Source organism: Lycorma delicatula, chromosome 10, assembly GCF_047948215.1.
Source record: "Lycorma delicatula isolate Av1 chromosome 10, ASM4794821v1, whole genome shotgun sequence".
In the NCBI taxonomy this organism is placed as follows: Eukaryota; Metazoa; Arthropoda; class Insecta; order Hemiptera; family Fulgoridae; genus Lycorma; species Lycorma delicatula.
Window position 1 is genome coordinate 7,330,106 of NC_134464.1, and position 212,395 is coordinate 7,542,500.

The following is a 212,395-nucleotide window of genomic DNA, read 5'->3' on the forward strand; positions in this document are numbered from 1 at the left end:
AAAGGTACAATGCAGCGACTAAATATTTCAATTTTTTCACTTCTGTTCAGTAGAATTTTCTTTTTTTAAAAACCAGCAGTAGTCACCAATCATAGATGGTCCCAGGGTTTCTGTTTCTATTATCCTGATGTCCTGGTGAAGTCTCTCTCATCGGTCGTACTTTACTACTCCTAATTTTTTCGGAAAAAATCCAAATGACAGTGCAAAAATGTATTTTTAAGGACATGCGTCATCCTATTAATTCATTAGCTTTTAAGAGTTCATCTATAAAGGTTTTATAGTTTTCATGTTTCTTATTACCCAGAAATCCCATCACAACACTTACAAAACAGTTACAAGCTATCGATTCTTTGTCGTTTAATTTTTCTTTAAAAAGCGGATTATTAAAAGTCACCTTATTTGAAGTCTAATAATTATGTGAGGCCTTCTTTTTAGTTTTGCTTAACTGGGAAAATAGTTTTTTTAAAGTACTTAAAGCACCTTCTTTGTCTATAGGTTTAAAAAATCGTTTCATTAATCCAAGCTTAATATGGAGAGGCAGGAGAAGCATATCTTTATCGGATGAACAAGGGAAGCGTACGTTATATTTGAAGTACTTGGTTCTAAAGAAGTTCTACGAGGCCGATCTTTATTAATGAAATGTTTTTGTATCAGACTCTCCCACAGTCACAAAACACAACAATATATGTAAAACCCTCTTGAAGCCCTAGCAATGTACCTATCATTTTCAAATTTCCATAAATATCCCACTGACACTGTTCATATTTAACTTCATTGAGTATGGTAGGCAAGTTATCATAGTTCTCTTTCATTGTCATGTCATGTAAAAGGAAAATGATCTAACGAAATTTTAGGTGTCTGAGTTATGACTAATTTCAAGACTCACTTAGCAAAAAAAAAAAAAAAAAAAAAAATTATTAAAAAAATCGGAAGATGTATGTTTCCAACGCACACCTATCACATCCAAATGTACCTCTGTTAGCCAGTATTTTGATAAATGTCTCTGGACTGGATGGATATAAATTATTAAAAAATCCATCGTAAAATTTTTATAATTATCGAAGAATGAAAAAAAATAAATTTCGGTCATAATTACGAGTAATAAAAGAATAAAGTTATCTATTACGAGTAATAAATAACTTGAATAAAATTAATATAAAAAAATATATATATAATTAACGATTAATTTGTGTACACGACTATTGTTATGACTACGCAAATAATAATTTTTTAAATTAGTAAAAAGACGGTAATTGAATATTAACATGCCGCCTAGTATGTTTTAAAAGCATTATTGTATACAGATGAGTCATCGTGTACAGAAACGCTGTTGATGTGCTCTAACTGTGTCTGGTGAGTAGCTGCTAGCTAGCAGTTGTGTATGTAACCAACTAGTCATGTTACGCGCATGCGCTTCATGATACTGTTGTAGGCAGCGTTAGTTTTGTCAGCAGCCGATTACTCACTACGACAGTTGTTGTTCAAATATAATGTTAATTATAATTTATTAGATTAATTTTTATATTAGTGTATTTATTTTAGTAGATAAATTATTTACGGCGACAATGTTATATGTAAAAACAACGCTTTAGTAGATCGCTACGCTACCTACAAGTGCAATGGCCGTTATTTGTCAAACAAGTATTTTGAAATGTAAGTCTTGTTTTAAGTAGTTCGTAATAACTTATGTTAATAATTTATTTTTATTTTCAGAATTTTCGAAATTTATCACCTTCTAGGTAGATTTATAGTGTAATTTTTTTAAAGTGTGATGCAATATTATTTGTTAGAATTTTCATTTAACCTTACAAGGAACATGTTAATTTCGAGTCCCGTAATTCTTTTGTTTTAACTTCATATTACTCGTCTACATTTAAATTGAAGTAAAGGCTGAACTTTTGACACACTACCCTTTTACTTTATTAACCTATTACTATTCCATATCATTTTTTTTAAATTAGTGTAATATTTTGCTTTATTTGATTTTTAATAATAAACTACAACAGGTTCTTGATTCAACTTATGTTTTTTAATACGAGTGTCCAAGTCTACATCCAATAAATTAGTTTTGAGGACTTGTTTTTATTTTGTAAAGAGAATTTATGGGAAGTTTCAAAACTGGTGATCCGTTATGTTTTTAACAAAAAAGGTGTACATTTTTTAACGAAACGTTATACATTATTTGAAGGGTTTCTTTTGTGCTTATCATTGGTAATAATATATTACATAGAAAAATAATATCTTTGAGTTATATAATTCTAAGTATTTTCATTCAGTTCACGACATTTTATTAAAAAACAGATTAAAAAATGAATGCACGTTTACAAATTTTTGAGATCCTTGTCTCACACTAGTTAGACATTCTATTCAACATAGTAATAATTCAGCGTTTCCAGTTAAAAAAAAATTAAACGTTTAGTTAAACATCAGGTACATCACAAATAAACTTTTTTATACAGATTCAAACATTCTACCGTTAAAAGCATTTCAAAATTTAGAAATAAATACGAAAAGCAATCTTGAAATCCACTAAAATCATTTGACAATAAATCTATTAGACATCAAAAAACTGTACTAAGACTGAAACAAAAGCATCTGATAGACTTTTTGGGCTTACCTTTCAAAGGGTAATTTTACTGATGAAGATAATAATACTGTATTCAATTAAATTTAATCGCATTAAATTGCTCAATTTAAGGTAACTCTACTTAGCGTTATTTTTTAATGTCACTTCCTAAATAAAAATATGCTAAATGTTTTATTGTATAAATTGGTTTTTAATATAACAGTTAAAAAAACTCTTAAAAAAATTAATTTTATGAAAATATCCAATATTAGATGCTAGAGTCCTTAAAGATGTTTTTAATAACGTTTATGTATATCATACCTAGGAGAGTATGATGTAATCAATGATTACACCGATGATGAAATGTACAGTAATTTTAATAATGACTATTTTACAACGTAAAAAAATCAACGTAGAATTATTATTATTTTTAACGACTATTTTTTGTCAGGTATTCTCCTAGCTATAAATGTACGGTATATTATAAAATTTAAATAAATTTTGCCATCACTTTGACAAACAATGATGACTAAGTCTGTAAGAAAGCTAAACCTACCTGGTTAGTCTAGTGGTGAACTCGTCATCGCAAATAAGCTGATTTCGAATTCGAGATTTCCAGCATTAAAGTCCTAGCAAAGGCAGTTAGTTACTTTTACATGGATTTGAATACTAGATCGTGTATACCGGTGTTCTTCGGTGGTTGGGTTTCAATTAACCACACATCTCACAAGACTACAAGACTACACTTCATTTACATTCATACATATCATCCTCATTCATCCTCTGAAGTAATACCTGTACTGTAATTCCCGGAGGCTAAACAGCAAAAAGAAATTGTATATTACAAAGGGGAAAATAGACTAATCGGGTTAATTTTACAAGTGGGAAGTTGACTTTTTCATGACTCCCTTTAATCAAAATCACAATTTCAAAAATTTACAGAATTATTATGTTTTAATATATATATATATATATATATATTTGTTTTGGTTTTTACAAACAGACTGGTTGGACCGATTCGAATGAAATTTTTTCACGATGATTTCTGTACATAGAGCACTGTTGTCATTTAACCATTTTACAATTAGTAAAGGAATCGAGATGCAAACATTATGCATCAAAATTTTAGTCAAAAAAAAAAAAAAGTTCAAAATTTTACATGAAGATTATTAGGTAAATTTATTATTTATAACTTAATCCTCATTAGCTGAGATTCTTTTTGGTTGTATTTGGTTTCATTCAAATTCCCAGAATTTGGTGGGGGGCAGAAAACATTTTTATCTCTTTTTTGTCGTTAATGGATCAAAATCACATTGTTTTACTGATGAGATGATTTCTTTCTATTACCGTATATACCTTTCATTACAGATTCGGGGATGGGGGATATTAAGCTTATTTTTTTTCCTTTTTTCGTTAATTATCGTTTTGCTTGATATCTTCAGGCTGGATGAATTAATTTTTATGAAATTTTGTACGAAGTCTTAAGAATACGGGTAACTGATACCATTTAGTTTTGTTTATAAATGGTTGAAGGGGCGATATACAGTACTATGAGTCCGTATCTCAAAATGTTACTCAAACATTAGAATGATTTTTTACGTTACTCTTTGCATGATGTTATAAAGTTTCACTGTGGTGCTCTGTAAAGAGTAAAGATTTTCGCGTCGACGATCTGCCGTCTTTTATTTTTGTTTATGTAATTTTCAAAAATTCGTGATTCAAAAAGAACGTAATAAACTTTCGGAACGTTCTGCTGGTGAAAATGAAAAAGAAAGTTCATATAAACATAGGTTTAAACATAAGATAGGTTCATATAAACATAGGTTTCAAAAAGCTTCATTAGCGAGTGTCGGCTGGCGAATGATTTCGCCAGCCGACACTTAACAAGATTATTTTATGTTTGACATAAAATAATCTTGTTAAACTAGTAATAAATACGTAAAAGTTTTAAACAAAACTTGTAAAGAATTTGATCTTAACTAAAGCTGATACGGATTACTGTATAATATGGATTAATGCCTGATATGATTTATTGTGGATGGCGCGCGCGCACATACACACACACACACACACACACATACTCACAAACTATTACCGGTGGCTCCGCTTGAAATCATTAGTATATGAACAAAAGTATAACACGTGTGTAAGAGAAGAATCGGTTATTAGAATTCTGAGTGCAATACAACTAACACAAAACAATCCTGTTGACAAACGGAAAGCCATAAAATAAATTGTTAATCGGGTATAACGCTGTTTATTATCACATTGACAGAGGACATTTAAACAATTTAATTGGTTGTAAGTCGGTTTTATTTTTGTGTTTGTTATTTATCTAAAATTTTTAATTATTTTTTTCTGTAAAATTAAAAAATTTGTTACTTTAATATTTAGTTAAATTCTGCCACATTTTGTTATGTTTTTTTTTTAAATAAAATCAAAATTTCTTACATTTGTATTTATTTATTGTGGACTTTATTCATATAATTTTACTCAGGATCGAATTCTATTAGTTTGGTCAAAACCTTTGCGTTTTATTACTCGGTAAAAAAATCATTATTTTATGTCTAATATAAAATTGTGAGTTTTTTGACTCTAGATTAAAGGCGAACATTTTTTTTAACACCAGATTTATCGAAAACTACTAACGATATAGTTCTGGGATTTTTTTTCAGTTTTTCCGATCTGATTTTTTTTTTTAACCTCCGGGTCCACCGTTACGTATTGCTTCAGAGGATGAGATGAATGATTTGTAGCGTTTGTGAATATGCCATGCCTGACCGGAATTCGAACCCGGGGGACCTCCGGATGAAAGGCCGATTTCAGATGAAAGGTTAGATTTCATTTAAAAACCACTAAATATACTCCTTAATGTTAATCCCAATTAGTACTGATTTCCGGGTTACAAATGAAAGAGAAATCTTTTACTACCCGACAATTGCTAACGAGCGTTTCTCAACCTACGTTTATATGAATTTTCTTTTTTATTTCCACCGGTAGAATATGGAAAATTTATTACATTCTTCGAGAATCACTCTTTCTAATATGTCATCGAATTATGGCAATTTTTTCATTTAATTTTAATAATGCGCGTTGTTCTTAAGCTGGTAAAATTGATTTCATGAGTTTGTTAGTAAATAAAAGGTTTAAAATCGATACTTTAGACTAAAGGAAGTTTTTTCTTTTAATTCATTGAACTTTCTTAATCTTTCTTAAATTGTTTTACTTGAAATTTTTCAGATTACGGTGAAATTAGGTTTAAACTTTAATGAATTAATGATAAAACCCGAATTACTTATTAAATACCTCGAAAATATGTTCTTTTTTTTTTTAAAATAATTGACATAACTCATGGTATTTTCTTTTTAAATAAATATCTCTGTTTTTTTTTTATAAAGAAAAATCATTCCAGTTTTAAATATGATAATAAAATTATAAATAAATACAAATCCTTGAAATATAATTGACTAAAATACAATAAATTGTAATTGGATTTAATTTTAGAAGTTTAACTACATTTAAAAAGGGCCTAGGATTCTTTTCCTTATTTTTAAATAGAAAGAAGTTTATACAAGATCGTATGTTATATATTCATGTCACGAACTTTTACTTTCGTATTCCTTTACCCAAAGCTTTTTATAAGCCACGCATCTTGAGTCAGGAATTTCTTGCCTTATTTATTATTTAGGCCACAAAACTATAGATTACATTTTTCTTTCAAGATGAGTGTTAATATCGGTAAACGAAAACTAAAATTTGTTCCTTCGATGAAGTCGTTAATTTGTCTTTATTTTTTAAATTAGGTTTTAACTGACCGAATTAAATAAAATTACGATTATAAAATATTTTATTTATGTTAAACGTGGTTCGTTGAATGCAAACTACATATTTATATATAATAACTTTTCAACAGTTAACAGTAGAAAAATTTAATTTAGTAAATCCTCCTACCTTAAAACTGTCTGTATTTGTACTGAGATCGTAAAAAAATTGAGCCTCCAGGAAGACATATAAAAAATTTTACACATAGGTTAGGGTTGTGAAATGTCTTTTAAAAAAATTGTTGAATACAAAATATTTAACAAAAAAAATTCGGGTTTCGAAAACACTAACCAAAAATAGAGCGATTTAATATTTTTCATAGCTAGAATCAAAATTGGCTAACAGTATCTTTCAATTTACCTGTTCGACTGTGAAACATTAAAAAAAATACGATTTAAAATAGTTTTCCACCTCGAAACAAGTACGTAAAGAACAAGGTAAGTCTTTCTGGTTTTGTCCCACCGGTTGGTTACCGCAGGGCATGAAAACTTTAAAACGTTTAATAAAATAATTTATCACAATCACACAAATAGTGCACGAAACGCATGAAAATTGACGCGGTGTAGAAGTGGCATTTATTCATCGTTAACGTCGTTCATTGTTCGCTTATTACAACCGTTAGAAAGGCTTTAGAAGAAAAATCCAAATGCCAATGAATGCGTTGAAACGGTTTACATACCGAGCGGCATGAACGTTTTGAACTCTCGAAAAGAATTTTTAACAGAGAACAGAGACAGATGTCAATTTTACGGCTATAAAAAAAATATTGTAAATCGATTGCAATGTACACGGCTTTCTGCGGCAAATTTCCAACCGGAATTACAGAGTATGATTATTAAATTATATTAATTTTCCTAGTTTAGCTTGATCGGATTTAAAGAACGGGGATATTCAATATAATTTTTAAATAGTTTTTACCTCAAAATTTGTTGAGAAAAAATTTTAATTTGGTTATGTACAGAATGTATCACGAGACTGTCATAATCTATTCTACTCGTGAAAATAATGAAAAATGTTCATATAAATTTATGTCCTAAAATAGTCGTTTGCGAGTTGCGGTTAGTGAATGATTTCCCTTGGATTTCAACTATCCTTGAGGTCGTACTGAAATATTCAGGTCGTTAATTAAGGAGCAGAATTAGTGATTTCTTATGGTTTTTGACCTGCAAAATTGAGTAAAATAAGTCCAATAACTTTATCTGCTCTTATTGAGAAATTTGGGGTGAAAACCAAGAAATCGGGATAAAACCTTTGTTTATTGTGTATGACGTACAATAAATTGGTAATTAATATATAATACTTTTAAACTAAACGCGCAGAAAATTTAATTCTTAACAAAATAGTCTGAGTAATTGGTGTTCATTATTTGTAACTCCCATCGGTTTATATATTTTTCAAAACTTTTTGGAAAGTTTGTACTTCATATTATTGAACTCCCGAGAAATGTCTACAAATTTTTTTCATAGACCTCGGATCTAAAATGTATAGAAATTTTTTGCAATGAAAAAGATGCGCAAGATATTTTATATTCTTGTATAACTTTGCCGGTTTAGACACACAAAATAACACGCGTACGTGCAACACACACAAACGCACCAGATATGGTCTGAATTTTGACCCTAAAGGACAGCGAGCGAGCTATCACAGTAACCTTTTTACTTCCTTGTACGAAGTAAAGGAAGTATTGTAATCGCGAAAAATTTCGGTTTTTAAATTTCAACGGAAACATCCAGTTTGGCTATCCCTGAATCCATTTTGACTAGTTTCGGCGTGACCTCTGTACGTATGTATCTCGCATAACTCAAAAACGATTAACCGTAGAATGTTGAAATTTTGATTTAAGACTGTGGTAACATCTAGTTATGCACCTGCTCTTTTGATTGCAATCTCACTGAGAGCTTTTCAACGATATATAAGCGGTACTTGTTTTCATTGTTTCCAGAGTTACAACCAAATAAAATCTTAATTGATGAAATATTTGGATCTTACAATGGTTATTTCTCCAACCTGGTTATTTGTTAATATCAATAAATCCTGCTATTTTGAGTTATTTCCAGGTAAAAAACTTCTAAACTTTTGGGGGGGAGAAACAAAAAGTACCACGAATTTTATGGACTGAGAGTAAAAGTTTTTTGAAATGCTGTTGTTCGCACTATATCTGACTATATAGTGCATAAATACTGCATGCATGTCATTTCATGATTGCAATATTTATGATTTTTGGAATAGTTAAAATTGAAATATTTGGCACGAATTATTTTTTAATAGATTATTCCCATACCTCTTGGGGAAAAAGATTTTAGTAAATAAAATTTTTTTTCCGAGGTTCAATAACAAAATGATGCAGTTAATTATGGAATATTTGCTATTGCATTTGATACATCATTATATTTCATAAGAAATAGATCTAAGATTGTATACAATTGTGTAGAGTTACATAAGCATTTATGTGTAATGTCTGAAAGTGATAAATTAACACTTTTCGCTGAAATTGGGCCCGATAGATAAGTTTCATAATAATACACCGCCTAATTATGACAGTAATTTCTTTTAGTCTAATTGAGACTAAAAATATAAAATAAGGTTTTTTAATTTTTAAAATACTTTTTTTTACTAATTAAAAAATCACAAAAATATACCGAAATTTCACGATTTGGAAATTATTGAATAAAAGTATAAATTGTTTGGAAAAATTCTCCAATATAAAATATATTTAAAGATGCATTAAAAAAAAGAAAAATAATTTCAATTTCATATTAATCAAGATAAATGTTTATAATAAATAAACTCTTTGCTTAAATTCAGATAGGGGACCTTCATTGTATCGCATAGCAAATTATCAATGAAATTATTATAAAATATAATGTAATACAATGAAGGGCACCTCACGCTTTTATTATTTGCGATATAAAATGTAATGGAATTTTGTTAATAAATTCATTCAATATGCATTATTATAATTAAATGTAGCTGAGAGATGTAATAAATAAATGTTCACACAAAAAGTATATTTACTACCGTGAATAGAAAACAGATTTATAGATTATCATTATCAATATAAAATGGTATATGAATTTAATCAAAGAGTTTATTAAAAACGTTTATTCTTGATTTAGTATAAAAATGAAATTATTTTTTAATTTTTTAGTACATCTTTAAATGAAAACGTACTTATTATTTTTATTCCATTTTTTTTTTTTTTAGAAATTCTAATACCTTAATCTTTATTTGATAATATAAGTAAATTTATTTTATTCATTATGTTATCTTCTGTTTTTGTCCATATTTTTATGTTTTAAATAATAAAATTCTGCAACTGTAGGGTTGTTATGTTCTTAAATTATCCCTAGAATTGTGTCCTACGTTGCCTAGACATGTTGATAAAATTGTTGTTAAAAGGTAGTGACAAGGACCCCACTTTGAGCTCCTCTTATAGGTCTTTAACGCTCCTGCCAGTTATTGGCAAGGTCTTTGAGAAGGTTTTGTATATTCGTATGGCTGCTAGATTAAATTCTAGAAAATTTTGACATACGATCAGTATACCCTTCATCCAGGCAGGAAAACATAAAATGAAATTCTAAGGATATGAATATCGATCGGTTCTTCTATCGAGTCTGAATATGTTTTAGGTATCTTTTTAGACATATCAGGCACTTTTAATAATCGGTGGAGGCCCTCTACCCTATTTCAACTGCACAAGAGTAATTGTATGCAGAATGTTTTATATAGTTTTTCAGCGATTGAGACGTCGTTCTTTGAAATGGTGTCACTGAAGTAGGAGACTATTTAAAGGTTGTCCGCAGAGTAATGTTTTAGGACCACTGCTCTGGTTCTTTGAATTCAAATTTTTGATGCGATTGAGGTTACCAAGTGGATACTGCGTCATCGCGTATGCAAATGATAGGCTTTGAGATATTCAAGGAATGAGGATTACTTTCAATATGCTCCCAAAAAGGCTTGTAATGCTTACTTCGGTGTTCAGAGAGCAGTTCACCCTGATTAGGGTCATAATTTCAAAACCGTGCGTGTTCTATGTAAGGGTGTATTCAGAGAAATAATCCTGTATGCCAAAACCTGTCTGGGCTCGTAGAATAAAATACAGTCGTTATAGGAATATTTTGTTGAGTGCCCAGTGTCCCCTATTTCTGTCTATGATTGTTGCCTATAAAGATTGGTTTCTCGAGAGGCGGTCTTTTTTCTTTCTGGTATTAAGCACATTGATATCCTTATGGACCGAGCGCCAATTAATTTATGATATCGAGAAGGTAAGTCTATTTACTTCTTGGTGCTTGAAGGAAATAACTAGGATTTCCATTTATGCGCAGTTCAGGTAGACTGAATGATCCGATGGTCATTTCTCATGAAAGATGTATGCAGGTGGTTAGATGGATCTCTCCCGATCGGCATAGTACGCAGTTTCTTCTGGTCATTGTGATTTTCAAGATAGGTTGTCCAGATTTGGTTAGATTAATTGAGGCTTGCGTCTAGAGGGTAAGATCATTGATGATGTGCACCTGTCTTATATGTCTGCCCAGATACGAAGTTGAATGTACCAAAGCAGTTAGATTGCTTGCGAGGATGAATTGTGGTTTTAATCTGCAAGTTAACTGGAAAACAGAAAGGGAATGGAACATAGTTGCTGGCTTCCTGAGATGGCTGAGGGGATCTGATATTATTATGGATGTTTAGATAGAATAGTAATAGTGGCCCCTAGCCGTGTGGCTAGGGGCCAGCCTGGGTGCTTACTTTGCCAAGAAAGGCGTTTTGGCATCGAACCCCAATTTGCTGGGATATTCGCTGTTAGGATGTTAATGGAACTATGGAGAACTGTGTGATGGAGCTGAGTTGAGGGAGAATGTAGGCATTTTCCCCGCTCCTGAAAGTGGATCAGAGCATGTGTGAGATAATGTGTTTTCATTAGAAGCCGATTAAATTTGTGAATTTGTTTCTTGAATGAATTTAATTAGAGGACAAAATTGTTGTTGTACGATCAACACTTGTTTTGTTGGTATGATAATAGTAGTTTTGGTGTTTAAAGAGTCAATCGAGTAATAATCTGAGTGCATAGTCTAATTGTAGTTAGTTATGGAAACAGTTTTTGTGTGAAACTGTTACAGGAAGGTGCAGGTTCGCGCTTCTGCGAATAGGTCATTTTTATAGTTGAGGGTTGTATGTTACGGTAGTTGGTCGGTGTTGGAGGAAGCCATATGAAGGCAATAGTAAGTTGTGTAAATACGCTAATGGAAATGTCTGCCGAGGCATTTGCATCGGTTCACAGAGCCAAACTGATGGCTGTCATGAGTTGTTAGATTTTGAGGGTCTAAAAACGGCCTCTGCTAAAGTCCATCAGGGTGCTATAAATGGAGGAGGTGGTTCAGCGACCCGGAACATCACAAGGCCACAAGCATCTGCTACGGGGATCAGAATGATGTAATAAATTCAATTTTTTTTTTTTTTTTTTTAATTTATTAAATAGTGCACTTCATTATGTTTTAGTTTAAGTAATCATTAGATTAAAAGAGGAAGATTTTAATGTTATTATTGACTAAAATATTTTAGTTTTGGAACACTAAAAATGTAAGAGAAAAAATTATCATCACCTTATTGTTAAATCCTTAAGAGAGCGCAAAAAGTTTTTGTTAATAATTATTAAAAAAAGTTATCTTAAAAAGAAAGAAAAGTTATAAAAATAATTTTTTTTTTAATTTTTATAAAAAAAATTTTTTAATAATTTTACTTAACAACAAAAACCTTTTTGTAACACAAAATTGAAACTTTTCATTTAACAAAAAATTATTACAAACAAGTACATTTTTTAATATAAAGATTTATGCAACGTACAAGCATACACACGAGCGCGCACGCACGCACACACACACATTCTTGTACAGTTTATTATTTCTTATAGCAAATAATAATATAGAAGAGAGTATAGAAGAAACTGGCCAAGGATTGCAAAACTTTTCCACCGCCTTTAGTTATTGTTTAACAAAATTTTTAAATTCAAATAATACAATAAAATTAGTCGTTAAGTAAAATTTATTTGTAAATATTATTATTATTTGGCTATTACGAATCATAAATCGAACAGTAAGTAGTGCCATAAAGTTGAAGAAATAGTTTACGTATTTTGCTGACTGAGGAACACGTGAGAAACATTTTACATTCATTCTCCTTCTTTTGGACGTTTTCATTCCTGGTATAATAATAATACCCTCCTCTATGAATCATGAGACCTTGCCGTTGGTGAGGGGGCTTGAGTGCTCAGGGATACAGAGTAGCTGGACCGAAGGTGCAACCATATCGGAGAGGTATCTGTTGAGAGCCAGACTAAGGAATGATTCCTGAAAGAGGGCAGCAGCTCTTTCAGTAGTTGTTAGGGGCGTGAGTCACAATGACTTAAACGGCCGTATCAACATCACTCAGTCCTCTGAGTACTGCGCAGCTGAAAGCAATGGAAAACTACAGCTGCTTTTTTTCCAAGAAAATGTGGCTCTCTGCATTTTCACATAGCAATAATGGAGGCGCCTTCCTTGGTAAAATATTCCGGAGGTAAAATAGTCCCCCGTTCAGATCTCCGGGTGGGGACTACTAAGGAAGGGGTCACCAGAAAATTAAAAAATAACATTCTACGAGTCGGAGCGTGGAATGTTAGAAGCTTAAAAAAGGTTGGTAGGCTAGAAAATTTAAAAAGGGAAATGGATAGGGTGAATGTGGATATAGTAGGAATTAGTGAGGTTAGGTGGGAAGAGGAAGGCGACTTTTGGTCAGGTGATTTTAGAGTAATTAACTCAGCGTCAAATAATGGGCAGGCAGGAGTAGGTTTCGTGATGAACAAGAAGATAGGGAGGAGAGTGGAGTATTTCAAAACGCATAGCGATAGAATCATTGTAATAAGGATAAAATCAAAACCTAAACCGACAACGATTGTTAACGTTTATATGCCTACAAGCGCCCATGATGATGATGAGGTAGAGTGTGTATACGAAGAGATTGATGAAGCAATTAAACACGTAAAAGGAGATGAAAATTTAATAATAGTTGGAGACTGGAATGCAAGCATTGGAAAAGGCAAGGAAGGAAATATAGTGGGTGAATACGGGCTGGGCAGAAGGAATGAAAGAGGGGACCGACTTATAGAGTTTTGCACGAAGTATAATTTAGTAATTGCCAACACCCAATTTAAAAATCATAATAGAAGAATATACACTTGGAAAAAGCCAGGCGATACTGCAAGGTATCAGATAGATTATATCATGGTTAAGCAAAGATTTAGAAATCAACTCGTTGACTGCAAAACTTACCCTGGGGCAAACATTGATAGCGACCATAATTTGGTGATAATGAAATGTAGATTGGGGTTTAAAAACCTGAAGAAAAGGTGTCAGATGAATCGGTGGAATTTAGAGAAGCTTGAGGAAGAGGAGGTAAAGAAGATTTTTGAGGAGGACATCGCAAGAGGTCTGAGTAAAAAAGATAAGGTAGAAAATGTAGAAGAAGAATGGGAGAATGTTAAAAAGGAAATTCTTAAATCAGCAGAAGCAAACTTAGGCGGAATAAAGAGTACTGGTAGAAAACCTTGGGTTTCAGACGATATATTGCAGCTGATGGATGAACGTAGAAAATATAAGAATGCTAATGATGAAGAAAGTAAAAGGAACTATCGGCATTTAAGAAATGCTATAAATAGGAAGTGCAAACTGGCGAAAGAAGAGTGGATTAAAGAAAAGTGTTCAGAAGTGGAAAGAGAAATGAACATTGGTAAAATAGACGGAGCATACAGGAAAGTTAAGGAAAACTTTGGGGTACATAAATTAAAATCTAATAATGTGTTAAACAAAGATGGTACACCAATATATAATACGAAAGGTAAAGTCGACAGATGGGTGGAATATATTGAAGAGTTATACGGAGGAAATGAATTAGAAAATGGTTTTATAGAGGAAGAAGAGGAAGTTGAGGAGGATGAAATGGGAGAAACAATACTGAGATCTGAATTTAAGAGAGCATTAAAAGATTTAAATGGCAGAAAGGCTCCTGGAATAGACGGAATACCTATAGAATTACTGCGCAGTGCAGGTGAGGAAGCGATTGATAGATTATACAAACTGGTGTGTAATATTTATGAAAAAGGGGAATTTCCGTCAGACTTCAAAAAAAGTGTTATAGTTATGATACCAAAGAAAGCAGGGGCAGATAAATGTGAAGAATATAGAACAATTAGTTTAACTAGTCATGCATCAAAAATCTTAACTAGAATTTTATACAGAAGAATTGAGAGGAGAGTGGAAGAAGTGTTAGGAGAAGACCGATTTGGTTTCAGGAAAAGTATAGGGACAAGGGAAGCAATTTTAGGCCTCAGATTAATAGTAGAAGGAAGATTAAAGAAAAACAAACCAACATACTTGGCGTTTATAGACCTAGAAAAGGCTTTCGATAACGTAGATTGGAATAAAATGTTCAGCATTTTAAAAAAATTAGGGTTCAAATACAGAGATAGAAGAACAATTGCTAACATGTACAGGAACCAAACAGCAACAATAACAATTGAAGAACATAAGAAAGAAGCCCTAATAAGAAAGGGAGTCCGACAAGGATGTTCCCTATCTCCGTTACTTTTTAATCTTTACATGGAACTAGCAGTTAATGATGTCAAAGAACAATTTAGATTCGGAGTAACAGTACAAGGTGAAAAGATAAAGATGCTACGATTTGCTGATGATATAGTAATTCTAGCCGAGAGTAAAAAGGATTTAGAAGAAACAATGAACGGCATAGATGAAGTCCTACGCAAGAACTATCGCATGAAAATAAACAAGAACAAAACAAAAGTAATGAAATGTAGTAGAAATAACAAAGATGGACCACTGAATGTGAAAATAGGAGGAGAAAAGATTATGGAGGTAGAAGAATTTTGTTATTTGGGAAGTAAAATTACTAAAGATGGACGAAGCAGGAGCGATATAAAATGCCGAATAGCACAAGCGAAACGAGCCTTCAGTAAGAAATATAATTTGTTTACATCAAAAATTAATTTAAATCTCAGGAAAAGATTTTTGAAAGTGTATGTTTGGAGTGTCGCTTTATATGGAAGTGAAACTTGGACAATCGGAGTATCTGAGAAGAAAAGATTAGAAGCTTTTGAAATGCGGTGCTATAGGAGAATGTTAAAAATCAGATGGGTGGATAAAGTGACAAATGAAGAGGTATTGCGGCAAATAGATGAAGAAAGAAGCATTTGGAAAAATATAGTTAAAAGAAGAGACAGACTTATAGGCCACATACTAAGGCATCCTGGAATAGTCGCTTTAATATTGGAAGGACAGGTAGAAGGGAAAAATTGTGTAGGCAGGCCACGTTTGGAGTATGTAAAACAAATTGTTGGGGATGTAGGATGTAGAGGGTATACTGAAATGAAAGGACTAGCACTAGATAGGGAATCTTGGAGAGCTGCATCAAACCAGTCAAATGACTGAAGACAAAAAAAAAAAAAAATAATAATAGTTCTTCATTCTTTCGCTTTGTTTTTTCCTCCTCTCTCTGACCAGACGTAGTTAGTTTTTATTTCCCTTTCTCTTGAAAACTCTTCTAATCTTGTAGTACCAATCTTGTGAACGTTCTTCTATCTTGTATTATTTCTTCAGATATCTTCATTCCTTTTAAATGTTTTTGACTATTGAGATCTATTGACTTATCTTCTTTTTGTTGTAAATGGGGGTCAATGATTTGTTTTGTGAGGTTGTTATCATTTATTCTAATAAGATGACCGAAGAATTTGGCACTTCTTTTTCTGATGGTATCTGATGTTTTCTTACTTTCATTCTATTTGTAAAGATTTTTATTACCTTTGAATTTGTATTTATTTCACCTGTTTTTTTTTGGTCCTAGAATTTTTTCATTATCTTTTTTCTTTTTTTTTTATTACTTATATTTTTTTGTGATTTCAGTTAGTAATTTTATGAAGTTAATTAAATTAAAATAGAAATTGTAAGTATTATTAAATATAAGTTATTAATGATTATTCTTACTATCATCATTATTATACATAATAGTGAAAATAGTGTTTTTTATTGGTTTAGTCGGGTATAATTGTGTTAATACACAATTGTGAAAAAAAAAGTCAAACTGTCGGGTAAAAAATTTGGGTCTGATTTGATGCCCTTCAAACGTTCGTATTTTCACGTAATGGGAGCTTGGATTGATGTTGGTCATATTAGAAATAAATTGTTTCAGTGTAGGGACGTATACTATTTTTTCGTAATAATTTTGCCATGAATTTTACATATTTCCGGAGTTAATTAAATAGATATGAAACTATTTTTCTGTTTATTTTATTTTATTATTCAAAAAAATGTAATTACTAATTACATATTACCACTATAAATTTATAAACAGAGGCGCACTGTATTTGTACATTATTAAATTAATATGTAAGTAAACATTATTTCTTTGATAAATTCCTTTGATTATTCAATTAATAAGGATGAGTGTATAACAGTTTGTGATGTTACAAAGGGTAACTTTGCATTTATTAAATACATTCAGTTATTCAGTTTGATATTAATTTATTTAATTAATTCTAATTTAAAATTAATTGTGAGATTAACTAATTAATTTACTTCTATTGATAAAATAGAAAATGCAGCCTCACTGATATGCAGTTACAAATTTACGTAACTTAGATATTTTATTACCTAAGCTAACTACTGTAGCGTTACTGAGAATTAAATCTTAGGTTTCTTTTAACAACCTTCATCAAAGGCGATTCATCAAAGGAATATTCTGTCACCTACCTTGCTACCGGTTCTGTTAGTCATTATTGAACAAATTATCTACAAAAACATTATCCATTACTTTTTCACTATTATAATTTATCTAATAGCAGTGATCATAGCGCAATTAATATATTAAAATTATTATTTGAAGGAATAACTTTTACAGTGATTATAGCGGTAAATATACCATCTACTTGTACTTTGTCATGGAAAATAATGTCAGTTATTAATCTGTAAAAAACACATCGTTTACCATAATATTACATGTAAAACGAGAACTTTTATGAATAACCAAAATATGACAAATGTAAATACGCTTAATGTAAATAGCCAAAAACACTGCATCTTTTTATTTTTAATATTATTAATGGTTTTTTCTTTTCCTCTACTTATATGCAAAAATAAAAACAACTTTTGGTAACATTTGTTTCTAAGTGCTTACAGTATATTTTTCTAAAAGTACAAAGAAGGCATGATACTATATGTTAGGAAAGAATCAGGCATTTTTTACGATTTTAAATATAATATTAGGTACTTGTCTGTTATCGGGGAAGGGGAGAGATAAGTATATTTGTCCATTTACATATTAATCAGCGATATTGTATTAGTTTAACATTTAATTATTTTTTTTGTTACGCATTAGTCACTAGCGCTTTGTTACTGGAGTCCAGTAGTTTGCAATCGCCTTCTATGTGTGTAATTGAGTATGACTTTATTTTCTAATTGCCATTCCACGAACTCAAATAAATACTACCCTATGTAACAAATGCTGTTTCACAATTTTTTCTTTTTCTTTTTTGCACAATCTCACAAAAGTTCAATTTTTTGGGTGTGTGCCCTGGATTGGCGATTCATAAAACTGCATTTACGGTTTACCATAAAATGCATGTAACTCTCATCTTCTAACGCTGTCGTACAGTAAGACTTGCAGGAAAAAATAAGATTAAACTCTTATTTTGACTGTTACATAATACTAATACATTATATATAGATCACGTCTATATAATGTAAAAATTATCCGTATTAAAACTAAATTATTTTTGTAAAAACAAATTATAAGATAAAACAATAAATCTGAAAGCCCATATTAATTATTTAAAAATCATAAAGATATGAAGCGGTCATAATTACATTAAATATAAAAAATACAACGAATTAGGGTTTTTATTATTATTATTATTTTAATTATTATCTAAAACTTCATTGAAAGAGTAATATTATTTTTGTAAAAGAAAGTTTTTTAATTGTATTTTAAATAAATCGGTATGAAAATTATTTAAATTGTTCAGCGGAAGTATAAGGCCGATTCTCTTACGTCAAATAATTGAGTTGAGTTATATAAAAATAGTTGTGTGGTCTGGTTTGATAGAGGTTTATGTGACTTTTAACAAAGGTTGTAAATTCATAAATATAAACAGAAGAATACTTGTTAATGTTTTTAATTATCAAAATATCAGTCTACATGAGTCATATCTGTAGGCCCAATATTATCGGATAGCCCATTTTGTTCTTGGGGAGCCCCCAAAAGATGTTATCCCTTGTGGTACGGGGCGTTTATTCCATGTGTAAGCATCTTGGATATGAACATTTTCATCTTTAGACGATAATATATGTATCCCAGTATCTCAACTTTACGTTCGGTTTATTGTATTCCAGATTTTTACCCAAGATTTAGTACATTTTTGCATCAAATTACTAATAAAATTTATTTATTGAACAACTTAATTATATCTACAATAAAAATTCCTTTTCCTCCAAAATTTAAAAAGCTACTTGGGAAAACATTAAGGAACCTGACTTAAAAATTAAGGTTTCTATTTAAATTAAAGCAACTCTTAGGTTATTTAAAAAATATAGATTATATTCTATCGTAAATTTTGCCATAACTAGTAATACAACAATAATTATTTTGAAATATGAAAACACTTCAAGAATAAAATACAGCAACTAATTCTGTAATTTAAATATTTAGTTAAAAGTCATAGCGATTAATTTATGTTTCGGTTCTCTAACTTTGTAAGATCAGAGTGTACCAGCAGGAAGTTTAAATTTGCTGTATGTTATAATTACAAACTGTGTCTGTGAGTGTAGTCGCTGCAGTCCTAATGCTGTTTAATACCTTATAAATTGTCCCTGAGCGTATTTAACATGATGCTTATCTCGTTGACTCATTTGCATTACATTCATAAGCTCAGAGAAGCGCCCTCATTCCTCCTACCCTTCTCCCGTTCCGACTCGGATAAGATTTAAAAGTTACTTTGAATGTAAAGTTTTATTACTATTATTATTTTTATTAATAGATATTTATTTTTTGTATTTATGTTATTTAAATAATTCAAGTTTTAGTTCAGAAGCGGAATTGAAATTGTTAAATTATCTAAATTAATATTAGTAAATTTTCCATAAATAGCCTATTTTAAGCTCTACGCTTGTATAGACATTATGAAAATACGGCAAAAATGATTTTAACCAAGCTTTTTAACTGATGTTTGTAATGCCGATCAAAATATTAACTGTGTCTAAGCTATTGTAAACATCTACCGAGAAAAAATTTGGCTAAATAAAAGCAATTAAATATAGGTAAATCGAGTGAAATAACGGTTAAGATGACTACAATTAGGTAAAATTCTCTCAGAAATATGGCATAGTCATTCCCAAGAATATAAAGCATCCCGATCCAGGCTTACCACAAATGATATAAAGAAGAGCTACTCTGTCGGGTTTTTTATTGATCCAGACATACTATTTTATCAGGATTGTTCAGTATTTTAAAGACAAATGGCAATATTACAAAAACTATGTAAATAAATAAACTATAACTGTCTGATATTCTAGATGCCTTTGACATTAAAAATATCAGTTATTTGAAAAAAACTTACTTATCCTCTCTTTTGTTTTATTCAAAATGTTAGCTCCGCTTTTAATGTGTACCTTGGAAGAATAATGAGGAGTGATAAGATTTTTATTTTCTGTAAGCGTGATGTTAATAGAAATTCATTCGGATATGTTAGAACAGTATGGCAAAAAGTATCCGTGAAATGTTGTAAAAGTGGATAGAATTCTTTAAATCGGGATAAACAAGCGACTTCATCGTCGCAAAGACCGGTGGAAGTTTGTACTTGTGAAATAGCTGAAATTTGTAGTATGAAAATCAGTACTATCCATTCCATTACTCGTGAGAACCTAGCTGAATTAATGCAAAATGTGTTTAAGGTGGGTTCCGAGACAGTCAACTCAAAATCGCAGATACAAAACTTTAATTTTTACTAAACTTGAACAACGGTTTTTAACGGAAGGTAAATACTAATTTAGATAGCATTATAACTAGCGATGAAATTTAGATTCTTCATTTGACTCTGAATCTGAACATCAGAATACGGAATACAAACATTCTAGTTCTCCAATCAGGAAAAAATTAAAAACTTACATGTCAGCCGGTTCAGTGGTGTTAAAGGAATTTTGAGAATATAAAGGCCCTAATTTATTGTTGTTTGGAAGAAAAGCGCACAGTAAATAATGATTATTATTGTGATATGAGAGAAAATGATGTGAAACCCTATAATAAGGAGGAAACTTCTTGGTTCTCTCTCAAAAGGAATAATTCTTTTGCACGATAATGTTTGCATTAAATATTTCTCAAAAGACTTGGGAATCTACTCCTTTACTCCTATCAATTATTATTACCCCCGCATCCCTACCGATCCTATTCCCCTACTCACAGTCAAATTGGAAGGTATTAATATTCTCTTTACCATCCCGATCTTGCACGATCAGATATTTTGCCTATTCGGTCCTTTTAAATAGTTTTCATAGCATTAAGTTCGATAACAATGAGAAGGTCATGAATGTCACACTAATGAACAATTCTTTATTAATGGAATAGGAAATCTCTCAGAAAGCTAGAACAAAATTACCAGTGATGTTGCAGTCAAAAACATTAAACGGTTTGAGAAATGTTTTGAAACTGGAGTCGAGAGACTTCCACACCGATGCAACAATTTCATTTTGGTGAGAGGAGCCTTATACTTTGTTGAAAAATAATTTACAACAAATTTTTTATACGCGTGTTTATTTATTTTAATCGTATGAAATGCACATACTAAAGAATTGAATGTACAAACATCAACAATTTTTCTTCCAAGCAAATCAAAAATAAATTTAAAAAAAAATCAAGCGTTAAATGCTCCACAATACTCAAAATAAAAATTATACAACTGATTTTTGTTAACGTTTTCCAAAAGAATTTAATTATTTTTGCGCTCTAATTAAATTAATATACTTATTTGTCAAACTAACATAAATTGAACATTTAACTAAAAAGTTTTCGTGTTTTCGGTCGTTGTATTTTACAAAGATTAAAATTCTTTTTTTTTAAAGTACCTGACTCTATGTGAATAAAATCTTAGTAAATCTTCATATATCAGCCTCATGCGGTAGATTAAGACTGCTTTATCGATCGATGAACAAATAATATTAAATATTTTTTAGTAATATTACGCTCGAGTTACAATTTTTGTTTAACTTATGACATACAGTACTTTCATAATTATTACTTCAGGAGATTTTGGTATAAACATTTCCACTAATGAAATATTTAGTATGAACCGTTATCGATCACAAGATTCGATGGAAGAATGTAACTTTCTTCTGGCATCAGAAACAAGAAATGAACAGTTAAACATCATTATAGAAAAGCATCAAGTTAAAATTACTTTTAACTTTGATACCGACATAACTGCAATGTAGTTTTCTACATTGCAGAACATCTTTAGCAAACAAAAATTAATAGTTACTTTAACAATAATAATCGTGGATGATTAATGATTAATAGCTGATGCTGATTTTCATAAGACCTCATTTTATATACTTTCCACTGAATTTAATGCTTAATTTCTGATTATTACTTTTGCAGTTTTATAATCGGATAGTATATAGCTATACAATAAAGGTATGTAAGTGAATGTAGACTAATCAGGTCAAATATTTCATTTAAGATTTTTTTCAGATCATTTGCTGATCCACTCTAACATTGAAAAATTCTGGAAAGATATTTGAAAGCGATTTATGTAACCGCTTAATATATATAAGACAATGATGTCATTTAATTTTGGTCATAATTTCATAATTGATCAATGGGCACAGAAATTCAGACTTTATGGGTTTTGTATACCAAAATTTTATTAAAATATTCATAAATTTTTTCATGTAATGTAATGCCTTTTATATAACTAATATTCTTCTTTATAATATTTGGTCTAATTCAAAATCCCTTTTAAGGGGTGACAAAATTTTGTTTTTGTTTCTGAACTCGAGTCACATTCTTATTCTAATTAGATGATTATTTACTTTAGTATATCCTTTATGTTAAGTATTATTTGGGCAATTTAATTTACCGATGGGGGATAAAAACGCTATTTTTTCTTTGCTTTTCTTCATTAGTTATAATTTTTCTTGATATCTTCAGACTTTTACCAATCTTTAAGTAATTTTGCTCGATAACCTCTAAATTTAGTTCATTGATGCCATTTTATTTTGGTTGGAATCGGTCAAAGAAGTGAAGAGGAGTATGATATGGCCGTCATGGGTTTGGATCTTAAAATTTTAGTCAGAAATTTTTTTTTTATATATAATTCTTTATTTATATACTTATTTACTCATTTTTCTCCTAGGTAGTAATATGTCAAGGGCAAAGTTTGTCCGTTTTCATCTAATTTTACTGTGAAATAATGTTGCAGTGTAGATTTTAATTAATTGTTAATTTCCTGATAATAAATGTTTAAGTTACTACTTTAATCGTTTTAATGTAATTTATTTTAGCAAAAATAAAATCGTTTAGCCAGATTATTAGATCGTTAAAATTGCATTATCAAATTTTTGTACTTTATTTTTTAGCTGAAACAGTTACCGTCAAATCACAATTCTTTTTTTTTTTAGTTTGCTTTTTACAATATTTAACTTTTAATATAAATTTAATTGACTGTGCGCTGTCTTTTAATGGATTATCTGTATTTTCTTATAAATTCTTCCTTTTGATTTTCATTGCTAAAAGTAAGCGTGTGTTATCTGAAATAAATGTACCTCAAATACATTGGTTTCTCCAGACATCATCCGAGAAAAAATTAATTTTGTTCATTTTCCTCGATCGTTCTGTCATTGATTCTAATCATTGAAACTGATAAAAATGCTTAATTCCAAACAGTAAGGTAAATGAATATGAGCCCCTGCAGTGAAAACGATTTCATGTTCGATACCATTCTGGTTACAATTCAGTCGCACATATCATATATACTGTGTTTCTCCATTTGGCTGGAAACTTGTGAAATGTCCTGAATATTGCATTCAGACATTTAAAAACAAGAGCCCTCATTTCACCCAATCTTTTCTCTCTTAAATTATCTTATCGTGTTATTGCCTAAGCCTGTAATATAAGTAAAATAGCTTTCCATAATTCCATCCTTCAGTTGTACAATTCACCAAATGTAATGTTAAAATTACTATCCGTAACCGGTTTTCACATAAATCAGACTTGTCTAAATTATTAAACACATCTTGAGGAAAATTTATACAAAAATTTCCATTCTGACCAGGTTTCTGCTGTGTATTTCAAAAAATAAATTCCCTAAATTCAACCGTATTTTAATTATCAAACACAAATTTAAACAATATAGAAATTAAAATGAAAAACACACACAAATGGTTAAATTTTGTGTACGCTTTTGTTGCTAGCAATACTTCTGAATATCTTACCTGATATTCAATTCTAAAACAGCAGTAAAACGTTTTATAACAAAAAAAGGTAGTAAACTTGGAATTTTTGTTGCTTTTTTTCCTAGTCTTTCCAGTTCTGACAGAATCTGTATCTGAAAGTTATATTCATCATTCTGTCACCGCTTGTGATAGAAATGGTCAGAAATATTGGCAAGCCTCCAACAATTCCCTTCTCGTTTTACATTTTACCACCCAGTCATTCTATTAACATAAATAATTTTGTTTTATTATTGAAATTCTTCTTTAAATTTATAAAAAAAATCCAAATGACTGTGGAATAGCCAAGCTTTTCTCTCATTTTCTTCGCTTAATTTGAGAATCTATTCACCCATGGTTTTCCAATTATAGGACTCTATATATTTTTCTTTTCTCAGTAATATTAATTTCATTCAGGAGTGGTTGTTTAAAATTTAAAATGATTTTTTCTTAAACGGTCGATAAATGTAAAGTAATTTAAATTTGTCCAAGTTTGGAAAATACAATTAAAAATATTTGTTATTAGATGATAAAATAAATTTCGAATTATAACTTTTCGGTCACGGGGGAGGGAAGGATTTTTTCTTTAGATCATTTGAAGAAAATTTCAGTAATGAAATTAAATTACATTATATAAAAGAAAAATAACCGGGGGGTAAAATAAGATCATCTTCGATTTTTATCATTATTATGAAGCGAGTTAAAAGCTTAAACTAATGGAAAAATATATCGAGCAAAGTATAAAAAAAATATAATTATTTCCATATTTCTTGATCATTTTAAAATAGCGTTCCTCTCTCTTTCTATTACACTCTGTTGGTAAAATTCACGAAGCGTGAATTACGTAATGTAGGGATTCGGCTTTTACAGTGATGCTTAAGTGTTCAACAGAGAATTATTATTTTGTTTTCATACGATAAAAATTCGTCTAAAGCTTTTGTTCCTCACAAAATTTACATTACATTTAATTTACAGCAAAATTAATAAGTTTTTAATGTTTTAAGTAGATATTCGTCGAGTTGTTGATACCAAAATAACGGATATTCAGTGTAACCTCCCACATCCAACCGTCCGTAGGATTTTCTTTTAACTGGAAAGACAAGAAATCACAAAAATGTATAAAAATTCAACATTTTACTTGCCCTATTTTTTGTGCGAAGATTTACTGTTGTTTTTGAATCGAAGACCAAGCGGGATAATCATAAGTAATGCTAGCAATAAATGTATACACAAAATCTCTATCACGAATTATAAAATGAATATTTTCTCCACGAATTATCATTTGCATATTATGTATAATCGATTATAAATTGCATATTAATGCGATAAAATTTTCCTGTGTTGAAATATTTTTAACTGCGAATAATTCAGATTCGCCAACTGTAAAAAAAGTATATAGTTTTTGAGGATGACAAGTGGATGGTGAATGAACGAATAATCCTGATACTTGTTTAATATAATATATGAATTGCGTCGTGAAGTGACGCGGTGTGGCTTGGAGCAAGTGAGACAGTCAGAAAGGGTTTTATTAAAAAAGAATATATATATATATATGTATTAGGTACAAGAAAGAATAAATATATTTATTTATTACAGATATTACTAATTATAATTAATAAAATGTACACTCCTGAAATTAAATACGTGTATTAATTAATTTTTGTAAACTTTATTTTTGGTTTCATATTAAAGAATATCGTCTCTAGTACTTTATTAAATATTCATTATATATATATATATACACGAGTATAAACATGCATTATATTGTATATAAATATATAAAACATTTTTCAACAGTAAAACGTATAAAAATCAAATTTATTAAATGCTTCCACGAATCGTTTTATTTTTATGTGGTGTTACACCATGAGCATTCGGTGGAGTACACGGAAATTTTAAATGGATTGGGACATTCCATTTTAAAGGACATTGAAAAACATTTTGAAGTAAAAAAAAATCTGGCTAAGACAATTCTAGTCAAAATTGTGGCCATGTAATATTTTTTTTACGGCTGGTTTCAAGATTAGGCTACAGTACACCCTCAAGTAGTAATCTTACACAGTCAAATAGGTCATGTTGAGCTTCAAATTTGCCGATTGTTTTTTTTTAGTATCGTAACTAAAAAAACAAAGTAACTATGTGTAAAAGTAACTATAACGTAAAGTACTAAGTACTTAAGTATAAAGTAACTATCTATAACACTAAATTGCCGCCATTTTGGTTAGGGTTATCATTTTTCGATGTGTTTTATTTCAAAAATTTTGTTTTCTAATTTCCCTAAAATTATTTGTTAAAAATCCTACCCTTTTCTTTTAAAATTACCGAGTTGTCTTTTAAGCAAAATTAGAGCAGAGTTGTCTAATCTGGGTGCTTGGTATAGTAGTGCTCTCATACCCGAAACTATATCGCTTCAAGGTAAAAGCACTTCTTAAATTACAGTTTTTTAAGTTTAACCGTTGAAATAATATATATGTAATAGTTTTTTTGTACAATTAACAAGTTGTTATATTTTTTGAATTGTCATTTATTATTTGTGAATATATTAAAACATAAACGCTGTAGTTGAGTTTACAACCGGCGCTTTGTATCTTCTACTTATTGTTTCAAATGTAGCTACTATAACGCTGTAAGAGAAAAGTACTCCAATAATCTGAAAAAAAAAATAAATTGAAAAAAAATAATTTTACTAATGCATTAATAAGGGAAATTTACGAAAAGGCCAGGGATAATTTAATAAGTGATTAGAAAAAGTTAAAAATTATCAATTATGTCCGTGTTATTATAAATATGGGTACCAGATATTTAATTTCATTTTTCAACTTTAACAAAAATTCTATATTTAACTTAAATAAGTAATCGATAAGGAAGAGAACGTTCAAGAACTGTTTCTTTAAAAGTAAATATCTAGAATCCGTTGTGTGAATTGATTTTCGAAATCATTTTAAATTATCATGAGTTTATAAAACATAAAGTAACCACGAAAATCTCTCTATCTATGGAAATAAAATAGTCCAGCCTCGCTCGCTTTTATTTGATTAGATATATAAAATATTTGTCTAATCAAGAGTTTAGCTCGTTTTATTTACCCTAAGATTTGGCCGACACTAAAACTGAACAGGTGACAATGTATTATTTTTCTAATTTCTTTCAATTTTTAGTTTATTTTATGTATTCTTATTTTTATTCATCTATTCCTATTCGATATCGATCTCGATACGTTAAACAAACAAAATACTTATCCGGCTAAAATTTTTTTCTTTCTTACCGTTAAACTTCTAGAGGTATGTTACAAGAAGGAAATTATGGCAATCGGTCAAAAAATTGGTTATATAAATTGGTTTTTGCATTTCTCGATATCTCATGCATGACCCAGGGAACATAAAAATAAAAATAAAATTGGGGATTAATTGTTCCTAAGGACGTATATACGTGTATCGGAGTGTTTGAAGCTTTATAACGTTCGACTGGATGAACAGATTTTGATGAAATTTTGTACAGAGACTCGTGTGTATGGGGAAATTTGTGGGAAAATTTTGGGGTCCACATTTCAAATGGGGGTAGATATTATTTTGGGGTCAATTCTCTCAAAATTTTGTTAACGTAGTCCCACTTTATATTAAGCCGAGTACGTACGTACGTTCTTATCTTATTATTTCTAAAAACCTTTTTCTCTAAAATTTCCCACTCCCCAATAATCGAAAAAAGCTATCCTTTTATCGATTACACATCTTTTAACCGATTTTTTTTGGTCTTCCTAGAATAGTAGTAATGCAAACGATATAAAAAAGTACTTTGGGGGCTATATCGGAGGGATGATATGATCAAAGTTTAAAAATATACATTTTTTGAAACTTTTAAAACTTCTTTTGGTTTATTTTCATGTATTATTATTTTTCCTTTATATATATATATATATATATATATATATAAGTCCATATTTATATATGGACTTATAAATGTTGTCCACTTATGTATGGACAACATGTACGTTACATCAATCAAATAAATATTCCCGGCAACCAAAAACGTATATTTATAAACACGCAAATACATATATTCTGTAATGTTTTGGATTGATTTTTTTTGTGCAATCTGTTATGTTTTAGTTTTCTTATCGGGTCGTTTATTTAATTTTCCATTTCAAATTCATAGTAATTACAAAATTACTTTGCGTATTGTAATTTTTAACCAAATCAGAATCGATGGTAACATCGATCTTGTAACATACATTTGATTATACCTGCTGTTATCTTTGTATATATAAATCGGAATATTTACGTATACGTAAATAAATAAATATTTTATTACGATCGATATATAATAATACATTACATAGATTACGTAATAACGGTTGTATGATACTTACCGATAAAAAAAGGAACTGTTCCAGCATTTGCCTGGAAGGATTAATGGGGTACGGGTAAAAATTTGGTCAGAGCAGTATTAAAGAACATATACTTATCGTATAATAAAAAAGAGATGTGCTTGTGTAAATTACCAAGTAATTCACAGTTCAGGATACGTTAATAAAAAAAAATTGTGTGAACACTTGTATACACAATTCACGGAATTTAGAAATTCAAGCATTGTTTTTATAAAGAATAGTGTTTTTGGAAATTCATCTACAATAAAATATTATTTCTCCGAAAGAAAATGTTTTACTTATATTTTAAATAAATCGGTTTGTATTTATTTTCAAATAATTTGGTCATTTTTTAGGATCGGAAACAGATGCTTAAAAAGGCCCTTTCTTTTAAGCCAAAATATTACGTTGAAATACATGTAAATTGTTTTGTTATTTGGTTAGGTAGAGGTAGATATAATTACATTTTAAAAATAAATGAGTTTTTTTTAGAAAAGACCCCACATTCGTAAAAAAAAAACAAAAAAAACACCCAAGGTTATGCTAATATTTTTAATTTTTTTAATATTAGAAAATTAAAATAATTACATTATTTAAAATTAGATATAACTTTGTATATATTATAGAATGGACTTTATGATTTTGATGGCCAAGAAAGAGAAGTAATCAGTATAGAAGGAGGAAAAATAAAATGCATAATGTTTGCTGATGATATGGTAATTCTACCTGATAGCACATATGCTTCAGAGATTCTAACAGCCATGGAGGAAGAAATGAAAGGGTATGGAATGAAAATAAGTATAAGAGAAAACAAATTAATGGAAGTAAAGAACAAAGAGAATTTAGAGGTAAGGTAAAGTGAAGGAACAATAGAAAAGTAATAAACTACAGATATTTGGGTAATACAATGACAAAGGACTGTAAGAATGCAACGGAAATAAAAAGAAAGGTAGCCATAGTAACGGAAGCCTTCCGTAAGAAGAGGACATTTTTATGTAGTAAAAGTCTGGATTTAGTGTTAAAGAAGAACTTAGCCAAATGCTATATATGTTGTCTTGTTGTATAGTAGTGAAACGTGGACGATAATGAAGAGGAACATATACTGGATTGAGGCTATTGAAATGTGGACATGGAGAAATTTGAGAAAATAGAATGGACCGATAATGTGAGGAATGAAGGAATGAAAAGCACTAATGCATAATGTACTCGAAAGGAAAGGAAACCGGTACGGACAAGCGGTTAGAGAAAGTGGAATCTTAACATTACATCGGAAGATCAGTCGAAGAAGAAAGGAAGCGAGGAAGAAAAAGGACGAAGTTGACAGATGAAGTGAAGACCGGAAACTACAAGGGGACTAAAAAGGCTTGGGACATCCTGACCCCATAGGTGAAGACACCCTCCATCTGACGGTTTCGGTCGCCACGCCACCCCCTCCATTCACAGCCCTTATGGGCTTTACCGGAGGTCATCTTCAGTACCTCGTCGATGACATCTTTCAGTTAAGCCTCAGCCAGGATGCCGCAAAACGATGGGAATGTCACAAGCGACATTCCCATCGGTGTATTACTAACGTAAACTCCAAAGAAAACACATCTAGCCAAGTCTCAAAAGATTTTGAACAACTTTCTAAGAACAAAGAAACTGAACTCTACCTATCGAAAAGGATAGGTGAGAGATGAATTTGACGCACAAAAAATCATAAAACGCAACACACACACACACACTAACAGAAACAACACAAATCTTAAAAATAACATCAGATAATGTAAAATAACATAACCGGCGAAAAACCAAAATAAAATCTACAAACAGCAACAAAATAACAATAAAACTAAACGTAAACACAAAGAAGGAAAGTTCAAGAGAACTTCACATCCCTTCAGCGATCCTTTCTTTCGCCAAATATGCGATAAAACTTTTTACAATAACCATTCGGCCCGGCTTTTCCAATTAACACGGAGATCAAGTGTCGACCCGATAATATCAAGCCGACAAATGGTCTCTGTGCGCATTAAATCGTACCTAGCACATTCATATATCATACGATAAGCATCGTCCAACAATCCGCATTGAGGACACATACCGGAGTCCGCCAGCCGAATTTGTGTAGTCTCTCCCAAAACGCGTCATGCCCTGAAAGAAATTGCGTCACACTTTTTCGGGTGTATCCAAGAGGGTCCCACAAATAAAAAAAAATTGGGAAATATCATGCGTATAACGCACACATTCTGACTCGTCTCATCTGGCCTACCGCAGGGCGATACCGTGCTGTTGTTTCTCTTTACTCCTTTATTTTCTCCGAAGTTAATTCACCTTTTTTTTTTGTCATCCTTCCGTAGTCTCCCGTGACTAGCCCCGCAGTACTGCACTACATGGTCTTGAAAGGGCGCCTTTCTACCTCTAACCGGCCAAACGATCCGCATCAGGATCAGCTATACTGTTCCAGGCCACCGCCCGACTGGCCGGGTCTAGGTCCTTTTTTCTTATCTTTACAACGGGTATTAATTAGTCGATGATAATGCGAGTAAAAAATCATGGACGCCAAAAATATATTTGATTGTCTGCAGATATTGTTCGAACCAGTGTATTCTTATAGTCAAGAACCACTGGACCGGTCGTATTTGGGTTAAATCGTTTTTATTTTTCTCAATTTTTCTTTGTTTACCCGATTCAACCAACAAAATTACTGTTTTTTTTACTAAGAGTTGTGTCGTTAAAGTCTTGACTGTTAATGAGTTGTTACTGGAACTGACGATAATAAACACTCCTATAAAAGTATAATTAATGTTTCATTATAAATTGAGGAAAATAATCTTGCGGAGTATTTTATATTTGTACTCATTTTTTTAAAACTTTTTTACGATCTAACAAGCCAGTTTTATTTTACTATTACTTTTATTTTTTAATAAAATAATATAGCTTTCGTAGATGATTTATCCTTTCTAGAAGAAGTTGAATCGATGTAAAACAAATAGAAATCTTAAACAAAATCACTTATCAGAACACGATTACAAATTTTCAACGAAAAACAAAATACATACCTTAACTTAAGAATCACATCGAAACTTTTAAAACAGAAATTTGAAAAATGGAAAAGTCAGTCGCTAAATAATTTGATGAAATAATAATAGAAAAGAAAGCTCTAGATGAAAAAATAATAAAATTAACTAAATCGTAAGCGTTAATTAAAAACTTTTATAACAAGACTCCTTATCAACAAATGCAAAATTAAGGCTCTATAATATCTTCTTTAAACCCAAAGTTTTATATATGCATCTGAATGCTTTTCTATCCATAATAAAGGTTTAGTAGGAAAAAATAGATAATTACGAAAGAAGAATTTTGCGGAAAAATCTTCCTACCCGTAAGACCGAAGAAGGCTAGACAATACAACCCAAAGAAAAACTATATGATCGACTGAAAAATTTTGAAATACAATTAAAAGGAATGTATTTTAACTTTACGGCCATCTTTATAAAATGAATAATATGAGATTTAAAAGAAGAATAAATAAACTTAAAAAAAAAATTAAAAAAATAGAGAAGAATTTTCAAAAATCATCAAAAATATGAAAGAATTCCTGATCAAATCCCTTCTTAAAAAAGGAGGAGAAAATAGACACAAAAAATACACAAGAATAGACAATACATAAAAATTAGACAAGAGAGATACAGTCAGAAAAAAATTGAGAAACCGTTAAAAAAATAAATGAAGATTGGTAAACGTTTTTTCAGCCGGTCAAAATCTGAAAAAGAATAAATATAATAAAATCACGAAAGATAATTCGATTTAATTACTGATGGACGGATTAAAATTATACTCTACACAAATACTAGGAATGTTTAACATTATTCTCAGCTTATTCAGTTTTTTATTTTTTTATTTTTTTTCACTTTTTTTCAATTTAAAAGTATTGATTTATTAATAATTATTACATCTGATTGTAATATAATTTTTACAGTATCTAATAAATCAAAAATAACAATAAAAAAAAAAAAATGAAAAAATATCGGAAGTTATTAATGAAATAAAATTTTACGTACTTTTCATTTAAAAAAAAATGTGTATATGTAATTTAATAGGCGTACAAGAAAGTCGTATGGTGTCCAGATCAGATTTTTATTTAATAAAATATAAATAATACAATTTTAAACAGACTTGATTAAAAGAAAACAAATTTTAACAAAACTTTTACCTCCACTCTTTGAACGGTTATTCATTAAGAATTATCCCTTTTTTGAGTTGTATTTTTCAAAAATCAAACATAATTGTGATTATTTTCACTTACAACTGTTAAGTGAAATCAGTAAGAAGTGAAAATTGAGCTATGTACTCTCCAACAACGCGATGAAATTGCAAAACTTCGGTACAAATACGGTGAACTTTTCACAGAGATAGTTCGTAAAGTTCGAGTGTTTTCGATCGAAATGAAACATCGTCTTAGTCGTACGTTAATTGAAAAAATAATCTCTACGTTTGAGAAATCTGGATGAAATTGTTGATGCGAAGATACAACTCTGTTAACGTATCGATAAGAAGCTGAAAACATTATCGCTCTAGCTGAAAACCCAAGTTTGTATATTCCAAGACGTTAACGACAATTAGCTATTTCAAAGACTAGTTTATAACGCGTTTCGCATAACAATCTTGGATTACATGTTTACAAAGTGAAAGTAAAGCGACGATTGCAACCAGGGGACTATGTTTAACGCCGCCAGGTCGGGTATTGAAAACGAAGGCGGGTAATCCCGATTTTTATAAAGATAATTATCCTTAGTGATAAAATCCATTTCCAGATGAGCGGGTTCGTGACTAAACACAACTGTCGCATGCGGGTTTAGAAAATCCTAAATTAATTGTAGGGCGTTGTCTTTATTTATAACGAATATGATGCTTTTGGGCCGGCGATGTGATCCGGGCCGTATTTTGTTTCAAGAACGATAAAGGAGCTGCGCTTCATGTCGATGCGTCTGTAATTGCACGATACTGACTGATTTCATGCGATCGACATCGGAAGAGTGGAATTTGTTTATTTCCAGTTATTTGGTCAAGGAGGTCAAATGGACTCGATATTTTTTACGAAGAGCTTTGATTTTTTTCTAATTATACTTTTAATACTGCACGATTAATACTGACAATCGTACTACAAACATTAAGTCATTAATATTTAAAACCCGTATGGAGTATTTGAAATAAAGATTTGTCAGCAGAAAAGACGGGAAATTTATGCAACTCTTTTCCCGGCTTTGTTTCTACTTTACTTAATAAAACATGTATAATTACGATATGGAAACATTTTTTAGAATATAAGTAAATTTTAGCTAATTAAAAAATTAGTTTCGTAATTATAATTATATTACTTTTCACCGATCATCGTGGTGGAGTGGTTTCTTTATTTTATCTGAAGCAACCGGGTTCGAGTCCCGGATTTTGAATAGCTCGATTAGGAGGACTCCAGTTTTCACTTTCTAAAAATTTTCGTCTTCATCTATCATCGTACTACTGGCGTCAGCCTATTATTACTACGTGAATAGTAATTATAGGCTGTGTATTCTATTTTATTTATAAATAAATAATTATAAAAGATGAAGATTTATTTAATATACAATAAAAACGCGTTTTCTCATTATTTCCCTTGCAAACGTTCGTATAAATCCCTGTATATGAAAACCTGAGACATATATTTTAGTTAAAGTAATCCTGAAAAGAAGAAATATAATTATATGACAATGAGAATGTTATTAGATAAAGGGATTAACTCGTTAGTTTCATGAGAAAGGGTATTTCAACAATATTCGTAAATTCCCCTTGTTTATACACGAAGCATATGAGATTATATACCGTTTAATTATTTATTTTTTTTAATTTCTCTTATATTTGTATTGTAATAAAAATAAAAGTCGTTATTAAAACAATTCTTAAATAAAAATACTCCTAACTAATCAACGTTCAATCGGTAATCATCTATTATCAATAGACATTGGACAAATTAGTTATATATATATTAATCGATTGATTAATCATTAATTAAAAGCGGTACAAACAAAATAATTAGCACAAAAAAAAAATTAATTAACAATATATATATATATATAAACATCTTAACAAAAAAAGTCTACTGAAAAAAAACTATATAATTTTATATAGTTGTACCAGAAAAGAAATCTGTGTCAAATCAACAAATAGGCAGTCTTATATGGTCGTAAACAATAAAATCACCTTGTTTTAAAGCCCATGCAATTGACAATACAATTCTGTCATAAAACGCCAAGAATGTAAAAAGACCGCATTGAAGAATACATGTTGTAAAAGTGAAATTGTTTCTATTGCGACATTCTTTACGTTGTAAATCTTATTTTCACCAATTAAGAGCTCCTTATTGCAAAATATATATTTTACTAGTGGCTTAGTAAATAAATCTAAGATAGATAAATATAAAGCTATATGTAAAAGGATTTACGTTTTAAATAAAATTATAAATGTATAAGAGTGCGTAAACATACATGAGTTCTAATGGTTCTGCCTTTCATTTACAGGTTATCTGAGTTCTAATATCCGTCAGACTTATTATTTAATAACACGTTAGAAAATTATTTTTCATTTACAAGTAAATATTTTTTAAAACTTAAAAAGAGACGAATAAGATAACTGTAATTTGGCGTAGATCTGTTGTTAGGAGAGTGTAAAAAAATTGAATGTAATAAATTAAAAATAAAAGCCGGCAAACATTTGCAAAACTTTCTTGGGGCTATCTACTATGTTAAAAAAGAAATTTAATGACAATAATACAATAAAATTATTTTAATTTTAATAAAAAAATAAATATTATTATAAATAGTTAAAATAGTATATTTATTGACAAGAATGACCGGGAACAGGAAGTCATGTTCGGTACAATTTGAGTCCGATTTGCAGAATTAAACTAATGAAGGTATAATTTAGAAGAAAATCAAAACTTTTAGTAAAACGTTTTGTGTAGCGTTTATCTCCTTGAAATTTTTATCATTAAAATTAGCGAATAATCGCTAAAAAAACTTTTCTTAGAAAAGTTTTGCGGCCCGTTTAATATCGACAGCTACCTCATATAAAATTTTTACTAACAGCCACAACTTGAAAAATAGACAAGATTAGAAATTACAAAAAATTCAAAAAACTTGTAAATTTTTAAGCGGATCACTACGGGATCATCTTTTTACTTCCTTGTACAAAGTAAAGGAAGTATTGTGATCGCGAAAAATTTCGGCTTTCAGGTTTCAACGGAAACATCCATTTTGCATCCCGGAATCAATCCATTTTGACTAGTTTCAGGGTGACGTCTGTGCGTACGTACATAAGTCGAATGTATTTCGCCTAACTCAAAAACGATTTAAATTAAAAAAATTTGGATTTTGGACTTTTTCTTAACCGCAGTAATAAGCTCTCATTAAGAGCTTTTCAACAATAAATGATAAGCGGTACTTATTTCCATCGGTTCCAGAGCTGTAGCCAAATAAAAATTTAATTAATTAAATATTTGCATCTTAAAAGGGGAAGGCACATCAGTTCGAATCTGACTTCATCTCGTTTTTTTATTTTTTTTAAAAATTAAATATATCGATTTATTAATAATTATTAACCTCTGATCGTATAAAAATTTTACGATAAATAATAATTCAATAACGATTAAAAAAAAATAACGAAAAGATACGAGAAGTTATTAATGAAATAAAATTTTATGTATTTTTCATTTTAAAAGAACGGGTATCATAATTTAATAGGTGTACAAGGAAGTCAAGTCGGGGCCTTGCGTCCTTCTGGGGTAGTTTGTGGCGAAGGCACTCCCCTGAGCTGAGTTTATGCTTAATTGCGCGTCCGGATCTAACGGGCGGAGAAATTACAGATGTATAAAATAAAAGAAGTTATTTGATATCCGCATCGCATGTTTTTAAATATTTTAATGTCGTTTATATTAATAGTAGATTAAGTTGTATTTTCAATCTTTAAAATTATACTAGAAAAATTATATTTTTCTTCTGGATTTATTCGGCCGACTTGTTTTTTGAAGCTTAAAAGATTATTTATCGAAGTAATTATTTACTTTAATAAGTTTTCACAATTTATTACAATATAATTGAACACGGCTAAAAAATTATAGTTTGTTAAAAAAGGTGGATGTCGTCATGTTACCTTCCTCGATGAGAACAAAAATCAGGCCAAAGAGGATACACGCGACACAATATTTGTGCCAAATTTGAATTTTTTTAGTCTACACTTTTTTGAGATATAAGGTGAAAAATGTTTTAAAAATAGTGTTTTTATAGTAATGTATTACGCTTTTTTTTTTCAGGCATAGCATTTTTCATACCCTGCAAAATTTCATTTCGATACCTCGCGCCATAAGCTTCATGCTTATGTGGCTGGCGATAACAAAGTCGAGAGTGATTTTTATTAAAATTAAGCAAAATTTTACATCAAATTTATAAATAAAAAAAATATTAGTAAATTCTCACCCGTTCTTTTGCTGAAGTACAACAATAAGATAAGTACCGTATCCTTGTAGCGCATATAATAGCGGTAATTATTAAATAAACGTTAATAACATTTTCTAAAAATAATCGATTCCCATTTTCTATGTAATTCAGTAGCAAAGGATAAAGTAAGCGTAATATAGTTAACGTTTCCGTAATTATTGATATTAGTATTTGCAATCCGAATATTTTATTTAATTTACGGATGATTTTAATCAGATTTAAATGATGTTTCCTCATATCACGTATAGTGTTTATATTTAAAATTTTCGATACATCGTACCTTTTAATATCATATTCAATTTGTTTATAACTGTTTTCAATTATGCATACAGAATGCGATACTAAAAATAACGTTGTTATATTTATATTTCTAACCCGTTCTAATGATATTATGTCTATTAAATCAAAATGCGTTGAAATAAATCGCATAATTAATTGACACGATGCATCCAAAATATTCATTCTGTAAACAAATTCAACATTCTTTTCGTTATTAAAATTTTTATTAATATTTAATTTGATTTTCTTTAATTCTTCATAGAATTGTATTATACCATTACTTTTGATGATATATATCGTCGAATAAATCAACGATACTCCATTAATTATATTATTCGTTACCGTTAGTATACTGCTTTTAAACGAATCCTTCGTAGAAATAGAATTAACGAAATATATACGATAAAATATTAATATATAATTTATAACAATAACGATATATCTCGGTATAATTGTTTTATATTTTATTCCTAATAATTCAGCCGGTAAAAAGCCTTCTACAAAAGCAACTCCATGTATAAATGATACCGTTTCTTTTTTTTTTACTTTTTTTTAAAAACCGAACTCCTTTCTAATATGAATGAAAGCGTTATAATCCGATTATTATAATGCGAGTATAATTCAAAGCGACGTTAAAAATATTAATAATGTTAAAACGGTATAAATATGACGACTTTATTAAAATATAAATATTAAAAAACGATTCGTTCATTAAATTGTCAAAACGTAAAATAGATAAAAATGTTAAACATAGGTATAAAGTTGTAATTTTCGCACGATTACAACTTATCTATCGCTAATATATATACGTATATCTCGCCAAGAAAAACCTCACTTCTGACGAACGATTATTGTGTTTTAATGATTATTATGCCGTCAATTTAGAGACAGATTAATAGATCGATTCGGTCCGCTTGTTTTTATTATCCGTACTAAATTATATATGTCATTAAATCGATCGAGTACAAATATAATAAGGTACCCGATTTTAGTTTATCTTTTCTTTTTACTGTTTAGCGGCCGGTAATTACCGTTCAGATAATACTTCAGAGGATAAATGAAGATGATATGTACGAGTATAAATGAAGTGTAGTTTTGTAGAGTCTCAGTTCGATCGTTCTCGAGATGTGCGGTTAATTGAAACCCGACCGCCAAAGAACATAGGTATCCACGATCCGGTATTAAAATCCGAGTAAAAATAACCGACATTACTAGAACTTGAACGATTTTATATACTGTGACCTAGTACCGGTACTGTGACTTCGTTTATATACTGTGGATTCACCTTACCGTACGTTTTACGAATGCGACAGACGGATCGGATGTAAAGAGAGAGCGGCATCGGACGAATAACGCCCGAAAATACTGTAAGCGGTATGATACAACGGGTGGTACGACGGAATGCTACAGATGTTTTTGCCGCGGAAATTTTTCAGCGGAAAGCGATAGAATTTCGTGAAAAAGGAAAGGAAAGACTGAGACCCGGCTACTAGGGGGATCTGGGAACGGCATAGTCGGACTCGGTTTCCCTTCCTGGCGGCTTAAGGCAGGCAAGAGGCAAAACCGAGTCCCGGTTACTGTGGAGGAGCCCGCGAACGGTACAGCCGGGCTCGGTTATCCCGCCTTAGTGATTTTAGGTAGGTGAATGAGGTGAATAAAAGATCCACCCCCCTGAGTCGAGTATTTCTTGAATGCCAATCCGACCTAGGGGAGCAGGAAAAAAATACATAATTAGGTAATTTACACATAGGTACTTCTATAGTACGCGTATGCATATATCGACCGTTACGATCAACATAATATAGAAAAAGGAAATTTATTAAACGCTTCGAAACGACATATATTTTAGCGTCAAATGTTTTAGCGATAAAAATCGTTACGGATCTAACTTACATCTGCAAGTCGTTGCTAAAACGAAATGAAATCGAACCGTTTTTGAAAGGACTTATTACGGGAGAAGAAAATTCGATTATGTACGACAATAATGTACGGAAAAGATTGCGGTAGAAGCAAGGTGAACCTCTGCAAACGATGATAAAGGCACGATTGACGCCAAGCGATGTTTGTATCGCGGGATCGAAAAGGAATGATTCACTAAGAGTTGCTGCCGCCCGGTCAAACGATCGATTTTAACCTCTACTGTCAACAACCGGTAAGATTATAAAGCAACTATAATCGGTCATTAGAAAGATGTGACGTTTTTTTATCATCAACACATTAGATTCTCCACACGGTTAGTAACCCGTCGAAAATACTGAGAACCTGACTGGGATCACAAGATTACATAATCCACCAGACTAGATATATAGTCTTGGTCTAGTACCTCAGAATACAATTTATTTCAGTCTCTACAGAATTCACTTCAAAAGAGGCATGTGAAAATCACTTATCGGTTTTTCTTCGAGAAAATATTGAACTTGTGTAGCGACAAGATAATGATTTTACCTTCTTAACAGCAAAAGAGGGTCGATCAAAACTGCTCATATTTGATTTAATAAACATCATTTGCGATATAAAAAACTTTGTTTTAATATTTTATTGCAAAACTGTTGCATTAAAATACTAACTTTTCCCCGACTTATTAAATTTTTACTCTTCCTAAGAAATTTCAAAACGTCCAAAAACAAAAACGTATTGGAGGAATGAATTTTCGAACGAGTAGTAAATAGAAATAATAGTGGGATCAAAAATAAATATATTAATAATAATGTTATATTAATTAATACTTTCTCTTTGTTATACTAGTATACTACAACGATTTAGGATATAATAATAGCAGCTAGCATTATTGCCGTGGGTTTAATATTTATTTATTTAATATAAATATTATATTATTAATGTAAAATTTATTTATTTTTATATTTTTGGAAAGAATATTAGACTGAAACTCTAGAGTAAAGAATAACAAACACATATAAGCATACAAACAGGCGAAAATATTACCCTCGCTTACTTTCTCGTAGTCGGAAAAGAATGAATATTAAAAGAAAACAAAGTATCTTGGATAAATATTATACGTTTGTTTGAAGAAATTTCGTTAAAATAAATTTTAGTATTTTGTAACTTGCTATAACTTGTGCTCGCATGTTTCCAATTTTATTCGTTTAGTATAATTATTATTAAATAGAAATGTTTGCTTTAACAAAAACGTTTAATTTTTGTATATATCTGGTTAGTATTTTTGTTTTTTGTTTCCTTATGATGATATTATTTCTATGTACTGTATTTATATCCTTGTCTTTTTTGAATAAAAAATCGGGTGAAAATCGTGTGTTTTTGTATCGTAAAAATTAATATTGGATAAGATTTAACTGCATCGTTAAAATCAATAATTTTTTCACCTTACAACGTGTAAATGTCACCTGTATTTATTTTTTTGTTTTCTTTGTATCGATTTGAAAGTATAAAACACACGGATTTCAGGAAATTCAAAATTAAGATAGCCACAAAAAACATAACAGACAAACTTAAAATTTTGATATTGCAACATATTTATCTAACTTCTGCTTATTACTCTACAAGTACCGGTTTAATTAAGCGATTTTTAAACCCTGGGATCTGATGATAAATATTGTGCGGTTGGAATCGTCAGTACAACAGCAATTCGACTATAACAATTTATTATTGAAATAAAAGAGGGGAAACTATTGTTGTACCTAGATTTGAAAGTTGGAGTTTTTTCTGTTTACTCCCGCATGTTTTTTTTTTTTTTGTTTCGTATTACGTATTAGTAATTATATGGTATTTGGAGCTTTTGCAAAGAAATTATAAATATAATCTAACCAAACTTAGCCTTCGCTTGCTATTCACGGTTAGCGAGCGAAGCGAGGGTAGGTTTAATTTGATTAGATTATATTTATAACTATAACATGAGCAATTACTGATACGTAATATAAAAAGAACTATTGCGGGGGAAAACAGAAAAGTCCACAAAGTTTTCCATTAATTAAAAATATGCATGTGGAACGGAAGTTTTTTGATTCAAGTACAGTCCGATTATGTAGACGCAATTGCATCAAATCATAATTGCATTATGTAGATGCAGTTTATTATTCTTAACTCGTTTACAAATTTTTCACGACAAATTCGTTGTTTTAATTGAAACGGAGTGAAAAAATTGTAAACCTAGCTACATTAGAGTAAATATTTTTAAAAAAATCAAAAAACAAAAGATTCTTAGAAACGAGACTAATAAACATTCCATGAATTTCCAAAATTAACGGTACAACTTTTTTTTTTTAATAGTAAATAATATGCTAAATTTTTTTCTTTTTTATAAATACAAGTAACGTTGTGAACTCGCTTTTTCTATCAGATAGAATTTTTCATTTAATTATCCTAACGGCCAGTTCAACAACAAAATTTTCTAAAACATGCCTTTCATTAAAAGCGCTGTAAACATTTAATTATAAACAATTTTTTTAGAACTAATAATAAAAATGTTATTTTTATTGTGCGTGGAAAAAATGAATTAATGAATGAACTATACAAAACGAGATTGAAATAAATTAGAAATACTGATTATACTACAAAAATTGTTCACAGAAAAAATCATTTAAATTTAAAACTTGATGGCAATTTCGATTTTTAAACAGTCGTCATCACCACAATGAGCAATGGCATATAAAATAAATAAATGAATAAATGATGAAAAAAAAAAATATTCAATTACCGATAAGCAAACTATATTTATAAAACAACATAAGCCGAGAGTATTTATAACAGAGTTTATACTCCGTGTGTGCATATGAGTAAATAATAATTATCAATTATCATACATATCTGTTACCACAGTTAAATAAATCGGAGGCCTTGTTGTCCGATGAGGTCGAAAATCAGTCCAAGTTTGATGTTCTCATCAGATATTTTTGCCATATTGTAACACTTTTGATCGATAGTTTTCAATGTATGAATCCAGTACCGTTTAGAAGTAATTTTGAATATCCACGTCCCTAAATCCGATCGACTTAAAATTAAAAAAAAAAATTAATTAGTACATTCATCAAAAAAGCTGAATTATCTACGATCATTATATAAAAGTTAGCCACCGGGCTTGTCTAGCGGTTAACTCATCGTCGCAAATCTGTTTGTCACTTGTTTAAAAGCTGATTTTCGAAGTCGAAGGTTTCGAGGTTCAGATCCTAGTAATATATTAGTTACCTTATACGGATTTGAATTCTAGACAGTGAATATCGGTGTACTTTAGCGGTTGGGGTTCAATTAACCACACATCTCGGTAATGGTCGACCTGAGTCTGTACAAAATTAATTCTCATTTACATGTCATATATATCCTCGACTCATTGGACCGTGAGTTGGTCGCTTTTTTTCAATAATTGATCAAAGTGCAACGGTAGAAATTAGGAAAATAATATAAATAAATATTACACAAAGAGTAAAAAAATTTAAATGTCGAAACTTACTCCTCCTGCTTTATTTATAATTTTGTTCGGAATTTATTGCCATTGATAATTTTTATATAAAAATTAGTCGAGTATTTTGGAAAACTGTATTTAGCCAGTCGGGAGATATTAACTAAAATACATACCAACATATATACGTACGTACATCTTCCAGAAATTTAAATGATTATTTTTTGGGTTTTTTTGTACTAAGGAGTTCTTGAAACATCGATATATGTAAACACCCCAATATCCAACCTTTAGATCGCTATGCTTTTTCTTACAGGTATCCTGTTGCAGGAGCACCATCAGAGCTATTTTTTTTTTGTTTTCAGTCATTTGACTGGTTTGATGCAGCTCTACAAGATTCCCTATCTGGTGCCAGTCGTTTAATTTCTGTTTACTCCCTACATCCTACATCCATAACAATTTGTTTTAAATGTTCCAGACGTCGCCTGAACGCACAATTTTTCCCATCTACCTGTCCCTCCAATATCAAAGCGATTATTCCAGGATACCTTAAGATGCGGCTTATAAGTATGTCTCTTTTTTTAGCTATATCTTTCCAAATGCTTCTTTCTTCATCGATTTGCCGCAACACCCCTTCGTTTGTCACTTTATCCACCCGTTAGATTTTTAACATTCTCCTACATCACCGCATTTCAAAAGCTTTTAATCTTTTCTTCTAAGTACTCCGATCGCCCAAGTTTCACTACCATATAAAGCTACGTTTCAAACACTTTCAAAAATGCTTTCCTTATATTTAAATTAATTTTTGATGTAAACAAATTATATTTCTGACTGAAAGCTCGTTTGCCTGTGCTATTCGGCATTTTATGTCGCTTCTTCTTCGTCCATCTTTAGCAATTTTAATTTCTAAATAACAGAATTCCTCTACCCGTAGTCTTTTCTCGTCCTATTTTTACATTCAGAGGTCCATCTACTTCATTGTTATTACATTTCATTACTTTCATTTTGTTCTTGTTTTATTTTCACGAGGTAGTTCTTGCGTAGGACTTCATCCATATCATTCATTGCTTCTTCTAAATCTCTTTTCCTCTCAGCTAGAATTTCATCAACAAATCATAGCATTTTTATTTTTTCATCTTGCACTTCGGATCTAACTGTTACAGACTAGACCTATAAACTCTCTTTTTTCTATTTACCCTCCGGAACTTTCGTAAGAGATTACTCTAGAGGAAAAGTGAGGATGATATGTATGAATGTAAATGAAATGCAGTTTTGTACAGTCTCAGGTCGACCGTTCTTGAGATGTGTGGTTAATTGAAACCCAACCACCTAAGAACACCTGTATTCACGATGTAGTATTCAAATCCGTATAAAAGTGTCTGCTTTTGCAAGGATTTGATCCTTAGAACTCTCGACTTCGAAATGAGCTGATTTGCGACTACACGCAACCAGACTGGACTATCAGTAGACCAGCCGGATGGGCTAATACAGCTATAACCAGAGAGTAAAAATGATTGATTGTCAAACAAGAGTTGTGTTCTGTTTTAGTTGTCTTTTATTTTATTATAAATTAAATGCTTGAAGTTTTTGAAGTTTAAAATTAATTAAATTACGCAATAAATAATACGATTATTTTTATTCCTTCCTTTTATCTGAAATGGTCACATTCCAAACAACGGTACTATTTGATTACTAGATACAAAGAGTAATCTCTAATTACTATTCCAGATATTACGAGTTTCTGGATCAATTTTTAAACATACCGTGATATGGTAAGGGTGTATTTAATGATTAATGTACGTGGTATATATTTTTTTAAAAATAAAATCAAAACTTGTATTCTAATTTCATTGATTTTAAACAGATTTTAACTTTAACTAAATTTTGAAATCATTTTATGATGTAGTTTGAAATTGGACGTTGATTTTTTATAAAAAAAAAAGAAGTTTTTTTACTTTATAATTTTATTTATTTTTATTACTGATTTAATTTCCTGTACATTTCTACGTATCATCCCAACCCCGCTTTATCAGAGCGCCTAGGTCTGTTTCCTGTTGTTATATGACAATCCCCGGCGGAGGAGTAGATTGCCGGTGATCCGCTTGATTGAGTGATAAGTATTTAAGTCTTTTCTCTTGACAAAAACGGAAGTATGCTTGGACTTTTGTAATATATATATATATATTTTTTAATACAGAGGGAGCAGTAAATAAAGGTCTTTCTTGAGACTATTACATTGCACCCCTGCTACTTTCTTGGTCGGATGTCCTTTCTGTCCTTGGGGTCTTAGGGTGGTAAAAGACGTTTACAAAGAAACTATTAATATTATTATTATTACCAAATATAAGAACTGAGCAGTTTTACATTTCGTTTTTCATAACGACTTGTAAATGACTTTTGGTTTTCATCTTTATATATTACACGAAGGAGGACCTATATTCAACACAATATTTTTAATCTGAAAGTTGATCCATCGGTTGGTAATTTGACGCTAATTGTAAAATCAGGTTATGAACGGTTGAAAATTTGCGTAGTAAATATCTTTCTACTTTTCTTATTTTATGAAACTTCAAATCTTTTTTGTTTTTCCCTTTCTCCTTTAATCATTTTTGCGTTTTCCTTCTCTTTTTTATTTTTTTTTATTTAATTAAATTCAATTTTTTTTAATTTAATTATACAGTAACTCGTAATAAGCAGCATTCTGTAAACATTTTTTTAATAAATAAATTATGTATAACTATGGTTTTAATTAAATAATTATTTATTTAAATTTTTCGCTATAAGAATTATAAAAATAGAATTATTGTTTTGTAAATAACACAGCATCACCTAAGATAAGTTTCTGTTAAACGGATCGATTTATAATTAACAACGATATGAACAAATAACGATTATTAGTAATTCTTAACTACAAATTTTTAGGTAGATTTCATAAGAAAGATACCTATTGTAGCGGGTACCATGATTCGACTTCCGGAAAATTTTGACATATTTTCGCGTTTCACATCCCCCAGACCCCGAACCCACCAACAGTTTAAAAGTTTATATATATATATTTCACTTTCTTGTGGACACGGTAACTACCGTAATTTTGCGCCAATCACTTTCAAATTGATACGTAAAATATAACGACCCACATACTCGGTCGAGTTCGTTAATGGGAAAAATCGGACTATGAGGGTGGAAATGGGGGAGGGCTTTTACGAAAAAAACAAAATATTTCTATAACTTTCTTATAAAGAAAAATAGAGATTTCGTTTCTACTATTCTTTGGATAAGGGTCTAAAACTTATCTAACCAAAGGTTTTCGATATCGCAAACCATTGGTTCAGGTGGTGGAAAAAATGGGGTGTCGAAGACAAAAAAATCATAACTTCCTTAATAGGCACAGTATCGAATCTGTTTAATGTGGTAGTTATTTCTTTAAAGATTACCTAAAATTTGTCGGAAACAATTACGTTATGGCCAACCCTTACGGCAAGGGATGACCAAAATATTGCTAGAATTATAAGAAAATGGGCCTTTTTGTATGCTAAACATGGAAAACTTTTTCACATGCAACCACTGTCGTATTGAGTAAAGTTGAAGCTTTTCTTAACTTTAAGGTGGAAATATTTTTTAAGCCTTCTTAGTACCGGTGAAATCTATTTTCGTCTTCTGGCGTATCGTAAGGGATTTTTTTTTTTGAAAATATATAATCTTATCGTTATTCCAGTTATTGTTTATTAAATTATGTAGGCCTAATTTTATGTAACATGGTACTGTACCATATAAATAGACTTCAACCGGTATTGGACATTTTACTGCTGTAATATTATAGATTGACTATCAGAAGGAAATTATTACTAATAGTAAACAATAACTCCTCTAGATACTTTTATTTATCGATTATTGAAGTTTGATAAATAGAACAGTAATAAAACCCGACGTTACAAAATACTGTACATATGCATTTTTATAAGAGTATGTGCTTGTGTTAGCGTCTATTTCACCGTATAATTGAAAAGTAGTTTAATACATCCTCATAAAAATATGTTGGAGTTATAGGCTCTGTAATAGGGTTATCAATTCTACATTTTTTTGAATATCAACCATTGTATTTTGTATTTTTTTATTTTTTAGATTATAAGGAAATATTACTGGAAATTATAATGAGTACTGTAACATTAAAAATACATTTTGAATAGAAGTTTCATTACCTTTTTTTTTTTTAAATTGGTTTAGTTTTTTAAAAGTTCCACTTCTGTTGAATTTTTTTTATGCGGAAATCCTTGTAGCCATATTGTTTTAAAATGTTTCTTAAACTCCCCTTAACTTTTTAAATTTTGATTATGAAAGTTTAGAATCTTCCCACCAGCTAGATTTTATTAATAATGGGAAGAATAATATCTTCTCATTATTAACAAAATCACTCCGATTTTTGGGATTTGTCGGGAGGGAGTAGAGCTGAAGGATTTTAAATATAAAGATTAACTTTGTAAATTGAAAGGAATAATTAATGAAATCATTTTTTAATTAATAAGTAGGATATCTTTCAAGCCTTGAATAACAGTGCCACATTACCAAATTTATACTTTTGATATATATATATATATATATATATATCCTTACACATTAAGAGCAAGCGCTCTAACGATTTACATAAACATGGGTCTCACAGCCCAGCTGCACATTTAACATAAGACCCAGAATCGGTTCTCGTGCCAGTTAACCTGTTAATAAAACATCTAATTATACCGACGACATCTGATGCTTACATTTTTTATTCTATAATCTTTTCTAATTAACGTTGTTTGCGGTACGTTGGATTTTTTTTTAATGTATTTTGGCTGCTTTCCGTTTTATTCAATATTATTTCTGAGGTTGGTTTTTGTCTTTCTTCTGAAACTTTCCCCATCTTTGGGATTTTGGTTTTCATCTTTTAATATTTTTCTGAAGTAGGATGTATTTTAAATTATTTTATCCGTAATATTTAATTCATTTAAGGCTTCTTGGATTTGTTTGAACCATTTGCTTTTAGATTTTTATGTCTTTGATGAATTAAAATATTTATTTTTATTTATTCTGTTACTGTTTATTCTCTAAAGTATTATAATGGGTTGCATTTGATTCATTCACATATACATTTAAAATATTCTCCTTCGATTTTCTGATTATTAATTTACAATCTATTTTTTTTTTTTTTTGTTAATTAAAATTATTTCATTAGTTTTAAATTCAATTATTTTAAATAATTAATTATTTATTTGTGATCTTTTTATGTTAGAACTGATTACAGTTCTACTAACATTTATTGATTGATTGACTCATTTGGACGTTTTTTTATTACCAGTTGATTATCAAAACATTCTAAAATTTTCTGGAAACTTTAGGTAACTTACCTATAATTTACTATTTTTACTTTTTTTATAAATAAATGGTGTTATTCTATTTTTTATCGGCCATCAGTTTTTAACGTCAGTTTTCTTCCTACTATCAACTTGAAGTAGGCTTTGAATCTCTATCAAAAATTACAATTTTTTCATAAAAGTCGGAAAGGTAAAAACATAGTTATTACGATCTATTAATCTCTAAATAAAATTTAAATTTGATATCTTTAATTATTATAAAGATAAATTTTAAAAACACCATATGAATCTCCGACATATATTTCTTTTTTTGTTGTGAAACAAACACGTTTCATTTTGATTAACAAACAAAGAATAGATTAGACGTGGAAAAATGTTACTTTGTAACAGATATTTTTACTAAATTATCTATAAAAATATATTAGATAAAAGGGAAAAGTAAATAAACGAATGAAGTAAGTTATCTGTTGATGGTTTACAATTTCAGCCGCGTGTCTACCCGTAACTTTTAACGTCGATAACTCTATGAGTCTCCATATGGTGTTACCTACATAGACTATGTCATTCTTGACACTTTTAGTGATATATTATATCCCTACAAAATTTATGAATGCTGTTCATTCGTTTAGCCTGTATTTAAGTACCGAACTGATCACACGCATTAACCGGGGTTACCCTGTTTTTTTGGAATTATGTAAGGCAACAACAATAATAATAATAACGATTACAAAATTTCAAATATAAATAATATTCTCAATATTAGATGTTTCAGAAAAAACTATCTTAAACACGAATGAATAAGCAAATTTTATTATTTTGTACAGCGTTATTATTCTAAACAGTACAGTATCGACCCACCGGGTTAGTCTACTCGTTAAACCGACCCGGGTTGGTCGGGTTAGTGGTGAATTCGTCATTGCAAATCAGCTGATTTCGAAGTCGAGAGTTCTAAGGTTTAGTTCCTAGTAAAGGCAGTTACTTTTATACGGATTTAAATACCAGATTGTGGATACCGGTGTTCTTTGGTGGTCGGGTTTCAATTAACCACACATCTCAGGAACGGTCGATCTAAGACTGTACAAGACTACACTTCATTTATATTCATACATATCATCCTCATTCATTCTCTGAAGTATTATATACCGTACGGTCGTTTCGGAGGGTAAACAGAAAAAGAAAAACTATATAATATTATGTAAATTTTGTTACATAATAATAACGTGTTGCATTACATAATATTATTTTCAATAGTCTACTTAAATATATTACTACGACCATATGGAGATTTATAAATTCCGTGTTACTTTCATCGTGAAAATTTCATAGATGATGTGAACGTTAAATCCTTTATTTTTATTGTATTTCAACACTTTGTCGTTGGTGTTTCATTCTCTTTGATCTGTTGTTAAGCGACTAATAACACTACATTCTCTTCGTTTACGAGGCGTATCGATTCACGTAATTAATCACGCTTTTAACCTGGAATACAAATTCCTATGATTTTTGGATTTCCATTTATTTAAAGAAGAAGAAGAAACAGCATCAAAACGAATGAACACTTACCATCAATACACAAGTATTACATTACACACTAATACCAAATCGGCTACTCGTTTCACAGTAAAGAAAGCGAAGTAAATAAAGAACTTTAGAATAAGTAAATAAATAAATATTTTATTTTGATCGGTACATAATAACATAATTACAGATCGCGTCTTTATAAGATAAATTATAATCAGGAGTGTGTAACAACAAAAAAAGATTCTGATTCATTTGCGATTAATGTATTCCATTTGAATTGAAAGTCCATCAAATTTTTTAATTTTAATATAAAATAATTTATTAACGATCATCTTATAATAAACTTTTGAAAAATATACATATATTTACATACTAGCCAGTCTAGCGAGGGGGCTTCCTCCGTAGACTCACGGGGTCCAGGTCGGCCAAGACGACCCACGGAACCAAGCCCTCTCCACGACCTTGCGAAATAACGGTGCCGACCCCAGGGCCGCAGAGCTCACTTCGGTCGCTATTCCCATACGGTCAGAGGGCTCAGCCTCCTAGACCCTGTTATGTTTATAATCCTCACGGTAGTGAGAATAATACTGATAAATAAGATTATCATATTCAGGGTTTATCATATTCATTATCGTATTCAGGGTCATTATAGTATTCAGGGTTCATAGAAAATCCTGAATACTATAATTAATTTCTGAAACAGAAATTAAATTATAAAATACAAAATAGCAGTCGCTTTTCTTTCTTTTCCTGTTTAGCTTCCGGGAATTACCGTTCAGGTATTACTTCAGAGGATGTATGAGGGTAAATAAAGTGTAGTCTTGTACAGTCTCAGTTTGACCGTTCCTGAGACGTGTAGTTAATTGAAACCCGATCACCAAAGAACACCGGTATCCACGATCTAGTATTCAAATCCGTATAAAAGTAACTGCCTTTACTAGAGAATAGTAGTAATTGTGATAACTTAAGTACACGACTTTTGACGTGGAAAACTTCACAACTTATTTTTGTTGCCGTGGTGACAGAAATATAATAATGAAGTAAAAGGACTAATCTTCACCCATCTTCATCCCATAGGTAGTTAAGGTATAACACAAATGTATTTTGAAAATTTGAAAGTCATCGGTCGGTTAGTTCGTGTAATACTGTTGCAAACAGTCAAACAACAAACAAAAACTTTCAAAATCTTATATATAATAGATACGTAATGATTTTCAGATTGGGTTCACGTGTTTATTTTTTTTATAGATTATGAAAACGTGCAGATTTGTTCAGCGATATTCAATAGTCGTTGCGACATTTTTCGTCGTCCAATCATCGCTAAACTTAATTTTCAGTTACGTTTAAAATTTGAATATTTGTTTCAACAGAGCTTTCTAACGTCTTATTATCTGAAAGAGCCACGTAAGTTAGACTAACTTGAAACCGGTCGGTTATCTTTAATATTCCAATTTGTAACCCAAAGAATTCGTCTTAGAATAAGACGTGCTTCTTTACCCAAGGGTAACTGCGCAAACAAACAATGAGCATCTTAGTGTGCTAAAAAAAAAAAAAAAAACCGGTTTCTTAGGGTATACTTCCCGTGTAGGAAGAATGTGTATACAAATTTTCATCGATTTACCTTCAGTAGTTTTTGCTGGGCGTTGATTACGTACGACTCATTATTATGAATGCACGTTATTTATTTATTTTTTTTTACGGCCCGGAAGGACCAGTTAGTCATTTACGTTTAGTCTTTCTTATCTTCCAATACTATTTCATTTTCCTGGAAAAATCCCTTTTCCGTTCCTGTGTCCAAATCTTCCCCGATTTCTTTTTAGGGTTTTCTGCGAATTAACACCGGGCAAGTCGTTATAATTTCCAGATCCTGTTCTTAGATCTTGCAGTGCAATGTCTGCTTCTTTGATGTCTTGATGAACACACGGCACCGGTTGCGTTTTTAGCTTTACCGATCTTTCCAAGAGTCGTTGACTTTTCGTTGATTCCTCCAAACGCAAGAGGTGGCCGAAGAATTTTATTCTCTTCTTTCTTATTTCTTCTGTAATTGGTGTAACGACCTCATAGATTTTACGGTTTGGGAGTAATCACCACTTTCCTTCCACCGAGTTTACCCCGCCGATGCAGGTCCTTACGATCCTTCTTTCTATTTCGGCTAATTTTTCAGTTCTCGATGCTATCTTGATTTGACCCGGTGTTTCACTTCCGTACATTACTACCGGTTTGATCACCGTATTATAGCGCCTTATCTTGGCTTGTTTGGAGATGCATTTCTTGTTATAGGTGTTTCGTGTGACCACTTGTGCCGTTGCTAGTCTGTGTGCTCTTTCTTGCCAGGCTATTTTCTCGTTTAGATTCCATATGATGGATTCACCGTGTTATTTTATATTTATAGATTTGAATTTTTTAGATTCCTAATGTGAATGTTGCAATGTGTTCAATTCTTGGACGATTAAAAATTCCCTCATTACCCGGTGAGAGCGCTATGACATGTATGACGTGTTAATGAGATGTAGTCTTGTACAGAATCAGGCCGACCGTTCCTGAGTTGTGTTGAATTTCAATCGCACAACTCGATATGGAATTTGATTAAAAAAACGGTAATTACCTTAAAATACCGATTTCAGTTGAAAAAAAAATTATTTGAAAAATTATCAATTTATTTAAAAATTAATCGAATTAAGTAGTTACTTAAAGTTAATCTAATATAACTCTGTAACCGATATACCTAAAAATACTAGAATTAATTTTTCACTATTTTTATAGTATAGAACATGCGTGCAACATTTCAAAACAATCGGTTAAATAGTTTCAGAGGAGTTTGCGGACAAATTTGGCCCAAGAAGTTTACAATTGATTTTATCAGGCTCCGACCAAATATAAAAACAGAATCGATTAAAGTACATATTAATTATTTAAATGAAAACACATGAAATATTGTTAAAGTAAATACATTGAATACAAAAAAATTACCGCAAAATGTATAATTTAAAAGTCCCAACAATAAGAATAAAAGTAATACTGCGACGTAATTTTAGTGCTAATTAAACGATCTTTTTAATGTAGCCTTGTTTTTAAATTCAAATCTTGTATTCCGTCAGTATAATTGTAATGCTCGCTTATAGTTTTCATTCGTAATTTAAATTATGATACGTTCGTATTTTCTACATGATATAAAAGCGATAATCCAGCAGGATATTAATTTTGCATGAAATGAACTACTCCGAATGGAAATGTCACTTATAAAATGGCCAAAATTTTATACTAATTTTAGCACAAAATTAGTCAAATTTCTCCTTCAAAAGCATCGAAAATTATTTGAGTATATATTACGTTTACTTTGTACAGGATGCAAATAAAGCATGTTTTTTTATTGCTAATTAAAAATTAATTAACGTAGTAATATTGTTTCCGTGAAAAAAAATTGTTTAATTGTATGCTAAAGAGATTGATGGAAAGATTTTTTCGGTTCTGCAATTTATTAAAACCGGCAACTAAACTGAAATAAGTCATTATTTCGTAAGCCGAAATATTTTATTAAGTTTTACGAATGCAGTTCCATCGTTTGACTCGGTAAAGGTGGATATCGTTAGTTTTTAAGAATAATTGTCTGTTCTTTTAATCAAAGATTGCCATATTCGTACGTAAATAATATAAACGCAAGCGTAAGTTAACATATTTAATTTTCTAAATATCTGTCTGCACGTTTCGTACTTACAGGATTTGAGAGCCCATTTTTGTACGTTAAAAATTCGTTCTGACTATTTAAGGAAGCTGTAAGAGATAATGTTATTACACCTTATAAAAGAATATAAATTTAGGCGTAATAAATATTTAATAATGATGACGAGTTTAGCGTTTCATTATTTTGGTAAAACTGAAATAAATTTGATCGTTCTACGGAAAGTTAACACCCGATAAAACACCCAGAAATTTTGTTTTGTAAGCGATAGAAATACTATCGTTATCGTTATTTGGAATTCACGAGATCTACAAGCTTGCTTCTATCTGAAAAGCACAGTGCAGTGGTGCACCAGATATAAATCTCCAAATATAAATTTAGATAAAAATTCTTTGAGCTGCAATCTTACGAATTTTTTAGTTTTTTCCTGATTTAATCACCCCTACGGCAACCATTTCGGCAATCATGCATCACTGGATGACCTCAGGGTGTCGTGGCAGCGCCTGCCTTCCCTGTCTAGCCGCCTCTAGAGTCATTACTAGCGTTATCAGGACACACCGACTTCTTCTCCTGGACAGCCAGCCCGTGCCTCAGCTTGAAAGCTGCCCTTCCCGTCCCTAACATTTTCTTTTTCCTGTGTAGCCTCCGGTAATTACCTTTCAGATAATACTTCAGAGGATGATATGTATCATCCTCATGATCAGAGGATGATATCATATCATCATCAGAGAATGATATGAGTATGGATGATATGTATTTGAGGATGATAGTCTCAGTTTGACCGTTCCTGAGACGTGTGGTTAATTGAAACCCAACCGCCAAAGAACACCGGCATCCACGATCTAGTATTCAAATCCGTGTAAAAAACTGACTTTAACTAGGACTTGAACGCTGGAACTCTCGACTTCCAAATCAGCTGATTTTGGGAAGACGCGTTTACCACTAGACCGACCCGTTGGATTACCGTCCCTAACCTACTCGTGCATGTGGGTAGACCAGAACACCCGCGGCATGGGGGGTACCTCCCTAGCCCTAGATTACTTTTAAGTAGTTAACTTTATATTCTAGTTAAAAATTCTGTTGTGTACGAAAAGAGTTACACGAATGGCTCAGTCATTTCAATTTTGAATTAACTTTTAAATGAATTATTTGAATTTTAATAATAATATGATTTCAATTTAAAATTAATATAAAATTTTAAAAAATGTTCAATTTAAAATTGTAAAACAAAGCGATTACAAAGGAATTCATCAGTCTTTTTCTGGAACAGTTGCATTTTTCTTGTAGTATCTAACCCTCTACAACTGATATTAAATAATCGGCGAACTTTCATTTTTAAATGATATAAAACATTATTTTAGCTTAGACTTTCCAGATTGCTACGACGAAAAGCAGATACTGATCGTATTATATTTTGTAATACAGTCGATAAAATTTCACACATAAAATCTCGTATTTCTAATCTGAAATCAAGTATTCCATCGATATGATTATAATGTTCCTGCGATTTAAAATATAATACTTTCGTATTTTCTACATCATATAATCCAACAGGATATTCATTTTACCCATAATTAGCTTCTCCGCATCGAAATATCACTTTTAATCTGGCCAAGCTGTTGTACGATTATATTTTTCCACAGTTTTAGGGCTTTCACGAAATTTTCAATTTCTTCTGCAGTTTTTTAAGTCGTAATCTTTTTTGCACACTTTTTAGTCACGCTTGTTTTTTTTATTTTTACGAACCGTAAACTTGAATTCCTGTCTGATTTATATCCGCATACAAATTCCATTTCGATAGTCATAATAAACCCGTACTGCTGTGTCATAATTTTAGTACCGATTAAACGATCTTTAACAGTACGGGTAGCAAATATAGGTATGTTAAATTATTTTTGACAGATAACGGTGATAGGTTAAGGATATACAATATTAAACATTACTATTGTGTTTTTATACTTGGTAATAAATTCTTATATTAGTTAAACGGCTTTAGGTGTATTTGTATTACTATCGTGTAATATTAGTAATAAGTGTAAACTATTTATTCTATCGTTAGAATAATATTAACTTTGCGCTGTGATATTTATATTATTAGATGTAATTTAGTCAAATTTATTATTTTTTTTAATCAAAAAAATGTTCGATAAACTAAGCGGTGTTAGTATAAAATGTTATATTCTAATAAGTTTATGATTTTTGAACTGAAACAATTGAAAACCACAGAATTTTATATTTCATAAGAGAAAAAAGTGTAATTTTTAGTTACTTTTAGTATTTTTAAAGTAAATTTTAAATCACACCCTAGAAAATGAGCAAACCGTGCAAATTTTACATGTACAATGTAAAATAAAACATTTCATGATAAATCAACGATATATGAAATTTATAAACGAACAAAATTTAAAAAGAACAGCAAATTAAATGAATAAATACGAAAATGTTAAAAAAAAAATTATATCATTATATTCTTAAGAAGGCTTTTAAAAATTTTCTTAACTGTTTTAACTGACCGCTGTGTGTGGTAATGATACCAGACATTTAGCCAGAAAAGGATGCTGATACATAAAGGTACTTATTAGAAACACGTGTTATTAATTTACTTAATTGATATACTGTATAATCCAATGTATAAGATAATATACTATATATAACGTAATATTCTGTAATAATCTCAAGATTATATCTTGATATAACGTAAAACATTGTCGAATGACTTCAAGATGCAAAAATGGATTACCAGATCTGGCGAATAAAAATTTTATTCTTATAGAAATAATTTATTCCGTTTAAAATTGTAATATTAGATAGTACGAGGGTCGTTTAATAATTAAACAGACAAATGACTAGAAAATTATTAAAAATTATGACTGTAGGGGATTATTTTGCAAATAATCCCTTTCTACGTTTAGGTACTTATCTAATCTTTCGGTGACCTTATTTATTCCATTAGGAAAGAACCGCTTACCTCGCTGTCTGACTCTTCTGTATCGTAATCTGGCCATGCTCATTGTTGCCACGTAAAAAAAAGGGTGGTGCGTGATCGGGATTGTAGGGTGGATACGGCATGACCTCCCAATCCAACTTTTAAATAGCTTCCCTAAGTAATTTGAGTGTTGTGGAGGTGGGCGTTATCATGCAGAAGATTTATGCTTTTTGAGAGAGAACCAGGAAATTTCCTCCTTAATGTTTTACTTTAATTTCTCATACGGTACTTAAGTACTCCCCAGTTCATTGTACGTTGTTCTTCCAAACAGTTGCAATAATTTGAGTCTTTATACCTCCAAAACACCGTTAGCATCATTTTAACAGGTGAGGCGTAAGTTTTCTCCTGGTAGGCGAACACAGATATTTTCATTCCTACTTTAAAGTTTGGACTCCAGCTCAAAAAAATAAAGTTTCATCACACATTATTATGCAATCTAAGAAAGCATTACCTTCTGCTAAAATCTTTGTTTATGTTCCCTTTTTTTTTTTTTGTCTTCAGTCATCTGACTGGTTTGATGCAGCTCTCCAAGATTCCCTATCTAGTGCTAGTCGTTTCATTTCAGTATACCCTCTACATCCTACATCCCCAACAATTTGTTTTACATACTCCAAACGTGGCCTGCCTACACAATTTTTCCCTTCTACCTGTCCTTCCAATATTAAAGCGACTATTCCAGGATGCCTTAGTATGTGGCCTATAAGTTTGTCTCTTCTTTTAACTATATTTTTTCCAAATGCTTCTTTCTTCATCTATTTGCCGCAATACCTCTTCATTTGTCACTTTATCCACCCATCTGATTTTTAACATTCTCCTATAGCACCGCATTTCAAAAGCTTCTAATCTTTTCTTCTCAGATACTCCGATCGTCCAAGTTTCACTTCCATATAAAGCGACACTCCAAACATACACTTTCAAAAATCTTTTCCTGACATTTAAATTAATTTTTGATGTAAACAAATTATATTTCTTACTGAAGGCTCGTTTCGCTTGTGCTATTCGGCATTTTATATCGCTCCTGCTTCGTCCATCTTTAGTAATTTTACTTCCCAAATAACAAAATTCTTCTACCTCCATAATCTTTTCTTTTCCTATTTTCACATTCAGCGGTCCATCTTTGTTATTTCTACTACATTTCATTACTTTTGTTTTGTTCTTGTTTATTTTCATGCGATAGTTCTTGCGTAGGACTTCATCTATGCCGTTCATTGTTTCTTCTAAATCTTTTTACTCTCGGCTAGAATTACTATATCATCAGCAAATCGTAGCATCTTTATCTTTTCACCTTGTACTGTTACTCCGAATCTAAATTGTACTTTAACATCATTAACTGCTAGTTCCATGTAAAGATTAAAAAGTAACGGAGATAGGGAACATCCTTGTCGGACTCCCTTTCTTATTAGGGCTTCTTTATGTTCCCTACAAATGTAAATTCGGTTGTGTTTGTGATTTTGATAAAATCCATCTTGAACATGTAACGCTACTATTCAGCTTATCATATTAAATTCAATAGACAGTGCTGGTATTAGCACCACAAATTTCAACAATTTAAAAATCTTTTATGATCTTTCTTTCGAAGAAGATTGTTAATTCTAAAACATAAGTTGAAACTTCCACCGGTCTTCCGTGATGATGAATCAGTGATACTTGTTTTCCGTAATATAAAAATGGAAACTTTTCCGGTTTTGAGATTCCATCGGAAATTTTATCTGTTATAAATAAATTAAATTATATTACATCTGATATATCGATTCGGGTAATGTACCAGAGGACCCCAATATCGACTGCAACGGTGATTCAGGGTCCGTAGCCCGTTGCATTTCCCTTGTTTGTTAATCGTATGAACTTGTAATTTTCCTTAATCTGTGGATTAGCAGAATATTTTTGAGTTCTATTTTACATCATATGAAATGTGAGATAGAATCCAAAAATAGAATAGTTGCTAAAAGACGAGATCGGGGAATTTTATAGTTCCTTGTGGGAACTTTAAAACTATCAACTACCAGTATTAGAAGGTAAAATGATGTCCTAAATTAAACTGGCGACGAAATTCTCTACATGCAGCCTCTACATTGTCATTATTTTTCTACAAAAAGCTTTGATGGAAGGAGCACAATACTAACGAATCCAAGAACCTAAGAAAATTAAACGACAAGATAACGAAACGCAAGAGTAGCAGGAGATTTATGTATATTTTAACCGATCGCTGAGACCGGTCAAAAGCCCTTGCTGTTGTAGCATTCTTATTATCGGGAAGGTAATTGTTTAATCTGTTTATTTATATACGGAATTGCGTATCGCCTTCCGATCCTTTAGACCAGATTGAAAAAATTTACCAGGGCTGACTTTAGCAGACTATCCTCATATGTTCTCCGTTCCGCGGCGTGATTTCTCTTCAGTCCGTCCGCTGAAGTCCTTTCGGCGCTAACGGCTTCCGGCTTAGCAGGAATGCGTCTCATCGGAGTAAGAAAGAACGGAACGAAACGCAAGGATAGCGGGAGTTTATTATCTTCCTACTAATCGCAGAGCTTGGACGAATGTCTGTTGCTACTGTGTCTTTCGTTTATCGGGCGAGCCATTATTTATTTAACGGTGGTTATAGATTTTTTGTGTTTTATTTACGGTCAAAGTCGTTATTTGCGTTCCGGTTCTACGGGCCGGTCAGAAATAATCGACCAGGACTGACCGTGGGAGACTAGGCGCATATGAGCTTCGTTCTCCCGGCGTGATTCCCCTTCAGTCCTTTCGGTGTTGGCGCCTTTCGCTCTAATAGGAGCACGCCTGCCGGGGCCCTAGTGTTTGGAGGACGCAATGCGCTCCCCTCTCCGGAGGGAGTCGCACGTGCTGGCTGCGGTGGGGCAAGAAGACGTGAGCCGGCTTAAGTTATTCAGTGCCGACAGTCGCTCAGGGCTACCAACAAATATTTCAAAATTTCTCGTTTCCGTGAATTACTATATACATACAATACAATTAATAACGAGCGATGTTAATACAATTTAAATTTATTTGACTGCGAATACGATACGATTTTATTTTTAATTACATTTTTCCTAATTTGTTGATAAGAGTAAATTAATTTTAACCAAAGTACGGTTTGATCTTGCGTTTTCATTTTATTATATTTGATTCATTTTATTTTACCCTCGGAACATTGAACAGGCAGAACAGGTGCTACTATAATGAATAACATGTATAATATACTATACACATATAATACATAATGAATAATTTACACATAAAAATACTCGCAATTAATCTAATACGTATTTCTGTAACAAATTAACTAGAAAAACAATTATAGGATTAGCAATTAAGTTGGCATTATTAGTATATTAAAGTGAGTGTCTGTGTAAAGTCATTCATAATTTATAGTGAGCCACGTTTACACTCGAAATTCTTAGTGAAGGAGTTACGAGATTATTCTGTTTTCTAAATTAAATGTATAATTTTCGTATTTCTTTGATTAACTGTAGTACAAAGAGCACACGGTTGTTCTGAGACAAATTAACTTCGGTAATAAGATTTTTATTTTTAGCAGAGTATATAAATTACCTAATTTAAATTTAATCATTTTAGTTACATAAAATGGTTTAAATGAAGTAGAAAATTATAATATTATTGTTATTTTATTTAATTTACTTTAAATATAAAATTCAGCTCCATCTTTTGGAACTTGCTTTATTTTGCATCCGGGAGTATTCCTAACGTTAATCACGATTATGATCGTGAATCGGTAATTATGAAATAATTTTTTATCTAATATTCGTCTCGATATAGATAAATAATTATTTACTGTTGTATATTGAATCTACAAGCCGATAGTTAATTAAAAAATAACTTTCACTACAAATTCTCAGTTTATTTAATAACAAGATCTAAACATTATGTTCTGAAGGTAGATTATGTTCATATTCGTTTGTTTTCTTTGCTATTTTGCTTAATTTAAACATCTCCTGTCATCTTCTTTCTTCTTATTTGTTAATGAAACAGCTCATCTTAATATCAATTAAAAACAATTTTTTTTCCGGTGAAAAACCCGAAAAAACACGTTTTTTTACAACTTCAGCGCCACCTAGCAGTTCAATTTAAAATAATATGGCATAACTTCAAAGACATTAATTGTAGAGGAAAATGCGCTCTACATTTTTTGTTGAAAAACTTTTCTCTAAAATGCATCGATTCAGAGAAAAACGTATTTCAAAAACTTTTTGAGTTTTTCAAAAATCTACGGGAGGGGGATATTACAAATCTGGAATTAAGCTTCCCTCATCACCCCTAACGTGCAAAAAAACATCGATCGGTAGGTAAGGATTTTTAAATAAAAATACAAATTGACTGTACTAAAGCGGATATAGACTTTTATTATACTTAATTCATCGTTTCTTTATTCAAGCGCAAATTTAATTTTTATGTTGAATCATTTTGTATGTTGTAAACTTGAGATAATAAAAATACATAATTAATCGAATTTGTTTTAGTATAAACAATCAGGATCAGGATCAGGATATTGACATGTTGTTGACAATATATAATGTGTATATAATTATAGTTACCGGTATAAATGTTCAAATTATAAACAGATAAATTAATAATAAAACAATTATGATAAATACAATATCGATAATATAATAATAAGTAACATAAATAAAACAATTAATTAACACAAATATTAATACAAATTTCAACCACGATAAGTCAGGATAATAGTAGTAAACGATTATTACATGACGTGAACCAAAACAGTAAGCGTGACACAAAAACGGACAAAATACATGACGTAATCGACAAAGATAATAATCAAAATTATTACACGTCAAATAGTAATACGTCGACAGTAATATCAATAGTAAGTAATAAATTCAAAATAAAAATAAAATAATAAGTTCAAAATAAATAATCATCTGGAATTTATTCCAGGTATATAAACAAAAAACTAGTATTCAGACCCGTTAACAAAAGAAACGTAAGTTTTAACCCTTTATCCTTTATTTTAATCTTATCAAACAATCTTATAAAATTCACTTGCAAATCCCTTTTATTGTCTATTCTAACAGTTTACGAATGAAGTCTATCGCATTATTTCTTTCAGATATACACTTATAGTTTTACTGTAACTCAGCTATAGTACTTTCTACTTTACTGAATTACTCGTGTCGTCACCTTAAGCGTATCGAACTGGATATTCTTCACGCTGGACCTTCGTCGTACGTCTTGTTAGACCGGTTCAGAACTATACACAACTCGCAGCCTCTCCTCGCAGAACTGCACCTGCGGGACCGACGCCGTAACGCCTCGCGGAACTCCGCCGAACTGAACTGACTTTTAGCTGGCCTTACTGGGCTATTTATACTGTTAGCCTCTTTACCTGTAGAATCGGACCCAAGTCGAATTGTGAGAAGATTCTACCGAGGTTTTGTTCCCAGAATTCCAAACCTGGTCTCTTCTCACCGAACAACAGGTGTGCATTGTGTGTTAGCGGGCAATATAAGAAAAGTCAATTGTAAAACGGACCTATTCTTTACAAAAAGGGTTCTCCTTTTTGTCCCTTTCTGAATTTTCCCGATTATTTTATTATTATTACTTCCATAATAATCGACAGGAATCCGTTACTCAGGTCCGCTATACCGGTCTTGTTACAATATCTTTCTCCTACCACTGCAGTACACTTGTTCCGACTTTGAGAAAGATTCTTAATCCAGTATTAGAAGAAAAAGGACAACTTAGGAAGCGCCGGGACAGTGAATCAGGCTTATGAACTAAGCGGGAAAGGAAATGATGTAATGGTAATACTTTTTTTTTTTGTAATCTTATTAAATAAACCTTTGGTGACCGTTTTATCAACGTATCTGAAATGAGATGTAAAACAAATATATAATATAAAGTAATTCAATATTATCCCTCCTGAAGAGTCCTGACATCGGTATGTCGAATGACGACTGAAGATTCAATCGCAAGATATTTACCGAATTATTAATCGATTAAAAGGGCCCATAAGTATTACTGCATGCTTTAGTTTATCGTTGATAATAACTCTTACACATAGCAGTTATTGAATATGGGAAATGCTTAGTTGTCGAATTCCTTGAAGTTCCGGATTAACATCCTCTATCCTGAAGATAAATCAAACTTCCTTTTCTGTTTAAAAAATGGTATCACCAGTGTTGAACCGAATAACGTACAGGTGAACGTTGACTGTTGAGTCGGTGCCTTGAAATTCTTTGAGGAAAGCCATTAGTTTTATAAATACATGTAGAATCTATCAAAAACTTTGCTAATACGTGGTAGGTACAAAAATAAATTAAAATTACACAAGTAAATAATTAAGATTGGCGAATGAATATCTGGGTATTGGAATGCCATTAAAATTATCGTACTCTACTTTTCATTTGTTCTACGGAATAAAAATAGTCTTCTTGTAATGTAAATTAATGATTTGAAATGACAGATACATCCTGGATTGTACAACTTCTTATTATTCAAAGAAATTTCCTAATTGCGATGTACTACCTCATCTTAAACTGTTATAATAAATCATTTTTGGGCGGTTGTTACATGTTACAGAACTAAAGTATTATAAAAAAATTTGTACCGTATCGGTACAATCGATTACAAATTGGCATAACGGTATACAATCGCTTTGTTAAATTTAAAAAAATTATCTCTTGCTATTATCTTTACACTTCCAATATCAATTTCAAGTTTTCAAGAAAATATAATCGCCAAATCTTTAAAATAAATTTCAGTATGTTTGTCTTTACTGATTGTGGTTTTTCCCACAAGGGTGTGAGATTAATTTTATCTCCCTTCCGACCCGCACTGAACTGCTCGCACCGTTCATAATTGTAAAATGAGAGAGAGAGTGAGAGACAGAGAAATCATTCCCAAACCGATTTTTAAATCGTTTATTAATCTGAAATGAAATTTTCCCCATTTTTTAAAAGAAAAATTAGATGTGTAATATTGTTGTGTAAATTTCTTTCTTAAATAAATGTATGTTAAATATTACAATCGGCAGGAAAAAAGTCAACGTTACTGATGACGATTTCAGACACGCAAGTATTTGTTCTCTAATTATATCTACCCTACTCGCATTACTATAACACTGGCTACAACACGTTCCTTGACGAATGTTCGGTTAATCGGCGAATATTTGTATAGGAAAATTCGAGTTCGGCTTATCCCTCTAAACATTCGCTTGTTTATCCGATTATTTGTATTCGGCTTTACACACATACTATCTGATAGCACCCGCGCGCGCGCTCACACACACACACACACACACCACACACACACACACACACACACACAGTGTTCCACTTAATTTATTGTCTAATTTATTGGTTCTCGATGGAAAATATTCCTGTTCGATTACGAATACCGAATAATCGTTAATAAAATTAAATTTGTACTCGTATATAAAATATTTTGTACGAATACTAAATATTCGTGAACGAACGCGTATGTGGAGCAGAGACAAGAGAAAACTGAAAATTCCTGTTTATGGAATTTGTCTTGTATTATTGATGCTATTAAATTACTATTTGATTACTTTTACAAAATATTTCTCACTCTCTCTGTCTCTCTGCCCTTATCTTTCTATCGCTTTGTTTCTGAAAACATAACTTAAGTGATGTTCTAATTACTGCTGATGAATCTAAAACTTGTCAATTCTAAAACTGAATAAACTAGAAACACTATTTTTTGAGTACGTAATAAACAAAGTTTATTTATGTTAACATAAATAAACTTTTGATTGTATTTTATTTGTATGTTGACATCTTAAGTTTTATTAAATCTATTTATTTATTGTTTAATTTTAAATCTATATAAAAATTGAAATAATACAAAAAAGCCATAGATTCTTTATGCTACGTTTGGGTGATATTTGATAGGACTTTTTTTTAATTTGTGTCCTTTGTTAGAGCTATTTTTAATTTGCAGCTATTAGAGTTAAAGGTATGTTGATGCATGTGATTTATGTAGAAAATGATAAAAATATTTGATTTCGTCCGATTTAGATCAAATAACTTCAATATTCAAAGAAAACTGATGTATTTAACACGGGAAGGCTATGTATTAGGTCATGAATAAGAATTGTCTAATGCTGAGTTTCTCAGCCTCTCTCTCTCTCTCTCTTTTCCTGTTTAGCCTCCGGTAACTACCGTTTAGATAATTCTTCAGAGGATGAACGAGGATGATATGTATGAGTGTAAATGAAGTGTAGTCTTGTACATTCTCAGTTCGACCGTTCCTGAGATGTGTGGTTAATTGAAACCCAACCGCCAAAGAACACCGGTATCCACGTTCTAGTATTCAAATCCGTGTAAAAATAACCGGCTTTACTAGGACTTGAACGCTGTAACTCTCGACTTTCCAAATCAGCTGATTCGGGAAGACGCGTTAACTACTAGACCAACCCGATGGGTGCGTTTCTCAGCCTTTTTTTTTTATCTCCACGGGGTCACGAAATTAGCCTACAATTTTACATGAAACAGTAATGAAATCATTTTATGAGAAAAAAATTATTTATTATAAACATTTTACTTACATTTATAACTAAAGAAAATAAATTAATGAGATTGTTGCGTTTGTCTGTCATTTAAAAGTTTCACCGTACGCGGATCTATGATAGAAACACAAAAAAGCAAATTGTTTCCAAGTGGTAAAAGACGATTCTCATATTTAGTTTTTAGCCCGACCGTAAACGAAAAACCCTTTTTACAGAAGTAAGACGTGGCGACAGGGATTAATATTTTCAGTGCTTTTGTGACCAAATTTTTATATTCACTTTGACAAGCAAGCCAAAACGTATATAAATTTCCAGATGTAAATTTTAGTTATAACGTGATATCGACAGACATTTCGGTGAACTACTAGTAGCAACAACAACGTTCTTACTAAATGGATTCAGTACCCGTCTCTTCGAGAAATCATTTTTACCTTCCGAGATATGCTCCGCAAACTGGATTTTTTTTTTACGTTGGAACATAACAATCTCACAGCGAATATTTTGTAAGCTGACCAAATTACAAGGAACATGTTCACATCAAGTTGGAATCTGTAAATCGCTCGTGTTTGTATACTTCATACAGGAACGTTCATACCCGTCGCTATCAATGCAGATAAATAGTTTTAACTAGGTTTCACTGGTTTGTAGTTTGGAGGGGTGTCGCCAAATATTCATATATATATTTTTACTTTTTGGAGGTTTGTAGAGCTATACAAATAAAATCATTAGTCTATTGTAAAGTATCGTGTACGACAACTTTGGTTGTATTATTTCTTTACATTATACTTTTATATATTTATTTATTTTTTTTAATATAATTGAAAAACTTACGTATATAGAACATAGTTTTTTTTTTTGAAGTAGGTGACATTTTTTTATTTCATCAATAAAATAAGTTTTATTTTGTCCGGTGAAAAATATTAAGATTAATTATATTCTGTAATTATAAATAAAGTTTTTTTAAAAAACAAATAAAACGGTAGAAGATAGACGGTATTTTCTCCATATGATAAATCAACATTTTTTAAAACTCAACCGATAGCGTATTAAATAAAACTACTTGAAAAAGGAATCTTTATTCTGCATATATTAATATCGTTCATAAAAAAATCATTTACAATAACGACAAAAATATCACGTTTACTTTCTCGGCTACATAGTGTTATACTATTTACTTGTACAGTATAATACTATAAAAGAGAAAGTATACCGAATCAGATCAAATTTAGCATTACAGAGATTTTGAAGATCGAAGTTTCAAGATCCCGTCTTACGAAATCGCACAATTTCATCGCCGACAAATTTTGCACGTGATAATTTTTTTTATAAATAGTGTTATTAAACAAAACCAGCAAAAACTAAGATAACCAAAATTTGACCGTTTAACATACTTTGGCTTATATATTAATATTCAGTATACCTGTATATCCGGAAGTGTAAAAAAAAGGCTCTAGAAATGTATCCGGGTGGAATTAAATTACTTTATTAATGAAATTTGACATCGACTTCTAAAAGTGAAAATATAACGAATAATTTTAGAAATTGTTTTACGTAAAACGATCTTCGTGGCAGGAATTGTAGCGTCTCGGTCTTTCATCCGGGAATTCCAGGTTTGAATCCAGGTCAGGCATAGTGTTTTTCATATCCTGCAATATTCCATTTCCATACATCCAAGTACAAGTTTTCATGGAATCTACGGTGAATTAATTCATCGATGTAAAACAAACTTTTTATTATTTTTGTTTTCAAAATTATTGATTTACATACCGGAATTTTTAGAAATTAAAAAAAAAATCAACTCTGAACTGTAAATAAATCTGAAAAAAAAATCTGAATAAAAGAATAGTTGTTACTAATATACCGCTGACATAATTTTGAACGAATCGGTTTGAAAGTCGGATTATAAAAAGATTTTTTAACAATTTATATTTTTCAAACGCTGTTAAATTTAGGATTAAATTTTTATTTGTTCGAGTACATACATATTGCATTCGCGGTAACAAATATTTGTTTGAAAATTTTAGGAAAATATTCGTAGAGAGATATTCTAAAAGGACGGTTTTGTGATGTTTCTTTGTTGTTTTGACAAGAAATGATACCTGGATTGAAGAGGAAGGAAACATTGTAGGAAGCTCAGGATCTAAAGCAGGCGACGAGAATTCATGTTGGTTGAACAATCGGTGGGGAGATGTAGTATGATGATAAACGATCCATGTACAATTCCGTATAATAATAAATATCCCAAGAAACATTCTGTTCTGTTATGTAATGTTATGTTACGTTGTATTTTATCATTTGTCACTCAAAATATCTCTCGATGTTTATTATTTTTGTCATACTTCAACATCTGTTACGAATAGACTCGTCTCTGACAGAAAAGATTCAATGTATTATATTATATCGACAAAATACAGTAGGAATTGTCAAAATATTAAACCGTATTTTACATTTCCATCATTTTCAACTGAAGTACGATTAGTTTAAGCAAAGATAAGTTAAAAAAAAAAATATATTTTATAAATGTAGGATTTGTAACTAGAAATGTTAACGTAATAATTTTTAATTTTACATTTTTTTAAAACTCCAGCCTGAACGTAAAAAAAATCTTCTTGTTATTTACTATATATAGTTTTCTTACTGAAATTTTCGTTTATAACAAAGATTAGCTGTAGACCTGAAATTGTAAAAAAAAAAAAAAAAAAAAAAAAAAAAACAGGAAATCGATACTATTTTATTCATCTTATTAAATTAACAGAATACATATATTGAAAAATTGTGCAAATTAAGTATTTTTATTAAGTAATAAAAACAAATTTGAAATAATTAAACAAATGAAAAAAAAGGAATACGATTCCTGATCGAAACATTTTCAAAATCTTTCTACAATAAACAAACTAACAAATACAACAATACTTTATTTGTAAAAAAGTACAATACTTTATTGTTAGAAGTAATGAATCGATGTTCACAATCGTATGTGTAATTAGTATCATAGAGTAATATTTTTTAATTTATTTTACAATTTTCCATTTAATAGAATACAAAGTTACTCGCTCATAGAGCGTAGACGAAGATTTAAAACATTATTATTTTCCAGTTACATAGTTACCATTAATATCTATATAGTTATATTATTTTATAATAATATTGTTGAAAGTATCCTAATCAAGTCAAATTTTCCCGACATACAAGGTGGATAATTTCTAAATTTGTCTAAATTCGACTTTGAATAGGGTTAAGAAACGTAAAGAGAATTTCAACAACGATTACAAATTTTCCCCGTTTCCGAATATACTAAACGAGATATTCGCTTGATTTTGACTCGCAAATCCTTACTCTTTAGATAAATATCCTAAAATAATTTTCAGAATTTTAGTATTTTAAGCAGTAAAAACATAAATTTGGTTTTGTTTTTTTTAATTTTTGTCTTTTTATTTTACTACTATTGAATCAATCTTTATGAGATTCCGTAACATTGTGATGGTAATTTATTTTTGTAATTCTAGTTATGTATTTCGTAACCCACCGGGTCGGTCTACTGGTGAACGGTCTTCCCAAATCAGCCGATTTGGTAGTCGAGAGTTCCAGCGTTAAAGTCCTAGTAAAGTCAGCTATTTTTACACGGATTTGACTATTACATCGTGGATACCGGTGTTCTTTGGCGGTCGGGTTTCAATTAACCGCACATCTCAGAAACGGTCGAACTGAGAATGTACAAGACTACGTACTTCATTTACACTCATACATATCATCCTCATTCATCCTCTGAAGAATTATCTAAACGGTAGTTACCGGAGGCTAAACAGGAAAAAGAAAAGTTATGTATTTCACGGCGAATCCATGACGCGAATTCTAAAAACAAATTAGTGGATCCTCTCTTTTTTCTGTTTAGCCTCCGCAACCACCCTAAGGTAAAACTTCAGAAGAATGATGAAGATATGTATGCCATCTAAATGTAATGTAGTCTTGTACAGTCTCAGATCGACGATTCTTGACATATGTGGTTAATTGAAACCCAAACCACCAAGAACACCGGTATCCACGATCAAAAATTCAAATACGTATAAAAGTTACTGTCTTTACTACGATTTGAACCTTAGAACTCTCGATTTCGAAATCAGCTGGTTTGCGATGATAAGTTAACCGCTAGACCAGCCCGGTAAGCTAATTATTTGGGCTGTGAAGATATTACAATAAACTGATAATTTTTATAAATTGAACAGGTTTTAATTTTTATTTACCATTATTATTCTCGTACGAATGAGTTTAATGATCGGAGAAGTGTCCAGGGTCTCTACTCCTTGGCTGGCTAAACATTCCCTGTCCGAATCGGGAAACGTAAGTAACTTTACAGCGCGGGCGAAACTGCGACGCAGATGCTAGAGTATTTTATTATACTTTAGTATAATAAAATATGTATTATATACAGTATATAATATATATACAGTATATAATATGTATTATGTATTATATACAGAACATAAATATTACTATGGTAGTTATTTTTTCGTTCGTAATATTATTGTTGAACATAAGATGCTCCACCTATCTACTGTAAATGATGGTAGATTTTAGAGCGAGGTTGAACTGTACAACTGTACAACTGTAGGTTTGAGCGAGGTTTTCATAGGTGAATGAAGACAACGCTTTGTTGTTTGTTGAATAATGGTTTAATGAATTTTCGTCTTGACAGTTAATGAAATGAATTATAACATAATGTGTAACTTGACATATAAAAATAAAAAATATAAAATTAAATAAAACGTTAAAGCTAACGTTCATCCGGAGAGAGAATGGGGTCCATCCTGACTAAGAGTATGACGTGACCGCCTTGGGTCAGATTCGAGCGCCGAATACTAGTACGAGTAACACTGATTGTCGTTTCGGAAGAAATGAAAATGCGTCCGCCTTGCGCGGGATTCTAACGTAGAACGCTTCTTCTTTTTCCTGTTTAGCCTCCGGTAACTACCGTTTAGATAATACTTCAGAGGATGAATGAGGAAGATATGTATGAGTGTAAATGAAGTGTAGTCTTGTACATTCTCTGTTCGACCGTTTCTGAGATGTGTGGTTAATTGAAACCCGACCGCCAAAGAACACCGGTATCCACGATCTAGTATTCAAATCCGTGTAAAAATAACTGGCTTTACTAGGACTTGAACGCTGGAACTCTCGACTTCCAAATCGGCTGATTTGGGAAGACGCGTTCACCACTAGACCGACCCGGTGGGTAACGTAGAATGCTAGTACGGTTTAACTTTCCGGTGAGCGCTAGCATCCACTAGATCGCAGCACCGGACGACTCGACGTGGAACGGAACAAATGGATTTACCGTAATGTGAAATATCCATATGTGAGACTACACAGACAGGCTATTCTGTTGGAAACTTATTTAAATCACATTTCTTTTGCGGTCTTATAAATAAATAATAATGCGGTCTATACAATAAATTTAAGAACTAAAAACGCTACAGATGTATATTCTTTTTTATTTTAATGATTTTATTGTAGATTAATTCAATATTTTTTATTTTAATTGAAAAAGTAAATTTTTTTTTTAACAAGCATTTCCTTTGTAGTAATTGTTAGTTTTAATCGTTCCTGCATCGTCTTATATGTTGGGTAAAGCAACAAACTCGTATGGAAGGGTACTATGTGGAACGGTACAAATAAAAGAACGGAAAATTTCGCAGAAGTGTTTACCATTCTTTTATTTGTGGCTTGATGATATAATCACATAAGATTGAAGCTTTTGCGTGGGATATGAAAGTGGAATTTTTTGTAGAGTATGAAAAATATCATGCCTGACCGGGATTCAAACACGGGACCTCCGGATGAAAGGCCAAGACATTACCAGTTTGCCACGGAAATCGGCGGAGTGGCGGATAAATGTCTTATATTATGCATAGTCAAACGCCTACACATGAATGTAAATAGAATGCTTTCTTTACTTATAATTTCCTTTTTTAATTTAAATTCTACAGAAAAATTATACAGAAATAATATTTTTGTTTTCTTTTACTTTTTTGAAGAGGGAAATTATTATCATTGTAAACTGTATTACTGTTGTTTTTTAGGTTGATTCATATCACATTCAGGTAACTAAAGGATTGTGAATATTAATTTATTGGATAACGAAATTAGTCTGGTTTATATAAAAAAATATCATAAACATAATAATTCAAGTCGATGATTTTAGAGTGGGCCTAATTGATTTTATTTCGTTTCATTAACTCGTAGAGAAGTGTTTTGAACTCACTTTGTATGCAAAAATGTATTTAAATACTGCAGAATTGAACAATGAATAATAGTTTCACATTAATTGCTGTCTAACAGAACGAATATTAAACTATGAAAATATCTGACGCTTTTGTTTTTACGATAACTAACCGACAATTAATCTGATTGACTAAAAATTACGCGTTTATTATAAATACATCAAAGGTAGAATTTTATTGATTTTGGAATACATGTATTAAAAATTTTAAGAACAAGAAAAAAAAGTAAGAAAATTTTTTCATCAAATAATAATGTCGGTTACACTTTAAATAAAGCAACTCCTAGTATTCTTGTCCATTGTTAAATCAAGTGCTACTATCCGTATGATTATTTTTATCCAAAGCTTTAATGTTTTTCCGTTCCAGTTAGATAATTAAATATGGATAAACCATATTTCCGACACTATTTATTTTAACAGAGAGACTACATTAAGTTATTAGTTTCATGGAAAAGGGATTATCAGTAATCATAGTAAAGAAAGTTATATAAAATTTAATTATTGTTATTCTCTTTAAACAGAGCATTCCGGAAGATGGTTACCAAACTTTAGACTGATTCAGTTCATTAAAATTGACAAATGTGGGATAATGTTTCTGCATTTATGTATTTGTTCAAAAAAGTTTTATATCGTAGTAACAAGTTAGGTATTTTAATGAAATTCGGTATACGTTTATCCAAAAAATAAAACGCGTTTCAATATTTTACTTTTGATAATTTTAAAACGGTGACCGTTTAAATTATTTAATTATTAATAGCTTCATAAATATTAATTTCATCAATTTGTTTTTTTCTTTTAATAAGATAAAATTTTAAGCATTTTATTATGACAAAAAAAAAGATGTATTATTTTTTAAGTTTGTTTAATAAAGATTAGAGATATAGCAGACAATTTTAAAACCAGTTCACAGAACGCATACGGAAATATAATGTAGTCTGAAAATTTAGTGTTTGGTTTGTTTTTTTATTAATTAAAATAAAAATTACCCTTAAAATAATTAAAAAAATAAATTAAATCAATATTATTAATAATACTGTGATAGAATTCATTGCCAGATCTTTTACAGTAAACCGCCTAACATTTTATCTAATAAAAACATAATTCTATCTGATTAATAATTAAAAAAAATTAACCGCCTCAATTTTTATATTTTTGAAGGAAAAAGTTTCAAACCTACTTACTTAATAGAAACTTTTACCGGGTAAATATGTAAAGAACTAGTATGTAAAGAATTAGAATATCTAACCCACCGGGTTGGTCTACTGCTGAACTCGACATCGCAAATCAGCTGATTTCGAAGTCGACAGTTCTGAGGTTCAAATCCTAGTAAAGGTAGTTTACTACTCGACCGCCGAGGCGCGAGTGGTAGTGTCTTGGCCTTTCATCCGGAAGTGCCGGGTTCGAATCCCGGTCAGGCATGGCATTTTCACACGCTAAAAAAATTGTAATTCATCTCATCCTCTGAAATATAATACTTAACATCGGTCCCGGAGGTTTAAAAAAAGAAGAGAACAGTAAAGGTTACTATTTATACTTTTATACGGATTTCAATACTAAATTGTGGATACCGATGTTTTTTGTCGGTCGGGTTTCAATTAACCACGCACCTCAGGAATGGTCAACCCGAGACTGTACAAGACTATACTTCATTTACATTCATATTTATCATAAAATCCCCATTTATCCGCTGAAGTAATACCTTACGGTGGTTCCGGAGGCTAAACATGAAATGTAGAAAAAAAGAAAAATATCTAACCCGTTCACAAATGTAAATTTTTATTGAAGAAATATATTGTAACGGACGAATTGAAAATAAAGCGAAAACGAATGACCGATAAACACTTATTTAATTTAATGCCCTAAATTACCTCAATTTTCTTTTAACATCAGTGTCACTGTACAGTGTACGCTCATAAACAGAAAAAAAACCATTAAAAATATATCGTGTATAAAAAAGAATTACCTGATTTAACGCGGTATACTTCATAATGTTACAATTACAAGATAAATTACATACTATACAAATACGTTTAAAATTTCATTTTATTTGTTATAAACGTTCTATATGCTCTCCATTCGCTGTATAGATAGCATATAAAGACGATAGCCGAATTATTCTTTCACAGAAGTCACTGCTGCTACGATCCTGGTTTTCATCCAAATTAGCAATGACAATGGTGGAACATAAACAATAATTTAGATACATAAAAAATGGGGGATATGTGTCACAAATCAGAAGATGTATTGTCTGAGGACCTTGGGGACCAAGAGTGTAGTCCCAACTCTTTGGCTTCCGTATGCTCTATCCAGAGACGAGTCGTGCTTCATTTACAAATTGATGAATTTCTCTTTACCGATGTAGCTAACCTCCATTTCACTGAAAAATTAATTCTTCAGCTCTTCATTTAGTTGCGGAAATCGCCAGTCTTGCATCATCTCAAGATAAGAACGCTGTACTGCTCTACTTCCTTCACAACAAGAATATTAATTTTTGTGTAAAAAAAACATCAAAATTTCAAAGAATCTCGCTCCTACTATACAATCTCGTGCGGATTCTCTTGATTCTAAAGTTCTTGTATGCGAATGCGAACATTGTGACGAGAAATTTTACTACTTAAATGAAATGTTTCTTCATCGCTAAAAAATAACCGCGGTAATACAGTGTACAACTATGGAAAAATTAAACACGAACCAGAAATAAATCATAAATGTTTATTAAAATAGCTTTTTTTCACTCTTAATACTACATCATTATCGTGCTAGTATAATGTTTTGAATTACCTTGTTGACTAAATAAAATGTAACGACAAAATATAAACAATCATAATAATAATAACAATGAAAACCAATTTCTTGCTTTACATTAAAATAAAACAAGTTAAAACAACAACGGCGATTTCATTTGATATTCACTGACCTGACTCGTAAACGTACGCCGTAAAAGTACGAGTATTACAACTCATTCCTTCACAGCGGTTTCAATTTGTTTGAAACCATTCGTAAATTCATTTTTCAATTTAATATACCCTTAAAATTTAATCGTTGATTACGTAGATTTTTTCAACTAATTTAATTTAAACTCTTTAACATTTTATCATTTTATCTCTCGGTTTTTATTATTCTAAATTAGCATTCGATTAAGTTTTTATATAAAAATGTATATATGTAGTGTTACAAGAAAAAAAATCTAATTGACTTTACTTCATTAACTAATTTTTACTTTCCCGGCTATAATTCTATTACTGCTACAACAGCATAGTTGTAAAGGGAATGTATAGCGATCGGCCAAAATCTTCTGTCACGAGTTTTACAAATTTTGACGTTTCAAAACTCCCTTAGTCCAAAGAAAAGTTATAAAAATTTCACAAAGTTAGCCTGTTTTGTTAGCCTGTATTTTGATTAATATCTCCAGACTGATTCAAGATAGATTCTTGGAAACTGCATCGAAAAATGTCTATATTGGGGCAATGATATCATTAAATTTTGGAAGAGATGGTTTAGGTCATTATGAATTTTTTTTTGAAAAGAGATCGTAGAAAAAATAAGTTTAGTATAATAAAGTACTTGTTAAGATGTTTAACTTTCAGTTTTACGTCGATCGGATTTAGGGATGAAGGATATTCAACATTATTTCTAAACTGTTTTTCTCCATATCTCCAAAATCTTTTTTCCAAAAAAGTTGAAATTTGACCCAAACATTTGAATATATTTTAAACTAGTGTGTAGTTTAAAATAAGCTAGTATATATATATATATATATATATATACTAACTGTACTCGCCACGCTTTGCTGTGGCACATTGTGGTCGCATGGATGAGAAATGAGAAACAAAACAAAGCATACGTTTCATAGAAGTTTGATTTTGCAATACTTGTGGATACACAATATTTTTTTTTTCCACTGTCTGCGTAGATATAATGGCTATCTGGTTTGCCGACTCGGGAACACGCACATACAGTTGTCCATGTAGAAGTAATCCGCATCTAAATCTAAACCACGCAATTCTAAAGATTGACCTTGAGATTTATTGATTATGATTGCAAATGCCGATCTAATTGGAAATTGCAATCTTTTAAATTGAAATGGTGTATCGGTCGGGATGATGGGTATTCGAGGAATGAGGACATCTTCACCTTTTAAAGGCCCCGTTAAAATCATCGCTTCCACTACGTTATTCATCAATTTCTTAACTGCAAGTCGCGTGCCGTTGCAGAGTTTTGGCCGATAATATTCCGCAACAGGATAATTGGCACACCTATTTTCAATTTTAATATGTGTTGTGGCATCCCTTGCAGATCAAGTGAGTTTAAAAATTCCGTCGGATAATTAACTACTGCATCTGCTCCCACAACGGTGTCTATCAACTTATATGTAATTTTCTCACTTTGAATGCCGGATTGAATAACATTATTAAGTCGATAGACATCTTTATTCTTTGCGGCAAGGATAGCTCGTTCACCGAGCCGATCGTGATTTCTATGATTAATTTGAATATCACGAAATACTTTTTCGATCGGTTCTTCTTTTGATGTTACTAAATTACAAAAATTATCAGGAAATGATATTCGTCTAGAATTCTCATCGACTGGCAACTGTCCGTTTCCAATGTCCAGTAACTGTCGTGAGAATACCTCAGCTGATGGATCGTTCTGCAACTGGACACACATATTCGTAGTCGACTGCAATGTACGTACGTGTCGCCACAGTGTTGAATATTTCAGGCAAGCATTTATTTCGTCTGCATGTGTCGATCGAGAAATTACAGGCAATGTTTGCCTAAAATCTCCTGCGAGCAATATCAAAGCATTTCCGAACGGTTGAACGTTTCCACGCAAATCTCGTAACGATCGATCTTTAAGCGATTTTATTACGTGCCATCGTGCATTCATCCCAAACAATGAGTTTACATTTTTGTAATACTTTTCCCATACAGGATGCTTTGGAAATTTTGCACGCGGAAGTCTCAATTATTTACGTGTTTAATGGCAACTTCAGAGCTGAATGCGCAGTTGTTCCACGTGATAACAATGTTGCAGCTATTTCATACGAAGCAAGAGCTAAGGCTATGTCATTTTTTGATAGAACCGTTGCTAGAATAAATCTAATGAGGAATGTTTTCCCAGTTCCTCCTGGCGCATCCAAGAAGAAGGTCCCCCCAACTCCGTCATTTATCATTTGCATTATGCGATCGTAAATGCCTTTCTGTTCACGCGTTAATTTGGGAATGTTTGATCGGACATATGACTGAAGATCACCAATTTTGTAACTCTGTTCACGGCGTAAATCCACATAAAATGAAGCAATCGCAGCTCGGGTGGGTGCTGGCATTCCCAATCGACTAAGATCTTTATTTGCATTAGTTAAGCACTTGTCTTCAATATTGAAAGAAATTTGTTACTTAATCAGTTGTGATTTTGTTTACACCGGCAACGGCCATACGGGCTCTTTGTGATCGGTCGTTGTGTTTGACAGCGGCCATCATGCATTGATCTGATTGGTTTTCCTTTGTTTACATTTCCATCTGATTTATTAGCCTCTTATTTATTAAAAAACTGTAGAAATTAAAAATAAATAGATAGATTTATTAAAAATAGATGAAAACAATCTTTGATGCGGGTTATATATCGTGCTAATATTTGAGCTCAATCGGTGCAGAACATTTTGAGTTTTTGAAGCGTAACAAACGAACTTAACATTTTTATATATATATATATAAATATATATATATGTGTGTGTGTGTGTGTGTGTGTGTGTTTAATATATATATATACATTGAATAAATTATTCAATAATTAATTATTAATATATATATATATACATACATATTTTTGATTTGACCTTATTTTCAATTCCATTTGATCAAGGGGAATCACGGTACCCATATATATATATATATATACACAGGTACTCGTATACATAGACACTTTTTTTGAGCATTTTTTTTTATCGAATGGAATCGACTCCGACTCATTGAAATAAATAATTACTTAGATAATAATTACTTAGAATAAATACATAGATAAATCAATTTTTAACTCCCTACAAAACAAGGGGAGTTGAAGGGGACACGTATATTTATAATACAATTTTTTTTTAACTTTCAATGTCAGTTTTAAAAATTGGGATACTCCGACTGTATTTACTTTAATGTAAAGAGGTGAGATTGATTTAAAAAGTCCATAACACCGGATGTAAGATTCTGAAAAAATTTGACTTTTTTATAATTTCTGGTATCTTATAGCTTAATTAAAAACTTTACATAAAGAAGCTTTGGGCAACGAGATCAAATGGTACCCAAATATTTTTATTAAAAAATTTTACTTTCAGAAATTATACTTTTAATACTTATAATTTTTAAGGCAAAAATGTAATTTGATTTAGGAGGTTCAAATGGAACAAATTCTTTACTGAACTTTTGATATTTTTCGCGAAGTAGATTTGACTCAAATCTACTTCCTGTATCCCTTTAACCAAACTAGTTAAAACACTATTAATTATTTTTTATTTTTTGCTTTGTATGAGGATTGACTTCCAATGTCATTAGTCATCACATTGTTTAAATTTAAACGTTATTTTAATACTTCCATTTACCCTTCCGTTTTAATGAAACACAAAAATAAACGTAACGTAAAACATTTAAACAAAATGTACGCGTATAATACTTAGAGTGCAAAGGGCTTTGACATTTACATAACGTAAAAATAAAAATATATCAAACATAAAAACATGAAGATATAACATTAAACACACTGTAAAATAAAACGCACAAAAATGTTGGACAATACGATGAAAATTTGAGAAACCTGGGTTCGGGTGTAAAGTGCCTTCACGTTGAGCATTCTCAGTCAAACGTAACACATATTGACTTCGACAAAGGCTTAATATAAACGCATTAATAATTTACTGGCATGTAGGTAAGCAACCGCTTGTTTTTGCCATTTTCTAAATCTCCAGCAATATTATTTCTTAGTCCGTACCTGTTTCTGAGGTTTTCACATACAATATACTCTTCCAGTAGATGGTTTACAGTAAATGATTTATAACATCTACTACGCGTTGGTCTTTCTTCGCCGGTTAACAAATATGAATTTGTTATTCGCGTGGATCTATTCTGATTCTGGTCATCGATTCTTGCTCCTGTCGAATCAGTTTCACGTCGATTTTTCCATTTACGTGGTGTAATTTTAATTGCATTTTGTTTCGCGCTTAGTCTTCTTCGTTCATTACTCCACGAGGTTCTGATAAACAATTTAAAAAATGTTTAACGTCTACCTCTCAAATAGGAATCGTATCCGTATTCTCACAAATTTTTGTCTTCTGCTCTTTTATTTCCTCAGCCTCATCTGCCGTTTTATTTCCTGAGATACCAGCGTGCCGTGGAGTCGATACAAATACACATTGCTATTCCATTTAATATATACAGAATGAAAAGATGTTTGTTTTAAGAACATCCTTAATGTTCTAATCCCGATTCACAGTTAATGCGCTTAAAGAATCGGAACATATAAGCGCATTCTTTTCACAGAAATATCACCGTGTTCGATGTTAGAACGATCAGTAAAACTTGTTATATATCCCTCATTGTTACTGATGATTGTCGAAAATTCCTGTTGGATGATTACTATTGATTTCTCTTTTATTATTCTGTAACAGAGCTTCAATTTTTTGCTTATCGATAGCAAAAGTTATAACGGTATTTTTCTTATAAAAATTGCTAATGTGTCCGGCAAAACAATTTCGTGTTTTTTGCTAACGTACGATACCGTATTCAGGCAGGTCTAGAATAGTTAGCGCGCGCCCATTGAAACCAGCCAAAGGATTATTATAAAAATTTTTGTAGTTTATACGGTAAGAAAAGCGATATTTGCTGCAAATATTAATAGTAATGGCATTGTGGCGGCTTCAGTCATTAAACTAGTCAGCGTGCTTGTGGCATATCTGATTCCATTGTTATGTACCTATAAAGTCTAACTTTCTTTGATACGATTTTCTAGGGGATGAATATGCAATACAACAGTAATCGTACTTCGATGAAATCGGTGTTTTATATAATCGCAGTAATTTTTTTTTCTGAGCCCCAATTCATTTTTATTAAACATTTAATACGTTAGGGCTTTCTTGCATCTAAAACTCAATCCCTGTATGTGAAGTCTTCCGGTGAGGGATTTATGTAATAATTTATCTAAAAAGCGAATATTATCTTCTTACTGATTAGGATGGCCAAAAGAGGATTAACATGGGGAGTTCTTTTCCAATAGAAGTGTACATAGCACATTTTCTCCGGTGAAAATTTGAATCCGTTATTCTTTGCCGTTTCTTTAATCGCGGTTATCGCTCGTTGCAATTTCTCGTTCACTATCTCTATATTGTTACTAGCATATACGATTGCTAGAACATTGACGTAAACGCTTTTGCTGACTTCTCGTGTAATGACTTGCATCGTTTTTTGATGATGACTGTAAACAAGTAACGCTCAACGGAGAGCCTTGTAGAATGCCATTTTCTAACCTTTTTTCTAACAAGTATTCATTATATATATTTTCAAGTACACGTACTTGAAAAGTACGGTCTTTCATGTAAATGTCAAGTATTATCGGTAAATTTCCGTGAATGCTCCATTCATGTAGTTTAATCATTATTCCATATCGAAAGCCTTCTACAGTTCAAAGAAGACTCTGACGCTGTGTTTCGTAATGATGAAACTGGTTGTATGCATTATTTTCTAAATCGATCATTTGGTCAGTAGTTGATTGGTACTGTCAAAATCCTGCTTAATGCGAGGATAAAAGACCGTCTCATTCTAAAATCCAAACAATCAGTTTTTCGTCACTTTTTATCATTTTTTCGAAGTATTTTTTCAATAGCACATGTCAAGGAAATAGAACGGTAACTATTGGGATCGATCAATTTTACCGTTTTTTGGAATTGAAACAATATATATTTCTTCCACTGCCATGGCTATATCCCATCCTGCCATATTTTATTATACAATTTTAGCAATCTAAGTTTTGCAGTAGTACTTAGTTGTTTGACTACGACGTATTTCGTTCCGAACAGAGTCTGTATTTCTGATTTCTCCAACGCTTTTAGAAGTTAATCTAATTTGAAAGTTACATTGTATGAGAAATTTATTTTGATTCTAAAATTTAGATGACCCTTAAGTTCTGTTTTTTTTTATTTTAAAAATATTCGTCATAATTGACTTCTTCAAATCGATCGGCTAGAAGTTCAGCAGTTTTTTTTTTGGGGTGGGGTTAATCCACTAGTTCAACATCAGATTGAAGGCAAGTTACGGAAATAAACTTTGAATGCCTGCAGACGGCACTTTCTTTCAAACGTCTGCCGCTGTCGTATTTCTGCTAATAAATGACACGTATTGTTCACAACAATTTTTTTGTACCTGTCATAAGATTTTGGCGTACGCCTGAAAACTTAAACAGGTGATTCTTGAGGCGTTTTTTAAATGCGATTTGAAATTCCGATGTTCGACGTTTCTTGAAAGCGTTGGGTTTTTTTACTTCTTTTTTTATCGCTTTATGTGTTCTTTCACGGCATGAAATTCCACTTAATAGAAATATAATTCATTTTATTTCCATAAAACTGAAATTTTCAAGGTAAATTTTTTCCATGAAAATTTTTGAAATGGAAATTTTTTCTATTCCATTTCACGGGGTGGATGGATTCTTGAGTTTTGTAGAGGTTGTGGCAATATATCTTAAAGCCTAGTCAAATGTAGCATCGGTTATAGTGTCGACATCATTTTCGATAACACAACAACAATAACAGTTGTTTCGGGGGATTATTGATGATGAAGTTTCGACTTTAGGACTGAGAGAACAATATAGACTTATTAAAAGGTATAGAAGTTTTAGGTCCATCGGTAATGGAGTAGCCCAATCACCTCTGTGTAGTTGCCTTGAGACGGCTAACGACATATCTTTAAAAATTGACTTTTTAATGGAAGAATATCTAAATTTAAAAGTCAACTGTTTAAATTATAATGTAATGGAAATGTGAGACATATATTTGTAATTTCTGTAATCTATTTGTATTCGCATTTTCTATAAGCGATCAATGTTTCTCTGTATAATTAATTGATCTACGGTTGATATTTATTTTTATTATGAAGACTGTGATAACCGGAAAAGATGTAAAAATTATTTTTTTTTGTAATTGTTAATAATTACTTTTGAATAAGGGATTTACTTATACTAAAGCTTTAGGCCGTTCTATTGCACCTGTCGCTTTTCTGATTGGTGAGTCACACTTACTTATATTTAATAGTAATATTCACAGTGTTTTTAATTTTGTTTAATAAAATTATTAACTTCAAGACACCAAAATATTGTTTGATTTTATGTGTTAGTAAAATCAAATAGTAATAAAAAAAAATTTGTGTTTAAAAAATTTTAAATGTATAATTTTTTTTGAAAATTAAATAAATTTTATTTAACTTAATTTTATTCTATTATTTTCATTTAAACATTTTTTTGAACATGAGGGGCAGCGCTGAGAAAGTTTCGGAATCATTTGTTAGCATATTAAATTTTCTATTTCATCTAACATATTAGGATGATGATATAATAAAAAAAATTCATAACTTTCGGCTAAAATTTGTACTATTTTTTTTTTCTATGTAACAATAATAACATTATTTATGATTATTAATTAGTATAAATGATTCTACAATTCCAGTTTGTCGATATTAAGCCTTTAATTGAATAAACAGAATGACAAACGTTAATACTAATCCCATTCCCTGAAAAAAAAAAGAAGATAAATTATAGTTAAAATTGTATGTTTTCTTAAGTAATAAATTTGTGTAATTTAGAACCGATAACTACGTAAGTTACAGGACATATTAGGTTGTCTAAAAAGTATTGAGCCTTTGGAAACTAAAACTGAGAATACATTTAATGCGACTGGGAAATAACATTATGAGACCATATATGCATCTTTTTTTTTTATAACCTGCCATTTTTCTGGCAACACCATAATCCCGCCGCTATAGAACTTCTTAAGTTTCCGGTCAAAAAATTGTCACGCGTGGTTTTTACAGGCTTCTTTCTTTTTAAACTAACTTAACACCATTTACGGAGTTCTGCAGAGACAGCAACAAATGATAGTCTGTCAATGCCAAGTCCAGGCTATACGGTAGATGCATTAAAATCTCCGTCAAATTCTATCGATCCTGATGGGGTGTTCTTAAAGATGTACACGGTCTGGCGTTGTCAGCGTGGTATATGACACCCTTTTTAGGTCGTTCCGTTTGAATCGCTAGGTGAAATCACGCTAATTTTTGGCAGTATAGGTCTTAGTCCATCGTACTATCTGGTAGCAACAGTTTGTAATGCACGATGCCCTTCAATATCGCCAAACGCACGCCATAACCTTTCTGGGCGTCAGTGTGGGCACAGACTGTGGAGTTTCTGCTCGCTTCGATCACGATCTTTTTACACGGTTTTGTCGTAGGTTATCCACTTTTCATCACTCGTGATCAACCGCTTCAGAAATGACTTGATTTCATTACGTTGCAGTTGAGATTCACAGATAGAAATTCGAGGTAAATTTTTCTGAGTCAGATCATGCGGTACCCGAACATTGAGATTTCTCTAAACGGTGCATTTTTTGACGGTGCATTTTTAGGTCATCGGTAAAGTCTTGAATGCTTACATGTCGGTCTTCTTGATTTTTTTCAGAATATTATTCAAGTTTTCTGTGATCGGTCACCCACTGCGAGGAGCATCTTGGACATCGGATTTCCAGAATGCGACTGGATCATCTTTTGGCTATTGCCATTGATAACATATCTTGCTCGTAAACAGCAAACGTCTCTTCACAGGCCTGCGCAATATTTGCGTCTTTATTGAAGTAAAATGTATCGCGGTTTTTCGGAAATTTCAACCGTCTTCATGGCGCATTACCTTAAATCTCAATTTAAAAATTCCGTCACTTTTTGCACATCTATTAACTTCAACTGCCAGCTATTTAATGGCGTTCGGCCTGACCCACTGCGACTCATATACCCTGAGATTTGAGTCGCTAATGCTATCTCGTGCGCAAAAGACTCGCTTCTTAGACTATATATTATTTAATGAAAAAACGTGAAACTCCTCTCGTAGGCAGAATGATACCTCTCGGCCTTTCATCCGGAGATCTCGGTCGTACATGGTGTTTTTCATACGCTAAAAATTTTCATTTTATATTAACAAGCTTCTTTGTAAGCTTAAACAAAAATACCTTTTTGGGGTTCTGTATCGATACAAAGTTTTCTAAATCTTCTGGTCTCTAATCGCACATTCTTAGTTATCTCTGTAAATTTTAATTTCTGTCGATTTTCGATTTCTTTTCCTTTTGAATTATATTACAAAATATAATTTTTGATATTTTTCTAACTTTGATGTATCTGTAGTAATACTGAACAAAAGTATACTTTTTCTTACAATCTAAATAATAATTTTCATTTAAAGATCACCCGTTAAAAATAGAGAATAAATGTTAAAATATCACTAATCACTAAGATAAGACGTTACTTAATATTAATGTAAATATTACTCGTTAAATTTTAGAATTTAAATTCCCACACAGTGCTAGACCGGCGACTGGCTTCTTGCTACTCTCCCTGAATCAGTTCTTGAGCCGTGTTAAGAATATGTAACGGTGTTGAAGTTTAAAAAGAACTTACATGTGATCGGTAAAATGAAAATTGATTTCTAGCTGCTTTATTACATCCATTTTGTCAAAACTTTTGTTTAGCGGGTGTGTTTTTTCTATAGAAGTTTTCTAGAATGGGTTTTAATATTCGATTTTTACGATTACTTGATCCTTGTTACAGTTTTATCATTATTATATTATCTTTTCCTGTATCTTTGTATTTTTTTAAACTATTTCTTTTTATCTGATTGATTGGAGTTTTTTCTTGTCCATGATTTGTTAGATTCCATTCATTTTTTTTTTTTTTGGTTCGTATTTTTAATTTTTTCAAGGTATTTTACTACTGTTGTTATTAGGTCCTACATTTCCATTCGTCCTTAAACAAAGGCTAGGTGGTTAATGTTTATACATTTATTTGAATTTTTTATTCTTGCTATTATACTTGTATGTTAAAATCTATTTTAAATGTCGTATGATTTTTTTTTAACATTTTACATTAAATGATTAACTTAGTTAAGGAAGCAATATTATTAAGTAGGTAAATGTTATACCAAAGTTACATGAAGTTTAACCTCTTTTTTAGCAAACGTGAGTACAAAAATATTTATTAATATATCGTTGGAAAGCCAATCAATCTACCATTTTTTTTTTTTACATTGCTTCAGTAAGCAATGTTCAATAAACATCATCTGCAATAAGCTATGTTTAACCTTAAAAACAATACCTTTGTTTTTCTGGTTTTTTTTTTGGTTTTTTTATTACCTTAAAAATAAGAGTCATATCCGCTATAAAAAATCCAAATGCATTCACTTCAATTTTCCTCATTTGTACTTGATCCAGAAAATAATTCAACTATGAACAGAAAAAGAATAACAGAATCGGTAAAAAAAAGAAAATAGAAAGAAAATAACTTTTTAATTTCCCGACTATAGTTCTATTGCTGCTTCATAACTATAAAGAGAAGTACGATCGGTCCAAAATGTAAAAAAAAAAAGTTATAAAGATTTCGGGAAGATGTATGCATAAATATACTTACCTTATTTTTATTTGTTTATTGTTATATTTTTTTTTTATTCAACTAAATTCGGCTCAACATTAATTCTTCGAAAGTGGCTTAAAGAATATATATATATATATATATATATATAGAGAGAGAGAGAGAGAGAGAAAGAGAGAGCTTTGACAGCATTAGATTTTGGATAAAATTAAAAAAAGGGAAGGTAGTTTTCACTATATTAAATTTTGGTCTTTTTGTATACTGGTCGTAGAAAGTTGAGCTTCAGTAGAATGAAATTTAAAAGTTATTTAGCATCCCAAAATTTTAAGTCAATCAGATCCGGGATGAGGGATATCCAACATTATTTCAAAACACCCGTTTTTTGTTTCGATATCGAAAATCAGTCGGGTACTTTTTCGGGAAATGCCCGTCACAAAAATTAAGATTTTTTTTTTAATCGGTACAAAGTAACATATTCTACAATTATTACGTAAAATTAAGCAGAAGAAATGATGGTAAAATGATAAATACATAAAAGATACTTTTTAATGCAGTATTTAGTATTAATGATATAAAATCCAATGTAGTGTAAATGTAGCACAAAACTGCAATAATTATTAAACACTTTTTGATGTGTATATATATATGTGTGTGTGTGTGTGTGTATATATATATATATATATATATATATATATATATATATATGTGTGTGTGTGTGTGTGTGTGTGTGTGTGTGTGTGTGTGTGTGTGTGTGTGTGTGTGTGTGTGTGTGCTTGCGCGCGGGGTGTGGAGAGGTGTGTGTGTTTATTATGCGTGATTGCAATACAGAATATATAAAATAATAATTGAATAATTTATTTCTAAAATTCACTAGTATGTTGCAGCACTAATTCAAATAAATCTTCTTCATCCCTATATCTGTGATGCTGTAAGAATTCACAAATATAAGTATACATCAGTTCTTTCGAGGTGCCCTTTTCTTTTTTGTTACGTTATTTGAAACACATCCGTAAATTTTCATAATTTTGTGTATGTACTCCGGTCTGGATATCCACGAAATTCTCCGAATGATTACACTGTAAAATGTTGAGAGTTATAGCCGTATAATTTGGGAATATCTTCATAAGATTTCAAATTCTCGGATATAATTAAAGAACCTTCTACAATGCAAATTTTAATATCAAGCAAAATATATTTTTTTCGACCCGGTACAGCATACGTGAAACATTCTCTTGTTACTCTGCATATACCTCTGAAAATCTATCGATTCGGCAGAACTCTTCCTCGATTATACTTTCGCTTGGAAAAACCGGATTCATCTATTTCGACAGTCACGCCCTTTTCTCCTATTTTCTGTGGGTTTTTTAACAAATTATCAGCACAAAATTCACGCAAGTAATTCTTATAGTTAGTTGTACTTTCCGTTTCCATTTGCAGTTCTTTCAAACAGAATTTCGTAGTTGTGTACTCATTAACCCGACAATAATTATATATAAACGGTATTACTTTTTCCAAAGGTAAATGAATTTCTTATAGCCGTGTAATAAAGGAATTTACTGACGGCAGCTTTATTACACACCCGTCCGATTCTCTTTGCGGTAAATTGTAATTTCACATTAGTTCTTTTACAAACTCTTGTTTCACGTAAAACTTTCTTTGCTGGCAAAGAAGTTAACTCTGTCTTTTCTTTACTGTCATCAATAATTCGAACAAGCGATAAAAAAGTTTGCGGCTCCATAACTGTTGCGTTTGCCAAAAATAGAAAAATTTATGTTATATATCAAACAGAAAATTTATATTTTTTGTACATCTAAAGAAAGACACAGCGTTAGTTTTATTCATACCTAAGCTAAGGTCTAGTATTGGAATCGTTTGCAAGAAAAAAAATAACCCGATAGCTTCTGTAGTCGGTTAGTTTTTTGATGGTGCCGCAAACGTTATATTGAAATAAGAAAATAAGTAAATAAAATTATAAATATGATCTAATCAAGCTTAACCTACGGTCGGTTCGCTCGCTAGTCAAGGTTAGCAAGGGAAGCGAGCGTAGGTAAAGTTTTATTAGATTATATTTATAATTTTATTTATTACAAACTTATAATTTTATTGCAAACATAATTATCAGCAGACAAAGATAAACAAATGCCCTCAACGGATAAGAAACTGGTCTCATCGATCTTGTAAAGACCTTGACTCTTATCATTTTACCATCATTTCTTCTGCTTAATTTTACCTAATAATTATAGTATATTTTTTATCGATTAAAAAAAAAATCTTATTTTTGGTGGCAGACATTTTTCGAAACGGTACCTCTTGTTGGCCAAATTATATGAAATTGCACAAATATTTGACTATATATAATTTATAAAATAGTTATTTTATAAATACTTTTTACAATTTAATAATTAGTTTTCTAATCGTCCATTATATTATGTCATTTAGAATAATATTTTAATACCGCTAGCATTTTAAGGATATATACTTTGATTTAAATTTATTTACTTTTTATTAAGTAATGAAATTAATCGTCTGAACTTTGATAACCAAAATTCGATTACAGAATGAATCCTTACATGATGTGAGTACACCCCCTACATTCATTAAAGGTTTTCCTTTAATTAATTAGTGGATACCAATCTGTTTTCACAACTTAAAGTTTATCCGTTGTTAATTGATTTTGTCATACGTTCAAATTGCATTTTCTATTGTTAATTTTAGTACAAAGGAGTAACACGTAAAGTAATTAATTTTGTTTAATAACTTGTATGTACATACATAAAACTTAACATTTTACCCGTTAACCTTAATACAGTTAACAAGTTTTGCGTTTATATTTTTTTAAAGTGAATTTTTCATTTAATAACTAATAATATGTAATTTTCTTTAATTATTACTTTCGTTAAGAAAATAAGAATTTTTAAGATTCTATCGATCTTCGATGTAAATTTGTGATATGAATTATAAAGGTAGACGTACTAGGACGAAATATCGATAAAATTAAATCATTATAAGACTTAAGTTTGCAAATTTAAAGATAAAAATTGTACTTTAACGAACAAAATGTACGCCTTTTAAAAATGAAGGGCGTAAGATTTGTGTCAAACTAGTGATTCCTATCTCTCACTTCCCCCTACCGATATTAACATCCACCGTAATTTAGCATTTAAAAGAAAATACTATTTTAAAGAATATCGTAATATATGTGCAATAAATATAACCAGAAATAAAGTAAACGGATACGTGAGAATAGATCACAAAAAAATCAAAAAAGTTGCTGATCATATCAACTCTGAATGAAGAGATAAAATCTTTAGACAGGGAAAAAGATTCCGCACTACCAAGCAAATAAGCGCTGCGCTATCGTCAAGCGATAATCTTGCACTGCTTTCATCGAAAAAAATTGAAAGTAATAATACAGAGAACGATATAGAAATTTTACGTCTTGTTTACAAAAACGATGAGACTATAATCGATCAAGAGTATAAATTAATATTAAATTTTCTCACAGCGATAGATATTTCAAAAATATATTCCCGAAAAACGAATTTGGTAAAGTACGCTTTGTTTGTGATCGTTTATAGTTTCTCAAATATGTAAACCCAACAATAATTTAGAGACGTATATTAAAAATAAAGAGTCATATCGTTTGTTTAATTTCATCAATATCCACACACTCGATCATCGGTATACAAGACATACTCATAAATATAGACATATTCACATATAAGACATATTCACATAAATACATGCGGTGTACTCCAGACAAGCCTATCTCAATTTTTTTTTAAATTATTTTGTTTAGGATAATTAATAGCGCTCAGCTTTGCCGAATATGTACAACAGCTATAAGGCTCATACTTTAATTATTGGATAAGAATGAAGTCGCTAGCTGGACTGGTAAAAAGGTAGAATCAAAGATCCTTACCGGTGATCAAGAAAGGTGTTCTGAGAGTAACAATAGAATCTAATTAATTCGATGTAAACATTAAAAAAAATATAAGCACGAGAGTGATCATTTTGGGTTAGGAACGGACTTGAGATGAATAAGTCCAAAAATATATTAGAATTGAATTTCCTTCTAGTTACCTAGATTTCTCGGAATACTTGTAATTAGGAAGGTTCCGTCTTTAAAAAATTATTTTGGATGAGAAATTCAATTACTTATGTAAAAAACAGTATTGTTTTTCCTCTAAAGCTGCTACAGAACAAGGTAAGAATTGTTGAAAGAGTATCCTTACTTACCCCCATTTTTGGGGTCGCAAAGATGTTGCTGTCGTAGGTTCTCCTTACGTAGAGAATCTATGGAGAAGATTGCGTATGAACATATCTTCAGGTGAATCCATAGGTTAGCGACGTTATTATCCAGGCGATTAGTGACGACCCCCATAGTGTGACTGGAATTTTGTGGGGCCTTTAAAAACCGAGTTGAGAGTATCTGTAACACTTTTACTCAAGAACCGGCTAAAGAAGTGGGAAGATGTAAAAGGGAAAAATGAAAACCTTAAAATCTTCTATACGTAATTTTATTTGTATCATATATAAGAATAAAATGCCGTTTACAAACTACCTTATAACGATTATACCATAAAAATATTTTTTCCTTCAAATTTTGTCTATCCTGTTGCAAGTATGCTATCTCGGGGGAGTCTTTTCCTGAAGTTCCTTGTAATATTTACTCGTAATACTTAATACTCTTAATACATGTCTTGTATAGACATGCTTTTACATAAGCCACAATTTTGTCGGCGTGATAAATAAACTTTTCCATTTCTTTCAGCCTGTATCTGGTCATAATTATTTATTTCCACAAAACAGGAAGCGTTTTCTTTTGAAATAGTTTCATTTTTTCTTTTTTGTATTTTTAAACTTGATTTTTTGTATAATTATTGCGATTAGAAAATATTTTTTACATATCGATTTATATATTTTTAGATAAATTTTAACAAAATTAAAAAAATAATTTTTTATAAATAATAATTTTTTCAGAAATGTTCCTTTTAAATTCGTCAGTACTTTGAGGTTTAGTTTTTAGAATCTACTTTTTTTAAAGTTACTACAAAAAGTAGTATTACGGACTAAAAATCTGAAGATAGTACCGATCGTGGAATATTTCCATTTCTTGAGGTGACGTAGTTTCCAAGCAATAATTGAATTATAACAACAAAAATGAAGTAGTGCGGTCTGTTGAACTGACTTATTTAAATGAAGGTGAATTAGTTAACGTTATTTTTATAACATCGATGTACGAGTTACAGTAACAGTTATTGCAGGATCATCCTCATTTTCGATGAAGTACGATCCAGTAATTTCCTAGAGTTAGACGGCATACTTACTAAACATTGATATTTTTTTGTGTTCATCTGATTGTGATTTTCTAACGCATAGTATTGGAATTTTTTTCATTTAAGTAAAAATTTGCTCCATCTGATATCCAAAATTTGAAAAAAACTTTGGTATTTTCAGTCAAATAAGAAAACTTATAAAATAGTATTTTCACAATTCTCAAGTGTTGAAAGTTCAACTCTTACTATTTATATTAGTAAATAATCAACTTTTTTAACAATACGCATCGTAAATTTGTACGGGATCTTTACAAAGGGTACACGGAAACTATCTCAGATCATGTTAACGTAATGTACCTTTTCCAAGAACTATGTGACCGACTTTACTCAAATCTTTACCGGTTAAACTGTGCATTGTTTTCAACACTATAACACAACAACAGTTTTGTAAAATATTAACCGGTTACGGAAAAAAATATTAGAAACTACCTATGCAACATTTTTTTTTGCAACAGCATTCATAAAAATTCTTACAAGCAATTTTCGGACATAAATGTCTGTGTTAAAATTGTGGTCTTAATGAGATGAGTGTGTCTGAAAAGTTTCATTCAAATAGCCCAAATAGTTTTTGAGTAGAATTACATTATGTAGTAAAAAATTAGTTTTTCAGAAAACGACCGAAAACTAAATCCTCTTACCTTATTCCTTACATTCGTGTAGCAAAACTGAATTTTCTTCATCCTCATCTGAATTATTTTCTAATTTTCTTTTTAATTGCTTCCTTCTTCTAGTTTCACGTTCATATTTTGATATTTTAGTTTCACAGACTCGCATTCGCTCCTTGTCTAAGCGTTTCTTTGCCTCGACCGTATGATACTCTGTATTAAATCCAATTTAATTCCGATATAGTCTATTATTTGGAACTTAAACACTTAATCTTGATTATATGATGCTACTAGAACATATATGTACCTTTCATCACAAAAATTCTCTTGAGAAATCTGGACCAAATGACATTGTTAAAACTCTCGTTTTGTTTCGAGTCTTATCATGAAAGCGCTTAGAAACAGGGGGCAGAAAAATTCTTGAATTTTGGTTTGATAACATCCACGACTGGTTTAAGAACCACAATTTTATGTATATAAATTTTACCAGAAGCCTGAACCTTTCTAAATGGAAACCATGCGTCTAAGCACATTCCATGAAATGGAGCTTAATCCGTTGATTTTGGATGAAAGCGTGCAGTCATTTTTTGACGTCTAAAATATAATCGACATATAATGATATTTATATCAATTTATTCATAAAAATAATCAAAAAATGTTAAAAATTAGTTTCCGTCTTTCCGGATTCCCCAAAACAGTAACTCTTAAAAGCTTCAATAATTAAGAGCGTTCTTGTTGATGTTTCTTTGAACATTTTTGATCCAGATTTTCACAAGATCATGACCACAAAGATTATAGTGTTGGCGAAAATGATTACATAGGGGTGACATGGGCGTAGTCACAATTTGTGTTATACGATATCACAGAACATATGTTATGCATCGATCCACCGCTTCATTTTAAACGAATGACAACAATCTGGCTATGTAGTGATACATGTATAGACATGCTTTTACGTAAGCTACAATTTACCCGGCATGATAAATCAAATTTTCCATTTCTTTCAAACCGTATCTGATCTTAATTATTTATTTCCACAAAACAGGAAGCGTTTTGAAATAGTTTAGTTTTTCTTTTTTGTATTTTTAAACTTAATACAGGTTTTTGTACAATTATTTTGATAAGAAAATATTTTTTACATATTGTTTTATATATTTTAGATGAATTTTAAAAAAATAAATATATTTCAAGACGAATGATTTTTTTCTAAATTGTGTTTTTCAGATGACAGTAATAAAGAAACAAGAATTAATTTTTTCTCTTCACAATTATTAGAAGATTTGATTTTAAAAAAACAAATTATTAAGCTGTTTTACTGATGGAGGATGAACAACACATAGTACAAGGTATGTACAAAAATATGGTACTTGTAATTAAAAACTAATCCTAAATTGCTACGTTTTCTAACAAAATCATTTTTAATTTCTTTTTTTTTTTTAATCACTTTAATGATTTTGTCTCCAAACTGTATTTTTATTCTTAATATATATATATATAAATTAAATTATTTATTTTAGCATCCACCTCTCAGGTTTATTGAATAATTATATTTATATTATTATATATTATAGTATTAAATTTCAAAGTGTTAACGCAAACATTATTTAAATTTGCTTTTATTTTCTCGTGATTTATATTGTTAGGTAAGTAAATAGATTATACTAACAGGTAATATAACAGGAAATGTGTGTGTTCGCGCGCTGTGTATTCAACATCAGAGGACTAGCTATATTTAAGGAATGCATTCCATAGGTTAAAAAAAAGAAAAATTTTCTAAAAAATATAGTTCTGAAAATCTTTTGTTTTCGAGTTATCGTTAATAATACGGTTCCATCAGATTCAGTTTAAATAATAATAGTAAAGTCTGTTCGGTACTTACGTATTAACGCCACCGCAGCTAAGCTTTATTTAAAAACAAAGTAGTCAATCGGATTTCGGTGGAAAATGAACAGTCTCTTTATTAATTTTAATAAATGGTTATTTATATTTATTTATTTTATAAATATAATTTAACCAAACTTAATCTACACTCGCTTCGCTCGATAACCTTGACTAATTAACAGGAGTGTTTTGATTATTTAAATAATAAATAATTGCAATAATTACTGAATTTATTAAATAAATACTCAAAATTCGATGTTAATTAGACAAGGTTAGCAAGCGAAGCGAGCGTAGGTTAAGTTTGGTTAAATTATATTTATAAGCTAAATAAATATAAATAACCATTAATAAAGAGACTGTTCATTTTCCACCGAAATCGGATTGACTACTTTGTTTTTAAATAAAGCTGTAGCTGCGGTGGCGTTAATACGTAAGTACCGTCTGTTCTTTATATTAATAATATTTAATGTGTTCATTTGTTGCTTTTTGATTAAGATGAGAAAATTTTAAATGATTGTTTTATATATATATATATATAAATTAAACTTACTTATTTACTGAAAATTTTCCTTACCTCTTCTTCACTTTCCTTTTCCAGTATTTGTGGATCTACTCTTAATAATAATTGATTTGTATCACCGATCTGTAATTAAGAAATTTGTAATTATACAACAGTAAATTTATTAAGAAAATAATTTTGACGATTTAAATGTAATATGGAACAATAATTTAAATTTACCATTAGAAATATGTCACTTACAATAGAACAAATATTTAATATTACTGATAGCAAATATATTTATTTTCTTTTGCTTTTTTCATCGATGCAAGTATGCTGTTGTACTATACATCAAGCAAGTGACATTCAATCTTACTATTTACACACTATTCATCACACTGATTAGCTACGTAGTAGTAAGATTAACAGAAATTAATTCGGATTGCTGTTACACTTGTACCTCGGTTGCTTTCATGCATCAAACTCGTATAAGAACTACTGCAATAGTGCAATGCAACATATTAATATAATTCTTTCTGTCATTTATGTAGAGAATTATGGGTCTTCCTTTTAAAGTCCCGTTTCTGAAATTTGTTAATACTATCTCACATCTATTATGTTATTATTTTATCAACACTGATCACTACTGAAATTTATTTATAAGATATGTTGAATTTATTTATACAGATTGTAGATTATACGGTATTTGGAATGAATCCGTTTCTTTCATTCTTACAATATTTTAAACATGTCATTCTTTATAAGCTTTAACTTGCTTTAGTTTAATCAAATCTTGCAACTGCTATATCTTTTGATCTATCGTATGAAAATAATGAAATTTGGTACACGTATGTAACTTCGATGACAATACAATACTACGGTGTTAGAATTTGGATATGATGATGTGTATGAATGTAAATGTAGTTTGTACAGTCTTAGGTCGACCGTTCCTGAGATGTGTGGTTAATTGAAACCCAACCACTATAGAACACCGGTATCCACGATGTAATATTAAAATCCGTGTAAAAGTAACTGTCTTTATAAGGGTTTGAACCTTAGATCTCTCGTATTTGAAATCAGCTGATTTTCAATGAAGAGTTCACCGCTAGATCAACGCGGTGGGTGCAGTTTCAACATTATATTATCAATCGTACTTTAATTTCGTGTCCCACATGTGAATTGTTGAGTCTTTGATGGGCTTCCGCTAAATTACAAAATAGTCGTTTGTGGAATAAACTGTAAGTTACTGGACTCATATTTATATGGTTAAGACGCAACCAGTATGTCGACATGTTTGAACAGGTAATGTCGGATTTCTTTGCCTTCTATCAATGAGTAACTGCTAATTTTCTTGCAATTTCCTTGTAGAGATAAACCTCCTTTTCAGTTTATTATGTAAATATAGAATGTTCTGATTATAATATAGCATCCTTTTTATAAAAAAATTCTACTGTATGGCTGTAACAGAAAAGACTTTACATTATTTACCACTTGATGTGGTTTAAAGATGTTTTTAAGTTTTTACCGTAAGAAATAAAAGAAAATCGATTCAAATAAAGGATATTTTGAATGATTTTGTGAATTTATTTTTCAATTTTATAAATATATTTTTTCTCGATATAGGTCATTATGGGCTACGTGAACAACTTTACGTGGGGTTTTAAATCTTTTTAATTTTTTACTCCGGTAATTTTTCATTTACGCCAAAGGGAGTTATTTTCTCACTCCAGACCATGCCAAGCGTGCGTTGACTTGTTTTATTAGATCTTGAAGCCCCCCCAGAAATCCTTTATTTATCTCAAAATGTGTTCTGGTACTTTGTTTCTTCATTGGTGATTTCTATTTCTTAGATATCTTTACGTACATTTTTTGAGTCTTGTGTCATTTATTCAAGAAATGTGACCGTAGAATGGGATTTGCGTTTTCAGATTATATCAGAGAGTTTTTCACAGTATGCGTGTAGATTTCCTGGTGGTCGGATAGGAGTATACATAATATATATATATAATATTATGATTTAATCGTAATTTCTTTTAATTTTTATTAGCCGATTTATTTATTATTTAGAAATTTATCTACATTATTGAAATAACAAGGGTGTTAAGGTAAAAATTACAAGAATTGTGAAATGTCCATCGTTGGAGTAGCGTTTGGTAAATGCAGCTAATAACAACCGGAAAAGTAAAAATTTGATTTAAGAAACATATTTGTTACCTGAGATGTCAAACACGATGAACAGACTGCAATCCAAACAGTTCGTGTACAGTTGTTTATAATTTCAATACCGTAACATAAATAAGTAAATGCTTTTTCAAATTTTAAATATTTTCTATTTTGATCGGTAAAAACTATTACGATGTAATTAAAATATAATAGTATTCTAATAGCATTTCTGCTAATAATTAAGAAGAGATCGCATTCGCATATACGCAATAAATTTCTTGTATTTTTACTTGCATTTGTGTGTTCTTGTCTAAGTTTTCTAATATCCTGTTTTTTAACACATTTAATACAGTTTTCCAATTCCTTGTCGATTAAAAAATATGAAAATTCTAATTCTTCAAATAACGAAACTATCTGACATTCAATAGAATTAATAGTCGTTCCCATAATTAAAAAATATAGTATAAGTAATAAATCATTATTACGTTTTCCCTCATCAAAAATATATGATTTACGGTAACATAATATACTCGGTAGTACGCTTAAAATTACAACAAATACAAAAATTGCGACGAAAATTTGAAATATATTCATCGTTATCTTTGAAAGGATAATTAAATATTTTCTCATATTCCTTCCCGTATATTATCCTTATTATTAATAACAAACAATAACAAAAGTTTTCATAAATTATTCCTAAAACTTGCATTTCATTATCGGATGTTAAGTGTTTATAATTAATCGTAATATACTGTATTAATAAAAAAAAAGATATATTAATTATTGTAAAAACCGGTGTTATTTTAAAAAATTTATCCCACCAATTTTTATTTTTATAACTCCAAGGAAGTGTACCAAGAATATACGAATATATGCAAACAAAATCTTTTAATAAAAATATCTACGCTTTTTTTTATAATAGAATTCTTCAAATGTATTTCCTAACGATATATTTTATGGAATATCTGGTTATATTATTTTATTTAAAAGTTAAAACTTGTAATTATTATCCTTTAATAACATTTAATGATGAATGGTGGTTCATTAAATATTTATTAAAATGAAAAAAACATTTTATTTTACAACCCCATATAATTATATAAATTACATTGTTTGTTTGAGTTTTATATATATGCATACGTATAATTAAAATTATTATTTATATTTTTTATGAATTTACATTTCATAAGCTGTGTAAATGTATAATTATTTTACAATTTGTTGTGAAATAATAAAATATTTAGCTAAACCGATCGTTTGTCACGTATAAAAATGTTTTGAAAAGAAATAAAAGATTTAATTAAACAACGATTCTTTTTTTTTAAAGAAGTTTTCTATTAAAACGTGACATTTTAAATTAATAATAAAATAGACTATTTTGAAAAATTGTCGTATCATTATTTCAATCTAATGTAAAAATATTATTAAATTTGAAACACAATAGTTGATAAGTAGCCACCTCAGTTTCTGTTACAAATGTTAATCCTCCAAACCGTACATCACGGCATTATTCTGCGACGTTTTCTCCAGCTTTAAAATTACGGCGTTGTACTGCGAAAAACAACTGAATATTCATTTTAAACTCTTCAACTGTGAAAGTTATTGGTAAAGACATATTCCTTTCAAAAAGTCAAGAAATATTTAATTCCTTGGAATCGAATACCTCCTGACACCTCTTGATCTTAGATTTTTATAGATCTTTCCGTTTCATGAAATAACCCTTCTTGGTAAATTCTCATGTAATAATCCGATTGTTTGACTGCTAGTACGGCCATCCGTCACGGAGTAGCGCTCCTCTTCAACTGTAACCGAAGGCCTTCATCTGATCTTAAAAAAAAAACCGGTTCAATCTCACCGTCAAGTCAAGTAAATATTCGTTCTAAATAGGGATCTCTATATCGGACCTTTATACACTGCAGTTTTGTTTATTCACAAGCCCGTTCGATTGGAAACGGGCCTTCTTACCTATATATATAAATAAATCTCGTTAAAAAAAACTTGGATCGTGCGTCTTCATTTCTAAAACCAAATCAAAGAACGCACGATGTTGAGCACGGTCATCTGACTGCAATTGTCGAATCAGATCCGCTAAGTAAGCGATCGGTTCAAACCAAGACCTGTATGCAAAATGCTATAAATCATAGTTTTTTAGATGGCTTGTCGTAAAGGTTCTGGAACTGACAAATGTGGTTTTTAGCGACAGCAGTAATGTTTTCAGCCGACCTAGCATTACGATGACGGACTTGACTCTTCGCATCAGCAACTTGGCTACTTTTCACAGATATAGCAATGAATTTTACATTTGCTGTATATTGCTAGATCGATTGCCTGCTAGAAATAAACATCGACCACGTCCGTTGAATGCAACCGCAGCATTTTCATTGCTCTCAAAATACTGTCTTTGGCCCAAAAACGAGACCAAATAGTCGATCGTTATGAATGAACATATTATTCGACTATTATTCTGAGGGTTTTTTGAGCACCGTATCTGGAAGTTCTGTTTATTTATAAATCTATTCGGTTAGAAACAGACCTCATCCCTAAGGATAATTTTCTTTAAAAACTGAGGTTAACTGTCTACATTTCCAGTACCTAAGTAACTAAGATACGATATTGAGGATGGCCTCTTAGCTGCACTTTTTGCGCCAGGTACACATTTTAAGCATATAATTCAAGGATTTTAAGCAAAATGCTATTAAAATTCGCGTTTAAGATGGTAATTCATTGTAACGTTTTAAAATGTTTTCAGCAACAACAGAGTTGTTTTAAGCTGATCTGGCACTACGTTGCCATTTTCTATACAAAATGGTGCTTTGTTACAACCGAAAACATCACGAACTTTACGATTTTTCTCTACGAAATATTCACCATATTTGAATTCGACATCGTAATCTGGATTCTTTCTTGCAGCAGGTTTCTAACGCCATTGATCTCCGTACCCATCACTGTCCAAGGTTTTTCCTTTGTCCCCTTATAGCATAATCTTCACCTTATCTATTAACTTTATCCTTCTTTTTCCTCGCTTCCTTCTACTAACCCTTCTAATATAGTTATCAAGATTCCGCTTTCTCTAACCACATTTCCTAACCGGTTTACTTTTCTTTTATGCGCTTCTCCTATAATCGGTCTCTTTTCTTTAATTCTGTTCGTTACTTGCTCATTTATCTTTATCCAACTATCTTAATTTCTCCATTCTTATCGACATCCACATCTTAAAGCCTCAATCCTGTCCCTCTCCCTCATCTTTATTGTACGGAAGCTTCACTTCCTTATAATAAAACATTTAGTATATAGCATCTGGCTAATCTCTTTCTTTGGCTAAGCCTCTTTGTCGTTAACTTCCGCTACTTCAGTTTTTCCTATATTTATTTTCATTTCATATTCTTTCATTCTTTTCCAAGGCTGTTTACAATCTTTGAAGCGTGTATTTGCTATCGACTAGAACTACCGCATATTCATCAAACTTCATGCGTCTTATTTGTCGTCCTCCTATATTTTCAATGTAAATTTTACATGAAATGTTAAACGTAAACAGGGATTACTTGTCTGCATTTCCAATATCTAAGTTAATAACATACGATATTGAGTACGGTCTCGTAGCTGCACCTTTTGCGTCAACTAAATATTTTTTGCATGTAGTTGAACATTTTTAAGAAAAATGCTATTAAAATTGGTCTTTGAGATGGTTAATCGTTGTACCGTTTTGAAATTGTGAAACCTGGGTTTTCAGCGACAGCAGAATTATTTTAAGATGATGTGGCACTACGATGACATTTTCTATACAAGATGGTGCTTCATTACAACAAAAAACCTTCACAAACTTTACGATTTTTCTTTACAAAATATTCACCGTGTTTGAATTCAACATCGTCTGAGATTTTTCTGGCAGTATGTCTCTAACGCATAAGTCTTTAAAGCTATTTGTAGTGAATTTTCATAAAATCTTTGCTTTTTCGAATATTACATTATTCCATTTTAATTTCTTTTTAAATTAAATTGTATTGTTTTACTTTACAGTTATTAATTAATTTATAATTGCCATCATATATTTTTTTTTGAACAGGCGAATCATAAAAATTGTGATTTGACGTTTCTTCTTAACAATAAGTTGGGCTAAACTTAATAAAGGGTAAAAAATCTGTTTAATATTAAAATATATATATATATATATATATATATAGATTACTAGTTATTTAAAATTACGTAGAAAGGATAATAAATTATAAGGTTACATTTAAAGTTTATTGAAATAGCATTAATATTTAGTAACATCATTACGAGAATTTGTTATATTAATTTTAATTTTATTTTCCTATCTATAATATTCTTAAATGTAGAAGTATTATTTTTTTTTAACTCCAATTTCTGTATAATTGTTTTTATGTTTTCTTAACATATGACAATTAATTAAAACATTTTTTATTAATCAAAAGTTTATTTGTATGATATTACTGTGATAGTTACTAGGCATTAAGTATAAAATTAGATAAGCAGTAATAAAGTCATGTGTGTATGTACTTATATTTAGTTGTTGAAAAGTCGCCTGACAAACAGCAAGCATTACCTATGGGAAATGTAGTTAATTAAATTGTGCTGTATTATAAAATTCCTTTTTACACAGAAATTTATGGATGAAATAATTCATAAAGGATATATAATCAAAAGTAAACGTACAGTTTTACTTTTCTCTAAATAAAAAATAATGGCGAGTATTTATATATATATATATATATATATATATATATATATATATATATATACAGAGTATTTCAAAATTATGTTATTAATCAAATGGCAGATAGATTTCTGGTCATGAAATGTATATTTAAATGAAAGTTCCCATATACATACCGTTTACATTTTGGTTATCGAATAGGTAAGCAATCACAGCTGACACATAATACACAGGCATAAACATTAGTCCTAAATGAGGGGTAAAGTTCAATAACGCACATGTTTGGTGCATGGTGAATAGATAGATAGGTAAAAATATCCATCCCGTGGTAACGTAATTTTGAAACACGCTGTATACATACATATAGAGTGCGTCACAAAGTTCTCCTGAGACTTTTATATACTACTTTACTCGTGAAAATAGTGGAAAAAGTTCATATAAACTTATGTTCTAAAATGCCTCATTTGCGAGTTTTGGCTAGTAAAAGATTTTGCTCGGATTTCGGCTACCCCGGTGAAATGAGGTAGTACTGAAGTATTTAGGATGTTAATTAAGGAGCAGATTTAGTGATTTCTTATGGTTTTTGACCTGAGAACTTGAATAAAATAGGTCTCAGAACCCTATTTTCGGTAGAGTTTGAGAAATTTGGGTGTAAACAAATAAATCGGGGTACACAACCCTGGTTTTTATGTTTGACTTAAGAATAACTTCGTTAAACGGGTAATAAACACAAAATGTTTAAACGGAACTTGTAGAAAATTTAATTCTGAACATTGTTGATTCTTAAACCTTGAAATATCTAAGTTCTATTAAGCGGACTGTAAATCCAACCGGGAGAATAAATAAATAAATAAAAAAAGGCGTAACTGCACAAAAATCTTATTATATTAACAAAAAACACAGGTAACACACAAGTACATATTAAAGCATAATATTCCGAACGCCTATCGTTCGGAATCATGGAAAGGTTAACTCCGTTCGGGCAACGATTTGCCGCTAGCACATCCCGCAGCCGAGTGTTGAGTAAGCACTCTCCAACCAAGCGGCGAAACATAGAACTAGCAGGATGCGAACTACTCTTGGTAGAAATACGCTGAACATACATAATGGTAAGATAAGTTGAATAAAACTTTATATGAACTTTTCCATTATTTTCACGAGTAGAATATATATATATATATATATTTATTTATTTATTTGTGTGCGGGTGCCCGTTTGTATGTTTGAACGTTAATTAAAATTATATATAAATCTGTTGAACTATATATTTTCGAATCGTTGATATCAGTGCATTTGTAATACAATATCGCATTATCAAACAATGTTATAAATGAATATACAATGAGTGAATTTAAAATCGAATTACTTTTTCGTGGTTTAAAATTAAATGATGGCGACGATGTTGCTGAGATTTCCCAGTAATCGCATAGAACTTAATATTTAACCCCCGCAACCATTCCATGGTTAAATTCAAAACGAATAGTACTGTTACCATGTTGATCATTCCCTTATTTATTTAATTATTTTCTTCTTAAAATAAAAGTAAAACGAATAAGTACAAAACTAAATTATTTGTTAAACTACAATTAAGTGTTAAAATTTAACATAGATTTAACCCTACTAAGATTATATAATGTTTTAATTATATATAATTAAAACATAAAATATATAAAAACTCGTCTTTTTAATAAAAAATTTACTTTCAAGAAGATTCAAATAATTTAACCCTATTCTTCCCGGCATCAGTTGATCCAGAGTTTGAATTTGAGTGTAAAATCAATAAATTTGTAAAAATCAAATTTTTATTTTATGAATAATATTTATTACGAGTTTATTTCATTTTCAAAACATTCAAGCACAAATAATTATTTTTTAAATTAGTAATATAACAAAAACAAACAGTTTGCCTATGATTTTACGGTTGATTGCTAACAGATACCCTTCATGTAACGTCACTGAAATATTCCCCTTTTCAATCTTCCGGTAGGAATAAAGCCAATTTCGCAGTCGGCAAAATTTGATGTTGATTATCTTGTATATTATTAAAGAAAATAAAGGCTAAAGGCCTTATATAAGGTAAATATTATGACAAACAATATGATTAATAGTTTATACATTAATTGCCTCATAACACGACTGGAGGAAAATTTTAACGTAATTACATTACATGAGCTGTTATCTTTACCTTTAGGTAAAGTTAATTGCCTTTAAGTTATAGTTTTAGCACTATTTAGTTTCCATAACTGTTTTAATATATTAAAAAATTTATTTAATAAATAAGTAATAGTGTAAAAAACGGCTTTTTTAGCGGATTTCCAAAGAATTTAAAAATCCCAATTGCGGCTGGTCATATATATACACATATCTACGTTTGCATGTATAAAATTATTTCGTACCCAAATCTTAACTGATTTTAATGAAACTTGATGAGCGGATATAAGCCTATTAGAGACAATAGAGTCCAATAGAATTTCACGCGAATCTGTTCACAGAAACAGGAGATAGAGCCAAAAAAGGGGTTTTTGGGTACATTTTCGGCTCCTTTTCGTTTTCCTGGGCGCAATTTTAATCGATTTTGATTAATCTTGATAGGATGATGTAAACCAAGTAAAAAATGATTCCTACTGATCTTCAAGTGAATCAGTTCACAGGAATCGGAATTAGAAGCAAGCACACTGGGTTTTTGGGTACGTTTGCAAGGTTAACTAAAACTGGAAATCCGCCCTTCTGACAGACTTGGTGCGACAGATTACTTTTTCATTCTGTGCCTAATCATTTACTGCAACGTCCTCTAAAAATTAAAATATTTATTATTGTATTTAAACACTAATTTTTAAATATTAACAATGTATACTGAAGTGTTTATCTGTACACTGAAATTTTTTATACATCATATTTTTAAATTCAAAAACATAGAATTGTTTTCTTTGTCCTCTTGCTTAATGTAAACATCTCCTATCGTTTTATTTCTTTTTATATGAGAATGAACCAGCTGATCGTAATTATTGTTAGAATTAATTGTATAAATTTAATCTCCTTTAAGATGTATTAGCAACAACATCACTAAATCTTTATCGTTCTTGCTAGACATATTTAATATATATCTAAAATGTGAATAAATGAGAACTCAGTTGAAAACATAAATTATTATAAATCATTGTAATGTTTAGTTAAGGAAGTGTAAATTTAGATAGTAAATAAAGGAAGTGATTATTATTAGTAATTATTATTAATATCGGCATTACTTAATGCATATAGTTTACACGACTAAAAAATATTGCTCCACAGATGAAATTGTTGTACAGTGATGTCAGAGTACACCATTAATTCTAGGTTTTGAAGAATCTAGCTCATTACTAAACAAGAAACTTCTTGTTGGGAATGTACGTATTCACCTAAAACCGCAGACCTTACAAGAGAGGCAATACTACGAAATCTCAAATATTCTACCCGACACTAATCAGTTACACTCGGTTTGCCAAACGCCAGTATTCGAAGACACTCAAAAAAAACATTACGATTTGATTTTGTTATTAACGAAAGCAATTTGATTATCCCGGGAAGGTTTTTCATCTAATAATGTTACCGATCGTAATCAAACTGGTCGGGGGAAAAGTTTCTTCGTATTTCCCTCGGAGATGGTTTTGAACTTCATAATTCTGGCATTATTAATAAAATCTGTCAATACTTGCGCGCTTTATAACGGTGAGATATCACTAAATATTTTTAGAAAGGTTACTACTACTTTCACTCATATTAGGTATTTCACTTATATTAGATCGTCGATTTAAAGCTATTACGTCCTGAAAATTAGTGAAAATATACAAGAAATTTGTCATATATGGAGATTTAACTAAAAAGTAAGGGCAGAATGTAATTCAGACCTACTAAAAAACTTGTGATATTTATGGATATTATGCAGTATCCGTACGTGTAATACAAAACTGGTTCAAGCGTTTTTAACGTTTTCAGTTTGGAAATTTTGATGTCAGTTATGCACATCGCTCTGGTCAGTCAATGATTGAAAAACTTCGATGAAATTATGGATAAAAAGTAAGCAAAACCTGCACATTAACAGGCTTGATATTATTAACGAAGTAAAAATGGAGTACAAAACTATTTTAATTCTCATAAAGGAAGCTAAATACAAAAAACTCGATGTAACACGTCTTTTAACAATGAAAAAGCTGACAAAAAAGTTGTTGCACTTTCCTGGTATTGGAAAAATAATGATACTTGAAAAACGTTAAACAATTTTAATAATCGATATTTATAACTTTTTTCTGCTTTCTTACTCCCAAAATTACCTCCAAGAAAAGTTTTTGATTAGTCTACATTTACTATGATGAATGATAGAAATTAAAAAAATCCTATGAATTATGCTTGACCAATAAAACACTACCTAAGATTCCATTTTTGGGGGTGGGGATAAATTATAATAAAATTTTATTGTAATATTATTATTAGAAGTTTAGATAAAAAAAACAAATTTTTTTTTAAATTCAAAAATCGTTATTATTAAACTTTGAACAGTTCCCTCACCAAAGCATTGCCCCCAAAGTATTTTGTTTTTGGTCACTTGTACTACTACTATACTTAGGAAAACAGAAAAAATTCGATTATGTAATAAATAAAAAGATAGCGAGTTGATTTTTGGTGAAGGGAAGAATTTGGAGGTAGTTGTTTCTTTTAAACGGTAAGATAAGCATGTACGCATTTAATAGCTTAATAATTATGAAGAGAAGTTATATTTACAAAATTTTGAGAAATTGATCCCAAAGAAGCTATTTATCCCATCCCTGGATACGTTGCCCCTAAACTTTTACCGACAAATTTTCCCGTATACTGATTCTGTGTGACAAATTTCATCAGAATCGGTTTATCCGATCAAAAGTTATTAAGCTTCAAACTCCAGCCCACTTATATACTAAGTACGTACATACAAACCTTACCTCCCGCTTTTTGTTTGGGTCCCTGGGTCATGAAATGTCAAGAAATAAAAAAAGTTCATACACCATTTTTTGACCGATTACCATACTCTCTTTCTTGCAGCATAGCTCTAGAGCTGTGGTGCCGAGAAAGTAGAATTTAACTGATCTATGTTCCATCTACAAAACGTTGCTAAAAAGGAACGAACTCGAACCGTTTTTGAAACAGCTCATTACGGGCAACAAAAATTGGACAATTTACTACAATAATTTATGAAAATGATCGTGGTCAAAGCAAGTTGAAGCTAGTAAACGATGGCAAAGCGAAGATCGACAAGAAAAGAGATGCCGTTTGTGTGCACGCGAGTCTACTTTGATCTGAAAGAAATATTTCACTATGAGCTGCTGCCATCTGGTATGACAATTAATTGTCTTTAACTTTTACTGTTAACAACTGGAAAGGTTATACCAGTCAATATTGCGACGAGAATTGATCGATAGAAAATGTGTTCGCTAGATCCCACATATTCTTGAAAACTGTGAGAACTTGGCTGGGAAGTTTTGATGCGTCCACTACTTAGTCCTGATCTTGCACCGTCAGACTACCGTCGGTTTCAGTCTCTACAAATTACCTTAACGGTATAAGTTAGCTTCAAAAAAGATTTGTGACAACCACTTATCAAAGGTTTTGTCTAAAAACCTTCCGAAAGTTTAAGTTCCACAATGACGGGATTATGTTTTTCCTCAAAAATAGCAAAAGGTGGTCGATCAAATCGTCGCATACTTGACTTAATAATATACTTGGTTACGAAATTAAAAAAAAAAATGTTTTACTTTTGTTTTAAAATACAAAGAAATTTCGTGACCCTTATATGAAAATAAATTACGTTTATAATCGACCGTTTCAATTTACTATTTAAAATTCTTTGTGCATTAATAAGCTTGGATTTGTAATTTTGAAATGTTACTGACCCTGTCACTGTTATTTAGTTATCAAACCGATCGTATGAAGGGATTTTACATCTTAAAATAAGTCCGTAGAAATTTTCCTTTAATTATTGTAAACAGGATAACAATAACATTTTCTGCTAATTAAATTTTGGATTAAAATTTCAAAGGGAAAAGTCAAAACGGTCGATTAAAATTATTTTTTATTTTTTAATTCGTACAGATAATATATCAGAATAAACTACCATTATGATTGTTTTAATTATTACTAATAAATACATTTTATTTAGTTTACTTTGTTTCAAAATTTTGTTTACAAAGACGAAAAGTACTTAATTCTCAATGATAAATTATAATCAAATTTATTACTTTATGAGATTTCGAATGAAGTTTTCTAGGTAAGCTTTTTTAAATTCATTGTAGAAAAATATAACGCAGACACTACACTCATTAATTCATTATTAAGTATTTTAACTTTGAGGCCAAAATTCTGGTTTATTGATTTGGATGAATATTACCAGAAACGTAGCCATTAAACCAACACCCTGAAATCAAAATTAATATTAATGCGAACAACAATAATGTAATATATTTTTGTAAAATAAATCTTAATTCAATATACGGTATAAATAAATTATAGCAATTTACAAAATAGAATACAATTATATAACTGTGTATATGTGTGTGTTATATAGAATATATTATCCGTTTAAGAATAAACGTTAAAAGAGTGTGTAAACTTCCCCAGATTTTTTTTTAAATACGCTAATTATTTGCTCTTAAAATCGATCAAACGAATTATGAAACACAAATAAAAACGAATTTTGAAAATCGACTAGATAATGAAGTAAGTAAATGATTATACAAATCGGTTTCAGACTTTGTACACACATCTTTCAGAAATTTTTAAGGGTTTTAGGTAGATTTCATAAGAAAGCTACCTAATGTAATCGGAACCATGATTTAACTTCCGTAAAATTTGGACATATCTTCGCGTTTCACACCCCCAGACCCCAAAACCACCGTCAGCTCAAAAGTTTTATATATATATATATATATATATATATATATATACAAATATCGAATTTGTTTACTAAAGTTCCTCCTCTTCATTCGATAAGGGCCCAAAACTTATGTAAGTAAAGGTTTTTGATATCATCAACCGTTGGCCCCAGGGGTGAAAAAATAGGGTTTTGAAGACAATCATACCTCTCTTAATAGAGAAGTATCGAATCGGTTTAAAATGGTCGTTAGTCTTCTAAAAATTACCTAAAACTTTTGTCTGCAACAATTTTTGATATGATCAACCCTTACGACAAGGGATGACCAAAATGTTGCTGGAATTGTAAGAAGATGAGGCTTGTCGTATGCTAAACACGTGTAACATTTTTTTCACATGCAACCGTTGTCGTATTGAGTAAATTTGAAATTTTTTTAAACTTTAAAGTGGAAATCCTTTTTATCCCCTACTTAACACCGGTGAAATCTACCTCCGCCTTTCGGCGTGCCGAAACAGATTTTTTTAATGTTTCTGGAATCAAGGGGTTGTGAAATGTTGACATCGGCAAAAAAACCGGCAACGAAATTTTAACCAAACTATGTAACAAAAAACGGAAAAAATTCTATTGTTATTAAAGGCAGAAGATAAGAAGAAAATTGTATACGGATAAATTAATCCATAGAGAAAAAAGAAGAGAAAACCTCCAGCATTTCTATTTCTGAGCTTGAAATCAAATATACTGAAATATGAAAGTACGTTAATTCCAGTACGATACTTTCTGATGATAGAAATTGCCAATTCTGATAATATATTGTTATGCGGAGATAATACGTACTCTGAGTTCATGCGAATTTTTTTTTTCATTGAATTTACAAAACGTGTTATCTTATTTATTGCATCTTATTACTTTCCTATTAACATATTGAGATTTTTCTTCTAGAGCCAGAAAATGAAATATATTGATGTTAATGTTATAATAATCAGAAAACTAAACTTTTCAATTGCGAATTGGAAAAACAATTTATGATAATATCGATGTGCAAAATAATTTCTAGTATCGACCGGAAGACAACGATGTCCGCCATTATCTGTTTAAATATACCTATATTCCTGCTGAATCACCACCGTTTAAATTCACATAAATATAATTACACTAACGCGGGGATGCGCCAAACTCACATCTATTTCGTAATTTTGCGAAAACTAACAAAGATTCATAACTTACTTGTGGATTCCTAATCACAGTGTCGACGAAATTAAGCGTACGACTGAACTATACTACTGAAACCGCATACCGGTTAAGTTAGAGTGTCACGAAATACTCTCCATAATTTGGACACGGTTTTACTGCCTGGTCAAACGGGAGGTCGTATTACATTTAATAACGTATCGGTCAAACCGTCTCATACGGAGTATAAAAAGCAATCGTTTATTTATCAACATATGCCGCCAAATATAAATTGTTATAAACTTTTAACGGTTTATTGTTCCGCTTATCGTTATTAGACTGTTAAATATGTTATCCGCACAAACTTCACGTAAATAAATGTATAGCTATTACCTCGTCGCAAAATATTTTCAGATCTTTGGTGTGCCGTTTCAAGGATGAATATTTCTTTGAACTATTTTAAATATAGAAAATTTTAGCGTCTAACTAAAGTCTATTGTCGTTCAACCGTTTGATTTTCCACAGTCTAATTTATGTTCTTATCCTCGGATCTGTGCTGTTGTGCGAACATCAACGCTTAAGAATTTCGACATTGACGATTGACATTGGAGATTGGAGATAGACAAAATCGTCATCTCTATCTGAATCGGTTTATCGTTCTACTGTAGAAATCGTAAATGTTTTTCTTTATTTTCTAAATCGTAAACGAATTGCAAGAACCAATTTTAGTATAGTATAATAATTTATTTCACATATATAATAAACGACGGTTAAAATAACAATGAATATAGAAGTTTGTACGTAAATTGACAAATAAAAATAAACGACTAAATTCTTATACGATATTGAAAAGGTAAAATTAAGCGAGAATAAAATTTCATCGCAATACAGCATTATTATTCGTATCGATAGATTTCAGTGGTGATCAATATTATTAATAAATAACGTAATAATATTAACGATAACATAATATTAATAAGTTTGAAATGACAACAATAAGTTTCATCGGAGGCTCTAAGAGAAAAATGTAATTATTATTTACATGTGAAAACTTTAGATCGGAATGAAAGTGACAATAATTACGTATTCCCTAATTACCTTAATTCCTTGTTTAGCATTATCTCATTTTTTATCATATTTATCGATAATGATTTATAATATTTAGTTGTTTGTTTGAATTTTATCTGTAACTTTTGCGGAGTAAGAAGATAATTTTTTTTCAAATTCATTAAGATACAACTTTCTACATAAGTGATAATAGATCGGTTGATTGTATAAGTCATATCGGCCTGACTTTTAGTAATTAACCGCATGACGTGTAGTAACCGTTTCATGCGTAATTAAAAACTTAAAAATCTACCTTTAAATTCTGCGTTGTATTTAACGGTGTTTTTCGTTTCTTACATTTGAGTTTCCTGGAACAATTTTAAATTTATTGGGAATCACCAACAAATTTTCTCTAATATTACAGAAATCACTGAGATCATTTGAATTAACCGCTTTAAAAAAATAGTTTGTACTTAATGAAACGCATAGATAATAAAAAGCCATTATATTTGAAAAAAAAAATTAAACATTGGAGGATTTAAAAAAATGTGTTCAGTAATGTATTTAAAATGTAAATCGTAAATTAAAAACCCCTTTTTAGCTATAGTTCATCAAGCCATTTTTGGCTTGATCTGGGCTTGAACTGGGACTTTTGTCCCGGTCGACATTATTAGCTTCGGTAGGTAACTGTTTAAAAAAAAAAAATATTATTAATATTCCCATGCTGTGCTTATAAATATTGTTAAACTGGTTTAACTGAATTTATTTTTAATTATGTTATCTAAAATATTTTTTGTGTAATGTTATAACGAAGTGAATTTAGGATTTTTTTAAGTTTAAATTTTTTTAGTAGAACAAAATATAATTTATTATTACTTTTTATATATCTAAAGTTCATTTAAATCAAACCCGATAAAAAATATAGGTCTTCATAAAAAATTTATGAACTTCCGTTTATAAAGCCTTTTATTAATGTCGTTTCCTTTAGATTCCAATACAAAAAATTAAATTTTAATTTAACGCTTTTTATTAGAATTTATTATCATAAGTAAAAGTAAATATTTATTGTCTTTTTAAAAGCTTTTATTTAACTCGCTTTAGGAATAATCAAATTTTGCAACTGCCTATATATTTGATTTATGGGATGAAAATCAATGAAATTTGGTTCACTGACAATACAGCACTACGTTGTCGAAATTTGATATGATCCACCACCACGCCAAGCGCCAACCAAGCGCTTCGCCTATGCTAAATTGAAAATTTTCATTTCTCATCAACTATCGTATGAAAATGATTCAAATTTGGTACACGTATGTAACTTCGATGTGTAAAAATAAATATGTTTTTTTTTACCCTTAAAAAAATACAAAAATATATTTGATTACATGTAAAAAATTATTTTTTTAAAAATCTTTTATTTAACTAATATTAATATTAACATTAATAAAAAAAGGAAACAAATTAGATAATCTCCCTAAAAAGTAAAAAATTAGAATTAAATCAAATTGAGAATTTTAAACAAAAAAATATAATATATTAACAAATATAAAAACGCACTGAACAGTAAAAAAATAAATTATATAAATATATAATAAATAACCGACAAATAAATGTAATAATTATTAAATTTTAATAATTAAATTAACTTTTAAATTTAAAGTAATAAAATATTTAGTTAAATAAAAGCGTGGCGCAGTTTTTATAACGATGTTTTCGAATAAGTATTTATAGACATTTGCTGTATTTAAAAATTTTTTTTTTGTTTAACGAGGTTGTTTAGTATATGTATATACTTTATTTATCTGTAATAAAATAACTCAAGTTTTTAATTCTTTGACGGTTCAAATTTGCACAGAGATGACCTTTAAGGTTTAATAAGATTAAAAATAAAAATTAAATTTAGAAATCTTGCACAAAGTTGATGGTAATCTGAAAAATTATTAATTATTATCGTTATTATAATCGTAATCGTAATTATGAATTCGTTAAATAAAAATTCATAATTAATTAAAATGAAACTTTTAGCGGAAAGAGTGTGTTCAGTTTGGCTTAGATTACAAGCAGAATTCGAAGATGAACTCCAACTATGTGATAACACGTACAAAGAAAGCGAGCGGGTGCATTTTCCAAGATTGTTACTTGTAGCTAGTCGGTCTCAACCGGAGAGGTTCCAGCAGACCTTTCCGCCTCCTCGCGTCGTTATTGAAAATGAAAATGAAGATTATTTGTTGTAAAAATAAATGTTGTGTTGTTTTAAATAGATATAAAAACTGTGCCGCGCTGTTATTTAACTAAATATTTTCATTACTTTTAATTTTAAAATTTAATAATTATTACATTTATTTATCGGTTATTTATTAGATATTTATATAATTTATTTTTTTACTTTTTAGTGCGTTTTTATATTTGTTAATATATATTTTTTTGTTTTTGTTTAAAATTCGCAATCTTACTTAATTCTTATTTTTTACTTTTTAGAGGGTTTTCCTAATTCGTTTCCTTTTTTTATTAATGTTAATATTAATATTAGCGTTTGATATTTATTTTCTACGATATGAAAATTCACTTTAAAGATTTTTTTTGGCTGTCAGTACGTTGTAAAATAGTAAATTTTTTTAATAACTAAACATTAATTCTATATTCTAAAATAATCTTGCAGGTGACTTATTAAAGAGTAACATTCTTATGTTATATTTTTACATATACGCTTAAATTTTCTTGAATTTTAAAAAGTACCTTAAGCTTTTTTTGTATTAACCCACCGGGTCGGTCTACTGGTGAACGGTCTTCCCAAATCAGCCGATTTGGTAGTCGAGAGTTCCAGCGTTAAAGTCCTAGTAAAGTCAGCTATTTTTACACGGATTTGACTATTACATCGTGGATACCGGTGTTCTTTGGCGGTCGGGTTTCAATTAACCACACATCTCAGAAACGGTCGATCTGAGACCGTACAACACCACACTCATACATATCATCCTCATTCATCTTCTGAAGTATTATCTGAACGGTAATTACCGGAGAATAAACAGGAAAAAAAGAGAAGTTTCTTTTGTAAAAAACGGCATCTTATTTTTTCAAACAGATTAATAAGTAACTGTAATACGACTGAAAGTTTTGAAGCGTAACGCTAAATTCTGTTTGAAAACAGACACAAAATTTTCAGGCACCAATATTTCCAGTGTGCACCCCTACAGACAAGTGGGTAAGATGGTACCCGATTTTTCTTCTATCATTAACCATATATTTTAGTCAAAGTTAAATTTTTTCTTTATAAAGGTAATACACGCCGGTCTATTAATTTTTGCATAAGTAACATATCGTCAGGATCTGCAGAAACCAATTACTTAATTTTTATTTCATAATTTAAACGCTTTTATTTGATGGAAATATAAGTAATAAGTCGTGAATATTTAAATACAAATTGGAGTATTTTAAATAAAGGTTTGTCAACTGTGAAACCGGGAAAGTTATGACACTTTAAATTGAGTTTAACAAACAACAATTACAGTTAACGATGAAACGATAATTCCAGTGAACAGATCGTTTGAAGTTACGAATTACTGGAGAAATATTTTGTTACTGAAAGGCAAAAAAGTTTTGCGTTATATTTTGTGTTTTCCTCGAAAAAAAGGGATTTAGAAAATAATCTTCTACGAGATTTCGTGTTATTGTTGGCGATTTAAATCGCTGCGTTTAAGCGTACCAGAATACATGTTGTGCTGCTATTATAGGTAAAACAATAATTACATAAGTTTCAGCTCGACCTAAAAATAATAATAATCGTTATAATAAATTGAACGCTAATTTAATTACTTATCCTTAGAAATAGGTTAAGATTCACGGTATAGAATCCGTAGGAATCTATTTTTATTTCGTCGTTACGGAGTTGTCTAACAAACAGCATTACCTGTTAAATTATAAAAATTCATTATTATTTGTTTTAACAATAAAAATAGTTTCTAACTTCTGACGATATAAATTATTAAAAAAAAATCGATAACAACGTTAAATAAATAAATATTTTATTCTGATAATTCAGAAACGGATAGATATAAAACGCTATGGATAAAAAAACCGATGTAAAGTCGATAAAAAAATATATTATTTTGAAAAATTTGATTTCAATATGAAGCAGTACGTGGCAAAAAATTTTACGATTCTAATAAATAATTAATTAAAAAATCAAAATTACCGATATTCAAGCTAGTAAAAATTCACCGAGCAAAGTTTTGGATAATGTTAATTGTTAATTTGGCTGAGCTACTTTCCGCTAAATAAAAAATAAAAAGGTGTTTGATTTTAATTTTTTAGTCTTCCTTTAACATAAAAAAAAAAATATTAGAATTATACTTCTAGAACACATTATGTTATCTACGATAAAAAAATCTGATGTGTACACCGCATGACTTCCTTGTACGCCTATTAAATTATATATACGCATATTTTGATGCGTTTCATTTAAACTTATTTAATTTGAAAGTGAGGTACGATCCTTCAGTTCTTTATTAAAGTAGACGGTTACACGATCGCAATGCGGTGGAACCACATTTTATCACACATTTTTGTGGTGTACGTATCGGCATTTCATATTTATATAATAATTTTGTTTCCTGTCGTTCAAGTGTTTACGTGTCGGATCTGTAGCCATGGACACGTCGATTGGAGTTCGATTTCACGCACAGTTTTTTTTTCAATTTAAATATATTGATTTATTAAAAATTTTAACCTCTGTAAATTTTTTTAATTAAATGAAAAGTAGAAAAAATGTTATTTCACTAATAACTTTTGATTTTTTCATATTTCTTTTTTTATTATTATTATTGAATTATTATTTATTGTAATTTTTTTTTTACGATCAGAGTTTAATAATTATTAATAAATAAATATATTTGAATTAAAAAAAAAACAAGTTAAAAAAATGTATATGAAGTTGAATTCGAATTGTTTCCCCTTGTATGAACCAAATATTTCATTAATTAAAATTTTATTTAGCTGTAACGTGGAACCGATGAAAATAAGTACCGCTTATGATGTATCGTTGAAAATCTCTCGATTACGGATTATTACGGAAGTTAAAAACAGTCTAAAATCCAAATGTTTTGGAGTTTGGGCCTTTTTGGACACTTTCGGTTCAGTCGATTGCAATCAAAAAGGAGGTGCGCACGAGATGTTGCAACAGTCCTAAATCCAAAATTTCAACATTCTACGGCAATCGTTTTTGAGTTATGCGAGATACATACGTATCTCACATGATATACGTATCGGCGTGACGTACGTAACGCCGAAACTTGTCAAAATGGATTTAGGTATGGTCAAATGGATATTTCCGGTGAAATCTGAAAACCGAAATTTTTCGCGATCACAATTCTTCCTTATTTCGTAGAAGAATGTAGAAATCAGTGTAACTGTCAGAATGATTGCATTTGAATGGTACCACAGTCCATCAAATTTTGACTAATGAATCGGACATGAAGAATGTTTTTGCCTAAAACACGTCACTGTTGAATAAAAGGACAACAGGGTGGAAGTGTGCTGCGATCTTTTAAGGTGAATTGAAACTGGTTTTCTAAAAAAATGTCTACTGGTGATGAATCTTGGATATTTATGTACGATCCAGAAACAAAATGCCAGAGCAAGGAGCGGCACACTTCAAATTCACTACGTCCCGTAAAAGCAAAAATGAGGAAATCATAAATCAAATCCATGTTAATTTGTTTTTTCGATTGTAATAGCGTTGTCCATAAGGAATTTTTGCCTATAGGAAAAACTTTAAATCAATATGTTTATCGAGAAATTCTTGAACGACTGCAGGAGAAAGTTGATCGCGTAAGAACAGCCATCAAAGACAACTGGATGCTGCACCTTGTCACACTGCATTCTTCAATTAATGAGTTTTTGGTTAAAGAAAAAAAAAACATTCCTGTAGTTCCTCTACTACCTTATTCACTTAATTTGAATTCCTGATGTTTTTCTGTTAATGAATGTAAAAAAACATCTCAAAGGATACGATTTTGGAACAGAAGAAAATATTTTTAAAAAATGTAAAGGATAATTCGGTTTCTGAGTTCCAACATTGCTATGATGAATTGGAAATCCATTTGAAGTGTTACATGACTTCCCAAGGGAATTGTTTCGAAGGTATAATCCAGAAGGAATCCAGGTATAATCCGATCGTAAATAAAAAGTTTTTCTGAACCGGTCTGATTACTTTATTTACAGATGTCGTATTATTTGTGATTCATGTTTGCGGAAAAAATGAAACATTAATTAATTAATTTAGTTCACACATTTTGTACAAGGTTTATGTTTTTTTTTTCAAGGTCCGATCGGTCACAAAATTAAAACCACAGCGAATATAAAAATTTTTTGTTTGTAACAAGTACTTAACATAGTTATGCTATTTCTCTACATAGTCACCACTCCGATTTAGACATTTGTCGTAGCGTGGTACCAAATTTCCAATACCCTCGTCATAGAACAGAGCCGCCTGTGTTTTCAGCCATTTTCTACGTTGGTCTGCAACACGATTTCTACGCCAAAATGTTGTCCTCCTAGCCAGCGTTTCATGCGAGCAAGGAGGTTGGAGCTAAGTCCGGGCTGTATAAAAGTGTTGATCAAACACTTCCCGATGAAAATTGTGCCGGAGCTTCTTTGTTACAGCTGCAGTGTGCGGCCGAGCATTGTCATGGAGAAAGACAATTCCTGATGACAACATTCCTTTCTGCTTATTCTGAATTGCCCTTCGTAGATGTTGAAGAGTCACGCAGTATGAGGTCGTGGCCATGTTCCATGAATTCCACCAAGAGAACGCCATTCCGGTCCCAGAACACAGTTGCCATACGCTTTCTGTTGGAGAAGGTTAGCTTGAACTTCTTCGGTTCAATGGGAGAATGCATCTGCTGTTTGGATTGTTCTTTTGTTTCTTCAGTTTCGAAATGGACCCGTGTCTCGTCCCCTGTCACAATTTTGTTCAAAAAATCTTCTCCTTCATTGCGGTAGTGCTCGGGAAACGTAAGGGAGGCGTCCATTCTATTGTTTTTTGATGGTCAGACAGCATCTTGGGAATCCATCTCGTACACAGTTTGCGGTACTGAAGTCTCTCGCTCACAACGGTGTAGAGAGCTGACCTTGAAATTTTAGGAAACGAATCGCTCAATACAGAAATTGTGAACCGACGATTTTCTTGAACTGCCTCATCTGCTCGCATCCTTCCCTGACCGCCTGCATCATGAACATCTGCACGTCCTGCTTTAAAGTTCCTGCAACGCATATGTGCAAAGGTTCATCCGATTTTTGCATGGGTTTTTAGTTCGTGACCGATCGGACCTTGGAAAAAAAATAATTCTCATAATATCGATAATTTTATATTTTTCTTTTTTGAAATGTGAAATTTTTTTTGTTATATAGAGAATGGTTTATTCAGCCAGGTACAGATGAAATAAAACCGGCTGCCACATTAATTAGGCCAGAAAGATTATGTGATACTTTGCAGATTATTGCTGAAAAAGGCGGTGATGAACTTTATAACGGAACATTAGCTAAAACTTTTATTGAAGATATTCAAGATATGGGTGGTATTATTACACTTGAAGATTTGCAGAGATACAAGTAAGTTTCATCAATTAATAGAATATATACTATGTTCTTTACTGTCATCTATTTTTTTATTTGTGGTGTAAAATTAAAAGTTAATACCTCTCCGCACTGTCCAAATATGTATTCTGGGCATCTTGTTTTGTTACTGAATGTCATAAAAATGTGAAAAAAATTCAAATATATTTTTTTTGTCTTCAGTCATTTGACTGGTTTGATGCAGCTCTACAAGATTCCCTATCTAGTGTTAGTCGTTTCATTTCAGTATACCCTCTACGTCCTACATCCCTAACAATTTGTTTTACATATTCCAAACGTGGCCTGCCTACACAATTTTTTCCTTCTACCTGTCCTTCCAATATTAAAGCGACTATTCCAGGATGTGGCCTATAAGTCCGTCTCTTCTTTTAACTATATTTTTCCAAAGGCTTCTTTCTTCATCTATTTGCCGCAATACCTCTTCATTTGTCACTTTATCCACCCATCTGATTTTTAACATTCTCCTATAGCACCGCATTTCAAAAGCTTCTAATCTTTTCTTCTCAGATACTCCGATCGTCCAAGTTTTACTTCCATATAAAGCGACGTTCCAAACATATAACTTCAAAAATCTTTACCTGACATTTAAATTAATTTTTGATGTAAAAAAATTCTTACTGAAGGCTCTTTTAGCTTGTGGTATTCGGCATTTTATATCGCTCCTACTTCGTCCATCTTTAGTAATTCTACTTCCCAAATAACAAAATTCTTCTACCTCCATAATCTTTTCTCCTCCTATTTTCACATTCAACGGTCCATCTTTGTTATTTCTACTACATTTCATTACTTTTGTTTAGTTCTTGTTTATTTTCATGCGATAGTTCTTGAGTAGGACTTCATCTATATGCCGTTCATTGTTTATTCTAAATTCTTTTTACTCTCGGCTAGAATTACTATATCATCAGCAAATCGTAGCATCTTTATCTTTTCACCTTGTACTGTTACTCTGAATCTAAATTGTTCTTTAACATCATTAACTGCTAGTTCCATGTAAAGATTAAAAAGTAACAGAGATAGGGAACATCCTTGTCAGACTCCCTTTCTTATGTTCTTCAATTGTTACTGTTGCTGTTTGGTTCCTGTACATGTTAGCAATTGTTCTTCTATCTCTGTATTTGAACCCTAATGTTTTTAAAATGCTGAACATTTTACTCCAGTCTACGTTATCGAACGCCTTTTCTAGGTCTATAAACGCCAAGTATGTTGGAGAAGTTGTCCGGAGCAAATAATATCCCTAAAATTTATGATAGACTTAAACAAAAGACGAAAAAAACAACTAATTACCTTCATCGACTTAAAACGTGATAAAATTAATTTTAACCGATACCAAGTCCAGAGTGAAATTCAGAGGTGAACTCTCTTGACCCTTCTCCATAAAAACTGTTTTGAGGCAAAGAGACGGCCTCTCACCACTCCTTTTTTAACTGCGCCCTCGAATTTGTCATGAGAAAATGGTATGAAATAAATCCCAAAAATATAAAAATGGGTACTAAGAAAAACTCCATCGCACTAAATCGCCTGTGTGCAGATGACCTTCCTGTTTTAGCAGATAATATTCAAGAAGCCAAAACACAAATCATGAGCTTCAAATCCAAGCACAAAAGGTTAGGGCTTCATATCTCTTTGGAAAAAACTGAACTAATGGCCATAGATCCTCTGGTAATAGAGCACATTACGGTAAAACAATCAGAAAATTAAAATAGTAAAACAATTTAACCTTTTCAGATCATGTAGCCATTGAACTGGCTACATGATCTGTAGCCAGTTTCTAGGTCTATAAACCCCAAGTATGTCTGTTTTTTTCTTTAATCTTCCTTCTACTATTAATCTGAGGTCTGAAATATCTTCCTTTGTCCCTATACTTTTCCTGAAACCAAATCGGTCTTATGCTAACACTTCTTCCACTCTCCTCTCAATTCTTCTGTGCAGAATTATAGTTAAGAATTTTGATGCACGACTAGTTAAACTAATTGTTCGGTATTCTTCACATTTATCTGCCCCTGCTTTCTTTGGTATCATTACTATAGATGGTTATATATTTCAGTACAATTATATATGACTTGTTTTGTTTTTTTTTTTATTTTCAGGCCGAAATGGAGAGAACCGACCCGAACAACTTTACATGGAGAACAGACCGTGTACGCATCTCCACCTCCTGGCAGCGGAGTTTTATTAGCATTTTTTAAAAATATAATTGACGGATATAAAATGGATGCTTCCAGCGTTTCTAACATTAATTCTACGATATTAACTACACATAGGATGGTTGAAGCCTTTAAATATACTTTCGCTCGTAGAACAGAACTCGGCGATCCGGATTTTGTCAATATTACATCGGTAAGATTTTAAAATTGCTTGTAACCGATTCAAATCCAGTTATTTTGTTGTATAGTAATTTTTTTATTACGGATTGAACGCTTAACTATCCTTACAGTTTTCTTTCAGTTGCTGTGAACGATTTGATAGATAATATTGAAACTGTATTTTGTTCATTAAAATTGAATAATTTTAGAGTTCTAATCATAAGAAAAACCCTAAAATAAAAGTGGTTTTACCGGTGTGTGTGTGTGTGTGTGTGTGTGTGTGTGTGTGTGTGTGTGTGTGTGTGTGTGTGTGACATTTATTATGTATGTTAATAATCATTGATCAAATGTAAAGAGAACTTAACGATTTGAAAGTTTTATCATCGTAACGAATGTTGATCTTACCTTACCAGAGATTCATTTCTCTCTCTTTCTCTTTTACCTCCTTTCCTTCTAATGTGAAAAATCTTTTTAGGTAGATTTCATAAGAAAACTACCTATTGTAATGGGTACCATGAACGTTTCATATCCCTCAGACCCCAAAACCTTCAAAGGCGTATATATATATATATATATATATATATAAAATTACAAAATAAATTAAATAACACCTTATTTTTTTTATTCCAAAAGCACTTTCGTCGGAATCCACATCATCGGTTATATATAAGATATATTTATATATATATATATATATATATACTTCATTCATTTGAATGCAGCTCTCCAAGATTCCATATCTAGTACTAGTCGTTTCATTGCGGTATAACCCCCCTAACAATTTGTTTTACATATTCCAATTTTTGCCGGCATGCACAATTTTTTCCTTTTACTTGACCGTCTAATATTAAAGCGACTATTCCAGGATGGCTTAATATATGGCCTCTTGTTTTAATTATATTTTTCCAAATGCTTCTTTCTTCATCGATTTACTGCAACACCTTTTAATTTGTCACTTTATCCACCCGTCATATTTTTAACATTTTCCTATAGCACCACATTTCAAAAGCTTCTAATATTTTCTTCTCAGATACTTCAATCGCCAAGTTTCACTTTCATATAAAGGTTCGCTTCTAACGTATACTTTCAAAAATGTTTTCCTGACATTTAAATTAATTTTTGATGTAAAGAAATTATACTTCTGATTCGCTTGTGCTATTCGTCATTTTATATCGCTCCTGTTTCGTCCATTTTTATTAATTCTACTTCTCAAATAACAAAATTCTTCTACCTCTGTAATCTTTTCTCTTCCTGTTTTTACTTTCAGTGGTCCATTTTTTGTTATTTCTACTACATTTCATTACTTTCGTCTTATTCTTATTTTATTTTCTTGCGTAGGACTTCATTGTTCCTTCTAAATCCTTTTTATTCTCAGCTAGAATTACGATGTCATCAGCAAATCGTAGCATCTTTATCTTTTCACCTTGTATTGTTACTCCGAATCTAAATTGTTCTTTAACATCATTAACCGCTAGTTCCATGTAAAAATTAAAAAGTAACGGAGATAGGGAACATCCTTGTCGGACTCCCTTTCTTATTACGGCTTCTTTCTTATGTTCTTCAATTGCTACTGTTGCTGTTTGGTTCCTGTACATGTTAGCAATTGTTCTTCTATCTCTGTATTTGAACCCTAATTTTTTTAAAATGCTGAACATTTTATTCAAGTCTACGTTATCGAATGCCTTTTCTAGGTCTATAAACGCCAAGTATGTCGGTTTGTTTTTCTTTATTCTTCCTTCTACTATTAATCTGAGTGCTAAAGAAAATTGCTTCCTTTGTCCCTATACTTTTCTTGAAACAAAATCTGTCTTCTCGTAACACTTCTTCCACTTTCCTCTCGATTCTTCCGTACAGAATTCTAGTTAAGATTTTTGATGCGTGACTAGTTAAACTAATTGTTCTGTTTAATCTTCTGATTTATCTGCTCCTGCCTTCTTTGGTATCAGGAATTTGTCACTGTAGATTTAATTGGAACTGAACCTGTGTTTAAAGCGACTGTCAAAAGTATTAGATCAATGGGAATTATTCATGTTAACAATAAATTGTTGCCTAGTGTATTGCAAATTAATTATTATTTATTTTTTATTTTGTTTGTTTTAAAATAGAATTTAAATATTTCAGTTCGTAAATGAGTTAACGTCGAAAGAGTATGCCGATTATATACGTAAACAAATAAGAGATGATCGTACGTTTAACGAAGCAAGTCATTATGGAACTGCTCATATCTCAGTTGTATCACCAGATGGAGATGCAGTTTCTGTTACTAGCACCATTAATCTTTAGTAAGTTTCATTTTGTAATCGGTTATTTGACGCCTTGCTAAAGGCATCATTTTCATAAGATTATGTAATTAATATCTTCTAATAAAGCTACAACATGTTAAAGAAGCGTATATCTAAATTATGTTAAATTGAGATTTTACTCCAAAATTTGTGATTTTCTAAGCAATGGAGGGGGGTGTGGCTAAAACACAAGATTCCAAAAATTTCACCTTACGGGCAATAAAAATATTGTCATTTATCAGTTTAGTATTGAAGTTATAACTACTATTATACTATACTGTATACTATCGGCACTGATGTCAGTATATACGACGTTTAGAAATAAAGTAATGAGACCGGTTCAGAAAACGTTTTTATTTACAATCCGATTTGAAATAGTTCCTTCAGAAGCCACGGCAACGCTTCAAACGGTTTTCCCAACCTTCATAACGGTGTTCGAATTCAGAAATGGAAATATCCTTCAACCGGTCGGTTACATTTTTAAAAATATATATTCTACTTTTTCGAAACGGTGTCCTTTGAGGTGTTTTTTTTTAAAGTCGGAAACAGGGGAAATGTCGCAAGGACTCGAGTTAGGCGAATAAGGTGGTTGAGGAACTATAGGGATGGTTTTTTCTTTGCCAAAAACTCATTAATTGATTGATAATGCAGTGCAATAAGGCGCATTGTCATGATGCAGCACCCAGATATCTTTGATGGCAGTCTCAGGCGGGCAACTCTTTTAAAGAATTTCTCAGAAAAACATATTCATTTACAGTCTGTTCTGTAGGTAACCCATCAGGTTAGTCTATACGTCTTCCCAAATCAGCCAATTTGGAAGACGACAGTTCCAGCTTTCAAGTCCTAGTAAAGTCGGTAGTTTTTTTTCACACGTATCGTTGATACCGGTGTTCTTTCACGGTTGTGTTTCAATTAACCGCACATCTCAGGAACAGTCGAACTGAGAATATACAAGACTACACTTCATTTACACTCATACATATCATCCTCTGAAGTATTATCTGAATGGTAATTACTGGAGGCTAAACAGGAAAAAGAAAGCCTATCCTGTAGGCAAATACTCCTTATGGACAGTGCTGTTACTATCAAAGAAACAAATTAGGATGGTTTTGATTTGGTCATCCAGAGTGTGGGTTGTTCGCTACTGATTCCCGGTCGTCTGTAATTCCTGGCGGCTAAACAGGATAAAGAAAAAGAAAGTCTAACCTGTAGGCAAATACTCCTTATGGACAGTGCCGTTACTATCAAAGAAACAAATTAGGTTGGTTTTGATTTGGTCATCCAGAGCGTGGATTGTTCGCAACTGATTCCTGATCGTTTGAAAATGCTTTAAACCACCTAAAAACTTTGACTTGTGACAGAGCGTCGTCATTTTCAATTATGAAAACGTTTTGGTCATATTCTTACCGAGTTTAACACACAAAACTTGATTGTGCAATGTTGCTCGTAATTAGTATCGCTCATTTTTGTAAAAAATGTATACAAAAAGTTTACGTCTCATGTGGCGACTAAAAATATTAATAACTAATATAAATCCGCTGTTCATATAACCATATGTTTACTAGTAATTTTACAGTGTTGCCAATTTGGCTGCCCAAAAAAAAAAAATAGTCTCATTACTTTATTTACAGACCTCATACTTCAGAAGAAAATTGCAGAAATTGTTAACTATTTAAATTCTGCATAAGAATCCATTCTTGGTGAAATTTTTTCATTTGATCTTCAGCCAATTTTTAAAAACTTTGTTTTGCCTTATAAGAAGCTGACAGTTGTTACTGCAATAATATTTACTTTAAAAAAATTTGTTAAACATTTCTCATCTCTCATTTAGCAAAAGATTTTTTTCATACTTTGATCGTCCTTTAGTTTTTATAGGAATAACATGTACATTGGGCTGAACAAAAGATGCTAAGCCGTCAAAACCTATCTGGTATGAAAATACTGCGTTAAGATTTGTAATGTTACAACATTTTACGGTAACTATATAATTATCAAACAAGTACTCCGGTTAAGTATTTGACAAATTACTGCCGATAAATCAGACAGAAAAATTAATAAATGACAAATTACTTCAGAGAGTAGAAGAACGCAGATTGTTCTTAAAAAGTAGAAGGCAAACTCTCACTTAAGGGATTAGTTTGAGTCAAATGATTTTACGGTTAATATTCTAGTTGAATAATACTAGATGATTAACTGGAGAAAGCCCTTGACTACAATTTTTAAACTAAGTCGCCAAAGCTGCTGGAACTAGCAGTGAACAGATGGCTTGTGATAGATTAACATGGTTACCTGCTAGCCGATGATTTAGATTGAATCGAAAGAAGATTAGTAGAGATGTACGGTATTTATAACAATTTTTTTTTTGTCTTCAGTCATTTGACTGGTTTGATGCGGCTCTCAAAGATTCCCTATCTAGTGTTAGTCGTTTCATTTCGGTATACCCCCCTAACAATTTGTTTTACATATTCAAATGTTGCCGGCATGCACAATTTTCCCTTTTTACCTGTCCGTCCAATATTAAAGCGACAATTCCAGGATGCCTTAATATGTGGCCTATAAGTCTGTCTCTTCTTTTAACTATATTTTTCCAAATGCTTCTTTCTTCATCGATTTGCCGCAACACTTCTTCATTTGTCACTTTATCCGCACATCTGATTTTTAACATTCTCCTATAGTACCACATTTCAAATGCTTCTAATCTTTTCTTTTCCGGTTTCTTTTCCGATTGTCCAAGTTTCACTTTCATATAAAGGTTCGCTTCTAACGTATACTTTCAAAAATGTTTTCCTGACATTTAAATTAATTTTTGATGTAAAAAAATTATATTTATGATTCGTCTGTGCTTTTCAGCATTTTATATCGCTCCTGCTTCGTCCATCTTTAGTAATTCTACTTCCCAAATAACAAAATTCTTCTACCACCATTATATTTTCTTTAACTAATTTTACATTCAGTGATCCATCTTCGTTATTTCTACTACATATTATTATTTTCGTTTTGTTCTTGTTAATTTTCTTGCGTAGGACTTCATCAATGCCGTTCATTTTTTCTTCTAAATCCTTTTTACTCTCGGCTAGAATTACTATATCATCGGCAAATCGTAGCATCTTTACCTTTTCACCTTGTATTGTTACTCCTGATCTAAATTGTTCTTTAATATCATTAACTGCTATTTCCATGTAAAGATTAAAAAGTAACGGGGATAGGGAACATCCTTATCGGACTCCCTTTCTTTTACGGCTTCTTTCTTAATGTTCTTCAATTATTACTGTTCCTGTAAGTATTTGTATCTCTGTATTTGAACCCTAATTTTTTTTAAAATGCTGAACATTTTATTCCAGTCTACGTTATCGAACACCTTTTCTAGGTCTATAAACGCCAAGTATGTTGGTTTGTTTTTCTTTAATCTTTCTTCTACTACTAATCTGAGCGATAAAAATTGTTTCCCATGTCCCTATACTTTTCCTGAAATCAAATCTGTCTTCTCCTAACATTTCTTCCACTCTCCTCTCAATTTTTCTGTACAAAATTCTAGTTAAGATTTTTTATGCATGACTAATTAAGCTAATTGTTCTGTAATTCTTCACATTTATGTTACTTTTAATGCTCTCTTAAATTCAGATCTCAGTGTTGTTTCTCCCCTTTCATCCTCTTCTTCCTCTTCTTCCTCTATAACACCATTTTCTAATTCATTTCCTCCGTATAACTCTTCAATATATTCCACCCACCTATCGTATTATAAATCGGTGTACCATTTTTGTTTAACACATTATTAGATTCTAATTTATTTACCCTAAAATTTTCTCTCGCTCTCTCAGACTGTCATCCGTCTCTTTCTCTCTTCCTCTGTCTCTCTTGTCTTTCTCACTCTCTCATTCTGTCAGTCTTTCTCTTTCTCTCTCTCTCTCTCTCTCTCTCTGTGACTCACATTCACCTCTCAGTGTATCTATCTGTATGTCTGTCCATCTCTCTCTGCTCTCTCACACTGTCTATCTCTCTCCCCTCTGTCTTAATTTTTGTCTCTCTCTCTCCAAGCTCTCCAACCTTTCTGTCTCTCACACCCTCTCTCTCTCTCACTCTTTCTCCCCTTCCTCTGTCCTTCCTCTTGTCTTTCTCGCTCTCTCATTCTGTCAGTCTTTTTCTCTCTCTCTCCCTCTGTCTCACACTGTATGTATGTCTGTCTCTATCTTTCTGTCACTCTCTCTCTATCTCTCTCTCTCTCTGTGACTCTGTCTGTCTCTCTCTCTCTCTCTCTCTCTCTTCAACCTTTCTGTCTCTCACACACTCTCTCTGTCTCTCTTGTCTTTCTCCCTCTCATTCTGTCTGTCTGAGTGTCAGTCTTTTTCTCTCTCTCCCTCTGTCTGTCAGTCTCTCTCTCTTCAACCTTTCTGTCTCACACCCTCTCTCTCTCACTCTTTTTCCCCTTCCTCTGTCTCTCTTGTCTGTCTCACTCTCTCATTCTGTCTGTCAGTCTTTTTCTCTCTCTTCCTCTGTTTCACACTGTATGTCTGTCTCTATCATTTTCAGAAAATTTTCCTTAACTTTCCTGTATGCTCCGTCTATTTTTCCAATGTTCATTTCTCTTTCCACTTCTGAACACTTTTCTTTAATCCACTCTTCTTTCGCTAATTTGCACTTCCCGTTTATAATATTTCTTAATTCTCCATAGTTCCTTTTATTTTCTCCATCACTAGCACTCTTATATATTCTATGTCCATCCATCAGCTGCAATATATCCTCCGTGTTATAACAAATAGTTGTCGATTTCTACAAAAAAATAATTTGGTACGAATTATACGATTATTTTTTATAATCGCAGATTTTTAACCGGTGTAATGAGTAATAATTAATATTCGCTTTTCTTAATACTTGTTTCAGTTTTGGAGCCGGCATTACATCATAACGCACCGGTATAATACTTAACAGCGGTATGGATGATTTCTCAGTTCCCGGTAATGTAAACTATTTCGGCTTACAACCGTCACCGAATAATTTTATCGAGCCTGGAAAAATGTCATTGTCATCGGTCAGCCCTACAATAATTGTTGATAAAGATGGTAATGTAACAATGGTTATTGGAGCTTCTGGCGGCACTAAAATTACTACAGCTGCGGCCAGTGTAAGTTTATTAAACTAAAAAAAAAAAAATATTTATTTCTGTATGAATGCTTGAATTCTTGTACATGCGTGTTTTTTTTTTGTTATAGAAAATTAAAAAAAATGAATTTATTAAAGAAGTTATATTTATGCAAGTCTTTAAAAGGAATGCAAAACTGGCGGGAATATTACAAATCTTTCCTTCGAATCGCAGTGCCTGGACAGTGTCCCTTGCTGCGTATGATTCTGTAATCGGACGTATTTCAAAGGTTTATTTTAATGACGGGTCTAAGTATCAAATTTTGTTATTTTTTATGGACGGATTTGTGTACGGCATTCCTGCCGTACATGCCGAAATGGGTTTGAGCATTCTCAAACCCATTTCTGGGTCCGACCGCGGGAGACTGGGCTTTTAAAACCTCTGCCCCCGATGAAATTGCCCTTCAGACCGTCCATTGAAGTCCTTTCGGTGCTAGCAGGAATACGCCACAACCCTTTAAAAGTGCGTAATGGAAACCGTTCTCCACACATCTTCATTAATTTAGTTTTCCTGTTTAAACCGCATAAAAGACAAATTTTATTAAAAATGCATCCGAATTCAATAATTTTACTTACCTGATCTATAAAAGATGTGTATCCAATAAGTCATGGTAGGTATCTGGATTAACCCACCGGGTTGGTCTAGTGGTGAACGCGTCTTCCCAAATTAGCTGATTTGGAAGCCGAGAGTTCCAGCGTTCAAGTCCTAGTAAAGCCAGTTATTTTTACACGGATTTGAATACTAGATCGTGGATACCGGTGTTCTTTGGTGGGGTTGGGTTTCAATTAACCACACATCTCAGAAACGGTCGAACTGAGAATGTACAAGATTACACTTCATTTACACCCATACATTTCATCCTCATTCATCCTTTTTTTTTTTTTTTTTTTTCTCTCAGCTCCCCTGGGCCGGACCGACTTGTTGGTATTACGCCGCCCAGGGGAGTGTCTTTAAACTCAAATAGGCCTCCCCACCTACCGGCTATATACCGGCAAGGCAGGTCGGCCTACCGGTTAGCTCTTTTTGAGAGTTCTTTATCAATATTGGCCCCTTGGGGACCCAAAAGGGCAATACTAATACACCACGCCAGACCCAGTTCGCCGCGACGCGGTACCGGGTCCCTTCAGTATTCAGTGTGCTCTTGCCTGACTGTTACCCGTGGAGTCCTTGGTGGCTCATCAGTGCCAACACACCGCAGCATGCTGGACCTCACCAGCAAGGCTGTCCACCCGGTCCTATTCTAGCCAACACCTTGTCTTCTCTCATCGGAGTATTTCTGTAGAACAACTTGTCTAACAAAACTAGCAAAATTATTCCGGTTTGACTCGCTTCTTAGCATGTAGTCTATTGTTGTCTCTGGAGTTATACCTGTGAGTGACTTACTATCTCTAAGTGTGGGACACACTAATTTTTTAATCTAATAGGTGGGACACCTATTGCACTCAAAAAAGGTGTGCTCAGCATCATCTATCTCGTTGCAGTAGTTGCAAATTGGCTCTTCTCTCTTGCCTATTTTGTGCAGGTAGTTATTGAAGGAACCATGTCCTGTAAAAAACTGCGATAGGTGATGATCAACCTCACCAAATCTTCTCGACAACCACGGCTTGATGTCGGGGATGAGGGTTCTCGTCCATCGACCCACAGCTTCCTGCGACCATCTTTCCTGCCAGATATTATAAACGGCATCCCTGACCTCTTGTTCTGGCTTGCCTTGTGCCCTCTCCACCCTCTTTTTTGCGATTAGGTCAATAGGAGGCGTGCCCGATAACACGCACAGGGCGGCATAGGACACTGTCCTGTATGCGGACACAACACCTAGGAGCACACACCTGTGCGTCCTCGCCAGTCTCTCTTTGTTGCGCCTGATGGCGATAGAGCGCCACCAGGCCGGAACGGCATACATAAGCGAAGACACGACGGTGGTCGCCAGTAAACGGCGCTTTGAGGTCCGAGGGGCATTCTGCGATGACATAATGATGTTTAGACTTTTTATCATCCTTTCTGCCTTGTTGCATACATTGACTATGTGCTCGGTGAATCTACCGTTTTTCTGGAGGATAACTCCTAAGTACTTGATGTTATTCGCTTCTTCTATAGCATGACCGTTGATGGAAATATTGAACGGTTCTACCACTCTTCTACCCGTAAAGGCAATACACCGGCATTTTTCCGTAGACAGTTGCAGACCCCTGGACCTCAACCACTCCTGTATAGTGTCGATGGCCGCATACACCCTCTCCCGCACCTCCAAGACCGTCCTTCCCTCTACGAGGACTGCAAGGTCATCTGCATAAGCCAGCACCTGAACGCCGACAGGAAACTCCTTCTGAAGGAGTTCATCTATAATCACCAGCCACAACAACGGCCCCAAAACAGAGCCCTGCGGAACTCCACCGTGCATTTGAAAATGTACTGTTTCTTCCTGTGCTTCCACCAGACATCCTCTGTTGGACAAGTAACATTCAATTTGCCTACGCAGGTACGGGCTGAGGCCCCTAGCCGCAACTGCGTAATTAATATGACCCCAACCGATAGCCCCGAACGCGTTTTTTATGTCTAGTGATAGCATCAGTGGAATTCTCCTGGTTCGCCAAGTTCCTCTCTTCACCTCGTCGGCCCATCCCGAAATTCGGTAGATAGCCTGCACGGTGGATCGCCCCCGCATAAACCCGTACTGGTTAGGACTGATTCCGGCTCCTTCTTCTAGTTCTTTGATGATGCGGCGAGCCAGCATCTTTTCTACTAGCTTCCCCATCATGTTAAGGAGGCTCAGGGGTCTATAGGTTATATCTTCCTCCGAAGAGGTGCCTTTAGGTAGGAATACCACTCTGGCCTCCTTCCAGCAGTCGGGGAAGTCTCCGTTCTCCATGCCATGGCTGGCAATCTCGAGCATCTCCCAGGGAGCCTTCTGAACCAGCCCCTTGATCACTGCCGCGGGAATCTTGTCCGGGCCAGGGCTCTTTTTGGTTGCCAAACTCCTCGCCGCAAGTTGCAGCTCTTCCATGGTGAATCTTCTATTGTCGCAAGGTGTGGATCTCACGATATCAGGCACTGTATGCGGGAACAACCTGGCTATCTCCCTTGCAACACTGGTCTTATTGAGGATAGGCATACGTCTCCCGAACTTTTTGGTCACAATACGATATGCCTGGCTCCAGGGATTGCTGTCAAGCTCTTCGCAGAGCCTGATCCAGCAATCCTTTTTACGTCTCTTAATAGCCTTATTGAGCGTTCTTCTTGCCTCGAGGTATCTATTGGCTATTTCCTGGTACCCTTCTCTGTTATTTCTAAGAATACGTTGTTTCCTTCTCCTAAGGGACTGGAGCTCTTGTCTCATTGCTTCAATTTCAGCAGTCCACCAATATACGGAGCGCCTCCTTGTATTGTTAGCTGCCATTCTGTCCATTTCCTGCTTTATTATATTAGATAAAGCCTCAGGTGATTGTTGATGGCTATCAGACAGTCTACTTGCAGTCCTGTTGACGATTTGCTCTATTTGTACTGATGAGAATCTCGGTGGGGGGGAGTGCACTTCACGCCTGAAATCTACGTCTTTCAGATCCAAGATAGTGGCGCGGTGATCGCACGCTATATCTTCTGAGAGAACCATCCACTGGTACTGATTCCTCCTCCACCTACAGTCCAGGATGGTGAGGTCAAGCACCGACCGATGACCTCTCGCTACGTGGGCGTATCGTCATTAATGCAGATGCAGCCGGCAGTTTCCAGGAGATCGGCAAGGATCTGTCCCCTCCTGTTTGGTGTTTCGACTGCCAGCCGCCACCATTTTGCTGTTAAAATCACCCAACATTACGATCCTCTTGGTTGAATTGGTAATCACACCTTGTAAAGTGTCGATGAAGTTAGTAAAGTCCGCGATCGCAATGTTGGACGAAATGTACACACCCACGAATAGAGTTGTTTCGGTTTCAACAGACACCACGCCACTACCTCTAAACTTGAAATTCCATTGTATACTATGACTTACATCCATAATCGCAACATCTCCCGACATATCAACAGTCCATCCAAGTTTGGCAGCTTCATATTTATTGGGTTCGGTGACCACAAGGAGGTCTACGTTCTTGTCTGCAACAGCACGACTAATTAAGTCGTGAGCGAGAATACTCCTATTGGCATTCGCTAACATAGTCCTAATCATGCAATTTTTTCTTACATTGCCATGCTCCAGTCCTATGTTCACCGCTCTTACAATCGAGGCATTGCTTAGGTTCAAGACAATCCGCTATCTTGTGACCTCTGCTACCGCAGTTGAAGCACAAATCGAGCCTATCTGGGCCCTTACATTCGTGCCTTCTATGGCCCGTGCCCCAACAACGGTAGCACCTGTCTTCATCTTCCCGGATGTACACCCGGCAACTAATCCATCCGATTCTTATTCTTTCCTCGACCAGTTTGCATGCCGCTCTATAAGAGGTCATGACCGTAATATTTTGTGTCTCGCCAAAACCTTTCCTCATGGATGTTATCTTGACTTCCTCGCTAGAACCCACGCGTTTTATAATGGCAGCCATAACCTCTTGCTCTGTTGTGTCATGCTCGACATCTCGGATGTGCACAACAGTTCTCCTTCCAGCTCTGCTTTTTATATCAACGTGAAGGTCGGCAGCCTTGTCCCTCAGGATAGATGTAAATTGTTCCGCTTTCTCTGCACCCTGTATCCTATCGTGAAGCTCCTCGTTACGGCCCTTTCGCAATGAGATGACGTTATTTGCCTCCTCGCTGGTGACAGCATCCTTCATGGACCGGAGGAGCTCCGCGTACGTTTTTCCTTCCGCCTTAACAATCACTGTTCGGCTTTGCTCCGCCGGTGGAGTAGCCTTCTTTATCGGGATTTGATTATTACCGATGTGCCTGGTCCCACCATCCCCTTGGAGAGTTAACACATATACAGGTGTTTCCCTTGCTCTGAAGATATAGGATATGATCTTCTTGGCAAAATTTCCCATACTGCCCGAAGGCAGTATGTACGCTGAATTTGGTGACTGTATAGCTATCTTTTTGAACGCCTTCAATAAACAAGAAAGGGTTTCCTTTTCCGGGGCTCCCGAGTCATAATGTATCTTAAATTTCTTCTTCTTTTCTTCAACGGTTTGGTCTCCTATTAGAGTTATTTCGTCTTTTATGATGTCACCAGCTGCGAGCTTGTTACCTATATCCTGCTCACCTACTCTCCTTAAATCTCTAAGAGTACAAGTGTCTTTGACTTCAGGTGGAAGGTCAGTAACCAACTTTAGCTTGCCCCTAAGTGAGTTAGGCCACCTTTTAGGGAGGAGCTCAATGAGTTCTTCATCACTCAAATCGCTGGTCAAAATATACTCCATGTAATCGTCACCCGCAATAGGGTCCGTTTGGGTAGCTTGGGAAGTCTTTGTGTCTGGAGAGGACAGCTCGGAAAGCGCATTCAGTCCCTCGTATACTCGCCTTAGATCCTGTTCACGGGTCGCAATGTACTTATTCAAACCTGGGCCTAAATGCTGTTTCAACGATATCAGTATCAGACCCAATCGGTATGCTAGACTGCTCACTGTATCGGGTGCCTCTTCTTCCTCCTCGGAAGATCCTTGACGGAGCCTCTTCTTCCCTTTTAGATCGGTTTTCTTGACCGTCGCCGATTTTGTCATGCTGCTGCTACTTTGGGCGGATGTCCCATCCATAGGGAGTGAACCGCGTCTTCGCATGATATAGTACTGTACTCAGGCGGCCGTCCCAAGTTCTACGAGTACCCACTCGGGGAAGGGGCCCCCCAAAAAATATTTGGGGGGGGGGGGGTCGTGGTGGTAGGGGGTTAGAGAAGGTTTTGGGACGAATTTATGTCCAGATAGGAAGGAAATCGAGTGGGTAGTTCTCGAGATATTAGTAGAAATGTAATTCCCTATTAAAACAGCTCTGAGGACTTAGAAAAAATCTCTACTAGTACGACGGTAATACGAGAGAATAATTACAAGTCCTTGTTTACTACAATAAACACGCCTGTATGAGCCTGTATATTAACTTAGAAAAATTTCGCTAAGAAATATTATAATATTATACTATTATAACCTCAATAGTATATAATGAAACACAAAAAAGTATCTTCTACTCACTCTTCTGAATTGTATGTAAACAATTCCTCATTCATCCTCTGAAGTATTATCTAAACGGTAGTTACCGGAGGCTAAACAGGAAAAAGAAGAAGGGTATCTGGATTAGTGGTTTAAATTGTTTAGATATTTTTTTAACTATATTCACATTTTTTGTATCGGGTTTGTCTAGAACAAGAGCAATTATTTGTTTTTCAATTTTTATAGGTTTTTTATAGCGTCCGGCATATAAATCTGACGATTTTGTAGTAATTGTTATGTTGGCACCACTGTCAATGAGAAGACGGAAATGTTGTACATCGACAGGTCTATTCATGCTGTTTCAGTAGCCGGTATGTCATGGTCGGGTAAACAACAAGCGTTTGTGATTGAAGTCTATTTTAAATATAATGACTCAGTTATTGTAACACAGCGTTTATTTCGCACGCTCAATCATCGCGATGATTGAGCGTGCAATGTCAAATTTTAGTACAAGGTTAAGTGTGTGTGAGGAGTGATGGAAAATATTTGGATGACATAATATTCAAATAAAAAAAATCTAAGTCTCTCTCTCTCTCTCACTGTCTCCCTTTCTCTCTCTCTCTCTCTCTCTCTCTCTGTCACCCTTTCTCTTTTTATTTTTCTCTCTCTCTTTCTTTCTCTCTCTCTCTCTCTCTCTCTTTCTCTCTCTATATATATATATATAAATTCTCTATAAATTGAAAAATTGATCTTTAATTAGATGTATTAAATAGTACGAAACACAGTTTATTATTATCCCTGAAAAATCGTCAGGTTTATATGCCGAACCCTGTAAATGTGATGCAGTCTATGAAACCACGCCGTAAGTAGGAAAACTCACATTTCTAGTTTTCACAGTTTCTAATAAAACACAAAATTGTAAAAATTTTGAAGAAATGAAGACATCTGGCTATCATTACCAACTTTATAAAAATAGTACTAAAATTTGTGTAAAATAATTCGACTGAAACTTGTAATTAATATTTTTTATTTAAAAAATAAGTCTCGTATAAATGGATAACATAATAAAAATATTACGGTACTTTCATCGCAACAAGCTTTGAAGAAACAAAATTCAGTAAGTCACATTACTGACTTGTGACGTGGTTTCAAAAATGCACCGTGTGTACTTCAAGATCCGCTTTTGGTATTTTAAAAACGGAAATATTTGAATTTAGTTATTGAATTCGTTTGACAGATGTTAAAACCTAAAAATCAATTTTTTTTTTTGTTAATTTTTGCTGTTCTGGAAAATAACGCGTGCCGACTTACAGAATTCAGGTTTCATAGACCGTATCACATGTACTTTTCCATCAGTCTACTGATGATGATTGCGTAACAATTTCTGTCGACTAGGCTTAGCTTTAACGTATATTTTATAAAATATTAAATAAATTTTATTTGGTTATTAATTGTATTTTATTGAATAGGTGATTACTAGTTACACGTGGTTTAACAGAACGTTAAAAGAAGCTGTTGATGAGAGTAGAATTCATCACCGACTCTATCCTATGGAAATCAGTTACGAATATGGAGTTATCGAGGTAAATATTTTTATATTTTCTTTAACTATTTGGCTTATTGTATAGCCATCAAAAAGGAACCTTGCAGAAAGATCTTTTACTATTTTCTAGTTTTTCATTTGACACCGGGTCAACAAGCTTCTTATTCTGACCCTAAAAAAAAAGTTAAGCGATATAAAACATCTGTAATAATGAGACTAGTTTTTTTGGCAGCCAAATTGGCAACGCTGTAAAGTTATAAGCAACGTTGTGCGATCAGGTTATGCGTTAAACTGTATAAGAATGTTACTGAAACTTTAACAAAATTAAAAATTGAAATGAAGAGATGATGCTCTGTGACTACCCCAAGTTTTTAGGCGGTTTAAAGCATGGCCGGAAATCATTTACAGACAATCCACGCACTGTAAGACCCGTTAACGACAAAAAGTGACGACAATGTCGAGTGAATTGAAGACTTGACACGGTACGACCGGGCGAATGATTGCTGAACAATTGAATTTCAACCTTACAACACAGTCCATCAAATTTTGACAAACAAATCGGACGTGAAAGATGTTTCTGCAAAAAAGGTCCCAAAAAAATCTCACTGTTGAACAGAAAAACAATTGGGTGGAAATGTGTCACGCGATCTTCTAGGGCGAATTGAAACCGTTGCTGTTTTTCTAAAATATGTTATTACTGGTGATGAATCTTGGATATGGGCAAGGAGTTGCACACTTCAAACTTACTGTGTGGTAATTTGTTTCGTAGATAAGAAATACAGTCATCTACCTACGCGTCTACTGATAAGTAATGCGTTCTTCGATAGCACTATCCGTAAGTGTTTTCCTTCACTGTGTTTTAATAGTTTGTCAATTGATATCTATAACAATTTAGAAGAAATAACAATTGAGAAACTATTACAAAACAGACGTAGTCACTTAGACTTCAAACTTTACCTTCTGACGAATTTTAACAAAATGACAATCAATTTTAATATATATATATATATATATATATATATATATATATATATATATAATTTAATTATGTAGGTTTATAATTTATATATATATATATATTAATCATAATTATACTTCTCTTTAAGATGACAGAATAGTCAAAGGTACTCTTTTTTTTTTGTCTTCAGTCATTTGACTGGTTTGATGCAGCTCTCCAAGATTTCCTATCTAGTGCTAGTCGTTTCATTTCGGTATACCCCCTCATCCTACATTACTAACAATTTGTTTTACATATTCCAAATGTGGCCTGCCTACACAATTTTTCCCTTTACCTGTCCTTCCAATATTAAAGCGACTATTCCAGGATGCCTTAGTATGTCGCCTATAAGTCTGTCTCTTCTTTTAACTATATTTTTCCAAATGCTTCTTTCTTCATCAATTTGCCGCAACACCTTTTCATTTGTCATTTTATCCCACAATCTGATTTTTATCATTCTCCTATAACACCACATTTCAAAAAGCTTCTTCTCAGATACTCCGATCGTCCAAGTTTCACTTCCATATAAAGTGACACTACAAACATATACTTTAACGTCAGGAAAAATCTTTTTCTGACGTTTAAATTAATTTTTGATGTAAAGGAATTATACTTCTAATACGCCTGTGCTATTCGGCATTTTATATCATTCCTGTTTCGTCCATCTTTAGTAATTCTACTTCCCAAATAACAAAATTCTTCTACCTCCATAATCTTTTCTCCTCCTATTTTCACATTCAGTGGTCCATCTTTGTTATTTCTAATACCTTTATTTTGTTCTTGTTTATATTCTTTTGTAGGACTTCATCCATGCGATTCATTGTTTCTTCTAAATCCTTTTTACTATCGGCTAGAATTACTATATCATCAGCAAATCGTAGCATCTTTATCTTTTCACCTTGTACTGTTACTTCGAATCTAAATTGTTCTTTAACATCATTAACTGCTAGTTCCATGTAAAGATTAAAAAGTAACGGAGATAGGGAACATCCTTGTCGGACTCCCTTTCTTATTAGGGCTTCTTTCTTATGTTCTTCAATTGTTATTGTTGCTGTTTGGTTCCTGTACATGTTAGCAATTGTTCTTCTATCTCTGTATTTGAACCTTAATTTGTTTTAAATGCTGAACATTTTATTCCAGTCTACGTTATCGAATGCCTTTGCTAGGTCTATAAACGCCAAGTATGTTGGTTTGTTTTTCTTAAAACTTCCTTCTACTATTAATCTGAGGCCTAAAATTGCTTCCTTTGTCCCTATACTATTCCTGAAACTAAATCGGTCTTCTCCTAATACTTCTGCCACTCTTCTCTAAATTCTTCTGTATAGAATTCTAGTTAAGATTTTTGACGCAAAAGTACTCAAGGAAAACTAATTGGAATTTGGTAAGCTGTTTTTAAAAAAATATATATATATAGTTATTATACCAAGCAGTGCCATGTTTGGATCTCTTTGAGAAATCATTTTTATCTTCTGGGATATATTCTGCCAACTGAAGTTTTAGCTCACACAAATGCATCTTCATCCAAATTTTTCTCAGTATTATAAGAAGTGAGTATAAACATATGAAAATGTTGGCTTTGAATACAAATAATGCAGATATCAAGCGTCTTAATAAAAGTGTGAACTTGGTTAATAGAATTTTTTAATTACGTCCTTGTAAATTCTTATTCAAGTGGTTTAAATGCGAAAATACATCAGGTAAGTAAGCCAGCCATTCTGGAAAAATACTATTAATTCATCTTCCAATTTCAATAACCGGGTTTATTTATATTTTCCCCTGATATAACCATGTGATTTCTCTATGGAAAAGAAGATATTTTTTCTTTTCGCACTTTTCATCGTATAGTTTACCAAATAGCCTGTTCTGTAATGGTTTGATCATAATAAAATTAACCACTTTTACAGTTTTACAAAGAATTTTTTTGAGATTTTCCAGTATATTTTTTGTTGCAAGAGCATGTCTATGAAGGAAGCAATGAGTCCATTCCGACTTTCTGTAATTCCCATTATGACTATTGCTGAGAGGACGTGTTCAAACATATCATAGTTTGAACATGAAGCTCTCACACTGAATATTATGCAAGCAGACCAAATTACAAAAAGCATGTACACATCAAGTTGGAACCTCTAAGGTAAAACCACCAGTAGTTGACACCTACAACGAAAAAATACAATAACAAGAGAAACAAAGGTGTTAGATGATTAATGTTTGTCTGTCTGTGTAGTGTAGCTCTCTAATGGTGTGTATGTGAACTACTGTACCCACCATCTTTAGCAGCAGTCTCACCACAATCATCCGATGATAACAGTGCATGTGTTTTAATTGATTGTTGCGATTTTGTTGTAGAGTTTGCTAAGAACAGGCTGAAAGGTAAGCGTTGTAAATTTAAACACCAATTGTAATTTTGATTAAGAAGGTATTTAGTACTTTGTTTTAGACTCAAAAATGTACATACAGTTATTTAAAATAACCAAAAAATTTTTAAAAAATGGCTGTTGGGCTTCGTGTCAACTACTGAAACTTTACATGACATAATATTGAGTAGTTGACACTTGGTGTCAACTTGTGGGTAATAATATAATTTGATAGTTCTGCTTTATTTGAGTGTTATTTAACTTCTTTCAAAGCAAAATCGTGTATTATAACCTCCAAAAAATGTTCAAACCAAATAGTTGACACCGCCTGTCAACTATTGGAGTCACAATGTGTCAACTTCTGAATTACTCCCTCTTTCTTTTTCAAATGCCTCCAACTATTACTTGAAAATACTTAAAGAAGAATTACTTGAAATACTGTGGAAACCAAGCCTTTTATATTACAAAGTCAAGAAATTATGGAAGACTAGCTGGTCAGAGGTAGCTTCATTCAATGTTCCTGTCTAGCCGGAATTCAGCTCCCTACATCCTTGTACTTCATAGTTATGAGAATAATAATAATAATTTTTTTTTTGTCTTCAGTCATTTGACTGGTTTGATGCAGCTCTCCAAGATTCCCTATCTAGTGCTAGTCGTTTCATTTCAGTATACCCTCTACATCCTACACCCCTTACAATTTGTTTTACATATTCCAAACGTGGCCTGCCTACACAATTTTTCCCTTCTACCTGTCCTTCCAAAATTAAAGCGACTATTCCAGGATGCCTTAGTATGTGGCCTATAAGTCTGTCTCTTCTTTTAACTATATTTTTCCAAACGCTTCTTTCTTCATCTATTTGCCGCAATACCTCTTCATTTGTCACTTTATCCACCCATCTGATTTTTAACATTCTCCTATAGCACCGCATTTCAAAAGCTTCTAATCTTTTCTTCTCAGATACTCCGATCGTTCAAGTTTCACTTCCATATAAAGCTACGCTCCAAACATACACCTTCAAAAATCTTTTCCTGACATTTAAATTAATTTTTGATGTAAACAAATTATATTTCTTACTGAAGGCTCGTTTAGCTTGTGCTATTCGGCATTTTATATCGCTCCTGGTTCGTCCATCTTTAGTAATTCTACTTCCCAAATAAACAAATTCTTCTACCTCCATAATATGGAATTTACTTCTTGCATTCCGATAACCTGCACAACCTATCTTAATTTTGCTTAACTTAATTAACTAGAGAATAGGCATAAGTTACCTAATATGTTAACATTTAATTTTTGTATTTTTCTACAACTTCCATACATTTCATTCCTGTATTTATACAAAGTAGGCATAAATTCACTTATTGAACCTTTTTTTTTCATTTCAGAACACAAATAAACTACTAAAGAGTGTATCATAATAGTGTATAATAATTTTATATGTAAAATAAATAAAGAGTGTGAAAAAATAAAGAGTTTTGTATAGAGTGTCAACTACTGAAAATAAAAAGTGTAACTACTAAATATTCTTGTTTTCGCTTGGTGTCAACTACTGAACCTGTCCTCTTTTGTTTTAAAAAAAAATAAATTTTTCACATTCATTTTATTAATTTTATTCTTGTGACAATATGATAGAAGAATAGTTTGTGCAGCTATGAGTAATTTTAAGTTTCCCCTACCGTGAATTCGGTTGAAGAAATTTTAACAAACAGACAAATAAATCCTTAAGGTGTCAACTACTGGTGGTTTTACCTAATATGCACGCATGTTCATATCTGTCAATATCTACACGGCTAGCTTTTAATTTTTGGGATTTTGGAACTAAAAAGGTCTACACAATTGTGAAAAAGCTATTTTAATGAGTTTTATAAATCAAAGACCTAACAGAGCATATTAAAATCTTATTACTTTAAACCCTTTACTGTTTATCGGTTACAAACTAACTGCGATTCAATAAAACAGCAAAAAACCTAATCAAACAACATAAAAAGTATTATAAAGAAATAGTTACCAGATTGCCAAAAAGCTCAAACTGTTTTTATGTTCAAAATTGTTACTCCACTGTCATCTGTTAGTTGAAAAGTACCAAAGAAGTAAAAAAATAATACTTATGGAAATAGAGTAAATGCCTTTTAAATCATCAGTCAATGATGTCTGGTGTCCATCCTTGAGACCTACTTATTTTATAACTTGTACAGAAGATTATTTAAGGAACTGTCTAAACATTCTGCAGTCTATTATAATCAAAATTTCATCTAGCATTTAATTTTAATTTTCAGTTTATTACAGTTCAGTTTTTGTAGTAGAGTTCATTTTGACGGCACAGTATAAAATAAGCAAGGTTGTCCGCTGTTCACAAAACCCTACTTAATTTTAAAATCTATTACAAATAAACTATTAACTAAATTTTGTAACCTATTATTCCAATATTTGATTATAATTTTAAACTATTATTCAGCCAAAGATTTGAATGGCAGAAAGGCTCCTGGAATAGACAGAATAACTGTGCAGTGCAGGTGAGGAAGCGATTGATAGATTATATAAACTAACCCAACGGGTTGGTCTAGTGGTTAACGCGTCTTCCCAAATCAGCTGATTTGGAAGTCAAGAGTTACAGCGTTCAAGTCCTAGTAAAGCCAGTTATTTTTACACGGATTTGAATACTAGATCGTGTATACCGGCGGTGTTCTTTGGTGGTTGGGTTTCAATTAACCACACATCTCAGGAATGGTCAAACTGAGAATGTACAAAACTACACTTCATTTACACTCATACATATCATCCTCAATTCATCCTCTGAAGAATTATCTAAACGGTAGTTACCGGAGGCTAAACAGGAAAAAGAAAGACCATCTGGCTTGGTTTTCTTTACGGTTGTTTGAATAACTTTATTACTTATATTAAGAGCATTCATGAAAAATAATTTACTCACTCTAATATATTTATCTTCAACTATGAAGGAATATGCATAATTTAACGATCTAGCACTTTCGCTTCTGGCATATCTATATTTTGGCTCAATTATTGTCATTTGTTTTGATATATGTAATCCCTTTGACGAATAACATCACCTAACCTTAAATAGGACTGTAATAACTCCTGCCTATGTAAATGTGAAATATTATCACTGCAAGATAACCTACATTTAGTATCGCAAGGTGGGTGTAATGTTCTTTCTGTAATCTCTTTACACTGACGGCGAGTCAGTGTGGCGAGAGCCGCATTGTCGGACTGTGTGGGAGTTCCTAGATGAGGTTGTGTAGTTCAACCCTTGTTTTTTGATTTTTTTATAAACAAGTATAACAACTTGGTTTTTTGGTTATGAATACTACTTTTATACTGAAATTTTCTAAGTCGAAAGACAAGATTCGACAAGCGAATCATTTAACGTAAACAAGGACTTAGGAAATTTTTCTAAGTGCTACGAAGTGAATTTAGTAGGGGGAATTCCTTTTCCTTCATAACTTCTGCAATAGTTACCCTATCCAAAAATTTCCTTGATATAAATCCCGATCACAAAAAATCCCAAACTTTTGACTTGTTTGAATTGTTTGGGTCACTAGGGCGTGTGGGTATTCGCTGGAGTCGGAATGATCTTCTTAGTCCAGTACTACACCATGAGAAGGCGTGGGTCACTTCCTTTGTAAGGGGCATCCTCCGAAAGTGGTGGCACGACGAAATCGTCTATAGTCAAGAAAATGGACATCAAAGAGAAAAAGAGAGCCCGTCAGGGCTCCTCTAAAGAAGAGGATGGGTCGCCGTACTCATTTGGCAGTCTGGTTCACCAGCTTGGACAAGCGATTGATACCCTGAAACAGCACACGAGGTCAGGTTTGACTAGATATACGAGGTGCGACAATAAAGTAATGAGACTGATTTTTCTTTGCAAGATGTGGCAACCCTGCAGCTTGCGTAGGCACACCATCTTTGACCTTGGTCTATAAGATACTTCTAGTCCAAGCGGCACATTGATGCAAATGCTCAGTCGTGAGTTGTGCTGTAATAAGTGAACACGTGTTTGTGTCTCTCGTCACAGAAATGAAACCGCAAAATATTGCGCGACGGTATATCATTTCTTTTTGCGTTAAATCGGGTGAAAACACGACGACAACTTACGGTAAGCTTCAGAAGGTTTTTGGAGAGGAGGTTATGTCAAGTGCTCAAGTTTTTCGGTGGCATAAAATTTTTAGTGAAGGCAGAACGAATGTTGAAGATGAAAACCGCAGTGGACGACCATCAACCTCACGGACAGATGTCAACTTGACCAGGGTGCGTGAAATCGTACGATCTGATTGAAGATTATCCGTGAAAATGATTGCAGAAGAACTAAACATCGATCGTGAAACGGTTCGTCTAATATTAACTGAAGATCTTGGTATGAGAAAGATTTGTGCAAAAATGGTCCCCAAAAATCTCACACAACAACAGCGAGAAACACGGAAAAATGTGGCAGCCGATCTGTTAGAGCAAACAGAAATCAATCCAGATTTGTTGAGCCGTGTTATTATTGGTGATGAAGGTTGGTTTTTTCAATACGATCCAGAGACAAAACGCCAAAGTTCGCAATGGTGCTCAAAGGGATCACCCAGACCAAAAAAAGCTTGCATGTCAAAATCAAAAGTAAAACGCATGCTTATGTGCTTCTTCGACTCCAAGGGAATTGTTGATAAAGAGCGGGTGCCTTCTGGACAAACAGTTAACCGATATTTCTACAAAGAAATTCTAGAAAGACTACTTGAACGAGTTCTTCGTGTCCGTGCCAACATTGCTGATAATCGGATTCTGCATCACGATAATGCGCCATCCCATACTGCTCTGTCAGTACGGCAATTTTTAACCTCAAAACAAATTTCAGTACTACCACAGCCACCTTATTCACCAGATATCACTCCGTGCGACTTTTTTCTATTTCCAAGAGTCAAAATGGCGGTCAAGGGACACCATTTTCAAACAACACAAGATGTCCAAAAAGCTGTGACGAGGGTCTTGGAGGATATTACGGAAGAGATTTCCAGAAATGTTACCATCAATGGCAGAACCGTTGGAATAAGTGTGTGCAATCAGAGGGGAACTACTTTGAAGGAGGCAACACTAAATATGACTAAAACGGTAAGCAACATTTTTTTCACATCAGTCTCGTTACTTTATTGTCGCACCTCGTATAGCGGTCCACGAGCAGGAGCTGAGGAGAATACATGAGGGCTTAACTGATCTGTCTGATGTGCCCTTTCCCGTAGAGGTTAACACGCAGTCCACCCAGACTGGATCCTGCTTCTGACACGAATCAGGCAGAAATCTTAAATCTTGATTTGTCTGATGATGAACTAATCGAGTTACTCCCGCGCAGGTGGTCTGCGTGGGCAATGAACAAGGCGAAAGTCGTTATTCTTCCGACAGACGGGGATACATGTCAATTTGTTGACATCAGTAAATAGAAGAGAGCGGCCACAGAGAAGATCCAAGCAGGCATGATCGCATTAGACTCCTCTACAATGATGGAGGGTCTCCAAATGGAGGCTACTAAGAAAAATAAATTTACTATTTTCTTCGATTCTGAAAAAGGGGAAAAGCTTGCGGCCAGATGCATTGTAAGTGCATTAAGAAAGGTACTAGTCAGAGTATGCAAAGTGACCTATATTCTACCGACTGGTGAATACGGCAATATTTTGAGAAAAATACTTATTTATTTGCATAGAACCAACGAGGAACCTGCAACATTGATAGTACCCAGGAAATCAAACTCAAGCCGTGGTCGATCCAGATCCGCCTCGGCACGTCGCTCGACGCTTCCGGTTGAGGGGAGCAAGATAGTAGTCATCAAGGGACAGGGAAAGTCCTACGCGGATCTGCTCCGTTCCATGAAAGGTAAAATAAACAAGGAAGAAGCTGGAGAAGTACTTTCTCTAAGAAAAGGAAGGAACAACGAATTGGAGGTCAGGATCGAGGGTGCCAGGAAAAAGCGGGGCAATTCACCACGGTGCTTTTAAGGACAGAGCTGCTGACCTTCAGGTGGACGTAAGATCTAGAGGGGATAGACGCTCGGTAGTACACATCAAAGACTTAGAGCAGACACGACTGAGGAAGACTTACAAGAAGCAATACATCAATCATTGGTAAAAATGAATCGTTTAGAATTTCATCTATTAGACAAGCTTATGGCGACACAAGAAATGCCACGATTATTACCAGTTATAAGGCAGCGGTCCGACTTGTGGCCAAAAGAATCAAAGTCGGATGGGTCCACTGTCGGGCCTATATCTGCACAGAGACCCAGAAATGTCGTAGATGTTGGTCGACTGGCCACAGAGAAATTGACTGTTTGGGGCCTGACAGGTCAGCGTTGTGTTTTAATTGCGGCGCAAAGGGAGATATAATAAGTGATTGCAGGGAGCAAATGAAATGTCTGGATTGCTGTAGTTCTGATCACCGCAATGGAGGCGTAGGGTGCAACAAGAGAACGGATGGCTAAACTACTGCTGTCAAATGCCGATCGAAGTTTCCTTTCGCATGATTTCTAGTGGAGGAAATAGCCAGAAACGAAAGAGTGGACATTGTGGTGACCGCTGAGCCAAATTATGATAAACCCATGATCATAATGCTTGATGTTAGAAACGCATTTGGTACGGTCCCCTGGACAGCCATCATTGAGGCGCTTCAAGCCATGCAAATAAGTAAATACTTAGTAAATCAGATAGATCAATATCTGCAAAATAGGTTCATAGAGCTCAAAACCCTAGAAAGGAAAGCGATATTTCAGGTATTCGGAGGGGTGCCGCAGGGATCTGTCCTTGGCCCAACCTTATGGAATGTTTTCTATGATAAAATCTTCAGGCTGAACTACCCCGAAGGGGTATCGATAGTAGGATACGCGGATGATATCGCAATATTAGTAGAAGACAGAGATATTAATGAACCGGAGAACAAGGCAAACCAAGCGCTTAGAACAATAGATGAATGGATGGAGGATAACAAATTAGAAATTGCTCCTAATAAATCCTGTTGCCTGGTCCTCTCGGGTAGAAGACCATTAAGAAGTGTGAATCTAAATATCAGAGGACAGAGAATCGATGAAGTAAAAGAAACAAAATACTTGGGGGTACTTCTGGACAAAAGTTTAAGGTTCAGCAAGCATATCGATATGATTTGCGGGAGAGTTACTCCTGCTGTAAAGGGATTAAGAGGATTATTTCAAAACCACGGCACACCTAAAATGGTTATTCGAAGATTGATAACCGCGGCTATCACTTCGGCGGTACTGTATGCGGCTCCCAAATTCAATGAACATACAGCGAAATAAAAAGAAGTTGAGAAGTGTCCATAGACTGGCATTGCTGCGTGTAGCTGCTAGTTACTGTACGGTGTCGTATTACGCGCTGTGCGTACTGACCGGGGTCATACCCATAGACCTTCAGATAAAAGCCAGAACCCTCAGACACAGCGGTATGTCGAAAGAAGAGATGGAAGGGATTATAGAACAAGAAGAGCGGGCAGGGTCCAGAGTGGGAGAATGGACCAGACGCCTAATCCCTAATATTAAAACCTGGAATAACAATAGACTCGGAGATGTCAATTTTTACATGACACAATTACTGTCGGGGCACGGCTCTTTCGGTCAGTATCTGTATAGGATCGGGAAGAGAGCCACCCCGCAGTGCATCTATTGTCCAGAGAACGACGATGCCGAACATACGTTGTTCATATGTCCAAGATGGGCCGTTAACAGAGGTCAAATAGTAATTAATGGTCTTACACCAGAAAATCTCATAAACCGGTCGGGGTACAACAATGAGAACCGGGAATGGTTCCGCAGGTTCGCCGGGGAGGTCCTGCGGGCCAAAGAGGATGAAGACAGAAGAACGGGAGTATAAACAGTAGGGTAGGGCGGACAGTCACTCCATGGAGGGCCTGTACGCCTTGGTGTGCGGGTACCTGAGAAGGGGGTGAACTCCAGGGGAGTTTGAGTATGGGTTAAAATAAAAGACCAAGTCCCGGTCGGCGGGGTCGTCCCTGCGGGAGCCTAGGCTCTTTGTGGGGTCGGCGCTGTCGATTAGAGGCCAAAGGCGTAAAGACAGAGTCCCGTTTCCCTGCTGAGGCGTTGGGGGACGGCATAGCCGGACCTTGGCTCTAAAGCGGGGGATTAGAGGCAGGCAATGTAAAACAAAAGATCAGAGACCGGGGAGGCCAACCTGCCGTGCCGGACGTATAGCCGGCGGGTGGGGGACGCCTCCTTTGAGAATAAAAGGACACTCTCCCCGACTGAGTATACTTAATTGGATATCCGGTCGGGGTGAGTAGGGGAGAAAAAAACAAAAAAAAACAGCCAAATTATAGGACAGCGGCCCGTCACGACTAGCTTGCCGACGCATCTGGCGATGTGACCATTCATAACGTCAGTAGCAAACTAGGATAGCAGCTTCTCTATAGAGGAGATGGAAATTTGGCTGTGCTTTTGCCTGATATGGTCTTGGTATCTGGTTACATAAGCCCGAATATTACTCTAGATACATATGAGCAATACATCTTCGAACTCACCAGAGTATTAGCGGGCAACAAAAAGATTCGTCCTAATGTGAGATTTCAATTCGGGGAGTAACCGTACAAATAGAAGAGGAGAAATATTTGGAAATATGATGATGGCTGTAGGTTGGGTATGCCTTAACGATAACTCCTACACATTTGAGGCAAGAGGACATAGATCTGTGCTTGATCTCACTTTGATTGAGAGTCGTTGGGACCCGTCACTCTTCCAATGGAGAGTCCTCAGGGAGTAGACCGCCAGCGATCACTTTGTAACACTGATGACAATGAAGGAAGCCTTACCGCCTATTGCTTGTCCTCGTGGGTATCCGCGTTTCACCAGTGGACAAATAAATAAAATTGTAGACAGAGCTGCCAAAAAATTGTCTGACTGTAGGGTAGTCACACCGTCAGTTCTACAAGATATTATAATTGGTGAAATGGCAAGAATACCGTTGTCCAATACACGTCGCCCAGTCTACTGGTGGAACGCTGGGATTTCCGAGCAGAGGAGGAAGCATCAACTTTGTCGTAGAAAGAAGCACAGGACATTAAGGAACGGCGGCCCGGCGCATGAAATGGCATCAGTGGCATTTGCTGAAGTAAGGAGTACCCTCAATTATTTAATTAGGCAGGCGAAAAGAGACAAGTGGATAGAACTATGCACAGAACGCGATAACGATCCGTGGGACAGGCATATAAGCTGGTCACAGGAAAACTGGGGCGACGGTTGCCTACCCTAACTCTATGGAGAATGCTAGGGCACAATTAATTTGTCTTATTTCCGGTTGATGACCTTGTTATAGCTGATTTGATTGATTGTAATGGAAGAAGATTCACTCAGACCGAAGTTGCCACAGCTATTCGAAAATTAAAAGACAAGAAAAGCCCTGGTCCGGATAACATACCAGCTGCAATCCTTAAAGGACTCGTGAATAGAGTTCCCTGGGAAATTACAGATATCGTGAACTATGGAGTACAAAATAAGTTGTTTTCTGACATATGGAAGGAATCCAAGGTAGTTTTATTACCAAAAAGGGAGTCGCACACAGAATATTACATACAGGCCGCTTAGCCTTATAAATAATATCGGAAAAGTGGCAGAAAGATTAATAACAAATTCAATTATGGAAGAGCTCGAAGGTAATGATGGATTACACAGGAATCAGTACGGTTTTAGAAAGGGCGGATCTACTTTATAGGCTTTGGACAGGATATATAAATGGGCCCTCTCCACGCGTAGCGGAACATTGAGAACGCGAAGAATACCGCTATTAATTACGCTCGATATCTAAAACGCCTTTGGTACTGTCAAATGGGATACTATAAGGAATGCCCTGGCTAGAAGAGGCATTAGTAATTGGTTACAGAGAAATGTTGGCGATTATCTGAATGGTGCACTTTTAACACCTTGGAGGGAAGCTTGAAACATCAAATTTTTGGTGGTGTACGCAGGGGTCTGTCCTGGGCCCATTGCTGTGGTTAATAGCCTTTGACGATGTTTTGAGGCTGAATTTTACCAGATGGAGTTGAAATCATATGCTGACGACTTGGTTATATTAATTGCAGCAAAAACTGAGATCGAAATTGAGACTAGTGGCGATAGAGTCCTGGAGTTGATTCACGCCTGGTTGGGCGAACAAGGCCTGTAGACAAATGTGAATACATTTCTTTAACAGGCAAAAGGCACATCAGAAACTTAGACTTGAAAGTGGGCAATCATCCTATACGTCGAGTTACACAAACGAAGTACCTTGGAGTTATCCTTGATAAATCTCGTGAGCTTCAGTCCGCATATAGCTGACAGATGTGGTGCGGAAGAAAAGTCTTTAAAGGCTTTATCTGGCAAGACTGCTCCTAGAGCTTCCAGAAGAATAGGTCATAGTTTCTGCTTGCACATCTATATTATTGTATGCAGCGCCGATATGGTATTAGGCTATACTTATTGCTAGAAATGACAGGCGACTTGAGGGAATTCATAGACGTGGCTTGATCGGAGTAACAAGTGGATACCGTACCATATCGTACGAAGCGGCATCTGTTCTTGCCTCTGATCCACCCATTGAACTTAGGGCGCTAGAAAGATGGTTGCGTTCCCAAGGTATGGAGAAATTGCAAGCAAAGGGACCAGATAATGGCAGGAAAGATGGGACCAATATCAGGGCGCCCTGTGGACCAAATGCCTTTTTCCAAGTTTAAGACAATGGGTGAATCGGAATTCAGAGAAATCGGATACTATATCACACTTGTTCTCGGGCCACGGAAATTTCCAGGCGTATTTCTTCCGATTTGGCTTGAGAAATAGCCACAAATGTATGTATTGTGAATTACGAGGATACGCCTGAACACATCATCTTCAGATGTATTAACTGGTATGATGTGAGATTACGAGCTGGAATATCGGACGTGGACTTGCCCAATTCCTCCTATCTTTTGATGAAAATTGGAGGAAATTTGAAAAATTCACCTACACTATCATGAAGATAGAAGATGAGGATACTAGCAATTTGTCACTTCAACAGAATAGGACATCGGAATTATGGGGAATAATAAAGTTAAGACCGAGACCCTGAAGGTCAATTAAGGGGCAAATTCAATTGTTTCTTATTGTTTTTGAGCTGGGAAATTGAAAAATATTGCTCCCAGAACTGTATCTCTTTTAGTTTGTAAGATATCCCATGTAAAACGCCAAAAATAGCGTGAATATATTATTATTATTATTATTATTATTATGCTTTTACGGCCAACATGGGACCACTTAAGTCAATTTTAGTTGGATCTTTTCTGAGAAAAGCGTGTTATTTTACTCTTCCTAGCTGCCCAGTATTTCTTCATCCGTTCAGATCTTGCTTTCTTTTCTTCATCCGTAAACACCCTCTTCGTTGTATTTTGTCGTTTGTCTGTCTTTTGTTTAAATCTAATGCTTTTATCTTTTAGCTTTGTAATTTTTCCCGTTTTATTCTGTAGGTCGGTCAGGGAAATTCCCAATTCTTTCATATCTTCTCTAATTTCTTTGATCCATCCTACTGCTAGCTTTTGGAACCAGAGCTTTTCAATGATATTTTTTGACAGTCTTGTTTCCTTGTGTCCTTATGAGATGACCAAAGAAAGAGATTCTTTTTTTCCGCATAGTATCAGTAACAGTCTCTATTTCTCGATACACCACCTCATTTGGCATAATCCACCATCGGCCTTCTTTTTGGTGTTTTTTATTGATACACGTTCCGACAATTCTCCTCTCTATTTTCAGAATTTTTTCAATTCGGTTTTTCTGAGTGATTTTGAAAAGGGTCTCGCTTCCGTAGGTGACTTCTGGCTGTACTACAGTTTTATAATGTTTAAGTTTTGTTTTAGCAGAAAGGCATTTTTTGTTATATGTTGACCGAGTTAATTTTTGGGATTTAATCATTTTATTTGTCCTGTTTTGCCATGTCACTTTTTCATTTAAATTATAAGTTATTATTTCCCCTAGATATTTAAATTGTTTTACTATTTTAATTTTCTGATCGTTTACCGTAATGTGCTCTATTAACATAGGATCTATGGCCATTAGTTCAGTTTTTTCGAAAGAGATATAAAGCCCTATCTTTTGTGCTAGGTTTTGAAGGCTCATGATTTGTGTTTTGGCTTCTTGAATATTGTTTGCTAAAAGAGCGAGGTCATCTGCAAATCCTAGGCGATTTAGTGCGATGGAGTTTTTCTTAGTACCCATTCTTATATTTTTGGGATTTATTTCATACCATTTTCTCATGACAAATTCGAGGGCGCAGTTAAAAAGGAGTGGTGAGAGGCCGTCTCCTTGCCTCAATCCAGTTTTTATGTAGAAGGGTTAAGACAGTTCAGCTCTGAATTTCACTCTGGACTGGGTATTGGTTAAAGTTAATTTTATCATGTTTACGAGTTTAGGGTGAAGGCCCAGGTTTCTCAGAATATTCAGCATGGATGGTCGGTGTATACAATCATAGGCCCTTTTAAAGTCGACAAAGGTGATTATTAGTTGTTTTTTCCGTCTTTTATATAAGTCCATCATAAATTTATGGATATTATTTGCTCCGGGCAACCTCTTCATGGCCTAAATCCCCCTTGGTATTCCCCAGCGTGAATATATATATATACACGTATTGGGTGATTCAGAACGATAGGGCAATACTTTGACAACTCATTCTAAAGGCTAAAAATAAGAAAAAAGTTCATATAAATATAGGTCCGAAAAAAAACGTTTCGTTAGCGAGTTATACAGGGTGAAAGATTTCGCCCGAGTTTTAGTTCCTCCGGGTAAAATAAGGCTTTTTGAAATTCTGGGAAGGTCAATTAAGGGACAAATTCAATTGTTTCTTATTGTTTTTGAGCTGGGAAATTGAAAAAATAGGTCCCAGAACTGTATCTCTTTTAGTTTCTAAGATATCCCGTGTAAAACGCCAAAAATATGGATTTATATTTATATGAATTTTCTTATTTTTAGTCTCTAGAATGAGTTGTCAAAGTATTGCCCTATCGTTCTGAATCACTCTGTACATATATATATATATATATATATATATATTCACGCTATTTTTGGCGTTTTACATGGGATATCTTAGAAATTAAGAGAGATACCGTTCTGGGACCTATTTTTTCAATTTCCCAGCTCATAAACCATAAGAAACAATTGTATTTGCCCTTTAATTGACTTTTCCAGAATTTCAAAAAGGCATAATTTACCCGGAGAAATTGAAAGAGGATACCCGGAGGTAGTAGAATAGGAAACTAGTAATTTGTCACTTCAACGGGATGGGACATCAGAATTATGGAGAATAATAAAGTTAAGACCGAGACCCGGCCTTGTAGTTGAGGTCCGTAATGGCATAGCCGGGGCTGCGAGGTTTGAGGCAGGCATAAAAAAGACAGAACCGGTCCCTGGGGTGGGGCTGGGGACAGCTTTGCTAGACCTGGATTCGTACCTGGGGATTTGAGGCAGGCAAATAATTAAAGTAACAAAAGATTCGACCGGGGGGCCGACCTTCTTTATTTTTCCTGTTTAGCCTCCGGTAACTACCGTTTAAATAATACTTCAGAGGATGAATGAGAATGATATGTATGACTGTGAATGAAGTGTAGTCTTGTACATTCTCAGTTCGACCGTTCCTGAGATGTGTGGTTAATTGAAACCCAACCGCCAAAGAACACCGGTATCCGCTATCTAGTATTCAAATCCGTGTAAAAATAGCCAGCTTTACTAGGACTTGAACGCTGGAACTCTCGCCTTCCAAATCCAGCTGATTTGGGAAGACGCGTTCACCAGTAGACCAACCCGGTGGGTTTGGCTTCTGTACCCTTCTGTGCCGCAAAAACGGCCCTTCTCAGGGCAAGCGCTTCAGAAACTGCAAACAGCTCTTGTCAGGGTTACAATAAGGTTTTAAGGTGCTTTTTGCTGTTGAAGCCATCCATTCAGTGACAGTATATTACGTACGTCTATGCTGAAACTAGTCAAAATGGATATTTCCGTTGAAATCTGAAAACGGAAATTTTTTGTGATTACAAAACAAAAGTAATGAAATGTAGTAGAAAAAACAAAGATGGACCACTGAATGTGAAAATAAGAGGAGAAAAGATTATGGAGGTAGAAGAATTTTGTTATTTGGGAAGTAGAATTACTAAAGATGGACGAAGCAGGAGCGATATAAAATGCCGAATAGCACAAGCGAAACGAGCCTTCAGTAAGAAATATAATTTGTTTACATCAAAAATTAATTTAAATGTCAGGAAAAGATTTTTGCAAGTGTATGTTTGGAGTGTCGCTTTATATGGAAGTGAAACTTGGACGATCAGAGAAAAATTATTCAAATTAATTTACACGAATAAATTTGACTACTCATTTATCAATTAGATAGAATCAAATTTTCACAAAACTTTGTTAAAAGAGAAGCAAAACGTTTTTTATAAGTTGCAATACATAGATATGTAAAGCTTCAATACAAATTTAAGTTAATACAACATAATGAAGATCCTGTTGCTTTCAAATTAAGTATAAAATTGGAATTAATTCTACATTTAATATAATATAAAACAGAAACTTTGGTTATTCATAAATAAAAGTTCCTTCAATTCAGCCCTATAAGATTACAAAACTTATGTAAAGAATGAATGTGAATTTAGTTTGTTAATTGAAATCCTAAAAAGATACAGGTCAACTGGAATAGTCGCTTTAATATTGGAAGGGCAGGTAGAAATAAAAAATTGTGTAGGCAGGCCACGTTTGGAATATGTCAAATAAATTGTTAGGGATGTAGGATGTAGGGGGTATACTGAAATGAAACGACTAGCACTGGATAGGGAATCTTGGAGAGCTGCATCAAACCAGTCAAATGACTGAAGAAAAAAAAAAAATAATACTTCCATTATTTGCTCCAACGAAATAAAAACTACGGAAGAAAATCTTATATTTATTTTCACTTTTACAAAATTTTCACAAAATTTACATTTGAGAACAGGTGACTTAAATGTCTGAACTTTCTTTCTTTTTCTTGTTTACCCTTTGGTAATTAATTTTCAGATAATATTTCAGAGGATGATACGTATGAGTGTAAATGGAGTGTATGTAATCTTTTACAGTCTCAGTTCGACCATTCCTGAGATGTGTGGTTAATTAAAACCCAACCACTAAAGAACATACCGGTATAGACGATCTAGTATTCAAATCCATGTAAAAATATCTGGCTTTACTAGGACTTGAACGCTGTAACTCTCGACTTCCAAATCAGCTTATTTGGGAAGACGCGTTAACCACTAGACCAACGCGGTGGTATCGGGGGGGGGGGCGCCCTGCCGTGCGGGAATTATAACCGGTGGACGGGTAGGCCCTCTTAGAATATAAGGACACTCTCCCAGACCGAGTATACTTAAATGGATAACCGGTCTGGGGGAGAAGGGAAAAAAGTTATTTTTATAAAATAAATAAATATAAATAAGCATTTATATTCTGTTTTGAATCTGTTTCGGCCCATTTACCACCGAAATCTGATTGACTACTTTGTTTTTTAAATAAAGCTGTAGCTGCGGTGGCGTTAATACGTATGTAACGTAAATTATTACGAGGATGAATGAAATATAAAGGGTAATTTTTTTAAAAATAAATTTATTGATCAAATAAATAGATATGGATTAGAATTGTCCAAATAGGGCAAAATTTTTGTTGAAAAACGTGCACCTCCTGATTTAAAAGTACTCTCAAAAACAAAATTTTTGACGCGTTGCTGAACCCTTTCCGTTCGAAAAACGTCATCCCCCACTCCACTTGAATTTTAAAGGGGATTTAACATGGGTTTTAGGTTATTTTCATGTCGTGACGATATAGCGCTTGCATGTTTCATCACAAAACTTCAAAAATAACGTATATAAGGGTTTTTGGGGTCGGAGACCACGAATTTGGTCAGAAACTTATTTTGACACATGAAAACTGTCAAAATTGCTGTCAATCAATTGACAACTAGCGTTTTTATGAAGGAAAATCAATGTTTGACATTACAGACAACGTTAATAAGTGTTTTTTGGTGTCGGAGAACACGAATTTGAAGTCAGAAACTTATTTTGACACATCAAAACTGTCAAAATTGCTGATTTGGGAAGACGCGTTAACCACTAGATCAACCCGGTGGGTTTGAACGATTAGAACTGTCGACTTCCAAATCACCAGCTGATTTGGGGAGGATGTATTTACCACTGCACCAACCCGGTGGATTAAATATCTGAACTTTTGTTTATTGTAGATGTTAATTTTTTTTTTTTCAAATTTATGCATTGTTGTTTGTTAACCTGTTTCCTTTCTTTTTTTTCTGTTAAAAAGGTATTAGTGAGAATGTGGTACGTGGTATTTGTAAAACATTGCAACTAACGTTGCCACGTTATTCGGATGGACCTTCAAGATCGTACGTGAAAAGTACTATCGTTGCTCTTATCCTTGCGTATCCTGATTGGACGATGAAACATCTGACTGCCGTCATTGCCGATTCTGCACATCATAATTTACCACTGGTTTCGACGTATGTTAAGTTTTCCTTTTTACTTTATCGTTTATTCTTTTAGTTAATTAGCGGTGTGGTTTTTTTTTTCTTAAGTTATCAGTTGATCTTTGTTCTAAAAAGAATACGATATTTTTAAAAGTAATTCGGTTGAAAACTTTGGTAACTTGTAATTAATATACTTGAAGATTTGTATGTACTGTCAAGAGCGACTTCCTTTTTTTATTTTATCGATCTTTAAACGTCAAAATGTTTGTTATTTAATTAGAGTAAGTTTCAAAATTTTCTTTTGTTTTATAAAAATGGCTCTGGCAATTTTTTTCAGCTTTAATTAATTATTATAACATTCTCCTAAAATATTCATACATAATTAGTTACTACCCCGGGAAAAAATTCATTGAGGTGTTCACCCTGTTTTTAAAAGATGTGCCTTTGAAATTTTTACGATGTTTTTTATACAGGATTATCATAAAAGAATGGTGCGGTTTTGAACACGGTTTAAATTAAAACAGAATTACTTACAGTTTATGTTTTTTTATTTTTCAAATTTGTCGTCTCAAACATTTTTTTACATAATTAATAAATTTCATTATGTGCGCCCTTAGTCGCTCGACAAATGTCCAAACGATACTCAACTTCTCTCCAAACATTAGTTAACATTTCTTCGTTAACGGTTGACATCGCTTCATTAATCCTGTTTTTTAAGCGGTTTAGGTAGCGAATTTTTTGTGTATAAACAGTGATTTTGATGTACCCCCACAAGCAAAAATCGCAAGGTGTCAGGTCTGTACTCCTTGGAGGCCAAAGTATGGGTCCTTGCCGGCCTATCCATCGATCTCCAAAATTTTTCGTTCAAAGCGTCCGTGACCGATGCATTCATTGAAGTGCAGGGGGAGCACCATCTTGTTAGAAATAAAGTCGATGAATGTTTTCGAGTTCATCCGGCTGAGGAAAGCAATAATCGGTTAACATGTCAAGATACACGACTCCATTAATTGGTTTTTTCAGCAAAGAAGAAAGGCCCAATTACATGATTTTTCATCGTACCACTCCAAACATTAACTTTAGGCGAATCGCGTTGTTTCTCGATAATTGCGTGTGGGTTTTCAGAGCCCTGTATTCGTGAATTGTGTCTGTTAACGCATCCATTCGCATGTAATGTAAAAATTATATCGTCTAAAAATGATTCGTTTTCACTTATTCTCTCCGACATTTCAACGGCGAAATTGTAACGTTTTACACCATCATCGGGGGTTTCAATTCCTGCTGTTTTTATAAGCGTGTTTTTATATCTGGATTTTATAAGCGTGTAATTTCAGTTTTTTACGTAAAACTTTGTGAACTGTTGATTTTGGAATACCTAATTCGACGCTTTGACAGGGGATGGACTTCCCAGGACCGTATATCCACTTAATATTATCTATAAAGTTTAATATAATTACTCCTTTGTACTTTAATTCTTTTTTCTTTAACGGGAGGTTACGAGAGCACTTTCATAATCGCAGTGACCCTAGCGTCCTGGTAGAAAATAGTTTTTTTTTATTCCGCGTCTGTACGTTAATAAAAAAGGAACATTCCTTTTTTAATTCCGTTATCGATTTTAGTCGGTGGAAGGAATATGAAACCTGTTTTTTTTTTTCAGTAGTGATCTGAAGATGGCGAAACGAAAATGCTCTTTGATTGCCAAATCTGTCCAAAAACAAGCTAGAAGGGCGAAAAAACGAATTGGCTAATAAGAGGGTTCACCCGAGATTATGAGAGCACTTTCATGATCGCTGGTGGAAAATAGTTTTTTTTTTTTATTCCGCGTGTGTACGGCGTGGTGTTCCATCGTGATGTATGCGTTCCATCGGCGTGGTGATTGACTGTTATTCGTATGCGTAAATACGAAGCAAGACTACGAAAGAGAGAGGACTGTAGGTGTCACAGTGCCGACCTGACATGTTGGTGAAACATAGTTTTGGGTAGATATAATTAAAAAAGCTATCTATTGTAACGGGTACCATCATTCGAATTCTTCACCAATCACTTTCAAATTGTTCTAGCGAGGTAGAGAGCACTGTCGGTGTCACAGTGCCGATCCTAACATGCTGATGTATGATAGTTTTAGGTAGATTTTATTTTTAAAAAACTACCTATTGAAAATGGATACAAATTTTGTATCACTTTCAAAATGTTCTAGCGAGGTAGAGAGAACTGTCGGTGTCACAGTGCCCATCCTACCATGCTGGTGGAAGTTAATTTTAGGTAGATTTCATAAGTAAGCTACCGTTTGTGAATGGGTACCATGATTCTATTTCCCGAAAATTTCAACTTGTCTACGCGTTTCACATTTCCAAGACACCAAAACCATCATCAGTTCAAATGTTTATTTATTTATTTATATATATATATATATATATATATATATATATATATAATTGCTGATCATCTAATTAGTTCAACCGTTTTGTCCGGTACACTTGGTCTGCCGGTTGATTTCTGTTTCTTAACCGATCCGGTTTCTTCGAATCGTTTGAACCGACGCGTTATGTTATTTTTGTGTGGCGGATCTCTTCCGAATTCACGTCGAAACGCACGTTGAACTAAAATTACGGATTTTAATTCGGCCATCGATAAAACACACTTTGCTTTCTTTTTTTTTCAATCTTGTTAAACACCACCAACATCCCCGGCCTCTGCCGTTAGGCAATGCCCAGGAATGTTGGAGTGTCGTGGCAGTCGACTGCCCCCCTGTCTTGCCTTTTTTTTGGCGTCCCATCGGGGTCCTCTCAGTTTCATCAAGATGCAGTAGCCCTCCCTTTTGAACGACCACTACATCCGTCCACTGAGAGGCTACCCTTCCCGTCCCTACACTTGGTTGCCGGCTACGCCTTGCGCGAAGCCGGCAAACCGCCGCATCCCCCCCTCTCACACCTGAGGGTCCCAAATGCATCATCGGAGCACCCCAACTGACGACCTTCATTCTTGTATATGAAGTAGCCAAAGCGTCCTCTGCATCCAGGCTGCCTCCCTGGCCCTGCACGGCGATCACGATTCGCTCCCTGTATTTTTTTTCACACCCATCCACAGGACACAACATCACTCACACCACCACTTTGCCGCCATCAGGAAAACGCAGTTAAGCCTAGTAACACACACCATACAATAAAATAAAATTCGGTAAACACAGTAACTTCCCGCTGCTGCGGCAGCTGCTCTCGTCGTAGTCAGCCACCACTATCACGTTGGCTGCGATTGCACTCCTCAACCAGCAGCAAAACACAAAACAACTCGATAAAATGAAATAAAATAAGATAACTGGCATTTCTCCCACCACCACCCCATTCGGTCGCCCTAGAGCATAGACCAAATGTTCCGTGTCAAAAACGGATACTGTGCCTCTAGAAATCGGTTTAGCGACTTAGATCCTAAATGTTCCTAATGAGCTATCTAACGTGCGTGAGCGAATTAAGCAAGGTGCCGTACAGCACCCGCTGCTTAAGTGTCCCAATCGCTCACTTGTCAACCATAAAACTAAATCGGGGAGGCGCACCCCTTGTTACTATTAAAACTATCGTAGTTCTTATATATAAAAGGCAGCAATTTAGGCTGCCACGCCTCGGTCGCTGTATGTCAGCTAGTACCTGTCCACCATTTAACAGCGCTTGGAGCTGATTTGGCCGATGGCCAGCCGCATTCTCAGAGATGGTTTCCAGCAGCAAAGCTGTAGGAGTCCATATTATATTTAATAAACCCTTAAAATTACCGATGACGGTTGAACATAGCAACCTCATCGAGGAGGAACTCCCACACGGTCCGACAATGCGGCTCTCGCCACACTGACTCGCCGTTTGTGAGCGGCCAAGTTTCCCCCTGACCTCTAAGTTCCAGGGTGGCTCGGTCTCTGGCCCCCCCCAAGAGCAGGGCAGTCAAACATCATATGCACATTCGACTGGACCTCCCCGCAGTCACACAACTCATCAGCCACCAGGCGAAACCGAAACAGATATCGGTTCAAATTTACATGGTCGGTGAGCACCTGGGCACCCGACGCCCTTAAAAACGAACTCGAGGCATACCGTCCCCCCAGATCCTGTATAAAACTATACAAGGATCTTCTCTTAGTCGTGGTGTGCCATTCAAGCTGCCATGCCAACATCGCGAGGCTCCGTAGCCTCTTCCGCAGACGGGAGATGGGCAACCGGACGAAATTTTGTTCCGGTGCATTGTGATCACCGTTCCGCTCCGGTTTTGGCGCGGCTCGAAACCGCATCCCAAATGCCTCGGCCTCCCGGCCTCTTCGCAAGTTCCACATGAGTGCCCGAACTTTCACAACTAAATCGATCGGGATAGCCTTTCCCAATACGGTAGTAGCCTCGTAGGAGGTTGTTTTAAATACACCGGTGCATACTATCATGGCTCTGCGGTTGGCACTCCTTAAATTTTGAAGCGGTGCTCTATTTCTTTCCAACCTATGCGCTCAAACTGGCGCCGCGTATGCGATCGTACTTTCGAAGACGCCTCGGTACACCAAGTACACTTGACGGCCCGACAGCCCGTAATCCTTCCGAGCAATCCTTCTAAGTTTGTGCATCACAGAGACAGCGTCCGCCACAACTTGCTTAATATGGTTACTAAAAAGCAATTTGGGGGTTTCGACTGCATGATAATTTGTCTGCGCCCTTCAGAAGCATAAACTTCGTCTTGGCCACAGAAATTCTTAAATTTTGCATGTCCATCCAGCCTTCGGCGGTTGACAAAGCCGCCTGCGCTTTTCTTTCTAGCTGCGGTCGTGAATTTCCACGAACTAAAAGGAGACAGTCCTAAAAGGATGCAGTAGCCCTCCCTTCTGGACAACCACTACATCCCTCCACTGAGAGACTACCCTTCCCGTCTCTATACTAGGTTGCCGGCAAACCGCCGCGTCCCCCCTTTCACACCTGAGGGTCCCAAATGCATTATCGGAGCACCCCAACCGACCTTCATTCTTGCATATGAAGGAGCCAAAGCGTCCTCTGCAATACAATAAAATGAAATAAAATAAGATAAAGTAAAACACAATCAGAACAATATTGAAGAACCTTCCCTTCAGTTGCAGCCCATAACGTTGGGGTCTGAACTCATTCCTCCTTCCGCAATCCGCGGGCACGTTCGCTGTGAGTGCCCTCGTAGCCGTCGGCAAGAACGGAAACAATCAATAAAATAAAATAATAGCACAATCATACAATACAAGGAAAATACCTAATAAATGAAACCCACACTTCATGTTGTCTCTTTGGCGGTGTCACTTCTAGCCTTGGCTTTCCTGCACACAGTCGAAGCGATCGTGCGAGCCGGCCGTAGAGTACCGACCACAGTGACAATGGAGACAATTAATTCACAATACAATACGACACAAAAATAAAATATATAATAGAAGAAACACACAGTATACTCGCTAGGGACATTGCTGCTTACCAGCGCCTAGAAATCTTCTCCCCACTCTCTTCCATGTACCTCCTTCTTCTTCAGGATGCTAGCCACCGTGCTCTGTACCGCCTCCCATTCTCTCTTCCCTTTCAGCATGTGAGCTACAGTTGTTTCTGGAGTGAGGCCATTTGTGGCCCACCTTTCGCACTCGTAAAAGGTGTGCTCCGGCGTGTCATCCTGGCCACAGTAGAAGCACCTCGGTGCCCGTCTTCTCTTGAACCGATGTAGGTAGACCCCGAACTCCCCGTGTCCAGACAGAAACTGCGTGAGGAAGTACCTACCCGTGCCTCCGCCTGACCCACGGTCCCAAGTCCGGGATAAGTCTCCTGGTCCATGCCGCAGTCGTTCTCCACATCTCCTGCCGGTTGACCATCAGCTGCCTCTGTGATTACGCCTTCGGCGTTCCTTCGTATGTGGAGACCAGCCGCGTGGCCCGCAGCTCGATGGGAGGCACCCCTGCAATGACTGCCACTGCGCATCCTGATACGGTGCGATACGCCGATGTTGTTATGCGTATCGCCGCTCTTGTGGTAAGGGAGGCTAGCATCCGTACGTTCTTCTTTCTCAAAAGTGCGTCCATCCAGGCCGGGACCGCGTACAGCAAGACGGAGGAATTCGCTGAAAGGATCAGCCGTCGCTTGCTCGCCCGTGGTCCGCTCTTGTTGCCCATTAGTTTTTGTAGAGCGTCTTGTATCTGCTCGACCCTCTTCGTGACCTCTCTGAGGTGGATGTTAAACAGCCCATTCTTGTCAATCCACACGCCCAGGTGCTTAGCGCAACTGGACGTGTGGATTTGCTTTGTCTTTATCCGAGTACATAGTAACTCGCTAAACTCACCGCAACAACAATACAAGAACTGACGTCGTGGTTACAACTGTTGATAAACAAACTTTTGGGTTGGAGGCTTTCAGGGATACCGATATAGCATCTAGAAATTTCCCTACAATCTTCCTATGAATTACTGAAACCGCACCATTCTTTTATGATAACCCTGTATTATATGGCTTTTAAGTAGCTTCTTTCAATGCCTACACTCACTCATATTTACCAATATTCTTGTAATTTTTGGAAACATTCCTTAGTCCGGTCGTAAAAAAAAAAAATTTCAGCCGCTTTGTCTTTTTGTTGATAATGTCTAATTTCAAATGGGAAAAAAAATCTGGCGCCATTTCAGTACGTATGATGGATGTTCAAGAGATTTGTTGTCACGAGTGGTAATTCTTGACTCCCATCGGTTGATGATATTCTCTGGTGTATTATAATGCAAACAAGAATAGATTTCATTTTCTTTTCTCCAAATCAAACTTCTACAGCCGACGAGTTAAAATGGGCGGTCTTAGTTTTTATGACAGGTGTTTTGTTTGCAGTTTATACAAAATGTAATAATGTCTCTTGTGATTATACTAAAAAAATGTTTATCAGCCACCTCCTAAATAATCATAAGTAATTGACAAATATAGTTAAGTATAAATAAAATTAAAAGTTGCGTTAGTCTTTCTTTATGGCTGTAATAAAGAGGTACCTTGTTTACTCTGTAACTTACTTTTTTGTCAGAGTTGCTTTCTTTGAGAGGAACGAATGATGTTCATACATCAGCCGCCAGTCCCTAGTAATTTGGCGTAGGATTTTTTTTATTCTTAAGAGTACCTGTACAATATCAGGAATATCGGGTATTTGTGACCCGTATCTGATCTATTGCACGTGTGTTACGTGCCGTAACTGTATCTTTAGATTTGAATCGCATCTCCACATCATGCAAACAGCTAAAATGGTACAGTAATTATCTAAAAATGTTATAATTTTTATTACGTTTATATTTGTAACTGAATTCTTAGTTTTATCTTCATTTCTTTTTCTTATATTTAAGGTAGATGTATGTATTTTACTGTTTAATGATTTTTTTTTTAATTTCAGCAAAAGTACTGCACAAAGCGGCTTGTTTGCGTTAGAATGGACAAGTTTGTTAGTAGAACAAGGTCTAAATAAATGTACTGATATAGGAAAAAATGAATTTCAGCGACTTGTAGAGACTCAGGCGATATTAATTTCTATTATTGTTGCTGCTGGGAATAGCAAGTGAGTACTTTTATTGGTTACATTGTTTGTTTTTTTTTTTAACCTTTTCAGATCATTTAGACATTGGAAATGGTTATGTACGGCGTCAGTTTTAAAACGTTGTACAGCATTTTATATAAGTCGCGGCATTTATCTCTCTCTCTCTCTCTCTCTCTCTCTCTCTCACTCTCTCACTCTCTCTCTCTCTGTCTCTCTCTCTCTCTGTCTCTCTCTCTCTGTCTCTCTCTCTCTCTCTCTCTCTGTCTCTCTCTCTCTCTCTCTCTCTCTCTCTCTGTCGCTCTGTCTCTCTCTCTCGAAGTTATTCTTCAAATTCACTATATTACGTTTCTCCTGAAAGTGCTTCAATTACTATAAACTGCCATTTCTATCGACGCCGAATCTTCTCGAACTGCAGATTACATTTTCGTCGATGCAGAATCTCCAAACTCGTTGCTAAACTCGTACACTACGGCGGACTACGCCCAGGAATTTACTGTATGTATTCGTTTTACCTTCATTCACGAGTTCGTCTCTTACTAATATTTGTTTGCTACAGGCAAGTTCAATTTTCATTATTCATTACGTTAAAGTTATTTTATCATTAAAATTTGTGGAACATTCAGTTCATCGTACCTTATGCCTTTCGATTTCAAGTTTAGTTTAAAAAAAAACCATTTATTCACTTTAGTGCAGTCACGATAGGTGATTTACCTATTTTACGTATTTTAATTATTACGATTTGTTATTGTAATTAACTGTATAATTTTAATCTTGTAACTTGTTAATCGTCGAGATTAATCTTTTTCTACTCGTGAACTGTATTCGTAATACTTCTCGTAAATTAACCTAAAGCAAATTACTCCTGATGTGCAGTTATATTTTAGGACTTTGTAATTTTATATTTTCAAGAATGCTTATTTATCAAAATGAACTCTATTTATATTATTACTTACTTTAATGTGATTATATTGTAATTAACTCTTTTTTATACTGAAGTTATTGTAATTTATTTTTCTAAGTTAATGACATCTGTTCATTGCTAATTTTTCAATATTACAGCATATGTCAGTAATGTAATAGTTTTCCAGTCATACTATCTTGATTGATGTTTTGTTTTTCTAAGTATATAGTTGAAAATAAGGTGTTTTATGTTCTCTTGTTTTCAGGCTTTTTGTTACATTGTGTATTTAAATAATGTATATTCGTGTATTTTTTTCATTTAACATCGTTGTTCATATGTTGATTCAGCTGATATTTTAAGTATCATTAAGTCATGTTAATTTCATAATTTCTTTTTATTTTTTAAGGTTATGATTTAACATAAGTTCCGTTGTCTTCTTTCTCATTAACGTCCAATTTCTTTTGGCAAATACGAGCTGTGTTTTTTGTTAGATTTACCCGACAGTTACTTTGTTCAAGTAGTCAGTCGTATATAAGGGAGAGTTTTATAATTTGTATGCGTAATTTTTGAGAGTTTATTACATCTCCGTGCAGTTTGTTCACAACAGGATTGCTGTTTTCATCCGGGCCCAGATGGAGTTCCGGCAGCGGTCATTAAAGGCCTGGCTAGAACAGTACCGTGGGAGATGACGGACATTTTGAGTTATGGGCTACAACACCGCATTTTCCGTGAATGCTGGAAGGAGGCCAGAACGGTTTTTCTTCCCAAACCGAATACAAACCCAGGCGTTTGCGAGTACCGTCCTATCAGCCTCATAAATAATACGGGTAAGGCTGCTGAGAGACTTCTTGCTACCAGGATCCAAGAGGAGCTGGACCTAAACGGAAGCCTACATTTGGAGCAATATGGATTCCGTAAGGGCCGTTCGACACTGGATGCGATAAACAGGGTGGTTAGCTGGGCGGCGGAGGTACTTAGCGGTACTTGGCGGACCAGAAGGATCCCATTGATGGTCCAGTTAGATATCAAAAATGCGTTTGGCTCGGTACCGTGGACGGCCATTGTAGCGGCGCTCAGAGAAATGAATGTTAGTGACCGCTTGCTAAACCAGGTTGACTGCTACCTGTCTGATAGATGGACGGAGGTTCGCACTTTGGAAGGGGTGGTGAGATTTCCGGTTTTCGGTGGAGTTCTGCAGGGGTCTGTGTTAGGCCCCTTGCTGTGGAACATCTTTTACGACCGGGTGCTCCGGTTACCTTATCCGGAAGGAGTCGGCGTAGTCACTTACGCTGATGACATTGCACTATTGGTGGAAGATAAGGAAATCGGTGATGCAGAGGATAAAGCAAATCGCTCCCTCCAACTCATAGACAACAGGCTAATAAACAACAACATGGAGGTGTCCCCGGCAAAAAGCAAGTGTATCCTCTTCACGGCTTTCGGGTCGTGATCCGTGGAGAGGTTATAACTGAGGTCAACGATACAAAATACCTAGGGGTGACAATAGATAATAGTCTCAAGTTTGGTGGGCATATAGAAAATGTGTGCAAAAAAGTAGAGCTCACCATAAAAGCCATCAAGAGATTATTCGTGGAACACACAGTACCGGGGGCCTCCAAACGGAAACTGATTGCGTCGGCGGCGGTGTCTGCGGCGTTATACGGGGCGCCGGTTTGGGCTGATGCAATCAGGATACAAAGAAACAAGGACAAACTGCGAAGAATGCACAGAACGGCATTGTTGGGAGTGGCGGCAGGGTATCGTACTCTGTCATATGAAGCTATATGTGTGCTTGCGTCGGTCCCGCCGATAGAACTTCAGATCAAGAGCAGGAAAGCGAGAGCGGAAGGGTGTAGCAGAGCTGAGACCGAGGCGATGACCCGACAGCGGTGGAAGAAAGTACGGGCAGAGACTAACGCTGCAGCCTGGACCAGAAGGTTAATAAGTGATTTGGACGCACGGCTGGATCGCCGACATGGCGATGTGAACTTTTACATAACACAGATGATGTCGGGTCATGGATGTTTCGGTTACTATTTAAAAAGATTCGGCAAGAGAGACACACCAAACTGCGACTACTGCCGGGAGGTGGACGACGCAGAGCGTACGATGTTCGAATGCCGAAGATGGGCACAATACAGACAATTCATAGCAGTCGATAACCTGAACGCGAATAACATAGTAGAGTGGTCGCTAAGACGGGAGCAGAACCGGAACGTTTTTAACAATTTCGCCGGTACGGTTCTTCGCACTAAGGAAGAGGAGGCGCGACGAAGGAATCGTTAGGTTCAATCGTAAATAGGGATCGGTGGACAGCCCCATCTCTGAGAGCCTATATGCCCTGGCGTGCAGGTTTCGGTAAGGGGACGGGCACTCCGGGAAGATTTCGCGGGAATAAAATTAAAAGACCTAGACCCGGCCGGCGTGTCTGGTTTTGGGGGTGCGCGCGCTCTTTGTGCTGGTCGCACCGGTTTGAGGCAAACGGCATAAAGACCGAGACCCGGTTTCTGTCGGCAGGGGTGGGGAACGGCATAGCCGGGCTTTGCCCCTCGTCGGCGGGAATTAGAGGCAGGCAAGAAAAGATCTAGTACCGGGGCGGGAAGACCGCCTTAGAGTCAAAAGACACGTCTCTGGGCCGAGTATACTTAATCGGATGTCCGGCCCAGGGATGTAGGTAAAAAAAAAAGGATTAAATCAAACATGTCCATGCGGGTCGACAATGATTGATTTTTGTGTAGTCTGATTTTAAGCAGCGGGTGTTTGATGCTTTCGATGATTTTTGCTACGTGCGACTTACATCAAGTGTTGCAGTGAATTTTTACGTTAAACTTTGGAAAAATTAAAAATTTTAGATGTTTCCTTGAAAATGCGAGGAAAAAGAGACTTGAACTCGTTTCAATTTGAGCTTTATTCTTCATACATTCACCATGACAATGCGTGAACTCTAATACTTCAATATGTCGCTGCAAATTTGTGATTTTTATATGACATGCCATTCCTCACACACTGGAATTGTTTGATCTAATTTTTGTTCATTTTATTTCCAAAATTGAAATTGCGATTAAAAGGGTAGAGAGAAGTTGTGACAGCTATTTAACACTTTGAGTGCCGCCTATACAGCAAGTAAAACGATTTTAATGGCCGATGTTTTTTTCTCATATAATTTCATGCAGTATCACAAAAAAATGAATCGGTAATAACTATCGTTCATTTGAGTAAAAAATACGTTTTTAGCGATTGTTTTTTTGTGTGGTGATGCATTGGCTTTACACGGCCAGTAACAGTTAAACCGTTAACCGTTTTAGTTTATGTTCACAAATTGAGTTAGTAGTTTTTGAGTTACAAGTAATTCTGTGTTCAAGTCTGTGTTACTCTGCATTTACAATTTTTATATTACATATATCGGTTCTGTATTCAATCTTTATTATTCTGTATTTCGGTTTACGTGTTTTATTTATTGAAAAATGAACAGAAGTTATGAATCGATGTAAAAAGAATTACAAAAACTGTGTCAGGATTTGTTGTCTGATGGAAGTTTTCGGCAACGTTTACCTATCGGACGAATATCAGCCTTCAACTTCTGAGTCTGAAGAAGAGGAAGATGAACCACCATCTAAAAAGAGAATGTTCATTCAAAAAACAGGTCGGTCTAGTCCTACTATTACTACTGAGAAAATTGATAATAATAATCCTCCCCTTTTGCGGAGATGATAAAGGTCAAAGTTCTGTTGCTACTAAAGTAACTACGGCCCTCGTGACCGATCTACTGGATAAGGGGCGTACACTCGGTACTGATAACCGGTACACCTCAATAGCACTAGCCCGTGAACTACTAAAACGAAACGCTCACCTGGTTGGTACTTTGAAATGAAACAGAAAGAATAATCCCCGAGTGTAATTAAACAAAAAAAAAACTTCAAAAAGGGGGAAATTTTGCTGTTGAAAGCAATGCAGGTGTAGTCGTGTTAAAATGGCATGACAGAAAAGATGTCCTAATGTTGACAACCAAACACACCGATGAATATGATAGAAGTTCAGAGACGAAACAATCCTGTTCAGAAACCGAAGTGTGTCATTAGAATACAACAAAGGAAAGGCATTCATCGATACTTCAGACCAAATCAAGAGTTATTGCTCGTCTTTGAGATGCGGAGAGAAGCGGTACAGAAAACTTGCTGTGGAATCGCTTCTTGGAACCTATGTAGTAAATGCGCTATACTTATACAATCGGCTTACAAATGGAAACATGCAAATCATCGCATTCAAAGAATCGACAGGAATCAACGTTAGTGTGCCGTTGCTCCTCCTCCTCCGACACCGGTAGACCAACCTCACCGCTTTGTCGATGTTGGCAGACAAGGAAGAAGGGGATGGCTTTAATGTTATGAAAAAATGTTAAAGAAAAGTCAAAGGAACGGATTGGAATGCAAAGTTGGCAGGAGTTTATATATTCTCCCTACGGATCGCAGAACCTGGACAGAGTCCCTTGCTGCAGGATGATTCTATCGGGCGTGTTTTTAAGGTTTATTTTTAAATGACGGGTCTAATTTTACAATTTTTGTCTTATTTAGTATTTTGTGTTTTAGGGACGGATTTAATTGCATTCCAATCCGTTGTTAAACCGGCGTTATCGAACCTATTTTATGGGCCGACCGCAGAAGGCTAGGCTTATGAAGCCTGTCCTCCCGATGTAATTACCCTTCAGACCGTCCACTGAAGTCCTTTTGGTGCTGACGCTTCATAGGCTAGCAAGAATACGCCATAACGGGGCACCAACTATCAGGAGGGAGCAATGCAAACCCTACTCCGGAGGAGTCAAACCAGCAATTGCTGGTTTATTTTAATTAACATGTAAGTGTTAAAGGAGAGGTCGGGTAGAAGTTCTTCATCCGCTTCTGTTACGGCTACCTTTCAGGATGCATCTCTGCTGGGCAAAGTCAAAGGCCGAAGGCAGGAAGATTGCCGTGCGAAAAACTACTCAAACCAAATATAAATGTGTGGTGTGTGAAAAAACACTTTTGCTTGGACTGTATTTTTGGTGTACATAAATATTTTGTCTGAAAAGTTATTTTTTTATTTATTTTAAAGTTGAAATTTTATTATCTATATTTTATTTTCAAGCCCATTTTCTAGCAGTTACTTTATTATAGTTTTTGTCGATACAAATAACATCATATTGTAATACTGATATTCTGCATTATTTCATTACATTTATCGTAAAGTAATAACCAAGTGACACCACTGTGGGTGGACTCACTATCAACAGGCCAATAACAGTTTCATGACATACTGGCCGTGCCCTTTCATTTGAAATGTGTTTTAATAGGAACTGTGAATCCAGAGCGGAGTTACGCGGCCATATAACTAAACCTAACATGTGGTGACACATTTGAATCACGCGGCCATTAGATCTGTAACTCTGTGAATCCACGTTGGACTCACATGTCACTTAAAAGTGTTAAAAAAACTGTGTTCCAGAAGGAGTACATGTGAATGTGGAAGAGGTGTACAACGGAAAGGAGTGTTACTTTGAAGAAAATCGATTGAATAATGTAAATGTTCAATGAAATTAAAAAGAAGGTTTTGAGTAGACCTTGTTTTTTTGTATAACGTATTATTTACCGATCAAATTAAAATATATTTATATCGCTTGAGTTAAGCTTTTACTATTAAAATGGCGGTAGTTTTATTATTATATATATTTTTAAATGTACTTAAAGTTATTTGTCAATTAATGTCGTCTTAATTTCCGTTTCTCTTTTTTAGAAGAACTAATAAATCGTATAAAATATTACATAAAACATGGCAAAGCTCTCCTGATATGATTGATCTATACGGTAATGCAGTGTCATCTTTACCCCAGATGCCGTATACTGTTGTGTTGGGTTCATATTTCTTGCGATATTTAGGAGAAATCAGACAAAATGATCTTATCGACAAGTATAAGGTAATCTCTTTTTATTTATTTGTTTTAATTATTTTTATTTCTCGTAATTCATCGGCTTGACCCGTTTCTATTCATTACTGAGGTAATTAATAGTTTTTTAATTGTTCATGTGTTTTGTATGTAATATTATTTATATTTTTGTTCGCTTAATTTTGTTTAAATTATATATTCATAAGATTATAAATAGCTTATATAATGTAAAACTTATTCAGCCACTTCACAAAATACAGAATTAAAGAACATTCTTACCTTACTTTTTTTTTCATTAAAGCGCTTTCATACATAAACCCATCTTCAGTAATATATTTTTTTAATTTTCTTTTTTACATTTACACATTATATAACACGTTTTTTTTTTGTCTTCAGTCATCTGACTGGTTTGATGCAGTTCTCCAAAATTCCCTATCTAGTGCTAGTCGTTTCATTTCAGTATACCCCCTACATCCTACATCCCTAACAATTTGTTTTACATATTTCAAACGTGGCCTGCCTACACAATTTTTCCCTTCTACCTGTCCTTCCAATATTAAAGCGACTATTCCAGGATGTCTTAGTATGTGGCCACTCTTGTTTTAACTATATTTTTCCAAATGCTTCTTTCTTTATCCATTTGCCGCAATACCTCTTCATTTGTCACTTTATCCACCCACCTGATTTTTAACATTCTCCTATAGCACCGCATTTCAAAATCTTCTAATCTTTTCTTCTCAGATACTCCGATTGTCCAAGCTTCACTTCAATATAAAGCGATACTCCAAACATATCCTTCAAAAATTTTTTCCTGACATTTAAACTAATTTTTGATGTAAACAAATTATATTTCTGACTGAAGGCTCGTTTCACTTGTGCTATTCGGCATTTTATATCGCTCCTGCTTCGTCCATCTTTAGTAATTCTACTTCCCAAATAACAAAATTCTTCTACCTCCATAATCTTTTCTCCTCCTATTTTCACATTCAGTGGTCCGTCTTTGTTATTTCTAATACATTTCATTACTTTTGTCTGGTTCTTGTTTATTTTCATGCGTAGGACTTCATCCGTGCCGTTCATTGTTTCTTCTAAATCCTTTTTACTCTCGGCTAGAATTACTATATCATCAGCAAATCGTAGCATCTTTATCTTTTCATTTTGTACTATTACTCCGAATCTAAATTGTTCTTTAACATCATTAACTGCTAGTTCCATGTAAAGATTAAAAAGTAACTGAGATAGGGAACATCCTTGTCGGACTCCCTTTCTTATTAGGGCTTCTTTCTTATGTTCTTCAATTGTTATTGTTGCTGTTTGGTTCCTGTACATGTTAGCAATTGTTCTTCTATCTCTGTATTTGAACCCTAATTTTTTTAAAATGCTGAACATTTTATTCCAGTCTACATTATCGAATGTCTTTTCTAAGTCTATAAACACCAAGTATGTCGGTTTGTTTTTCTTTAATCTTCCTTCTACTATTAATCTGAGGCGTATAATTGCTTCTCTTGTCCCTATACTTTTCCTGAAACCAAATTGGTCTTCTCCTAACACTTCCTCCACTCTCCTCTCAGTGCTTCTGAATATAAAAGTATAAAATTCTGAGTATAAAATTCTAGTTAAGGTTTTTGATGCATGACTAGTTAAACTAATTGTTCTGTATTATTCACATTTATCTGCCCCTGCTTTCTTTGGTATCATAACTATAACACTTTTTTTGAAGTCTGACGGAAATTCCCCTTTTTCATAAATATTACACACCAGTTTGTATAATCTATCAATCGCTTCCTCACCTGCACTGCGTAGTAATTCTACAGGTATTCCGTCTATTCCAGGAGCCTTTCTGCCATTTAAATCTTTTAATGCTCTCTTAAATTCAGATCTCAGTATTGTTTCTCCCATTTCATCTTCCTCAACTTCCTCTATATAACCTATGTTTGTTTTTTTGTAACTGTATATAGTAGACGATGGTTATGTTAAACATAAAATATTTCTTCTATTACTAACAAATTTCCCTTTTATTCTTATGTATTATTTTTATAAATTAACTAAAATTGATTTCTGCCGACAGTCATTAGAAATCAAATTGTTTGACATAATTTTCTTATAATATATACATTTTTTCTTCTATTATTTGAATTTTGTTACAATAAAAAATTACAATACTTAATTTTATTTTTTTTCTAATTTAGGATTTCCCTGTAGGAATAAGAAACATTTTCATTATGAACATATTTTCGAAAAAAAAAAAAAGAGTGTAAATGTCATAAGGTTTCAGATTTATTTGAGGGAACTTGGATGATTATTCCTTTTAGTAAGAATGCGTGAACCTCTTTTATTTAATTTAAAATTTTTTAAAGATATAATGGATCATTCCGCTTCAAATTAACAAGGTGGATGGATAGTCATTCACAACCCTGCCGACTGAGATTTTAATGAAATTTGTTATGAACATTTGGATTTTCATACCAAATACCATAACCATATGAAAATCCAAATTTTCATACCAAATTTCATGAAAATCCAAATTAATTTTATTGTACGTCAAACGTAAAAAATGTGTTTTTTTGACCCTATTTTTGGCGTTTTACACGGGATGTCTTAGAAACTAAGAGAGATACAGTTCTGGGACCTTTTTTTTTTAATTTTCCAGCTCAAAAACCATAAGAAATAAATAAATTTGCCCCTTAATTGACCTTCCCAGAATTTCAAAAAGCCTTAATTTACCCGGAGGAACTAAAACTCGGGCGAAATCTTTCACCCTGTATAACTCGCTAACGAAACTTTTTTTTTCGGATCTATATTTATATGAACTTTTTTTCTTATTTTTAGCCTCTAGAATGAGTTGTCAAACAATTGCCCTATCCTTCTGAATCACCCTGTACACACACACACACACACATATATATATATATATATATTCAAGCTATTTTGGGCGTTTTACATGGTATATCTTAGAAACTAGAAGAGATACAGTTCTGGGACCTATTTTTTCAATTTCCCAGCTCAAAACCCATAAGAAACAGTTGTATTTGCCACTGTATTAACCTTCCCACAATTTCAGAAAGCCTTAATTTATTCGGAGGAACTGAAACTCGGGTGAAATCTTTCAGCCTGTATAAATCGCTAACGAATCGTTCTTCTTGGACGTATATGTATATGAACTTTTTTCTTATTTTTAGCCTCTAGAATGAGTTGTCAAAGTATTGCCCTATCCTCCTGAATCACTCTGTATATATTATTACTATGATATTATAATGTATATAATTATATATTCTTTTCGTTTCTTTTTCTTTGTACCAGAAGTTAACGTAATGTTATCGATGTAGATGATGAACTTATATGATTGATTATCACCTGTAGTAATTGCTGAATGGGGAAAGCACAGGATCAATGAAACCAGAAAACTGTTGTTGTACTGGGTGGCCCTTTCAGGTCTTCTTTTTTTGTATCATTAACCAGCCCGGGGGTAATCGGCATCACTTTTCAGCATTACGTCAGGTTACGGCCCGAGTGTGACGTGGAAGCAGATTGCCCCACCCGCTTGGCCATAGTCTTAAGCCCCTCATCGGGGTCTTTCGTGTTTCATCGAGACATTCGAACCTCCGCTTCTGGATGGTCCCGATGCCTCTCCACGGGAAGCTACCCTACCCCGTCCCTAAACCTGCCAGGTTCCAGACACGCGTTCCACGTGCCCTCCCCCAACACGCGGCATCTCAAACCTTCAGGGTCCTTCGTGTCATCATCAGAAGCAGCCCGACACTCCAGTTCTTGCACGCTAGTGAGCTCGGCTGTCCTAAACAAGAAGGATGCCTGCCTGGCCCTAATCGTCACCACGATTCATATAATTTTTTTTCCCCCTTTGCAACTGCTCGCTTTACTCCGCAAGCAGTTCCCCACGTTTCATCCGTATGACGTCCCTCTCATCTTGGAAACAACAATTCGGGTGCTAGGCCCCCCAACTACCTTAAGATTAGAGGTATAACATTTAATGTCGAATATGAGATGTGTTCCTCGCATACCATATTCATCAAATATTTACTAGTACAAAAATAAAAGAAAAACCTATTACACAACCAATTATACCCAATTACTAGCATCCTTTTATTCCATCTGTTTGTTCCGGAACAAACCATGTGGTCGCCGCACCTTACAATCTTAAGACTACTAGTTACAACATACAGCGATGAGAATAATAGAAAAGAAATGCAAAGACCATAAACGTAACTCGCTATACATAATACAGCTTCCATAATGCCCCCTGATCCTGTCATCCCTGTGATTTGTTCTTCGTCTAAGAAGCAACATGCCGGATGCCAAACCTGGCAACCTTACAATTGTCATTCACACATACAATATTGAATATAAGTAACAAGCACTAAAAAAAATACCTTAACCTAACACGTAATACATATATACAGCTTCAGAGCATCCTACCGTTATCCTTATAGTCTGACATCCCATCCTAGGGGTAGCAACTCGGGTGCCAGACCTAACAAACCTTATGATTAAGCAACACTAATACCTAGAAAATGCATGTAATATGTACGAGTAAAAGGAAAATTAACCTCGCATACAATCCACGAGTCCGCCGTCCATGATGTCATAATACTACATCCTTGTCACCTGCCGCCTGACCCCGTGAATGATCTGTTCAGGGGCCAATTCTAACTACCTTGTATGTAATATAGCTACCGGTTACCAAGGCCGTTCACCTATACAACAGCTAAAAAATCTTAATCTAACACATTATTCATACATATACATCAATAATATCCTAAAGCTATAGTTATACCCTAATTCAGATTGCTCTGACGAGTCCACCTACTTCACTCCCCAGTCGTCAACCTCCTTCTCCTTAATTTGAAGGATCCTTGTGACCAGTCCTGTAACCTGATACCATTGCTGCCTTCTCCGGAGCATGTATCCTATTATAATATACGGCGTCGGCCGTTTCAGGTCTGAAGTTAGTGTTCCTAACCCGGAGATGTTCAGGAGTATTAATCTAATGACGGTTTTAACTTTCAACCGAATCTGTTTCTGTGTTTTAGAAATCTATTTTAATCTACAAATACATTATGTTAATGATTTTTTTTTAACATGAATTTAAAGTTTAGTGTACTTACTTAACTGTATTTTAATATTTTGTTTTAGGTCAGCCTTTTAGAAGTATTTATAAAGGTCGGTGTAAGCTGTAAAACTCAGCCACCTTTGTTTATGTTGGAAGAAGCACGCCCTTTATTGTTACGCATCGGGCATAATGAGTTCAGAGAACAGCTTTTACCGGCTATGCAAAAATCGATGTTAAGAAATCCAGAAATTATTTTACAATGCGTTGGAAAGATCCTTAATAGCTTGTCATTAGATTTATCGCAGTATGCGTTTGATATCGGGAAAAATTTAACCAGTAAGTTATTATTTTTTTAATGTATTATTAATCTTAGTTATCTGACAAAGTTTTAATTAATATTTGCGAATGCACAAGTTCAGAATCGAGCAAGTTAGTACAATCATGTTTTGTTTTGTCGGGTAAAAAATGCTCCAATCTCTCGTCGAGTGCAGGATTGTACTGGAAATAATCCAGCAAATGTACGACAAAGTTTTGGTTATTATTTGCCATTTCATGAACGGTATATTCCAAAATAAAGAAGACACTGGTTTGCAGGAAAAAGGTTTTTATTTCATAACATAGTCCGACGATGCACCGATCTCTCGTGGAATGTGGAATACAGAATGCAGGATTGTACTAGAAATAATCCAGCAAATGTACGACCAAGTTTTGATTATTGTTTGCCATTTCACGAACGGTATATTCCAAAGTAAAGAAGACACTGTTTTGCAGGAAAAAGGTTTTTATTTCGTAACATAGTCCGACGATGCTCAAGGATTTTTTATCCTGTTTTTAGAGTACGATTTATTAAAATCTTCAAAATACATAGCAATACTTTACCGTTTTGTGTAAATCTCTTTCTAACAAGCTACTTCTTTATACTTTGAAATCATTAATAGTCCAAATGCGCTAAGTCTGGTTAGTAGGTGGATTAAAGAAGAATTTCCATAATGTGCGTTTAGTTCAAACAATTTGGTTGTTGCAATCGCAGAAGAAAAAACTATTTTATTTTCTTTGTAAAAAAAAACCCCCTTTTTTTGTTTTATCAAATGCGTTCATTTTTTCTTCCCTACTTTTATTGGTTTCAGGTTGGTAGCGATGTACTGAGGTTCTTTCAGCTTGCATAAAGTTATATGAGGCAGTGCAAAAATTCCTCTCGATTGTGTTGAAACTGTGCTTAAATGTTTTCCAGTCTAAACTTTCGGTTTTTAGTTGTGAGCAAATGTGACATCCACATTGTGGACGGTTTTCATATATCTAAATTTACGGTTATCATAAAAGAATGGTGCGGTTTTGAACACGGTTTAAATTAAAACAGAATTACTTACAGTTTAAGTTTTTTATTTTTCAAATTTGTCTCAAACATATTTTTACATAATTAATAAATTTCAATACGTGCGCCCTTAGTCGCTCGACAAATGTCCAAACGATACTCGACTTCTGTCCAAACATTAGTTAACATTTCTTTGTTAACGGTTGTCATTGCTTTATTAATCCTGTTTTTTAAGCGGTTTAGGTAGCGAATTTTATGTGTATAAACAACGGTTTTGATGTACCCCCACAAGAAAAATCGCAAGGTGTCAGGTCTGGACCCCTTGGAGGCCAAAGTATGGGTCCTTGCCGCCCTATCCATCGATCTCTAAATTTTTTGTTCAAAGCGTCCGTGACCGATGCATTGAAGTGCGTGGGAGCACAATCTTGTTGGACATGAAGTCGATGAATGTTTTCGAGTTCATCCGGCTGAGGAAAGAAATAATCGGTTAACACGTCAAGATATGCAGCTCATTTAATTGTTTTTTCAGCAAAGAAGAAAGGCCCTATTACACGATTTTTCATCGCACCACACCAAACATTAACTTTAGGCGAATCGCGTTGTTTCTCGATAATTGCGTGTGGGTTTTCAGAGCCCCATATTCGTGAAATGTGTCTGTTAAAGCATCTATTCGCATGGAATGTAGCTTCTTCTGTAAAAATTATATCGTCTAAAAACGATTTGTTTTCACTTATTCTGTCCAACATTTCAACAGCGAAATTGTAACGTTTTACACCATCATTGGGCTTCAATACCTGCAGTATCTGGATTTTATAAGCGTGTAATTTCAGGTTTTTATGTAAGACTTTGTTAACTGTTCATTTTTGAATACCTAATTTGACGCTTCGACAGGGGATGGACTTCTAATTGCCGATCGTCTAGTTAGTTCAATCGTTTCGTCTGGTACGCTTGGTCTGCCGGTTGATTTTTGTTTCTTAACCGATCCGATTTCTTCAAATCGTTTCGACCAACGTGTTATGTTACTTTTGTGTGGCAGATCTCTTCCGAATTCACGGGGAAACACACGTTGAACTAAAATTACGAATTTTAATTCGGCCATCAATAAAATACACTTTTCTTTGTCTTTATCCGAGAACATAGTAACTCGCTAAACTCACCGCAACAACAATAAAAGAACTAACTTTGTGGTTACAACTGCTGGTTGGAGGCTTTCAGGGATACCAATATAACATGTAGAAATTTCCCTACAATCTTCCTATGAGTTACTGAAACCGCACCATTCTTTTATGATAACCCTGTATTGGTGTAAAATTCAGTACGTTTGAAAAGTTGCCATGCACTGTAATTATAGAAGTGTAATAAAAAAACTTTTTTAATTACTTAGTACTTTTATTTCGTTATTTTATAGAAACAGATATTACAATAACTGGGGAATAGTTTAGAAAAGATTTTGAAAATATCTTCTCCAACATCAGTACAACACTGGACGCATCGCAATTTGTTTTCAAACACTAACCGGCTCTGATGTGTTGGAGCATCTCGTGCATATTCTATTATTGCAGATTTTAGTCTGTCAGTTTTAATCCGTTGTGATATACTGCTTGTTTTTTGCCCCCCCCCCCTCGAAAAAGTAGTCAGATCAGGCGATTGTACAGGTCACAAACCTCTCAAAATTATTTTTTTGCCAAAAACGTTTGTAAAAAAATTAAGTGACTTGGTAGACATGAGAACTGTGGTCACTATTAACTGTTTTATGAAAATCAAATTGGATCTACAATGCGCATTCTACTTGCATTGACCTAGACTCCAATTTTTGCTTCGTACAATGATTGTTCATGTAATTAAACGGGGCCAACCACAGTTGTGTATTTTGTGAATTATCGTCACAGATAAAACCGTGTTTCATCTGTAATAAATGTAACGTTGAGGTTACCTACAGAGTTTTGCTCGCTTTTTTGTCTTCAGTCATTTGACTGGTTTGATGCAGCTCTCCAAGATTCCCTATCTAGTGCTAGTCATTTCATTTCAGTATACCCTCTACATCCTACATTCCTAACAATTTGTTTTACATATTCCAAACGTGTCCTGCCTACACAATTTTTTCCTTCTACCTGTCTTTCCAATACTAAAGCGACTATTCCAGGATGCCTTAGTATGTGGCCTATAAGTCTGTCAATTCTTTTAACTATATTTTTCCAAATGCTTCTTTCTTCATCTATTTGCCGCAATACCTCTTCATTTGTCACTTTATCCACCCATCTGATTTTTAACATTCTCCTATAGCACCGCATTTCAAAAGCTTCTAATCTTTTCTTCTCAGATACTCCGATCGTCCAAGTTTCACTTCCATATAAAGCGACACTCCAAACATATACTTTCAAAAATCTTTTCCTGACATTTAAATTAATTTTTGACGTAAACAAATTATATTTCTTACTGAAGGCTCGTTTAGCTTGTGCTATTCGGCATTTTATATCGCTCCTGCTTCGTCTATCTTTAGTAATTCTACTTCCCAAATAACAAAATTCTTCTACGTCCATAATCTTTTCTCCTCCTATTTTCACATTCGGTGGTCCATCTTTGTTATTTCTACTATATTTCATTACTTTTGTTTTGTTCTTGTTTATTTTCATGCGAAAGTTCTTGCGTAGGAATCAATTATGCCGTTCATTGTTTCTTCTAAATCCTTTTTACTCTCTGCTAGAATTACTATATCATCAGCAAATCGTAGCATCTTTATCTTTTCACCTTGTACTGTTACTCCGAATCTAAATTGTTCTTTAACATCATTAACTGCTAGTTCCATGTAAAGATTAAAAAGTAACGGAGATAGGGAACATCCTTGTCGGACTCCCTTTCTTATTACGGCTTCTTTCTTATGTTCTTCAATTATTACTGTTCCTGTAAATGTTAGCAATTGTTCTTCTATCTCTGTAGTGTCGTATTGTAGTGTTGTATCGTTTTACCTCGTGAGGTAAAACGATAGTTTTCTTTCTAATCCTGAGGTTGCCAGTTCAAATGTGGCTTAAACCGGTGCGTATTTTAATTTGATTTTTGACTTGCAAATTTTTTGTTTGCCGTAATAGTTTTATTTTTCAGCAGACAGTACTGTGGGAGTATGGTATTTGATTTCTTTATTTAGCTATCATTTTTGTAATTATTGTTTCCTCTGTTAATGTGTAAAATTCTAACATAATAGTAAACAGACTTGAGGAAATTGAAGTGATATTTGGCAATTCTCATTTGTGTTATATACTTACGCAAGGTAAGACAGCTTACTGTTTTGACTCTTAAAGCACAAACACAGTTTTAGTAGAAGATCAGAGTTCAGTAATTTACTGTAGAAACCTAATGTTATTGATTTGTAAAGGAATAAAACCGTGTTGACCGTGTTGATAAAAAAATTGTGTTGACATTAAGAAATTTGGTGAATTGCTACTAGTCATGCATCAAAAATCTTTACTAAAATTCTATACAGAAGAATTGAGAGGAGAGTGTTTCAGGAAAAGTATAGGGACAAGGGAAGCAATTTTAGGTCTCAGATTAATAGTAGAAGGAAGATTAGAAAAAAACAAACCGACATACTTGGCGTTTATAGACCTAGAAAAGGCATTCGATAACGTAGACTGGAATAAAATGTTCAGCATTTAAAAAAAATTACGGTTCAAATACAGAGATAGAAGAACAATTGCTAACATTTACAGGAACCAAACAGCAACAATAATAATTGAAGAACATAAGAAAGAAGCCCTAATAAGAAAGGGAGTCCGACAAGGATGTTCCCTATTCCCGTTACTTTTTAATCTTTACATGGAACTAGCAAACATCTTTTTTTCCGCATAGTGTCAGTAACAGGGTCTATTTCTCGATACACCATCTCATTTGGCACAATCCACCATCGGCCTTCTTTTTGGTGTTTTTTATTGATACACGTTCTGACAATTCTCCTCTCTATTTTCAGAATTTTTTCAATTCGGTTTTTCTGAGTGATTTTGAAAAGGGTCTCGCTTCCGTAGGTGACTTCTGGGGCTGAACTACAGTTTTATAATGTTTAAGTTTTGTTTTAGCAGAAAGGCATTTTTTGTTATATGTTGACCGAGTTAATTTTTGGGATTTAATCATTTTATTTGTCCTGTTTTGCCATGTCACTTTTTCATTTAAATTATAAGTTATTATTTCCCCTAGATATTTAAATTGTTTTACTATTTTAATTTTCTGATTATTTACTGTAATGTGCTTACCAGAGGATCTATGGCCATTAGTTCAGTTTTTTCGAAAGAGATATGAAGCCCTATCTTTTGTGCTAGGTTTTGAAGGCTCATGATTTGTGTTTTGGCTTCTTGAATATTATTTGCTAAAAGATCGAGGTCATCTGCGTTTATATATATATATATATATTCATTTTCAGTATTAATTTTTTCAACTATTTCCAAATTACCTTCTAAACTAAATAATAGTTTTAAACTAAATAATAATCAAAATTATTATAAAATTTTCAGCAACATTTGAGAAAACTATTATTCTATTTTTAAATGATTTAAAATATCTTTAAGATAGATTTAATGAAAATTAAATCTAAATAGGTCATATTACCTATTTGTTTTATATATCTTTTCATAATTGTTCCATTTAATTTTATAAATACCAGAAGACCCACATTTATTTTTTACTTTTTAATGTTTTATTATTATTATGTTTTTGCGGCCAACATGGGTCCACTTAAGTCAATTTTAGTTGGATCTTTTCTGAGAAAAGCCTGTTATTTTACTCTTCCAAGCTGCCCAGTATTTCTTCATCCGTTCAGATCTTGCTTTCTTTTCTTCATCCGTAAACACCCTCTTCGTTGTATTTTGTCGTTTGTCTGTCTTTTGTTTAAATCGAATGCTTTTGTCTTTTAGCTTTGTAATTTTTCCAGTTTTATTCTGTAGGTCAATCAGGGAAATTCCCAATTCTTTCATATCTTCTCTAATTTCTTTGATCCATCCTACTTCTAGCTTTTGGAACCAAAGCTTTTCAATGATATTTCTTGACAGTCTTGTTTCCGGCGTCCTTATGAGATGACCAAAGAAAGAGATTCTTTTTTCCGCATAGTATCAGTAACAGGCTCTATTTCTCGATACACCACCACATTTGGCACAATCCACCATCGGCCTTCTTTTTGGTGTTTTTTATCTATACACGTTCTGACAATTCTCCTCTCTATTTTCAGAATTTTTTCAATTCGGTTTTTCTGAGTGATTTTGAAAAGGGTCTCGCTTCCGTAGGTGACTTCTGGCTGTACTACAGTTTTATAATGTTTAAGTTTTGTTTTAGCAGAAAGGCATTTTTTATTATATGTTGACCGAGTTAATTTTTGGGATTTAATCATTTTATTTGTCCTGTTTTGCCATGTCATTTTTTCATTTAAATTATAAGTTATTATTTCCCCTAGATATTTAAATTGTTTTACTATTTTAATTTTCTGATTATTTACTGTAATGTGCTCTATTACCAGAGGATCTATGGCCATCAGTTCAGTTTTTTCGAAAGAGATATGAAGCCCTAACCTTTTGTGCTAGGTTTTGAAGGCTCATGATTTGTGTTTTGGCTTCTTGAATATTATTTGCTAAAAGAGCGAGGTCTGCAAATCCTAGGCAATTTAGTGTGATGGAGTTTTTCTTAGTACCCATTTTTATATTTTTGGGATTTATTTCATACCATTTTCTCATGACAAATTCGAGGGCGCAGTTAAAAAGGAGTGGTGAGAGGCCGTCTCCTTGCCTCAATCCAGTTTTCATGTAGAAGGGTTGAGAGAGTTCACCTTTGAATTTCACTCTGGACTGGGTATTGGTAATACCTATTATATAACTGGGTAATATAACTCTATTATATTACTACTTATTTCAATTGGATTATTGTAATTAACTCCTTTTGTACTATAATATTATTTTGGCCTTTTTCTACGTTAAACTAGAATTACATTTTTATATTATTTAATGCTAAGTTTGTTGTTTATAATCAGGAAAGCCCAGTGCCAATTAAGATTTACTGTAATTTATTGTTCTAAGTTAATGACATTTGTTCATTGCTAATTTTTCAATATTACAGCATATTTCAGTAACGTAATAGTTTTCCAGTCATGCTATGTTTATTGATGTTTTTTTTTTCTAATTATATAATTGTAAATCTCATTTTAATATTATTATTACTGATTTCAGTTGATATCCTTATGTATCATTGTTATGTTAATTTCATAATTTCTTTTTAGTTTTTAAGGTTATGATTTAACATAAGTTCAGTTGTTTTCTTTCTCATTAAAGTCCAATTTCTTTTGGCAAATACAAGCTGTGTTTTTTGTTAACTTTACCCAACAAAGAGCTTAATTACAGAGATATTATCGACGTTAAAAAGGAATAACAATTAGGTACTTACGTATTAACACCACCGCAGCTACAGCTGCTTTTTAAGGTTATGTTGACTTCGTGTACTGACAAATCGTACGTATATCAAAATAACCTAACTAAATATAACCTACGCTCGCTAACCTCTTATAATTAACATTAAATATGCATAATATATACAACTTATTAATAATATAACCTTAATGTTATAGCACCAAAATTCAATTAATGTTAATCCACCGAAATCTGATTGACTACTTTGTTTTTAAATAAAGCTGTAGCTGCAGTGGTGTTAATACGTAAGTACCGTTAAAAGTTCAGTATTTTATGTGAAGTAATTATATGTCTACTAATAAAAAAGACTTTGTTCACTTCTTAATCGTACTGCAGAAGTGCAAAGTTTTTTTTTTTTTTAATTTCACAAAGTATAAAGTTTCATTTATAGTAATAAACAATGATAATTAGACAAGATTGTCCCGGGATCGTGTCTTTGCCTTTATTTTGAACTGTCATCAGGATGTTCTTTGGTCTATATAATATCTCTGATATAAGTGAACAGTATTTCATTTTTTTATTTTATTTGACAACTAAAGTTTTTCATGAATTAAAAAAAAGTGTTAATTAGATGCTGTTTTTCAGACTTGTCAAGTGTTTACATTTGCCTGATTCAGTTGTAAAACCAGATTATGTAGAAAGACGGGCAAATAAGAAAAAGTAAATTAGGTACTTATGTATTATCGCCACCGCAGCTGCAACTTTATTTAAAAACAAAGTAGTCAATCGGATTTCGGTGGAAAATGGGCCGATATAGAGTTTAACATAAGTAAATATTTATTTTATAAATATAATTTAACCAAACTTAACCTACGCTTCACTCCCTTCACTCGACTTCACTTGACTAATTAACAAAAAATACTCAAAAAATTATGGTTTTTTGAGTATTTATTTAATAACAATTACAATTATTTATTATTTTAATAATCAAATTGCGATAATTACTGAATTTATTAAATAAATACTCCAAAAATTACGGTGTTAATTAGTCAAGGTTAGCGAGCGTAGGTTAAGTTTGGTTAAATTATATTTATAAAATAAATATTAATTCATTTATGTTAAACTCTGTATCGGCCCATTTTCCACTGAAATCCGATTGACTACTTTGTTTTTAAATAAAGCTGTAGTTGCGGTGGTGTTAATACGTAAGTACCAACAATTATAAGCAATATTAACAACCGTTGTTAATATAATTTAGATATAAAAGGATTTTTTTGGTTGATTGTTCAACAGAACAAAAATAGAACACATTTAACCACCTCTCTTTCTTTCTTTTTTCTGTTTAGTCTCTGGTAATAACATTTAACCACCTAACTAGACTAGAATATCAAGCTGGTCTATCAGGTTAACTTGTCATTGCAAATCAGCCGTGTTTGAAGTCGAGAGTATTCAGGTTCAAATGCTAATAAAGGCAGCAGTTACTTTTATACGAATTTGAATACTGGACTGTGGATACCGATGTTTTTTGTTGGTCAGGTTTCCAATTAACCGCACAACTCAGGAGCGGTCAAACTGAAAATGTACAAGACTATACTTCATTCACATTCATACATATCATCCTCTGAAGTGGTTCATCCACTTTACGGTGGTTCTAGAGGCTAATAGAGAGAGAAATTGCAGAGACCGTTTTTTTTTTGTCCATAAAATGAAGTGGATCCGCAATTAATAAATTCTTGAAGACTGACAATGTAACTTTTATACGCTTAATTTAATTATAATAGAATTGAATGAACGTCACAGTTTTTTTTTTTTAGGACGTATAACTTCTAACATCTTTCGATAAACGGGATAAATTAATTTGCCTGATTTACATTATACGTCCCAGACTTTCTTAAACACATGAGAACAAGATGCAGTAATCAGTTGCCTTCTTTGAAAGTAATGTTGTAAAAATATACGACTTTGTTTATGAATAGAGTGAACATGTCTCCTTCATTTCAATCGGCTTGTATTCCAGAAAGGATCCTGGAATAGACGGAATACCTGTAAAATTACTGCGCAGTGCAGTGACGAAGCGATTGATAGATTATACAAACTGGTGTGTAATATTTATGAAAAAGGGGAATTTCCGTCAGACTTCAAAAAAAGTGTTGTAGTCATGATACTAAAGAAAGCAGGAGCAGATAAATGTGAAGAATACAGAAAAATTAGTTTAACTAGTCATGCATCAAAAATCTTAACTAGAATTCTATACAGAAGAATTGAGAGGAGAGTGGAGGAAGTGTTAGGAGAAGACCGATTTGGTTTCAGGAAAAGTATAGGGACAAGGGAAGCAATTTTAGGCCTCAGATTAATAGTAGAAGGAAGAATAAAGAAAAACAAACCGACATACTTGGCATTTATAGACCTAGAAAAGGCATTTCATAACGTAGACTGGAATAAAATGTTCAGCATTTAAAAAAAATTAGGGTTCAAATACAGAGATATAAGAACAATTGCTAACATTTACAGGAACCAAACAGCAACAGTAATAACTGAAAAACATAAGAAAGAAGCCATAATAAGAATGACAAGGATGTTCCCTATCCCCATTACTTTTTAATCTTTACATGGAACTAGCAGTTAATGATGTTAAAGAACAATTTAGATTCGAGGTAACAGTATAAGGTGTAAAGATAAAGATGCTACGATTTGCCGATGATATAGTAAATCTAGCAGAGAGTAAAAAGGATTTAGAAGAAACAATGAACGGCATAGATGAAGTCCTATGCATGAAAATAAACAAGAACAAAACAATAGTAATGAAATGTAGTAGAAATAACAAAGATGGACCATACGAGCTGTGTTTTTTGTTAACTTTACCCAACAAAGAGTTTAATTTTTTATTTATTGAAATCTATTGCGATAAGTGGCTTGTAATTGTTAAAAGTTTTGTATTTTGTTACTTTAAAATAATGAGAATTTTTTCTTTTTAGGGAGCTGGTAATCTAAGTTTTAATGGAGTTACTGGTAATAGTGTGCAATCATTGGCGTTATCTGCTGCCGAACATTTCATTAAAGTTCTTGAAACTGAAGGTTTGTATGAAATTTTTAATTTAATACTAATCGTTAAAACACTATGAAAAAAATTGTTTTACCATGATGTTTTACTACAGGGTGATTTTTTAGTCCTGTTACCTAATTGTTAATGTCTGGTAATTTTTTTTCTAAGAAAGGGAAATTTTGTTTTGTGACACGAAGTCGGTAGCGCTATTCAACCGGTATAGATACGGCAGTGTGAGTTGATTCTCCTTTACCTGTGTAAACTTTTGTGCCGTTTCAGGTCGTGTTACGAACAGAATGTCTTTTACCATAGAACGAGTTTTCATTCTTGAAAAATATTTTGCTACGAAATCATACACAAGTATAAAAGAATCATTTCAAATTAAATTTGTCTGTGTTCCTCCACCAGAAAAAATGTCAATTTCTAGGCGAGCAAACCGATATCGAGGGACAGGTAGTAGTGTTTGCGACAGAAAACGTAGTGGTTGACCAACTCGCTTGACAGATGATGTTTTAGAGAATGTGAAAACAAGATTGCTCAGTTCTCTACGGAAAAGTTTACGAAAACTTTCCACGCAAGTCGGTTTGTCATATTCGAGTGTTCAGAAAGCTGCTTAAAAAATGGAAATTTTATCCGTATACCGTACGATTAGTCTAAGAGCTTCAGCCTCCAGATTTAAACAAGTGATTGCAATATCGCCGTTGGTTTAGGTCTCTCGTAAATGATAGCGAAATTGAATTTTTAAACACAGAGTTCTTTAGTGATGAAGCTTGGATCCATCTTGTCGGTTATGTGAACAGTCAAAACTGTCGAATTTGGACGATTTAAAATCCTACCGCTTTACAAGACAAATCTTTGCATCCTGAAAAAATTGGTGTGTGGTGTACGATATCTCGTCATCGTATAGTCGGACCCATATTCTTCGAACAGAGTGTAAATCATTGATTCCCAAAGTGGTCCAGGTGGACCCCTAGGGGTCCATACGAGACTCGACGGGGTCTACGTTGGCGTGACAAAAAAATGGAGGTTCACAATTCGTAAACAGGGTCCATGAAAATTCATTTGGTTTCGATAGTTAAGAACCAAAATGTGTGCTTGACTTTGCGTATCAATGTAGGCAGATAATGTTTTAAGAAGCTCAGCGACTGTTACTTGTAAAAACTTGCATATTCAGTACAATGAACTTGTCAAGACTTGCAAAGTGCCGCCGTCCGCAACGGTTGTTCAGACATGCAAAGGGACGAAATACGACTTGTGGTGTGAGCTAGCAATCTTGGATGAACTTGTTTGATTCTTCACTAATATAAATACGATTGCCAAGGATAAACGTTACTCATTTGTTTCTGGAATTTCGAAAAGAAAAGTAAAGCGAATAGATGTTAGCGTTTGCCAGTGTCGGAAAAAGTAGTAAGTACTTACCTACACGGGGTCCACCGGAACCAGCAAAATTTTCAAAGCGGTCTATGAGAAAAATAAGTTTGGGAACCTCTGGTGTAAACGGTGGCATATACGGGAATATTGTTCGCCAATGTATGTCCCTCCTGGAACCTCAAGAACGGTATTGCCGGTTTCAGCAAAACGGCGCTACATGCCACACGTTTCGAGAAACCGTGGATTTTATGCAAGAGTTCTTTGATGATCGAATAATAACCCAGGGCTTATGACTTCCAGGTCCCTAGACCTCATATCTCCTGACTACTTTTGTGGGGCTATATTAAGTCCGAGGCCTTCTAAAACAATCCTCACACTATTGACGAACTTAGTCAAGTCAATATTACAGACTTAATCACGAATATTTCCAATGCGACTCTTAAAAAGGTTTCTGCTAATATGCTGAAAAGAGTCCGTGCATGTATAACCGCAAGGGGTGGGCATTTTGAGCATATTCTTTAACAATTATGTAAGTAATAGCTTTTTATTAAATCTCTTTTGTAAGTAACAAATACATTTTTTTATTCCACCTAAATTTCCCTTTCTTAAATTACATTTAAAATTTGGGTAGTACTTCAGACAATTTTGAATTCTAAACAAGCAGGAAAAAATTTGAACTAAAAGATAAGAAAATAAGTGTTGAAATAATAACTGGACGTGGTAGATAACAGATCCACAAGCTTTTTTTTTTTTTTTTGATTACTAGACATGCGTTAACTATTTGGTAAAGGAAAATGATCGATGACATTTTTTGTGTACTATTCTATAATGAAATTTTTTGTAGTTTTGTAGTCGTTAAAAATTAATATTTTAATTTTATTAAGTACGTTTATTGTAATGTGTTTCAGTGCATGAAAAGACTCTTATTCAAGCATTGGAAATGTTTTCTCTTTGGTGTTCAAAATTTACGATACAAGTTCCTCCAAAAGTTCTCAACTGGTTGACGGTAAAAAACATAGTTGTTTTTTTTTTATTATTTTTTTCTTTTAAACTTATTCGATTTAAAATTAATAGATAGAAGTAGTGATATAAACTAGTGTTAACTAAGTATAAATAGTGAAAAATTAAATCGATTCAAATGTGAAACTAAAACTTACTTTTTCACAAGTTCTTAATGTATGTATATTTGAAAAGGAAATACATTTTTTAAGAGAAATTTATCATTTTTAATTAAAAAATAAGCCTTAGCAATTTGAATATATTTTCTGTTTATCGTTGTATTGTCATGCGGCAAACTTTTACCGTAAGATTTAGTCTTAAGATGATTACTTAAATGATGATTTATTTCTTGTATAATAATTACGAGTGTCTTAATTTTCTTTTAAAATCTTTGAAAGTGCATTTCATTATTACTTTGTAAGAAAATAAATAAAACTGCTATCAGTTCTTTAAAACTTACATTTTAATGTAAATCTATAAACACGTATTGCCTGCAGGTCCTGTTCTCATTTATTCCTACTGTTTTCATATATAGCATTCGTTTATAATCTTAACTTATAAATTTTGTTTAGTACAATGCAGTTAACATTTAAGAAAAAAAAAAAAAAAATTAGGGTTCAAATTGCTAACATTTACATCAACAGTAATAATTGAAGAACATAAGAAAGAAGGAAGTTGAAGAGGATGAAATGGGAGAAACAATACTGAGATCTGAATTTAAAAGAGCATTAAAAGATTTAAATGGCAGAAAGGCTCTTGGAATAGACGGAATACCTGTAGAATTACTGCGCAGTGCAGGTCAGGAAGCGATTGATAGATTATACAAACTGGTGTGTAATATTTATGAAAAAGGGGAATTTCCGTCAGATTTCAAATAGTGTTATAGTCATGATACCAAAGAAAGCAGGGGCAGATAAATGTGAAGAATACAGAACAATTAGTTTAACTAGTCATGCATCAAAAATCTTCTCTAGAATTCTATACAGAAGAATTGAGAGGAGAGTGAAAGAAGTGTTAGGAGAAGACCGATTTGGTTTCAGGAAAAGTATAGGGACAAGGGAAGCAATTTTAGGTCTCAGATTAATATTAGAAGGAAGATTAAAGAAAAACAAACAGACATACAAGGCATTTATAGACCTAGAAAAGGCATTTGATAACATAGACTGAAATAAAATGTTCACCATTTTAAAAAAATTAGGGTTCAAATACAGATATAGAAGAACAATTGCTAACATGTACAGGAACCAAACAGCAACAGTAATAATTGAAGAACATAAGAAAGAAGCCGTAATGAGAAAGGGAGTCCGACAAGGATGTTCCTTATCCCAATTACTTTTTAATCTTTACATGGAACTAGCAGTTAATGATGTTAAAGAACAATTTAGATTCGGAGTAACAGTACAAGGTGAAAAGATAAAGATGCTACGATTTGCTGATGATATAGTAATTCTAGCCGAGAGTAAAAAGGATTTAGAAGAAACAATGAACGACATAATTGAATTCCTACGCAAGAACGACTGCATGAAAATAAACAGAAACAAAATGAAAATAATGAAATGTAGTAGAAATAACAAAGATGGACCACTGAATGTGAAAATAGGAGGAGAAAAGATTATGGAGGTAGAAGAATTTTGTTATTTGGGAAGTAGAATTACTAAAGATGGATGAAGCAGGAGCGATATAAAATGCCGAATAGCACAAGCGAAACGAGCCTTCAGTCAGAAATATAATTTGTTTACATCAAAAATTAAGTTAAAGGTCAGGAAAAGATTTTTGAAAGTGTATGTCTGGAGTGTCGCTTTATATGGAAGTGAAACTTGGACGATCGGAGTATCTGAGAAGAAAAGATTAGAAGCTTTTGAAATGCGGTGCTATAGGAGAATGTTAAAAATCAGATGGGTGGATAAAGTGACAAATGAAGAGGTATTGCGGCAAATAGATGTAGAAAGAAAGAAGCATTTGGAAAAATATAGTTAAGAGAAGAGACAGACTTATAGGCCACATACTAAGGCATCCTGGAATAGTCGCTTTAATATTGGAAGGACAGGTAGAAGGAAAAAATTGTGTAGGCAGGCCACGTTTGGAATATGTAAAACAAATTGTTAGGAATGTAGGATGTAGAGGGTATACTGAAATGAAATGACTAGCACTAGATAGGGAATCTTGGATAGCTGCATCAAACCAGTCAAATGACTGAAGACAAAAAAAGAAGAAATTTATTGAATGTAAGATTTACGAATAACTGAGCAGAGCGAACCAGTTGGTTTCCTACATGGTAATTCCAAGAGAGGTTATAATAAAAACTACATCTAAGAACTTCAGTAGTTCTGGCGCTTATAAAATTGTGAAAAAATATTTCTTCTTATTTAATGAAATTTATTAGAATTAAGTCGTAGAAATTTTCTAAAGAAAGTTAGAATATTAAAGTAATTAAAAAATTGTAATTGTAAAACCATATTCGAAATACTTTTTAGAAAAAAAAAAGAAATTTATAATTACTTCTTTGCCTGCTTAGTTTAAATGTTTGCGTATGTACTTATATTCTTTTGTTAACAGATTTATAATAAATTTTGTTTCTTTTAACAGAAAGGCATCGGTTTAAAAACTTCTACTGCTAGTGTGCGTACAGCTTATATAGAATGTATGTCATCTTGTTTACACGGAAACACTTTACATCAAGGATTAGAACTAATACCATTATTGGTGAAAAGTGTCGAAAAAGCTGTCTCTCAACCGACTCAAGTAATTTTAATTTTGTTTATTACATTTATTTTGTATTTGTATGTATATACAGGATGATTCAGATGGATAGGACAATACTTTGACAACTCATTCTAGAGGCTAAAAATAAGAAAAAAATTAATATAAACATAAATCCGAAAAAAAACGCTACGTTAGCGATTTACAAGGTGAAAGATTTCACCCGAGTTTCAGTTACTCTGAGTAAATTAAGGCTTTCTGAAATTCTGAGAAGGTCAATTAAGGGGCAAATTCAATTATTTCTTATGGTTTTCGAAAAAAATAGGTCCCAGAACTGTATCTCTCTTAGTTTCTAAGATATTCCATGTAAAACACCAAAAATATGGTCAAAACACACATTTTTTTACGTTGACGTACAATAACGTTGTTAAATTGGCGATAAATCGTACATTTTTAAAACGTAAATTGTAAAGAATTTAATTATAAGAAGATTGATGTAAATAATGTCAACAGAAAAGAAATAAAATTTTAAACATGTCGACTCTTATTAACAACAAAACCGACGAAAACTTAGAAGAAAATGTTACAAAAAAGGAAAATAGATGTGTCTAGTAAACCCAATGGGTTGGTCTAGTGGTTAACGCGTCTTCCCTAATCAGCTGATTTAGAAGTCGAGAGTTACAGCGTTCAAGTCCTAGTAAAGCCAGTTATTTTTACATGGATTTGAATACTAGATCGTGGATACCGGTGTTCTTTGGTGGTTGGGTTTCAATTAACCACACATCTCAGAAATGGTCGAACTGAGAAAGTACAAGACTACACTCATACATGTCATCCTCTGAAGTATTATCTAAACTGTAGTTACCGGAGGCTAAACAGGAAAAGAGAGAGGCATATGTACCTTAGTATATATAGCTACTGTACAAAATATCTATTTTTAAGTCGTGCAGACTTAATCATTCTTTACATAAAAATTTCCATTATCGTTCTTTATCTTACTGCTTGCTCTTGTAATTGATGTCATGCTGATTAATGGCAAAGATTTACGCTCAGTTTTGAAATTATCTGAATAATGAAAACTCTGGAAGCCGATTTAAAATAACAAGATTTTCATCTCGTTAATGATAGTTTAAGTTAGAATCTATTGCGATTAGAAATTTTGTGAAACCACCTCGTGTATTCTACTGTTATTAAGGCATTCATGTAGAGTTTGGCTGCCAACATCCATGAAAGGTTGGATGACTATATTTATTTGAATGAAAAAAATCACTTCTAATATTGTTGCAAAATCATGAAAATTTTAAGATTCGTGGTACTATTATCCATGTAATGGATAAAATATGTCAAAATATCCATTTTGACTAGTTTCATCATAGACGTACGTACATACTGTCACTGAATGGATGGCTTCAACAGCAAAAAGAACCTTAAAACCTTATTGTAACCCTGACAAGAGCTGTTTGCAGTTTCTGAAGCGGTTGCCCTGAGAAGGGCCGTTTTTGCGGCACAGAAGGGTACAGAAGCCAAACCCCACCAGGTTGGTCTACTGGTGAACGCGTCTTCCCAAATCAGCTGATTTGGAAGTCGAGAGTTACAGCGTTCAAGTCCTAGTAAAGCCGGCTATTTTTACACGGATTTGAATACTAGATAGCGGATACCGGTGTTTGGTGGTTGGTTTTCAATTAACCACACATCTCAGGAATGGTCAAACTGAGAATGTACAAGACTTACACTTCATTTACACTCACACATATCATCCTCTGAAGAATTATCTAAACGGTAGTTACCGGAGGCTAAACAGGAAAAAGAAAAAAAAAAGATGTGTCTAGTAGTTACAATAATTTTAGACCTACGGAAAACAAGTTGGCAACACTGATTTTTTCATCACAATTTGTTTAAATACTACTCATTGTTGTCGGTTAATTGTGGTAATGTGTTAAATAATCTTTCACTCATAAATAACCTTTCAATTTATAAAAAATATCAATTTATTGTAATTTCTACACAGCAACAGTTTCGTCAGTGCCTTAACTTTGAGTTATCTAAAAATCTCGGTTTCAAAACAGTCAGACTCCGTTAAAAATATTAAACTGGTTACCTGTACTGTTTACAGGTAAAAATGTATTTTGTCTGGTTCTTTATCATTACCCAACAAACCATGAGAAAGTGACCGTACTTTGTTTCTCTTTTTTTTATTACTGTTATGTTTTTTAGTCAAATAATCACATGCAGACACAGCCAATTGTCTTGTGTGTATATATAGTAACAGAGACTGCTCATTATTCATCTCCCTAATTGTAAGTCTGTAGTCAGAGTGCACTAAATTGTGAACTTTCAGAATGTTTTCATTTGTTTTTGAAATGAAAGTTCAGCTGGACTCTGGTGGCGGGGGGGGGGATTTCATATCTGCAGATTCGTGGCCTTTGTTGAATTTGTTAAATGAATAAAAACATTTGATCGGTTCAGACATTTATTCCTGAAAGCTGGTTATAAGAGTTCATAATATTCTGAAGTTTATTTCCAGATTTTTAAACAAAATTTGACGTAAACTTATTCTGTTTTTTCATCCATCTTGCAAATTGAATAATCTGTCACTGTAGGTTTGTACAGTGACGGTTTATTCACTAACACATGTACACTCAAAACTTAGTTTAAAATAATTATCATTTATTTAAATATAATTCTTTTTGTTTATCTAAATGAATGATTAACGTGCACGAGCGTACTGTATTTATTGTGGGGGGGTACTAGCATCCGAACCCCATAGGGGGAACACACCCACCTTGTGATATTACCAGTTGGCGCACCACCCCCTCTGTTCCAAACCCTGAGGGGGGCTTTACCGGAGGTCCTCTTTAGACCCTCTAACTGAGTACATCTCGGTCAGGATGCCACCGATGTAAATGCCTCGGCAGACATTTGCGTCAGTAAATACGTATCAAATTTCGCCTTCACATAGGCCTTAAATGGACATCGTCACATCCGACCTAACATGATTACCTCAAACTAACTAAGTGAAACTGCGGAAGCGCGAACCGCGTGCCTAGTACAGATTTGATAATACCGTTCATGAGTGTGAATGCCTCAGAAGATGAACGAGTTTAACCTTATCCTATCATAGTGATCCGCGGTTGATTAGCGCTCCGCGAAAATATGTTGGTATCTGATTGCATCCCTTCATAGTCTTATGCTACCCTCTTGTGAAAAAAATTTCAAAAAATTACAGTATATTAAAGAGATTTAAAAGATTCTGACAAAAAAGCCATTAAGATTGGATATTTTTTATGCCTGTAACAAAAAAAAAATTGAAACGTTACAAAATTACGATAATTTAATTGAAGAATATTTTTTGCGAGAGTGGGAGAGAGTGTGATGGAGAGGGTGGGAGGGGGAGGGAGAGACAGAGAGACAGAGAGAGAGAGAGAGAGAGACAGAGACAGAGTGAGTGAGAGGGAGATATATATATATATATATATATATATAGAGAGAGAGAGAGAGAGATAGAGTGATAGAGATATATATAGAGAGAGATAGATACATACACACACACACACACAGAGAGAGAGAGAGAGAGAGAGAGAGACATAAACACACACACACACACACACACGCACGCATGCATGCATACATACATACATACATACATACATACATACATACATACATACATACATACATACATACATACATACATACATACATACATACATACATACATACATACACACACACACACACACACACACACACACACACACACATATATATATATATATATATATATATACAGACACACACACACATGCACATACACACACACACATATATGCACACAGACACATATATATATATATATACGCATACATGCATATACACACAGTTGAACGATACGTAGACCTTCCTCAATCTAATTGTAATCATTTAATTACTATTTTGGAGCATCAAAAGTATTTAGTCTTCATAATCTCCAGGTAGATTTACTATGGCGCTTCTGGGCATGAAACAAATAATCTTAGGACCTCAGGGAGATTTCCATATGTATTCAAGTATAGTAGATGGGATCAAGTAGAAGCAAGAGTATAAAGAGTAAACGTCCTACTGAGGGATGTGTATGTGTAAGACTTCTTACAGCCCAAAGTGTGTGCTTCCATAATGCTTCATTTAGGGATTTTATTATTGTGTAGGAGCAGGTCTTTATACAAGTTAAATCTCACATAGATGAAGCCCTTTGCACCGTTTACTTTTAATTACTTTGTTTGTACAGGAGACTGTATAAGCATCTGTTTCCATGACTGAACTGGTAAAGATAGAAGGTTATTTTAAATTCCAGAGTTGGAAGTTTTCTAGTTAAAATGATCGCAATAGATTACTCTCTTATAGAATCTTTCACTCTGGAAGGTATATGTAAATTTTTCTTTCTTGTGGAAAAAAAAAAAAAATTAAGATAATAGCTTGGGTTTTTCCGAAGAACACGTTTTACTCTTTCTTGTACATCAGTTTGTAATGAATTAACGCACTGTAAATGATGATATAGTGTTTCAAAAATAATTCTATTATTGAAGTGCTATTTTGTTATTTTTTTAGGTTGTTATTGTGAGTGAAGGCCTTACTGCAGTTTGTTTATTATTAAAATTAGCAGCGGTTGAAACGAGCGACTCGAAAATGAATACGCTTTGGAATTTAATTATCAACTCAGAAAAACAGATATTCGTTTCCGAAAAATTTCTTACGCAAGCTTCGAATGAAGGTAACTTAATGATTTTGCTTTTTTCTTTGTTTATGTTCATAGTATGTTTATAAAAGTGCAAATTGTATTAGCACTTAAAGGAAAAATTTGAGGATTGATTAACGATCTAAGAAAAAAGAAAATAAGAACGTTAAGATGTTCAGTGATGTGGTTCTTTAGTTTAAAATGTTATATAAAGCTTGACCTAAGTTTACCGTAGTTATTAGATTAAATTGATTAAGGCTGGATGAAGAAATGAGTAGAAAACTATCAATAGATAGCCTTAATAGATAAGAAATTGTTGTATGAAATCTTAAAAGATGGATTTCATTAGAAATAAATACTTAAAAAACTCTCTCTCTCTCTCTCTCCCTTTCTTTATTTCTTTCTCTCTCCCTTTCTTTATTTCTTTATCCATTTCTTTCTCTCTCTCTCTCCCTTTCTCTTTCACTTTATTTATTTCTCTCTCTCTCTCTCCCCTCTCCTCTCTCTCACTCCTCTCTCTCTCTCTCTCTCTCTCTCTCTCTCTCTCTCTCTCTGTGTGTGTGTGTGTGTGTGTGTGTGCGTGTGTGTGTGTGTCTTTCTCTCTCTCCCCCCTTTCTTTCTTTATTTCTTTCTCTCTCTCTTTCTTTATTTCTCTCCCTCTCTCTCTCTCTCTTTCTCTCTCCTTTTCTTTATTTCTCTCTCGCCCTTTCTCTCTCCTTTTCTTTATTTCTCTCTCTCCCTTTCTCTCTCTCTCTCTCATTCTCTCTGTTTATCTCTCTCTCTCTCATTCTCTCTCTATTTATCTCTCTCTCTTTCTTTCTCTCTCCCTTTCTTTATTTATTTCTTTCTCTTCGTCTCCCTTTCTTTATTTCTTTCTTTCTCTCTGTCTTTCTTTCTTTTCTCTCCCTTTCTCTTTCTCATTCTCTCTCTGTCTTTCTCTCTCTCACTCTCTCTCTGTCTTTCTCTCTCACTCTCTCCCCCTTTCTTTATTTCTTTCTCTCTCTCACTCTCTCCCCCTTTCTTTATTTCTTTCTCTCTCTCTCTCACTCTCTAATGCTTCTAAGAATCAGGTAAATAGTTTTGTGATTATTTACGGTTAGTTATATTTGATTTATTAACATTTGATAATGCAATTTTTGAAGAAATTACTTTTTTAATTTCCGTTGCTGGCATTGTAACAACTGCTGTTACGATTAGCAGTTGGTATTGTTTAGTATCAGGCTGATCACTCATAAAATCAAGGTTAATTGAACCCAAATTGGCAAAGAATCTTGAAATTCTGGGTATTCATATCTAGTTAAACATTTTTTTATTTACTGAACATTACAGATTATTTTGTTTTAAAAAATGCTATTTTTTTTATTAGTTAAATGTAGTTTTTTTTGTATGTAGTTAGATATAATATCAGGAGAAATGAATGTAAAAAAAAATAATTTTTATTTGTAACCCTGTTTTTGTAACTAGTTACAATGTAGTTTTTTCAAACTAATAAATGATTTCTTGGATGAATGATTAATATTGCTTTTGAACATCTGTTAAATTTTGATACTGAACATGATTTAATCTCCTGTAAGGTGTAATTATTATTTTTTTATTTCATTGTGTATCATTAATGTAATGTTGCATTAGGAGCCAATTGCGCAAGAATCCCACCACGACCTCGTCATCTTCAAATCGTATAGAGCTTCTTTAAGCGGCCGATTTTTTTTTTTTTTTTGTTCTCAGTCATTTGACTGGTTTGATGCAGCTCTCCAAGATTCCCTATCTAGTGCTAGTCATTTCATTTCGGTATATCCCCCCCTAACAATTTGTATTACATATTCCAAATGTGGCCTGCCTACACAAATTTTTCCTTATACCTGTCCTTCCAATATTAAAGCGACTATTCCAGGATGCCTTAGTATGTGGCCTATAAGTCTCTCTTCTTTTAACTATATTTTTCCAAATGCTTCTTTCTTTATCCATTTGCCGCAATACCTCTTCATTTGTCATTTTATCCACCCATCTGATTTTTAACATTCTCCTATCCACATTTAAAAAGCTTCTAATCTTTTCTTCTCAGATACTCCGATTGTCCAAGCTTCACTTCAATATAAAGCGATACTCCAAACATATCCTTCAAAACTTTTTCCTGACATTTAAACTAATTTTTGATGTAAACAAATTATATTTCTGACTGAAGGCTCGTTTCACTTGTGCTATTCGGCATTTTATATCGCTCCTGCTTCCTCCATCTTTAGTAATTCAACTTCCCAAATAACAAAATTCTTCTACGTCCATAATCTTTTCTCCTCCTATTTTCACATTCAGAGGTCCGTCTTTGTTATTTCTAATACATTTCATTACTTTTGTTTTGTTCTGGTTTATTTTCATGCGATAGTTCTTGAGTAGGACTTCATCTATGCTGTTCATTGTTTCTTCTAAATCCTTTTTATTTTCTGCTAGAATTACTATATCATCAGCAAATCGTAGCATCTTTATCTTTTCACCTTGTACTGTTACTCAGAATCTAAGTTTTTCTTTAACATCATTAACTGCTAGTTCGATGTAGCGGTGATAGGGAACATCCTTGTCGGACTCCCTTTCTTATTACGGCTTCTTTCTTATGTTCTTCAATTATTACTGTTGCTGTTTAGTTCCTGTACATGTTAGCAAATGTTCTTCTATTTCTGTATTTGAACCCTATTTTTTTTAAAATGCTGAACATTTTATTCCAGTCTACGTTATCGAATGCCTTTTCTAGGTCTATAAACGCCAAGTATGTCGGTTTGTTTTTCTTTAATCTTCCTTCTACTACTAATCTGAACACTAAAATTGCTTCCCTTGTCCCTATAATTTTCCTGAAACCAAATCGGTCTTCTCCTAACACTTGTTCCACTCTCCTCTCAATTCTTCTGTATAGAATTCTAGTTAAGATTTTTGATGCATGACTAGTTAAACTAATTGTTCTGTATTCTTCACATTTATCTGCCCCTGCTTTCTTTGGTATCATGACTATAACACTTTTTTTAAAGTCTGACGGATTTCCCCCTGTTTCATAAATATTACATACCAGTTTGTATAATATATTAATCGCTTCCTCACCTGCACTGCGTAGTAATTTTACAGGTATTCCGTCTATTCCAGGAGCCTTTCTGCCATTTAAATCTTTTAATGCTGTCTTAAATTTAGATCTCAGTATTGTTTCTCCCATTTCATCCTCTTCAACTTCCTCTTCTTCCTCTATAACACCATTTTCTAATTAATTTCCTCCGTATAGCGGCCGAAACAAATGAAAATCTCACGGCGTTACTTCCAGGCTGAAGGGAGGATGATCAAGTTGTGTCCAGTGCATTTCTTGTAGTTTAGAGACTGTTAGAGCTGCAGTATCGGGTTTGGTGTTGTGGAGGAGGATAACCAGTTGAATCAGTTGGTCTCGTCTTTTGCGTCGATATGCAGCCGTCACCTTGTTCAACAGCTTGCAGTAGTAACAATCTCAATTCCTGTCCGAGGGGAAGTGAACCATTAGTGGATTTAGCGTAGGTCTTCTTTTGCCCTCAAACTGATCAGTCATCAGTTCGGCCTTAAGAGCAGCATTGATTATGTGTCACTCATGCAGAAAATGAATGAATAGAATGCATTGTCTGTAAAAAAAAAAAATGGTTGAAAGAACTTTACCAGCTGACAGTCGAGTCTTGGCTTTCACTGGGGCTGCCTCCCTTTACCATCGCCACTCCATACCAGCTTGTTTCGACTGGGGAGTGTAGTAGTGGACCCATGTTTCGTCGCAGGTGACGATCTGACCCAAAAATGCGTCACCTTCTTTCACAAACCTTGCTGTAAGCCTACTGACAGACCTGCAAACATCTTAACTTCTGATCCACGGTCAGAAGGTAAGGGATCCATCTGCCACACACTTATGGAAATGTAGGTCGTTTGTGACGATCGCTTGATAGCTCCCATATATTATTCAAACCTGTTCTGTAATTTTGGATATTCTCATCTGTCGATCGTGTTTAAAAAATGTCTCAAACCACGCTAATGTTTTCGTCTAATGCTGGTCTGAGGACGGCAATTGTGTTCCTGATTTTCCCCTTGTTTTCTTTCTTCCTTATACTCTTTATGCCAGGCAAACACACAAGTCCTTGACAATGTTTGGGCCCTGAATTGTGCAGTCGATCTCCAGAAATTTTCCGTCCTTCACGAGCAGGAAATTTTATAATTATGCATCGAGTAGTGGAGGGGTGCACCTGTTGCTTCGACATTATGAACGTTACTGACGAATTGGTTGGGAGTGTGGATTGGCCGGCTCTTCCCCGACTTCTAATGACTCCACCCAAAGATACTAGAAGCGCAGGCCCAGTCCTACCAATTGTAGACGCTTGGGGGAAAAAAATTTCTTTTATATTTAATTTACTCTTCTATTATGATATAAGCTTTTCTAGTATTTATTGCTTAGCTACTTGTTAGTTTCACTTATTTTTTTAATTTTTATGAACACATGTGTGCTTTCTTATTCTGACTTTCATCAATACTTAATCAGGTAAGTTGTATACTGAAATAAAAACTTGTAAAAAATATTATTTGTAAATTATTTGTATAGAGATTTTGCCTTTCAAGCAGAGAAGACAAATGTCTGTTCCACTTGAAAAGCTGCAATGTCTCTTTTCCAATATTTTAAAATTAGTAATTCATTAACTTTTTTTTTCTTTTTGTATAACTCGTATGCTAAATCAGTGATGAAAGTCACTGTTAAAAAGCAGTCGTGAGAATATAAAAATAAAAAATTGCAGTATGTTATTTATTAATAAAAAAATAAAAATTTTAATATTATATTAGCACTGTGATTTTTTATAATAAACAGTAGGGTTTATCTGTTAAGCAAAAAACATTTAGGACAAAATTTTTTATTTTATGTTGAGTAGATATGTTAGCTTAAATAAAATAAGGAAAGTGAGGTATGTATAATTCTTACATGGAGAGATTAGCTGTCGTATAAGATTATTTCTTTTACATTACCATAAAATCTGATTTCACTAGTTAAGAAAAAAACCAAATTTTTCTTTAGCAAAAGTCAATCGTTTTCTGTGAATATAATTTTGTAAAATTTAATTAAAAAATTAAATTCCAATTTTTTGATATAATTAAAAAAATTGTTACGAATTAGTTAATATATTAAATAGATTAAATGTAAATAAAGACTAGAATGGTTAATTATGATAAAACTAAGTAACCTAGAAGATCCAAAATTTATTAAAGGTATAATCCACTAATATTAGAAATATATGTCGACAAAACTGTTTTGAATTTAATAAGAAATACAGTATCTTTCATAAGTTTAAGGACAAGTTAAAAATAACTGAAAAATCAGTATTTCATGACAAATTCTTTATTTTATACAAGTAAAAATTAAAAATAAAAATAACGGAGATAATGCTACATCACTTTTTAAATGTTTAGTGTTTTGTATGACCTCTATACGATTTTAGGCATGCTGCTACTGTATCGGGCATTGATTCAATCAATTCCAGACATTTTTCTTTCGTCCCTGTTGCCACAGACTTGCGATTTGAAGACGTAACTCAGCCTTATTTTTAGGTTATCTTTTTGCAAGTTGCAGTGCCATCTGATTCCATAAATTCTCAATCGGATTTATGGTCAGGATTACGAGCAGGCCAGTCCAAAAGTTCCACATCATTTGCATGAAACCGTGCCTTGGTAACTCATGATTTACAACAAGGTGCATTGTCTTGCTGGAAGATGAAATTCTCACCTGACAGGTTATGGACACTAGGAAGCACGAATTCTTCTGTTGTTTTTATGTAGTGTATGCTGTTTATTGTCCTGTCCATTATTCTAAGGTGTTCAGCGCCGTCTTTCCTTTCTTTTTCCTGTTTAGCCTCCGGTAACTACCGTTTAGATAATACTTCAGAGGATGAATGAGGATGAGCGAGGATATGTATGAGCGACTGTAAATGAAGTGTAGTCTTGTACATTCTCAGTTCGACCGTTCCTTAGATGTGTGGTTAATTGAAACCCAACCACCAAAGAACACCGGTATCCACTATCTAGTATTCAAATCCGTGTAAAAATAACTGGCTTTACTGGGACTTGAACGCTGTAACTCTCGACTTCCAAATCAGCTGATTTGGGAAGACGCGTTAACCACTAGAACAACCCGGTGGGTTGTCCAGCGCCCTCTGAAGTTATGCAACCCCACACCAAGACAACATCTCCACTTTGCACAGCAGGAACGATGCAGGCCGGTAGAAACTTTTCAGTTTTTGTTCGCCTGACCGTAATTTTTCTGTTTGAATAAACCTGGAATCTGCTTTCATCAGAAAAGACAACCCTTCGGCAAGTTTCTTTCAACCGGTTCTTCATTTGCTTGCAAAACTGACGACGCTTTGACTTGTGGACAGCGCTTAAAAGAGGGTTTGCTAATGCGAAATGCGATTCCATTGCAGATTCTTTTAAACGTCTAGAAAGAGTGGCGGTAGTAACCTGAATTCCATGATTTTGTGCTACTTCTGTTGTTATATCAGGCAAACTAGCAAACCGATTAAGTTTTGATTCCTTTATAATTGCTCTGTCTTGCCTCATTGACGTTTTTCGTGGTCGACCAGATAGTAGAAGATCAATGACAGTTTCTCTTGATCACGATATTTTTTAACGACTTGCTGTACACATGTTTTTGATATTTTTAATCGTTCAGCAATGTCTCTGTATGTTTTATTTGCTTTCCAGAGACTGATTACTTGTCATTTTACTTCTACACTAACACTTTTCTTACCCGTTGTTAATAAAAAAACTTTTTTCCGACCTAACCTCAAAGAAACAAATGCCAATTCATCACTGTTTTCATGGGAAACAGCTGATAATAGTCCCAACTTGACATTTTTAATTACTGTGTACCTGACACTTAAAGTGATTTGTACATTTTTGAACATTACTCTCTTAAAAACAAAAATTACATGAAAATTATAAAATCACTTAAGTTCTTTTAACTCAAAAAATAACTTTTTTAGAATTTTTTTCATTACTCTATTGAAAAACTCTAAATCACAGCTTTAAAATGATATCACACTCATCAGCCTAGGTTACATATTTTTTACGAGAAATAGTCATTTCTTTATATAAAAAAAAGTGCTAAATTTAGTTCGTTTAAAATATTTAAATGACTCCATAAAATTTGAAGTATCTAACTTAGAAGCTTGCGGTTTTTACCAAAATATGTACTTTTTAAAGCTGTTTCTTACAGACCTATAAGATTTGTATGTAGTTCATAAGTTTAAAGACAAACTGACATAAAGTCATTTTTTTTCTAAGGTGTCCTTAAACTTATGAAAGATACTATATATATAAAAAAAAACCTTAAATGTGAGATTATCCATTATTAGCAGTTATGTCAGAAATATACTTACAGGATTTTGAGAGTAAATCAGTATACGGCATCACACATAAAGTCTTAATAATTGACGTTGTGTGTTGATATTTTCATTATACAGTATGATTCAAAGAAACGGGAAATTTTTAAAATTAAATAACGTTAAATAACGTAATTTTATTTCATGTAATTGTACAAATGTTGCCATTGTAGTATACATACATTTTAGTTTATTTTTAAAAGTAGGTCACCTGCAAGATGACATCTTGCAGGTGACCTACTTTTCTACGTAAACACTCATTAAGTCTCTTTGTTAAATTGTTCACGGTTTGACGTAACATCTCAACTGGAATTTCCGCAATTGCTTCTCGGATCTTTGCCTTCAGTTCTTCCGTTGTAGCAGCTCTACTGTGGAATACTTTGCTTTTAAGGTGACCCCGCAAAAAGTAATCGCAAGGTGAGAGATCAGGCGATCTGGGAGGCCATCTAATGTCACCATTTCGTGAAATGACACGTTGTCCAAACAATCAGCGTACAGCTGCCATCGATATTCATGCAGTATGTGACTTTGCTCAGTCTTGTTGAAACCAGGCTGTGTTAAGAATCTGTGGAAATCTTTTTTGTTGTTCCACAACAAAGGTTTCAAACACGGCTACGTAACGACCCGATCTCCCTATAATCGCAAGACCGTTGTCATTCTCAAAAAAATAAGGGCCTATTAACACTATAACACCTGTAAGATGACATAGCACACCACACGGTCAATTTCTAGCTGTGCAATAGATGCTGGTGTAGCTGCGTAGGATTTTCTTGTGCCCAGTATCTGAAATTTTTTCTCGTTAACAAATCCACTGAGGTGGAAATGCGCTTCGTCTGACATCCACAGTTCGTGAACAAACTCTTCGTTCGTTATCGTTTATCTTCTGAAGCATTACATTACAGAATTGTGCTCGCACAACTGCATCGTTCGGTTTCAGTTCGTGGACGATCTGCGACTTGTACGGATGGAATTACAAGTCCTTCACTAACACTCTTCGAACACTTGAACTATGTGATTGTAAAGATGCTGAGAGATGACGGATTGACCGATGTGCACTTCGCGTGACAGCATCTTGAAAAGCTTGAACATTCTGTGGTGTACGGACGGTTCGCTCACGGCCTGGAGGTTTCTTTTTCATCGCCGAACCGGTTTCCTCAAAATTAGATATCCATGTTTTAATTGCAGGTGCTGATGGAACACGGTTGTGCCGTCCCAGATTGAAATGACGGCGAAATTCTGTATGCTCTCCCTTTACACTGTCATTGTTTTTGTAAAACGCTTTGATAGCAAATACACGTTGCGCACCACTCCAAGGATCCATGACAACTAAATGGCAGGTTAGGTTAGAGTGCTGGCGCCACTTATCAAGTGGTACCAATCGCCTACAGGTACTAACACAACTTTCAGAATTTCCTGTTTCTTTGAATCACCTTGTACATAACTCTTTAATAAACAGTGAACCATTTCATAATATTAAACAAATTAAATTCTTAAGAATGTAAAATTAACATTTGAAATCTGTAATAATAGAATGTGTAATTATTTAGATATCAATAAATAAAATTTTTTCAAAAAATTAAAAATTCTCGTTAGTTTTTGAACACACCTCTTATGAAATACAAACAGAATGTCAGTTTGATTATTCACCAGCTGGTACTGTTTGAGGGTGTCTTGTAATAAAAACTGCTACAGATAGCAGCACTGTTGTAAATTAATATGCAACAATTTTCATTAATATTTTTATTTTGCTATAACAGAAGTATTTCAATCTGACTGAGAACGTAGGACTTCGTGATAGTTCTTTTATGACAAAAATTGACAAAAAAAAAATGACAGAACAGCTTAGATAACGTTTTATCTCAACTGTGGTCTTTTTTTTTTATTACTTTTAAGACCATAATGGATCACATTAGTTCATTTTTGTTTGGCAAGTTCTTTCTTTTCTTGCTGATTTGTTGTTTTTCAGCTTTTCTTTTTTGCCAGTAATTTCTAAGGGGTTCAGATCTTCTTGCCCTTTCTTGTTCGAGTACACCCGGCTTATTGTTTTCTTGGGTTTTGATAGGAATCTTGTTTCTTTATTTTTTAATTTCTCATAGTTTCCGGTTTTCGTTTTTAGGTTTTCACGGGTTACGTCTAATTCCTCCATGTCTTTCTGTACTTTGTATAACCGGTTCGGTCTCCTTTTCTTGTTCCAGAAAAGTTTGATAATCCGTCTGATAAGTCTGGTCTCTTCCGTTCTGAAAATACGTCCTAGAAAGGAAATTCTCTTCTTTCTAAATTTATTAGTTATCGGGATGATAGTTTTGTAAATCTCTTCGTTTGGAATAATTCGCCAGATCCTGTCTTTCAATCTTTTCCAGTTTGTCGGTAAACCTTGTCTGGTACGGCCCAAATATGGTTTCACATCCGTAAAGTATTTCCGGTCGGATAACCGAGTTATAATGTCTTATTTTTGTTTTTATTGACATGCGTTTTTCGTTATAGATGTTTTGTGTTTTTATTGCGGCTTTGACGAGTTTATTTATTCTTTCATTCCAGTTTGGATTTTCTTGGAGGTTGTGTGTGATGTTTTCTCCCAAATATTTAAGTTTTCTACTAGTTCTATGTCATTATTGTTTATTTTTACTTTGCTTATGCATAGCGGGTCTCTCACCATAATTTTGGTTTTTTCGTATGAAATTTTTAGACCGATTTTTCCTGCAATCTCTTCCAGTGTTGACAGTTGGTATCTGGACTCTTTTATATTTTGGAATAGTAGGGCTAAATCGTCCGCAAAGCCTAGGCGATTTACTGAGATACCTTTTCCAATTTTAACGTTGTCTTTATTTAATTTTTTTCCAATCCCATATTATAAATTCAAGGACGCAGTTGAATAAAAGCGGTGACAGTCCATCTCCCTGTCTCAGTCCTGTTTTGATGTCGAATGGATCAGATATTTCTCCCCTGAATTTAACCTTGGATTTGGTATCCGTTAGTGTTAGTCCGATGATTTTGACTAGTTTTTGGTGAAGCCCTAAATTTCTCAGGATTTTTAGCAGGGATTCTCGATGTACACAATCATATGCTTTCTTGAAATCAATAAAAGTTACTTCCAGTTTTTTATTCCTTAGTTTATGATACCCTATAATTAATTTTAAATTTAGAATTTGTTCTGGGCAGCCTTGTAATGGTCTAAATCCCCCATGGTATTCGCCTAGTTCTTGTTCCAGTCGGTCTTTGATTCTGTTGTAAATTATTCTCGATAGAATTTTGTAAGTGCAATCTAGTAAGGAAATTCCCCTATAGTTGTCAGGGTTAGCTTTTATGTAAAGGGTGGATTATTACGGTTTTCCATTCTTCCGGAAATTCCTCTTTGTACCATATTTTTACCATTTCTCTGTGGAGATTTCTATGTATTTTTTCTTACGCGTTCTTCCATAATTCTGGAGTCAGGAAATTTTCTCCACTTGCTTGGTTTTTTTTTCTTTTGCTTCAGAGCTATCTTTACTTCTACTAATGTCGGTGGAAGGATGTTTCCTCTTGGTGTTTTAATCTGGGTATTTGTGTTTATTTCCAGTAGTTCTTTTGGTTCTTCACAATTTAGTAGTTTTCTAAAGGTTTCTCTCCTGATGTTGGCATTTTCTTTATCAGTGTGTGCCCGATTTCCTTCTGAATTTCTTAACGTTAGTGTTGGGGCATTAAATGTAGGGTTCTTCAGTTTAAAGTGGTTTATTTTAAATAGATTTTAAATAAAAAAAACGATACATTTTGAAAGTGTTGCAAACGATATGGAAAAAGTATAATTTCAATTGATGATCTTTGTTAATGTTAATTATTTTTTCTCATCGTAAATTTTATTAATTTTATAAATAGGTGATTGACACCAGTAAATCAGAAAAAGAAAATCGTGAGAGCTCAGACCAAAGAACCGCCGGTTCTAACGAATTGCATCCTAAAGTCCTAATTGATACGCTGGTGACATTTTGTTCTGAAACTAATTTATCAAAAGAAGATGCTGAAGTTCTTGCTTTAGAATCTTTACTTCCTGCTCATCATCCTTTACTGGGTCAGTTATTTATTATTATTATTATTATTTTAAAAACTGTCTCTCTCTCTCAGAGAGAGAGAGAGAGAGAATTTTTTAAATGCTTGTGTGTTTAACAAAATTGTTAAAATTCATAAAATTCTTTTTATTTATTTGTATGTAGCGTCTTATGATTTTATACATTTTAATAATGATGTTTTACTTTTGTTTTTTCAGTTTCTGCTTGTCCAAACTTGTGGTCTAAAATGTTGAAACATTTTAAGTTAGACCCAAAACAATTTATCACTAATTATAAGGATGATCTTATCAATTTATTGGTAAAAAACTATAAAGTTTTAATGGTATGTTTTTTTTATATAATTAGAATTTTATATTCATGTGTGTTGTGTATTTCATTTTTCTTGTTTTATTTTTAATTATTGCATTTACTGGATTAAATCATTTTTATCCTTAATCTGGACCCGGGGTCGGCAACCTGTGGCTCACGAGCCACATGCGGCTCTTTAGTTCCATACGCAAATATTATTTATTTTATAAAAAAAAAAAAAAAAAAAAAAAAAAAACATTTAAAAATCGTTCTGAATCGATTAACGAGGATTAGGCACCGATTCGATCTCTCTTTGCCACTTGTACTTGCTTTTCACCGCACCCCTCCCATGTGACACACGTCGTCAGTCCATCAGAAGCTCTCAAATGATGCCGTCGTTGGATGTTTCTATGTAGATTTTAATTCGCTTTCGACGCAAGACAATTTGGCATCTTCACCAGTGCTTTGGCTGTGACGTATTGTTTGTTGTTTCAAGTAAAAGAGTTAGAAGCGAAATATATTTTTAAAGTTATGTATGTATATATATATATTACTATTATTATTATTATGCTTTTACGGCCAACATGGGACAACTTAAGTCAATTTTTAGTTGGATCTTTTCTGAGAAAAGCGTGTTATTTTACTCTTCCGAGCTGCCCAGTATTTCTTCATCCGTTCAGAACTTGCTTTCTTTTCTTCATCTGTAAACACCCTCTTCGTTGTATTTTGTCGTTTGTCTGTCTTTTGTTTAAATCTAATGCTTTTGTCTTTTAGCTTTGTAATTTTTACAGTTTTATTCTGTAGGTCGGTCAGGGAAATTCCCAATTCTTTCATATCTTCTCTAATTTCTTTGATCCATCCTACTTCTAGCTTTTGGAACCAAAGCTTTTCAATGATATTTCTTGACTGTCTTGTTTCCGGTGTCCTTATGAGATGACCGAAGAAAGAGATTCTTTTTTTCCGCATAGTATCAGTAACAGGCTCTATTTCTCGATACACCACCTCATTTGGCACAATCCACCATCGGCCTTCTTTTTGGTGTTTTTTATCGATACACGTTCTGACAATTCTCCTCTCTATTTTCAGAATTTTTTCAATTCGGTTTTTCTGAGTGATTTTGAAAAGGGTCTCGCTTCCGTAGGTGACTTCTGGTTGAACTACAGTTTTATAATGTTTAAGTTTTGTTTTAGCAGAAAGGCATTTTTTATTATATGTTGACCGAGTTAATTTTTGGGATTTAATCATTTTATTTGTCCTGTTTTGCCATGTCATTTTTTCATTTAAATTATAAGTTATTATTTCCCCTAGATATTTAAATCGTTTTACTATTTTAATTTTCTGATCGTTTACCGTAATGCGCTCTATTACCAGAGGATCTATGGCCATTAGTTCAGTTTTTTCGAAAGTGATATGAAGCCCTATCTTTTGTGCTAGGTTTTGAAGGCTCATGATTTGTGTTTTGGCTTCTTGAATATTATTTGCTAAAAGAACGAGGTCATCTGCAAATCCTAGGCAATTTAGTGCGATGGAGTTTTTCTTAGTACCCATTTTTATATTTTTTGGATTTATTTCATTCCATTTTCTCATGACAAATTCGAGGGCGCAGTTAAAAAGGAGTGGTGAGAGGCCGTCTCCTTGCCTCAATCCAGTTTTTATGTAGAAGGGTTGAGAGAGTTCACCTCTGAATTTCACTCTGGACTGGGTATTGGTTAAAGTTAATATATAGTTATATATATATATATAAACTATATATATATATATATATATATATTAGTTTCTATAATGATAATTATATTTTGAGTTTCTTTATTAATTTTAAGAAATGGTTATTTATATTTATTTATATTATAAATATAATTTAACTAAACTTAACCAACGCTTGCTTCGCTCGTTAACCTTGACTAATTAACACCGTAATTTTTTGAGTATTTATTTAATAAATTCAGTAATTATTGCAATTATGTAAATAATCAAAACACTCCTGTTAATTAGTCAAGGTTAGCAAGCGAAGCGAGCGTAGGTTAAGTTTGGTTAAATTATATTAAAATTAATAAAGAGACTGTTTTGAATCTATGTGTTTTAATTCTATATCGGCCCATTTTCCACTGAAATCCGATTGACTGCTTTGTTTTTAAATAAAGCTGTAGGTACAGTGGTGTTAATACGTAAGTACCAAAAAACCGAAGTAAAGATAGGTAACATAATAAATATTATATTTGTAAAATACATATTATACATATTTTTTTCCAAATAGGATACCTAACTACTTTTTTGAAGTCAATAAGAATTGTCAAAAAAGAAATAAAGTACTATTGTTGGATATTACCGCGAAAGTGTTTTTATTAAAATATATATTTAATAAATTACTTATTTTATTATTTATCTATTTTATAGCTTTTATTATTTAAAAGTTAGAGTTAAAATAATAATTTTAAGTGTAACTACCTATGAATTATTATGTAATAAACCTATTTTCAAAAACATTTTGTGGCTCTTTAAAAATGTTGAAATTTTGTAAATTGTAATTTTTGACTCTTCTGACTTAAAAGGTTGCCGACCCTTGATCTAGACATATTTAGAAAGAAGTACTGTTGGGCTATTAAAAATAATCTTTATTTTTAAAAATAACTTTATTATTACGTTAAAGGCTTTAACTAATTTTAATATTCCACAATCTTAAAATATTCATTGTTATTTGAATGAATTTCTGATAATTTTCTTTTATTTATTGATAAGTGGCTGCTGTCTGTACCTGTCAAGCATGTACTTTATTAAATTGTCGTAAAATATTTTTTACTATTCCATTACTCTCCACATTTTCACTGTAAATTTTATTTATCATTAAATGCAGTTGCCGGTTCACAAATCTTACATTCAGTAAATTGACAATTATTTTAAAATGTACACTTAAAATATACAAACCTTAACCGGAAAAAACTTCTATGATTGTAACTGCAGCAACCTAGTATATAAAAAAGCTCACAGCATGCATGAATGCAAAGACAAGTGATTGATGTATGACTTGTCGCTTATAAAAATATTTTTTTTTATCACACACGCACACAAACAGACACACACGCATGCACACACACACACACACACAGAGAGGGAGAGAGAGAGAGAGAGTGTGACAGAGAGACAGACACACACACACAGAGAGAGGGAGAGAGAGTGTGAGAGAGACAGACAGAGAGACAGAAGCATACACAGAGAGAGAGAGAGTGAGAGAGAGAGCGAGAGAGAGAGAGAGAGAGATTGAGAGAGAAAGAGAGAGAGAGAGAGACACCCACCCACACAGAGAGAGAGTGAGGGGGAGAGATAGAGAAAGACACACACACACACGCACACAGAGAGAGAGAGATAGTGAGAGAGACAGACAGAGAGACAGAAGCATACACACACACACACACACACACAGAGAGAGAGAGAGAGAGAGAGAGAGAGAGAGAAAGACAGACACCCACCCACACAGAGCTAGAGTGAGGGGGAGAGATAGAGAAAGAGAGAGACACAGACACACACACAGAGAGAGAGTGAGGGTGAGATATAGAGAAAGAGACACAGACACACAGAGAGAGAGAGAGAAAGAGACAGACACACACACACACACACGAGAGAGAGAGAGACTGAGAGAGCGAGAGACACACATACACACACACACACAGAGAGAGAGTGAGAGAGACAGACACATACATACATACATACACACACACACACACACACACACACACACAGAGAGAGAGAGAGAGAGAGAGTGTGAAAGCGAGAGACACACACACGATTACAAATCATTAATCTCATCCTCTGAAGCAATACCCTGACGGCCTTCGTGCTTATGTGATATTGCTCTAACAGATTTTTCTTAGTCCCCCAACTCTGAAATCAGGAAACTGGATGATTAGTAACAAATATATTAGGAAAAGTTGCAGATTGATCTATGCCCAATCATGAAGGAGATGTTACATGCTGTTTCCAAAAGTTGCAGAGTGGGTTCATGCATTTCTAATTTACATAAAAATAATTTTGGCACTTTGATATAGACTTTGTGTATCCATTACCCACCCGTACACTTATTTTTTCGTGTCCGAGTGATGAGATTTAAAACTTTTGCGAAATACACTAGTATTGTGCCACCGAAACACCAGAAGCATTTCCTTGCCACAGATCTTCTAACGTGCATTTGGTCGGGCAGAGGGTGCACTTTAGGAGATGTTCAGAGTCCTGAATCTCACCGCACTCGCAGTTCAGGTCGTTAGGCTCTGTTTGACGCCATCTAGCGCGTTTAACTCGGGTCGGTGCCATCCCAGTTTGAAGCCGGTTTAAAGTTACCCACGTTTTCCAGTCCAGATCATGTCCTGGAGGTGTCGGGCCCTTTTTGGGAATCATAGAGGGGGCTCGATAGATGTGTGTTGAAAACTTCCTTTCTTGATTTCAGTCTTGGAGGGGGTGGTCGATCCATCTGGTACATTGTATGTCGTGTATCGAAAGATTGTCTTTCACACAAACAAATAGCAATCGGGCGTGCCCTGGGCAACGTCAAGTGTTTATTCTTGACGGCGGATCGTTTCACCATCGAGCATAGAGACAATCTTTCGATTCTCATTAAATCCATTGTCATACAAAAACCGTTCTCATTTGAAATTCTTTATTTCGATATTAGATGTAAAGGCTTGGCTGTACCTCTTGGTTGTTTGTTTTTGGGCATCCGCTAACAGAACAGCTTGGACTAGTCCGACCGAATTGCAGAAATTATAATCGTAATTCTGTTTAGTTCCCTTTATAGTTTGCACAGATCGTGGCCCCAAGAAAGGGATTAAAAGCGATAAGGAAGTCTACTCGCAGAGAGATCGTGCGGGAAAACAAACTTAAAATACAAAGTCGTATACATCAACGACTTTATAGGCAGTGTACTCATCATTCTTGCAATTTTCGAAGAGCATATCTTCATTCAGGATAGGTTAACAGATTACCGATAACAAGTTTGAAATAATGAATTCTGTGCATGAAATTGCTTTTCTCCGGCTGCTACAGATATATGCCTTAAAGAAAATGTTACTCGGCCTAAAAATTGTGTTTACCTGAACATATCCAAACGAATATAGGACTGTTCGTTAAGTCAGTCTGTTTGAAGGCTTATTAGGTATATATTGTGCAGTTAACAACCTTGCTTGAATCATTCAAAGATTGAAATCATTAATGGTGGTGTTTGATGTAAAAAATAATTGTTAAATTGTAAGCAAATGTTAACCGTGTTTATTAACTTTACAAATTAACAGATATATTATATTGTTTGATGATAGCCGTTGAAAGCATTTAGATAAATTACAAATTACATACTTATAGATTGAATTTGATTTGAATATAAAATATAACGCGATTGTAATAATTGAACGCGTTTAAGAATTGCTATGCACGAATAAATTAACATGTTGCTGTAATGTGTGGAGAAAGCCGACTGAATTAAGTGACTGTAGAGGCAGAAACAACCTAGTGGTCAGTAAGAAAACTAATGCTTTTAACTGTCATCACCTTAACGTGATTTTGAATTCTTATTATAATTCTTAGTGTGTTCATAGAGTTCCTTTAATTTTTTAAAGTTCAAGAGGAAAAATTAATATTTTTTTTTTTAATCAGGTAAAGTAAGTAATTTTAATCTACAGTTTTAAAGAGATGGAAAGGAATATTAGTTATTTGAAAATTACCTGAAGTTTCCAGCATTATTTGAAAGTATTTTTGATTTCAGAACGATGCTAAAAAAACGTAATATAGTAAAAAAAAAAAAAAAAAATAGAACTACATAATTAATACTGATGAAACTGAAATTAGATTTTTTTTTTAATAAAAAAGAGTATTTAATAGAATAGAAAACTAATGAAAAGGAAACATATTTTTATTTCTGTTATTCTTCTACATTATGTTGTACAGTGGATTTTAGAATAAAAAGACTAATTACGTTGATGAAAGCAGAGTAGAAGAAATATTCCTCTGTAGTAATGTTCATGAAAATTATTTTCATTTTTTTTTGTCTTCAGTTATTTGACTGGTTTGATGCAGCTCTCTAAGATTCCCTATCTAGTACTAGTCGTTTAATTTCTGTATACCCCCTACATCCTACATCTCGAAAAATTTGTTTTACATATTTCAAATGTTGCCTGCCTAGACAATTTTTTCCTTCTACCTGTCCTTCCAATATTAAAGTGACTATTTCAGGATGCCTTAGTATATGGCATATAAGTCTGTCTCTTGTTTTAACTATATTTTTCCAAATGCTTCTTTCTTCATCTATTTGCCGCAAAACCTCTTCATTTGTCACTTTATCCAACCATCTGATTTTTAACATTTTCCTATTGCACCGCATTTCAAAAGCTTCTAATCTTTTCTTCTCAGATACTCCGATCGTCCAAGTTTCACTTCCATATAAAGCGATGCTCTGAACATATACTTTCGAAAAATGTTTTCCTGACGTTTAAATTAATTTTTGTAAACAAATTATTTTTCTGACTGATGGATCGTTTCGCTTTGTGCTATTTAGCATTTTATATCACAACTGTTTCGTCCATTTTTAGTAATTCTACTTCCCAAATGACAAAATTCTTCTACCTCCGTAATCTTTTCTTCTCCTATTTTCACATTCAGCGGTCCATCTTTGTTATTTCTACTACATTTCATTACTTTTATTTTCTTCTTGTTTATTTTCATGCGGTAGTTCTTGCGTAGGACTTCATCTATGCTGTTCATTGTTTCTTCTAAATCCTTTTTATTCTCGGCTAGAATTACTATATCGTTAGCAAATTGTAGCATCTTTATCTTTTCACCTTGTACCGTTACTCTGAATCTAAATTGTTCTTTAACATAATTAACTGCTAGGTCCATGTAAAGATTAAAAAGTAACGGGGATAGGTAATATCCTTGTCGGACTCCCTTTCTTATTACGGCTTCTTTCTTATGTTTTTCAATTATTACTGTTGCTGTTTGGTTCCTGTAAATGTTAGCAATCGTTCTTCTATCTCTGTATTTGAACCCTAATTTTTTTAAAATGCTGAACATTTTATTCCAGTCTACGTTATCGAATGACTAATCTAGGTCTATAAATGCCGTATGTCGGTTTGTTTTTCTTTAATCTTTCTATTACTATTAATTTGAGGCCTAAAATTCTTCTCTTATCCCTATACTTTTCCTGAAACCAAATCGGTCTTCTCCTAACACTTTTTCTACTCTCTACAGAATTCTAGTTAAGATTTTTGATGCATGATTAGATTAATTTTTTACTTATCAATCT

The 212,395-nt window shown here is 33.3% G+C and overlaps 2 protein-coding genes, 1 long non-coding RNA gene and 1 pseudogene across 3 annotated transcripts in view; 3 read left to right on the forward strand and 1 right to left on the reverse strand.

The window, feature by feature from the left end:
* Positions 1-1,451: 1,451 nt before the first annotated feature.
* On the forward strand, positions 1,452-153,492 carry LOC142331289 (scoloptoxin SSD14-like; annotated as a pseudogene).
* Positions 81,405-92,852, reverse strand: LOC142331292 (uncharacterized). Its single transcript, XR_012757952.1, has 3 exons — positions 92,802-92,852; positions 84,168-84,257; positions 81,405-81,510 (listed from the first exon to the last, which is right to left on the reverse strand). It is a non-coding gene; the product is annotated as an uncharacterized LOC142331292 (long non-coding RNA).
* LOC142331291 (stalled ribosome sensor GCN1-like) lies at positions 153,307-185,927 on the forward strand. The gene is made up of 6 exons (XM_075377085.1): positions 153,307-153,498; positions 160,843-161,004; positions 167,651-167,831; positions 172,953-173,205; positions 183,531-183,630; positions 185,878-185,927. The coding sequence occupies exons 1-5, from the start codon at positions 153,437-153,439 to the stop codon at positions 183,539-183,541; spliced, it is 669 nt and encodes a 222-aa protein (XP_075233200.1). The 5' UTR covers positions 153,307-153,436; the 3' UTR covers positions 183,542-183,630; positions 185,878-185,927.
* A 7,351-nt stretch (positions 185,928-193,278) lies between these two features.
* Positions 193,279-212,395, forward strand: part of LOC142331290 (stalled ribosome sensor GCN1-like) — a 31,456-nt gene continuing 12,339 nt past the window's right edge. The window contains exons 1-3 of the mRNA XM_075377083.1: positions 193,279-193,415; positions 204,638-204,830; positions 205,026-205,150. Coding sequence (XP_075233198.1) covers positions 193,410-193,415; positions 204,638-204,830; positions 205,026-205,150 — 324 coding nt within the window. The 5' untranslated portion in view covers positions 193,279-193,409. The remainder of the gene's footprint in view (positions 193,416-204,637; positions 204,831-205,025; positions 205,151-212,395) is intronic.

Coding starts and splice junctions, on each gene's coding strand:
- LOC142331291 (XM_075377085.1), top strand. CDS start 153,437: ATGAAACATCTGACTGCCGTCATTGCCGATTCTGCACATCATAATTTA. Junction 161,005..167,650: donor GTTGCTGCTGGGAATAGCAA/GTGAGTACTTTT, acceptor TCTCTTTTTTAG/AAGAACTAATAAATCGTATA. Junction 167,832..172,952: donor ATCTTATCGACAAGTATAAG/GTAATCTCTTTT, acceptor ATTTTGTTTTAG/GTCAGCCTTTTAGAAGTATT.